The sequence below is a fragment of the Gouania willdenowi genome, chromosome 17 (assembly GCF_900634775.1).
Source record: "Gouania willdenowi chromosome 17, fGouWil2.1, whole genome shotgun sequence".
Taxonomy (NCBI): Eukaryota; Metazoa; Chordata; class Actinopteri; order Blenniiformes; family Gobiesocidae; genus Gouania; species Gouania willdenowi.
The window spans coordinates 18,832,577-19,101,105 of record NC_041060.1 but is presented as its reverse complement, the minus strand read 5'-3'; the positions used below and the strand labels follow the sequence as shown (position 1 = coordinate 19,101,105).

Here is a 268,529-nt window from a genome sequence, read left to right as displayed (position 1 = left end):
AAATGCTATACGTAAGTTCACAGTGCATTAGTGAATTGATATAATGTGGCCGCAGCTGCTACGTTCTCTAGCTAGTGGGAAGGATAAAACTACAGTCAGGATGACAGCGCGAGAGACAATAAAGAAACTTTCTTTTGAGGAAAAACTACAGCTTTTAAAACACCTGAGCTACCAGACCTTCAGCAAAGGTAAGGTCAGAAAATGTTTCATACTTTTCACAGTGAATGGTACAAAAGGAAGGATTGGCTTTGTGGATGCTCCTCACTGAGGCTGTTCTGAGTTGTTGTTGTTGTCATTTTCTCCGTGTTTCTGTGTTTCCAGCACAAACAACGGATGCGCTGCCGTGTCATGAGATATATTTTGTTGGGAGAGTATGGAGGCTATATTAAATAATTGTTAATGTTTCTTTAATAGTGTTTATGGTGTTGATTTTGTTAGGTGGCTAAATACTTGTTCATGTGGATCTTGTTGGGTTTTTTCTTTCTTATTATGAATTTTTAGATTTTGATAAGCGCATTTAGATGACTTTGTTGTCAATTGCTTTATGCAAATAAAGTTGAATTTAATTGAATTGAATTAACACTTGCCAGCAGAAACATATGAAAGTGTCATTGGTTTTGACATTGGTGGTCTCGATTTGGAACGCCCTGCCTACCCTACCCTAGTGGTCACTGACTGCTTACAATATCTGTCAAGTTTTATTGTGTATTAATTATGAACAAAATATGTGCTTGATAATTACTTTCAATAAAAACCCAAAAAGTACTTTTTGGTACATTTTTGCTATTTGAAATATAATGTGGAGCAGCCCCACCCTGCTCTGCTCTAATCAACCTCACTCAGTCCACCTGTGTCTCTCAGCTGCAACTAATCAGCTCATTTTCTCAGGTGTATTTAAGATGTCTCCCCTCCCACGCTGCCATTGTGTCTGTTTGAAGTCCCCCTCAGTGCTATGTGTACCCCCTAAAAAAAAAAAAAAAAAAAAACTTTACATTGTTAAAGAACCTCAATGAAAAAATTTGAACAAGCTGAGCAAATGCAAACTGTTTTATGTGTGTGCATCCATACATAATGTATATGAGGTCATAAATCTGGTCAAACAGCTGGTTGAAATTTGAATATCAAAAGCATTTACTCAACATCTGGCCAATCTACACCAGATTAAAAAAATTCACTTAATTTCCTCCTCTTATCACCAGCTCTATCCAAAAAGTATTTTAAATATGACAAATATGTATATATTCTTACTTCTACAGGGGATATTTTCACAGGCTCTTTATGTATTTGTCTGTTAGCAGTATTATGTTACATGTACTTTAACAAACGATAGACTTTACACAATGGAAGGTTCCATTAAATTTTGGAAGAGATCTCGATTAATGTATTGATTCGGAATCAGTTTTGAATATTAAAAAATCATCATTGGCATAAATTTAAAAAAATCATATCTTGGTTTGTAATTGACCAGACTTTATGAAATGATGTTGTGTTGGTTCTTATTACTCCTCCAAGTTTTGTCCAGATCAGATTTGGATTGCGCATTTCATTGCAATGTATTGAAAAAATGGGGGTATCCATATATATGGACAGACTGTATCATTATTAATGCAATATCTGTCAAAGAGGATATTTGGTGCTTGGCAGTAAGGCTGAACGATTAATTGCATTTTTGATATTATTGCGATATCATAAAATGCGATTTTGTAATCGAACTGACGGCAATTTTTTTTATTTTTTTGTAATTTATTTTATGTTTCTTGGGAGTTTGATTTACCTAAAAAACACCCAATTGGTTAAAACAGATATTAGTTCTCCTTACTTTTCCAGCAGTTTAGTATGTGTGATGTTACTGACTGGTTATTAGTCAGCTTTATTTTTTATATCTGTTTATTTTATGTATTTATAAACTGATCTGTTAAGTTCAGTGTGTTTAAGAAGTGCAGTCCACATGTTTACAAGTTTCATGAAACGTGAAGTTAGATATGTTGAAGAAGTAAAGCCACATATTTCTTTGCTTCATCTGTGTTTTAAAATGTATATTTTATATTAATTTAAAGTTTAAAAAAATCGGAAGTTGTTTATTATGAAACAGATGGATTCATTGCTTGCGTTCATTGAAAAATACATGACAAAAGGCCTTTGAAAAAAATAATCGCATATTAAATTGCAATTGCAATATTGAGGAAAAAAAAATCGCAATTAGATTATTTTCCAAAATCGTTCAGCCCTACTTGTATATTATTACAAATACTTTATTTTGAATTGTTAAAGGAATCCACAGCACAAAAAACATATATATGCTCAGAGATAATTTCCCAATGACTCACCCACCAGGACTTCTTCCACCTACGTACAGTCCCCATTTAGTCCATTAAACCATAAAAGATCAATTTCATGCTTGAGAGATAAAATCAGAAGGTGCAGCAACCAGATGGACATTTCCTCTGTATATTCCCCAATGGGTGTGACCTTTTATGGGATTGTTTTATGACCATCCATGAATGAGGAGCCTCTTTCTTTACTCTTAGCACATCAAACCAACACCTGCCTTTACCCATTCAGAGCCGCGTCGTCGTGCAGTGCACCATTGTGTGTTATGGCTGAAGCCTGTTGAGGTTTGTCCTCATGACTTGTTTGTCTTGCTGATTGAGTTTGCTGCCTGTCATTAAAGCAGCCATGCAGGAAGAGGCACTCAGTGTGCTGCGAGCTCCTTTGTGACTACACACCGAGTTCAGCCTCTCTATCTTCCTGTGTCCTCCGCACACGCTGCCTCTGCAATTAACAACGGGCGTCCCATCAATGCGAGGCAGCAGCTCGCTCATGTGAAACAAACAAAATAACTTTCAATACGTCTCCAAACAACAAGCATGAAAAGGAACAATGGACAGTTCTGTGCCACGCAGAGAAAATCTCTGAGCTTCGCTTTGTTCCTTTTAGCTCCAACGAATGAAACATATTCCTCTTTGAAAATATCAATAAACAAATATTAGTTTGATTTCCATAAATCCATGCAAAGCGTAACACATTCTTTCAACTTACTATAGAAACTTTAGGAATTCAAGGTGCAAAAAAGCAGCTGGAGCCACAGATGTAGCTTACCTCCACCAGTATGGTAGTGTGATTTATTGATGGTTTCTGTCTGACATTTGAGTTTCTCATTTAAATCGGAGCTAATGTTAGTATTTAAACTGCAGGGAAAGCAAAAGCATTTGCACAGTTGAATTCAAGTTGGCCGAATTGGAATAAAACTTTCTCACAACTTCAGTATTTTGTACCGAGAATACGCAGTTGTAGTGGAAAAAACCTACTTCCTGTTGCGGTCAGGGCAGGGCAACGGGTACACAACAAGAGTTCTTGTAGCGTATGTCGCACAATTGTGCGATGGTCAGACCCAGCTTTGGTTTCACTGTTTAAGAATGCAACACAGCCAGTTTGGTTCCTTTTAGATATATTTTTAATAGTGTTAGTGTATTAGAAAATGAGTCTCTGCATCATTAAAATCTTTAAAACAGTATCTAAAAGTAGCTCCGTTGGTGTGTCTAGCCCTGTCCAAGGTACTTATCCCGTCCGCTGGAAAGTACTAGTCCCAAGTAGGAAGGGGAGTGGGCTTGAAGTAAATCCGTAGCTCCTATCCCAGATGTCGGTGCGTTCCGTCGGCGTCCCACGGTGCGCTCTGTTGCCTGGTAGGCGTGGCACCGTCTCTCCTGTTGACCCCGGCACGTCTTCCGACAGCGTCCAGCGGTGCGTCAGCTGTTAATGTGCGTATCAGTCCTCCTCCTGCGTGCGCTGGCACGTCTCCAACGGCAACTCTTCGACGGGTCTGCAGCGGTGTAGGCGTGGCACCGTCTCTTCCGGAATCCCCGGCACCTCCGCTGACGACGTCCAACGATGCGCTGTCAAAACAGTAAAACAGCTCTTCAGGCGAAGCAACACATCGGCACTATGCTCAGCCTTTCGCTCATGAGGATAGAACACATTCCTTTACTCAGCTGTTTGTGCGCGTATCAGTATCCATCCGCCGATCCACCGCCTCGGCGTCCTGTTGCCCGTGCGTCTCCAGATCTCTGGGGAGGATCACTACTTCCTTGTGCACGCTCCCGTGTGTCGCCAATCGCATAGAGTCCTCTGCCTGCTCCTCGCGTGGTATCTTTCTCTGGTCACTGTTTTTCTTCCTCTCATTGACTCCTCAATGTTCCTTTTATATTCCCACCTACTATCCCAGGAACACCTTTGATAGGTTCAGCGCACCCGTGCGTAATTGATCTGAGTAGGGGGGTGTGTCAGTTCCATCGGTCACAATTTTCTATCCTAAATATTTACACAATCACTACATGAACACACACTGCAAACTTAGTGACACTCCACAGCATATGCACAAAAACACACCATGCACAGGCACAATAAAAGTAATTTGTATGGTTTAAACCAATACATTTGACATTTTCCCCCCCCTTTAACCCTAGTCGTCCCGACTACTCACTGTGTACGGAACCTAGCAGGGGGCAACCCAAAGTTTGTCCTCCGTGAGTGGCGTACCACTGTTTGTTCAGGTTCATTTTCCTGCCCCAATGCCCCAGAAGACACAGGTGGGCCTGCTGGTACATCCTGCATTTGGGGTGTGGGGTGCATAATGGTGCCGGTCACTATGCCTGGCAGCCATAATGTTGGTGGGATGAGGTCTTGCGGGGCCGTTACAGGGTCTCTTCCCACCTCTCCTCCTGCATCATGTTCCACTGTAAGGGGACAAGGTCGTATGTTATTGCGATGTAATGTGCGTGTGGGTGCCTCCTTACCCTCTGGTTTTACAACATACACCGGGTGGCCGTCCCTTAGCTGCCTCACTACCACAAAGGGTTCTGGTAACCATCGGGGTGCCAATTTTCCTTTTGCCCGCCTGCGGAAATTGCGAAGGAGGACCCTTTCCCCTGGTAGTAATGGGACAGACGTCGCTCGACGGTTATAACGGGTTGCATCTCTTCCTTGTCTCTTCTGAGATTGTTCTTTAACCAACTGGTACACTTGGCTCAATGTTTTGTTGTGCTGATGGGCCCACCCCTGTAATGTCTGTGACTGTGTCGTTGGCCTCAAGCCAAGGGTCCAGTCCATGGGAAGGCGTGCATGCCTACCAAAGACCACATAGTGTGGGGTTAACCCTGTGGTGCTGTGCACCGTGTTATTATAGGCTTGAAGTAGGGCAGGCAGTTTACTGTGCCATTGGGCTTGGTCTGTTTCACTTATGGACGACAGCAGTTTCAGCAGCGTTTGGTTAAACCTCTCGCAAGCTCCGTTTCCTTGTGGGTGATAGGCCGTGGTACGGCTCTTTTGACATCCATAAAGTTGGCACAATTCCCCCATTAATGCTGACTCGAAAGCTCCACCTCTATCCGTGAGGATCCGTTCCGGGCAGCCGAAGATCTGGATCATGCTGGTGTACAAGGCCCGTGCTGTTGTGCTTGCTGATTGGTCCTTGGTCGGCACTGCAAAGGAGTCCTTTGAAAAAAGGTCCGTTATTACCAAGATACAGGGGTATTGTTCCCCCGGGCAGCCAATAGACAAATAATCAAGGCCTACTATTTCAAATGGGTAAGAGGTTTTAATGGACATTAAAGGGGCTCGTACCTCTGGTCCAGCTTTGGCGCTTAAACAGTGCCAACATGCTGCTGTCCACTCCTTGATCTCCTGGATCATCCGGGGCCAGTAGCACCTTTGTCGAACAGCGGCCAGGGTTCTCGCACTGCTAGGATGACCCATCTTCTGGTGGTATTGCTTCCACACCTCATGAGTCTCCTGTGGTGGGATAAGAACTTGGAAGACCTCTAGTCCCATGTGATCCACTGTTAATCGCCCCAGGACCCCATTCTTCAGTCTGATGTTCTCCCATTCTTTACACAGTCGTGTCATATAAGGGGACAAGTCTACCTGTGGTCGAGGTACATCTTGCTCCTTCCACTGATGGAATTGGGCAATGTCTTCGTCCTGGTGTTGGAGTTCTCGCCAGTCCTTGCTCTCCTCAGCTGTGACCTTAGCTGTTTCTGCCATTACCCTCTGCGCTGGCAGTCTTGATAATGCATCGGCGTTCCCATTCTTTGCACCTGGTCGGTATTTGATGGTGTATTTGAAGTTGGCGAGTTGTGCCACCCAACGTTGTTCCACTGCTCCCAGTCTTGCAGTTTCTAGGTGTGCCAGTGGATTATTGTCTGTAAAGACAGTAAATTCAGTGCCATACAAGTAGTCTTTAAATTTATCAGTGATGGCCCACTTCATTGCCAACAACTCAAGTTTAAAGGAGCTATAGTTTTGGTCATTGCGTTCAGTGGGGTGGAGGCTGCGGCTGGCATAGGCAATTACACGCTCCTTACCCTCCTGTACTTGAGCGAGCACCGCACCCAATCCCTCCAGACTAGCGTCAGTGTACAAATTAAAGGGTTGGCAAAAGTCGGCATAGGCCAGTATTGGAGCCTTTACCAATAAGTTTTTTAACTGGTCAAATGCCGTTTGACAGTCTCCAGACCACTCTATGGGCACATTACTTTTCCCTTTGACAGAAGTGCCACGTGTCAGTGTATGAAGAGGAGCAGCAACTTTGGAGAATGCCGGGATAAAACGTCTGTAGTAGCCAGCAAATCCCAGAAAAGATTTTACCTGTTTGGCTGTTTCTGGTATTGGCCATTCGCTCACCACCGTGGTTTTGGCAGGGTCAGTAGCCACCCCTCTCTCACTAATGATATGGCCTAGGTAGGCCACCTGCCGCTGGAACAGGTGACACTTCTTAGGTTGGAGCTTTAGACCGTGTTGCTGCAACCTCTGAAACACCTCCTCCAAGTGCTGTATATGGCTCCTGAAATCAGAGGAGAACACTACCACATCATCCAAATAGATTAAGAGTGAGTCATTAACCATATTACCGAGGCAACGTTGCATAAGCCTTTGGAAGGTCGCCGGGGCATTGCACAGGCCGAAAGGCATACGTTCGAACTCATATAAGCCAAACGGTGTAGTAAAGGCAGTTTTCTCCCGATCTGCAGGGTCCATTTCTACCTGCCAATAGCCACTAGCTAAGTCCAAGGTGGAATACCATTTAGCAGATTTAAGACCAGTGAGGGATTCCTCAATGCGGGGTAGTGGGTAAGCATCTTTGTGAGTCAATGCATTTAGTTTCCTAAAGTCCACACAAAACCTCCAGCTTCCATCTTTCTTTTTTACGAGAACAACTGGGGCTGCCCAAGGGCTTACACTCTCTCTTACCACTCCTCCATCCAACATATGTTGTAGCAAAGCACGAAGTTCTGCATATAGGGTCGGAGGCACTGGCCGGTATCTTTCCCGACTCGGGGGTGCCGAGCCAGTGGGGATCTGATGTTTAACAACTCCAGTGTGGCCGAAGTCCTCTTCATGTTTAGCGAACACCGTACTCCATCTTTGCAACATTTTAGTCATCTCTGTTTGTTGTTCAGCTGTCAGTCTGTCCCCCTGTAAAGACATCACGGGATGAACACCTTCCCCATCAATATCTGGTACACTCACTTGTCTTACAGCTACTTCGACCACATCCGCTTCAATGTGGTGGATCGTCAACTCCTGTTCCCCTCGAACGTCATCCAACTTTATCTCCAATACTTTAGCCAACGGTCGTCGTTGTGGAATTTCCACAGAATATGGATTGGGGTTGCAGAGGCGGCAGGGGACCCGTCCATCTTCGAGTCTCACCAAGGATCGTGCCACCTGAAACTCAGTCTCATTATCAGAAAGTGGTTCCACCATCACTAGGGGCTGATTCTTTGTCCCTTCTACTACTTGCATCCAGACAATCATCTCTGACTCTGGTGGGATTACTACTGGGGACTGTTTTGGGAGTCTTACTATGCTTTCGTAAGGTGGGCCGGAGTCTCTGGTGGCCACCCTTTGACATTCAGTTAGAGCTTGAGCCCACACCGTTCCCTCTTTTGATGGAAGATTGGTCCTGAAAACAACCAGTCCTGGATGGTTGCTCTGGTTCAGAATAGACCACAGTGGCTTTATAATGTTCATTCCAAGGATACCTTTTTCTGGTCCAAGGCATTCATCTTTTACAATAACCACTCCTTTCTCAGGTAGGTGAACTCCGCCTACAAAACAGTCCACCAGTGCATATCCAACATAAGGGATGTCGAGGCCATTAGCGGCACGAAGATTAAGCCACGGTACCTGATCTGCTTGGGTCATACCCGTCCCCCCAAGGTGTCTCTGGAACAGTGTCTGGCTCATCAGGGTGACCTGGGATCCTGTGTCCAACAAAAAAGAGATAGGTTTCCCATTAATAGCAACCACCACATCAGGACATTCACCGATTAGGGCCACCCTCTCCAGTGTGGACTTTGAAGGCGTGGGCTCTCCCTTCCGGGTCACTACCCCCACTGCTTGGCCCTCAGCTGTAGGGGACCCTAAAAATCCTGTGGTCTGGGTCTTCGATTTGGGCAGCGTCGATTCCGATGACCCCTCTCCCCACAACCCCAGCAGATGAGTTCTTGGGGACCCTGTTCATAGGTTGCGGTATTGTCAGTTCTACGTTGTCTCTCCCTTGGGCTTTGGGTTCTACTCCGTTGTCTGTCTGAGGGAGTGGCCAGTGTCAGGTGGTTTTTCATTTCCTCCATGAGGTTGGTTGAGAGAGCTTTCATTTGTTCAGAGATCTCTTTCTTTACTTCGCCCATTAAATCCACTTGTAATTGCGAGTATATTTTTTTCTCCATTCGTTCCCACTCTAAAACCTGAGAGTCTTTTGCAGCCGGAGCCATTATTCGTTGTACGCCTATGCCCTCCTCCATCTGTAGCTCCTGTTCTAACGCTAATACTTCTCTACAGGCTTCCTCAAATGAAAATCCAGGGTGACGGCGCAAATGTCGAGCTAGCTCCTGTTTCACCGGGCCTGCCCTCAAACCAACTATTAGTTGATCTAATAGTAATTCAGTTTCTGCCTCACCCTCTTCTTGTCGTTGCCAACTAAAGAAGAGCTCTCTCAAGCGTAGTACAAACGTCCTTATGGTTTCCTCACTATATTGCCGACAGTTAAAAAAACGGGATCTCAGTTGAGCTCTGGTGTTGGGTTTAGCATACAGTTTCTGCAATAACTCTAAAACTTTTTGTCCCGTATCCCGTTCATCGTTACTTATTAGCAATATTTCTCGCTTTGGCTCTCCTTCCAATGCACCTAAAATAAAGTCTGCTTGTTGTTGTTGGCTTAGTCCCTGGGCTCTGAGCATGGCCTCTACCTGAGCTCTCCATTCTACAAATATTGCTTTTTCTCCACTAAATTTGGGTATGAATGCAGCTCCCATAAACCACGGCATCACAAATTGTGCAGTAATTGGTGGATTAACCCCATTGCTCTGACCTGGTTCCATTCTCAAACAGTGGTGCTGGGTCCTGTCGAGCAACGCCAAAATTTACTGTCGCACAATTGTGCGATGGTCAGACCCAGCTTTGGTTTCACTGTTTAAGAATGCAACACAGCCAGTTTGGTTCCTTTTAGATATATTTTTAATAGTGTTAGTGTATTAGAAAATGAGTCTCTGCATCATTAAAATCTTTAAAACAGTATCTAAAAGTAGCTCCGTTGGTGTGTCTAGCCCTGTCCAAGGTACTTATCCCGTCCGCTGGAAAGTACTAGTCCCAAGTAGGAAGGGGAGTGGGCTTGAAGTAAATCCGTAGCTCCTATCCCAGATGTCGGTGCGTTCCGTCGGTGTCCCACGGTGCGCTCTGTTGCCTGGTAGGCGTGGCACCGTCTCTCCTGTTGACCCCGGCACGTCTTCCGACAGCGTCCAGCGGTGCGTCAGCTGTTAATGTGCGTATCAGTCCTCCTCCTGCGTGCGCTGGCACGTCTCCAACGGCAACTCTTCGACGGGTCTGCAGCGGTGTAGGCGTGGCACCGTCTCTTCCGGAATCCCCGGCACCTCCGCTGACGACGTCCAACGATGCGCTGTCAAAACAGTAAAACAGCTCTTCAGGCGAAGCAACACATCGGCACTATGCTCAGCCTTTCGCTCATGAGGATAGAACACATTCCTTTACTCAGCTGTTTGTGCGCGTATCAGTATCCATCCGCCGATCCACCGCCTCGGCGTCCTGTTGCCCGTGCGTCTCCAGATCTCTGGGGAGGATCACTACTTCCTTGTGCACGCTCCCGTGTGTCGCCAATCGCATAGAGTCCTCTGCCTGCTCCTCGCGTGGTATCTTTCTCTGGTCACTGTTTTTCTTCCTCTCATTGACTCCTCAATGTTCCTTTTATATTCCCACCTACTATCCCAGGAACACCTTTGATAGGTTCAGCGCACCCGTGCGTAATTGATCTGAGTAGGGGGGTGTGTCAGTTCCATCGGTCACAATTTTCTATCCTAAATATTTACACAATCACTACATGAACACACACTGCAAACTTAGTGACACTCCACAGCATATGCACAAAAACACACCATGCACAGGCACAATAAAAGTAATTTGTATGGTTTAAACCAATACATTTGACACGTACCAGGCTGTTCTTATCATGCCCAAAAGCAGCCGTAGCTATCTTTCCCTGTTATCGGTGAAGCTAGACAAAAATGGGTTCAGTGGGATGAAGGACAAACTTTTACTGTTAAAAAGGGAGATTCAGGAGAAGTGGGCGGAGCCCCACAGACCAAACAGAACTTCATCAACGGAGGAGTACGTCCTGTAGAACTCCGTTACTGGTAAGTTTTATTTCACCCTGTTGTTGGTCTACTATGATATGCTTGCTACAATATTCCCTCATCAATATTATGAACGTGTGTGTTTTTACACAATGGCCATGTAATATTATCACTGAACTATAAAGTAACAACGTTTTCTGCTCATTTCAGAGTTGTTGACGTGGATTTGGAGCTAATGTTTAATCTGTAGGTCAACTCGTATTCATCTCAGGACAAGATTAATTCATTCTATGCAAACATCAACATGAAGAATATTATCTGTTGGTCCATCCTGAAACATCATTATGCACTATTTACGTGAATTTAACTTTGTTTATGAATAAATTAAACTATTACTAAGAACTAATATTTTTTAAAATCTTCCATGCAGGAAAAAAGGAGGAAGATGTTAACACAGATGTTCTTCCATGGAACAGTCAGACACGGTTCATGGACCAGAACCTGCAGGACCAGTACCACGTCCATGATCCACAACTTCCATAGCACTGGTTGGACTGGTGTTGATTCTGAAGCAGATAGAGGTAGGCTTTGGCCCTTTGCAACAGAAAACCCAGAATCCTTTTTTATATACAGTAAATGTTTATATATGATGAGTTGGTTTGTAAATCTATTTTTACTTTGTGTAAATAAACTTATTTATTCCGTATTCTACAAGGACTTTGTTCATTGTTTAATGCCTACGTGTAAGCACACGCATTTATTTTTTTTCAGATAATTAAATCGCTTTTTACATCCACACATTGAGTTTCAAACGTCAGCATGTTTCATTTTTTGCCCCAAGATAGAAACATAACCTGCAGCACACTTGTATTTTTTATTTTGATATATTTATGGGAATGTAAAGTTCATGCAATACTCACTAAGGAGTAGGACATTTAAATAAAATAATGCAATTAAGATTTCCTCAAATCAAACAATTTATTGACACAAAACAAACAGCAGCAGTGGGTCAATATGTCTTTTCACACTCTGGGGTCATAGGTCGAGAGGGATGTAAGCGTAAACAAGCTCGTTCACTCTGATATTTCCAACCTAACAGCGTTTGTAATTGTATTCCAGATTCCAGATCTCCATTTGTTCTAAGGACCCTAAAAACACAGTATTTGAGGTTTATTTTCCCAAACTCTCCTGTTTTCCAGGGTTTTAGCCTCTGAAAAGTCACTTTCTCAGCAACTTTACACAAACAGGCTGATTTGCGGCCGACCTTTGCTTATTCATAAGTGGGCGTGTCTATAAACGGGACACTGACTTCCTCCTCCCCGCACGGTGACGTAGGGCCAGAGGATGGCCCGCCCTCCTCCCACCCACTCCGTAGTTGAGCTCATGCTACTTCATAAACATGAGACAGAGTGTGGGGGCGGGGCGTTCGCCGGTACATACATAGCACTGTGCGAAGGACGCTGAAATGCACACCTTCTTGGGCGTGTCTGTTTACATGTCAATCACGGCAGAGAGCTTCCTGGAGGCGTGGCTTCTCCAGCTCAGTGCCGCGTCAAATTTGTCATCAAGGTGGGAACGTGTCATCAAATTGGAGCGAGGTGTTTGGGCTCGCCCTGCAGTAAGAAAGGAGCAAATCACCCTCTAACTAATGATGAAAAAACACTTTGGGCATGTGTATGAAGCCCAAATAGCACTTTTATGATGATTAAAGCTCAGAAAAGTTGATTTAGCATAACACAGGCCCTTTAATGTTACACATATTCGGCCTCAAGGAAGTGTCCAGGGTTTTTCGCTGAAGCTTTTAAAAACCGATGGGAGCAGCTCAGCAGCAGTATCGAAGCAAGGCAGTCCTCTCGCTTCCACACACGTTACACCAAAGGTGTATTCCATAAAGTGGGTAATGTTCAAACTCTGAGTATGTTTGGGCTCAAATGAGGGAAACTCAGAGTATCCCATTCCAATAAACGAGGTACAGTATGTTCTTGTCTGAGTATGTTACCATGGCAACATTGTCCTTCAACTAAACCTGGTCGCTGGCAGGGTTAGTATAAGAAACCCTGGGTTTCTACGTGGCTCCGCCCACCTGGACAAGAGTGAAGTCATGGATTGTCCGTTCGTTGCTAATGCCATTGACATAGAAGCGCTAATAATTAGAAATGCTTTACGCCGTGAAAGGTTTTTCTGGCCAAGACAGGATATGTTTTCTTTTTCTGAAGAGTATCTTTGGGAACGCTACCGGTTTTCACGGAACAGTTTAATTTATCTTGATGATCTTCTGGGACCACACTTTAGGAACGTTGCACACCGCTTACGTGCGCTCACATCCACGTAAATCTTGTGTGCCACTTTACGTTTTTTTGCTAACGGTAGTTTCCTTGAAAATACTGGGAATGCTGAGCACTTGGTAAAGGCAACGGTATGCAGGTCGATCAGGAAGGTTCCCAGGATACAAGCCTGTGGCTAAATAAAAAGTGAATTCTACAGGATTGTGGGTGAGTGATGTACAACTTGTGTACTGTATTATTTAAATGACATGCAACCACACAGGTGGGTGAGTAGTTTAATCAGCTCTAATTTGGTAGGAATCCCAAATGTGTTGGGCTGTGTGAATTGCTCCATCAGAAAATGAGGCGGACTATGTGAATAGGAAATAATTTCACAGCATCAATGTCCATGTAGAACAGCTATCTTACTCATTTACATGGAAATGTGTTTCTAATTCATTGCAACCCATGTCATCCTCTGCACTGTGAAGCTCATATGTGATCCCTCCTACCTCATCACCAATGTGGAAGCTAAGTGGCCTGGCTCTGTGTACGACTCCCTAATTTATCGAGAGTGTAGCCTGAGCAACAGATTTGCAAGTGGTAAGAAATAAAAAGTTTAATACACCACTGTCCTTGATCTCCAGTTTAATTAAAGTTCTGTATATCCTCTTATTACAGGCCACTTTAATGGATACCTATTGGGAGATCGAGGCTACCCATGCCTGCCAACGTTACAGACTCCTTATCCTGACCCTGAGCCCGAACTACATTTTAATGTGGCCCACAGCGGGACTAGGGCCCGGGTTGAGAATACCATAGGTATTCTCAAAGCAAGGGCATGTGACATTATTGAGGCATGTGTTGTTCTCCGTAATAAAGCACTTATTAAAGAGGAGTGACACTGGATCCTGAGGATGACCATCCCTTCCATCCTGCTGCTGATGTCCAGGATGGAAGGGCAATAATGGACATTGTCTGCAGGAATTTATGTTAAACTTTTGGCTTTTTTTCCCCCCTCATTCATCAAAACACTATATAAAGCAACCATTGCTGTTGAAAAAATCCCCAGAAGTGTTTGAGAAAAAGAAAACACAGAAATAAAGAAACCAGTAATTTAAAAATACAAAAGCATCTTTTAATATGCCTACATATAGTCCCATCATTCACATATGACTATGCACCCACCTTAACTGGCGTGGAAGTAATTTCAAGATCCGTCTTCTCTATCTTCTTCTATAGGTACACCTTTTCCAGTTTATTTTTGGATATTTGTTGAATGAGGTTGATCCTGTATAATTGTTTTGCTGGTAACTGGGAAACAATGGCCAACATTTAAAGATTGCTGTTGGTTAGGCAGAGATTAATTTAACCTCATATGGCCGTTTAAATCTCACTGTGTGAAGGTGGGCTGTGGAGGTAGATGCTAGGCCTTTGTGAGGCCTTCCCATGTCCTGTCGAGGGACAATACTGTGCTGTTCATTATATTCTAATCATTTCACACATATGATTATCTTCATTTTCCATATAAATTGTATAAGCAATGCAAATGCCTGCATAGCTATTCCATTCCAAAACCTATACAAACCGCAAACATGTTTGCATCTCTTGCTGTGGCTGCAGACAGGGTCTCCTCATCACCATCAGCATCCTCATCGTCCTGATCCTTCTCCTGTGATGCAAGAAAACCCTATAATCACCTTCAGAAAGAGCTCAGTGATACCTACAGCTGTAAGGGGTTCAATGGTCTCAGGAGGATGAACAAGGCACAGGACATCGTCTACAACTGTTTGGGGGAATATTATATATATATATATATACACACACACAAATATCCTGTACATGCACAAAAACAGTGTTGTGGGTTTATACGTACATGTAATGAGGTCATTTGTGTCCTGAGGGGTGGTGAGCTCAGAACTACTTCTTAGTGGGAGGGGAGGGGGGGGTCCTCCACCAGTTTTTTCACCCTCTGCCTTCTTTCTGTTGGCTGAATAAACCTCAAATGTTACTTACTTAAAAAATAATGTTTGATGCAGTCATGTACATATGGTTCCATTATACCAGTGGTTCTCAAATGTTGGCTCGAGTACCCCCTTTTTCTTATTTTTAAATCCAAGGGCCCCCTTTGTTCAACTCCAACATTTTTTCTAGAATACTATGAAAAAAACATCTATAGAGCATAATGATGGAATGAATGAGTGTTGACATATTTTAATGAATCTTATATTTATATATATATATATATATGCACAAAATATATAAATATACATATTTATTTTATATAAATATATATTAAAAAAAAAAAAAAAAAATATATATATATATATATATATATATAAATGGAATAAACAGTGTTTAATGGCTCATGAATTTTTTTTAAAATAGTTTTTTATCATTTCTGGTCATCTCCTGCGTTTCATTTCCATCATCATTACTATGATTATCATTTTTAACTAAAAATATACATTATAAAACCTCATGTTTTTAATGTTTTCAATTGTAAATTTTCCTCTCTGTTTCAGCTACTCCCTGTAGTGTCATCGCTTACCCCGCGGGGTACACGTACCCCCATTTGAGAAACTGCATTATACAATAAAATGTATTTTTAATTGTCAGAGTTCATGCAAAACAGAGAAAAATAAGTAGCTACAGAGGATGACGCCAGTCAAATGTCGTTTGGCTTTTTATCACATTTATACCCTCAAAAATATACGACAATTTGAATGATGAGGTGGATATGCATTATCTTTCTGAAGAATGTTTATGTATTTCATTTTTAGCTGCTGTCAAGTTCTCTTTTCACCCATGTTATTGACCCTAAATGAGCATAACATTTTTAACCAATTAATACATGATTTATTAAAGTAACTGTATTTGAATTACTGCATTTTTACTTACGCATTCACTCAAGCAGCAATCTCTTCCCACGCATGTATTCTCTCCTTGGCAGCAGCTATGGTGTTACCTTTTCCTCAGAGTACTGTCTCATATTCCCCATACGCCTGTATGAGGATTTCAAGCTCTATCGGGGTGAAGTAACTCCCTCGCTTCCGGGTGGTTGCCATGGCAGCTCATATGATCTTGACTCCATTGATGACGGCTTTTTATCGTGCGTGTGCACAAAAGTAAGCCAAGGTTTACATACTCAAGTTTGATTGGCTCACTTCATACCAGCTGTAATGAAATCGGATAATTAGAGTTTCCCATCGCAGGGTATGCTGACCCAAAGTTTATGGATAGACTCAGTTTGTTAACCCTCCTTTATGGAATACACCCCTGGGGAACAAACACACCGACTACCTGGGTCTCCAGAGGGTGGAATTCGGACTCTACCACATATCCGAGCACTTTTGTAAAACCGATGACAGAAGCAGTATTAAAGCGACAGACCTCTGTTTCCACATTCATTCTCCCAAGCTTTTAACTTGTGATTGTTATGTATTTTTTTTGGTATTTACCTGACATTCTGGTCGTATTGAGTCCCAGCAGCAGCGCGATCACGGATGTGCACAGTCAGCCTAAACAGCATCTATAACGATAACTAAACATATCAAAATCAATGTATTGCCTTTATCTGCTGTACCTATGCGAGCGTAGTCGAAGCTAAGTAGTTTAACAAAGGCTAACACTAACACGAAAGGATAACCTGCGTTCCTGAACGTTGTCGCAGATTCCTGTGACTTCAATGAAGACGGTAGAGTTGTTCGGCTGAATCTTTACGTAGGATAGGCAAATCTGTGACGCAAGTTGTGTAGACTCTCTGATCCATTGTAAATTGACATTTTGACATTTTGTGTTGACATTTTACCAAATGTCCGCATCCACTGCGATTGCGTATTTCGGGTTCATGTGACAAAGGTCTATTATCAATGTATTTTTTGTGCTAAAGTTTTTGAAATACAATTCGGACACTTTTATCCAAAGCGACGTACAACAACACAAGCACTTAGGGTTAAAGGACTTGCGCAACATCTCACAGCAACGGTCCACTTCGGATTCAAACCGGTGACCCTCCGTTTACAAGCCTTCTTCCTTAACAGTTGCACCACCACAGCTACACATAACTGCCAGTTTCTTTTTTGAGATAACAGAGAACCTGCATAGAAGCAAAACCATGACAAAAATGAATTATAAGTTGTAAATAAATGTTTTTTCATGCCAAACTGTAACAACCAATAGGTTGGGCGTCCTTAGCCCAGTCACTAATGAGATCCATCTAAAAGTATTTATTTTCACTGAAACATTGTGAGAATTTAAGTGTCACAGATTTGGTGTTTGGGTTGTGATGAGATATGTTTTTTAAAGAAAAGGTTATTTCCTTTTAAGTTACTGCAAGTCTTCCTTTATTATCTTGGCTTCTAATTAAAGTGAATCTGTGAAAATGTAGTATTTAAGAAGTGCTTTTCAAACTGGCAGCACTAAAGATCTTTTAATACCTCTGTTTTAAAGGGTACCCAACTGTACTGCTTACAACTTCTGTCAAGTTTTATTTTGTAATAATTATAAACAAAAGATGTGCTCATTAATAATTAGAAATAAAAACCATAAAAGTATTTTTTGGAAAAATAAAAAAAACGTTATTTGAAATAAACCAATGGGGAGTGGCCATTTGCTGCTGATGTGAAACTCTGCTCTAATCAGCCTCACTCAGTCCACCTGTGTCTCCCAGCTGCAGCTAATCAGCTGGGAGACACAGGTGGACTGATGATGTCTTCTCCCTTTGCTGCCATTTTGTTACTTTGAAGTCCCCTCATCATGCAGTGTCTATGTGTAACCCCCTAAAAAACTCAACATCGTTAAAGAACCTCAATGAAACAGTTTAAACAAGCTGAGCAAATGGTAAATAGTAGTGATGGTGAGATGAAGCCTCATGAGGCATCACAGCACTAGAGCCAATGGGTTGGAAAAAAAAAGGTTCTTTTCTTGAAGTTCCATGTGCACATAAAATCACCTCATGCGTCTCTTTTGCTCTTAGGAATGACTGTAAAATGCAATAAAATGTATGACCAAATAGTTTTTCTACATAAATATCACACGTGGAGGATAAAATAGTAATGTGTGGTGTGTGTACATTTTCCTAAACCGCTATCATATGCTATAGCAGGTTGTGTAATGTTTTTCTGTTACTTTGAGAAAGTGCTTATGGAACAAGGAAAAGTGCCTTGCTTATGCTTGTGTAACTTGGACAATGATGAACAGAACAGGGCAGATGTTATTCATTCTAATTGAGAAATCAAAGTTTCTCAAAAGTTTTTGGTTTGAAACAATTCCCTTATTTGACTCAACCTCTCCGTCCTTTGAAAACATCCTTTCACAAGGCACAGAAGATGCCGGTTTGCACAAAAATGTAAATGCAAGATGGTATAAACTGGGGTAGAGTAGTTTCTGTTTGTCCAAGGGTTTTCCAGCCTATTTAAGTTTGGCTTAAGTTATGCCCACACATCATCGTTAAGAAAAATAAATTAAAAAAAAATCATCCACACAAAACTGCATAAATGTGCTATTCACAAGTGAATGGACGTCACTCTTTGTTGCTGGCAGCTTTATATTGGGGTCCCAAGTGCACCGTTATAGCTTTGTACTAACCTTGCCTGTAAGATGTATTCTCCTGGTGTTCACAAACATCAGAATCCATCTTGTACAGTTCCAGCCCTTACCTTCCGTGAGCGAACCGAACCACTTCGAACCAATCATGAGGCAGTGTTGTGGTTTAGGGCGGGATATCCCGGTGTGACGAAGGCAGAAGCTCAAAGCAAAACTGGCGCATGCGCAGTTGCGGGGAGAGGAACTAGCTGGGCTACCACTATTAGCATAGCTCAGAATCAAAACAGAAAGATGTTGACGCAGGAGGATGAACGTGTGAAAGCTGCTATGAACTCAGTTTTAAAAGAATCATTGAGACAGCAACGCATGTTTTGTTATTGCAATAAAATAAATTGATTTATTTTATTGCTTAATTGTGACCATCACCAGCCCTCCCTAAGGAAGAGTAAGAAATCTTTTATTATAGGGAGGATATAAAAAGGGAGAGCAGTGTTACACCTACAGTAAGTGGAGGGGAAGGGAGCAGGGAGGAGAGACTCAAGATAGAAAATAAAAAGAATAGATTGTTATACAGTGAGGGTGAGAATATATTGTGCTTATTATATTGTGTAATCAAGTCAGTGTATTTAAAAAAGAGCAACGAGAGGCGCTTTCTACATTTTTGGATGGTAAAGACGTATGTTTTCACCAGCGGAGACTTGTTTTTGTTGGAGCCATAGTAGCGACTCTGCCGTGTTATTGGCTAAAACAAATCATGGTGGACAGGCGCTTCGCCCAATCAGCTTCAAGCATTCTGTTCATGTCCCTCCCTGGTTCCAAAATGATTCGGCAGACACGGACCCAGCGGTCCAGGGGGCTGACCCCCGCCGCATGCTGGCTACAAGCAACCCACCCCGCCGCAACAGGGAGCGACCGCGCAGCGGAGAAACCAGCACCCACACCAGGACCAGCACAGGCCAGCACGGCCTCACGATACAACACCGTCCACAGGGAGTTGGTCGTTTTAGCAGATACCCAGCTACGTGTGGACCTCCACAGTTGCATCAGCTGTAACATTTATCTGTACTCCTGGTCTCCATTACATTGATGTCCAAATGCTGCCATAGTTTGCTCTCCATGAAGAAATCACAGATCACGTTCATAACTGTACTAATAGGAATAATTGATCTCAATGTAAAATAATACATTACTTAATGACATCATGAGAGGTGGAAGCTTGGGGTATTTCCTAGATCTCTTTGTTTTGATCTAATTATTGCAGCACACTGAGGTTAGTCGTTTGATTGCTTCTGTGGCTTTAATTTGGCTAAAAAAAAAAAAAACAATAACTTTGAATTATTATGCTCATGGATTGTAACATGAACAGCTTTTATCTCCCATTTCTAAGGAAACTGCTGGGGCTGGCTTTGTAATTTCCTCCTGAAGTGTTTGCTCAAGCATTTTCATCAGGTGGACTCACTTTTGAGGCATACGCATTTTCCTCTACGGACAGCTCTACAGTGTCATTGTAGAAGGTAGACCGCAAAGTAAGTCATACTCCAACAATGGTGAACTCTTCTGACGTCGCCTTCTTTTAGTCTTCTGGCGGGTTGCAACCATAGCTTGATAGGAGCATACCGCCACCTACTGTATCGGAGTATGCTTTCATGGGTTCTATATCTACTTTATTTCATTAGTGCACCTATGGCCTCATGAGTGGACCAGAACTAGGACCAATCTACCTTGAAATAAAAAAATAAAACTAACTTCCCCCCATGACAGCTCCTTCATATTAAGAAAGTCTCTGCTTCTTTGCCAATTATTTTAATCTTTTCCATCTTCTGTTTGACCTGGTCAGTGCAATTAATCACATATGCAATAAATAGGATTAACCTATCCATAAGTATGTTCTACTAGTATCTTCCTTTCTCTTTCCATTGTTAGTTTTCCCCTCTCCTCTCTCTGCTCCTGCACTGTGTGCTTTGCTTCTGTTACAATCTTTCTCATGATCTCTCTTCTTTTTCACTGCTTCAGCATAGCTGATATCACTAAACCTTTTAACTTTCTCCACTTCCTCTGCTTTCTTCCCCATCTCACATTTTCTGTCCATGACTCAGTGCTCTCCTCCACATATGCTGCAATATAGCTGTGCATTTTCACTGCATTCCTTGTTCCACACTGCAATTTGGACATCTCTGTTCGCCTCTGCACACTGCTACCACGTTTCCAAACCTCTGAAACCTGCAGCACCTGAGTGGAAAGGGTACGTAAGCCCTTACTGGGTAACTCATCTACCCGATCATTACTCTGAGGGAGAACAACTCCTTCAAACCCAATCATTATAGAGTAAGTTTCTACCCTCCTTCTTTCCTCAGTTCTGTATAACCTCTTCATTATTTTCACTCCTCTAATCTCTTTTTCCAGCTTCTCCAAATTCACCTCAATTGCAATCTCAGTTATTACTCCTTGTGTTACTTTATTTCCTGCAATTACAAACCTATCACACACCATCCGTCTACACACTCTTTTTTTCACATTATTTCCATTGCCTTATCTTTTTGTTCCTTTGTTTTACAAATAATCAGCAAACTACCATTCCTCACACATCTCTCAATCTCTCCCACTCTCTCTTAACCCTTTCGTCAACACAAAAGGACAAAATGCCTGCGCACCCGACTGTAACTTCAATATTACTTTAAATCGTACTTGTTCAGTTTTACTTTTTACTATCCTCTCTCTATCCTTACCACTGCTTTCCTGTTAATCCTGTTTATTCTTAATCTCTGCTGTGTTATTTCTTCCTCGGTTTCCATTTCCTCCTTTCCCTTTCCCTACTTGAGACCAGTCTGAGTTCTATGAGTCTTCCTCCAGTGAATCAACCTCCGACGTGGAGATTTCCGTCATGGGAACCGAGCTCTCCTCCTCTGACATCAAGAAGGGGACGGTAGGTTGTAGCCCAGCTAATGCTGCTCGCACTGGTTACCTTAGCACAACCAAACGTTACATCTTGTCTCCACTTCTTGCATCAGCTTCATTTTATTCATTCTGAGATGAAGCTGCAGTTGTGTAAGCTTCTCCTTTAAAGATACAAATCAGTAGGACATTAAATCACTGCAGTAGGATCAAAGACAAACTATTAGCGTTACTTTAAATTGGAATATAGGGCATACCTTAGCAGTGGTGCTGCTTCTAAAGTAGCCAATCAGCTTCCTTGCTTTTACCTGGGTGCCAGAGAGCACAGGGTGCTCTAGAAAGTTTATTGGTGGTTGGAAATTAAAGAAATGGTACATGGCGCCACCTACTGGTACACCATTAGGTTCGGTATGCGTATGCGATGCAATTATGGTTCCGAAGCTCCAGCTCTCTCACACAGACAACCATGTTGGGACCACCAAAACAAAACTTAAATCCAGGTACAGGGAGCAAGGACCAGACGCAGCAGGACACGAGGAGGGAAGACAACATACAATGATCCCGCAGTCATACTGTGTCCAAGCACTCAACTAAATAGTGAGGGAAGCTTGATTGGTAATGGGCCACACCTGGGTGAAAACATGAGGGAGCTAATCAGTCACCAACCAAGCACACAGACATCACTGGGGGGTGGAGCCACAAGCAGGAATACCTGAAACACAGACAACAGTTAAACTAGAACACAAAATAAACAAAGACTCATAACAAAAGTGCTAAACCCTGACAGAACCTGACATAACCCCCACCTCAAGGAGCAGGTTCCAAACGCTCCAAAACAAAAATCAAATCAAACACCTGGAGGAGGGTCGAAAACAAGTTCAGGCGGCCTCCCATGAGGCGGCAAGGTCGAGGAGCAGGATTCTGGCGGCTTCCCATGAGGCGGCGCGGGCGAGACAGCCGGTGACACCTCCGGCGGGCCAGACGAAGAGGGCGCAGGCGAGATAGCCGGTGACACCTCCAGCGGGCCAGGCGAAGAGGGCGCCGGCAAGCTGGGAGTTGGCGGCCTGGTGCGGGGAGCCGACACTGACAGCGACGTTGGCGGACTGGTGTGGGGGAACTCAGGAAAACTAGCCCGACAGCTAGGGGACTCAGGAGAGCTAGCCCGACAGCTAGGGGACTCTGACTGGGAACTGGACTGTAACTGAGGACTGGATAAAGGCTGGGTACTGGACTCTAAGTGAGAGTTGTGTGCTGAGGAGGGACTTAGCTCTTGATGGTGCGTGAATTCTAGTGATGAGGAGGGCCTGGGGGCTGAGGTCGTCTCCGGTAGTGGAGTACAGGCAGAACCTAGCAATCTCCTGATCTGCTTCTTAGCGTTCTCCAATGTCTCTGCCACGACGGGGACTCTCTCCAGAGCAGGCCGGAGATGAATGGCCACACAAAGTCCTATCAGAGTGTCCACGCTCCCCTGGGGACTGGTGGTCTCTGTCAGTCTGGAGAGCAGGGGCTCCAGCTCAGCCAGAAGATCCTCCAACTCGCTGCAAAATGGAAAATCCTGCATCGAGGGTCCCGCTGGGTCTGCTGAGGGCTCTGGCGAGACAGGATCGTCATCCAGCTGAGCAGGAACTCCTTTGGCCTGGATCTCCCCGGATTCCACCTCGAGGAGAAAGCTCTGCCAGTAAGAAAGTCTCTCAAAAAATATCCTCTCCGCTGGGTCTATCTCTGGCGGGATCATTCTGTCATGGTCCAGTGTGGGTGTGGACCCAAATGCAGAGAGAGAAGGAGGCAGGATGGATGCACAGCGTTCTTGGAACTAGTCCATCTTTATTTACCAAAACAAAACTTAAATCCAAAAGACAGGAGGCACAGGGAGCAAGGACCAGACGAGGACACGAGGCGGGAAGACAACATACAATGATCCCGCAGTCATACTGTGTCCAAGCACTCAACTAAATAGTGAGGTAAGCTTGATTGGGAATGGGCCACACCTGGGTGAAAACACGAGGGAGATAATCAGTCACCAACCAAGCACACAGACATCACTGGGGGGTGGAGGCACAAGCAGGAATACCTGAAACATAGACAAGAGTTAAACTAGAACACAGAATAAACAAAGACTCAGAACAAAAGTGCTAAACCCAATCAGAACCTGACATAGTGTATATTGCTGGTCTTTATTTGCACAATAACAAAGTTGTGATAATGTCTTTGTATTATTGTAATGAACTAATATGGCTGGGTAAAGCTCCAGCTGCCTCCTTATTGTCATGAAAAGTACGGTAATGCCTTAGCATGGGTGAGGTGTTATTGTATCCCAACTCCTTGGAACACAGTAAACGCTTCATCTTTGATTAAAATAAACGGTTTAAACTACAGTTCTTGATAAGCAAACCTTACATGCCTTACAAATTGAAATGTTCCCACAATGTTCCCTCTCCTCACTCTCCATCCAACTATAACAATGCTATCCAAACTCTAATGGTAAATGGACTTGATTTTATATAGCGCTTTATCCCCACACTGAAGCAGTCTCAAAGCGATTTACATATCAGCTCATTCACCCAATCACTCTCACATTCACACACCAGTGGGACAGGACTGCCATGCAAGGCGCTAGTCGACCACTGGGAGCAACTTAGGGTTCAGTGTCTTGCCCAAGGACACTTCGACACATAGTCAGGTACTGGGATCAAACCCCCAACCTCTCGATCAGAAGATGACCCTCTACCACCTGAGCCATGGTCGCCTAATATCCAAACAATATAAACGCTAACCAAACTGCAAACTGACCACAACTCTCTCTCTCAAAGACTCACATTGAATGGAGCCTGAGGTGTTTCTATCGCCTTTAAACCTGAACCACTTCCGAAGTAGTCACGTGGTACAACCGGGCAGAAAGGCTTTGCTTGTCATCCTTTTTGACTCCTCCACCAAATGACACAAGCCTTGATACGCGCCTCCTCCATTACTTGACACATGCTTCGTATCCTTGGCTCACCTCGTAACATCACTACCAAATAGAGTTCCACCTTATGCAGATGATGTGTTTCTGTATACTACAAACGCACCAAAAGCGTGATGTAGTGCATTAGCCCTGATTAGAAAAAAGGTTGAAAAGAGCAGACACTGGTCTAGAATTTATCCAAGGCTTATTTTTGGAAATCTGACACAGTAGGAATAACCTGACGTGAGCTTCCAGGCAAATGTTATTCCAAATTCAAATGTTTGCAATACCAAGCTTAACATATATTTGATAAATTCTTATATTTTTTTTAAATCTCTGAATAAAGAACAGTTTTTAATAGGAATTGTAATATAATCAAACATATGCCAATTCCATTAGGATGTGCTGTGTGAAGCCCTATGAAAGCTGTGTTAACTTTAATGACCTACAGAAAACAATGGTTGGAATTCATTTAAATACTATTAAAAAGTATCTGTCCTGAGATTGTGTATTGCTGAAATATTCAAATAATCCTTCGGCAGTCTCACAAATTGATTAAAAAAGCCTATATGGATATAGCACTGAATGTGTAAATATTGAATATATCTAATACACTTTCACTGTATCTTGGGGTCCTCTGCAGTCATTATTCAAATAGAGGTGTAGGGGATAAGCCACGTCAAGACAACAGTTATTGATAGAATGCATACCCTCACCATCATGATGGGAGCGTGTGTGAGTGAGGGTGTGTTGTGGTTATCTTTAAAAAAAAAAAAAAAAAAATGATTGAATGTAGAATATGTGTATGGTGTGGACCCTTTATCTGATAATCCCAGCTCTCCATACATTTCATTTACTGTATATGGGGATCATTGTTTGACAGCTCACATTATATTTATTTTCATTCACTCCCTGAATAAATCCTGAAAGGCAGACATGACACAAGTCCAAGGTCTGTTGTAGTAAATCTTCTCTCCTGCACATATGAGATCAGTGTCTGCTGCTCATCTATGCTGATAATACCATGCACGTCTTGTTATATGGATTATTTATTTACAGAAAATAGATTAAGTTTATGCAATAGTGATATAAAATAAATGAAATACTACATTTAAACAGGTAATTTATTTGTGAAAATCTTGAACAGCAACCTACAGAAGATTCTACAAACTGTCATTGATTTTTTACAATTAGTCCAAATTCAAAACATAATATTTAGTGGGATTATACTGGTTTGAAGCCCTTGTGAAATGTCGAATACAAGAGGAATTATCTATGCCTAAATAGGTTTTATCTGTCAAAACTTTTAATTAGCACCAACTAGCTTTTATGTCACTTTCTTTTCCTTGAAAAGTAACAACATGAATAAACATCTACTTCAGCTGGAGGTTGGAAGGAATCAGTCATTGAGGCATGCCACATCATGTTGATGTGGGTTCGTTGCAATTTTAAGACAGTGACATCTGTTCTGAGGAAGACACTGGGGCTAATTACACGACAAAGAGGTAGACTTCCTCATAAGCTGCACAGAAACTTCTCTGTTCCAATCTTATATTTCCTCAGATAGTCTTCATTTAAGTTTAGGACAATGCACTAACCTTTTTTGAAACGCATCTGTTTTTGATCGTGCAGTCATGTAGCCATGCATGTTCTAGACTTTGTTTCACTGACTGAAATCATGTGTTATAGTCACCTCGTGAATGAATGGAAGGCTCATAAATGCCCAAATATCTCCATTAATAACAATATAGTAGGTCCAAATATATGGGCATCCCCTTTTTTGTATTAAATACGCAATTTAATACGCAGTTAAAGTACGAACCAAGATGTTATTTTTGTTTTTTGACTGGGAGACCAAAAAGTCCTGAATCTTGAAATTGTTGATAGTTTTGGAAGAGTTTTAAGTCTTTCATTCTTTTGTTCATGAGAGTGTACCGTTAATTTTTAAGATTTTCTACCTTGCACCTGAGAATGGATGTGTTGACACAAATGCAAAAGTCATACATACTGAGCCTCCATCCATCCATCTTCTTCCGCTTAGCCGTTTCCGGGTCGCGGGGGCAGCATCCTCAGTAGGGAGGCCCAGACTTCCCTCTCCCCGGCCACTTCCTCCAGCTCTTCCGGGGGGACCCCGAGACGTTCCCAGGCCAGCCGAGAGACATAGTCTCTCCAGTGTGTCCTGGGTCGACCCCGGGACCTCCTTCCGGAGGGACGTGCCCTGAACGACTCACTAGGGAGGCGTCCAGGGGGCATCCTAATTAGGTGCCCGGGCCACCTCATCTGGCTCTTCTCGATGCGGAGGAGCAGCGACTCTACTTTGAGCCCCTCCCGAACGACTGAGCTTCTCACCCTATCTCTAAGGGAGAACCCAGCCACCCTACGGAGGAAACTCATTTCGGCCGCTTGTACCCGCGATCTTGTTCTTTCGGTCATGACCCAAAGCTCATGACCATAGGTGAGGGTTGGAACGTTGACCGACCTGTAAATCGAGAGCTTCGCTTTTTGGCACAGTTCCCTTTTTACAATGACGGACCAATCCGTCTGTCGATCTCTCGCTCCATCCTTCCCTCACTCGTGAACAACCCGGAGAAGGCACTCCACCTTTTTCCGGTCGAGAACCATGGACTCGGATTTGGAGGTGCTGATTCTCATTTTGGCCGCTTCACACTCGGCTGCGAACCGATCCAGTGAGAGTTGAAGGTCACAGTATGTTGGAGCCAACAGGACCACATCATCTGCAAAAAGCAGTGATGCAATACTGAGGCCCCCGAACCGGATCCCCTCAACGCCCTGACTGCGCCTAGAAATTCTGTCCATAAAAGTTATGAACAGAATCGGTGACAAAGGGCAGCCCTGGTGGAGTCCAAACCTCACCGGAAATGATTTCGACTTACTGCCGGCAATGCGGACCAGACTCTGACTCCGGTCATACAGGGAACGAACAGCTCCTATCAGGAGGTTCGATACCCCATACTCCCGGAGGACCCCCCACTGGAATCCCCGAGGGACACGGTCAAATGCCTTTTCCAGGTCCACAAAACACATGTGGACTGGTTGGGCAAATTCCCATGATCCCTCAAGGACCCTGCTGAGGGTGTAGAGCTGGTCCACAGTTCCACGGCCAAGACGAAAACCACATTGCTCCTCCTGAATCCGAGGTTCAACTATCCGGCGGACCCTCCTCTCCAGTACCCCTGAATAGACCTTACCGGGGAGGCTGAGGAGTGTGATCCCTTTATAATTGGAACACACCCTCCGGTCCCCCTTCTTAAAAAGGGGGACCACTACCCCGGTCTGCCAATCCAGAGGTACTGCCCCGATGTCGCAGAGTCGTGTCAGCCATGACAGCCCCACAACATCCACGGCCTTGAGGAACTCCGGGCGGATCTCATCCACCCCCGGGGCCCTGCCACCGAGGAGCTTTTTAACCACCTCGGCAACCTCAGCCCCAGAGATAGGAAAGCCCACTCTCGGGTCCCCGGGCCCTGCTTCCTGATTGGAAGGCGTGTCGGTGGGGTTGAGGAGGTCTTCAAAGTATTACCCCCACCGATCCACAACGTCTCGAGTCGAGGTCAGCAGCGCACCATCCGCACCATACATAGTGTTGACGGTGCACTGCTTCCCCCTCCTGAGACGCCGGATGGTGGTCCAGAATCTCTTCGAAGCCGTCCGGAAGTTGTTCTCCATGGCCTCACCAAACTCCTCCCATGTCCGGGCTTTTGCCTCGGCGACCGCCGTGGCTGCACTCCGCTTGGCCCGTCGGTACCTGTCTGCTGCCTCCGGAGTCCCACAGGCCAAAAAGGCCCGGTAGGACTCCTTCTTCAGCTTGACGGCATCCCTCACCCCCGGTGTCCACCAACGGGTTCGGGTATTGCCGCCATGACAGGCACCAACTACCTTGCGGCCACAGCACCGATCAGCCGCCTCAGCAACAGAGGCACGGAACATGGCCCACTCGGACTCAATGTCCCTCGCCTCCTCCGAGACATGGTTGAAGTTTTCCCGGAGGTGGGAGTTGAAACTCCTTCTGACGGGAGACTCTGCCAGGCATTCCCAGCAGACCCTCACTATACGTTTGGGTCTGCCAGGTCTAACCGGCATCCTCCCCCGCCATCTGAGCCAACTCACCACCAGGTGGTGATCAGTTGACAGCTCCGCCCCTCTCTTTACCCGAGTGTCCAAGACATGCGGCCGCAAGTCCGATGACACGACTACGAAATCGATCATCGAACTGCGGCCTAGGGTGTCCTGGTGCCAAGTGCACATATGGACACCCTTATGCTTGAACATGGTGTTTGTTATGGACAATCTGTGATGAGCACAGAAGTCCAACAACAAAACACCACTCCGGTTCCGATCAGGGGGGCTGTTCCTCCCAATCACGCCCCTCCAGGTCTCACTGTCACTGCCAACGTGAGCGTTGAAGTCCCCCAGCAGAACGAGGGAATCCCTAGAAGGAGCACTCTCCAGTACTCCTTCTAAGGAATCCAAGAAGGGTGGATACTCCGAGCTGCTGTTTGGCCCATAGGCACAAACAACAGTCAGGATCCGTCCCCCCTCCCGAAGGCGGAGGGAGGCTACCCTCTCGTCTACCGGGCTAAACTCCAACGTACAGGCACTAAGTCGGGTGGCAAGTAGTATAGCCACCCCGGCCCGGCGCCTCTCACCATTGGCGACTCCAGAGTAGAAGAGAGTCCAAACCCTGTCGAGAAGACTGGTTCCAGAGCCCTTGTTATGTGTCGAGGTGAGACCGACTATATCTAGTCCGAACTTCTCCACCTCGCACACAAGCTCAGGCTCCTTCCCCGCCAGAGAGGTGACATTCCACGTCCCTAGCGCTAGCTTCTATAGCCGGGGATCAGATCGCCAAGGCCCCCGCCCTGGACGACTGCCCGATTCACACTGCACCTGCCTCATATGATCCCTCCTGCAGGTGGTGGGCCTACGGGAGTGCGGGCCCACGTCATCCTTTCGGGCAAAGCCCCGGCCCCGGCCCACGTCATCCTTTCGGGCAAAGCCCCGGCCACCAGGCGCTCGCACTCGAGCCCCAACCCCGGGCCTGGCTCCAAGGTGGGGCCCCGGTAGCGGCAATCCGGGTGATGTGAACTGCCTTTGTTTTTTCTCTTTCATATATGGCTATTGAACCGCTCTTAGTCAGACCCGTCACCTGGGACCTGTTTGCCTTGGGAGACCCTACCAGGGACATTAAGCCCCCGACAACATAGCTCCCAGGATCATTTGGGTACTCAAACCCCTCCACCACGTTAAGGTGCATACTGAGCCTGTATGTTATTATTCCTTTGTTTAAACTGGCAGATGAAGGCTGATGATGAAATGCAGAGTTGATTTGCCTTTTTTCATTTTTTTTTAAATCATTGATCCACATAACAGGTTTGCAATATAGAACACTGTGATTAAGATGAAGATTTTTGTCATTTGTATTGTATTGTATATGCTACCTCAGACACTGATAGGAAGTGTTTTCAGATATTTTAGATATTTGCCCACACATACAGTCTGGTGACTGGTGAACATGACAACACCATTAAAACAAGACCCCTGTGTTTTAAAGGAATCCATCTCCTCATTATGGTTTTACTTAAGACCTACAAATTGTTTTTTGACTTCCTTTTCTCTCTAGTTCCCTGTAGTATTTAGATATTGGATGAGCTCCTGATGCTTGAAGGACCCAGAGAGCAGACGACAATCCACTTTTCCTAACAAATGATGACTCACACATTCATTAAGGTCAGGCGTACACATGGAGGTGAAACTCTAACCAGCTCAGGGTCACTCCAGTAGCTTGTTGACAAAGTCATTTGAAGAGAGGTGGATTTTAAAGCACCTTTGTGTGTATTCTAAGAGTCACTCAAAGCCTTAAGCTACATTTGTTTTGTGACCTTTCTGTCCACTCTCAAGCTAAATCTTCTGTAGTCTCAAATGTCATCGTACCAAACAAACTAAAACCTTAGAGACATGCTCTTCAGTTCACACATTATCAGCCTATTATAGATAATGACCTCCAAGTTTTTAAAATGATAAAAAGTGGAACGACATCTCAAATCAATATTGCCTCTGCTCCATTGGGATAAACATCATATGTATACACTGGAAAATAGGTCTAAATATAGTCATTTTATGAGACATTTAGGAGTTATGCTACCAAGCGAGATTACCTCTTATCGCACTAACTTCTGGTATTTAATCATGTGTGCTGTCCTACGAAGCTCGCTAACATCTTACAGAGCTAAATCACCATGGTAACTTAGACTGAATGACTAACCTGCTCAGGACCAGGTTTTGTTCTAGCTAGGATCTTAGCGAGTACTAAAGCCCCGCCTCCTGACCAATCAGTTCTCTGAGAAAACGACCTGTCCATTGTTAGAAGACCCTGGTTGGTGCAGATCTGACGGCTGCGTTTAGGAAAGAATGATTATTAATGGATAAATGCAATCCTTTCATTTACCAATAACATCCTTTAGGAAAGATATAGATTTATATTTGATGGACTGATCGACAGTCAGCGGATGAAGTCTGTCTTCATATGCGCGGACGGGTGAAGTCATTAATTAATTCATTCATTCATTCGTATACGCTAGTGAGGCTGACTGCATCAGCAGGAACATATTACAGTTTAACAATGTGCTCTCATCCCAGTGTGTGTGTAATTAGGTCTACTTGAATAGAAACTTGTGTGCTGTAATAAAGGGAAACTGATCGCGCTGTTCGTTTATCAGCCAATGGATTAATATCATAAATTAAAAAATGAAGCCAGCTAATGGAGATTTATCCAGGATATAATTATCTAGCTTCATAGCATAGGCCCTTAGTGACCTAAGTTCTAAAAAAAAAAAAAAATCTAAATTAGAATTTGAATAAATATACTTAACAATTTTATTTACAAAATAATGAATTAAAAACAGAGCAAACCAATTATATGAAGTTAGAGATTATATGAAATATATGATCAAAGAAATGTTACATTTAAAAAACACACACAAACCACTCCCAACAAAAAACACAAAGAGCACAATTTGTCCTCTACAACATATTTTCTAATTGCATGATTTATTTTTTTCTTTTCTTTCCTCTTTTTGCTCGTGCTTCTTATTCTTTCTTGGTTCCTCTGATGAGGAACTTTGAGATGAAGATCCTGAAGGTGTTGATGGGCATTTCTTTTGTTTCTACAGTCAGAAATAAAGAAAAAAAACATATTTTATTGAAAAAAATGTTTTGCAAACTTAACACTATTTCAAAGTTATAATTGTACAACTTTGATTAATGACTGCATTACATGCGTAAAGCTGCAGTATGTAAATTGTTTTTTTGCATAATTTGATCAGATGGGTTGAATCGCATGTAATCGTTAGTTGCAGTTCTATGTAATACATTTGAAATGTAAATATATTTACTTTAGGAGCATAAGTGTTCTTTAGAGGAAATGTTGGCTCATATTGCAGCCATTGATGTGTGTTGGGTGGATTGTGATCAGCACTGTTCTCCATCAACTAGCAATTGGTGTAATTTCAAATCCATTTTCTTATTTTTAGGGCTCACTTTCATTGCTTGAATCTTGTCTTTTCATATGTTCTTTTTGTCTTTATATATAAACTAAGATAATAAAAAATAATAAAACCAAAAGTCAACAGACAAATTAAATTAAATGACTATTTATAATATTTGGTTGAAGAAACATGTATAAAAACATGGACAGTCTGTAAAACACTCATTTCTTACAGCACTGACAGCAGAGCGACAGCAGGGGCAACTTTATCTTGGTTGTTAATCTGCTCTGTAGCAGGTTAGCTGTAGAGGCTAAATCACCATGGTTACAGGTAAACTGTGAGGCTAAATCACTGTGATTACAGGTTAGCTGTAGAGGTTAAATCACCATGGTTACAGGTTAAGCTGTAGAGGCTAAATCACCATGGTTACTGGTCCTGGATGAACTTGGCCGGCTTTCGTTCAGCCGACTAAAGATAGCCAATTTTTCCAGGCTTCACAATTTCATGTGAAATGTTGGTTTTTATTGAGAGTCAATATATGATCGCCTGTAGCAATTAAATCAAGAGAACTGCTAATGTACAGTTAGTGAAGAGATATTCCATGGCGTCACTAACCTTTCCGTCTCAATTATGAAATATTCCAGCATGCACACTTACACAAACAACAACACAGTATTTCTCCATTCACATGATCCACACACACACACAGGCTTCAGAATGCAGAAAACTTGGTTAAAACTGAAAAGGGCAGAACTGACCAAATAAGAACCACTCCCTGTTTTATCCAGGGTCTTCTTCTGCCATCATGCTCAGCACAAGAACTCAGGCCCAGTGCTGTATTCTCTGTAACCTTATAACTTTTTTAATAATAATACAAATACTTATTTGAGACCCACCAGAATTCTCCTGTAGTCATTTGAGCATCTCCACCAAGGGGCGGTGAAAGAATCGGGTCTGTTGGACACAGGCCTTCGGGGTCTCCCTGGCCGCAAGAGAAAAGTCCAGCTGTTAGCATAGCTTAAAACTAGAGCCACTCAAAGCATAAAAAACCTGATATCATTAGTGTATTTTTGACGAGCTAAGCTACAAATCACCTCCCCTCACCAGTCGGTCAAGCTCCTGAAGTCTGCGGATGACACGACCAACATTGGACTCCTCTCGCTGTCTACAGGTGGGAGACAGACAGGTTGGTGTCCCAGTGCAGTCAGAACAACCTGGAGCTCAACGCTCTAAAGACAGCGGAGATGATAGCAGACTTCAGGAAGAACCCAGCCCCCCTCATCCTGGGAGACTCTGCAGTGAGCTCTGTGGAGTCCTCTGGACCTTCATCACCCAGGACCTCAAGTGGAAGCTCAACGTTAGCTCCACCATCAAAAAAGCTCAGCAGAGGATGTACTTCCTGAAGAAGTTCAGTCTGCCAACAAAGATGATGGTGAACTTCGACAGCTCCATCATCCAGTCCATCCTCTGCTCCTCCATCACCATCTGGTACGCTGCAGCTACGGCCAAGGACAAGGGACAAGGTCAGACTGTAGCATGTCATCCACTCTGCAGAGATGGTCATTGGCTGCAATCTGCCCTCCCTCCAGTACCTGTAGGTCTCCAGGACTCTGAGGCATGCAGGGAAGATTGTGGCCGGACACAAACTGTTTCAATCTCTCCCCTCTGGAAGGAGTTTTTGGTCCATCAGCACCAGAACCTCCAGACACAAAAACGATCTATTTCCTTCTGCCACCAGCCTCATGAACCCCACCCCCCATCACCACCTCCATAAAGACAATATTACCTACAGCACTTGTGTATATATACTGTATATATCCTTTATTTATCCCTGATCCTTTATATTTATAATTATTATTAATATTGTTTCTGGTTTCTTTTTTGTTGTTCTTTTTCTGTTCATTACATCAAGGCAAAAAGAAACCATTCTGATTCTGATCATTTTCATGTTTTGTTTTAATTCAAGCTCTGTGTCTAGTGCTTGCAGGTAAATAAACAAAAACATGAACACTGAAAACCCTTGAGTGATTTGATTGATCTTACTTTTTTCATACTCAGTCTCGTCTCATTATATGTACCTGCTTATCCTGTACAAGGGGCTGCTGGAGCCTGTCCTTTTAGCTGGTGTTGGGCGGTGTAGGCAAAGTGTAAACCCCTGGTTAACTCAGATGGTTCAAAATGAAATTTTAGAAACCTCGACGACTTCTGACATTCCATAAAAAATAAAGGCGTGAGATGATTTGTTCATTATGCTAGTCTGTTTTATACGCTCCTTGGTTTTTACGTTGGTAGTTGTAGTTTATAATGAGGTTTATTTTCCCCATAAACTTCAATCTCACACAGACAGAACCCCTGTGAGGATTTGACAATCAGCCAAACATCGCGCTAAAGTCTGCGTGAGCCATTGAAAATGGGATGGGCTCAGACATAAATGATCCTTGTGGAACTGGCAATTCCCTTTAGCCTCATGTGTCTGCTTCAGCTTTTTTGTTTTCTGAATAGACAAAAAGCCTAAACTCTATTCTCCATAATTATTCCTACTCGGGAAAACTAATTTGATTGTGTCAAAGTGGCAAAGAAATGCTGAAACTTGTAAAATTTGCTGATGATAATGCTCATTTGAAGAAGTGTCCTTAGGTAGTTTGGTTTATCAGTAATCCAACAACATTCACCTTATAAACATAAAAAAATCTCAGTTTTGAAACATCAGATTATTAAGCTTGGGGCTTGTCTATCTTATTAATTATTCATGAATTTATTCTTCGGTTTATGCTTTTCCAACATGTTGTCTTCTTTTTATTTTGCAGCTCAAAGGTATTTCACGTATCCGAGGATGCGTTTTGTGTCTGAAGTAGTTGCTCTAATTACGTCGTAAATCATTTTTTGCAATGATATGTGGAAAAACTAAAACGGCTTTCAGAAAACAATGAAAAATGAGGTTTTGTTTCAGGAAAAAAACAAAGGAAGTTAAGTGCAGACTCGGGCGCCGGAGCAGTTCCTCTGGCGTAAAAGCAAAAGGTACACAAATTGGTCGCAAATCATAAAAGCGTGAAGTGAGGACGAGAGATGGCAGATGCATTTGTGGAGTGCAAAGCTTAGATTATGTTACCTTGAAAGTTTTCTTCTGCTTCACTTTTCTTTTTGATTTCATTGTCAACAATCTTCCTCTGACCTGTGACTGAAATAATGGTTTCAAAACAAAGATTTTACTTTTGGGAGAAAAAAAAAACGTTTTAGGCGCAAATGACATCTTCAGATAGGCTCCAGTGACCCATGATCCGGATCAGTACAAGATTGGGAAAATGGACGACTGGATGGAGGCACGTAGGGCATCTTTATGAGTGTATCATTATCAGTTTGCTGTTATTTCACCTCTGTGCTCAGGGTTTGGAGGCTCATTACCACTATTGATGTGATGAATTTCCCCCGAGAATCTGACTTCATTCTCGTCGCAGAAAACCCTCGTTATGGTCTCTCACTCATCAACATGCTGGACCAATGACAAAGTTGCTGAAGATAATCGGCTGAATTGATTAGATTTAAGCAGTATTTCTGAATCTTTTGTTCTCACAGCCGTAAAAAAGACCAAGGCTTTCAGTTTCCTGTATGCACAGAGGCCAAATGATTAGAATACGGCAGGTGTACTTATTATACTTTTCTACGTACTTTTTTTTAAAATAAGAAAAAAAGGAAATTAAAGATAACTCAAAAGTCAGCAGCGGAAATTGTTTCCCTTTGTATCATTAAGGACTGATTCGTCTCTCGAGATAAGGTTTACAATTATTTTGCTTTATTGTTTTGCTATTATAAGGTTGTTGTTGTTTTTTAAAAGGTTTTATGGTTGGTTTTATTGTTTCATCAGAGAGATTTCAAATAAAATGTATTAGTTAATTAAACAAAGTATATTCTATTCAATGGTTATACAAGGAAGATAAGTTGAAGAAAACTCATTGAGGCGTTTCTCCTGATGCTTCATGTTATTTCAGTTCATCCCAATTTAAGGACAATATACAATGAGCATTTCTGTACTGATTGTTGTTTGCTCATTTCTGGTCATTTACACAAAAGTTACACAGTCAAAAAAAGACAACAATGTGTTTATTTATTCATTTGTTTCACTTCCTCTCTACTGTTTATGGAATAACCAGTTAGATTACCACACTGTGAACAAACCATGTAAAGGTTTTCTAGCAACCTGCATTCTAATGTGATATTTATGTATGTTTATGTCCATTTAGATAAGGCAGGGCGGTATGACTAAAAATGTATATCACAGTAATTTTCAAAATTCTAATGGTTTCACGGTATTTGACGGTATTTTTTTTAAAAAAAATTTTTCATGCATATTCAGGTGTTCAGAGAGGAATTACTGCAGTAGATTGACTTAGGATGGTCTGTTTTTCTGTCATGATGAGTGAATATTGTAGAATAATTCCACACTAATGCTAGTTTGCAACAGCAGCCCAATGGCTCTTTGCCGCGCTAGCTTAGCTTTAGAATTAGCTTGATTTCTAGCTTTAAAGGCTACATACAGTGGTGGTTTCTAATGGTGAATAAGGTAGTGTTTTGTTTGCAGCTCCAGCAGGACTTATTATCGCGTTATAGGAATTACAAATTGCAATCCTTTGCTCTCTCTTTTTGTGTATTACTGCGGAACTGCCGACATGCTAAGCTAACTGTGCCTCCGTGTCCGTGAGTGGTTGTTTTCTTGTGGCAGAGGCATGCGCATCTTCCTATTTAGAAGTACAACGTTGAAAAGGGTCCGGTCTGAAACGCGGCGTAGCGCTCCGAAAGTTGTATAATCAAATACACCGGTACGGCAGTATATTAAAAATTCATTTCATAATGAAAATATATATCAGTATTCGGTATGAACCGGTATACCGCCCAGCCCTACATTTAGATGTGGAATGAATCAGAATCAGAATCAGATTTATTGACCAAGTAATGATATGTCATACACACGAAGAATTTGACTTGGTGAACTGTGCTCTCTCTAATAGTGTAAACATTAAATAATAACAATCAACTAGAAAAGAATATATATAAACATAAATATAAACAGTAGTTAGACTAATATGTGCAAAACTAAATAAAATAACAAGATAACAATAACAGATAAGATAATAATAATAATAATAAAATAAAATATAATAATAAGAAGATAATAGTGCAGTAGTGCATTGATGAGTAGTGCAGGTGAACATTTAAATTAAATAGTATGTACATGAACATTCTCAGTGACAGATTGATCCAGGGTTGCTATGTTTAGTTGAATAAAGGGTTATCCTAATCGTATCGTACCTCATTCATAAACAATATAAATCAGATGAGTTTAAATGTGCTCCGATTCCAGCCAAAGCTAGATCGACTATTCAAGGAAAAAAAATGTTTGAAATCCAACCAAACATCAATGGACTAGAAACTCTTCATACTACAGGAGGCATATCTTCAACCATTTGGTTTGACGTGTTCACCGATGAGTTGGTCCTTCTGTTTGTGCAGACAATGGATGACAGATTACCCATGAGCCTCAGGGGCTAGGCCCAAGCTTTGCAGACAAAGCCGTGGGTGGTCAGTGAGTTGACACTGTAACAAGCTGTATGCCAGCGGCGTTCTGGGAGAAGGCAGCCATAACACACTGCTGGAAAACAAACAAACCTAGAACTGTGATGAATGGCTGCTGGTGAATCTACAGCAGTGAAAGATAAAGGTACTATACCGGCATACGCACACAGCTGGGAAACAACTGGCAATAGAACACCTAATAAAAAGGTATGGATTATCCAAATATTGTTTTAGGAGATTAAAAATGCATTTGTGTTTCTCTGTGCTTCAACAGGAGGCTTTACATAAATGAAGTTGGAGTAATGGAATAGAAATGACTCAAAAAGGACCTTACTGGGCTCCTGGGAAATAGGCATAATGAAACTCAGACCTTCTCACCTGTCGTGTGATTGCTTCCATCTGAGCCGAGAGGGAAAAATGATCCGGAGACAATGTGGTGAGGATTTGGGTGGCATGTGAAGACCTATCATCACCACTGAGGGAAACATTCACTCAAGCATATGCGTGATGTATGACAACAGCCACTGATGCAGGAAAAAGATGATAAAGCACATGTATGGGCGGTCCATCATATAGACTGAAAACTACTTTTTCATAAAAGGGAATATTGTACTAAAAAAGGTGCAACTTCCTGGAAAAACCAAACAAAACAAGAAATCGAGAGACAAATAATAGAAGTTTTTAACATTATCCATCTTTCAATAGTTACTTCAATCTCACAAGTGCTTAAGCCTGCTCGTTGAATCAGGCTGTAATTTGACATGGATATTATTCTATGAGCGGATGTCAAGAGCCTCTCTGAGACCTTTTTGAAAGGGGGGGTGCGGCGGCCCACCCCCTTTTTCCGGTAATTTCTTAACTTATCGGAACATAGTCGTGTGATTTATCATTTCAAAGGCAATTGAATTTTACGTCGCACAATTTAATTTGTTTAGACCTTCCGTGGGCCTGACTGTAGTTCATCAGAACTTGTTGTACTTGCTGGTACTGAGCACTGTTGCAAGCATCTAATGATGCAAATACAAATGGTATATGAATAATGAAATAAAACAAATAAAATGTACTTTTATTGTCACTCTCACTAACCCGGTGTTTCCACACAGTTGACATTCTTTTTTGCACAACCAAATAGAATAGAATAGAATAGAAGGCTATTACTGTCATCACACACAATGTATGAGGAAATCAAAGAGCTACTTTGGTGGTGCAAGAGTACAGGTATGAAGAAAAAATAAAATAAAAACACAATAGCTAGTAAAAATATGAAATAAAAATAAAATGAAATAAAATAAATAACTGAATATAAAGTGAGGAAAAAGTCAATCCTAACACTTTTCAGTAAGGTAATACATGCTTGTGTATACGTTTTTAGTAAAACACAGGAATTTTTTTTTAATAAATATGTCTCATTAAGAGCTCCACAAGTTTCTCCCACAGTCAAAACATGTGTACAATAGGTAAACTTGAGCATTACTGCTAACTTAGCACTTTTTGGGGTTAAATGTAGTGCCTTTTCACGAAAAGGAAAAATGATTGATGTATTTGCATTTTGGGCTGCAGCGGTTCAGCTTTTGAACCTTAGACGGTGAACCATGAATTCAGGAGTCTTTAAAAGACAAGTTTAATACCAGCACACAAATCTCACACTTTCAGATTTAGATCATTCGTGTTATTAAATGAACACAGAGGCTAAACATAGCACAGACGTAGTTCTAGGATAATATAACCTTTTGTGCCATAAATCATTTAAAGCGTCTTTTAAGTTCCACAGCCGAGTGTTAGATTTCAAAATGCTTTCCAAAAGTCTCATGTTGGGAGAATTAAATCGACCTGATGTTCAAGTTAAATTGCTTTCCGAACCCCCTCCAATACTTCCAGATTGTTGCACAGCGTTTGACTGTTTGTGCAAGATCAAATATGCCCCCATGGGGACTCTTTGTAAAAGGATTATTCTTACCGAGGACTAACAACTGACCAAAAGGGGCCAACAATGTCAGTCAATATGTTTTCTTTGTGACAATCTACTGATTGTTTTAATGTGGCAGCTCAACACGTCCCTAAACAAGCTTTTGTGTATCCTGAAGATATGGTAAAAGTTGTTTCTAACTGTACGACTCCTTTTGTACACCTTAACAAGCTGAAAAAAAAAAAAAATCCTCACTTTAAATAGAACCATTTGCAAATACATTATTCATGCTCATCCAGCGAGCACTAATGTATTTTTTATCTGCTGCCATGTTTCATTCATTACCTCAAGAGATTTTTTTCCAGCCTTCAAACTGTGAAGACTCTGGTGGCTCCTCTTACCCACAGCTTCCCAGTTATCCTTGCTCACGTTCAAAATTGAATCCCTTGATGGTCGTGGCGTCATGGTTGTTGCTTGCCTGTCTTCTAAAATCAATAATCATATCTTTGTTTTTCGAAATGTTCACTTCCAAATATGATTCGCCGTACCACTTGATGAAGTCGTCAGTTATAGGGCCATGGCTGCTCTCTTTGCCCTGAAGGAGAGTAACGACCACTGTGTCATCTGCATACTTTAAAATAAACCGATTTCTAAAAGTACTCTGACACCATATTTGTGTTGAGAATAAAAAGCAGAGGTGACAGCACACATCCCTGATGAGAGCCAGTGGAAGGGCACACTGTTTGATTAAGAAAAAAAAAGAAGTTGGCTCTGACTCTCTGTGTTCTGTTTATGAAGTAGAACAGGAGGCAGAGCGTTCAGCTACCAGGCTCCTCCCCTTTGGAACCAGCTCCCAGTCTTAGTACGGGAGGCTGCTACTCTCTCCACCTTTCGGGCTAACCCCAAAACCTACTTATTTGCTAAAGCGTATACCTGGATCTTGTTGGGTTCTTTCTTTCTTACTATGGACTCTATATTTTGTTAAGCGCTTTACTTACTTTGTTGTAATTTGCGCAACATAAATTAAGTTGAAGTTGAATTGAATGATCTGATATGACTCTCTTACTGTAGTAATTGTGACTTTTAAAGGACCAAAATGTTGGTTAAGCACTCAGGCCTACATGGCAGTGAGTTTTCCTGCATTGACAGACACCAGTTTAGGCAGCTGGTTAAAGCTCATTGTTTCCACCACGGTTGGCTGAGATGGATTGAATGGGTAATAATGAGTGCAGTTGACCTGACTTAACCAAGTTGTCACTGCAGTTGTGGCTGTCGCCATGTGGGCTGTGGTGCTATGACTGGCAGGCCTGTGACACTCCAGTTTTTAATGGTGCTGTGTGTGTGTGTGTGTGTGTGCGCACAGCGACAAGTGCACCGACATGTTCCAAGTTAAAGAAATGACTAATGTCTAAGTAACTCCAGTAGCGTTTCCCAGCTGACACTACAAAGCAATCCCTATGGATCGGATGCCAGTCTATTGCAGGCCTCATGGTTTTAAATTTAATAAAAACAAGTGTATTAATGATGTTTGAGTATCTAACGCAGTTTCTTTTTTTTATGGTGTTAATAAGCCAAGTTCAAGAACACAAAAACCCACACGAAGCAGACTTTATCATGTTAAATGTCACTTTTGCCCAAAACACAGTAACCTATTCATTCAATCTACAATATTCTAATGTTAGTGCTTTCAAAAATATCATTGTAACTCATGTCTGAGTTCTCTTCCCTGGAGCACACAAACTAGGTGTGCAGAGCTTCTGTCAGTATATCATTTGACAATGTGTAATCCTTTCATTCATCCGAGGCTAATGGTCAGTTTTAATGTTTGCAATAATAATAATAATAAAAAAAAAAAAAAATCAAGGAACTTAAAACTAAACATTTGACTTCATTTAAACCCCAAAATATTTTTTTACTTTTAAACTCAACTTTGCAGGAATAAATATGCAATGCTTTAAACAGACATGCACCCTCCAAAACCCAAGTTACCCTTATCACTGACACGCGATGCATTTCTTGCACTTTACTTAATGTTTTAATCAGCTAAAATACTAGAAAAATATATAAAACAGAGGTTGTATTTGTATGACTTTTTAGTGATTTTGTTCCATTCCAGACACACTACAGCCATTTTCAGACCCGCTTATTCCTGTTATCAGGGTCGCGGGCGTCTGCCGGTGCCTATCGCCGGCTCACACTGGGCGTTAGGCGGGGGTACACCCTGGACAGGGCGCCAGTCCATCGCAGGGCAACACAGACACAGACAACCACTCACACTCACATATATAAATTATGTAAAAATTTCTTCAACAGCTCATGGTAAATTAACCTTCCATAGATGTAAAGATGGATAAAAATGTTCGAATCCAAGGGCGAGTGAAGACTGGACTTTACCACCTCTGCTGTACAAGATAATGTATATACTGTATTTATTGAATTCAATAAGTAAGCATATCCAAAAAGAGTGAAAAAACAAACCCTTTTTATTAATATTATCAAACAGGCTTTAGTTTGTAGCCAAAAAAACCAGTTTATCAATGAAATGATCTGGATTTTTTTTTTTTTTTTTTTTTTTTTCACGTACAACTCACATCACTGTAATTCAGCAATCACCAGCACTATGTATGATGACATCATTTATGATATGCAAACTTTTTAATGATATGCGTCGATACACAAATGGATCCAAGAACAATGTAACAAGTGGGCGTCGACACCATGATGTGCACCACATTGATCGTATTCAGGGAAATGAGAACCAAAGTGAAACATCTGAAGTACAAACTGGGGTCGAGCTTTCTTTACACACTGAGTAAAATCCGTTGATTTTGGATATTTAAAATTACTAAGACAAAAAGGAAAAGGTTTTTCAAAATAAAATTTAAGTCTTACATCAGGGCGTGTCAGAAAGAAAATCTTGGAAAATTAATGTTTACTTTGGTGTTTGATTTAAAATGCAATACCAGATTTTAGAACATTTATTGACACAGTAATGTTATATTAGGGGTGAGGCAGAAACTCAATAAGAGTTTGCAATTAAACTGGATTTAACTGAAAATGTTAAATGTATAAATGCATGATTGTAAATGCATTTTAAATGAGTTGTTTTCATGCTTTCTTCTCAGAGTATCTTCACCCCCTGTGATGAGGACATTGTTTAAATTCTGAGAGAACGGTAAAACAGAAGAGAATAAACCCCATTATTCGTGTAATGGGGTTAAAAAACGCCAAGGAGAGCAAGTTTTAACATGCACAAAGACTTTGCAACTCTTGTTGTTAAAATCCCATCTGTGCTTTTGTGCTCGCGCTGGGAGTTTGGTGGTAGTATTTCCTGATGAGCAGCTGCAGCTAATTTCTCTCCCTGCTTTACGTCACACATGAGTTAACACTTGTGTGAAATTTGCTTCATTTTGAAGTGTTAATTTCAGGATCAGTTTTCATTAAACCCATGGCTGCTTGAGAAAGTGTTTAAGATGATCAAGTCTGATGAATCACAATCCACCTGTCAGCAGAAAGAAAACATGACAAACTGAGATGTTTATTTTTTCTTAGTTTGCTGTCATTTTGTATTCCGTGTGAAAACATCACACGAGTATGTTCTCTGGGGGCCATTTACTGTATTCATGGAAGGGGATCTACAAAAAAGCTGTGGTTAGACACGTTCCTTGGGTCAGTGCTGACTTTACATCTGCGCAAGGATCCAACAATGGTCTAAAGCTAAAAACTCTTATGAGCACAACCATTTTTGGATCTCTTCTGAATAAATTATGGAGCACTGTGCGTTGGAAATACTCCACAAAAGGTGTTTTATCTCCTGCCTGCCAACTGCCAGTCTTCCTCAGTGGAGTTCTGTCGTTCGTTTTTGATGGTTCCTTTGAAGTTTCACTTGACTTCCAAGTCAAAAATGTCTTTGTGAACACTATTACTACTATTGAATCTCGCTGGAACAATTACACGTAGGTCAAGTGAAACTTCAAAGGAACCATCAAAGGCGATCAGGAGAACTCCTCTGACGAAGACTGGCACTTGACAGTCGAAACATGTTGGAGGATAAAACACTTCCTGAAAAACCTTGTCTGAATAAACGAAACCTCAACCTAACATACACCACAAAAGCTAAAGATTGGGATTGTCTTGATCAATTGTCTAACCATCACAATTCTCCAACTCCCTTAATCCTTTAGTATCTTAAACACTATTCGTACAGGATTAGTTTTACCCTAGGGACCACATGTAATAAATAAATTACCCCCCAACGTCTGCTTTTCATGTGGCGCATTCGCACGGGATAACCGAAACCTGAGATTTTGCTGAAATTTACGTACATCCCCGAATATGATGTCAACGCGCTGCGTATTGCTTAACATTCGCCAAACGTAAATAAACATGCATCCCGGAAGCAAAACAACGCGTCATCATGCATCAGATCAATACGTGTACCCTCCGTTCTTTGGTTAATTCGTTTTAAAACCAAATAAAAAAAAATATAAAAAACTGATTGGTTTTTTGTTTTATTAATTTAAAACCAAAAACAGGAAAATAAAAAAAAAACAAACAAGCAGCGTTTTTCTGTTTTAAAATTAAATTTGGTTCTGTTTGTGTGATATTATTTGGATATTTGCGAGAAAACTAGGACGAAAGCTTCATGTTTTAATATCACCACACAGAACGACCGACTGACGGACTTTTATTCTGCTGCGTTTGATAAAAAATGATCTTTTATTATGTTGTACACCTCACACTGATGGCAGAGGTGTACTTTGTGTGTCTGACGTTTCGTTAAAGAGTTATTGATGCTGGAAGTCCAAATTTGTGAATATCTGCCAACTTTACCGAACAGTGTTACGGTCCAAATAGTATCCAGATAAACTGGTGACTGGGCGGAGTTTTGCTCCTGGTCCAGACATAAAAAGAAGCAACGCATAAGTCACATTACTGGTGTATTTAAATGTTATTAATACATATATAAATCAAAACCAAAAAAATTGATGATACGTAAAACATGCACATAATAAGTGGAACCAGAGGTGGTGTAATAAATCTACTGGTGCTCCTTGTTTCTTATGACCAACTTCCGTGTGTGTTGACGGCGCTGTTAGCGGTATTTATAACGTGCAAAATATTTTTTTTTACTGCCCTCAAAAAAGCTGTAATTGTTTTTGCAAAAGTGTCAAATAGTAGAAGTTCTAACATCTATTGTTCCGCACACCAACCTCACAGTCGACAGTCAGTCACCAGTTTATTTGGATACTATTTGGATCGTAACACAGCGAAACAAAACAAACGTGAGCAGCTTTACATGAGCTAAAACATCCACAGACTGAATGAAAACATGAGCAGGACCAGAAAACTCAAAGAAGGAATGGTACACTGATTCAGATCCCACCCATTTCTGTCCAAATCACAGAGATGCCTTTTTGCATTGGATTAATATTATCACAGGACCTCGGAGTTCAGCAAAATATAGTAGGTATTTTGCAGGGGAATTTTTACTTTACAAATTACTGACATGGTTGATTCACACGGGATTAACATCACAGATATTCTCCGCAATTATTACAAATCGCATGTGGTCCCTGGGTAAAAACTAAAATTGAAGGACAAAACGTAGACTTTGTAACAACTGCCATAGCAACGACATCTGTGTTCTTTTCTTCACTCGCCCTACCAGTTTAAACAAGTATGACTGAACAGATTTAGATGATCTTTAAAGATGATTGTCGCCTAATTGGCCATGGTTAAACTTGTTCTGAAGTTTGAACCACTAAAGGTTATGTTTACATGGATAATACCGTAATTTGTGTCAGTTATGAATGTCAATGGGTGTGGATTAGGTAGAATTTTACTGCACTGCATTTTCAGGATAAAACCGTGGCACTTTTCAACACCATCAAAATATGTCCTCTTTGGAAGGAAAACTTAAAAAAAAAAAAACATTTAAACCATGAGGGAGGGACAACTTTGTATTTGGAAATGTAAGAAACATAACAGATGTGTGTACAATTCTGCAAATTACGAGCAACAACTCCAACTGGGAATAATATGTCAAAGATATTTAAGTTTGTGTCTATCCCATAGGACATAATGGGAAACATTTTCACTGCCATAACACAACAAAACTACTTGTACCTTCAATAAGTCCAATGCCTCATTGTGACAACATGGCATCAGCCAGAGATTGTTACAAAGACATTCATCCAGCAATATTTACAGTCTCTGAAGAATGTGTATTAACCCCGCTGAGTCTCAACTGTCACTTGTTCATATTGAAAATTTACAGTAAAGCAACAAAGTCACAACCGTGTGGGAATAGTTCTCTGCTTTCCACATGCTGTAGAGTTACTTCTGCCACGGAAGTGTTTGTCAAGTGTACGATGAAGTTCTGAGACCGTTGTGGCCTCCACAACTCTCAAATCCATCATTTGATCAACACACTTCCACGGTTAAATAAAATACTCCTTTTGGTTTTCAGAGGAGAGATTTGGAGGGTCCGTCGAGCTGCTGTAGCGAAACTCTGGCCTTTCGTCCTGCTTGACTTCCTTCCCTTCCTGCTTCCGATATGTGTCCTTTCTCTGGTAGAGGTACCTGGCTGTTATGGCCAGGCCCGTGAGGATCACAAAGATGACTACAGCTATGACACCTGCAACACAGAGGAGTTGGGAGACTCAAGGCTAGGATAGGCAATTTTATTTTATGATGCATTATTACAACAAGGAGCTTTTTGATTGTCATGATAAATATACTGCCCGACTATGAAATGTGATTAGATGAAGCCTTCTTTTCTCTGTTGGTCAGAAGTAGGAACAAAAGAATCAAAGTGTTCACTTGGTTCTTTTCATGAGATGTGACAAAAGTTCTCAGTTTTTATCCAGAGTAGAGTCCGCTTCTTTACTTTGGAGTCGAGTTGTGTGTTCAAACACGGCAAACTTTTTAGAGCAACAAATCCTTGAGTGGTTAAAGTGATCTAGGATTCACTAGTGTTGAGACAATATTGACATAAAGACTGAGATGAGCTTTTTTTGATTATTTGAAAACAAATCGTATTCCTTTTCTACAGTTTTCCATCTTCTATTTCCAATATACTTTCAACCTTTTCAGTCTTTGCTTGTCAAGCACCGCCAACAGAGCAGGGTTTAAGCTGAGTAACATCGTACAGCATCTGTCTATATCTTTGACCTGGGTGAACTCGAAAAGTGTAAGACAGATGGAAAGTTTGGTACCTCCAATCAGAGCCGAGTCAGTCCTGATGGCATTGACTAAAGGTTGATCTGAACCCACAGAACCAGACTTGTCTAAAGCAGAAACAGAAAGAGGAGAATGTGGAGATAGTGGCAAAAGCACAAAAGACCAGGGGGAAAACAAGAGACGTTCAAAATGAAAGAAAGAACAAAGCAGAAACCATGTACAGGTGGAGTAAAAAGAAAACAAGGAATAAGAGAAACATTTTCATCAGAAAAAAATAGTTAGGAAGAAAGCACAGAAAAGATCAAACACAGCATCAGAAATATGGTAGAAATAAGCCCAGAATAGAAACCTCCTGATGAACCGTAATTTGGGCTTCATATTAATTAGAGCATCAATCAGACAGGAGTCATTACTCCCAATAAATAGCAATAAATTAGTCCTTTATGAACTTGTATCTTTTTTTCTTAACAATAGACAGAAAGACAAAAGACGCACTATATTCATAGGAAACACCAAAGCAAGCAGAATTAGAGATTTGACATTTTAGGGAACTTTAGGAAATAACCATACCAATCACCGCTCAGAGCTCCTTTATTTCCAAAAAGTCATTAAAAACATAGGAAGCAGCAGCAGTTGTGCTTTGAATAAAAGTATCAGGCTTTATGAAATAAACCAAAGACAGTTTAATGAATCCCAGGTCCTTTTTGTTGTCCCACTGAGATGTTTTTGTGCGTCACATCATCTCAAATTTGCTGTTTTCGAGCCTTAATAAGAATAAAACAAATTATTTTAAGTTTGTTGGTAAAATGTGGTATAAACAATGAAGTGCTGCTTTTTCCATGCTGTGAATTCATGGTTCAGTGTTTAGTCTCAAAAAGCCACATTGGCAGACTCATTACTTGACTCCGCCCTCTCTTACCTGACAGGTGGTGTGTGTTCTCGCTCGCGTAGGGATTGGCTGACGAAGCAGAGCCACAGGTTGACAGTGTTAAAGGTCCTATGATGCTGACAGGGCTACTTTCAGGAAGGAACAGAGCTGCCTTCAGGGGGCTGCTGTTGTTAAATCGAACCACTGACAGACATCCAGTAAAACCCAGGGACGCCAACCGGGCCAGGTCTGGGTCCAAGCCATCAGTCTCTACAGAAACCAAGACAACAAGACGATGTATCAATAATGAGCAATGGTAGTGCACTACAAGTATTTTTTTAATCCAAAAATGTGTCTAAATAATTCCACATATTTTGTTTAGTTTCATTTGATTATATATTAGTTTGTTTTTACCAGCAAGGGTTGAATCTAACATGAATGCCAAACAAAACGAAGGCCACGGATTCCACCTGCATCAAAGGTTTTCTTTTGTAAGGAACGCGTGATTTTCTTTTTTTTAAACCATGTACGGTATAGTTGAAGGCTAATAGCTGCTTCTATATGTAGGGTTAAGTTTTAAACACGTGACTGGTTTAAAACTTTACCCTTTGCCCTAGGCAGGCCAGATACTATCGTACTGATAACATTTACCAAGGCCTTTTCTCAGAGGCTCCGTCATTGTTATGACTACCACTATCAGCAGCATACAAAACCCTGAGAGCACAGAACAACTACAGATTCATTGGAACACACACACTGAAAACCTCTGAATCCCAGACATCTGCCTAAAAACCCTTTGACCAAATAAACCCTGTGTCCGCATCTGACCAGCAATATACAACTTGACTCCGTCTCAATCAATTCAAAACCTCCACAACACAGAAGAAGATACATTGCGTTAAAAACCTTACATCGCACACGCCCCCGTCCTAAAATATTAACGAAGTCTTCAAAGTAGTGGTGCCTCATGCAGCAGTTTCAGTAACAGTGACCATCAGGCAGGATTTTTTCCACTGCTTAGATTTTCTCAGCTGCTGACTCGGCTAAAACAGATTTTTCACACTTTGAATGTCTTTCAGCAGCTTTATCACGTTGGTGTTAAAAGATGTTTCTTTTGGTGAACGTGTGACTCCTGTGGAAGTACGATTACTCATGTGGACCCTTTGGAAGGTGTTTGCAGATTTAATTTTGAAAACAAAGTGTGTTTCACGCAAAGTAGTTTTTTTTTCACTTGCGATTACGACCAAAATAATATCTCAGTGATATGAAAGTGAGGATGCATTAGGACAACGCTAAGAGCCAGGATCATACATTTTATTTCATCATCTGGGGGGGGTGGTGCTCTTGACGTAGATTAGCAACGACTACTGAGTTCCTACCAGATGGCCAAGCTCCCCACGTTAATTACCCCCCTTGATCCATCGGTCGATCACCTGCTTGATGCTACCCTCCCTTGTGAACAAGATTCCAAGATACTTGAACTGCACTTAAAGCTGCGTTCACACCGAACCCAACTTCAGCAACTCTGACAACTAAATTACATTCAAAATCAAAGTCAATTACGCAACGTCAAGTTGCATCAAGCGACCTCCCTTCAAGCGACGTGACTCGCGTGATTCCAGCCACTTTATCGCACATCCTGAGCTGCTGGAAGTTGCTCAAAGTTGAAAAATGTTAACTTTTCAAGTGTCTTCAAGTGACAACTCCCCTGGCTGTCACTGTCTGTAGAGGCGGATACTGTACACTTCTTCAACGCACTGGGGCCAAATCAAAGTGTCATGCTCCTTGACATAAGCCTTTAAAATTCTATGTATATTTTGAGTGAACTCATACTTTAGTAAGTCTGTAAGTTGATCATTTAAACCGTAAGTACAAGTGGCGCTGTCTATGATAAGTAGGGATGTAATGATTAATCGTAAGGCAGTTAAAAATCGATTCATAGGTATCACGGTTGATATCGATTTTCTGAAAATTGAATCGCAGTACTTTTTTTAAACAGCAGAGGGCGCTATATATCTCCTTCTCTTGTACAAATGCTGAGGCGGCGGGCAGAATCTGCTACTACTTTCATTCTGGCCGCCTTCTACTCTTCAATATGTTCATAAATGATTCCTTACCCCTTTAGCACCGAAAGAATATCTGTAATATTACGTGAACATCTGTAAAAGTCACGTTTTTTAGCTCTGTCTGCTAGCATAGCATCTCTTCTTCACTGCACAGAATATCTGCATGTCAACCGAGCACTGGGTTACCAGCGCACTCTGCTGGTCCAAACAAATATCTGACCTGAATACAGGGCAATGACTGTTTTTTTTTTTTTTTTTTAAAGTCCAATTGTTAAGGCACAAAATACATTTTCATTTGCACATTTAAAAAGAAAAATAACTATTATGCAGTTTTGCATTGTTTACTATAGAACCAGAATTTAAATTAATAGGCTTCTTCTTCATTTGTATTATTCTTTTATTGATTTCATTCAATATTTATTTTTAGTTAAATGGCATTGTTTTGAATAGTTTATCAAGGGATTCTTTTTACAATGAAAAGGAAAATAGAACAGTTTTTTAGTTTTTTCCCCCAAAAAAATAAAGGAATATTTTTCAATCATTATTTGTCTGCAGTCCCATTTTGTAAAATAAATTTTGAGAGAATCGTATCGTGAACCCAGTATCGTGAGTTGAGTGAATAGTTACATCCCTAATGGTAACTGGTATAAAAGTATGGCAAAGAGAAGAAGTGTGCAGCCCTCTTGATGCAGCAGCCCTCTCAGTACTGCCGCCGGCTCAGAAAACACATAGTATTCATACTATTCTCCAGTTGTCACGCCACTGGAGCAATGAAGTGATAAAGCAATGGAGCGACAAAAAAATGCAACAATGTTTAAGCGACTCATTATGGGTGACTTCAGCGACTGTAGGTCACGTTCAGCTTAAGGCTTAAGACCTCTCCTCTGACCTGTAGTTGGCAATCCTCCTTTTTTCAAATAAAAACAATAGTTTTAGGCTTGGTGGTACTGATTCTAATGTTGCGCATTCAAATTTACAGTTTAAAAGTTTACATCATTCAAGTCCTAGTGCATAGACTTTACCGATTATATGTAAAGCTAAGACCATAAAAACCTTCTAAATCTAAATCAAAATTGTATTCTAAGAAGGTCAGTTAAGAATCTCACAGCTCGTCCCTGACACACACATCTAGTCCGTCCTCTGGCCAATTAACAAACAGAAACAACCAGCTAATGAAGATCTCTTGCACACGCTCAGAACTCATAAATGCAGCGTTCAGGGTAGACTAATGTATTTTGTCATTGTTTAAAGTGGGAACCCTTTTAGCACTCCATTGATTTTAATGGATTGGGAAGTAATAAACCTGTAATTTACTTGCGATGCAGTTGAAATGCCATTTATCAATAGTGGATTTCAGTGTTTACTCAGCTCTGAACAGCAGACAGACGCAGACCAATAACAAACTATGCCGAGTCCAGAAGCCAAAACAAACAACAGACTCTCAACCATCCTCCATCACTGCAGACACACTGTCAATTCCTCTGCTCTGGCTTTGTATACGTCTCTGCAAGACAGATATGCGCTCTCATCACTATCTGTTCCTTTTTTAACACAGGTTCATCATTCACCTTTGCTCCTTCACAGTCAGGTAAACAGCAGCTGGGGGAGCCCACATTACCGGCGGTATGCATCTGCCTCACTGTCTGCTCAGATGATGGAGAGGTGACTGTGGTTTTCACATGAAACATCTGCATGTTGATGAGAGCAACGGGAAATATCAGCTGCCATGGAGCTGCTCTCAGTACTCTGCACTCCATCACCGTCCTCTACCTCTCAGTGTCTCCCTATATTCCTTCTGGGAACATTAGTTAAACTGATGGATGACAGAGGTAGAGGGAAAAGACAGGAAATCCACTTACGTGCTGACTTCTTGTCTCCTGATGTGATTTCACCTCCTAAGCTTTGACAGGAGATTCTCAGAATAACAAAAGAGGGTTACATTAACTGCTCCTACTCTGACTACTAACACTGCTTCATATAATTTATTATACAAGTAAGAAAAGTGGCTTAAATACATCATTATTATTTGCATGAAAGGTGAGCATGAGGTACTTTATCACACCCTACCAATGTGAGAAATACTCTGCTCAAGGCGCTAATTGTTGGAGAGGAAAAAGCAAACTATATACAGTATATGCTTCTTAAATGCCCTACTCTGAGTACATTTTGGAAAGAGGTTGAGAATGTCTTTGAACTACCGGTAAATGAAAACCTGAAAATGAAAAAACCTTTTGGGAATCAATTACTCATGAATGATAAACAAGGTGGATATCCCACTCTTTAATGTTTTGTGTGTTTACAGCCATGAAGCAGGTGACAAGGACATGGAAACAACAACATCTCACCCGAAATAAATCTTTGGTTGAGAACGGTAGAGCAAACTTTAGATGTGGGGAAAAATAACACTAAAAATGCGAGATAACCTGCAAAAAAATGAATAAAATTTACTCTGAAATAAGACTAAGTAGACAACACAATTACATAATTGCATCAAAAGATGTGACTAAAAGGCACTTACCCTTTTTATTTATCCCCCGTTTCCTTTTATGTTCTTTTTTTTTTTTTTTAAACTTTTGGTTTTTACATCATTATTTGACAAAGCATTTGTGTCCTTTTAAATACATTTAGTTTTAGTTTTTGATTATGAAACATCAAGGCTTTGTTACGGTTTAAGCTTTATTGAGCCTCTCTTAACTTCATGAACTGTTCGGTTAAACAATAAGGACAGTGAAAGCATCTGCCAATCTTTCTCTACACTTTCAATATAAACTTCAACACTAACGCCACAATCTCTAACAATGGCCTGGGGTGAAGGTTTGAACTCCTCAAAACTGGTCTGGTACTTAACTTCACACTTGAATAGACTTTTTTTTTTTTTTTATTCCCCTTTATGTATTTTTCTTTTAAATGCAATGTAATCAGAAAATTGTAATGCCCTCTTGCTGACTCTCAGCCCCTTCCTAAATCCACAACTCATATTTCAGTCGTTCTCTGAAAGAGCCGCTCAGCGAGAACATGAATAAGTCATACCAGAGCCAACTACTGTCGTCACTCCAACACTTTTACAGCTCCCTGTCCTCACACTGAGTGGATGAAACACGACACTAAAACACCGTGGAGTGGCGACTCTATAAAACAGGGATATATTAGGAGCGGGGTATTGGGAATAATTCTAGGCTAAATCAGAGGCTCCTAAACTTTGAGAGCTTAGAGCCCAAAATTTCAGGTACCCATATAACAATGGTAGTGGCATGCGAATTTAATTTAAACCTTTGACTTATATTATCTATAAAAAATTAAAAAAAATCAAGTCCACTTGAAGTTTAACAAGAAAGAACCTTGTCAAATACAATAAATGTGTTAATTTGATGCTCCCAAAGACACTTATTTATCACCATAAAGTGTGTGTAAATGTACACATGAAACAAAAAATGGTCAACAAGCTAAACATAATGAAATATTAACTCATTTTTTTCATCAAAGTGCTGTCAGAGGACCGTTTCAGTGTAAAATAAGACTGATTAACAAAACAATAACAATTAAAAAAACTGATCAGAATATTTACACCATGTATTTCATATTTTATGATATACAATTACAATATTATTGAAACACTGATACTTAAAGTAAATGCCATCAAAATCAAGAAGACATATTCATCAACATCCCCACCAGATTGGTTCTCATTATAACTCACAACCTTTTCCTAAATGTCCTAAATCTAAGAAATTAGATGTATACATAAGAAAATATTATCACATCAGAATATAAAATTACTAACTATCTGAAATGGTTTCAAAGAAAAGCTGTCCCCTTTGAAGCTACCTCGAACAGAGTAAAAAAAAAAAATGGCACAAGGGCAATAACTACGAAAAAAATAATTGCGCGCTTCTCATTTTCGAACTCCATCAAGGTATAGATACCCTGAAGCCACACATTGAATCTGGTTATTGTATCTTAAACAGTTTCTGAGAAAAGCTGTCCCCTTTAACTCGGACGAACAGACAGATGGAGCTCAAAACTATACCCCCCTTCCACACTTTGTGGTGGGGGATAATAATATTGGGGAATATAAACAAAACGGAACAGAAACGGAAACCGCTCCAAACTGCATCATTTGTAACGGATCAGAAGTGGTGCTCAGAATGCAAACCAAGCCAAACCGGATAAAATGATCACCTGCCATCCACCCATTCAGACCAAGTCCAGGACTAAACCAGTGTGTAAGCCCCCTTAATCTCCCCTCTCACCACCAACTACAAGAAAAAACCTCTCAATCACTGCTGTCATTGATGTCACACTTACCGTACACTTTGCCCAATACAAGTGACTTGATCGCATTAAACTCTGTGTCGGACGTCAGATTAAAGTGTTCTGTTGGTTTTTGGTCAATCTGAAAAACAGAAAACAAATCTTAACAGTTAATTTATTTCCTAAATAAACTGGATAACCTTAGTTCCAACACAAAATGGGTCATTTGCAGCTGAAGAGAAAGTGGTTTCTTGTGTTGTACATTTGAGTTATCACAGCACCCTGGCACAGTCTGAAACATGTCAAACCTGAAATATGACTGAGGATTATGACATGTCGTGCAGCGTAGCATGTAATAAACCTATGGGATCAGTGCAATCCCACAGTCTGCAGGAGGCACAGGGCTTTATTTTTCTGCTGCTGATGGACCCTGATGCACTGCTCTAAAGATCTAATGATTTGTTATCACTGAACCTAAAAGACCCCAAACATTGGACACTGAATGGTCCAGAGGACACAGCATAATAGAAGCCCAGAGTGAGTCGTTTTTCACCTAGACTCCTGATCAGAGGACAGCCGATCTTGGTGCCGGCACTTATAACACCGCAGAAACAGAACGCTGCTGGCCATCAAAGTGCAGCTGAGCAAAACTACTGCAGAAGCGAATGTGAAGTAACCCCAGTATTTTTGTTAAAAGTCCAATAACTCAAGGTGACAGAGAGCAGCAAAGTGAGATGCACCTCGTACTTCACTACAGCGGCAGAGGAGTGTATTAGAAGGACTTCTGCTTGGTCATAACCTTATGGTGTTAGAGAATGAAGAAGTCACAAATGATCTCCCTTTGTTTATTTACACACAGCATTAGCTCATGCAGAGAGCCTGTTACTGCTAGCAGAACCTGTTAACTCCACACAGGAGGAGCTGTGGCACATCAAAAGGAGATAAATCAATATTTATTAGATCATCGTCGATAAACAGTGCAGATTTTTTGGCATACAATTTCAATTTAGTCTTAGTTTTATGTTCTGAGGAAAAAATAATTAAGTGTTCTCATTAGCATTAGTTTAGTTTTAGTCGACTAAATTCTAAATTATTTTCTCTCACATTTAATTATCAGATTTCATTTTTTTTTATTTTAAAATAATGTCCTTCACCTTCACACTTAATTAGTGGCCAGTTAATACTACAGTAATTCTGATTTATTTTAGTCTTTAAAAGCATCTGGCATTATGAGGTGTATGATGTATGATGCACTATAATGAAAAGTATTAGTCTATTCGTCAGGTTTCCTAAAACAGTGGTTCTCAAGCTTTTCAGACCCCAAAATAAAGGCACCAGAATAATATCCACTGTTATCCTGGAAGTTTATAATTATTTGCTGCATAGTATTGTATATAGTCATCTTAAGATGTAAGTCCTTGTTTTAATCAGAAATAAAATGGATTAAAAGTGACCAAAAATGGTAGAAAAGGTGGTGAAATGGAATTTCAAACACCACAGAAATTGGTCACAAAAAGTGGGAAAAAGGGTTCATAGTGTCAATATTGGCTTAGCAGTGGCGGAAATGGGTTGGGGTAATTCGTTTAAACTATTAGGGTAATAATTTAAACTGGCAAATAATGGGCATGAAAAATCATGAATGTGGTTCAATTGGCAAAAATAAGCATGAGATGTGGTGAAAAGAGATTAAAAGTGACAATAATGGGTCAACACATTCAACATTAGGTGAGAAAAGTGGCTGAAAGGGTTTAGAAGTGTGGCGGAAATGTCTTGAAAGTGGATAAAATGTGCAGAAAAGGCACTGAAATGTGATGAAAAAGTGTCAGAAATAGGAACAATGTAAGAAAAATGCATTAAAAAGGAGCACAGATATGGCAAGAGGTGAAAAAAGGGTTAAAATAAGCTAATATAGGCTGAAATTACTAGTTTCTCGAATGAATCTGGCGACCAACTCCCAATATCTCGCGACCCCAATGGGGTCCTGATTTTAAGGTTGAGAACCCCTAACCTAAAGGGTCAGTGGCTAGTATTAAAGGTGTATGTAAAAATGATGTAATCATACTGTGTGCTGTTGTGTTTTTTACCTGCACAGTCACTGAGTGTGTTGTTCTTTTGACGCTAACAGTGTGAAGCTGTCCGTTAGCCAAGCTCCTCACGCTGCTCCTCAACACCTCAGCCTCTCTGCTGCTGTCCAGCTTATATCTCACCTCCAGCTTATCTTCACACATGACAGGACGCACAGATTCACATCTTCAGTTTGAATTTAAATTCAAACGGATCAGGCTGACATTACGTTGTCATTAGCATGACTAAGGCGTAATGAACGCTGTCATTAAGTGTCGTTCACTAAATTATGACACCTTTCGCTAAATTATGACACCATTGGAGCTGTGTTGGCATTTTTTGGGTTAGGTGGAGGGATCTAGTGGGGTTAGGGGTTAGGGTTTGGTAGGGTTACGAACAACCCTTAATGACAGCCTTCATGACACCTTATTCATACTAATGACAGGTGTCATGCCATAATAATGACAGCGTAATGTCAGCCTTTATGTATAAAACTTCAAAGTGTTACCGAAAAACATTATTAGAAGGAACATACAGAAATAGAGGAAAGTGTTACACCTGGGTGAGGGGAAAGGAACAGGGAAGAAGGAGTTAGGGTGGGACAACGGAAGGAGTGGTTGACAGTCGGCTATTTTGGTTGTGTTAAAATTGTAATGTGTTGCTACTAGGGATGTAACGATTAATCGTAAGGCAGTTAAAAATCGATTCATAGGTATCAAGGTTCACATCGATGCTGTGAAAATTGAATCGCAGTACTTTTTTTAACCAGCAGAGGGCTATCCAGAAGCGTTGGCGGCGAGTGAAATCTGCTAATACTTTCTTTCTGGCCGCCTTCTACTCTTAAACATGTTCATAAATGATTCATTACCCCTTTAGCACCAAAAGAATATCTGTAATATTACATGAATATCTGTAAAAGTCACGTTTTTCTATTAGCTCTGTCTGCTAGCATAGCTTCTCTTCTTCACTGCAAGATATCTGCATGCCAACCGACCACTGGGTTACCAGCGCCCTCTGCTGGTCCAAACAAATATCTGACCTAAATACAGTAAAATGACTTTTTTTTTTTTAAGTCCAATTGTTAAGGCACAAAATACATTTTCAGATGCACTTTTAAAAAGAAAAAGAACTATTATGCAGTTTTGTATTGTTTACTATAGAACCAGAATTTAAATAATAAGCTTCTTCTACATTTGTATTATTCCTTTATTTATTTCATTCAAGATTTATTTTTAGTTAAATTGCATTGTTTTGAATAGTTTATCAAGGGATTCTTTTGACAATGAAAAACAGTATTTTCCCCAAAAAAACAAGGAATATTTTTCAGTCATTTATATACAGTCCCATTTTGTAAAATAAATCGTGAGAGAATCGTATCGTGAACCCAGCATCATGAATCGAATCGTATCGGGAGTTGAGTGAATCGTTACATCCCTAGTTGCTACTATTGTGCATGTTGTGGGGTGTCTAATTCTCAAACAAAAAAGTCATTTTTCTCTCTCAATCTATTTTGTCATGTCAACATTAGGAGAGGTAAAATTTGAAAAGTGAAATAAACATGTCGATAAGTCACGACACAGGAAAAAAAAAAATATATAGCGAGAGTAGAAAAACATGGGAAATATAATGAAAACGAATTCTGCTTGAAAATGATCAGGATTATTTATGACAAAGTGAGACAGAAGTGAAAATCCACCCTCTATTCTTGATTTCTCCAGTTAGCACCAGTGAATAACATTTTAGACAAAAGAGCCAAAAAGTTCCAACTGGATGATGAAAGTTGAGTTTGACACTTTAAATTTGGAAGTTCCAATTGACAGATTGCTGCTAAATCTTTATAGGATGTAAAACCAACACAAAAAGGAAGACATTTATTTTCCACATAATGAATAAACACAAATCAGCTCTAACATGACAACTGATGGCTGAAGAGAAAAACATTGGTTACTTTTTCCTTCCACATGCTCTTTGGTTTGATATTTTACATTATGTTACAAGAAACCACAGCAAAACAAAAACTAACACTCAAGTCAATAAGAAAAGGAAAAGGAAAAGAGTTTAAAAATAAAACAAAAGCTGCACAAATATACAAATATTTTCAGAATAAAAGCCTGCGTGCCCTCACCGTGCTTGTTGATGAGCAGAGCCAGGTACTCCCTGTAGTAGGAGCTGATGTAGAGCAGCAGAGCTGGACTCTGGCTGGTCCTGAAGCTCAGAGAGACATTCTCCTCTCTCAGCGTCAGGTCTGAGTAGATGGAGGACGGCAGAGCGCTGCTGTTTCTCCCCCCCCTGTGCGGATCTTTGAAGGTGTAGCTGACCGAGGTCTCTGATTTGAAGCTGGCAGACACCTCTAGAAAAAAAAAAAGCCACACAAAAAAAAGGGCGTCAATAATAACGATAAAAGATACAAAAGAGTTAATGGGCTGTGCTTGTTTTTTCTTATTTTTCAATAAATCTGACAGACTTTTGTCCCTGTTTTGGAAGCTTGCAAACCAAACACTGGTCAATAGTCATTCATTCATACATTAGGCCAGTGGTTCCCAAACGGTGTGCTGTGACAAGTCAATTTACTACTTTGGATGCACTCATTTCATAATACAGAGGCAAACTCTCGATCATTTTTTTTCATATACATGTATTTCATTAAAAATATTTAATGAGTAATATAGTTGTATTTGTCACATTTTATTTGGCATTAGTAAATAATTATGCACATTTACAGATATTGTACATGATATGAGTGATAACACGTGTTATAAAGGATATTTTGCACAATAGGTGGGCCTTCAGATTTTCACTTGTCCTTTGGTGTACCTAGGGCATAAAAAGTTTGGGAATCACTGCATTAGGCAACTCAATGTGCCTTCGTAGGTAGCTAGGTCATAAAAAAAAATATATATATATAAAATCATAAAGAACAATACTAACTGTCAACATTTGTAAAGACTGTCTGGACTGATCCAGAGTACAGCTTCTGAACAACCTCGTAGGCTTGAACCGTCAGAGGAAACATTGCCGTACACATTGTAAGTGCAGTGTCTCATCAGCGTGTGTCTCCTCTTGTTTTCTCTCTCCTTTGCTCTGCCACATATTCCTGATTCCAATCAACCTTCCCAGAGTCTATTAAACTCCTGTCTGAAGTAGTGGAGTTGTAGGATGACAGCTAAAGCTGAGCGTTTATCTCACCACATGGTGGTTTCTGCACTCGCCTCCTTATCCTCTTCTGCACAGATTCTGCCATCTCATGCCTTAGTGCAGTGGTTCTCAAACTTTTCAGCCCGCGACCCCCAAACTAAAGGTGCCAGAAATAAAATGGGATTTCTAAAACCGCAGACATTGGTTAAAAGTTGCACATTAGAGTGGTGAAAAACACAGAGAAAAAGTGCTAAAAATTTCAAGGCAAGTTTGGTGTAGTTTTAGAAAAATGAAGTTGTTCAAAAAATATCCTTAGTTTCTTAAAGGCATCTGGCAACCACAAATGGGGACCCGACCCCAAGGTTGAGAACCCCCACCTCAGTCTCACAGGGTCTGCTTCATATATCTCACTAAGCCGTTCCGCCTCATCGTAATGTGATCAGAATATACTTTAATTATCCCAGGGGGAAATGACTAAGATGGAGCACGCTTGCCTACAAGACCAAGCACTGGGCTAAATGAGCTCTGCACGCAATCACAGCACTGCGTCTGTGTCCTTTGTCCTCTGAACCGAACACATTATTTTCGCTTCAAAAATTCTGACGTTTTCTAGTCTTATGAGAGAAGCTTAAGAGAAAGTGAACTCTCTTTTCTCAGATTGTTTACCTTTGCAGTGGCAGCCTAAGTATGAGCAGCACTGAATAAGGGGATAATGTGTCTGACCATTCAAGACGCTGTGTAAATCACTGTAATTACCAGCGGCTGGTGAAAAAAGATGCTGTCGATTTGCTGAAGTGTTGAACCGAAATATAAAGTCACTGTGATGACGGATCTTTAATGTGTTCAAGTGAAACTCAATTGAAAGCTTTCTACCTCCGCCCACACTTCAACAAGAGACTGTTCTGATGAACTTTTGATACCACGTGGCTGGAAAAGAGTTTCTGATCAGCGTTAAGTGAAGAAATAACAGTCAAAACTTCTGAACTTTTGAACTCAAACTTTGTAATAACTTGTCTGATGTTCTTTATGAAACAAAAGAAATGTGGATGCAAATTTGACACGAGTGTTTTATTATAATTCCTTAAAAGGTTTTAGCTACTGCATTTTATGACAGTCAGCCTGATGTGTTTGCAGTGTCCTCATCCTTTAATGTTATGTATTTCTTCGATTTGCATCCTGTTTATTCATGTTTATTTGTGTATATAATTAGTCTTCCCTCTAGTTTCATGTATATATTTTCTGATGGATATCTATTATGCTTCCTTTCTTTACTTTATTCATGGCTGTGCAGTCAGGACTACAAACTCCTCCTCCTCCTGCTTCTGAACTACATCTCCCATGTGATCAGGAGTGGTGTAGCACAGGTGTGACAGATTGCCTGGATTACATAAGCCTGTTCATTGTGACCATGCTGTTAGTTACCCTGATGAAGGTCTTCTGACCGAAAGCATGGGAAATTACATGTTTTTTTTGTTTTTGATTCAAGTGTGCAGATCTCTTTTTCACACAATCATTCTTGAAGCTTGTCTTTCTGGACTCGAAGAAGGCTGTTTTTAATCCTATTCCTTAATGCACCTAAAGGGGATCCAAACCAACAGCTTCAACCCTGTTTTGAAGGGTTGAGTGGGTTACTTTGGCATAAAGTAAAAATTACAGATTTTTTCCCCAAACATGACATGGTCCAGTTTCAGATAATGTTTAACTTAATCCTTAACACTTTATAGAATTTTTTTTTTGTCACTTAAAGGGATCTTCCACTGTTTTTACAAATGTGACCTAAAACCTTTGAAATGTCCTTATTAGAAGATCCTTATTTCAGTCCATTGAGTTCTACAGGAGTGAATGCATTGCTCCTTTGGTTGCTCTAAAAATCAGTAAAAAAAAAAAGTCAACGTTTACCGAAATTTGATAAACAAAATTCGTGCCCCAAAAAAATCTTTGACCACAGGGGGCGATAGTTCCAACTCTGCTGTTTTGTAGACGGCATGAAGAAGAGAAAAGCAGCTCCGGTTGCATGAAAATACAGGCAACCAGGATCAAACTGCTGCTCTGAGCTCTTGGCGTGACACCATCACTTATACAGCTGCTCTGAGTGTCCAGAACGCGCACCAGCGTCATTTGATGTCACCACCAGCAGAACTGTACTGCTGTTCACACAATAGGTAGAAATAAATGTGCACTCATTCTCTTTTTTTAGAACAATTCATCACCCATTAGCATTAAAAAAAAAAAAACGTAAAATGAATGTTTATTTTTTTTCTCAAATCCTGCCCTATGCTCCTTTAAGATTAGGGCTAGGGTAACAACACTTTTGTCATGCTGATGACTAGGGATGTAAAGATTAATCGTGAGGCAGTAAAAAATCGATTCACATCGATACTCCGAAATTGAATCGCAGTACTTTTTTAATTGATTTTTAATTTTTTTTTTTTTTTACAGCAGATGGTTCTGTCTATTTAGAATTTGAAATTCAGGACTCACCACCATGTTTTAAATCAGAAGTGTGGAAGCATTTTGGCTTCCCCAAGACAAAATGAAAGAGGTGAGAAAGAAGGAACATGTGAAATCCAAGGCAAGAGGGGAACATAAAGAAAAGAGAGAAACAAGAAAGACAGAATGATAGTTTGTTTATTTAGATTACTTCTTTGATATGGGATTTGTTTTAAAGTCCAATTGTTAAGGCACAAAATCCATTTTCAGTTGCACTTTTAAAAAGAAAAGGAACTATTTTGCAGTTTTGCATTGTTTACTGTAGAGCCAGAATTGAAATGAAAAGGCTTCTTCTTCTTCACTTGTATTATTTCTTTATCTATTTCATTCAGGATTTATTTGTAATTAAATTGCATTGTTTTGCATAGTTTATCAAGGGATTATTTTGACAATGAAAGATAAAAGAAAATAGTACAGTATTTGTCTACAGTCTCATTTAGTAAAATAAATCGTGAGAGAATCGTATCCTGAATCGAATCGTATCGGGAGTTGAGTGAATCGTTACATCCCTACTAATGACAGGTGTCATGTCATAATAATGACAGTGTAATGTCAGCCTGTGTTTATAAAAAGTGTTACCAATTTTTCTTCAGGATTTTTCTAAACTTCCCTCTACAGACCAATTTTGTCACCTGTTAAGGTGAATTCGGACCCTTACACCTCTGTAGGGGTTGTTGTAGACTGAGACGGCTTTATAAAGAAAATACTGTATAAAATATAAAAAGATGATACGATTAAAAATACAGAGACAAAGTCCAAGAGCACCCAAAAAAGGAGTGTGTCCCAGATCGAGAGAGAGAGAGAGAGAGAGAGAGAGAGAGAGAGAGAGAGACTATGATGAAGATGTCTGAGCAGGAAGGCACCTCTTTTATCTTAACGGAGTTGTACACATGAACACACATTTGATGATATGATGATTAATATAATAATTGCCGTAACGTAACACACCCTTGCTACACAACGTCTAACTAATTTAAAAAAAAAATGGAATACCCTAGTCTCAATCATTAATGTCACACTAAGTATAACTTTAAAGGATATTGTCTCCCCCCCCTTCTCTGCCTCACAATGGTTTGTTCTTTACTGCAGTCTGTCTGGCTCAGCGTGTTTAGTGCTTCAGTGAATAGGAACTTCACAAACCTGTTAACCTTTGAAAACGTGTGCAGACAAAAAGAAACAAAAAACAGGAGCTTCACAAAGATTGACTCAAAACTAGAAACACATACTGTACTTCCATATTAGACGAAATGGGATCAAACATGTTATCAGCAGTAATCTAATATTTTATCTTTTGTACACGCACTCAATATTCAATTGACTTCTATGAGTCTTTACCAAAAGGTCCACCATCATAAAGTTACTGAAAATAAGTTTACACCCCTAGGTTTCCCCTCTTGTTGAACGCCATGAGTTTGAAGCTCTACCTGTTTGACAGAAGACCCCTGTGTACGCCGACAAGCTGCAGTCGCAGTGGAAGCCGTTGGTTCTCTCCACACAGCGGCCCTGGTTCTGGCAGAAGGAGCCGTAGCTGCTGCAGTGACCCGGGCAGCCCGGTTGAACCCCAGGTGTGATCTTCGCCCTCTCCTCCAGGTCCAACGTGACACCGTTTAGCTGGAGGGAGCGAATACAGCCTCGAAAGCCCTTCTGTCTGGATGCAGTTCCTCCTGTAAACCCAAATTAAGTTTTAAGGCAAAAATGTCAAAATATTCAAAACCTTACAAGAATTCAAACAGTCACTGTAACAGCCCTAATTCAATTAACCAAGATGCCAGCACTGAAACCACAAATATGTACTCGTATGCCTTTTTGTCCATAAGGGCCACATTATCAACATTCATGTCAGTATTTAGAATAATGACCAATCTGAGCATGAACGCAGGAAAGAACAAACAGTTTTTAGTAATTTTGTGTGTTTTTCTTGCCTTTTTGTGTACATTTGTTGTCATTTTCTGTAATTCCTTATATATTTTGAGTCCTTCCGTGTATGTTTGTTGTTGTCTTGCTCGTTATGAGGCACGTTGCGCATTTTTGTTGTCCTTTTGTGTATTTCTCCTGTAAAATGTATGTTTTTTTGGAGTCATATTGTGTATTTGTGTTGTCATTGTGTTGTTGTTTTGTTTGTTTGTTAGTCGTAATAGGTTTGCGGGATAATTTTTTTTCTGTTTTTCTTGTTTTTTTGCGTACTTTTGTGTTCATTTTCTGTAATTTTGTACATTTTGAGTATTTCTGTTGTCATTTTGTGTTTTTTGGAGTAATTTTGCGTTTTTTGGAGTAATTTTGCGTATTACTGTTGTCGTTTTGTTTCTTTCTTGTTGTAGTTTTGTGTGTTTTTTCTTGTCTTTTACTGTACTTTTCTGCAATGTTATAATTCTTTGTATCTTTTTTATTGTATTCTTGCTTTTGTTTTGTGTATTTTTCTGTCATTTTGTACGTTTACTTTGGGGGCCGCATGACACCAGTTGCCCATGTCTGTTTTACTTCGTCTTTCTGGTTCCATCTCTCCCTCTCTTTTCTTTCATAATGAATTCACAGTCGTCTGCTTCACATTGACAGCTCACATTTCATTGTCATCCTAAATATAATGTCACCATGCTGAAAAGGCAATGAGCCACCATGCTGTAGTTGGATGGTTGATTCCGTTCCATAACTTTCATTAGATGACACACACACACAGGCACACAGTCTATTTGTGTGAGTGTGAGTCTGAGCTGCCTGTGCAGCACCAATAAACATCGTCTTTTTTTTTTTTTTTTTTCATGAGCTGTTGTTTCTTATAGATGGCGTCGTGAAAAACTTCTGCAAAGTTCAACCAAAGGCTGTGCGGTGCACTCCACTGCTGATTTCTTATTAGCTCCAACATCAGGGAAACACAGACGCCTTTTGCTCTGATTAAACATAACACATATAATAGTACACACTGTACAAAAAAAAAAAAGTCCTGAGGCTATGCATTGAAATCAGGGTTGGGATACAATTACGTTTTCAATTACCCATGTTCAATTACAATTCAATTACGACTACAATGACCAGCATTTTTTCCAATTACAATATTTTTTTATCTTCAGAAAGTCAATTACATGCAATTACATTCTGAATTACTGAAGTTTAATTACAATTAATCACAATTACTGAGCCTGAAATAAATAACATAATAAAAGTTAATCTTCCTCTAATACACTAATAACAATTATCTATCATCTAATTTCTTTCCTATCTATTGGTTACCTTATAAGGCTTCCTAATCAAATAAAATACAGATTTTAATCATTTAATCATCTGAGATTTTTTTTGTCAATTTTTAATTTCTTTTTAAATAATAAAATGTGGGAAAGTTTGATATAAAACCTATCATAAAAACTGTTGACTACATATGTGTAGAACTGTACATATAATGTATAACATTAGCATATCCTGAAGTGTTTTTATTTCCTTTCTCCTCTGTAAATAATAATATTCTTCCACAGTCTTACGTGCAATATTACCCAGTACTCATTGTAAAACCCCACTTATCGCTTATATATATATATATATATATATATATATATATATATATATTTATTTAATTTTTTTTTCTGTACTTTTATCTCGACCAGTATCTACTATTTATTTAATTTTTATTGTATCATTTTTAATTTCTGTATTTGTATTTAGCTTTCTTGTTTGCTTGCTCTTTGTGTCTTTGGTTGCTGTAGCGTTTAAATTTCCCCACTGTGGGATAAAATAAAGGATTGCATTAAATTACAATTGACAATTTTTAGAGAATTTTCATTGCAATTACAATTACAAAGTCAATAATCTAAACTAAATTCTGATTTCATTACGATTACGATAGCAACCAATTTTCTAAAATTACAATTTCAATTATAATAACGCCACAATTCTAATTAATTATCAATTACGCAATTACAATTACAATTGACCCCAACCCTGATTGAAAGCGGTGAAAATCTGAAATCAGGGAAATAAAGAAAGTCTAAATGTTGATGTTAACTGCACCACAAACCTAACACAGACATGCACACACAAAGAGATACAACCATTAGATAAGATCATGACCAATTAAGATGTATGAGGGAATAACATTGGATTACTTTCACCTTAAAAAAAAAAAAAAAAAAACACATCACAGGAACATGCAATAATTATCCAAAGAAGGTTGGATTAGATCAGCAGATGTGGGGAAGATTAAGGATTTTAAAAAAACAAAAAACAAAGCAGGAGAATTCCAATAAAGTGCATGGAAACCGGCAGTGTGTCTTATAGAAGTGCACAACAACAACAACAACAACACATGGTCACGCTGCTTGCTGCCAGTGCAGCACCAATAAACAATGGCTTATCTTTGTCAACCAGGCAAGTCCCCACGTAATGTGAAATGCTGCTCACAATAAATGCAAAAATCACTCAACTGCAACTACAGTGTGCAGCAGATACCTTCCATCTATAAGAGCAATAAAGAAAGACAAGATGCAATCCTGGGCCTCGGGCAATAACATGGATTACTATTATTATTATTGTGATGGGAAATGTGTGATTTGTTGATCCATGAATCCATAGAATGAATAGTTAAACTTCATCAATTCAGTGTTTATTGACTGCAGACGGCAGGGAGAATACTTTTCTTTATTTACCCAGCTGATTACATTTGTTTCTGTGTCAGGAAACAGAAGGAGAAGATGCCTGCACATGAATGAAAAACCTAAAACGACCATCCTTTTTAGTGACACATCAACGCGTTCCTGCTCCTCATGCTTTCCTCTGAGAATACACAGTTAGTCAAGGAGTCGTAGTGACCTGCCTGTTACTCAGTGAACATAATCGGATGGGAAAAAAAAAACCCTGAACAAATCAATATTCACCTCCATGTCCTGCTTCTCTACTGTCTTGGTTGAATCTCATTAATGTTTAGTGTTTTGTTTTTCTTCCTGTGTGTGTACTGACATAAATTGACACACAGTATAAAGAGAATCATAAAGCCTGGCGATAAATGATGGATTTATTATGATTATGATTTATTTATTTGGATATAAAAACTGACACAAAGATAAAACTGATAATTCATTAATAGAGTAAAAGCCATGATGTTGATGTTGGCATGTTTATTTGTTCAGACACCATCCTGTGTGCTGGAGCCCATCTGAGCTGAATTCATGTGTAAGACGGTATCTGTCGCACAAAGAGAACATGCAAACTCCACGTGGAGCGACAGGATTCTGCAGGATTTTGGATCAACAATCTACAGGAGGTAGAGGCGTTTGTAATATCTATAATATAATATAATATGGTATAAAAATCCAGTCCTTTCACCATTTAGTTATTGGTAAAATTGCAACATTGAGCTTAAATCCACTGCTTTCATTTTTTCTCTGAGATGAGTGGTAGAAAACATATTGTTCTTTGATTTAAACATATTTATGTACATGAATTATGATTTATCACTTTGAACTACAAGCCGAGATGTTGGAAGAGCTTGTAGGCGGAGGAAGGAGGTTGTAAGTGTGGGAGTAATATTCCAAGGAAAATTGGTATAATAATGTTGCACCAACTTATTCATGTTGTGCACATTTACAGTACACTATATAAGAAATGATAATTTAAGTAACTGAAATAAGATTTAATTCCAGCTAGTTAATTTTGTTTTCTTTGTTGAAATAATATGATATGGTTTCATTTTTTATTTCATTTACAACATTTTTTCAGAAAATAAAGATTTAAAAAAAATAAATGAAATCAATAGCTAATTAATAGTTAACTTATTTAATAGATGTTTGTAGTACAAATGATAATATTAAATAATAAATGAATGTCTAATTTTTTTATGACAAGGTTGATGTACTGACTGCATCAGCAGATTAATAAATAATAATAAGTCATTAGCAGAAGCCACCAATGTTTTTTTTTTTTTTGCCATAAAATACAGAAAAAAACCTGTAATCCTGGTGATATAATTAGAAATTAAATTGTTAATTAACTTATGCTGTACTTAAGATAGCATTTTAATAAAACTAGGGGATAAACCATATGATATCCCCTCACACAACTGCACTTATTTTTTTATTCCATTCTGAGCTGCTTATGAGAATCAAAGCTTGTTGATTATTAATTAGTATCTTTTAATGGTTTGAACTTATTTTACTTTGTTGCTTGTCTTGGAGAAGTGATTAAATATGGTGCTACAGCATTTATTATCATTCTCGAGATTTCGCCCCTCATTTTTACTTTTTAAATCTCTTGCCAGGTCAGACATCTGTGGTCGTGTACTCTTGTTTCCCTATTAGTGCAGCGGCATGTACAGTAAGGTAGGTTAATTGGGGAGTCATATTTGTTTTAATGTGATTGTCCCTCTGTGGTTTCCTGTCTATGGTGTGTACCTCGCCTCGCCTGATGTGAACAAGAATAGCTTTTCCCCGAGAGCTTGTGCAGGAATCAGCAGATAAAGAGGATGAATTATTGAATGAGTTCCCATGAGCATCTTTCATTTACCTGTTTTTTTTTTTTTTCTTCTTTCAGTTCAGTGGTCAGAAACTGTAAACTCAGCAATTAGTTTTTCAATTTATCCTTTTTTTTTTTTTTACAGCAGAGGTTTAATGTTTTGTTATAAAATCGAGTTTTATTGTGTAGGGAAAAAAAGAGCCATGCTCCCCAGAGAACAAAGAGGAGAGAGAAGTCAGCACAATAATAGTTGTTAAGGAAGAAATAAAAAAATAACTTTTTAATTATCATACTCATATTCTATTTATTTATTTCATCATTTGTGACATGGGACAATGCATATTAATGGACATAAACATGTAAATGTGCCAATTTGTAGCCACAGGCTAGTTTACATCCATGGTCCCCGGCAATCTAATGTGTTCAACAGAACGTACATTTAAAAACAACAAATGAAAACAAAACAAAACCAATAACTCCAAAATCAGACAGCATGGACAGTACAATAAATGTATGTGTATATATATAACGACATTTAGTTGAGGACAGACCAGAATTAACGAGACAATTGCAGCTAAAGTGCATAAGGTCGATGATAAAGTGCTTTCGTGCTAAAGTGCAAATGTGCTATTTTGTCTTTTTTTGTCTGAAATTGCACCTCACCTTTAGCCTGGTGAGTTGTTAGTGTAAGTGCTAATATTATTGCACATAACCCTATTGCACATGGTTAGCATTATAAGATGTATTTATAAAGTGCTAATGTTATTGCACATAGCCCTATTGCACATGGTTAGCATTATAAGATGTATTTATAAAGTGCTAATGTTATTGCACATAGCCCTATTGCACATGGTTAACATTAATATATGTATTTATAAAGTGCTAATGTTATTGCACATAGCCCAATTGCACATGGTTAGCATTAATATATGTATTTATAAAGTGCAAATGTTATTGCACATAGCCCTATTGCACATGGTTAGCATTAATAGATGTATTTATAAAGTGCTAATGTTATTGCACATAGCCCTATTGCACATGGTTAGCATTAATAGATGTATTTATAAAGTGCTAATGTTATTGCACATAGCCCTATTGCACATGGTTAACATTAATATATGTATTTATAAAGTGCTAATGTTATTGCACATAGCCCTATTGCACATGGTTAGCATTTATATATGTATTTATAAAGTGCAAATGTTATTGCACATAGCCCTATTGCACATGGTTAGCATTAATAGATGTATTTATAAAGTGCTAATGATATTGCACATAGCCCTATTGCACATGGTTAGCATTATAAGATGTATTTATAAAGTGCTAATATTATTGCACATAGCCCTATTGCACATGGTTAGCATTACAAGATGTATTTATAAAGTGCTAATGTTATTGCACATAGCCCTATTGCACATGGTTAGCATTAATAGATGTATTTATAAAGTGCTAATATTATTGCACATAGCCCTATTGCACATGGTTAGCATTAACAGATGTATTTATAAAGTGCTAATATTATTGCACATAGCCCTATTGCACATGGTTAGCATTAATGTGTTTGTGTATTGTGAATTATTAATGCACAGAAAGACAGAGAGAGAGAAACAAACAACTATATGTATGTAAGTATGCGTAGGTATATTTAAATGATTCATCCCAGACTTCGGGTTTGAAATTACTGATAGTAAATGAAATGGGGGAGCGCTGTAATTTGGACATAAAGAACATGTCCTCTCACCTATAAACAGCTGGCTGTTGAGCTGCAGGTGAAAGTGTCCGTCAGCTGGAGCCTTCTGCTTGGAAACTGGAAGATGGTCCAGTTGTAGCGACGCCTCCTTGATGTTCCTCTCGGCTCGGACTCGATGCCAACGGTCGTCATTTAGTGGCACATCAGACGTCACGCTGACCTCCAGCGGACCGTTTCCAACATCGAAGGAGAAGAGCACCTGAGTGGAGGCTTGAATGAGGAAATGCAGGTAGCAAGAGAAATAAGAGAGAGGGTAAGAATGGAACTCAAACTAAATCAACGTAAAAATGAGTTTTCACTATAGAGCCATGATGTCTCCTTCACCAGCAGGTCCAACCTAAACCAACACTACATTTCCCAATACCATGGAATCAGATTTGTGTCAAAAAGACACAAGCACACATTTGTGAATTGCAAACAAAAAATAAGACTTTGCCAAAAAAGTCATCTAAAAAATGAAAGGTATTACTTATAATGTTTCCACATTCTGACACAAACGTCTCTTGTGGGTGGAGTTTATTAGGAGTGAGTCGTCATTGGCTCATTATGGAGTATTAACCCAAACACTGCATTAAACTAACAGAAGAAGAAGAACTATAGCGTTACTTGGCCTCCTTAATTACGCGAGAGTGCTGAGAGTAGAAACTGAAATCGAAGGCGTAAAAACAGCATAAACATTATTGTGGCTTTTAAAACTGCTCCGCACACTCACATTCGATCTGAGCACTCGTCATAGACCAAGGCTCGACTACACGATGACCGAGTGAGTTTCATCAATAACAGAGGCTCGTTCCCATTCCGTTTGACGAAGGCAGTCGAAAAAAAGTGGAATAAATGGTAAAAGAAATGGATTTACGGCTTGTTCTGCTATGAGAACATGAGAACGACAAGCACAAAGTGAAGAATCGCAAGCAAAAAGTAAGGAAGCATTGCAAAAAAAGCAGGACGTGGAAACATAAGTAATGTTTTATTTTTGAGATAACTTTTTTTGGCAAAGTCTTAAAAAACAACAACAACAATGCAAAAAGGCTTATTTAAGCTACTGCAGAAAATAAAACCAATTATTTACTCTCTTTACTGAAAGAAATGCTTTAACAGTAAATCTTTACAAACCAATCTATGCCCGCACAGTGTTTTAATTAGCAGCAATGAGGCGTCTCATCTGAAGTCACTCTTGGTGATTTAGTTGATGGAGCAAGGTGTTATGTTACTGAGTGCAGCTGGGATCGTGTTTGAACCCAGCTGCTTTTGTCAATACTATCAATAAGCACAGAAACAGGCAGAAGGAGAGACACAATGCTCTCTGGGATGATTAGTTATCTGACAACCAAACAACAAAACAGTAAAGACCAGCCAACCATTTCATTCTTACTTTGGTTCATAGGACAAAGCACACAGGAATTATGTAGTACTGGAATACTTGGAACTACTAGAGTAGGGTGTAAATTCCCGTAGTACATAGTAGTTGCACCAAATGTGTCATTTTACTCTGCATATCACCTGGCAAAGAGCCCTGAAAGCTGTAATAAAAGTAGACATAGGCAAATCTTGGAAGTTGGAAAACCCTGATGTACAGTAGATGGAAACGCTGCTGATCTCAGTAGGTGTGTTTTTTTTTTTCTATTATTATAGCAAATTATTAAATCATCTGTTTGAATATTGGACAGATTTGCCCATGTAATTACTTAATTTAAGTAAAATAATAGCTTTTTAGCCTAATTTACTCACTGTATTTTAGATGTATTCACTGCAGACTCCTCAAGCTCTATTTAGATTGCATTAAGGTTTATCTGGCCCCTGAACTTAAAGGGGCAGTATGATGAAAAATTAATTTTATAATGGTTTTGCTACAGTGATATACATCCATTTAGCCTCATTCAGAGAGCCAAAATTGAAAAAGTCCTGATTCCTCCCTCCCTTGTTATTCCACATTTTATAAAAAGTCAGCTCCAAATGGGCAAGTTGGATTTTTCTCGCATTGTGACATCACAACGTGGAAACTCCTCCTCCTTACAATCCTTGCTCCTCCTACCCTATATGAATGTGAGCTCCTCCCTCTCAAACGACCTCACAGGTAAAACAAGCATAGCGAAGACAGGTTGATATTACAGTTAATATCACAGTTAATATCTTTACAATCAGTATATTGTAGGGGTTGAACAGACTAGTCGACTTTAGAGTTGTCTTGCGAGTTTGTCTACGTGATGTCAACTTTTGCCCAAGATGGCCGAGCAACACAGCAAACGAGAGTCCTAGTACCCCTGCAGGCACAACATCAAGTGTTTCTCTTCAACCTACAGCTGATAGGCAGACACTACGGCTAATGTACATGCTAACGGTAGCTGTAGTGGTAATATGTCTGTGTATTAAGCAGATTTGGAAAACATCAGCAGTGCAGGCCGGAGGCTCCGTTAGTAAGGGAAGACCGCTGTTGTGACAAAATCTGTGACCCGAAAAAATCTGCGACCGGAGGTGGCGACAGTTCCAACCCCTGCGCCTTCTAGGCGGACATTTACTCCCCCTTAAACACGTTTTTTTTTTTTCTCCGTTCTGCATTTACTTCACCCACCGGAGCGTCATGTTTAGGGGGAGTAAATAGCTCCGTCAACTGCATAAACTAGTTATTAAGGAGCTATTTACTCCCCCTTAAACATGATGCATAGTTTTAAAGGTCGACTATGTGCATACTAGTTGAAATCCCCTGCTTTAAACAACAGCAGGAGAAAATTGCCAGACGCTAGTTAGCAGAAGACCTAAGGAGATTTAGTCTTCCTTTTGCACCCCATGAATGGACTGGATGTGTACAGCAGTTTTACATAACATTTACCCAACACAATGGAAACACAGACCTCAACAAGGTACTTTTGAAATAATCTTACACTTTAACATACAGAACAGACAGCGAAATAAACTCTTTAATACAGGTAACGAATGGGGAATAGACAAGTTTCTTCTTTTCTTTTTCTCTTCTATGTAGAATCGTGAGACTTGTATAGAAACAACCACGCTCTTATTGATGCACCTATTCAAGTTGGATGCAACGGCCATTAACCAAGAAACAAACTAACATTTATCAAATACAACATTTCACGTTAGACCGGCTTAGTGCATAAATTGTGTTTTGCTGTGACAAAGTCAAAATGAGGACAAACACCTACATTTAATAAATAATGAAACATAATCTGTTCTAATTTGTACAATCACCCACGGGCCGATGGTACACCCTTATGTCTATGTTTGAAATCCCTTGATTTACAAAAAGACAGAACCAAACAAGAGCCATGATGTTGACTTGTATACATGTTCAAAGATGAATAACTTTACCTTAATTAAGCCACACATGTTTTATCTATTTCTCACACAGGAAATTGAATCCTTTATCATGATCCTGTTCTGCCAGAATAAAGTGGATAACACTAAAGCAGACAAATGGTGAGAAGAGTCTAAAAAAACTATTGATCCACTACGATCTCCTCAGTAACTGGATATACTATAAATATCTGGACAAACTTGGCAGTAGGTCTGAAGCCTTCCAAAAGGACGGAGTTTCAACCCCAGTTTCTGTATTTACTTTAAACCGAGAAATTCAATTAGCAAAGCAAACAAAGAGGAGCCACCATCCTTCATGTCACACAACCTGAGATGAAACAATATCCCATCACACTGTTGTAACCTCGTTTATTGTGCTCAGGCTTGGCTGCAGTGTTCCAGAGCAAAGGGCTTTTTTTGCAGCAAACACATGGACGTGGATCATAAAAGGAGATCAAGCAGCAGAGAAATGTAAAGGTAAAAAACCTTTATCGCAATACAATGTAATAAAAATCTCTTATAAAGATATGAGCAGTAAAAGTAAAAGAAACGCCGTCTAACTCACAGCTCAGTTCGATGCGAATGAAGTCCCTGATGCCCAGGTTTTCCAGGAAAACCCCAGAGGAGGCTGTGGTTTTAAACAGGAAAGAGACATCTGCGCTCAGCTCTCCGTGAAAGGTTGGAAAGTGGAGGTAAGACGTCTCTTTGTCAAAAAACGCTGCGTTCCAAAAGTTCTCTGTCAAAGAGAAAATAAATGCAACCATCGGAAACAGACGACAGAAGCAAATCAACTCACTGACTGAAACAGACACATGTGATTATTGTCGCAATTATAATGCGATTTTTGTCTTATAACACCTACCGTAACTAAACTCTATCACAGCCGGGGCCACAGAAATCTGATCCGAGGGCCACATTATCAATATTTATTTCAGCATTAGAATAAAGGCTGATCTGAGCATTAATACGGGGGTGGGTGGGTTTGTTTTTGTCTGTGGTTTTGTCATTTTTATTTATTTTTTGTCATTTTGTGTGTTTTTGGAGTCATTGTGTTTTTATTTCTGTTTTTGTGTATTTTTTCTACATTTATGTTGTCGATTAGTGCGCTTTTGGGGTCACTTTCTGTATTTTTGTTGTTCCTGTATTTTGTGTAATTTTGTGTAATTTTGTTGACAGTTTGTGCGTCTTTGGAGCTATTCTGTAATGTGTTTTTGTTTTTTGTTTTCGTAGTAATTTTGTTTGTTTAAGTGGTTGTTGTGTCTGTCTTTGTTGTCATTTTGTGTATTTTAAGAATTTTTTGTGTGTTTTTGTGAACTTTGTGCAATTTGCTGTCAATTTGTGCATTTTGGGAGTTATTTTGTGTATTATGTTGGGCTTCATATTCCTTCCAACTTCTTGAAATACTATTTTTGAGGATTTGTGTTGGTGGATGCATAAAATTAGACCCGGGGCCACATGTGGTCCCCGGGCCGCCAGTTGCCTATGTCTGCTCTGGATGGTCAACACATTTAGAAGAGTGGCTTTTAGTTTTTAGGGAAGATAGGCCTCCTAAATATTAATGTTCAAATAATACAAATTAAATAGGACCAACACAAGTTGGAGAGGTACTAGGAGATTAGTATTTTACAGCAAATCAGCTAAAGAGTTAAATATCAACTCCAAAATAAATGTCACGCCTTATTAAACCATGAATAAATTATGCTAGTGGCCTTGTTTACTTTGTATGTATTTGATATAAAATGTCAGCAGCAAATTACTTCCTTGCCTGAAAGTTGTATAAAGTGGTCGTCTCGCTACCTCTATTTTCATTGCTTTCCTTTATTTGTATCAGTTTTACAGCAAGAGTGCAAAACTTTACAAGGATAAAAAAAGACATCCAAGAGCAGTTCCATGTTTACTGTTTATCCATCAACATGTCTTCCTAAATTTTGTTGAGCTCACTGGAAAGCTGAAAATCATTTTAGTGAGTCTAGAACAATAAAAATACAATAAACCAGCAAGTGTTTGAAACATTAAAAAAGGAAGAAAAGTGAAGTTGGTGTTTTACAGAAAACACACTGTTCGTGGTGTGATGTTTTGCTTCTTTCTGGTGAATGTCGAGCCTTATGCCTAAATATTTGCCTTTGGATTCCCTATTTGAGTAGAAAGGTAGCTACACTCACTGTCTCCATGACAACGAAGAGGTCCAACCCTGTATGCGGACTCAGATCCTGGACGTTGGACGTCACCCAGTACAATAGATCTGACTGGAAGACTCTCCTTGTGGGACAGTAATCCTGAATCTTCAGTCCTGATGGAAACAAAAGAAAAAAGGGTGGATATTGTCAGACATCAGAATAAATCCATTATACACAGCAATAACAAATGCTCGGTGGGTTTTGTCTCATCCTTATAGTTGTCAAGGCAGCGCTGATTGGCCCAGATGTAATCAAGTCAAGTCAATTTTATTTATAGAGCACATTTAAAAACAACAGACGTCGACCAAAGTGTTGTACAGAGGATATAAAAGTTTACACAAGTAAAATAAATAAAAATACAAAACCAATAATGCCAGTTCTCATTCCAGTTTTAAAGCCCCGGCATATAAATGGGTTTTTAAATTAGTTCTAAAATGGTCAACTGTAGGAGTGTGCATGATTAAAAGATCAGAAAGATAAAAGTGTGCCAATTCATTCAATGCCTTAAAAACAAACAGTAAAATATTCAAATCAATTCTAAAATGAACCAGGAGCCATAGAGCTTCAAACAGGCGTAAAGTGCTGATGTTTGTGCGTACCAGTTAAGAGGTGGGCAGCAGCATTTTGGACCGACTGAAGGGACAGCAAAGACTCAGAGACCCCTGAGGAGACGCTGTTACAGTGGTCGATCCAGGACGAGATAAAATCATGAATCATTTTCTCAAAGTCTTTGAGAGATAGAGAAAAGGCTTGACCTTTGTCAGGATTCTAGGCTGAAAGAAGCTCGCTCTAACCACTGCATGAATGTGATTTTTAAAAGTGAGGGTGCTGTCCACAATCACCCCCGGATTTTTAGCAGCAGGTTTAATGTAGGGACCCAGAGAGCCAAGATCACAACTGACTTGATGGAAAACTGGTCCAAATGTTAAAATGTGTGTTTTCTTTTCATTCATATTAATAAAACTATTGTACATCCAACTTCGTCTAGACAAGGGCTCTGCACCCTTTACTCTCAAAGGAGCCATTTTGCCTCATCTCGCCTAAATTAAAAAGCTTCGAGCACCGAAAAAAACACCTTCTCAATGAAAACAATACAGTGTATAAAATTCTACACATAATTTATTGAGTTGGATGTCAAAAAATAACTTGAATTTGATAACGCATGATCATGTGATGTCACATGCTAACTGCTGAATCCTTGCAACATATCAAGCGTGCATATTAAGCCGGCATGTTGGCATTTAAATAAATCTTTCCTCACACAAAAAAAGTCTCTATTTTCTTCCAGAATAGCCTTATTGCTAGTTAAGTTATCTTACCAGGGATTTAAAACTCAAGATTAGCCACAGATGCAAGAAAAGTTGATGGTCTGTAGAGGTTGCAGGAGTTGAATTAGGAAGGTGGCAGAGTTATTGCACAATGTGATTTTTTTTTAGGTTAACCAATTGTTTTATCAGAATTTTATTTGAAGTTAATGTCATTAATCACCAATACCCTCTGTAAGTAAATAACAATTCATTATTTAAATATTTTTTTTAAAGCTATAGGGAGCCATTGCAAAAGAGTCAAAGAGCCACATGAGGCTCCAGAGCCGCAGGTTGCAGACCCCTGGTCTGTAGACATTCCAGCAGACACTTAGGAGGATCAGTGGAGTTCGGATTTAGTGGTAAAATGATGTGTGTATTGTCCGCGTAACAATGGAAAGAAATGCCATTTTTTAAAAACAACATCTAACCAGTGCATCACTAATGAATAATTTGGGGAAAGTGCGATTCTTTCATTGATATCGTCAATCAGTATATCTTCTTTGAGTCTATTGACCTAAATTCAGGGTTAGGGTCAATTATAATTGTAATTGCGTACTGGATAATACAATTATGATGTAATTATAATTGTAATTGTTATTGTAAAATGATGTTGCTGTTGTAATTGTAATTTAATTTGAATTGAGTTCAGATAATTGACTTTGTAATTATAATTTTGATGGAAATGATCTAAAAACTGTCATTTACAATTTAATTAAAGGCAAACTGATGGATATACTGTTACAGTTCTGTGGTTTGCACATACTGTACATAGTTAATAATTATTAAAATATGTTTCAACTTTTCTTACTATCTGACACTTCTCTCCAGGATCATTTTTACCATTAAAAAAATAAAAATCTAGGGGTATAATGAAAAAATATTAATGCCAATATTTTTCATTGATTAGGAAGCCATAACAAGGTAAACAAGAGATGAAAATAAAATTTGATGATAGATCATATTTTACAGCTTTTTTAGGATATCATAAGAGATGCTAACAGAAAGCTAACACGAGGAAGGTTACATTTTTTTGGATTATTTATTTCAGACTCAGTAATTGTGATTAATTGTAATTGAGAACGTAATTGCAATTGACTTCCAGGGGAAAATAATAATTTTAATTTTAATCGGAATTGGAAAAAATGCTGCTCACCGTATTCATAATGGAGTTGGAATTGAACATGGATAATTGAAGACGTAATCGTAATTGAAAAATGCAATTGACCCCAACCCTGCCTACAATTGACAGTATTTAGTGGAACCACTGAGGTGTATAGTCTGTTCTGGCATTCCTCCACCTTTTCATAGCACTGTTACTGCAGAAATCCCCATTGGTATGGTTGGTGACACACATGGATGTACTATCATAGTTGCTGCACATCCGTGGTACTTCCATAAGTTGCATAAAGTGCAAACACTGCTTCACTAGTGGTGATAATGCTGGATTGATCCTTAACAAACCAAGATATGAGGATAAGGATAAGGAAACTATCTGTGGCCTCCAAAAGCAGACGGATGATTAGCTCCCACCTGTTTTTTTTTTATGACACATTTGCATAACAGCAAGTTAGCCGATGCACTAGATGTCCTTACTGGACAGGTTGGTATCTTCTGTGATGAGTGTTTGTACCCTTTATCTAAATAAAAAGATAACAATCTAACTAACCTCCAGTCTTGTGATTAATGACCATAAAGATGTGTTTGCAGAAGCCACACACAGCGCTTACTGAGTGTGATGAAATATTAAGCAGCAGCCGTGGCGACTCTGATCTGTAAAAATAGAGTCGGCTGTGCATAAACACTTCAGATTGGGAAAAGATGGAAGGAAGTGAGGCATGTAAGAATCGCTTACCACATGAGGAATAAGGTGAAGCAGTTTATTTCCTGTTTCCTTTGCTCAATTGATCACACTTGATTTAGTGGTAGTTAAACTGCCAAAGTTACGAGCCAGCCTGGGTTGGTATCTGCTTCTTAACACCAGGACCAGCTGACAGGATATCGGGAGGATTTTACTGTCACAGAGTAATGGCTTCCCAACAGCTGCAAGTGTCAACTTTGGAAGAGATGATCACATGTCGAGGAGATGATGATTTTATGCCTGGGAGACTCACAACATTACAACTCTCTGATGAAAAGTTTTTTCCTGCTTAATGTGACAACAACAAGCTTTCTAATAGGAAACTCTTAATCAGGCATCAATAATATCTATTTTATTCCTGTTCTTCTTTGTATCAATATGCTTTAGGGGTTTTCTTCTGTTTTACGAGATAAAGTGTGGCACAGCAACACAGTAAACCCTGAAACTCTAAACTTTATGGGTCTGATTTACTAAATGTTTGCACGCATAAAAACGTCTGAAAAAATGACGATGCATGCAAACGCGTGGTTTATGAGGTTGATCTACAAAGTTTACTCAGTGAGGATTGCATTTATCAAATGACTGTATTAATCTATTTAGTGTGTTTGCCATTAATGAATCTACAATCTTGGCGCACCAATCAATGTTCAAAATATTGAGAAGAGGAAATGCAAATAAGTTTTGTTGTTGGCGAAAAAGACAACAAGAGAACAAGCAGTGGCGTACACAGACATTTTGGGGGGGGGGGTGCAGGTGCTCAGTGAAAAATAAGGGCACTTTATGCGGCATGTAGAACTGATGGCTGCCTTATTAGAGCCGTGTGAGTTTAAAAAATGAATAAACATTACAGGCACATGTTGAATGTAATTGCATGATTATGTCAATATCTCAATAAAATTACTCGACCTTTGAACTGGTACAGTTTCACACTATAGCACTGATCAGTCAATCACTATTGTTTTATTTCTTTGGAATGAATGCACATGGAGAGGTTTTAAGCAAGTTATGAGTGTTGGGGCAGAATAATTAGTTATGCTTAATAATATAATTACTTATATTTTAATCCTTAAGCCTAGGGGTGTAACTTTTCATTGTGTGATTTCTCATGTCTTCAACTTTAACTTGTCTTCACTCTGGGTCAGGACAGCCTGTCCGAAGTTTCAAAACAACCACAAGGACAGACACACACACTCACATAGCACACCCCATACACATTCATTCATACACACAAACACATAGTTCGCACACACCTCCGTTTCCATAGCAACCAGATAACGAGGAGCGAACTGTTTTGACTCAAAGAGTAAAACTGTCTTTCTTTCCATCTCCTGCCCTCCCTCTTTTTGGCTGTCTCTATCCCTATCTCTCGGGGGGAGGAGGGAGGGGGGAACTAAGGGGAGATATACGTGGCTTTAATATTGCTTTAATAGTGTGTCTCGTCACTCTGTCTTTGGATCGCCTGGCCAGGGGGTCACCATTTTTGTTTCCACTTTGTATTCTTTTATTTAGTTTAGAATAAAATCATTTTTATTAATTCACCAACTCTTCAGTCTGGTTTTCATCACTTCCCAACGCAGAGGGTGTCATACAGCCAAAACGAGGTAACCTTCCTCTTTTTCCACCTTAACATGAGCTACTCTTTTTCCCCTGTCAGAACAAAAGAAGTGTACAAAGTGTCATTTTGTGAGTGAGCGTTACCACTCTCTAAAGCAGCATCCTCCTTGGTGCCATGTCTTTAAAGAGTCTGACGACCTCACTATGATTTACCTGGATGTCTTTCTTTATGGCAAGCTGTAGAGAAAAATTGCGTCATCTCTTTCACATACAGCTCCTACATCATGCCATTCTGTAACTGTGCATAGACTTGGTGCTGCTATGGACTCTGCTTTATCTGTAGATGAATCTGGAAATAATCGAGGGCCACGGGCCATTTGTCCCTCAATTTAACTAAGAATGCCCCAAAAAAAACGTGTTCCACGGGCCAAAACTGCCCCTGTTTGTTGTCAACAACTTAGTATTCTCTGGAGCGGAACGCTGTTTACGGAAGGTCTGACGTGCACCGCCACCGCCCCCTTCACACGCCGCCGTCTGTGTGTGTGAGGTGCTCGTCTCAGCTACCTGAAGCTGCAGTGCTGCGATACATCATGGCCCGCTACTTGGTTGAAACCAGACAATCATCCAACAAAGGGAACCGATTCAAGTTCCTCCGTCAGGTTCACCCAAAGTTCCACAAACACGGGGACAGAGATGAACCTGTAGCAACGATTATGAACTGGAAACTCAACTAAAGCTAACTATGCTAAGCTAACACACCTTGCTTGGTCCAGAGGGCAAAGGGTAGGTGCTTTAACACCACCTAGCGTCTACCTGTGCATGCCACTGAGAACAAATCTTTTCTGCTCCCTTAACATTTTTCGATTGAATTAAAATAACAAAACTATTCAGAGAACGCAAACCAAGCCAAGCGCCAAATATCCCCCTTGTCAGATATTGGCAGTTATCTGCATCAGTGATTCTGATCATGGTCCCGCCTTCGTCCTATAGACTCCTATACAAATGAAAACGATCGGCGAGTGCTTCTATTAAAAGACAAAAGAAAAATCCGGGTACAAAACTTGTGGATGAACGTCTTCGTGACCACAACGGAATTTATCTCTGCGCTGCTTTTCAAAAGCGGAGGGACTTTCTGCTTTTAAAAGGATTCCGAACGGACCAGGATTTGGAGACATTTCTAATGAACAGGTAATAAATTGTATTGTTAGAGTGCCATAACTTTTGATTAAAAGTGTAGTTTTTGTAGTTATGCGACTTTATGTTTTGCAATGCACATGCACAAACGTAGAGGCGTAGCTTCTGGTAGATTGGCTGAGGCAGGGGAGGAAGTAGAGCTGTTGAGGGCGGGACATCGAGACGTTCTCTCAGAAACTCTGGATAGCAGCTTTAACGATTTCTCCAATTGCATTAACTTTTTTACAGATAGCCTCTAATATTGTGTTTCTCCTGCGTGTGTGGTCACTCCTCGGCCAAGTGTTGTGGGTTTCCCTTTATCAAAATGTTTGATGTGATGGTGTTAAGAATTCTCCGCAGACACCTTCTTGATATAAACATAACATTTTATTAATACAAAGTGAAGATGAGTGTCCGAATTACACCCTCCATGGTAAGGTCTGAGAGCAGCAAAGCCAAACGCTACTCTAACAAAAAAAACAGGAAAGCAAACACATATATGTTCTGACGAGAAACCTGAAACCAACATGGTGTCTAAATAAGGCTTTAGATTTGACACAAAGAGAGGAAGGAACAAATGTTTACTCTGAACCTAAAGGTGGTACAAAATCCCATTTGTCAAAGAACTGGAGCCAAAATCGGACACTTTTATGACATACAGCTGTGGCTAGTCTGGGACCAAGGAACCTCCTTGGTTTCTGACTCAATACAACTGTGCTAGCTGGGTTTAATTGTGAAAACGTGTTCAAGCATGCAAAAAGGCAACGCTCAAATCTAGGTAAAAATGTATATTGTATTAAATGAATATCATATGAAGCAATCAATACACCTCACAAGCACGAACAGGGCGGTCCCCACCACTTATGCATGTCTTATCAACTACTTTGGCAATCTAATTGTGAATGAGTGAAATGCTAAATACTCATGTACATAGCAATGGGTTTAGGGTTCTTACCATTCTGCACGGTCAGCATCACAGTTGCAGTAGTACTGTGGATCCACACAGTCACCCTGCAGGCCACAGAAACACTGATGGCTGCCTGGATGAGCTCCGCCCCAGTAAGTCTGAACCCAACCTGGACTGGGACCACCGAGCCACCAGCTGAAAGGAGAGCCCTCTAAAACACACACAGGAAATAGGTTAAAAAGTATTATAGTTTTGGGGTATGTTACAATGTACTAATGCTCACTGTTCTTACCAATCCACTCTAACTATCTGAGTATCTGAGCCTAGTCTTGTTTTTTCTCTAAATAGTCAATTAGAAATCTAAACTGTTCATGGTATTGGTTTCCCATTAAAAGCCATTAGTTTGTATTAAGAAAGAATGTTTAAGAGTTACAAAAGGGCTAAAGTCTCTCTATGTCAATAACTGCACAACAAACTACTTTTTAAAACACTGACATAAACACACGCTTTAAAAACATTTACCAGTTTCTACAAAATAAGTCAAATAAACTCTAGATGCAAGTGTTTTATTGACATGTTTCACTTTGTTGTCCTTCATCGATTCTTCATAAAGATTTCAGCATCATTAGTTATTACCTAATGCCCGATGTGCTCTGTTTGTGGGATGATGAATGCTTGTTTTCCTTAACTTAAAAATGTACTTATCGTGTCTAATCAATCTAAGTGTTTACTCAACAATTATCAAGTGTATTTTGGGATCACAAGCCCTGCGTGGTTCTAAGTACCTTCACTTCAAAAGTGCTTAAAGCTGCAGGAAACAAAACAATGTTTGGTGCTGAATGAAGTAAAAACACTTCCACGGGACTTCACATCCCACATTGCAATGTGCAAAACTTTTCCGACAATGTCAATAAACAAAGTGTTTACAGTGGAGATGAAAACAAACTTCCAAGCTGCAATTTCAACTTTTGACATCTTTTTTTACGAGCAAATTTCTCTCTTTGTATTGTAGTACTATTTTCATTGACTAATCATTTTCATCGTCATTTTCGTCAACACTTGACACCGACAAAAATTAAACGCACTCAACAAAAATGAAATGCACACAACAGCAGAAAGACAAAATTAAATGTACATTTTCATCAAAATGAGATAGAAATGCTGTCAAAGACAAATATGTAATTCAACCGCTATGAGGGTTAAAGGGTGGGACTTGATGACAAAGGACCTAATCAAAATTGATCTCTATGTATGGGGGACAGATCTTGTCTGCAATAGTTGTGATGACTAAAACAGATCCCAAAAATGGAGCAAAAACAAATAACACTGGTGTCAAGACAAAAAAGTTTTTTTTTTCTTTTAGCAGCACCAGACTTTGGGACTAGATGCTGACATCTGCAGCTTCCCAGTAAGTCGATTCACTGGAAACACCAGTTCTTCGGGAAGACTGCACGGAAGAAGCCAGTAAACACAAAATGCAAATCAAGAGCTCATAGAACAAGTTCTGATGAACTACGGATGGGCCCGTGGAACATCTCCGCGCCAAATAGCACGTACCACGGCCCCAAGAATTCAGTCAAATGACTCGATTCCACCAAATAAAACAAATCAAATTGTGCAATGATGAATTGCCTTTGAAAAGATATATCACACGACTATGTTCCGATAAATTTAGAAATGACCGGAAAATGGGGTGGGACACCGGGCACCTCATCAATTTATGTGAGGCATAATCGTAATCTACGTTGAATTAGCTTTGAAACAACAGATCTCACAACTATGTTCCCATTAATTAGAAAATTACCGGAAATGGGGGGTGGGACGCCGGGGCCCAATTTCAGAAAAAGGGCTTTGAGCGCCGCATCATATTCATTCATAGAATATTCATACCAAACTGCATTCCGATCTAAAGAGAACTAACGAAGGAGTAGTACTTTGAAAAATGGGGCCCCCGGGGTCCCCCTGTGACACATACGAGGCAATGGGCCCCATTTATTTATTGGTATGTGCAAATGATTTGGTACCACCAACTGTCGTAATATTTGACACGCAAATAAATGAGAAATCGACTGGGCCCCAAATCAAAAATTGGGCTCCAAATGTCTATGCGTACACATTCATAAAATATACCTACCAAATTTCAGCCCGACCCGTTCACGAATAACTGAGAAGTAGCGATTTTAACTAGTGTACACAACAAGAAGAAGAACAAAGTGAGTGGTGGTTTGAGTTCGGTAGCCCGGGCCTAAAAATGCTGCAGGAGAGGCTGGAAGGATCACTTTAACAAATAACCAGAGAAGCTGTATATGCTACACTTCACTTGGCATCAGCAAACAGCACAACCATTATATTCTTCACAGGAAATTCAAGAAATGTGGTAGGTTCTGCTTGGCCTGGATGTTTAAACCCGATGACTTTAGCAAACACCACAAAAGTGCTTACAAAACAAATAGAAAAAATTGCTCCAAATAAACACAGACAGGAATTAATCAAAACTATCAAGTGTAAAGATAAGGGACAGTTGAACATGTCGTACAACTTCTATCCATTTGTCTCCCAGGAGGAAATTCCTCAGATGTTTATTAATGTGGCGAGAGCAAACATGGAAATTGTTCTGTTCTCTCTGCTGGAGCGACACAAACCAGTGAGGCACACTGGCTTCCTCCGGAGATTTTGTTATTGACAAAATGAGAAGTTTGCAAAAGACAGTTATTTATTTATCTTTAAAGTTTTAATAAAATGAAATATAAACGCATTAATGGTTGTCTACTTAGTAAAAAAAAAAAGTGAGCAAACTTGACCCACGCTGGTCATCTGCTCATGGTCGAATAACTGGTTGATCTGCACATCAAAGAAGAAGAAGAACACGCAATTATTATATTTTGTGTAATTTGAGCCTCTTTGCCAAAATGTGCAAAAATATCGGGGGTAGAGGATCAAAACAGATCCATTTATGCACGCAATGTGATTTACCAAACCTGGAGCTCATTGTGGCGGTTGATTTTGTGATTTTGCACATTTGTTAAGCTTATTTGACAGGCAGCTCCTAACTGTCACAGCTTTACTTACAGATGGCTGCAGGTACTGTTGAGAGGAGAAGATGTAGGCAAATATAAGACGATGTAGAGATTGGATCTCTCGAGCATGAGCCAACATTTTTTGTGCAAATGAATCACAAACATTATAAACATGTTCTTCTTTACACATCCAGTTCAAAAGCTTCAAATTTCATTTTGTGTCTGTGGTCACTCTGCCATGTTGAAGAACGGAACATGACCCTAAATTAAACATAAACTTTTTTAATAGGGAGATCTTCACCACATTAGCACCTGTTGTCATCTGTGCAGGAAATCTTAGTAGATCACCCACAACGGGTGAACAGTCACGCACAATTCATTGGAGTACACTCAGGGTGGGCATACAATGATAAAATAAAATGTATTTCTCCACTTGACTGCTCTGTAAGTTTATTTTCTGAATGATTTCAACATTTTTATGGTCAAAATTGCTGAATTTACGCACATCCTGTTCCTGTACACCACCTCACGGCACGTAACTGGTGCACACCCACTTTACCGTGTAGCAAATTACAATCTTAAAGTGTGAAGTTAAATAAAACCTGAAAAGCACTTTCTTTCAACTGAATTAGCTTTTAATCTTATTGAAAGACACTATGACTCAAGATTTACCTGGAGTGTTGAGAAGGCGGGAGTTCCTGCAGTGATAGGAGAGTTCCTGTTCACAGTGCTCTGATTGGCTTATGGCAGCAAGTAGTTGGTTATCAATAGCTGAGTAGTCAAAGTGAAGTGAAAGCTGGTTCACACCCGGAGTTGGTCTGACTTTGGTTAAGTCTGTGTTATTGTGTGGAATCTGCATCCACGTGTTCTCCTCTGCACAGATACAACAAAACAGCAAAGGGTTAGGACAGGACACATGATTTCTAAGAACAGTCCGGAACAGATGTGGGAATAGCTGTGGAAAGTCTATGCAGGGATTAGGTTGGTTCATCCTGAAAAGCCAATGTACTTCTCTTTAGCCAGAGTATCAGTTTTTAAAGAAAAATTCACATTTTTATTATGATTCTTGCCGGTTCAAAGATGTTTTTCTTTAGAACAAAATCACATTTTAGATGCATCAGTTTTGAGAACCTGCAATAATGTTCGACACCTGTTATACTGTCTAGGACAGGGGTCTGCAACCTGCGGCTCTGGAGCCTCATGTGGCTCTTTGAGTCCTTTGCCATGGCTCCATTTAGCTTTAAAAAAAAATACTGAAATAAAGAGTTATTTTCTTACAGAGGCTATTAATGATTAATGACAAATAAAATCATGATATAACAATTTGTTAACTTAAAAATAAATCACGTTGTGCACCTTCCTACTTCATCTCCTGCAACATCTACAGACCATCAACTTTCCTGCACCAGTGGCTAACCTTAAGTTTTAAATCCCTGGTAAGATAACTAAACCAACAAAAACACTATTCTGGAAGAAAACAGAGATTTTAATTGTGTGGGGAAAGATTCTTTTAACTACCAATGTGCCGGTTAAATATGCATGCTTTATGTGTGGCAAGAAATTAGCAATTAGCATGTGTTGACCACATGATCATGCATTAATACATTAAATACATTAACATAAAAAATATTATTTATATAAATTGTGTTCATGTAAACTGAAATGCGTAAGAATTTGAAGGTGCAAGACACGGTTTTGTTGTTATTTATGTCAATTCATTTTATTTTATTTTAAACTGTTTTTAAGTTGCCATTTACTTGATCAATATAAATCAAATCAAATTAAATCAAACATTATTCTATATAATTTTAACTGTATAGAATTTAATACACTGTATTGTATACATTGAGGCGGTATTTTTCTGGCTCCAGGAGGACTTTATTCGGGGTGAGATGAGGTAAAATGGCTCCTTTTAGAGTAAAGGTTGCAGACCCCTGGTCTAGGATCACAAGCTGCGGCAGCTTATTCTATAGCCAATATGCAATCCATGTGAAGAAACCAACACGAGCTGTTTGACAGGGAGGAAATACCATATATGAAGAGGGGAAAACCAACCCTATGCCTCCTTTTTGAATGTAAAACCTTATTTTTAAATCAACAGAGGTCAAGTTTCATTATAAATTCATCCGTTTGTGGTAATTTTTTCCATTACTGTATTTAAGTTTAAACACAGCTGTTTGATCTGTTTACCTGTGTAATAAATACATGACTGAAGTTAGACAAAAAAGCGACTAAGCCAGGCAGCTTTGGCAAATGCCTTTAGAGTGGGAAAAAGAGGCTGAGATGCAAACGAACAGATGGTTTATTCAGCTGAGGGACCAACACAGTCGAAACAGATAAATATGTAACACCATCATCATAATCAATTTAATATATGAGCAAAGCAAAAATCATTTAAATAGAAAGGGGATAAATTATTGATACAAATCATGCTCATCATCACAGCGGTGCAGAAGTTATGCTTCACAGAAGAAAACCCTGTGTTGACTTTAGTTAAAAGAAATATGCTAACTCTTTGCCTTAAAAAACTCATAACTTAATTAAATACAAGAATAAAAAGTTGACTTTACTAAAAAAAAAAGAAAAAAATGTTGACTTAGATAAGGGGTGTCAAACTCATTTTAGTTCAGGGGTCGAATTCGGAACAATTTAATCTCAGGAGGACCACAGATATTTTATGCTGGAAAATGAGTAATTTCAACATTATTCTGCCCTAGTTTACATTTGTACGTAAACATAAAACACAAAATATGTAAGATACCGACAATATTCAAGCATTAAGTGACATATATCAGTCCCAACAGGATCTTCACTTTAAATTTCATTAATTTGTGACCAATTTTTATTAAATAACGGAAAATGTTATGTAATAATTTGAGGACAATTAAAGAAAAATGTAAAAATGTAAAGTTTTTGTTCCATACATTAACATAAAAATTGACTGCAATCAGTGCGTGAGCCCCTGCTAATATTGTTGAGTTTCATTTACGCAGTGATTCACGCTTTCTCTGTCATTTTTACTTTCACCTGCGGGCTGAATTGGATGCTCCAAAGGGCCGGATTTGGCCCCCAGGCTTTGAGTTTGACACATGTGACTTAGATCAATTAGTTTTGATGAACTTCTCCATAAATTTGTTTTTTAAGGCAATGTGTTGGCTTTTTTTTTTTTTTTTTTTTTTTTTTTAAAGTAAAGTCAACATTTTCTTCTTTACAGTGCAGCTGATGTAAATGTTTTTTTATATGAGTTATTTGACAAAAAATAAAGTTCTTTACATTCAGAAATGTTTGCACCTGCATCAAAAGTCAAGCCCTCACCTGTCATGTTGCAGTAAACGTGCTGTGGTTGGATTGGTCCGCTGCCGTCCACGTCGATGTAAAAATATCCCGACGTGTTGCCGTTGTGTTTGTACGCCTCACAGGACTGTTCGTACACAGCTTTGAAAAACAATGAGATGAAAAGGAGCAGTGAGGGGAAGGAGATTAGAGCATCCACGGGGGCTGATTTAGAGGTTTAATGCCCCATGATCAGAAAAAAAATGATGTAAGTTTAGGGAAAGGGGGAATCTTATTATCTCTAACGGGAGATAATAGTAATGATTGATGAGACTACACACAGGACAATAAATAAAATTCAACAGCTTTGCTTCCTCCTGTCTTTCTCCATAAGTCTCTCTGTCTCCTGCTTTTAAGTTACGTTCATATCTCCAGGTTTCCACACTCCTCCAACCATCTGTCTCACAGAAAATGAAAATGTTTCATTTCATTGCATGCTTTCTCAACAGATATGAACCCGTTTTCATTCATTCAGGTTTGGCTTTACAGAATATGCAGAAAATCCTTTTTCTTTTTTTTTTTTTAAAAAATGTGATTTATTCAGCAAGTCTGTCTAATTAACCTCTTTCATGTAAGTCATACGCTAAGAAGCGTGACAAACAAAGACCACTCTGCAGGAAAGAGATTTGTTATTTAACATACTATATAAATCTCTCCTTATTGCTACAGAGAAAAGACTGCCTTAGTTCTGTCATCTCGTCTTGTTTGCAGCTTTTATGTCAAAGACAGGAAGAAATAGCACTTTAATGACTGCACAGTGAGTGGAAAGTGCATTGGTGATTGACGCTTACAGCGAAAAAAGGCGTGCTGGGCTGGCAACTGGAAAAGTCTTCATGCTTTCGAATTTTCACTTGAAAGACAGAATGTATAAAGGCGTGTACATATTGCCAGATATAAAAGCTTTTTTAATGTATATAATTTACTTTTTGTAATTACTAATCCCGTTTTTGTCCTACTTTGCTCAAAACCAGTTGATTTGATGAACATGGATAGCAATCATTCACTTAAAGTCATCCAACGTAGTTCAATAGCTTTGTGGTTATTTCTTTATTGAATCAGTCAGTCCAGATTATAATTTAAATGTAAATCTGATTGACAATTTGACCTTAGGTGTAAAACTGTGCATCTTGTCACTTCATTTACTAAAGTGTCGCGAGAGGGGCGATAGTGGTTAAGCTGGGAGAGGGGTCATCTTCTTGTCGAGAGGTTGGGGGCTCGATTCCACAACTTGTGCATGTGTTTTAGTGCCCTTGGGCAAGACGCTGAACCCTAAATTGCTTCCAATGGCAGATATGTTGCCTTGTGTAGCAGCTCTGTCATCTTTGGGTTATGAATGTAAGAGTGCTGCTATAGCAAAGCACCTTGGGACTTGTAGTAGTTTTGACAGCAAATTTTGATTTAGTTATAGTCACAGTCTTTTGACTAAAATGTAACTTAGTTTTAGTAAAAATTTGGTTATCTGAACTATTTCAGATAGTCTTAGTCAACTAAATGAAATGAAGATTTTAGTCAAACAATAAGACATAGTCATCAACATCCCCCGCCAGGTTGGTTGTCATAATAACTCACAACCTTTTCCTAAATGTACTAAATCTAAGAACTTAGATGCATACATAAGAAAATATTATCACATCAGAATATAAACTATCTTAAATGGTTTCTAAGAAAAGTTGTCCCATTTGAAGATACCTTGAACAGAGTCCAAAAAATGGAATTGGAAAAAATAATTGCGAGCTTTTTGTTTTCGAACTCCATCAAGGTATTGATACCCTGAAGCCACACACCTAAGTTGGTTATCGTATCTTAAACAGTTTCTGGGAAAAACTGTCACCATTGAAGATACCTCGAACAGAATTTGAAAAAAAAAAACAGAAACAGGGCAATAACTCTGGAAAAAATAATTGTGTGCTTCTCATTTTCAAACTCCATCAAGCTATTGAAACCGTAAAGCCACACACTGAATATGGTTATCGTATCTTTAACGGTTTCTGAGAAAAGCTTTCCCCTTTAACTCGGACGGACGGACACACGGATGGACGGGGCTCAAACCTATATGCCAATTCACACTTTGTAGCAGGGGATAATAAATTTATTACAGACGTAGTCGACGAAAGCACAAGATTTTATGCATTTTTGTTTTAAAGCTTCAATTACCATTTTTCAACCCGATATGGGATGTTTTAATGTTTGTAAATACAAACAGAGACAGATTTCATGTGATCAATGCGTAAGACCACATGTGTTGTCTTACATCCACTAACCCAATCAGCTTACTTCCTATTGGATTACGTAACGACTAGTCCCGCCTTCAACGCAATTTTGATTGGAAACCTTCCAAAACAGGAACTTGGTTTTGATTGGATTTCGTCCCATGTGAAAAATATAGTTGAGTTAGTTTAAATTAGTCATAGTCTCATTCTTGTCAGTTTAAAAAAAAAAAAAAGTAGTCGACAAAAACTATGATGAAAAGAAAGTCAATAAAGTCAACAAAATGACCGCTGCTTGGGACCACTGCTATATAACTAAAGTCTATTAACCATCAAATTTGGTATTTTGATACAGAACAGAATGGATGAATAATTTAATGAAATTGACGCTGTCGAGGTCTGTTTAGTTTAGTTTTGTCTATTTATGATGTCATTGTGTTTAGGTTGTGAGTGATTAGCTGCCTCTTGTTTTCCACCCAGGTGTGGCTCGTTCACAATCAAGCCTCCCTCACTATATCACTGAGTGCTTGGACACAGAATTGTTGCTGGTTCATTGTGAATCACCCTGCTTGTGTCGCCTGCTCTGGGTTTTTCTTGTACCTATTTGCATTTGAGTTTTTGTTTATTTTACATCAAACATGGACTCGATCTATGAACACTATGCCTGAACACTGAGAATTCCACGTGCCACAGTGGGTGGCAGTCACCCCAGTGGTATCTGTCATTGTGTCCTTGGGCAAGGCACTTCACCCACATTGCCTAGTATGAATGCAGTGTGTGAGGGAATGTTGGTGGTGATCGGAGGGGCCGATGGCGCACTGTGGCAGCCTTGCCTTCGTCAGTCTGCCCCAGGGTAGCTGTGGCTACAATAGTAGCTTACCACCACTAAGTATGGAGTGAAAGAATAATGCCTTAATTCTGTGAAGTGACTTTGAGTGTCTATGATAAAGCGCTATATAAAATTGATGCATTATTATTATTATTATTAAACATCAGAGCAGTGGTGTCAAACTAATTTTAGTTGAAGGGCCAAATACGGACCAGTACGATCACAAGTGGGCCGCAGGTTTTAGGCGGGAAAATGAAAAATTTCAACATTAAAGCTGATATCCGGAGTTTCTGAGAAATCTATGTTAATGTATGATTCTTTCGAAATGCCAAAATATACCGAACTAGTCTTTTACTATGGTGTACTACCGGTGGTCATTCATTCATATACACCTGAGACTGTCAAAGTGAATGCGGAACTGTGCACGGAAATCATGTTTCCGTGCGTCACAACAGCAAACAGGTAATTAAAATTTTGGCTCTTACCTGACCCATAGACCTATATCAATGCGACCTTGTTATGTTCCGCGATGCGCGTGCAGAAAAGTAGAGGCGTGGCTTCTGGTAGATTGCCGAGGCAGAGGGAGGAAGTGAAGCTGTTAAGGGCGGGACATCGAGACGTACTCTCAGAAACTCCGGATATCAGCTTTAATGTACCCAAGTTTGCACTTCCAGTTATAAATTAGACAAAGTCTGGAAGGCATCAGCATGAACTTAGCAATAAGTGACAGATACTTAAATGTCCTTTGATTTAATTATTTTATTTAATTTGGGAAGATTTTGTGGAATAATTTGAGAGAAATTGCAGTATTTTTTTAAAAAAATATTGAATTCTTTCAAAAGCAATTTACAACTGAATTGTTTGGTGATTTACACAATGATTCATGTTTTCTCTGTCATTTTCGTTTTCTCTGAAAGGCTCCTGGGCCTTGAGTTTGACACATGTGCATTAGAGCATCCCAGACACATCTGAATAATTCTTTAAATTTCAACTCCAACTGTAACCATGAGTGAACTTATCTCAGTTTTGTTCCTACGACATAGAAGAGGCACCTCATGAGACTTTAGAGCTGGTTCTATCTTTACATTACAAACCCTTTGCCCTCTACTCCACCAACATCCAGTTTATTACATTTCAGCCTTTTAAACCTTTTATAATTAAAACAACTTTAACTCCCATTCTGCTGCTCACTAAAGCTTAAGCAGTTCATTAATGCTAAATGCCAATACTCTAATCAGTTATTTGGAACACAGATTAGTTGAACACTTCATAAAGTTGATGTTAATACGGTGGAAGAAAAATCCATTTGAATTTCACTTTAATAGGAGGTAATTATACCAGGTGAACTGCTTAAGGTGCAGTCTCCTTAGTGTGAAGCAAGCCTCTCTGTAATAAATGTTTTCACCGACTGACTCACAGCTGTGGCAGGTGGCTCCGCTGTAGCCGCTTCCTGAGCAGTTACAGTGAAAAATGTTCCAGGTCTGAGAGCAGCGGCCTCCATGTTCACAGTGACTGGGTGAACACCTAAAAGAGACGGAGAGGGAGAAATGTAAAAGATTTTGAAACTCCAGCAGCTTATTAAATAAGACTGTGGAAGCATTTGTTTTTTCCACCACTTTTCATAATCTACTACATTAAACAGTTGTACAAAGAGACCAGAAGAGACATAACAACAGATGGGATGATGTGGAGACGGCACAATTATCCTCAGGACTCAACGCTGCCTGTGAAAGCTGATTGTTCAATAAACGCCTTTGTTTTTTTTTTTTTTGTTTTTTTAACACACGAGCAGCATCTGAGCGTCTTTGGCTCAGCACCAATCAAACGTTGGAGACGCTCTAATCCAATCACTCAATTTTCAGTGTTTTTGTTTGCAAATATAAAGAAACAAGTCAGCGTATTCATATGGTCATTACCAATGACAGGAAAACAGACAGAACAGATTGTTATTTTTCTTTCTTGCGTCTTGCAACACAGTAACAGCCTGACATTACAGAGCCTCAGGTTCTATACTAGATGCTGTGGGTGTTTAAATGTGTGCAGGCTTTAACTAGGCCGGGGAACTGAAAAGAAAACTGATGACTACACAGAATCTGCAACAGCCTCTGAGATATGAACTTGACTCAGCAGCCTGTCAGGCTACTTTAGTGTGAATCTACCTTCTTTTTTATCTCTTCAATGCTTTGATATAGAGTTAGTATTCATCCCAAAGACACAATACTACAGTATATCAACATACCATCCCCCTGCAGCCTTCTAATGTTGAAACCACCCTAGAATATGAGAGAAACAACACCAAGCAAGAACTTTGGCTTCTTTTTACTATAATTCCACAACAAAATTATTACTTAAAACGAGCTATTATGATAATCTAAAATTCACCGATGAGGGAAATAAATAAACTTGAAGAACGTGCTGACAATTAACAAATGGAAATCAACAATGGTGTTGAAGTCAGTAGTAGGGATGTAACGATTAATCGTAAGGCAGTTAAAAATCGATTCATAGGTATCACGATTCACATTGATACTGTGAAAATTGAATCGCAGTACTTTTTTTCTAAGTGTTGGCGGCGGGCGGAATCTGCTAAAACTTTCTTTCTAGCCGCCTTGTACTTTTAAACATGTTAATAAATGATTCCTTACCCCTTTAGCACCAAAAGATATCTGTAATATTACGTGAATATCTGTAAAAGTCATGTTTGTCTGCTAGCATAGCATCTCTTCTTCACTGCAAGATATCTGCATGCCAACCGACCACTGGGTTACCAGCGCCCTCTGCTGGTCCAAACAAATATCTGACCTAAATACAGTGAAATTACTGTTTTTTTTTTTTTTTTTTTTTTGTTTTTTTTTAAGTTTAATTGTTTAGGCACAAAATAAATTAACAGTTTCACTTTTAAAAACAACTGTTATGCAGTTTTGCATTGTTTACTATAGAGCCAGAATTTAAATTAATAGGCTTCTTCTTCATTTGTATTATTCCTGTATTTCATTCAAGATTTATTTTTAGTTAAATTGCATTGTTTTGAATAGTTTATCAAGGGATTCTTTTGACAATGAAAAATAAAAGGAAAATAGTATAGTTTTTTATAGTTTTTTCCCCAAAAAAATAAAGGAATATTTTTCAGTCATCATTTGTCTACAGTCCCATTTTGTAAAATAAATCGTGAGAGAATCATATCGTGAACCCAGTATCGTGAATCGAATCGTATCGGGAGTTGAGTGAATCGTTACATCCTTAGTCAGTAGCGTAATGCAAAAATGTACACAATTGTTTTAGGATATACTTTTGATGGGCTGATTTAAGTTTAACTAAATAATAAAACTGGGATGTTCAACCAAAATCCCTGATTGCCATCTCTGAGATAATTTAGCACTCTCATGTGGCAATAAATGTGAAGACTGGTTTACTAATGTCATGTACAGGAAAACATTAATCACTTTATTCCTAGAGCGATTGCGTTGTTTTGCCAGACATCTTTTCAGCCCGTTATGTGTGTCCCTTGAATTAATCATACTCAGTAGACATTAGAGTAAACTTACTAACAAAATTAATGACATGAAAACTAATAACATAACTCATGAAAAGTGGAAGGAGTTGCATCACAATAAGAAAAAGTTAAAGGATGCAATGGATGTACGGCTTAAACAACACCCAGTCAAATATTCTTTAGACTTTAGTGGAACCTGCAATAAAAACGTATAGTTGTTTTTTTGTTGTTTTTATTATTGGACAAATAAAGAGGGGAGTTGGCAGATGACAAACTTTTAAAATGTACACAAGATGGAAAAAGTTGGAATCACTGTACTCGTTTCTTTCATATTTGAGCATAACTTGCAAATGTCAACAGAAATGGGCCAAGGCAATTTATTTACTTTGTGCCTGTATGATTCTACTAGCTCAGCTGAGGCAGCTGGACAAAGTTTTGCTTGAAGATTATTCACCTGTCAATAAAAAGTTTTCTTCAGCTCTGAAACTAACTAGTTGGCAATCTGAAATTGTTATTGAGGAGCTGATTAGCATTTATTCACCTAGAAAATCACTGGTACGGTATACAATTGTCATCGCGGTTCACCTTTCGCGGCCTTCACTGTTTTTTTACAGTGCAATTTTGGAAGCATTTTTTTACAGTGTAAGAATGCGCATTGTGTTCCGCATCCTGATTGGCTAATGCTGCGTTCACCCATCAGAGACACATCCAACTCAGTGAGTTTCACTGCCTGCTGAAGCGAGGAGCTGCGCTCCTTTTTCTTCTCTCATAAACATAAACCACCAGTGAAAAAAGCCGGTGTGGTTAGCGGCTCGTGCTATCCTAGCTCAGTGCTACAGAGAGAACTTTTATCTGCTACTACCACCTCCTCGCTGATTCTCCTCCACGCCTAATCCTTCCTAGTCCGGTCCCGGTTATAAAGGCTGTGTCATACAGCTCCAGGTGGGCACACACAGCTTCTACTCCATGGTTGAATGAGTGATAGACCGGTGTCCGTGTTGACGGCCTGACGTCATCGTCAACAAAGACTCTGAATGCGTTCGGCATCAATGTCTGATCGTTAGCAGTGTGACTCTGAAGTGCTGTATGTTTGAAAAAGGCTTTATGTTTTAAAATCTACGTAGGTTTGAACTTTGGGAGTGTTTAAACAAGAGAGAAATGTTAATTCCTGTCTGACAAAAGTGTATAAAGTGTGTGGTGAGGGGTTTTCCAGCCTTAAAACATGTATAATAATTGTAAAAAATACAGCTGACAACTTCGCGGATTTCGCCTATTGCAGGTTATTTTGAGAACGTAGCCCCCACGATAAAGGAAGGACTACTGTACTGTATATCAGATTACTCTGATTGTTGTTTAGTCATCTGGGTGAAGAGTTTATGTTAGAGAGAGTATGTCGCAATCTGCTGCTAAAAGATGCCCCTTCCTGTTTTAAAAAGGTGGTCTCTCCCATACAATCTACCAGAATCTCTACATTGCCATTATCAAAAGACTGTCCTGTTTCCTATAGTCGCAGCTCCCATTACGTCAAACTTGAGGCCCGGGGACCAGAGAAATCATAGTTTTTCAAAAATCCTGCAATTTTACTCAAATTATTTTACACATTTCCCAAAATTAAATAAAAAAAAAAAAAATGGTCACACAAAATTGAAAAATTTAAAGTGAAGATTTTGCATTGGACTGCAAAGACTACATTGGTCATTGTGTGTTTTCTGTCCTTGGGTGCTGTAAGGTTTGAAGTAAACAGGAATGAGAGGTTTCTTTATGATACTAAACTACCAAAACGGACGTGACCTGGATGACTGAGAACCTTCACCAATTTACTGTATCTGCCTCCATACTTTAACTCTGCTATTATCCTCAAATATTACTAACACACAATCTGACCCCAGGGATATTTGCCTCTAGAACATTTTTAGTTTTTGTGTCAGGCAATTTGTTTATTTGTTGAATACATGATGATAATGAAGTTTTACACAGGCAAAACAGCTTGGGGTCAAATTGACCCCAGAAGAACACAAATGTGTGCAATGTGTTATGAAAAATATTATCATGATCATTTTACTCCTAATCAATTGCATAAAATTGATTAAGCATATGAATTTTGGAAAAGTCATGAAATATAAAGCAAAAAAATACAATAATTTTTTTGAATGATAAACACTGAATTGGGGTCAAATTGACCCCAAGGCTAACAGGAGGGTTAAGAAGCCTCTGAGCAGAATCTCCAAAAAAAAAACCTATTTCTTCAACACAAGAGTGGATACTGGGTGACCCAATGAGTACCTTATATACTGCAAAGAGTCTCATCTATAGATAGAGCTCCCTCCACTTCTCGCACACGTCCCTAAGGCTCACAGAGCAGCGCTCTCTTTACACACTAAATCAGGGTCCACAGCAGCCTCTGAGCCATAAGACCAATAAACGCTGCCCCAAGAGAGTTCTACCCTGCAGTCACTCCCCAGTCTCATTTCCCCACCTATCCTGACCCCAATGATTGTGTAGAGTGTCATTAAAATCTGAGGGAATGGAGGCAGACATGTGCTCATGCCTGCAAAACCTCCAAAAAGGAGGGCATGCGGTAATGACACCTGCACACAACAAACACTACAGCAGCTGCTACCATCAGCGAGTGGTGGCATATTGAAAACGAGGGATTTACTACTTGGCATTCTGCCGTGTTGACCCAGAATAAGTATCAAGGTTTGCTGAGCTGATGCTGACTTCCTCACGGTTTTTACACTCCATTTGTGCTGTTAATGGAGTGTTTGTGTTGAGTAATAATGCTGTTTGCCGCAAGCAACAAAAACAAGAACCTAGAAAAGTGCACATGCAGAGTAATAACCTGTTCTCAAAAGTATGACCAGCTCTCTGAATCTGTTCTGCTGATTCCATTTTCCACATGACTTCACTGTAAAATGTATCCCAGAAACACCAAAAATTCAATCCCCAGGATTACTGATGGAGAGCATATACCGTTGTCCACTTTTCGCTTTTGCCTAAGTGGATTACAGATTTTTCTTATTGGCTTGTTCCATCAAGCATTCAGGTCTCTAGAGGAGTTACGTTCTAAACCAGTAACAGGCCAGCATTTAATTCTAATCATTCCAGCAGATTCTTCTCATGCTTTTGGTTCAAGGGTGTACGCTGATATTTGCATTTAATTTGCTGCATTGTGAGATGTGCGTGCTTGTGTGTGTGTGTGTGTGTGTGTGTGTGTGTGTGTGCGTGTCCCTGCGCCCTGGGATGGGTTCATAATTGCTGTAAGTGTCTCATTAATTGTGCAGCAATTTACCATGACACCAAAACAGTAACCTGTCTTCAATTAGCTTTTTTCTCCTGGGATTCAGCAGTCTGAACCGTCATAGATTATAATACAAGCACAGTATTAATAACACCATGAGATCCACAGAACACATTCATCACGAGGCAACATTTTTGTTTTATTGCATTCTCCTCGATGCATTAGCCTATTGAGAGTAACTTTTAGTATCCATGTATGACACATTCATTAAGATGGAAAATAATTATTACTTGATTTATTGTGATCACTTGTCACCTTTGCTCGTTCCTTCTTCCTCTCTCATTGATGTAATTTCAATGTTTATGCTGCTTTTGGGGGTATTCCTTGCAAAATCATTTAAAGAATTAGAACACAGAGCTTTGGCACCGGCAGACCCCCGCGACCCTGAACAGGAATAAGTGGGTCTGAAAATGAATGAATGAACACAGAGCTAACATCCAATAATTTCTGATTTAAGAAATGTAATGCAATAGGAAGATTCAAGAAATGATCTTGCAACACTAAATCTTATTTAAGTAAATTTCGAGCTGCCCGCCTTGTTTTGGGGTCTCCCAACAGGACCAGTGTCACTGATATGCACTGCACCTTATCATGGCCCCTCATTGAAACTAAAATGAATATTAATTTAGTCAATTTCAAAAAGAACATTATTTTAACTGGCCAATCAAGATTATTTCAAGGAAAGATCAAACACTCCCATCATCTCCACTTGTACAATACTCGACTTGCTTCAAACTCCAACTTAGCCACCAGTCATCCTAATACAAACTATTTAGTGTGTCTTTTTTTTCTTTTTAGAGCTTTTTACTTGTGGAACAAATTACCTAAGGACCTGAAAGGAAACTTAACACATATTTAAAAATCATATATATATATATATGTATATATATATATATATATATATATTTTTTTTTTTTTTACCAATTTGAATGTATATATCATGTATTTTTTAATTAATTTGTTGGTGTAATGAAAATGTGTCTTGATGCACCTTTGTATGTACGTTTTCTCTATATTTTTTAACTGTCTATAAATGTTTTCTGTTCTTACATGTACGAGAATCGAGTTTTGTTTTTTATGGACCCTAGGAAGATTAGCAACCACCGCTGTGGAAGCTAATGGGGATCCAATGAACAAATGAGCAAACACTCAGCGTGGCCAATATAGTGACCCTTCTATAGTATAGGGATGGCAATCAGGAGATAGGAAAAACCTGATTATGTAGCAAAGGTGAAAAGAGGGAAAACTAACTAGTTATTTATCCAACACATGAATTAACAAGACATAGTAACTCTGAACTCTGGAAGAAGAAACAAAACAATAGCCTTTTACATTGTTGCTGGGGCTTTCCGAGCTGACCAACGTAAACCCTAATTCAGTGGTTCCCAATCTTTTTTGTCCCGTGTGTCCCTTTTGAATTTTTGTCAAATCATTTGTACCCTCTCCATAATTTGGCATGCGTTTTCATTTGTGGAACAGCAAGATCTCCTAAACCCTTAAATGTGTCTCGAACATTGGTTCCCTAAGGCTTAATCTACAAATTCAAAAAAGTGAGTGGAATTTAAACTACAACTTTTATGTGATTACTTCAATAGTAAGTAAATACAGTCTCCTTTGTAAAATGTAGCTAATTATTGTCTCCTATTGTCAGAAGTGTGCTAAAATGGCCTCTGCAGCAGAATATATTGTATTTTTTTTTAGCAATAGTACAGTTAGTTTGTGGTGAATTTGTAAAAAAAAAAAAAAAAAAAAAAAGAAAAATGCTTATAAAGAACCTAGGAACATTTCCCAATTATTTTTAAATTAATTGATAAATCTTTCTGAGTACCCCCTGCAATGTGCTCCTGTACTCCTAGGGGTACACGTACCCCTGTTTGGGAACCACTGCCCTAATTCACAGGGTACCAGTGGGAACTGAGATTACACATTGTTGTTTCAAAAGATGACAACACAATTTCACCACTGAACAAACCCCCCAAAGAAAAATTACTATATTATAAATTCAAAAAGCCTGACAGGTCATTGGTTTGACCATGTTAAATGCTTGTAAAAATTATTTTCAAAATAAAGGTTAAATATAAAGATTGTATATAATTTTAAATGACTTTTTTGGGTTTTTTACCTGAAACTGTGCTATATTTGTTTTAAAAATGGTCCCGATGAGAATCCTGAACCAATCACCGGACCAAGAAAAAAAATGGTAAACAGTAAAGCTGCTTCTGAAATGTTATTGTTGCTGTTTTACCTGTCTATAGTTGATTTTGTCGTTACGTTTTTTTTTTGTTTTTTTTTTAACGATGAATGCGAATCTAGTTCCTGGTGTGAAGCTGGGATGGCTGATTGATTCAGACGTTAAGCCATATAAAAATCCTATATTTTTAGTTGTAAAAAATGTTTGCTACTTGGTGACAACCCTCTTTGAGTGAACGCATCTCAACATCAGCAGGAAACCTACCTGTCATTGATCCCACACATGTCTATCTGCAGGTTGCTGTAGCTTCCGAGCTGCTTCTGCTGCACCAAGATCAAATCTATGGCTTTGTTTTCCAGAGTCAGTAAACGCATGCAGCCCTGGAACACGCTGAAGGGATTTATGCACTCTGGACTTTCATCTTCAATCGGACAACCTAAAACCAAAGAGATTCATGTCATTTTCAGCATACATGGTGGAAGTCAGGGTTGGGGTCAATTATAATTGTAATTGTATAAATGGTAATTCAATACAATTATGACTTAATTATAACAGTAATCGTAACCGGAAAAACATGTGGCAGTTGTAATCGTAATTGAATTGTAATTGAGTTCAGACTTTATAATTGGCATGGAAATTCTATAAAAACTGTAATTCATAATTTAATTATACCGAAAACTGGGGAACCATGTTACAGTTCTAATATATAGTTAATAATCATTGAAATATGTTTAATGACAAGTTTACCCATCAGTTCTCTTGAGGATCATTTTACCATTTTAAAGAAATAAAAATAAATCGAGGGCAATACTGACAGAAAAATTGCTCAGACGCCCACATCAAAAATATTAATACCAATAATTTCATTGATTAGGAAGCCTAACAAGGTAACCAAGAGATGAGAAACAAATTAGATGATAGATAATATTTTTTAGTGTATTTTACAGCTGATTTAAGACATGGGTCAAACTGACCCGTTATCATAAGAGATGTTAATCAAAAGCTAACACAAGAGGAAGGTTAAGTTTTATTAGGTTATTTATTTCAAGCTCAGTAATTGTGATTAATTGTAATTGAACTTTAGTAATTGAGAACGTAATTTACTTTCTTAGGACAAAAAATAATTGTAATTGAATTGTAATTGGAAAACATGCTGATCAGTGTAATCTTAATTGAACTGTAATTGAACAAGAATAATTCAAGATGTAATTGTAAATTTGAAAACCCCGATGAAAGTGCAATGCAAAAATGTAAACACAGTATGATGAGGAATAATATCATGTTAAATATTATAAAAAAGATAATAATATAGTAATAATAAGAGAAAAAATAAAAAAAACGTAATTAAAGCTTTATATATATATATATATATATATATATATATATATATATATATATATATATATATATATATATATATATATATATATATATAAATATGTGTGTGTGTGTGTATAGCAATGACTTTTTTTTGGTAATATTCTTAACTAGAACCTTCCAAAACACAAAAAAAGAAAAGAAACAAGGCTGAAGATGAATTGAGTCATAAATCTGTTGTATTTATGTTCTTACCTCCAAAAAAGAGGTGACCTTCAATAGCAACAGGGAATGACAGGCTGCCTTGAGCACTTCCTCCTTCACCTTTGTCCACAACAATGGTCAGCCGGCCTTGTCGAGATTGCAGCTCCACCAAATGCCACTGACCATCATTCAAGGCAGCAGCTGGCCAACAAAACACATTAACGCACACGTCACTGAAAAAAATCCGTTGCACAGTGGGGCCATTAAGACCTGCAGCAGATACTGGCCCATACTTTTATCCAACTCTAGAGCCGAGCAGGGATATCTCACAAAGACATGGGCAAAGTAACTGTTCTATCACTCCATAGTCTGCCACTCAGGGACTGAATTGACTACTTGGGGACATCTCATAAATCAACTCCCACTGAAAGAGCAGCTTGAAGATTGTGGAAAAAGGTCCAAATTGATTGCAAAGACCAGCAATAGCAGGTAGGCTTTCTCCTCTTTACATCCCCTGTGTGATTGATTTGTATCATGAAAACAGCTAGGGCCGTGCCAGTCTTGTGGATCTGTATGCTGTTGGGAGGGAATAGATCAATATCTCATTACCTTTCTTGTTTTTTTTTTCTTACTGGCAAGACTTTCCTCAAGAGAGCAGCCAAATTATCTGGTGGTGCCATCTGCTGCATGTGCAGTGGTCACAGTGGGCGAGTCACGGAAGATTTGGCGGTGGGATTAGCGCGACATTAAGGGTTTCAGGGTAATCTTTAAAAAAGGGAAGTTGTTGTGTTTGCTTTTAATGCAATTAGAAGTCAAAGCAAATTCTAACAAAAGAGTTTGAAACAAAGGTTCATGGCTGCAAACCGTTAGGAAGTGACTTAAAAAAAGAGTTACATTTCGATCACACCTCAGTTGTTTGTGATGACTGATAATATTTTCCTTTTGATTCAAACTTTCTGATATCAATATTTCTACTTCATGCCATTTTGCCTTTAATGAATGACCACTGTTTATAAGCAGCCTCTGTGTGCAGACTACAATAATAGTTATATTGTGGCCATACCAGTCTGTCCGATCGCATTAGATCTCTGAAGCTAAGCAGGTCTGGGCCTGGTTAGTAGTTGGATGGGAGACCACTGAGAATTCCGGGTGCCACAGTGGAGGACAGTCACTCCAGTGGTATCTGTCATTGTGTTCTTGGGCAAGGCACTTCACCCATATTGCCTAGTATGAATGTAGTGTGTGAGTGAGTGTTGGCGGTGGTCGGAGGGGCCGATGGCGCACTATGGCAGCCTCGCTTCCGTCAGTCTGCCCCAGGGCAGCTGTGGCTACAATAGTAGCTTACCACCACAAAGTGTGGAGTGAAAGAATAATCCCTTTATTAAGAAATGTCTTCTTTATGAAATCTGACTCAGTTATGTGGGGCTAGTTCCTCAACTATGTGTTTTCATTGTAATCAGATCAAGATTGCACACTTTGGCATGCTTTTTTCATACATACTCTACATACTCTGCTGTATTGTTATTAATGGAGATTGGAATTTCTTCCAAGCCTTTAAAGTGTGAATGATCATGGTACCATGATCAAGATCATTGATCCAGATAACTGTGAATGTCTGTCAGAGGGTATTTATTGCTTGGCAGAGGTTTGTGCTTTCTGTGTTCTCTTGTTGATTATGGGTTTTAACGGCAACACTTTACTTGAAGTTTTATACATAAGGTAGACATTACGTTGTCATTATCTGTCATTACCATGTATAAGGTGTTATGAAGGCTGTTAAATGTCGTTCACTAAATAATGACACCTTTCGCAAAATGATGACACTTTTGGAGCTATGTTGGCTTGTTTTGGGTTCGGTAGAGGGATCTAGAGGGGTTAGGGTAACGAAGGACACTTAATGACAGCCTTCATGACACCTTATTCATGCAAATGACAGGTGTCATGTCATAATAATGACAGTGTTATGTCAGCCTTTATGCATAAAACATCAAGTAAAGTTTTTCAGTTTAAACTTCATACCCTCCCAATATTCTCAGCTGTTTTATTAACTACTAAGCACCTGAGCAAATAAAGTTGGCTTGTGTTTTTTGTTTTTCTACTGGCAAGCTTATCAAGAAAAACGACTCATATCTTAAAAAGAAGAAGAAAAAAAACGAGGCTGTAGATTCCTCATTTCAGTGCTAATATTTCTGTGATTAACTATGCAAATAATTTCCTGATCCTCAAACTGCAAATCATGCAACACAACTACAGAAGCAGGATTTTCATGTTGATTGTAATAGGGTCTTTAGACTGACCTGCACTGAGCTCCAACACCAATTTCCCCTCATTATGGACCTGTAGCTGAAGTCTGGCTTCACTTAGGTACATCCAGACCACACTCTTTTTCTGCCAGAGGTCAAAGGTGAGCAGCAGACCCGCCTTATTCCATGTCCTGAACTGAAATCCAACGGATACAGTTGTTTCAGGGGAAGTTTTCGTCCACGGCAACTGGAGAAAACTCTGAGGGCCGTTGAATGTCACGGCCACAGAAACTGGTTCGGTGCAGGAAAAGGTCATATTACCCTGAGGAAAAGTACACAGAGAGGAGGTGGGACAGGAGAAATTATTACTACAGAGATAAAACAACAGAAATAATGAATATTAATCAGTTGCAGAGGGCTTGCTTCTGTGACCTCACGTCGCACTGATCTCATCAGCAAGTCTCCTTTAAAAGGACACAAATATTACCATAATGATAACAGAAAAGCTCAGAAGCTTAGAATAAAATGCTAAAAAATGCTAAAAATACCAAAGTCACCTCGCGTGAAACACAAGATAAAAGAGTGAAATTGGAATGGAGTTACTTTACCATTGCCGGTGCTGCATTATTCCTATTGCTTTAAATGGCACTGGCTGCAACTGCTGCAGTAATTTATTACAGCCTCCAATCTCTGCTAGGAATCTTTACACACCTCCAGAAACACAGATGACATCTAAAAGCCCTTTGTGGTGAAGTTCAAGTGATATATAACAATAGAGTCGGTTGTGGCGAGAACCAATAAGTCAAAAAGTTACCTATAGAAACTAGACTTAGCTATCCATCATGGGTGCTTTTATTCTGTCATTATCTAAGCCTTTTACAGAGGTGGCATTTAGTCTGTAATAAACCTGAGCATACATTTGCAGCTAACACTTTAAGAGCCACTGAATCACTCCCAGAGAGGACTTTGTTAAACCTCAACAGCACTGTACTACGACCCAATGTTTGTTTTCTGCTACTAGGACCTTAACTGTCATGCCAAAACATCTATCACTCCCTATAGAAGTGCTTTACAGCCTCCTCTTTTGATGTGCTTGCTTCACTCTCTACCCTTAAAACCATTTATTCATACACATACAGACCAATTCTGGCCGACTTATCCAATAAGAAACCATACAAGACATACAAAGCCAGCATGTCACTGCTGTGCCCTGTATTCCTTGCACAAACAATAAATTAAAGGATGTAAAAGAGATGTAGTGATCAAACCCAACTTAAATCAGTAATAAAGTCCTCCGGCAAGAAAAGCCACAGGCACTTTGACAGTCGGATAATAAGATGTTAAATCATGGCCATAAACACAGCTTAGAGAGAAAAAGTATACTAAATACACTCACCAATGCAGTGACCTGGTGGCTGTTGTGTTTAGCAAGCTCAATCAGGTTGTAACCATTAAATGAAAGGTTTTCTACACAACCATGGAAGCTCCTCCTGGAGATGGTGGATTGTGGATAAGTGCGAGTCTGGACTTCACCCAGAATGAGCTGCAGAAAACCGAAACACACAAATATGATAAGTTCATCATCACATTCATAGTGTTGTACTCAAGACCAAGACTTGTCCTAAACCAGAATGCACCTAGACCAAGACAAGACCAAGACTTTTGGGAGTCTTGACCGAGACAAGGCCAAGACTATAAAATACCTTTTTTTTTTAAAACCATTACAAGGTAGGTTGAACACTTAAAGAGCATTATCTTTTTAATTTCTGTTTTCTTTTAAATACATTTGACTGAAAGAGTTGCTGACAACTTGATTTTTGTCAAAGGACACATTGCAAAAACAATCAAATCTTGACATTCTTCAACTAAATTCTTGCATGTATTTAAAATTCACTTATAAGTCCAGAATTATTTGAAATAACTGTAAATACGATTATTTGTTGGGTGAATGAGGCCTAAAGTAAGTGTTCAGATGTATTTCTGACAAGAAATAAGATGGACTGGTCTGAGTTTTTGCAGATGTCTGACACACAAGACACTCAAAAAGATAATTGAGCTAATGCCACATGTTTGTCAAATTACATCAATAAGGACAGTTCCAAGTGCTTAACCTATTAACACATTAATGAAGTTGACAAAAGTCTGACCAGTCCAAGGCCGAGACAAGATCAACAACTTCAAAATCAATACCGGTCTCAAGTACTACACAAGACATTAATCATGAATTAGACCAGATTGAGGAGTGTATATCTTTTAGGACAGGCTGAATGAGAAGAAGTGCTTTAAAGTAATGAATTAAAACATGTACAGTAGGTGACGATATGCACCTATTCAAGTGGTTTGCAACTGGCCAATAACCCAAGAAAGAAGATGAATTAGACAAAGGGTTGAACATTGAAGGTGTTTCTAATGTAGTAGTTTGTGTCCACCTTTTCAGTGTTCCAGTGGATAAACTCTGCAGGAATTTGAACCCTCTCCGTGTGCTTGTCCACTGTGAGGTTGAGGTGGGAGCCACGCCTTTCAACAGACACATGGTGCCAATGCTGATCATCTAACAGGCTACCAAGGGAAGCAAGATGCCGGGTATCAGAGGATGAGGTTTTTCCTGGATAAGGGATGGAGGAGAACATTCAATTAACCACAGGATGAAGATGAAGTTATTTCTTCACTGCCGTTTCTGCTGAGAGATGATACTGAAAGAATGCAATGTAGCAAAATCTAAAAGACAGACAGCCATTAGATAGATAGATAGATAGATAGATAGATAGATAGATAGATAGATAGATAGATAGATAGATAGATTCTTTATTCATCCCGCAGTGGGAACATTTACTGGCATGACAGCTCAAATAAAAAGTGCAATAAAAAAGGCAACACAAGGTAACACACCGAAAAACCCGAAAGACACCTGAAAAATAGTGCAATGAAGATAAAGTGAAATAAACAATATATTAATAGAAGCTATAAATATAAATATAATTAGAAAAATATAAGTAGAAAAAATTATCTAAAAAGAATAAAGGATAACAGATAAATACTGTATTAACAGGCGGGAAATATGTATATATATATATATATTTACAGATTGTACAAGGCCTCAGACTGTTTTATTTTTCAGTTGTACAGTGACATTCTTTGGGAGGTACAATCAAAAAAACACGCACTTCCCTTTTACTTGAGGCAGTGTGCTGGATCAAAAAGGTCCAAAAATGTTAAGAAGAAAAGAAATTGGGAGCTAACTACGCAGTTGTGCGTAGTTAGCTCCCAATTTCAGTTTTTAATATACACCAAAAGACGTGACGTTTCGGGCTGACCGCCCTTCATCAGACATGAGTTGCAGCTTACCGGCACACCTGTTTTTATAGTGCACATGATTAACCACGGTGGTCACATGATACATGTCAGTGTAGGCGGAAGGACATTTGTCTCACATATATTTATAGTTGCTCTGTGTACCAACTTTATACACTATATATAAATATATACAAAAAATATATACACTACATATATGCAAATATATACAAAAATGGACTATGTATTCCAAAAAAATTTTTACACTATTTATAAATATAATATTCTTAGGATACAATTTTGCATACATGATCATACAAACATCAGGGTACCCATAATATTGTATGGAAGTATTATACTTTATGGAGGTGTGTCCTAAACTATTACACTATTAAAACCATTAATTAGTTGCTTATTAGCATGCATATTTGTAACATATTGACTCTTATTTAGTCAATATTAAGTACTTAATAATGCCTTATTCTGCATGGCCTTAATATACAACCAGTAAACCATTAACTAAGAGTTTTCCCTCAATAACCTCAGAATTATTACTTATTGGTATTAAGTAAGGAAGTTGTTGTATATGGATTACAATCTTAACATGCTAGGGTTAGGATTAAGGTTTACCTAAACCCAAACCCTAACCCTAATCCTAACCCTAACCCTCTTTGGACTGCGAGATTGCCATTAAGTGTATAATAAGGCATTAATAAGTAGTTAATAATTACAAATTAATAGCCAATATGTTACTAATGCTAAAAAGCAACTAATTAATGGTTAATAGATGTTCCCTAAACTAATGCTTATAATGAACATAGATTATAGCAAGGGTCTTAAATCAAATTCTTCATTGAGACCCTTAGGACTAAGAGTATCCAAGGTGAAGATCCAGAATGCTTCTCTCCTCAGTAGGAGAGTGTTGATGTTACCACCTCTTTTGGAGGTAACCTTTTTCATTTCAAAATGACAAACAACAAAGTTTGATGAGAAGCTGTACTAGATCACATAGTAAGAAATCCACTGTCTCCCATTGGAGAATGTTCTCATAAAAGAGAAACTCCTTCCCGTTAAAACATTTATGGTCGTGACTGAGCTCGATACAGTTTGGATGAAAATGAAAAGACTGTGTGATCAATACAAGAGGAAGAATGGCCTGACTTTAAAATCTAATAGGATTGTAACATTGGCTGTGATTCATGGAACAGTTAACAGGTTGCAGGAGCTGTAGAGCAGATAAATAGGCTCTTCTGATGAGTGCTCATTTGATGGATGATGGGTTTAACACCACTCAGACTGCAGAGCAGGTAAAACTCAATACAAAGTGATCAGTTGGCTAATAAAATGCATATGAGGTAATGATGAGGCTCGTATGCTGACTGTGCATATCATGCAAGCACAACAAGTACAGTACGTAGTGCCCGTGTACGTGGTGACCTTCAAATCAAATGGGATTAGCTATAATCTTATGGGAAGGCCTTGGTCAACATTGACATACAACAAAGTCCCACCCATCAGATATGCAAAGCATTACGGTATATGGTTGATTTATGGAATAGTTTATTGAAAATCTTCATTTTATTGTTTATTTGGCACCCCACAATTTCACCAGAGTTAGCTAACAGCTAATTTACATGTGCAGTCCCTGAGCAGGTAAACAAACAAGAAATACAAGATAGAAAAACAGGACATTACGTTCAAACTACTGTGCAAATAGAACAATATGACAAAGTCATATGTGCAATAAATAAACCAACACACCTTATATAAATAACAATGTAGTTGAAATAACTGAGGATAATAATCATATACAGTATGTATGTGGAGAGCATAATTAGGAAATATAGGTTATAATCTGTCCAAGTACCATTAAAATGTCATACTTGGGTATAGCAGCAGCAGCAGCTTTACAGATCAAGCCCAGGGCAAAGGTGAGCGGAGGCAATTCATTATGGTTACAATTTTCTCACAAATTTAGCCTAAAACTTAAAATAACCTAGTCTAAAGAATAGGCAATCTGCGACCACTCAGAGGGAGCAACCTATCAGCTATTGTATATAGTCAGTGTCGGGGTTAGGTGTTGCTGTATTAGTTTTTTATAGTATTGCTGTATTACATTTTTTTTTTTCCATTGAATGAATTGGGAGTATTAATTGTTAGTATTTTTGATTAAAATTAGATTTGTTTAGAATACTATAAAACCTTTTTTTGTCTTCCAGTTGATGTGCTCTTCCATAAAATTTACATTGTGCTCAATCAATGCAACAGCAGTTGGTTCGGAAGCAGTACAAACGCATGGTTTTACTCAGTACAGGGTGTAAGAAGGGTGTTGACATTCATTGGGGGTACAGTATACACATATTGTTGGTTTTTTTGTTGTTATGGACAACAAGTGTGAAATAAACCTCCATTCATTCATTCATTCATTGTTACTGTATTTGCTACAATTCCACAGATTAGTGTTCTTTTCACACAGAATGCAGACCAAAGGCTCTGAGAAAGCAAGTACACATCAATCAAACATTTTGTGTGTTACTCTGATTGTTGTCTTTAGCAGGACGTTCATTCTGCCAACGATACTAAAGCCTGGTTCCGTGTCAAATCGACGCCGTAGCCTCACGTCGCGCTCTACTTAGACGTAGAACCCCCTCGCCGTAACCTGACGTTCGCTTCACAAAAATCCTGACTAGGCTGTGATTGGTCCTCTCCAAACCTCAGCCCCAGTCAATGACTCTTTCGGTCAACATCAAAATGTTTCAACATTTTGCGGAGCGATACGAGTGTTGTTTCCATGGTGGATTGAGTCAAAGAAAGAGTTTTTTTCTTTCCTTTTATGGCCGCTCTCTGGGGCCATGGGCCGATCTACGGCGGGGTCGGGGCCCGGTCGACAGTGCGCTCGATACACTTTTATTCTTTGTTTGTATGTTGCATGTGTTTATATTGAAAAATAAAGCGCACGTTTTGAAACTGTTGTTTTCATGTTTGTGTCCAACAACACACACATGGTCGGGTAGGTCAGTAATAATCCAGAAATAAATTACATTTTAAGATGCTTAAAAAACATTGTTTTCTGTGACCTGAAGATAAACAAGGGCTTTTTAATGCTACTCTGAAACCACACACACACAACCCTCTAGCAGCATGGCGGCCAATCGCATAGCGATGCGTTCCCTCGACGCAGAGCTACAATTGGCCAACTTCTGCATCACGTCGAGGCTTAAATGTCTTTGGAGGGACACTGACTATAAACTGTTTTTACCACCTGAGAAATATCTCTAAAGTGAGGCATTTGTTATCAAAGTCAGATCTTGAACTGGTCATTCATGTATTTATATCATCACGTATTGACTATTGTAATTCGGTTTTCACTTGTCGACCCTAAACAGACTCCAGATTGTACAAAATGCTGCTGCCAGAATTTTAACTGGTGCTCCCAGAACATCCCACATCACCCCATTCTTTCTACTCTGCACTGGCTTCCAGTCAAGTTTCGCATAGAGCATAAAATCTTTGTTCTTACTTTCTGAGCATTACATGGTCAGGCCCCTCAATATATCTCTGACTTGTTGTGCCCCTACACTTCAGGGCGAAGTCTTCGGTCTTCAGACCAGGGTCTCCTAAAGATCCCAAAAACTAAATTTAAAACTCAAGGAGACCTGGCGTTCCAGGCTGTGGCCCCCAGACTCTGGAATAACCTGCACCAGTCTCTCTGGGAGAAGGAGAAATAAACTGTTGAAGACTTCACTTTTCAAAAAAGTATGATGTTGCACCTATGCACCCATGTTTTATTATTCTATTATGATGTTGCACCTGTTGTAATAATTTATCCACTGCTCTGTACAGCACTTTGTGATTTTATCTGCAAAAAGCACTTTATAAATAAATGAATGACTTACTTACTAAATGTGTTGCTTCAATTGTCTGAAATGTGTCCTTCACATCATTATTCATTCATTCATTTGATTTCTAGCAAAGCATCAACACCCTTAAGTCCAAAGCATCAACTATGCAATAAAGCTGAGAATGCAAAGAGAATCTTGTTTTCAATGTGTTGCGATGTGTTGATGTTAGCAAAGCAAGGCATGAGTTCAGGGTCAGTGAGCGCAACAGATAAATTGTGCCAATTGTATCTTCAAAATGCAATCCAATGCTGAGAAAAAGCAGGAAAGGATCGTTTGAGTTAGGATTCAGTTTAAATTGGTCATCAGAAAAAAATGTTTTTCTATTTCTATATAGTGTATATAGTCTTCATTGAGTCTTTGTGTGTTTTTTTTTCCAGCTTTTGTCAGGTATCAAGGTGTATTACGATTTTCATTCATTCCTTCGTATTCTGACTAGCTTATTCCTGTGCCTATCTCCAGCTTTTAAGGGCACTAGGCGGCGATACACCCCGGACAGGGTGCCAGTCCAACTGAAGGCAAACACAAAGAAGCAGCCCACCACTTGCACTCACTTTTTTTTTTTTTTTTTTATAGTGTGAGGAAATCAGAATACCCGAGGAAAAATTAACACAAGCACAGGGAAAACATGGAAACTCCACACAAAAAGGACCGAAGCACAAGCTAAGCTAAACTATACGTGATTGAAATTAGACGGAACCTGTTTGTAAGTAAAAATAGAAAAAACAAAAATGAAAAAATACAATTTGGTGAATGATTTAAAATTTGAAAAAAATTGAGAGCTGGAGATAGACACCAGCAGACCCACGCATCAGAAAATGGATGGATGGAAAAAGCTTAGTGCATTAATAGCCTAAAAACAAGGTTTATTCCAAACAGTGTGATATAATGTGGTCCCAAATTTCATATTCTGGAAAATTTCAATTGTTAAAGGACGGGCAGATAGAAGAGTGAACAGAACGATCGCTCTAGGAGAAACAATTATACACACACACGCACACACACACACAGTGATGGCGAATGGATGGAGTATTTCATCAGCCAGATGGTGCGCTTGATGAAAGGTGTAACATGTGTTGATTATTTCTCTGAGAATGCTGAAAAACTAGGGTTTAACCCACAAGCACACATGCATGGACAAGAACTCCACTATCCAACATTGCAGGAAGTCAACAGCAGTGCAGAAGAAGACGGGAAAGGAATCAGTCAGGTGGGGGCGTGCACATCAATCCACCACATTAAAGGGCCCATGTTAAGCTAAATACATTTTTCTGTGCTTTAAACATCATAAAGTGCTATGTGGGCTTCATACACATGCCCAAAGTGTTTTTTTTTCATTGATTCCCTCAATCGTTAGTTACAGGGTGATTTGCTCCTTTCTTACTGCAGGGGGAGCCCAAACACCTCGCTCCAATTTGATGACGCGTTCCCACTTTAATGACGAATTTGATATGATTGACATGTAAACAGAAACGCCCACAAAGGTGAGCATTTCAGCGTCCTTTGCGCTGTGCTATGTCTGTATTTTCTCCAGTTTATGTATGTACCAGCGAACGCCCCGCCCCCACGCTCTGTCTCATGTTTATAAAGCAGCATGAGCTCAGCTACGGAGTGGGTGGGAGGAGGGCGGGCCGTCCTCTGGCCCTACATCACCGTGCGGGGAGGAGGAAGTCAGCGTCCAGTCTACAGACACGCCCACGCATGAATATGCATAAGTAGGCCGCAAATCAGCCTGTTTGTGTAGAGTTGCTCAGAAAGTGACTTTTCAGAGGCCAAAACTCTAGAAAACAGGCGAGTTTGGAAAAATAAACCTGAAATACTATGTTTTTGGGGTTCTTAGAACAAATGGAGATGGGTGAAAAATAGCTTGATATGGGACCTGTTTTTGACCTTTCTACTAAAGCTTGATCATAACATGCACTAAAAACAGTAATGTTCTTTAAGTTTTTCATAAATTAAAGGCTAAATACATTCTTTAGTGTCCTATTATTAAAAGAAATCATGGTGCCTATGGGTATGGGTATGGATGTGGATTGATTTGTTTTTTTTCTATTCTGTATTTAGTTTTAGTTTTTCTTTCGACTCCTATCTACCTCACTTTTTTTGTTGCTTGACTGTGGTGTGAATGGGGACAGTTGATAGTCTGAACTTCCTTTGTTAAAGTGGCAATATTACCTCCTGTGGTCCTATTTTACTCCAGCTTGTGTGAGAATAATGTAGTAACGTACGTCAGTGTAATTACCTTTTCTGAGCAGCAGGAGTAATTTCCCTCTCTCTAACTGCAGATTCAGACCACGTCCTTCGTTTCCCTCCAACTGCAGAAGCGTCCCGGAATTCCTCAGGGTTTTAAATTTGAGGTTCACGACATCTCTGGAGCTTTGCCTCTGTCCAGGACTGACCCTGTACACCAGCCCACTGCTGCTGCCGTCAAAACTCACCACATTGAACGCTACAAAAGAAAGAACAAACATTTAGACTTCTACGGATAAAAAACAGAGAAAAACACCATAGACTGTGAGTGAAATCAACCTGACTATTGGCAATAGGACACATATGTTGATTTTAATGCTATATTAAATGATATCCAGAGTTTCTGGGAAATCTATGTTAATGTATGATTCTTTTGAAATGCGAAATAAATACCTACTAGTCTTTTACTATGGTCTACTGCTGGAGGTCATTCATATACATTTATGTATATAAGTCCCTCCTTCGTCCTATAGACCCCTATACAAATGAAAACATTTGCCGACTGCGCTCAGCCAATAGGCTTCGACTTCCTGTTTTTGAGATTGTCAATTAAAGTGAATGTGGAACTGTCCACGGAAACAAGGCCACGCGTCACAACAGCAAACAGGTAAATATTATTTTGGCTCGTACCTGACCCATAGACCTATATCAATGCTACCCGATGTGACCTTGTTATGTTCCGCGATGCGCGTGCAGAAAAGTAGAGGCGTGGCTTCTGGTAGATTGCAGAGGCAGGGGGAGGAAGTTAAGCTGTTAAGGGGCGAGACATTGAGACGTACTTTCAGAAACTCTGGATATCAGCTTTAGTTTCGGGTATTTATTATAATCCCAAATTGTCAGGGTCTGTTTGGTGTTGGTGTTTAGCCCTTATGGTCCTCTTGGAGTTTTGTGAGTTTGTGTTTATTCTGTTTAGTTTCAGCTCTTGTTTCATGTTTTAACTTATTTTCTGTGCTTCCCAGGTATTCCTGTTCATGTCTCCACCTCCCAATGATTTGAAATTGCATGCTAACGTACTATACACTACACACAATGAGTATATACTGTCTACTATTTACTATTAGTATGGTTAGGATGAATAGGATGACGACCGTTCCCACTGAAGCATACTTCGAAGTTTTCCAAGATGCAATTTTAACTTACAACAACCTGAAGCACACTGAGACTAAATATCTCAGTTGATTCGCTACTATAGAAAGTTCTGAAATCATTTTTTATATCAACATGTGGTCATTTAATCCATAAAACACATTTCATGGCAACATTTCAGAGATTTTCAGACAAAACTTCCGGCTGACTTCAAAACAAGAGCACTATTTACAAAGGCATTAAAAATAAATGAAAGACAAGAACAGATGCTTTTATTTTGAAAAGGTAATGTTTGAGTGTTAGCTGAAGGCCAATGTCATGTCCTGAGTGTGCATCGTACTGAGATTGTATATGCACATATATGCACATGCGCACTACCGGAAAATACATTTTTGCTAAAAAAATTACAATTTATATTTGTTTTCAAAGTGAATGGACACGTGTTTTATTTGTTTATTGGGTCAGGGTTGAATTAGGGTTATGATCTCAGTACGAAGGTAAACTCAGACCGTGACGCCGGTCCCAGGACGATTTTATGCTCCGCTTGCAATGCATCATGGGGCGGTAGGGGCGGCTGAGTATGACAAACAAAAATAGAGGAAGGACAAAAATTTGATGTGTCAAAAATAACTAAAAATAAATAGGAAACAAGAGATATTTATTGGCAAAAAGGAGCTGAAGTCTGAAACAAGTCAGAACTTTTTGAAAAGGGGCATAAAGTGGACAAAGGAAGTTGCAAAATGGCCAAAGGAAATGGGTAAAAAGGAGTTAAAAAGGTTATTTTTAATGTTTTCTGAGGGAATATGAAATTAAGACATAAAGAGCCACATGTTGACAATTACTGAATTAATAACGGCTTCTACAGAAAATACCAGGGTGGTATTTTTGTCCCAGTCCAGCCCTGGTTGTGTGATTATCTGCTTCATATTTTACACCCAGGTGTGGCTCGTTCCCAGTCAAGCCTCCCTCACTATTTAGCTGAGTGTTTGGACACAGAATGATGGCTGGTTCATTGTCGATGTCATCCTCCTTGTGGGCTGCAGCGTTTTGTCCACCGCTCCCAGTTTTCCTCATGCCTCCTGTTATACCTTTTAGGATTTGTATTTTTTGTTAGTTTCTGCATTTAACATGGACTGGTTTCCATCACCACACCCTCCCAATGTGACGCAAATAGGAACATGTGCACTTGTATTTAATCCTTATTTAAAAAATAGTCTTTTTTTTATGTTTACTATGTACATTTTCATTTTCTTCCTTTGTTTAGTGTTTATTCATTCAATGTGTAATATTTCTTGAGTGTCTATGAAATAAGTGATTTCCCCCTGGGATAAATAAAGTACTTCTGATTCTGAAATCACAGGACAAAGTAAATGCATATTATATCAAAATGATAGCATTATTTTCCTCAATGCTAAGCCTTACTTAAATTAAGGAAACAGAGTATAAGCAATCCTTTTAAATTCCTGAATACATACGGTATATGAAGCTTTGTAAGTGATACTTGATGTATTTGCACTGAAGAGAATAATTGCAATTGTTTGAATACATCACAGTAAGGTGAATTCAGGTTATAGCTTGTAATGAAAACCAGACAATCTCCATCTGCACTGCTTCTTTGTGGTAGGAACAAATACATTTATTTCATTTCTATGCGCCATTATTATGTTATAAGCCATGAAAATGTATTTGCATATCATCAACAGTGGCATTTGCATAAAAATGTAAGTGAGTTTGCAGCTGTACAGAGACTGTTGTGTAAGGCCAGTTGGGAATCTGCTGTGAAAATGCAAAACAGACACATATTTAAATGAAATATAATTAAAATAGACGTCAGGTGTGTTAAGTACACCGCAAACAGTAACAAAACCAATGTATAAGCAACAAAGGAATGCAATGACTAGAAAAATAAAGACTATTCAAAGAATGCATTCATTAAAAAGCAGAAAATAAAGTTTCATTTAGATTTTAGTTGATAAAACATTAATTCATGTTTTCAGATAAACATGCAGTGCAGAACATGTTTTATTTAATGGATATTAAATAACTGATCTTCAAATAATGAATAATTACTTCATCAAAGTAACTCGGCCCAGATCTTGGTAACTTGTGTTGTCATGGTGACACAGGTTTGCATCAACCCCCCAAAAAAAGCTAGAGAGTAAATTTAGTCCTGGCTGGGAGACGTACTGTAGGGACATCCGTAGGTTTCAAGCCGCAATCCGATCCGCCCACTCGGATTCCAATCGAGCGGAACGAGGCGGAGGAAGCGAGCGATGGCAGGCTGCTGCAGCTTGTACTGAACCACGCTGTCTGCATTGTTGTTGCCTGGAAAGAACTGAGAGCACACAAACACAATGAGAACACACAGTTTTAATCAACAGGTCTCTAGACCTGTGGTTCTCAACCTTTTCAGCCACTGGATCTGAAGATGGTTGAACACAGACATGTACACTGAAGAACAGGGGAGAGATTTTTGGGTCCATCCATAAAGTCAACAAAATGATGGTCCATTGTTCTATGAATCTGAATAATAATATCCACTGTTATCCAGAAAGTTTATGTTTGCACCATAGTATATAGTCATAATAAAAATGTAAATCCTTGTTTATCAGAAATAAAATGCATCAAAAGTGACCAAAAAATAGTAAGAAAAAAAAAAAAGGTGGTGAAATGGGATTTTAAAAACAACAGGAATTGATTAAAAGTTGCAAACTAGAGTGGCAATAAATGGACAGAAAAAGTGGTAAAAAAAAAAAACGGGTTCAAAGTGTCAATATTGTAACAATTAGAAGAAACAATTAGTTTAAACTGGCAAAAATGGGTATAAAATAGTGAATGTGGTTAAATTGGTAAAAAATAAGCATGGTATATAAACGGTGAAAAGAGGTTAAAAGTACAATAAGGGGTCAACATATGCAACATTACGTGGGAAAAGTGGTGGAAAGGATTTATAAGTGCCAAACATGTCTTGAAAGTGGAAAAAATGTGCAGAAGAGGCATTGAAATTTGATAAAGAAGCGGCAGAAATGGGAGTAAAGAAGCAAAAATATGGGAAAAAAAAGTGATGAAAACAACTTAAAATATGGCAAGTTTGGTGTAGTTGCAGAAAAATGGTAAAAATAAGCAAAAATGGGCTCAAATTGTTAAAAAAAAAAAAAAAAAACTCTACTACTGGCCACCCCCTCCTAGTGTCTCGTTACCCCAAATGGGGTCCTGACCCCAAGGTTGAGAAACCCAGTTCTAGACATAAGCAAATTGAATTGCCATGTGTTGACATCAATAAGTCATCGTCATGGTTTAATCTGACACTTTCTACCATAATCTATAGGTTTGATTATTTAGCCACAAATATCTGAGAGTAAACTGTCTTCCTAACTATTAGACAAAACATAATAACACCTAACATACACCTTATATTTTTAACAACTATATTTGTAAATGTAAGGGATTTCCTCATATACTTTATAATAGGAAGTTGTGAAGGTGAATCACAGGGGGTGGCAGACCCCCATGGAGGATCTCATTGGGTCTAACCTGGTTAAATAAATGATAAATCAAAGAAAAAGAATAATCTCATTGGTCGCCACACGTGCTAATGCAGAATTGACTAAATCCATTTTTATTCACATTGTATAATTGATTTAATAGAACCTTACTGTGAGTGTAAAAACCACAAGTCAAAAATCAAATTGTGTTAGTTTTATGAGGAACAAAGGCAAGGGGATGACTGAGTGTTGGACGTTTAGCAGTTTTTGGTGCTCTTGGAAAAACAGGAGGAAGAAATGCATAAAAAAATGGAAGCTTGGTCGAAACATGTTTCAATTTGGAGTACCTGGTTTCCCCATTTTTTTTCATTGTTAATTTTATGTTTGAATTCACTGCACCTCTCACTTGCTGCAGTGAATGTCCTTTAACTACCACATCTAAAAAGTTCTCTGCTGGATTGACATCAAGAGACAGTGGAGATCACTGGACTCATAAAGAGAAATGGTGCATTACCCATTAAAGGTCTTCAGGAGAACACAGGTACACTGTGGTCATTTAGAGAAGTCGTCAGAGACAAAACTCAGGCCTTGGCTTTTATAAAACGCTCCATTGATACTGAAAGTCCTGAACTAAAGAAATTCAATTTGGCTAACATAGGCACAAGCACACATTCCTTCTATATTTACACACTCAAATGCATCCATCTGTTTTTTTTTTTCACCTGTCGTTTTAAAGGGAGAATAAAACACTGGATTGACTGTGAATGGAAACTGCTTTGGGTTTTTTTCCAACATCTTTAATTCAAACTTTTTTGTGTATCTCAAGATTGCTTTCTAACACCCTGTACCTCAGAGGTGTCAAAGTCAAATCAAGTGGGCCAGGATTGAAAAATCTGGCTTTATACACGTCAATTACAATAATTTCCTAAAATGCAAAGCAATAGGTCACAGATGTCTTAATCCAGTCCGATACAATTTTTTCTCAAATAATTGCAATGTTATTTGCAGGCATTTTATGCATTTTTTTTGCAAGAAATTGTAGGATTTTAGAGAAAAAGGAGAATAATAGTAAACAATTTCCATTATGTTGTGATGAACCCATTCATTCTTACTGAAATTGTTCCATGGGCCAAATTGGATGCTCTTCCTGGCCGGATTTGGCCCACTGGCCTTGAGTTTGACACACGTGCCTCACCTGGATACTGTAGATTTTCAAATATTGAGATGTATTAACTGTTCAGATTTCAGCATCTTGAGCGTGCCTGCCTACAAATCTAAAGCTATTACGTGATGGACTTGTTTGCTATTCGTCAATACTCTATTATGCAGCAGAGTCTACGTCCTCCATGGAGATTTAATTTAGGCATTTATTGTTCACTGTCAATCAGAATAAATACTAAAATGTTAAAGCATGTTAGGTTTTTAATTAGCCCATTAGGAGACCCTGGGTATGAAAAAAGTCATCGATTGGCTTTAAAGCAACAGTGATAAATGTGTTTACAGAGAGCACAGCAGAGCGGTGATGACAAGGAAATAAAATTGGACAATATCCGTGTGAAAAGATAGTGCAAACTATTAAAATGTGACAAGCTGTATCTGCAACGGTACGTGTGGTATCACGAGTGGGGGTCGGATAACAAAAATCTGCATTATCTACCACGCACCAGATTGTTATTGTCAGGTTCTGTTGGTTTTAATTGTCTTTAGCTCTTGTGGGCTTCTTTTTGTTTGTCTTTGTTTATTCTCCATCACCACACTCACTCACCCAGCATGACACTTATGGTTTGTTTGCTTTTTTATAATATAACTGAGTTGAAAAGGTCATACCCAGCGTAAGGCCCTGTTCACACGACAACGTTTTGCTTGTTTCTGTTTTTTGTTTCCAAAAAGTTCCGCAATCACACGGCAAAATGATCTCTGTTTACATGGAACCGCGGTAAACATAAAAAACGATATAGTACACATGCAAGTGTGGTTTTGCAATGAACCGAAACACTTCACTCCTCTGAAAAACCAGTAAGAGGAGAGCTTTAATTGGACTTACAAAGTTAGACCCACAACAGCCCAAACCCGAATAAAGCTGATCTCTTTTTAAACCCATTTGCTTCCCGACACTACAGACCCATGCCACATGACCTCACAGGTCACATAATGTACGACCCTCCGCCATGATGGAAGAACAAGCCACCACAGGAAATGGGCTGGGACTGGAGTACACAAGTCTTTCTTCAGGAAATTAAACTAAACTCTTCAGGAAATTAAACTAAACTCACCCACCTGAGCCACAGACCATGGCTCAGGTGGTAGAGGGTCGTCTTCTGATCGAAAGGTTTGGGGTTCGATCCCAGTACCTGACTATGTGTCGAAGTGTCCTTGGGCAAGACACTGAACCCTAAGTTGCTCCCAGTGGTCGACTAGCACCGTGCATGGCAGTCCTGTCCCACTGGTGTGTGAATGTGAGAGTGATTGGGTGAATGAGCTGATATGTAAAGCGCTTTGAGACTGCTTCAGTGTGGGGATAAAGCGCTATATAAATCAAATCCATTTACCATTCATTTACTAAACTAAATTAACGAAATAGTTTTATTTGCATTGATCCAAGTGTGCAGATCTATTTTTCACACAAATTCATCAATAAAATAGCTCAGATTCTGAAAAACCAGCATTTCACACTCATATTACAGATGAATGATGAAAAAATTAGCCTTCTTACCCTGATTTAACCACATGGAGTCCATTATGAATAACAACAGCGTCTTCACAAGACCCAGTTTCTCCTTGTACCAACTTCTCTCAGCTTCTGATAGAGTGTCAACATAATCCGTGGCTTCCGACATATTGAGGCCAAACGGAGACGACCTTTGACAATCGTTAAGCACATGGGCTGCTTTCAATAAGTCAAAAAATAACACTATTATTCAAGTAAACACCACCCTGTCTTCCAAGATGGTGCTGGGTCAAAGTGCTGTGACGTCAGTTGCAAGGATCTATTCAGATCCAGTGCACACATATAGAATAATTTAAGAATAAGGCAAGTTTCTTTAATAACTCAGCTTTATTTAGTAGCCACTCATTCTGCACACAACTAAAAACATGATGAGCAGCTTCAAGTACCGCTACATGCTCAGACGTGGTCAGAGGGATGTGTTTGTCCTCTCTTTGTTTTTACCACTTTGAAAAGTACAAACCAAACTCACAATATTGTACACCGGTATTTGGCTGATTAATGTAAAACACATTTCAGTCGTTACATTTCCTGCTGTCTTTGGTCTCCTCTGACAGACACTCAAGAATTCACAGGAGTTCAAAAACACTTTGAAAACGAGTGGCATAGTGTCATTTCTTTGTAGAACGTCACGTCAGCATGTTTTTAAGCTCCAAGGAGAAATTCCCTGCTGCCTCTGAGAAGCTCCTGGTGCTGAGATTAGCTGGTTTGCTCCTTCAAGGGGCAAATTGACTTCTCGGTAAAAGCTCTACTTTGCTGGATTCTGAACAAATGTGGCATCTCTTTAGATAAGTGTCCACTATCTCATTGGGGTTTTTCTCAATGGTTTTCTGCTTCATTGTGCATTGAAGTTATTGGAACGATGGCTTGAATAAACTCACTGTGCTGACAAATGTCACACAGGAACCGTTTAACACCTACTCTGGGAGACTCAAAACGACTCTATATCTCATTAGATTCACAACAAGTTTTTAGAGGAGTAGGAGTGCATGCTGCATGGAGGACAACCACATTAAAGAGAACCAAGAAGACATGCACTTTACTTACAAGCAGGGGCGTGTCACCCATTGGGGGATGCAGGGGATGTGACACCCGCTCTTTAATAAAAACAAAAATTCATCCCCCTCACTTTTCACAAAGGGTTTCAATGTTGAAAACATATTGGTCCGGTTAGATTGAGTGAATAGTGATCGAGTCAATCACAGCCAGCCATTTGACGTCCAAAAGCGGCAGAAACGTGGCAATAAAAAAAAAAAAGTGAAATGTGACTAAAATGAGCCAAAAGCAGTCAAGAGTGGCAAAAAAATTGACAAAAAAGAGGAAAAGTGGTACGTAATGACAAAAGGTAGCTTAAATGAGCAAAATGTAAGGAAAAAGGAAACAAGTGTTATTTATTGGGCAAAAGGTTGTTTGTTCATGTATATTTTGATAGCGTTTTGTAATTTATAGCGTATTGTAATTTGCGCTATATAAATAAAGTTGAATTGAATTATTTGAATGAAAAGTGGCACAAAAAAAAAATGGCTGAAAGAATCGACAAAAATTGGATAAGTGTCAAAAAGAACTTACAAAAATGGACAAAAATGAGAAAAAAGGGACATTTATTGGCAAAAGAAAGCTAAAATCTGAAGAAAAAAAGTGTCAATTTTTTTGGAAAAGGGGCAAAAAATTTGGCTTACACATGACTGGAAAAATAGATAATATGCATAAAAAAACGTGCAATATACTTATCTGTATAGGAATCTTACACATAGCTGTTCCTCTTGATATCTATTTATAGCTGCACTGTATCTTTAAAAAAAAAAAAATACTACTTACCTTATGTAAGTACTTGAAGCTGTTTATCCTGTTTTTATCCTGCTACACGAGCCAATACAACTACATTTTGTTCTTATCTGTACTGTAAAGTTCAAGTTTGAATGACAATAAAAGAAATGACCCCCCCCCCCAACGTCTGCTTCTTATGTGGTGCATCCGCACGGGATCACCGAAGCCTGAGATTTTGCTGAAATTTCTGGACATCTTCCAGATATGATGTGTGAGTTGATGTTAAAACAACTTTGCAGGCTTTTGACCACAGCTCAGTGCTGTGTCACTGCTAGCGCTAACCAGCTGTATTAAATAGAAGGCTGCAAACACGAAAAAAAAGATCCACCATTGGCCTCTGATATTGCTCCTTCTTTTCGGCCCTCTCTTTCTGTTGCCGTGCGTTACGGGCCAATAAGGTTCTGCTGTCCCGGGACCTAATAAACGTGTCCCGGAAACAACGTGTAATCACGCATCAGATCACTCCCATTTCTTTCCAAATCAGAGAGATGCCTATTCGCATTGGATTAGTATCATCACAGGACCTCGGAGTTCAGCAAATATAGCAGGTAATTTGCTTTACAAATTACTGACATGGCCGATTCGCACGGGATTAACATCACAGACATTATTACAAATTGCATGTGGTCCCTAGGTAAAACTAATCCCGTGCGAATAGAGCTTAAGTCTAAGAAACCGGTTTGTAAAATGAAAACCCATCCCTACCCGTGGCCCTGTAGATTTACAGCATTTTATTTCCTTCAGTCACTTTTGATGTTTTGAGACTTTAGCATAAAGGGAACACCCAACAACACCTTAGGTTTTAGGGCCTTTCCCTGCTTTTGACATCTTGACTTCTTCAACACTTCCACTTTTTATTTCAACACTTCCACTTATACATCACTCTGTATTTACTGCCAGGAAAAGGCAATAATCGTTGTTTTGCTTCACCTCTTAAGTGAAATATGTACTACAAATGTTCTGTAAAAGAACTTTGACATCAACTCACCCCGATGCTGTCCTCCTGTCTGTACTGCTTCCAGTTGTGGCCCGTATCACTGAACATCAGCAGGTAGGACGCCAGCCAATCAGAGCTGCCGTAACGACCCTGTGTGGCCACTGCTGTAATTGTGCTTCGTTCCCCAAAGTCGACCTCCAACCATTGATATCTGTCCGAGACCAGAGGAGACCAACCTCCTGCTCCTGTGCAGAAAAAAACAACAGAGGGATAATAAACTATAGGTTTAAGAAACTACCCACTGTATACAGTAAATACAATATACAGCTTTAACAAGAACCCAAATATACTTCTGTTCTTTCCTAATTTCCTTTTAGAGATAATTCATCGTCTTCCGTCATCACAAGAAGAAACATTTGCAATTTGTGAACAATTTGTAAACCTGCAGCCTTCTCAGCTTCCATGTTTGTAATGTCTATCTGTGCTGTCAGGATACTTTCTTCCTGGGAAAACTCTGTATAACAGGTGTTGGAAATGGAACAGATTATTTAACCTTTTGATCAGTTTCTCAGCAAACAAACACATCATATTTCACTCAATAGGAGTTTAAATGATGAAGCTGCATGTAATATAACAGAGGTTTTCCCACCAAGTTTTTAAATGAAATGTCAGCTTCTCTAAACATCTACAGTAACTCATATCAATCTACAACACATGTGCCAAACCTGGGGAAACCAATCCGGCCCTTTAGAGCATCCAAATAAGTCAGTAAAAATGACAGAGAAATCATGAATCATTGTGCAGATTTCCAACTTATGCGGTTGAAGATATCTCAGTCCCTCCAAAAACACAAATTTAATGAAACTCTATAATATTCACAGGGCTTACAGCTTTCTCATGCTTATCACATAATGACAGTTGTTTTTAACTGTTTTTAACATTTTTCCAAACCCTTCCCATTTTCCCCAAATTATTCCACAAACTAAACCAAATGAAATAAAAATTTGTCAAAAAAAAATCAAGGACATTTTTAGTGAAGATCTTGCAGGGACTGATATCTCACAGTAATTGCTTGGGTTTTTTAGGTGCCTTACATATTTTACATATCATTTATGCGTGGAAGTACAAACCAGTGGCTCAGTACGTTGGGAACTGGAGCGGACCAAAAAAAAAGAAAAGCGGAAGTTGTTCTGGTAGCTGGAGAGGTGCCGATGTGCCCTTAAGCAAGGCACCGAACACCAACACTGCTCCTTTCATTGTAAAGCAACTTTGAGTACCCAGATAAGCGCTATATAAAATTGATGTATAATAATAATAACAAAAATTAATGTTGAAATTACTCGTTTTCTCTGCCAAAAGTCTGTGGCCCACTAGAGATCAAACCGGTCCATATTTGGCACCTGAACTAAAAATGAGACACCCCTGATCTACAGCAAGAGTTAAATTCAACATTTGAAGGTGTCATTTTGTCCTGGTCATGGTGATCGGCTCAACGGAGACACTCAAATAGTCCCAGCTACTCAGACTCATTGAAAGAGGATGTTACTGTGTTAGAAGCTACTGGACAGATGTGACTGACGTTGAATGCATTACAGACAGCTTTGATCTAGACACAGAAACATGATCAGATAAAGTAGCACTTTAGCGATTTCTCAGGTCTTTTTGTAATTTTATTCCATCCCTGGTTTGAAGCTGCATCAACACAGAAATAGATACTGACGAAGGCAAAAACAAGAAAATCATTGTGGCAACTCTGGGGGTGTCGCTTATTAAAACACCAAAAACTACAGAAGACCTCGTGTTATTTCATCTGGTTGATTCTATTTGGTGGCAGATAGATGCTGACCTTGAAGAGATAGAAAAAAAACACTTGACTTACGGTACATGTGTGGTCAGGGACGACAGAAAGAAAATGGGCTGAACTTTGAGTCATGAGAATCAGGCAGTGCAGACAAAGAAAGCAGACAAATGGCCCCTGCACTCGATAGATCAAAGCTCAATGTGTCCCCCGTGTGTGATGTAATTGAAAAAGAGGCGAGCGGACACTCTTTAACAGACATCACTTTAAATCTCTGACCACTCCATCACAACACATAGTTACACCTAGTTGTGTTCAGAACAACAAGATCACTGTTGCAATACCCAGACATATGGAAAAGATCAACTAGAGAAAGAATAAATATTTATCATTACAGTGAAACATTTTTTATGGTAAAATAATCAAACTATAACTAAATCCTGAAGAGCACACGAGAAGTAAATAGTAAAGGTCAAAATGATCCACAAGCTCTTTTCTGAAGTTTTGCTTTCGAGTAAAACTTTACCAATTACGTTGATCCCAGCAGCTGATCACTTCAGTGGTAAAATGATTGATTAATTTGATTGATCACAACTTTTTATATGATGATGTTCAACTAAAGTTATTTCTGTTTCACATTCATTGCTTTTTTGGTGGTTTTTGGGCTGTTAGGTTGATTGACATCTTGCTTCTCTTATGTAAACCTTTGCATGGTGATGTATAGACGTTAGCAGGTCACAGAGCAGGGCCTGAGCGAAGCTTTTTTCAGTGTTTGCATGTTCTCGAGGTGCTTGTGTGGGTTTCATCAAGGTATTCTGGTTTCCCCAGCTATCAAGACATGCATGCTTGAGATTCAATGTGGCAGCATCCTTGTTAATGTTCACCGCAGCTCAGGGTAACCCATTGCTTTAATATTCAATGGTGTGTTGACATTTCTTGTACAGTGGCAATTAAATAAATCCTCTCTCTTCCTCACATGACATCACAGTGTTCAAATGTTCAACTGTAGATACTAAAATATAATATTTAGGTTTCTCTTCTATACTACCAGCTCTTATCTCTGAAAGCCCGTTGCATGTCGGCACGTCACTATGACTCAACACCCACACACCCACATTTTGTTGATACCACATAAAAGCTCAGAAATCACAGTTGCAGGGGTTGACCTGTGGTGTGACTGATAACTGACCTAAACATCTTGCACCAACAAAACTGCTTACGGGGTACGCCCAGCCCAAGAACATAAAATGTCTACTCCCAATTCTCTAAACACACTGTTGCTTCTGGTACTCGCCTGCGTGTGAGCTGTTCAGTTTGCAGGAGCAAAAAGCCAGCTACAATATTTTACTTGTGACTAACTAAGAATAAACCACACAGAAATAGTTTTACTTGTTTCATTTTTCTTCAAAGCTTTTTAATTAAATTATCCGGGAAGAAGGTAGGGAGAAATCTTAACACAGGGCTGCTTAATTATAGAAAAAACAATAATCACGATTATTTTAGTCATAATTGAAATCACGATTATTCAAACGATTATTTGTCAACCAAAAAGTAATTTGCTTTTTGTGCAAAACGATGTAAATTATTTTCTTTAAACATAAATAAAATCCTTCAAACACTAAAATCAAGTATGTTCACTTTTGCACAAAACAAAACACTTCTTGCACGTGACGTCTTGCTCTCGGTCTTCATCATCAAACCCATAGTCTCCTGCCATGTTTCAAAACCGCTAACAACAACTTTCCATGTGTTTGGCCTGCATGCTAGCGTTAGCTTTGAGGGGGCGGGGCTAAGGAGCTTGCATGTGTGTGCATTAAACAACAAAGTTAATATTAATAATTGTGTGCCACGCTTTATTCTTTGTAGATATGCTAAATGGAAGTTTGTTTAATTTAGCAAATAAAAAAAATGTATAATTTAAATATATATATATATATATATAATTTTTGAAATAATAGTTTTCTCGATTATGTTATTTTTGTCATCGTTGAGTGCAATAATCCAAAAATCGTAATCAGATTTTGATCAGTTGCACAGCCTTAGATCCACATATCACTGAGCATTGTGTTAGAAAGGGAGCAAACACTTTGACAAGGGAAAAGTGGTGCAATAATATAGATTTAATGAGGTGTGCGTGCTGAGTAGTGTTAAAATCAGCCATAGGTGTAAATGCATAATAGTTGGAAAAATGTACTAGAATAAAGTGTGTTTTTATGGATTAGAAAAAGGATAAATACTCCTAAAGACTTCACAGTGCTCTGTTACACAAACACTGACTGCAGGTTTCACCTTTGTCCTGATATTTGAGTGATGGATTTCATCTTTGAGTACTGACACCTGACCCAAACTCAATTAGTCTTTATTCTTGTTTTATAGGAGCAGCACAGCTGTAATATAAAACAACTACAGAGGAAAGCCAGTCAGGCGGCTCAGCTCAGCTTCACCGATCAAGGGAAACCAAGCCTAACCTGAAGCTTATCCTCCAGCAGCAGCAGCAGTAAAGCACTGATGAATCATTAATAATGGACTGGTATTATACCACGCAGGCACATACAAACAGAATGTAGAAATAAAATAAAACAAAAAGATGGTAGAGGAGGACATAACAGTGTGCCATACAGCAGGGGTTCTCAACCTTGGGGTCACGAGACATTGGGAGGGGGGGTCGCCAGATGCCTTCAATGAACTTGAAATATTTTCAGAACAATTTCAGCACATTTTTGCTTATTTTTACAATTTTTCTGCAACTCTGTCACTTTTTCTTGCTATATTTTTGCTCATTTTTAGTACATTACTCCCATTTTTGCCACTTCTCTATCAAATTTCAATGCATTTTCTCCAAATTTTTCCACTTTCAAGACATTTTCGGCACTTATAAACCCTTTCAACCACTTTTCCTACCTAATCCCACTAATGTTGCCCCCTTATTATCACGTTTAACCTCTTTACACCATATTTCTTGCTTATTTTTGGCCAATTTAACCAAATTCCCAATTTGTCATGCCCATTATTTACCAATAATACACTTCCTGGATTAATATACAGATAAATAAATACACGTGGTTATCACTGATTCATAGAACAGTGGACCATCATTTTACTGACTTTATGGATGGACCCCTAAAAAGATCTCCCCTTCATTCCCCCTTATAGATGGCCCTGTCTCCACATGACTGTTCTTCAATATTCATGTCTGTGTTCAACCACCTTCAGGTACAGTGGGGGTCCCCGGTCTGTGGAACCTTTATTTTGGGGGTCGTGGGCTGAAAATGTTGAGAACCACAGCCTTATAATATGTAGCGTTAGCTGAAAGGACAAGATAAGGCTACACATACCTCTCAAGCTGTAACTTTCAGTTTGAACACATACGTGTAAATCATTACTCGATTAGCTGGCAATCGTAAGATGTGCACCCCAGTTAAAGTTAACCTGTACTTTTAAAGCTAACAGAGTGATTACAGTGGCACTATACTTCCTTTAAAAGTCAGTTCCAGCGTAATTGCTGCAGCTCTGCTGATTATTATTGGTGTTGCCTAAAACAAGAAAATCGTTCAGACATCCCAACTGCCGACAGGAGGAGAGCTGACTGAATTACTTCTCCATGATGAAAAACCAAGCTGCAGATGGAGATAAATGATTAAAAAAAAGAACAGGGTACAGAAGAAAATGAGAATATTTCAAAGAGGATGGTACAACTAAAAAAAAGGAAAAGACAGATGGTGTAAAGAGAAGCAGAAAAATCTAATGAACACAGGAAGAAATGAGCTTAAGAGAGGATAAAAGAAAGGTACGCAATAAAAAACGATTAATCAGCATCGCAGGAGGTTCTGTGCTCAGATGTAAAATCTACAAAGATCTTAAAAAGACACTTTGTGGACTTTTGGGATGAAGCTTTTTTCTCAGTGAAGCATCAGATCTGTTTAACAAAAACAACAACTTTGATTTAGTGGAAGAAAGCAGCGGATATTAATAATGATCTCAATCAAAGACGTAATAGTCTCACCAGCGTTTAATTATTTGTTTGTCTGTTAGCAGGATTACGTCAAAAAAACTTTGACAAAGTTTTAACCAAAGATGGACCTTACCCAATGGAAGATTCCATTACATTTTGGAGAGGATATGGTTCAATATACTGATTCTGGATCTGTTTTAAAAATAGAAATAAATCCTATCTTTCGTCATCGGCAAAGTTTAAAAAAATGAATATCTTGGTTTGTAAATGACTGATCTACATGAAATTTAACTTAGTTATGTCAGACTGGTTTCACAATTATTTAAATGAGTTTCATCCAGATCTGATCCGGATTTCTCGTTTCATTGCAAATTTTCCCAATGACAAAAAAAAAAAAAAAATAGGGGTGACCAAACATTTGGACTGACTGTATCATTATTAATCGAGATAGAAATCACTTACAAGCCTTTAAATTCAATTCAACTTTATTTATATAGTGCTAATTACAACAAAAGTCATTAAAATATAAAATTTGTAATAAAAAGGAAAAAACCCAACAAATTCACATAAACAAGCATAAGCGACAGTGGGGAAGAATAAACTCTCTTCTAACAGTTTTTAAAGTGTGAATGATTATGATACCATGATCAGGATCACTACCAATATCTGGCAAAGAGGATACTTAGCACTTGGCGAAGGTTTGGCTGACATCAAAGGCTTTTGAAAAACTGTGTGATAATGAGATATAACCAATCACGGCACAAAATGACTTCAAATAACCCTCATTACATAGACTTTCCATATAGTCACTATATGCATTACACACATTATCTTCATAGCTCTGATCATCTCTGCTCATGAGTAAATGGAGCGAATGCAAAGTTGCTCAGTGAAGGAGGTAATGAAGTATCAGCTGCAGCAGCAGAAAGCAGCCAAGGTGCCAAGTTCATCAATTCATCCAATACTGTGTGGACTCTTTGCTCTTCTCAAAACGTGACTCAAATATCATTCACTAAAGCTGTGTTTTAAATATTTCTACTCAAAATCTAAATTCAAAACTAACTTAGTATTTTTGTACCCATACACACTTCCAGATTAGCATATTAAACATAGTGGTCATTTTGTTGATTATAGGTTTTTGTCATCAACTACATGTTTTATTAAATGACAATAACGAGACCATGACAAATTGTTTCAGAAAAACACGTGATTCAAGATATATAATGTTCACTTGGGACGAAATCCAATCCGAGTTTAGTTTATTTTCTAGAGGGGATCCAATCAAAACAACTTTTGTTAGTAACAGACCAACGAAGATTGCATTCAGACCAAAATTCCTGTCCAAATGATTTATAAAGCAAGTAAAGGTTCACTTTCAAAAGGGTTGCAGAAAAACTTCTTAGAGAGAGAGAGAATGGGAATATAATATAAGAGACAAACTCAAGATACAATATGCTAGAATGACACTGAAAAGGATGAGTATAACAATAATATAAGGGGTTAAATTATAGAACTGCCGACAGGATGAAATAAAACAAAGCACCAACGTAAATCAGTTTAAAAATCTTTTTAAGACATATATCATTAGTAAGTATAAGAAAGAAGGGCAACACTTTTCCCTAGGACAGCAATAATATGTATATATAATGGTATAAAATATATTCATACTTAATAAACACAATAAAAGGTTTTTGTTCATTTATATATTGCCACTCTGAATTTAATTGAGGAATATTGTGTCGTAAATATGAAATATTGTCATGTACATTCATGGATATGTATATAATGTGTATATATGTTTAATGTGAATGTATAAACTGTATATATATATATACATATAAAACTTGTGCAGAATATATAATGAATGTACAGTATATTGTGAAAATAGTAATATAAGTTAAACTATTTTTTGTGTGTGCGATATAATGTAGAGAACCTTGTTTTGTTTAGTTGTGACGGGGTAGATATGTATGTACAAGCTCTGCTTTAACCTGCACCCTATCAGCTGAACAATTACACAATTAAGTGTTTGTTCCGTTTTGTTTTTCTGAAAACCTCCAAAATCAAATTCATATTCAATTGAAAGTCTTCACACAACGTACGCAACGCAACCCAGTCAACAGAAACCGGTGCTCACCGTCTCTCCTGTTGAGTTTGGCGAAGAATGGGGCGTGGCTGCTGGACAACTGGGAGGAGCTTCTGAAAGAGGACGGCTGCAGATTGGACACCAGCGGACTGTCACAGATATCTGTCAAGCAAACACACAGGAAAACACAGTCAGGTGTTAGAAATGAGTCCGATATTTGTTGTTGCTGCTTAATAAATCATCATCAATATTCATCATTTTTATAGATATTTTATATTTTACATTACAAGAAACTGATTGTTAGTGATTCTTTTAAATGTCTCGCTGTGGTGGATGTTTTTGAAAATGTCATGTGACATTTTGTATGCTAATTAGTTGCAGAAAAACATTGGTCCTATTGAAATGAATGCATTGATATTTCCAGCTATCAATACAAATATTTCTATTGTGACTTTTATTGGTTTTCTTACAGCTTACACTTCATAAACCACACCATTGTTTTTTCAGCTTTCAGCACTGGAACTGTAGGGGTTGTATTATGTGTTGTGTGAATAATTAAAAACATGTTTTTTCTTTAATTGGATTTTATTGCTTTTGCAGTTTATGGTGGGATTTGCCATTTCTTTACCTCAATTAGTTTTATTGAGTTGTTTTACACATTTTTTTCTTTCTTTCTCCAAGCTAAAAAAAAGTTTGATCGTATTAACTTTTACTTTTACTGAAGAGCTAGTTATACATATGATCAGTTGCAACCCTTTTCATACCAAACTTTGTGAAGAGGTGACAAATTTAAGTACTTAAAGCCATTTTTAGTTTTAGACCCACCAGTCTAATGGAAGCAAAAAATTGTTTTTTTAACTTCCAATTTTATAATTACAGCAATTTCAGAATCCAAGAGCTGATCAGCTGTCATATTTGGTAAGTGTGGGTGTTTCCCAAAGCTAGAGCCACTAAGAAGAATCTAATGGTGGGTGAAAGAGATGCAGCTGCATTGTTGGTTATTTGATTTCCGTTTTCCAAATTCAAGGCATATTTCTTCATCAGGGTCAAGAAGGGATAAACAAACATTTGAAAATCTGTTGATTTTCAATTTTTGTGTCTAAAACCAAAAAACAGAAATACTAGAGAAAAAAACGCCCATTTCTTTTTATGTTATGGTGAGACCGGTGTCGGTCTGAGTTTACCTCCGTACTGAGATTATAATCCAAACCCTAACCCTAACATAATCCAATGAACAAATAAAACACGTGTCCGTTCACTTTGAAAACAAAAATGAATGATTTTTTTCAGCAAAAATTCATTTTCTGGTAATGCGCATGTGCGTGCATGTACATATACAATATCAGTACGATGCGCACTCGAAAGTTCTTCTTTTCAAAATAGAAGAGCACATGTGAGGACAGGAATGACTTTATTTTTGGCCTGCTGTTTAAAATGTTTTTGGAATGAGAAAACACGGTTTGTCACCTGCACAAAATTGCTCTAAATATATTGCACATATTACATATGTTATAGCCATATATATATATATATCAGTGAGTCGGATTAAACCATTTTCTGTGCAAAATCTCCTCTCTTGCTGAAAAACTCCCACTTTGGTGAGATATTTTTGTAGCAATTTCTGCAGATGACAAGCCTTGTTTTGCCATAATTCATATATTTTGGCACCAGAAAAACAGCAGCGTCTTCATATGTGCTCTTATCTTGAAAAAAACAAAAAAACTCACCTTTTTTGTTTTATGTCCTCTGATATTTCAGATTTTTGGTTATAAAAATTAAAAATCAACCGATTTTTAAATGTTTTTTTCTTTTTTTTTATCCCTTCTTCACCCTGATGAAGAACTATGTCTTGAATTTCAATTTTAGTTTTTAGATTTGAAAACAAAAATCAAATAACCACTGGTTTTTTGATTTTCAATTTCCTTTTCTGAATGGAAAATTCAATGACCAAAACATACACTGCATGACTGGGTTAATTGGGCCTTCAGTCCTGCATTTTGTATGATTATCAATAACTGTAGACTCAAAGAATGAGGCTAATTATATTTGTTGTCCTTGGTCCAGAGATGTCAGCAATTATGAAAAAGAAATCGTTCTCATTCTTTTTCTGATGTCCAAATTAAGGGGGATGAAAAATCGACAATGGGCAGCCACACAAGGATTAATCTCTTCATTAGATTTTATGACCTCGTTCAGCTGAACAGTGTTATCAATATTAGTCAAGTGAAAACAAGCCTTTGACAGTGCACCCAAAGCCCCAGTGTTTAAAGAAACTAAATTACAGTACAAAGCCTTCAGCAGTCTGACACAATGACGAGTGGGTTGTAAAGATGCCACTTTGAGGGTATCATGACATCTAAAACAGCAGGAGAGGATTTATTGTTCATCTCTTCGCCAAAGTGTAAAAGCGGACAAATCATTTGAAGCAGCAGGAGTTGGAGCTGCCGCGTGGATCCAAATTATCACCTTTTCCTGCATCAAAGCCTCACTGGGCTGCTTTTAATCTGACCGTCCTCGTCCCATCTTTGAGGCTTCATTCAGTCGGACAGGCAGCTTTTTAATAAAACACACAGAGAGCAGCGCAGCACGCCTAAACCTTCCCCACTGAATCACGGATTTTAATTTGTTATGACACAGTGCGTCACATTTGTGACTTTATTTGGCACTGCAGGGAAATTGGCTTGTAGCAACGGTGCTGACATTTCTTTGCAGAAATGTTACACATCAGCTTACTCATAGTACTGAAGTACACAATAAAAAAGATTTGCATTGGGTGTATGTGTGTGCCTGTATGAATACCTTAGACGTGTATGAGATAAAGTCCGACCAGGGCAGCTGGACACGTTGTTGCTTAATTATGTTAAAGCTTTAGAGCGGGGCTAGCTGGAATCCGCTGGTTAGGATTTGGACGATGCAGCTAGGAAAAGGTCACTCCAATAGTTTGATTTTTTTTACAGCAATGGCGGCTCGTGGAGCCTCACATTTTGTCCCGGAAGTGTTCAGTTTACTATATTTACTATAGCACATTGAAGCTACAGCAGATGAGACAGTTTGTGATGCACTTTTGAACATTTAAATAATCATATTGGATATTATTATTATCATTATTATTATTATTATTATTGGCGTATCTAAACCTATTAACGTGTGGTGTTTTTGAATGACCCCTTTTTTTTTTTTTTAAAGAAAATTCAAAGCAATACATACTGTATACAATACATACATTTTTAACCAAATTCATGTTGGCCTCAACTACGTCAAAAAAAGCAGATAAGATAGCTTCTATAGTGAGGAACACAGATATTACAAAAAACACAAAATTGAGAACAGTTACAAAAGAAAGGCGCATTTCAGTTCAGGGTGTCGCAAATGATGACATCAATTATTAAGCTCCCTTAAATACACAGACAACATGACTCAAACAAATTGACAAAATAACAACAAAAACACAGAAAATGACGCCATAAACTCACAAAAATAACAACAAATAAACTGAAAATGACTCCAAAAACACATGAAAAATAAGGAAATACCAAATACACAGATAAAGACTCCAAAAAACACACAAAATAACAACAAAAACACACAAAATAACAACAAAAACTCATAAAATAAGGAAATACCACATAAACAGACAAAATGACTCACAATTAAAAGAAAATTCAAAGCAATACATACTGAATATAATACATATTAACACATTTTTTAACCAAATTAATGTTGGTCTTAACTTTGTCAAAAAAGCAGGTAAGTTTGCTGTTTACACTAATCATTAATACAAATTTACGTTAGGAAAAAAAAATATTTATGGAACAATATATGTTTATTTACATAAACATATATTGTATATACACATACATATGACGGTGTACGGTGTATTGTCAATCAATGTAGTTATTGATGAGAAATTACTAAAAATCCCAGTTATGTCACTAGGAATCAATGGGACAAAATTCAGTCTTACATGAATCACATGACGGTCCAGCATTTTGGACTTCTGTTGTACAGCTCTGGTCGTTTCAAGCTGTGCCCATTAAATGTTGTTTCTCTGCTTGTGATTTGGTGGTGTTTTGTAGATACAAAACGTATGACCCATTACAGGGTTGCTGTTGAGGGATATATCCTAGTATTGTCACAGTAATCCTTCAAATGGTTCCTAGTCTTGGTTGATAACTGATGTAATCAAGTTAAAAGAGGAGATACCACTCAGAAAGACTGGCACACACTGTGTGATTTTTTTGGCCTATTTTGAGCCAATTTTTCACCCGTGTGTCTATTTTTGGGATCAGGCCAAGTCTCGGCTAAATGCATCGTTGTCGTATACATGGGGTCATGAAAAGCGATTAACACCTCACGACCAGCTCCCAATCAGCAATCGTATGGTCACGAGAAAATCAAACCTGTTTGAAATTCTGGTCGCCCGGACTGTTGAAGCAGTGTCACAAACTGGCTTACCTCAAACTTTCACACTGCGCATGCACGAACACTGTAGGACCACTATAGAATTAATAGACCATACTGTCCACGTCTGCCCAGCCAGTTCCTGGTCCACACACATCGCTGCCTTTTCTTTTTTAAAGCTTCTCCACAGAGAATGGCACAAATTGCCAAGGCAGCACTTCTTCTTCTTCTTCTTCTGTTTTAATGGCGACACTTTAGAGTTCTTCTTCTTCTTCTTCTTCTTCTTCTTCTTCTTCTTCTTCTTCTAATTTTTACCTTGCTTTTCAAGTGACAACATTCTGATGTGTTGTGTATGGACATTAAGATGGTGCAGTATGTTATTGTTTACGATTTATCTTCAAAAACAATCCCACCAGTAAGAATATGCCATCCCACGATAGAAACAATAAATTCCCATTGATGACATATGTAAGTGCGTGCAGTGTTGGAAATTAGAGAGGGCCACGGGCCATTTGGCCCTCAATTTAACCAAGAATGCCCCTAAAAACCTTGTTCCATGGACCATAAGTGCCCCCAACTTGTTATTCTCTGGAGCACCATTCATGGGAGCTCTGCGTTGCTACCGCTCCCCCTCCCGCTCCTCACACACACAGACAGCGCTGCTTATGTCAGCCTACCTGAAGCTGCAGTGCTGCAATACTTCACGGACCGCTACTTGGTTAAGTCTGTTAAAGAGACACCCACCCAACAACGTGAACCAGTCCAAGTTCCGCTGCCAGATCCACCCCAAGTTCCCACAAACACGTTGACAGAAATGTACCTGCCAGCAACGATTATGAACTGGAAACTGGACTAAGGCAAGCTAAGCTAACCCACTGAGACACAAGATTGGGCTGAGCGCTAACGCTAACAACTTCATAAAAGGGACCAAGTTAAAAGTACACAGCTTGAATGGATGCTTGTGCATTAAACATAAAAACAAGTTGGGGGGGGGAAGTATTTTTTATGTGATGAGTCTCCGGTTTCTGCTGTGTAATCATATCCTCATACATACACATTCTCATTAATATTTACAGCCTTCTTCCTCAGCTAATCTACAGCTGCATCAATCTACAGGTAATGAATGTTGTTTTCCACAGCAGAGATGAGAGCCAATTACCATGATTCACACTGTAGTTCAATCTGGGCCCACAAAGCTTTGATTACTGTCAACATCAGTGTACTTCGTCTAAATAGGACAAGGTCTTCTTTGTGCTATTCCTGTCCATCAAATATTCATATTCCTAAAGACGGTTGTCAGTCTGAGATCTTTCTTTTACAAAGTAATTCATTCAACCCAGTAAGGAGAGCAAAAATATTTGTTTATTCGGTGACGGAAAACAAAAGTGGCCAGAGTTTCGTAAACACACTTTAGAAACTTGAAAGTTATTTATTCTTTTATATCTCCAACAGGACAGTGTTTTTCTATTTACATTGTCAGTGCTTTCCAAACACTATCTGAAAGCCAAATGCAACGCACAGCAGCAGCAGCAGCAGCAGCAGCAGCATTCATGTTGATCCCCTGTCAATGCCTTTACAAAGGAATGTTTTTACTGTGTGCACAAAACGCTATCTCTGTAAATACAGGAGGGAAAATGAGAGAAAATCGACTTAAAGCGTAAAATTATGCAAGGTTTATTGTGCATAAACCACACCTAAACCATACCTAAATGTTTAAAATACGAGCTCAAGCTGTATTATGGGGGATGTGCAGATTTGTTCTAGTTTGTAGTGAGGTTTCCAGTTCTGCAAACATGTAACCAAACTCCAAAGCCAGGGCTGGTTGATATGAAGCAAAATGAGTCCTGTGGCTTTAATCCGGCATGTTTACGTCTGTTTTTGTTGTTTCAATGCAGATGTTCATTAATGTGCATTGTCCCTGTCAAATAAATTAATTAATATCTAAATATTTTTACTCAAAATGGCAATATATAATATAAATCTTTATTTTTTTTTTTAACTCAACAAAGTCTTAACAACAAGACAATTCTAGGTTAAATTTGCTGATGAAAAATGCCACACAGGCACATTTATTAACAAACAGCTGCACAATATGTGCTACTTTTGGCTTTTTCTCCCCTAACGCAGTGGTTCTCAACCGTTTCAGCCCACGATGTAATGTAATTTAAAAAGTAGGAACAATTAGTTTAAACTGGCAAATAATCTTGACAAATCGTGAATGTGGTTAAATTGGCAAATAATAAGCATGAAATATGGTGAAGTGGTTAAAAGTAGTGCTTTCAATGAATTAAAAATATTGTGTAATTAATGAATTATGCTCTGTATGAATTATGCTTTTCTATCTCACCTAAAAATTGCTGAGAAATGCTCTCAGCTTGAGGTATTTTCATTTAAATGACATTATTGTGGCAGATTGAAATATTTATGTATAACAAAGTGGCTTTATAATGTCATGTATTGGTTGTTTTTAACAGACTTGAACCATTTCCATTCTTCTGTATGTGAGACTAGACCCAAGGGCTACTGACACCTTTAGACCATCAGGGGAAATATTGATGTGTTCTATAAGTTAGCACATCATAAACAGTAAGAACACTTTTATGATCAATACAATTATTGAACACCAAACTTGTTGCTTTTTCTCTCCTTCAAATGATATATAATAAATAAAACTGACCCATTAATCACAGTGCTATAAATTACCACATCAAAAATAACATTGTTCATCATAAAATAAAATATTGCAATCTAATCACTTCTGGTAGTAGTAGTAGCCCCGCCCACATCCTCTACCACCGATAGTGGTCGACTGTCCACTACAATCATTTATCCACTGACTTTGTTCATTTTTCACTCATGGACTTATTCATTTTGGCTCTGAACCCTGTCATCTTGTCCAGTGTGGATTGGCCACTCGGTAGTGTACGTAGGACCGCTGTCCATGCTAGCTGCTACATAGTAAGCACTGAGGTGCTAGCTTCTACATAGTTAGCAATGAGGTGATAAAGCTCCGCTGGAAGGCTGGAGGAGGAAGAGCTCCATTGATCCACAAACTTTTTCTTGCACAATTTCACACAACTGGGCTTTAGTTTTCCATCCTGCGATTCAATGTTCAGAAATACGATATCAACCGTGATACCTATGAATCGATTTTTAACTGCCTTACGATTAATCGTTACAGCCCTACCTCTGGGAGTCTTAATGGGTGTTATCAGACATTATCACCATCTCTGCTTGTCTTTTGGGAGTGTTATGTTCTGTGCTGGCAAACATGGCATGTGCCAAAAGTCTGAAAAGAAGAGGAGAGCTCTTTTTTATCTGTTTCATTTTGCAAACAAAATGCATTGTTGTAGCCTTATTTAACCAGTGAATTCATGATTCGATCAGTCAGAGCAACAAATACAAATTAAACTACGTAAGCTGCTCGGTATGAAAAGAAAACAGAAAAAAAAACTTTAGAAAATTGTCAAATTTTACCTTTTTTGTGCCTTTTGTTGTTATGAAGTCAGGCAAGAAAAAAAGAGAAAAACTATGGCCTAAAAGAAAAGAAAGTAACATTCCAATGCTTACAAACACAGAGTGCTAATATTCTTTATTGTGCCCAGGCCTAGTGTATCACTTCTATGAGGAAACATTTTTCCAAAAGTAAACTAAGGACAGCTGCTGTCAAACTGTGTGAATTCTCACTTATATGAAGTGACAGAAAGTATAATAATATTACATGCTGTTACATCCTCCTGACCCATCGTGTCCTTTCCGTCAAGGTTATCTTTCCCAATTCCCCATATTGCATGTTGTCCCGCAAGGAATATGTGCAGGTAATAGAAAAGTTCAGAGAAATGTTCTTTATATGGAATAAGGTAGCATAACTTTAAATATTAGCTCAGTTTCCCCTTAAAGGTGCAGCTCGCAACTCTCAGATCTCTCTCTCCCCCCTCCCTCCCCACTACTCTCTTGCCCTGCCTCCAAACTTCCCAAAGTCCCTCCCTCAGAGAAGCTAACAAGCTAATGTTAGTCCGACAGCAACATCACAGTAATATAACATGCTCTGTTAAAAGCATATTACTGAAGCGCTTCTCTCGCTCTATGTGGACACACCTCAGCTCAGCCTCACTTACAGCAGCTCAAACGGAGGCTGCTGCACCACAGAGTTCTAACAATTACAAATCAAACATAATGTAAATCAAGCTGCACTAATTACCTTTCAAGCAGAAAAGTCACCAATTCCATCTTCTACTTCTCCAGACCATACACTGTAAAAAAAGACGGCGCTCTAGCTCCGGGAAAGGGGTGGGGTCTGTGAGCAACAGCTGTCAGACAGCCCATCAAACACAATCCTGGCTCTGATTGGTTCTTTTTGCTCGGTCGCGGTGCATTCTGGCAATCTGCCAAAAGCTGCAGGAGCAGCAGGGGGGACTCAATTAGTCTGTTTTTTTCACACAAACTACTAGTTTCACGTAAAGCTGTCCTTACATAGTGACAGCTTAAGCAAATGTGACAAAAAGTCACTTTTTTAAGAGTTGCGGACCGCACCTTTAAGAAGGTAATTTTTTTCTCTCATTGAGCAAATTAGCATCCAGTTGTCTAGGCTATCCTTGTAAGTGGTTTTTGTTAACTTAAACACATTTTACATTTTTGATTTTGATCTGCATATGATTTCACTGCATTACTTTTTGAACTTTTTGTTTCCCACTTATTTATTAAAGCAACTACTCGCTTAATTTCTTTCAAACCCCTTGAAACAAATCCTATTGCAAAGGGCAGGGCGATATGGACCAAAATTCATATCTCAATGTTTTTCTTTCAAAATGGTGATATACATGCAATATAAATCTCAATATGTTTAACTTAATAAAGTCTTACCGAAAAAACTATTTCGGGTGAAATTTGCTGATGCAAAAAGCCACACAGACACTCAACAATCCATCCAACTGTACTTTTCATGCTGTTCGGAGAAGTAGCAAAAGCAGTGATTCTTAAGTATTTTAATACAAAATAAGCTATAAAATAAAAATATATTGTCATTTTCTTTATAGTCAGAATAGAAATCTTGATATATCGTAAATCTCGATATATTGCCCAGGTTATTGCATTTTTAAAAGTACATTACATTTGTACAACTTTGTTCAAAAACAATATTTTTCCTTCATTTACGAATGTTAAAGTAACACATTTCTATTTCCTGAAAAATAGTAAACCTGTGGAGATACTCAAATGAAGACAGAATAGGAATGCATGAAGTGACTGTGGAAGGAAAATGTTGCAAAAAAACCCATTGTAAACTCCACACAGTAAATTACCAGGAAATCACCCAGGGAGTCAAACCGAGGACCTACTTCCTGTAAGACAGAAGTGCTAACCACTAGACTACCATGATGCTGTGCTAATACAATATGTTTTTCAGTTCAAGTCCCAGCCTTTAAGAATGAATGTCGCATGTTCTGACTGATCGGGTCAGCAGAGCTTCTTGGAGCTTCTTCTGTCTTTTTTAACCATTGTTTGATTGAAAGCTTTTGACTGCGGGGAATGCCAACTCTAAAGCTTCAGACAGCAGATCGCTTCAGAGTAAATAAACAAACAAAGATCAAACGCACACTGCCTGAAGAAGAGAACGTCTTCAGTGCTCGCTCCCTCTGCAGAGAGAACAGCTTCCAGGAAAGTTCTACTCTGTCCTCCTGGAAGACTCTAAGGAACATTTACGTTGTGAACCTCCAGAATGAAGGACAGTTTCTACCCCTGAGCCACAGAGAACTGAACTCATCAACATCACTGTGAAAGAACTTTGACAAGCTGTCAGTATATGCCTCACTCACACATGCATGTGTTTGTATGATGATATGTGTCTTTAATTAGTGTGTGCATGGGATTGTCTGTCAGTGTGATAGTGTTCACCAACTTCACCAACTCTATAATTGATGAACAACTAGGGTTGAACAAATAATCAAATTTTAATCGTGATCCCGATTTTGGTTGACACAATTAAATTAACCTGATTGCCGGCAATATTTGCTTTTAAAAGACGGGCTCTATACTCTGTAATAATATATTTAATAAATTAGTCTTTGGTACATTTTAAATTCTTGGGTTAATTAAAAAAAAAAAAGTATATAATTGTAATTTAGAGCTTCATTTTGCACTATAAACTGTGCACATATTGTTTGTTTAAAAGTAGTGATTTTTTTTCTCCTAATATGATAAATAGTTGTGATTATAATCGTCATTACAATATTCATAAAAATAATCGTGATTATCATTTTTGTCATAATCGTGCAGCCCTATGGAAAATAGAAACTTTGTGCGAATGATATTAGATCTGCTCTGCGCTAAAGGGTTTTGGCTACATTTTTAAAAACAATCTCAACAAAACGTTAATGTAAAGGTGAAAAAAGAAAGGGTTCGTGATTTAGTAAATAGCATTTCCTCCTGATAGAGAAACACTTGTTACCGTGGGTGGTGGAGCAGCTCCCTGAGTAAAAAGCAGGTGAAATGCAGTAATCTGAGAGCTGTAATGAAAGGGACGCTCTCTATCACAGAGTGCTGTAATCCTTGCAGGGATAATGTGTGGTGAGAGGACAGCATTGCTGAGGCAACACTCAAGAGGAGAAAATGATAGTGATGCAGTTTAAAAAAAAAAAAAACACTGCACTGGTTTCCCTCAGCCCAGCTTTGGCATTAAAGTGGGCACATTCCAGACAGTGTGACTAGTGGAGCACAAACACAGACAGCTCTGAGGAAAAACCAAGCTAAATGCTGAATACCTGCTGGCTTTGCTGCCAGTGAACCTCAACAGACTGTGGCTGCTTAGGACAGAACACTCTCTTGAATTTTAAACAACCGGAGAACTTTTAAACACTAATGCCTCTATTTTCTTTCATCCATTTACTCATTTTCTGCACAGGAGACCAGTCTTTAACAATCACATTCACACTTCCATTCACTACAGCCAATTTAGAGACACCGAATTAACCTAACATATGGGTTTTTGGAGATTGGAAGGAAACCAACACTCTCTCTCTCACTGCTTTTAATGTCATGAAAAGCTCTACTACACCAAACAAACTGAAGTAACTGATAGTTTTTTCACTTAAAAATAGTAAACATGTACGGAGCACCAGACATGACGTGCTAAAAATAATCAACTGTGGCCACAAAATAAGCACAACGTGTGGACTAATTAGTAATTAATGGCCATTGGTCTGTCGGCCGAGTGGTTAATGCAGTGGACAAATGATCTTTTTTTTTCTCATGTGCTCAGGATCGATAGCCTGGTAAAGCAACTTGAAGTGTTTAATTTTTTAAATGGACCATATTGCACACGTACGACAGCGGATTAGGGTCAATTTTGATGGAGGAAAGACTTTTGGGCATATCAAGAATGAAGTGGAAATGTCGAGATTAAAGTCAAAATACAATATCGTGATAAAAGACGAAGGTCTGCTGATGAAGCTGATGAGGGCCAATTCACCATATGACAACAAACAGCAGATCGTGACCGCCTACAAAATGCCGTGCATCGATGAATGCATTAAACTCTACTTCAAAGTTGAGTTTAAACAACAGAGATTTTTTTCTTTTTTAGCTCATGAACACACGTTGTAATCTCTTTAAGGTCTTTGAAGAGATATTGCCAAAAACGTAATCTGTTCAGAAGGAAAAATCAGTTTGGAAGAGGTGGAACATTCAGTCCGTCTGTGGCTATCGAGGGAAAATCGCCATTTTGGAGATAAAGCAGCAGGTCTACAAACAGCACGCAGACTAGAAAATCCTGAATTTTGAGACAAAATCTTTCAAACAGTGAGACACATTTGGAGTTTTACAGACTGCCGAAAATCATAACAAATCAGGGAGAACAATCTCACAAGTAATCAGAGGAAAGGAGGCGCTTGTCGCTAGCCAAGCTAGACCAGGACCTACGAGGCAAAAATCTATAAAATTCTAGATGTGTCTCACTGTTTGACCAATTGGTACAGCCAAAAACAACGTAATAGTTCACCATTTCATCTCGAAATTCAGGATTTTCTTGTCTGGAGACTGTTGTCATATGGTGAATTGGCCATAGTCCGCTTCCATGGGTTTGACTTCATTAGCAAACCTTCAACTTTTATCACAATACAGTATTTTGAGTTCATTTTTTAATTTTCAACTTTAATCTCGTCTCTTTCGACTTCAATCTAGACATTATGTTCAACTCTATTCTCGAAATTTCAACTTTAATCTTGAGATTTCGACTTTATTCTTCATTTGATCCAAAATAATTTTCTCCCTCAAAATTGTCCCTAATCCGCTTCCGTACACACCGGTTCATTGCTTGATTGTAAATTGTAAAATGCAATAATAATACATATTATTGACAACGTGCAAAAACACGTGATTTCCTGCTTAGAACAGGGAGTCCATACATTATGCATGTGACGCATCCGCACACACAGAGCTGCATACACACTTACTCACATATTAACACTTTACACATTAACACATACATTAAAGCAACACAGCATGCAGCAACTACCCACACTAACCAACGAGAATGATATTAATATTCTATATTTGTATTTTGTGCACACATTATACTTATTTTGTAGCCAATTTAATTTTCTTTTTACCATACTGTGTCTGGGCCTCCATAAATATGAGATTACCGTGGATGGCACATAAATACAAAGCTGAGGAATGACATTTAAGGAAGGAAGTACACAAGGATGAAATTTCAGCAGCTTAAATAACGGTCAGAATGGGTTTGATGATGGTTCATCCTGATGTGAGGAAAGTTATCTGTGCAAGGCAAGTGTCCACCTTTAAAGAGCAAGAGGCCATTATGTTGTGAGTGACGGGACAAACTTTTCATCTCAGCAAAAGATCCTTCCATCAAATGCATCAATTCAGCTACAAGAAGAGGATTTAAAACGGATTAAAGCGTCTCTTTAGGTTGAACAAACTGGGATTCTGACAGTAATTCTAGATCTGAAATGATTTTTTTTAAAATCAACTCCTGGCAGTGTCGAGTGTAATTACTCACTGTTGACATGGCAGGCAAGCTAATACTTAGCACTGAAGCGACAGAGAGACATAGACCATGGCTCATTCACCTATATGGTCTGGTTGTTTTCTGTTCGACTGAATAACAAAGTGTCCACAAAGTCCGTGACAGAGTTGTCGACCCTGAATACTGATGAAGTCCATCCATCACCTCAGAAAACGGCAGTGAAAAGAAGAAGGTTCTGCTCTTCAGGACGCCGTGAGCGCTACAAATCCAGAGTTCAGTGAATCTTGGCGGGATGAGAGATGACATATTTAGGCATTCTGAGCATGTAGGTGGTGAGCGAGATAATGAGGCTCCAGCAACGGTTGTTTTTGCTCCAGAATGCTAACAATCATTCACCTCAAGCACAAAATGCCAAAGCGCATCTGACTAATCCACATTTTTAGTCCTCGACTTTGATTTTTTTTTTTCCACCAAACATGATGGTTTAAGTTTTAGTCGAGAAAAATACATTTTCAAATGATATTGTTTATTCAGAAATGCCAGAGTTTTTGTTGCAAAGCTTGAACTGAGAGTCTATTAATGACGAAGAACAGAGGCCAACTCCCATCAACATACTTGAGAGAAGTCTCAAAAAGCGTTTTAGTTTGATCAAAGGATTCCTCCTGTCAATTACAGACAGCGCACAATGCAGAAAACTGGGAATAAAATAATACCTAATTAGGGATGCACCGAAATGAAAAGCCGAATAAAATATAAACGCTAGGCCAAATACCTAAAACCGAATGCGGTTGTTAAGTTTTTCACTATTCACTATTAAGTAAATGTTTAATGAAAATTCTGACATTTTTTAAATATTCCAGTAGCCTTTGCTTTTCAAAAAAAGCACAACAAAGGTTTTCATTTACCTTCAAATAAAACAAAACAAAAGTGCATTAAAGGGGAGGTATGATGAAAAAAATCACTTTATAATGGTTTTGCTACAGTGAAATACATCCCTTTAGCCTCATTCAGAGGGCCAAAGTTCTGTTTCCTCAGTCAGCTCCAAACGGGCGAGTCGGAATTTGCCCACGTTGACAGGTGACCTAACACGCCTCCTAGAATGTAAGTTCCTCCCTCTCCAACAATCTAACAGCTAAAAAAAATACTGCGGTTTAATATAGATTCAAATTTGCACTCAATGTGCCCCCTTTTAACTTTGAGCACCTGCCCCTCCAAAGATCTCTGCACGGCCCTGATGTAGAATATATATTATTCTTTATTACAATGTACGTAAATGCAAACTGCACTACTGGACGCCCAAACTGCGCTACTTTTTCTGCTGCTGATGTTGGGAGTCACTGCTTGGAGCCACCGACCCATTGTTTATGCACATCAGCTGTTAGCACTCCGTGCTAATGCTACACCAGTCTATGCAGCGAGACCCGACATCGCTTGTGAACTGAGGAGGAAACGATGGGGATGTTAGCTCACAGCGCTAACAACGGACTCCGTTGTGCAATTGAACGTCTTTCAACTTTTAAAGCGGTGACGGACAATGGAGAGCGATGGGCAGAAAGGAGGAGCTGCTGCTGCTCTGGTTCTGCAGCAACGCGCACACACTTTTCCGACTCAAAATCACTGCACGTTGTTTTAATGTGTCACACGCTACTACTCGGTCTTTAACTCACTTCACCAAAGGCCGAATGTGGCTTTTTATGCAATATTCGGCTGAATATATTTGGTTACCGAATATTCGCTGCATCCCTATACCTAATCGTCTTTTTTCAGACATCTATTAAAACTTTAAACTTCTCTACTTTTGTATTTCAAAGACATGCTGCTCTGCGATTTTCACAACAAGTTAGATAGGGCCCATCATATGGCATCCTTGTTGTGCCTGTTCATAAAGCCATGTGTGACTAGAACAGGTATTGTTTTCAGTCAGAAAACAATGTTACATCATTTCACCTGTTATGTGCACTTATTATTCAGGATCTGAGTGATCAATTTTGACCACCTTTCTTAAAATAATGTAATATTTTGATCTATTTGGGTCAATAGTTCTGAGAAAAAAAAAAAAAACATTCATGTCAATGAAATTATCAGATGAAAACCTTTTGACCTACCTACCTCCAATACAAAAAAAGAAAAAGTGATGGCAAGTAAAATATGATGTAGATGTAAATTTGTGATATTTCCGGTTGTGGGGGGCGAAATTATTAGTTAGGCTTAATAATATATTTACTCATATATTTTAATCCTTAAGCCTTGGGTAACTTTCCATTGTGTGATTTTCATGTCTTCAACTTTTCTGGGTCAGACTGCCTTGTCCAAAGCACACGATATCTCCCCAAAACAATAATCGCACAAGGACGCATAGGCACTCTGTGTGCGCACTCACATGCTCACACAGTCACATGTCACACATACACACGCCATACACATTCATTCACACACACAAACACATAAACGCACACCCCTCCGTCTCTATGACAACCGGAACTGGTTGTTTAGACCCAAAGAAGAAACTGTCTTTCTTTTTCACCCTCTGTCCTCACCTCCTCCATCTCCCTCTATCTCTATCTCCTGGGGGGAGGTACTTTTTTACCTAGTTTAGAATAAACTTTTTTTATAAAATCATCAATGCTTCTCCTGGACTCCATCATTCAACCAGAGCAATAAATCATGTCTCCAAATGAGGTCAACCGCAAATTCTACTGTAACACGGTTAAGCCTTTATAATCTCTATTGGTAACTGTATTTATAACTAGTTTTTATTTCCAATATGAGGAGGCTGACTGTATTACACAGTTTAAAGCACCTGGTATTTTTTAGTGAAGTTTGCATATCGTCCTTACTTAAAGGTGCAACAGCTAAAGTGACTTTTTGTCATATTTGCTAAAACTGTAACTATGCAAAGACATCATTACATGAAACTAGTAATCTGCCTATTGCTCCTACTGCAATTGTGTTTGATTGACTGTCTGACAGCTGTCAATTACAGCTCCCGCCCCCTTCCTCCTCAGCAAGCGTTAGCATCAACAGCTGACACGGCAAAGGTGCGTTCACGCTGAACGCGACTGTCGCGACTGCAGTCACTTCAGTCGCCCGTGATGAGTCGCTTGAACATAACAGCAGGGATTGGTCTGACTTACCAAATGAAACTAAATAAAGCAATCACGGCCTCATTAACATAGTGAACAGACTGACTGAAAATATGAATAGATTACATACACAATAACGACTTTGCTTTTCTGATATTTAAGACATTATTCACGTTTAAAATACATGCTAAGCTTGATAAACCCAGCCAACTGATTAAAACTGCTGAATAATTGAACAACAGCCAGTATCTGTTGAAAAGCTGCCTGTGGCTCCGACTTGTTAATTGATTAATTGAAATGCAGAGCAGTGTACTCGGCTAATACCCTGAAGGTGAGGACATGGCAGGAGCGCTCCTCCTCCTCCGGTTTAATTAGCACTGCTTTGACATGTAATTAATAGTACATGGTGAGAGAATCTGACTAGGCTTCAGATTAGCATCCACTGCATAATCATTATTAGCAGTATTATTTCATTAATACTATTAATATTTGAAGAAGCAGCACTAAGGGTAGTTAGTGGTGGTAGTAATAGTTTTAGTATTGTGGCCAATTGCTAATCCCACCTCTGTGTTCACTTTGAAAGTCCATTTTTTATTTGGTTTTAGTCATAATCTTTTTGTAATGTAGTCATCGGGACTTTCTGTTATAGTCTCGTTTCAGTCAGCTAAACAACATTGAGATTTTAGTCGACTAAATCTGTTTAGAATAGTCGAGTAAATGTCACTTAAAAGATGCAGTCGGTTAACAACATGCCCCAACCCTAACCCTACCCCCCAATTGCTAACCCGGTTTTTAATATATAAATATAAAAGCTGTTTTCCCACTGTGATGACGAGGAGTGTGACAATATCTCGAAACGGTAATATTTTTTCGCACGAACAATTATCAATATGCTCGCGCTAAGTATCTATTTAAAAATATATATATTATTTTTGTTATTTTCAAAACCTTTTCTGCTTTTTCACTAACATGTGCAGGTAGGTCTTCACATAAATGTTGTCACTGTTTGTTGAAGGAACCAAAAGTCGTTTGAACATTTAGTGCCTAAACGTGCTTATCCGAAGTTAACTTATCTCAAGCACCTATTTGCCAATGCTAAACTATAACCCTATTCGCATGGGATTAGTTTATACCTAGGGACCACAAGCGATTTGTAATCATTGCGGAGAATGTCTGTGACGTTAATCCCGTGCGAATCAGCCATGTCAGTAATTTGTAAAGTAAAAATTCCCCCACAAATGACCTACTATATTTTGCTGGACTCAGAGGTCCTGTGATAATACTAATGCAATGTGAATAGGTTTGTGATTTGGACAGAATGGGCGGGATCTTATGCGTCATTACACGTTGTTTTGTTTCCGGTGTCACGGTCTGAGTTTATCCATGTACTGAGATAGATTATGAGCAAATATGCGCGTGCAACCCTAACCCTAACCTAATCCAATAAGCTAATAAAACACCTGTCCGTTCACTTTAAAAACAAAAATAAACAAAACTGAATATTGTTTTGTTTTTTTTCTTGCAAATCAATTTTCCGGTAGTGCGCATGCTTACGAGATAATCACAGGCCATGACACCGGGACGCAAGTTTATTTACTTTTGACGAAGAACTAAGGCTGCATTGGATTGTTTAGAAAACCTTTTAGGTTCCGGGCTAGCAGAACCTTATCGGCCCGTAACGTACGGCAACAAAAAGAGAAGGAGCAATCTCAGACGCAAATTGTAGATCGCGTCCTGCTTTGCGCTGTTCTTCTTCTTCTGTTTGTAGTCTTCTATTTAGTACAGCTGGCTAGCGCTATCAGTAACACAGCGCCGAGCTGTGGTCAAAAGCCTGCAAAGTTGTTTTAACATCTACACACACTTGTTTCACGTTTTCAGGTGTCCGTAAATTTCAGCCAAATCTCAGGATTCAGTTATCCCGTGCTAATGCGTCACATAAAAAGCAGACATTGGGGGGTCAGTAAAACTAATCAAATAGTGCTTAAGTCACTTTGATGTGAATGGGGTACATGATGTTGCCTGTTCGATATGTATTTCTGAATGCCAAAAATTAACAACATAGAGATCTTAAAGTTTATGGAGATAACGATATCTTAAGCTATTTACATGACATTTTAGATATCTTTAACTTTCATTCTGTCAGGGTCTGTTTGGTTTTTGTTTGTGTTCACCCTTTATGGTCCTCCATTAATTGTTTCCGTAAGTCTTAGTTTATTTAATTCTGTGTAGGTTCTGGCAGGTTCTGTGTAACATGAACCACACCTGTGCGCCTCATAATTGGCACCCAGGTGTGGCCCTTTCCCAATCAAACCTCCCTCACTATTTAGCAGTGTTTGGACTGTGTTTCCCTCTGCTATCTTGCTCATGTGCTGTGGCGTTTGCCCCCAACTTTCCCCTTGCCTGCTTTGATTTTGATAATTTGATTTTGTTTTAGGAAAATGTGAAGTTAATGAGGTTGCCCACTCGGGGAGTAATTTGTGTCAGAACCGCCACTGCTCCTCTGCATCTTGGTCTTCCAACACAAACCTCAACCTTGACATATTCTGCCTTGTCAAAATACTGTATGAGATGTCTCTAATGAGGCACCGCTTAGACATAAATGGGAAAAGTGATGTAGATTTGCCAAGGCGGTATGACGTTCCAGTTATCTGTAATGTTTGTTTTAACGAGGTGGAACTGAATTGCAGATATCTCGAACAGGATGGGCTTGTTATCCAACTACCAGTATATGGCCCTTACTGTTGGACTTACTTGTATAATACTACTACAGGCTGCTAAATTTAGGTGAAGTATGACACTTTGTCATCAAAGTGGGAACGTGTCATCAAATTGGAGCGAGGTGTTTGAGCTCACCCTGCAGTAAGAAAGCAGTAAATCACCCTCTAACGAATGATTGAGGGAATCAATGAAAAAAACACTTCGGGCATGTGTATGAAGCCCTAATAGCACTTTATGATGTTTAAAGCACAAAAAAGTTGATTTAGCTTAGCATGGGCCCTTTAATAATGGCAAAGAATTAGATTTTTTTTTTTTTTTAATGAACAGCCTACAGCTCCCAGTGCTAGCCCGTTCTAGGCATGGCTCTTTTTTTACTGGGATCAAAATACTATTTTAATAGCATTATAACAAGTCAAGTCAACTTTGGGTTGACTTGTTAGGTTTAATGACTCAGAAAGATCAGGAGAAACTGGTCCATGCTTTTATCTCCAGCAGACTGGACTATTGTAATGGTCAGGAATCCCCCAAAAGAGCATCAAACAGCTACAGTTGGTTCAGAACGCTGCAGCTCGGGTCTTAACCAGAACAAAGAGGTCGGAACACATTACTCCACTTGCTCTCAGTCAGCCTCAGAATAGACTTTAAAGTTCTGCTACTGGTGTATAAATCTGTAAATGGGTTTGGTCCAGAATACATCAGTGAGATGTTAGTCAGGTATGGACACAGGTCAGAGAGTGGAACTGTGTGAAGTGGAACAAACTGCCAGTAGAGCTGAAGTCAGCATCCAATGTGAACATTTTTAAATCAAAGTTAAAGGCACTTTTTTTTTTCTCTACTGCTAATGATTGAGAGGGAGATCTTTGGTCATGTTGTTGATGTAATGTGTTTGTTGATGATTTTAAATGTTTATACTGATGATTTTAAATGTTTTGTTGCCTAACGGTGTATTTCCACTTATTTAAACCCCTGTGCGTCACATACGACCCAGTTTGACCCCAAGTGGGCCGAACTAAAGAAATATATTCTGTGAAGGGAAAAAAAAAAGCACAAATCCCAACAAAATCCAGAAATTGGTGAAAATTCCTTGACTTTGCAACTCATTTTTTTGAAATTTCCAATGTAATTTGCCAGAATTCTGTGGGATAATTTGAAGAATTTTCCAGCTTTTTAAAAATAACTGAGATGTAATTTCACTGTAGTGCAGTATTATATTTTATCTACAACGTATATGGTAATTTAGGTTTTGCAGTAATTTGTACTTTGAACAAAATCTTCCTACAGGTCGGAGTAGATGATCTGGTGCACCAAAGTTGACCCGCGGGCCTTGAGTTTGACATGTGTAGTTATGGATCTAGTGCAAATGGAAATAGCTGAAACAATATTATCATTGAGGTATTTGAAGGCAAATTTTTATTTTTGATTACAGCAAAAATAGTTGCTGGGAAAAAAAAATATTATGCATTTGAAGTGGTGTAAGCGTGCCAAAAATACTATGAAAGGAGGCGAGCAACTTGTATAATCACATCAGAGTTATTAATGGAAAAATACATTCCAATATAAATCAATTCTGGGAGCGTTACACACAGCCAAGGAGTCTTTGCTGATCCAAACAGTCTATTACTGCGTATAGATTTAAAGCTCCATTACACTAATCTCCACTGTCTTTGAAAGCCGATCACTATCTCCTACTACTTCCCAGAGAGGGAAGGTGGCAACAAGAACCAAATAAAAACATCAAAACAATGACAAGGCAACATTTAAAACCTCTACATCTTTAAACGACCAAGCCAAATTCACATCAATATTGACTGAGCATATAAACAAGCCGCATATTTTCCTCCGGATTTAGATCAGCCATCGCCGAAACACCAAGCATTCGCTGTGAATCATAATGTGGGAATTATGCTGATTTAAAAGGAGTTCTGCAAGCTACATCAGCTGTGCTAATGGCTCCAGGGGGAAATGTATACCATAAAATGACGACTAATCTGCTGCAGCTGTAAATGCTTTGAATATAATTTTGTGTTATTGGAAAAAAAACGGGAAATATCTACATATTTAAACTTCAGTTTGACTTGGGAATGTATTGAAATATATTTTCCCAAAGGTGTTTAACTCAAGGGAAGACGTGAGTTGGCTAAAGTTGGATGAACAAAATCTTGCCTCAGTTTATAATATTCTATACTTTAATATAGTATTTTATGTGTTCCCCACACATGCTTTGAGGTAAATATAGTAATGTTGTTCTAACTTCACATTACACTTCATGTATGGCATAAATTTATACCTGAATATTTTACATACAGATAGTTTTATTTATTCATTTTTGTATTTCAATGTTGTGTGTATTTTGGTTAATGTTGTTCTATATTCTGTATGCTTTGGTTATTGGGTTAGATTTTGGTTATATTTTATTTTCTGTGTGAATGTTATTTGTACACCTTATCTAATCTGTTTGTTGTATTTTGCAACTGTCATGCATATATAGTATATTTAGATAGTACATGTGATGTAGACCCCAGAAAGAATAGCTAATGCTTTTGCAGTATAGCTTATGGGGATTTAAATACAACAAACAAACAAATCAACCACAAAAGAAACTGTACATCATTGATAATATATTTGTGAGCTAAATAATTGTCAAAAAAACCCACAGCTAATGAATAGCCACCTAGCAGCTAATTACTCAATTACCAGTGGATGCAATGGCATCACAAATGTGGAAAAATTGAATACGACAGGAAGAGAATATGGTTTTACAGACATCACTAATAGTATGAATTGCCAGTTTATTATGCAATAATTTTTTTAAGATCATATTGTACAGCTTTAAAATGAATAAAATAAATAAACTGTGTTAATTTTCAATACTCTGACTATAAAAGTTCATCATTTATCTATTCTCATGACGCAAATGATCAAAAGCATGCTTGCAACCTGGATGGCTCAATCGTTCTGACACAGTGTGTCACCCTATTACACACAAAATGAACTAATACACATACTGCATCTGTAAAGGTTAAGAGAAAGAGCCACCCAAAGCAGAAAACAAGTAAATGTTACACGGCAAAAAAACAAACAAACAAATTCTTTTTTTTTTTGCAGTGAAGCAGTTTTCCTAACCTCAACACTGACTGGCATGTAAATATATTGGTACTGATGCTACACATGGCATCACATTGGAACTCAGAAGAAGTTTAAAATTTAAAAAACTGCTGAAACCTTAATATATTCAGACTTTTAGAGGAATCTTTCCTGTTGCTGTCAGGGACAATCGCCCATTCCTGCAGCAAACACAGACAATCTAAACCTAAACTAAACCTTACCACTACCTTCTTAGTTTTTTTTTTTTTTTCTTTCCCACCCCCACAAGAGGCATTAGATGACAAATTTTGTTTAAAAGATTCCTCAACAGTTAATTACACGCCCACCATATTCAGCCTTTCAGACATTCTGAAGTCCTCAGGGCTAAAACACAAAGGCAACACAGAGTTGAAATCTTTTCCAAAGGATTTAGAGCAGACATGGGCATCTGGTGGCCCCAGGGCCAAATGCGACCCTCGGTTTAATTTTATGCAGTCCACAAAAGAAATCCCCCAAAACCTCCAATTTAAAAAGTTGAAAGGTGTATGAAGCCCAACACAACACACAAAATTACTCCAAAAACACATAAAACAACAGTAAAATGCACAAAATGTCAACAAAAGTACACAAAGTAATGACAAAAAATTCACAAAATGGTTCTTAAATACACAAAATGACAGCAAAAACACACAAAATGGCTACAAAATCACATAAAAATACACAAAACATGACTTAAAGATGAACAAAATGCCAACAGAATCACTAAAAATGACAGAAAAATACACAAAACAACAAAACTACCAAAAACAACTCCAAAAAAGCACAAATTAACAACAGAAAAGAGCAAAAAAAAACACAAATTGACAACACAAACACACGAAATCCTAACAAAAACACACATAATGACTTACAAAATACACAAAATGAAAACTAAAATCCCCAAAATGACAGAATAATACCCAAAATGACTCAAAAACCACAAAAAGGTGAATACTTGAAATGACAAACATACACAAAATTGCTTAAACACATATATACATAAATGAAAGGGAAAAAATATACAAAATTAACACAAAAACCCTTAAAAGCTTGACTCCTCCATTCTTTTAAATACTGACATAAATGTTGATAATGTGGCCCCCCTGACAAACTTAATTTACTGAATTCCTGTCAAACACAGGATACAGAGTAATCTTCCATAACTCAATCCAAAGTGATCATACTTTTTTTAGATCAGAAGCCCTCTGACCAAACACACAGAGAGAGATAACACACAAACTCATAACAAACCCAACACTATCCACACTCTAGTTGCTCCACTGCTGAGAAATGATGGTTTTCTCTTAATAGCAACTCTCTCCACCAGCATCACACACATTTGTTCTCAACCTCTCCTAAATTTAATCTTTTGCCAGAGGTTATCTTTAGCGTTGATAACGCGCTTTGCAGAAATCCAATTTCTTCGCTGGTGTTTGGTGCACTTTGGTGAAATTTATCACACGGCTGTGGTTATGACTGGTCAAGGCTTTATGACCTTGTGCAACAATGACCTTTCTCCTGTAGACATGCAATAAGCACGCACTCGGTAACTAGTTTTGTTCAAAGAAGAGGTTTGTAACCCTCGATATAACCTGGACTGTACGGTGCAAAATAAACTCACATATATGACGTGGTGAGATGAAATAGAGTTTTCAGTTTTATTGTGCTTTGATGAACTTTGGGAACAGGGATTCTCAACACTAGGTATGAGCACACGAGAAGGACGTTCAAAGAATAAACTCAATATCTGATTAAAAAGTGACGTAAAATTGGTCCATATGTACTGTTGCATGAAAACAAAGGTCACTTACTCATATATATATATATATATATATATATATATATATATAGTTCCATACCCATGAGAACTAAGGATGTACTGTTTCATCTGCGCCAAATTTCCCTTATTTTGGGGGATCGGTCAATCCTTGTATATGAAACCAATCTTTTCCGCCAATCGTTTCTTCAAAGAAAAGTGCAAAGGATCGCAATTTGTATGATGCGTAAATAAGTCATGGTGGGGCTGCAAACAAAGCACTACAGGTATGAACCCAGCTGCGTTTAGTTGTTATGCTGCAAAGAAGTGGAACAAACTGTTAAAGGCACTCTTTTTCTCTACTGCGTATGATTGACAGGGAGATTTTTGGTCATGTGGTTGATGTACTGTGTTTGTTGATGATTTTATTGATTATTTTTTTGCCGACTGAAATGTTTTCTGTGGCACTTTTTGATCATGTACAGCACATTGAGTTGTCTTGTGTATAATATGCGCTATACAAATAAATGTGCCTTGCCTTACCTTGCCTCAGCCTCATTCACCACCTGACCACACTGCTGAGTATGCAGCATTTGAAGCTAGCAATCAAGCTAATGCTAAAGCTAAAGCAAGGAGCCAGTGGTCCGCTGTTAGCTCCTATCAGCACTGAAAAGAACAACGCTATGGAGAGTTCATGACATTGGACATCAAGAAAAAGCTTTCACTAATGTACACGTAAACAACTAAGCTGTACCGTGGTCATTCTTTTCGCTACCCGTTGACTTTTGAAAATGAACATGATGCACTTCATCATTTTTGTAGAATGTTTCACTTTTAGGAGCTTTTGTCCTGTAAGCTGTTGCAAGTTACCCTGACACTACTTCATTACTACTTCATTACAAGGAAAAAAGTGTGTGATCGATGGATTGTGTTCTTCCTCAGAGCTGTCAACACTGTCCCCACCGCTTCCTTGTGTGACGCGTTAAAAACAGCTGATCGGGCCGGGATCGTGTCGATTTTCCAGAGGGGGCATACATGCTCTAGTGCGCCTAGAGGAAGAGGTGTTGGTTTGTTTTCAGTGTTGCGCCGGCACAGTTCTTGGTCGGTTAGTCCTCATCAGTCTTTTGGTTTAACCTGTGCTGTGTGGAGGATTGTGTGTCTGCATCCACGGTTTGAGAAAGTCACAAGAGTGACGTCAGAGAGACTGCTGCCGGCTTCCGAGCCTCCATAACCCTCCACGAAATGTGTGTGGGCTCATTGTCTTTGGTGTTAGACGCTTCATCACCCATTAGCATTAAAAGACTTAAAATGACTGTTTTTGTTTTTTTTCCACAAATGCTGCCATATGCTCCTTTAGGTGACTAATCCTCGAGTATACAGTACATGCTCTTTTGGTAGAGCTTACAATAACATTTCACTACAGGAAGCCTTTAATGCTCCATTACGGCAGCAACACTAATGATGGACAGTTCTGGAATTGTAGAAATGGTATGAAAAACATTGCATTGCCTTTGTTATAAACTAACAATGTGCATTCAATGGCCACGGTATCATGATGTTTTTGAATTCGGAATCAGTTATTCTGAATTAAATAATTCTGAATTAAAGTGTTCTGCTTCGTGTTTACATGGAAATAGTAATTCCCGAACTGAGGTTTACATGAAAAACCGGTTTAATCAGCTTCAGTTTATTCCGCTTTAGGTCTGGGGGGTTGGGAAGGCTCTGACGTGTCACATCTATCTAAAAAAAAAAACAACACACCTTTTACTGTCGCTGTAACACAGACGACCACATGAGCACTGTTTTTACCTTTATTTTGACTGTAGTTTTGAAGCAGCAGCTTGACAATAACACACTTTGGTTCACGGAGTGGAAGAGAGACATGAACTAATCACCGGTAAATCACGATCAGTAAAACTCCAAAAAACAATAACCAGAAATAAATATTTGCTCCCTGGTAAAGTTAGTAGCTCTAACAATCATTACGGTGATAAACTTGGTGATATTACAGCCTGTGCAGCAGTACGGGGATGCATTTCCTCCGTCTCACCCATCCGGTGAAGCCAGCTCCGTTTGCTGAGCTCCGTGTGTGTAATAAGTCCATGTGTCCGTGTTAATTTCCCCACGTTTATGCCCCCGTCCATCCACTCTTTTCAATAGATCCATGTCTAAGGCTCTTATTATTAATTTTATTGTTATTATTATGTCGGCTCTAGTCCGGACAGCCATGTTGGATTATGTCGTCACCAAACAAGTCATCACCTCAAGTTGCGCATGCTCAAAACAACCTGAATGAACTTAAAGCAGCTTTAAGTGTTGTGAGCTGTTTACACGAAAGAGGAATTATTCCATTCAGAATTAAAAACGGAATAAACCAGCCACCTAATTCAGAATGATCAAAATCAAAATTAAATTAGGATTAGGAATTAAGTGTCTACAAGGCCAGGTTAAAGAGGAATAACTTTAATTCTGCTTTAAAGAGGAACTAAAGCTCCCATGTAAACGTGGCCAATGATGGCTGAGCACAAAAAACACTCCAGTCTAGGAACTGGAAAGAGTGGAAATTACAAAGGTAGTCTCCACAGGGAAAGAAAGCCATAAATGTCTTCTTCTTCACCTTCTTGTTCTTCCCTTGACCCTCATTGACCTGTGGCTTCCTTCAGCTGACTTCACATTTATTGATTCTCTGCTCTAACACACTTGGCTCTCTTTGTTATGGCCACATCTTTCTTCCCGAGTTCCTACTCTTCTTTCCTCCCTGTCATCCTCCTCTTCCTCTGCCTCACAGAGCCGACACATTTCACACTCTGAGGTGGTTGTACCTGGGAAAAACAAAAGCACATCTCACACACCAAAACTACAAAGCCAGTGAGGGATAAAATGGGATTGAGTGGGAGGCGTCACTGCAGTTTTGAGAAAGACTAAGACAACGTGACATCCTGCAGATGCTGACCCCCCCCTGAATTCTATCCTCTCATGCTTTATATAAAATCTCTTTACAGTATGCCTTTCTAACCGCCCCACGCCTGCTTCAGCTCATAGTGCTTAGCTCAGACACTGCTGTTGAATTTCACTTTTACCAGCCCCTGACTCAGTGATCTCTAACACACAGTGACCGACCCTGGCTTCGTCTCGTCAGCAGCCGCAGCAGAATATCTGAGCAGGAGGCGGCAAGATCTGCGGTCACGCAGCAGCGACTTCATAAAAAATACACAGCGGTGGCAGCATTAAGCAGTGATCAGCATTGACTTTTGTAGCAAGGGCACGTTACAGCCTGGACTGTGAAGCACGAGGTTATAGAGATGCACGGAGCCAGTGGATGTATTCTATTAATCTGCCCTGCAAAACTTTGGAATAATGCACAGTTCAACATGGCAGCATGATAAGGCGGTGGCTTGTGGTTTTACAAGGTGAAACACAATATTTTAACCCTTGTGTGGCCCTCGTGTCAAAATCACCCAGTTCTATGTGTAGCTTAGGCTACGTTTACAATGCAGGCAAAAGTGGCCCAGATGGAATTTTTTCAAATCAGATTTGAACCACTTTGATATGTGTTCCTGAATCAGATACAGATCAGATTTTTTTCAATGTGACCTCAGTGTAAACGGCCAAGGCAGATTTGGTATGCATTTGATACGGTGACGTCACTTTATAGTAACAGCTGTAGCAGTGAGTGCGGCGCTGCTACTGCGCGCTATCCTCTGTCCTGCTCACCATGGACCACAGGACAAGCTTAAAGCATCCACCATTGAATCAATCCCTTTTCTGCACAAGAAGATGCATTATCTTTGATATACGTGGATTATGTAAATAGATCCACTGTGGGTCTCTGTTTGTGTTTGACGTTTGCTTGTTACCCTGTGTGCGCTGATCTGATGACATTGACAGCTGTTTGTTAATAAAATTGGTGCTTACCACTAAAACAAACGTAAATATGTCATTGTATGAGGAATATTAGGTTTAGATATAAATACCTAAATGCCTGTCGGGTTGGAGTCGAAGCTTGAAGGTTCAGGTCTGTGTTTATTTGGTTCTCTTTTTATTGCAGAGTGAATGTAGCTTAACGGTGTTGAGTTTTCATCCTAGTTTGATCCCACCTTTTCATGTAAGCTTTACAAAAAAACGCAACTTTGATTGTCCTCGAGTCAAAATGACCTCAAATTTAGTTGAAATCACAGTCAAAGAGTCGGGATCACAGCTGAAAAAGATAACAATGCTTTAGCTCTGTCTAAGATCAAATTCTTCTCCATTATAGTGCACCGCCCGTGATTAGATCTGATCCAAGGGGACTCCTGGTGCAAAGATTGTGACTTTGCGTACTGTCCTACTCATGCTTCTGTAAGTGAATGAGTAATTTCCTGGTTCTATAATGATGTGCTCATTTGGTTGACATATTTACATTTTTAGTTAGTATAATTTATTACCCGGTATACCGTTCTCTGGCAAAAGCAAAGAAAAAATGACTTATTGCTGCTTGTTTTCACTAATGTCTTGTGTTATAGAAAATACTACACTAAAAATTGCTTGCCACTAATAACAATAAAACAAATATATTTGACAAGGTCATGAATAGCGTCCCCTTAGTAAATGCAATCTTCCTGCCATGTATCACATAATTTGAGGTAAATTGCATGTTACTGCCAAAACAAATGGCAAGTGGTGTCAAAAATGTAATTAAGCTGTTTTATTCTAAGAGTTAAATAAAGGTGAGTATTTTTGAGCTGGAGGACCATGCAGGGCTGTTTACAGAAAACGAGGAGCACCAAAGAGTCAATAAGTGGAAGTCGTATGAAAAGGCTATTGAGTTTTGAGTCACTGAGCTCTGTGACTTTCCCTGTGTGACCGACCAATTCGATGTAGGACGAGGTTTTAACTTTGCTCGAGTGCGGGTGAAGGCAATAGCCCAGCTGTCACCGAGGATTTCACCTGAATGCGTAGCAGTGGCTGCAGAGAGATTCACATCATAGAGCAGATACTTTACAGAGATCACAGCTTTGCCCTTTGCAATAACTCTTTATCACCTACCATAGAGTAAGCACGCCTCTATATTTTTACAGGCTGCGGTGCCATTTATGGTGCTTTCTAATTTGCTATACACTATTATCGCTTAACAGAAAACAATTCACTCCGATTGTAACAGAAGGGCACTCAATGAGAAACAAAATGAGCGAAGATTAACAGATGAACAGTGTTGCTTTATTCAACCAATGTGTGGATGGGTTTTTCTTCAGGTATTCCACTTTTATTCCACGGTCCCAAATCATGCTTATTTTTCATGATTGCAGGAAAAAAATGTAATTTACTTTCTGAACATAATTTTTAGGGCAATAGCATTTTTAAAAACTAAATCAAGCCGAAATTGCAATGACACTGAATAAAGCCTCACATGCAAGTTTTGTGAAATTGTCACACATTTAAACACAATTTGTCTTCGTAAACTAATCTGACGCCATCCGACGGACTTCACCTTCTGTAATTGAAATTTGAAATTTGAAATTTATGTCACAGAATAAACCCACACCAACATATTTTTGGACAATACAAATATCACATATTTACACGCAATTTTCCACCATAAAACGGTTGGTCTAATGTCTAGCAAATTTAGCAAATGGATGGATTTTAGCGTGTGCACCTCTGCTGTGTACAAATATGAAATGAATGAGATGAGTTAACTCCATTCCCATATTTTAAGCATGTTTGAGACAATTTTTGGGTAATATTAGGCTAAGATGTTCATGGTTTTTGAGTATGATTGATCCATTTTTAATGGGATCCACGCTGGCAAACCAACGGTTCCCACATAAAATCAACCAATCCAAGATGGCCTGTGTCAAATTATAGGTTTTCAGGGTCAAGGAATTCAATAATATATCTTAAAATGTGCTCAGGGCAAGATCCAAGATGGCCGCCATCCATATTGTGAATTTCAATCTTCATAACTTTGGTTCTGTTAGACATAGAAGCATGATCTTTGAGGCAAAATGTAGGTTTTTGGGGACAAGGATTGCCACCAAAAAGCTTTACACATGGAAAGAGTGAAATTGCGATTTCTAGGCAGCCACAACTGTGTATGACAATGATGGCTTTTAAAGGGTGAACGATTTGATTTAAATCCCCATCATGACGTGAATAAATATATCTATTTTCATTCATGTCTCAGGATGGTTATACCCATTGTGATCCTGGTGCATGCATGCATAAGCAATCCTTTTGTTTGCCAGTGTGGGTCCCATTCAAAATGGTTTCGGCATACTCAAATACGCGCAATTTTATGCTTTCTTCAAGAAGTGAACATCTTTTGGACATATCTGCCAGGCAACATCTGATGAGGGAAAACTAATGAAATGGAAACAAAACAAAAGTGTGACATGGAAATAGTTCAAACAGAACTGGGTACATTTTGAAATGGTAAATTGGAGGCTTTACATAAGGTTATTTTAGTCTCTACAGTGAATGTGTGTGAACCAACTGTATGTCTGTTTCTGTATGTTACTGTACCTCTGCACTGGAATCAGTGCTTTTCCATGGTTTTCAACGAGAAGGAAGAACAGAATCCTACAATGGACGATTGAGTGTAGAAGGCGGTTGGTTTTATTTTGAAATGACACTCACGCATCGTTAACACCAAAGGTAGTGTAACTATACTCTGGAATGAACATCATCAAAAGAATCAGCAGTTATGGCTGCTTAATATGCAAAAAAAGTAATATCAATAAAAGTGAAAAATTAAAAGTAATAAAACTCAAATAGTTTTATTGATTCATCAATAGATAAAAAAATGTGCTGACACCCAAAACAGGAGTTTTAGTGGCACAAAGCAAACTCAGTACTTTTCTTTAAATTAGTAATGAACGCCATTTGATTTAATGATAACTGGAAAAATATGTTTACAAAATGAGAAGTTAGTCTATTTTTAAAGCACTTGATCTCACATGGCACACACACACACATACACACCTCATGTAAGAGTACAGCGCTATCTGTCGTTATGATAGCATTAAAGCTATACAGTGTTCCTGAGACGATCTCTGATTAGACGCTGATTACAGCACACACTCCAGTGGCTTTGACAGCTCAGAGAACAGATAAACTCCACTGGAAAGACTGATGAGGATGAGACAGAGAAGAGATGGACAGTCTATGAAAAAAGCCTGATGATGATGATGACCGGGAAAGCGAGTGCAACCATCAATCCCCAGTTTGGAAAATGAGTTATATGATTAATGACTGACGCTCCCTAAGCTAGTTAATTTCTGCCAAAGCAGAGCCTGTCAAAGAAGAGAGCTTCATATGAATAAATGATGGGTCACCTATTGATTGTAACCTGTACCCTGTTTGCACTCTTCTTTAGCCCATTCCAGGATCATCCAATTAGGATTGGAGAAGCTCGCCACCCACTGTAATGGTTCATCTTAGGTTTTTATTCACAGTTTTAGCAAATGATGTGATGTGTAACTTCAAAAATTAACAGTTAAGACAAATATCGGCAATCAAAAAGGACATGGCTTGGTCCTTAAATACATTTATTTTGAATTTATTGGACTTTATTTGTATTTAGGAACGGAATTAAGGAGTCAAAAGGAGTATAGGTGCCTTAGGAAAGTTATAGGTGCCTACCCCTCCTTCAAAAATAGCATTTTAAACTTCACATTTGGTTTGTCATTATGTAAGAATGCTATACAAACATAAAGTGCATAGACATAAATATTTTTTATCATTTATGTTCATTTGTAACAAAAGTAATGGAAAAAAACCCTGAATATTTTCTTGTTTATATATATGGCTGAATTTACACTGTCATTATCTGTCATTAGACTGTCATTAAGTGTTGTTTTACACCTTTGGAGCTATCTTGGCATTTTTGGGGTTAGGTAGGGATAGGGTTTAGCTTAATGAAGGGTTAGTGTTAGGCCTGGGCAATATACTGAGATTCAAAATATATCGAGTTTTATATTTTATATTTTATATAGAAAATTACAATATCGCCTATATCAATGTATTTTTATGTATTTAGCTTATTATGTATCAAAATTACTAGTTTTTTCATCCAAAAACCAAAACTATGGAATTGGTCAGCTGGTCACTTAATGGTATTGATCAAATGTTCTCAAAGAGAAGACCGGGCCGAGGTGAGCCTGCGTGTAATGATGGATAGTTTGCAGCCAGATACACAATGGATTCCTGGGACAGGTGGAAGGTCATGTGCTTGGCTTTATTCTTTGTTAAGGACGTCTAGGATATCATGATGGCACTGATGCTGCTAATTGGAGCTGGCGGCTATCTGATCCATTGTATAGTCCGTATTACGTTGGCAGCTGTTTTGGGAAGGCTGCCAGTTGGCCTGTCACAAAAACAAATTTTGCTGGACGATAAATTGTCCCAGAAATGATTGCGACAAACGATAATATTGCTGTTTTGATACCATTTTTTAACTAATATAATTATAATGGTATAATAATGCAAGTACACCCTTTTAAAGATAAACACACTTGTTTCTTAAGGATATTCAAAATTGGAATTGTATTATGAAAAAAGACATTGTAAATATCCAAAGTGAATAATCAAAACAACCAAAAACAATAAATAAAATGCACCGTCAGTCTCTGTTAAGAAACAATGCACTTGAACAAAAACCACACACAACTGAAACAATATATAAAGTCTATGGGTACGTTAAACGTATCCGTAGACTGCCAGTTTACGGATACTCATTGGCCAGTTTAGGTCATGTGATAGTTGCACCACGTGACCTAAAGTTCAGTAATTTGTATTTTAGCTCATATTTATTTTTAGCTACCCTGCTAACCCTTTTATTTTAGCCCTAACCCTAACTTTCACTGTAACTCTATCGCTAACCCTAACCTAACCGTAACTCTAACTCTAATTCTATCCCTAACCCTAAAATGTTTATTTTTGTCAGATGTATTTTTAAAGGTGGAATTTGTTGTGTTAAATAAGTTAAAATGAAAAAAATAATTTGTCAAATGTAGGATTTTAACCGACATTAGCGAAACCCACGTTAGCGGTAAGCGCGGTGCCACTCGACCAATCCTATTACATTGCATTACACACTTTTTATTTTGTTTGCTTCATAAACGCCCCGGTGATGGTGGACTGTCGGCCCCTCTGCCTCTTTGGTAGACGTTTTTTTACCAGCAGGGAAAACTCTGTAATGTGTGGTTGTTTGAGGTGAAGGGGCAAGTTTGTCATGTTGCCGATTTTAGCATCAACTGTTTTGAAACAAATGCGACATTTATGTTCTGTGGTTCATCATCGCCGCAGTCATTTGGCTTAAATCCAAAGTGTTCCCACACCTCAGCTGTTGCTTTTGGCTTTGAAACCAATTCCATTGTTGTTTATTCCTCCAAATCACTCCCTCTACTCCTCACGTGCCTCTCATGCTGCACTCTGTGGTGCTCCAGGTGCCCCGCCTCCCCACACAGAGACAGAGTGACTGGCAGGAGGGTTCACTCCTCATTACGCTAAGGAACCGAGAGGAGTCAGTCAAGACAGATGCAGTGAAGTTAACTCATTATCCAGTGTCTTTGGTAAATGGATAATTATCGAGCCCGGAAAACTTATCGAGCACATTTTTAATTATCGTGCAATTAAGTAACTTATTGATTATCGTGACAGGCCTCGCTGCCATTCATCTTTGAAGGTTTGGGCAGGGCACTGAACACTCACAATATCATGATGAATGAACTCAAAAGTAAGCAAGAGGCTACTTTGGAGCGTTTGCATGGAATCAAATCGATCTTGGAAAGGATGGAGAGGATGTCTCGGCCAATTGATCCCACACTATTGGATTTACTGTGACCAGGACTTTCAAGGCTACTGAAAAGAGTGCTAGCCTGTCACGAAAACAAATCATTATCACCAATTGGCCCTCGCCAACACGCCAGCTCAAGGATGTGTCCAATCTCACCAGGGATGTTTACAGCTCTGACGCTCCGTCATCCTCCTCCTCCCCCCCTTCTATTCCCAATTACCAGCTGAACTCTCATCTTCTGAACCATAACATCTGACTGTATCAGAGGAGAGCAAAGTGGATAGTGTCTACGCCTTCTCTGGTCCTCCACCCGTCCCCCCTCCCCTCCGTGCACATGGAAGGTTCTGGAGGAGCGCCCACTGGCTGCTTGCACACACCCCCTAGCGGCTGGATATCCTCTCCATCTCTCCGCCCAGCCCTCGCCCCCAATACCCCTCTCCAGATCCATCACCCACCCCAACCTGCCCGTGCTATGGTTTTCGTGACTGTGTGTTTTCCTGACTGTGCTTTTGTAGCCGAGAGGTTATTCCCTGGTTTTGTACTTTGCTCTCCTTTTAGGAAATTCATTTCAAAATCTGCTTTTTCCCCCTCACCTCTCCTTATGTTGTTTTTCCCATTTTTCATCTAAATACGGGGCGCCTCCAATGCCCATGGCGACCCACAGTTCTCCCGTTCTTGTCTCCCATGTTATTTTTGACTGTTTTTCCATGTTTTCTTAAGACGGGATGATACTAAAATGTTTGTACAGCACATTGTGTTTATAGAGCACTTTTCACAGGTAAGAACCAAAGTTTACTTACTTACTTACTTCCAAAACAAGCCATACTATAGGATTCACTCACACGTGCTGTCCCTTATAGGAGCAAAAGACTAAAGTGGCACATATTAAGATAATTCTTCACCTTGTCCAGGTTGTACCCAATTGAGAAGTAAAGATAATCATCAGCAGATCCCTGTGACCTTGAATAGGAATAAATAGCTCAGAAGACGAATGAATGAACGCTTCAAACTACTTTTTTTTTTTAAGGATTAAAGACTTTTTGGTTTTACACGAGATTTAGGAGGTGGTAAATTTAGGAACCAAACAGATGAAGGTCTCAGGATGTGGTTTAGTTGTGCCAATCCTGTCTAATACACAGCTTTAAGGGAGACCTTGCCCCAAGTAAAGCCAGACTGAAACAAATGATGTGCAGACAGAGGTCGTGGATGACTGTTAAGAGAATGATGAATCATGGTTGGATGCTGTGAAGTTGTAATACTGTGAAGGGCGACTTATTGGAGGAAGCTCGTCGTGGGTTGGCGATCTAGACAACAAGTCCTTCAGTGCAGCAAATTATTTACTACTGCATTTAATGTCTTTGAAATTAAAACTCCGGTTTTAATAGTAGTCTATAAATATTAATGTCATTACTCATCTCTCTTTTTTTTTTTTTCTTCATTTGTCAGGCTCGTCACACAGCAGCCCTGGCTGCTTATTTCAAATTTAACAAGCAGTTTTTTATATTATAATAACAAAAGCAAGTCAAAATACACACAGAATGTATTTTCACTCCAATCAAAATATTAGTTTTTAAATGACTGTGTCGTCTTAGTCGTATTTGAATAAATCTCATCATCAGTAGTTCTTAATGAGTGGGTTGTTTTAAGCCATTCTAGGCATTTCCCTGACAATTAGAGGAAAATAAAAAAAATATCACTTTATTTTTGAAGTGTTAATAGAATAGTGGCATTCACACAATAGGAGGTAATAATTTAGTAGCAAATGTCTATCAAAAGCACAACATTTTCATTATTTACTAACTGAGGGGTGATGATCAGACAAAAACATATTGTTGAAGAATGTTTCTCATTTTTAGCTTCATCTTAATTTTAGCTTTTTTTTTTTAACTATTGTTTTTTTTTGTGTGTTGGTAAATATAGAGTCAGTGGAGTAAATACTTTTGACCACAATGTGTCTGTATGGAAGGAAAGGCTGAATAATTTGTTTCAATGGTTAATTACAAGTATTTTATCCTTTGAATATATTTTAGATGAAATGTTAGTCTCCAATTTTCCGTCATCGCTAAAAATGAACGTAATTACTATTATGAAACTATATTATGAAAATGTGAATATAGCTTATTATTGTTGTCGTTAGTTTTTTTAAACAAAATCCAAGGGAATTTAAAATATGACATGGAATATACCTTTAGAATATTATGCATTTCCATAAGATTTTTCCCTGAAAACTGGTGGGCAAAGAGATTGAAATGTTAATTATTGTGCAAAACCTCACAACAAAATCGTCTGATAATGATGGACTTCACCTCCTGAAATAGAAATAGGTATATGACGCAGACTAAACCCTCACCTACGTGTTTTGTGACAATATCACACAATTCCATAATGATTTTTTTCGCCAGCAAACAGGTGGCCTTATGTCTAGCAAGTGTGGCAAAAACAGACAGACCTGTTAAATATCGTGCAAAATCTTGCACTACATAATGCTGTGTGTGATTTCAGTGTACTTCTGCAGTACAGCACTTCTGGAAGTTTAATAGACATCTAATTAGGGAAAGCTGATGGAAAAAACAAGATGCAGAACTGACATGGAAATGTGTAAAAATAATGACATGAAAAATTAAATCAGAAGCTCTATAAATTGTATACACACAATAGGTTGTTTTCCCCTATATGATGATCGAGCTGGCATTTACAGTACTTTCTTAGATAAGCTGTTATAGATCATCAAGAGTTTCTGTTGCAAATATCTGTTTTGGTAATTATTGCAAACAATATTTTTGCTATAGGTTTGCATTAAGGCATTCATTATTTGCATATCACGTGCCTTTGTGTCTGTAGGTGGAAGAAAGTTGCACATTAAAGACACATATTAGTTGTGCCACAGGACTTCACGGAAAGCATGAACTGTGGCGTGGTTTACACCATAGATCGGATTGATGTTGTAAATTGTATTATATATGCAGTCAGGTTAGTACACTCTGTTTAAACTGTCCTCTACTTTCAATCAACAACTCAGGAGGCTTTAATGTACTTTACAGCTTCTGCTTTCTGGATATGACCGCACTCAAGGAACCATTTAGACGTGAGATAATTTGTGATTTACAGCCTCAGCCTGAGGAGGCACAGAGCCATCTCGCCTCCACAGAGAAACATTAATGTGAATAGCAGTTGCGGGTCAGACGTGTCACGTTTATTTGTTATGTAGTTAATGTGATGACATAAATTGTACCTTCCATGTGTTTGTACAAAACCAGGGTTAATCTAATCCAAGTAAAGCTGCAGTCACTGAGACATTAGTGAGACAGTCACGGTGCAGTCAAGTGTCTAATATTCAATTCACAGATTATCTCATGCCTGTTATGGCTTTATTGTTAAATTCCATCCAGTGATGAAAACTAACTAAACTGAAGCAGTGAAAGACAATTATGCAGTAGGAGTTGTTTGTTACCGTCAGCGGACTTGAGTAGTTTTGGATCAATAGCACAATAAAAGCCGAATTTCCTGTCAGTAACGGTGCTTTCACAACAAAGTGAAGCAAATGGTGTAATTATGGGGTATTAAATATTCATGCATGAATGTTTTACAGGCTTGGTAAAAGTGAAAGGAATATTGTTTTCTCTTGACTCTGCACGCATGCAGGCGGTTTGCTTTGTTATACCATCTCCTCTATCCTCTAATCTGAGGGCATGCTGACACCATTTTACTGCAAGCCAGTGATTCTCAAACTGTGGGGCATGCGGGGGGCATGACCACTTAGGTTAGTCAACTTGTCCTTAGATGCACTACAGCTGAAAAATAATCACAAATATTCCTCCCGAAGAGCCAAAAACTATAGGCCGTGCAGTGTGTTTTCAGAGACACATGCTTAACCTAACCCTGGGCTTTGGCCTTTAGCACAACATACAGAGGAGTTTCATTGAGAAAGCACAAAACTCCAAATATCCTCTTTGCCAGATATTGGCAGTTGTCTGGGTTAGAGATCCTGATCACGATTATTCACATTTGAAAGGTTTTTCAGAAATTCCAATCCCTATTTTTAACAATACAGTGGGTCAAAATGGGCAGACGCAATTTGAAAATAAATGGCAATGAAATCTGCAATTCGGATCCCATCCAAATGAATCACGGTGGATTTTTTGAGGAACCAAACTGACATAACGGAGTCATATTTCATAAAAAATGGTTAATTACTGACTGAGATATTCATTTTTTGAATTTCCCCAATGATAAGAGATAGGGAACTTTTGATTTTTCAAATTGATCCAGAATCAGTATATTGGTCTGGATCTCCTTTCAAAATTGATGGAATCTTCCATGGCTTAAAGGTTTCATATCATGCTATTTTTCACCCATCTCCATTTGTCCTATAAGAACCCCAAAAACATAGTATTTGAGGTTTATTTTCCCAAAGTCACTTTCTGAGCAACTTTACACAAACAGGCCTACTTATGTATATTCATGAGTGGATGTGTCTATAGACGGGACACTGACTTCCTCCTCCCCGCACGGTGACGTAGGGCCAGAGGACGGCCCGCCCTCCTCCCACCCACTCCGTAGCTGAGCTCATGCTGCTTCATAAACACGAGACTGAGCGTGGGGGCGGGGCGTTCACTGGTACATACATAGACTGTAGAAAATACATACATAGCACCTAGTGAAGGGCGCTGACATGCTCACCTTCGTGGGCGTGTCTGTTTACATGTTAATCATGGCAGAGAGCTTCCTGGAGGCGTGGCTTCTCCAGCTCAGTGCCTAGTCAAATTTGTCATCAAAGTGGGAACGAGTCATCAAATTGGAGCGAGGTGTTTGGGCTCACCCTGCAGTAAGAAAGGAGTAAATCACCCTCTAACTAACAATTGAGGGAATCAATGAAAAAAACAATTTGGGCGTAACAAGGGCCCTTTAAGGTCTATCTTTGGTTAAAATTTTGTCAAAAATCTGCTAAGCACTGTTGTTGTTTTTTGTTGTTGTTGTTGTTGTTGTTGTTGTTGTTGTTGTTGTGGTACATAAATAGACTCAAACTTCCCAAGGCTAGTCTGAATCTTAGCTTTGTTTAGAAAAGACAAGAGGTTTTTACGCTTTCACGAGGGGGAATTTCAGACGTTTCCATATTGAAATGTATCGCAAAAGTGCATTGGAAACACTTTTTCCGCAAATGCACGTCACAGAACGTGACGTACTTGGTCACATGACCACTTCTCTCCAAGAAAACATGGCGCGGTACGTGTAGACAGAAGAGGAGACCCAGACATTTCTTGTACAACTTTTTCATTTCCGATATGATACCGATATTGCAGCCTTGCGTATCGGTCGTGAAGGTTTTAAATAATCAATTGGGTGTTCCTCTAACTATATAATCATTGCTAAGACCATTGCTTAAGGCAAAGAGAAGTGCAGCAGGTATACGTGTCCAGTTTCAATATTTTGTGTGAATTTGGATGTTGTGCAGGAAGCAGTTCAATACAAGATCTCGGGCTCAACCACACCCTTCTAAGAAAAATGCCCAACACCGAGTCTTGAGCAAAATCAAAGAGGAAGAGCCTCAAACTTCATGTGCAGGACTAATTTATCAAATTTATCTTATTTACCGATATTGATCCGATATCAGCATGAATCATAGAATCATACATTCTTTTTTTTTTTTCTCTCTCTCTCTCGTTTTGCCGTGGCCAAAAGTTTTCATAACAGTTTCCCCAAATTCACTCAAAAAAATACAATTCCTAACATACTGTACATAATATACAAATATTTTCAGTGCCATAAAACACAGTGACTGTACAAGACATATAGGAATTAATGTGTTGTAGATTGTGTAATGTATTTATTTCAGGATAAGTTTTCAGTGAAATGGTTCCAAACTTTTCAGACTTTAGGTTGGTTCTTCATCTTGTTCAGCAATATTTTGTCACAATGTAAATTGTGAAGCGACCCAATCCCTTTGGCTCGTCATAAAGGAAACTCAGCCTTGCTGTTATCGACACAACACCATTAAAAACACAGTGACTATATACAGCCCTGCAGGGGGCTGTTTCACCCACTGACTTCATTTCTTAAATCTCATCTAATAAAGCTCAGCGCTTTCTCCTAAGGCTAACAAATAACGGGTGGACCATCTGTGGCTGTTAAAATATGCATTTCTACTTAGGTGTCACTTAGTGCTTCTATACTTTTATGAACAGTGGACGGTCATCAGTGAGGTTGAGACGTGGGGCTCACACAGTCGGGTTCTCTTCACCTCTGCAGAGTTAAATTATTATGCTGCTGTGGTTTATGGAGCGTGCATGATGGGTGCGCTGCTGGATCCGTCTGTGAGCGATGAAGAACACAGATAGGCAGAAAGAGTGGAGCTAACAACAAATGCTGGGCTAATAGAAATACTGATTCCTGTCGTGAACATATGATCGTCTCAAGGCACTTTACACTGTAGATCACATTCACACACACTCATCTGTACATCAGGAGTAAAGGGGTCTTGTTCAAGGACACTTCGGCCCATGCACAGACCTGGGATTGAACCGCCAACTTTCACATCAAAAGACAATGCCAAATATGAGCATTTAGTCCAGACATTAACCACACATTCAAGGTATTGCACTGTGTGAACACCAATGCAAATGTCTAATAAATGGGTGAATAATTATTTTTTTCAATCATTTATGCTTTTTTTTTTTGTTGCTCTAACTTGTTCTGTTGCTCATTTCTTCCTAATGATTTACAGTATTGGTTACATATATTGTTGGATGAGACTACTACAGTGACAGAAAGATTTTTGCTGCCGATATTGTCCAATACAAAATATTCTATTAGGTTACTTTTAAAGTGGATGTATTCTACAAATATTATCTGTGCAAAATAAGAAATCTTATTAAACTTTAGCGATGGGAAAAGTGCCATATTTGTTTTTGACATGTCTCAAACAACAGTACATATCTGTTTATCGCTGTTTATTTATTTGCAAATCAAATTTTTGTCTTTATTATTATCATTATTATACTTCTTTTTCTTATTTGAATGCAACATAAATTCTGTTTCTAGGGTTCGATACCCTTATGAAGAAGCTTGAGACGTGAAAAAAACTTTTATTTGCACAAACACACTTATATCCCTCTTTAATGAATGCAATCCCTGTAATTATGCATTACACTGAAACAACCTATACCAAGCTGATAATATCAGTGGGACTATAATATTGCCCATCTCTACTAGATATATCCAATATTATAAGATTTAGAAGGTTGAAGAGCAACAGGAGGGAGGACAGATCTGATGGGGGTCATGAAACACTGAGCAAAACCTGCAGAAGGAAGAGGGAATCATGTAGAAGTTTAAAAAAAAATGTATTCAGTGACTGCAGGAGGTCAGAGATTCAGTTAACAAAGGCACAAAAAAAAAGATGTTGACATGAAAGCCCATAAGCTTACAGCAAACAGTGGGGTGGCAAGAAAAGAGGCAGAGAGAAGAGAATCAGTCCGGAGAGGATATATAGTCAGATCTGATCAGATTAGAAGCAGCTGGAGGGAGAGAGAGAGAGAGGAGAGAAACCAAAGGAGGAAGAGGACACATACACATACAGTAGAACCTACATAACCCATGCATCCATCCAGCTGCTGGAAAAGAAGCCATTTGTCTTGCTTTCACTTCCTAGAGTCTCACAGGTGAATGTCCTCATTAGACAGCACCGGGAGGATACTGGATGGATGAAGATGAAGATGATGCTGAAGGAAAGTTTTTCATATCAACTTTTAATGCCATCATGATCTCCTTCCCTACTACATACTACTACTGCCTCCTAACCTTTACATTCTCTGATTGAACCAGATCACAACCCAGCGCGTGAATTATTCTGAAAGCTGATGACTTTTCACGTTTAACGGGGTGTTGTTGCAGTTTTAAGAAGCTTCAAACTTGAGTTTCCTCTGATGTAAATGTTTAGGATGCAGAGTTTAGGAAATTACTGATAAAATTCTAATTCGGCGCTGCGCATCGCTGGCGCGTAAAATCACACTTTCAGATTTTATTATATATATTTATTATATATATTTATAGTAAGCAGCGCAAAATTAGACAAATGAATGCAATCCGCGCAATAACAAAAATGTGTACACATCAAACACAACTCAATTATTTTCCGACAGAAGCATATGGTGAAAGTATTTAAAAAGACTATTCAGCAGCCCGGACTCTCTGCGTCTCCTGAGGGAAAAGCGTAAAAGCGCACAGCCCGGTCTGCTCACCTTGTTCCCCGCGTGTCCAGGACGAACAGGTGAGAACGAGGAGGATCTGAGCGATATTCACAGCGAGGGCTTTAGTCCACAGATCCATGGTGGTAAGGACAGGAGGCTGATGGAGGAGAGACAGACGAGCTCTCCGCTCCAGCTTCAGGAGAGGTCTCCTTAAAACACAGAGAGAGGGAGAGGGGGGGGGGGAGAGAGAGAGAAGAAAGAGAGAGAGAGATAGAGAGAGAGAGAGAGAGAGAGAGAGAGAGAGAGAGAGAGAGAGACAGAGAAAAAGAGAGAGAGACAGAGAGAGAGAGAAGAAAGAGAGAGGGAGAGAGAGAGAGAGAATAATAATTTCAGGAACTACAATTTAAATAATTTTGCTTCTAAAAATGATTTTTTTTTTTTTTTTCTCGTCTTGTATTCGGAATTAAAAAAAAAAAAAAAAAAGTGTTATCAATCTTTTTTTTTCCTTACAAACACTTACCTGGCCAATAGGGGGCAGAACTATGTCCGTCATCTACTGCACACGTCTCAAACTCAAGGCCCGGGAACAAATCCGACCCTTTAAAGCATCCAATTCAGCCATCAGCAGAAAGCCAAAAAAAAAAAAAAAAAAATCAGAATCCCTGAATCATTTTATAAATTCTTGACTAATTCAGTTGTGGATATTTCCAAAAATAATACACAAATTCAATGAAAATCCACAATATTAGCACGGCTCACATTTCCCCCCCATGCTTGTATCACACGATGGCAATCATTTTTCTAAAATACTGCAATTTTCTGCAAATTATTTCACAAATTCCAATAAATTGAAAGTAAAGATCCTGCTGGGACTGATAGCCATCACTTATTTATTTGATATTATCAGTGCTGTACATATTTTACAATCTATTTATATGTGAAAGTGCAAACTACAGCACAATGATGAAATTACTCATTTCCCCCCTAAAGTCTGCCACCCACTAAGGATGAACTGCTCCGCATTTTTTGATAATGTGATTGAAAATAAATGTAGTACAAAATCATAAAATAAACCACTATTATAAGTTGTGGTGAGTGTTTTTCATGCATTATAAAGTCATGATTGTTGGACTCCAATGGTTTTATGTGTAACATCAACTGTCAGGAATAACGAGAATGATTGACAGCTATTGACCACCTAATGAATTAGGAGTCGCTCCTTGTAGTTACGCAAACTGGGAATGGATAGTTGGATAAACGTTATAAAAAGACGTGTGGGTTGGTTTCTAGATTGAATGTTTTTAAGGTCACCGACTGTATTCACATGCCTTTTGCATACTGTAAATGTGATGATGAAAGCCCAAAGTAAGAAGTCAAATAAAAGAGCATTATCATGACCTTTTAATGGAGACGTGTAAAAACAATTTCCACAAATGAAAGCCAGTGTTGAGAGTTCATTAGCTGGAAACATATGGCCAAAAAAAAAAAAGCGTATGAATATAATATTCTATAGTGCTATGCTGTGCAATGTGGATAGATGTATAAAACATGAAAGGAACCAAGCAGGTGCTGTCAGCACAGATTACTTGTGAGTGGCAGAGATATGAGGAAGAGGGAGATGATCAGTCTTTAAAAAAAAAAAAAAAAAAAAGAACAGAGCATCTGTGTGATTGTACTGCCTGGGGTGAATGTCACACGTGTAGCATGGAGAGTAAAGCATGTACAAAGGCAATAAATAGAGAGAGCAGAATGTGGAAGTCGGATCTCAGAGACTTAAAAGAGAATGGCAAGCCATGAAGAGACATAAAGAGACATATGCCTTTTTACGCAGGTCGTGATTTAATATGGATGTCAGATGGTTTCTTTATTGTAGTCCATGAGGACAGGAAGTTACAATTTTATGGGAGAAAAGGTCAAATATTGAGCCCTGAGAATGCATTTGTTCAGCAGGTTTCTGTCTGATTTTAACATCACAATTCAGCACCTTCTGATCCACACGTGATATTTTTTTTCTCTGTGTTAGTGTTAAAGATGACAATATGAGCTAAAAATCTTGACAAAGAATGATAGAACACCTGAGAATAGAATAAATCATGTTCCCCATGTAAAAACAATGATAAGGCCTGTAATAATGTTTTGTTTGAGCTTTTATATAAACACCTTTAACCCTCCTATTATCCTCAAATATTACAACCACATTTTACCCTCAATCTGACCTCAGGGATTTTTGCCTCCAGAAAATGAACGTCAGAAAATTGTTGCCCAAGTTTTCGTGTCAGGGAATTTATCTTGAATACTTTTTACCCAAATCTTCTTAAATTTACTGACAACGTTGATGACCACAAGAGTATGAACCCTATTGGTTGTGGTGATGATATGACCTTTCCTGCGGCGCAACTATCAGGTCAAATTTTCAATTTTTAGTTAGTGTATCTTGAAAATCTTTCATCCAAAACTCTTCTATTTTGGGGTGCACATTCAGGACTCCCAGAGAATGAACCACATTGGTTGATGTTGGTTTTTCCTTTTTTGGAAGGAATTGTGTCTGATGGAGGAGAGACTGTCTCAGAATCAGGGTCTTCCTCAACACAATCCTTGCCTCTACATCACTTTCACTGTGAAAGAGCTGTTCCAAAACCTCATTGACAGGAAACCTGTTCCAAGAGAGAAAGCTTGCAGGTTGCAATACGCACAGAGCGCAATGAGGAATGACTTGGATCAAAAGCTGTCATATAAGCTTTTATGTGTACTGCACATTGAAAAAATGTCATAATGATAATTTTATGCTGAATTGATTCCACCCATTAAATTAGGAAACGTAATGAAATATGAAGCAGAAAAATAAAGGAAGGTTGAGGGTGAATTTACATTGAAGGATCCTAGAGCAGTTAGGCGACCGTGGCTCAGGTGGTAGTGGGTCGTCTTCTGATCGAGAGGTTGGGGGTTCGATCCCAGTACCTGACTATGTGTCGAAGTGTCCTTGGGCAAGACACTGAACCCTAAGTTGCTCCCAGTGGTCGACTAGCGCCTTGCATGGCAGTCCTGTCCCACTGGTGTGTGAATGTGAGAGTGATTGGGTGAATGAGCTGATGTGTAAAGCGCTTTGAGACTGCTTCAGTGTGGTGATAAAGCGCTATATAAAATGAAGTCCATTTACCATTTAGTCCATTTAATACTCTAGGATTTGGGCAGGGGAACTGTGGTGGGAAACCCTTGGTCACATTCTGCAGTTTGTGCATTTCGAGAAAGAACCTTAGAACAAAGGTAGAGGAGGGCAGATTAATTCAGCAGGGGAATCTTAAAAGAAAAGCCACAGAGAGGATAGAGAGCAGGTGTATCAGATGATGGAAAAAAAAACTGCTGAGAGCAAAATACAGTGGGGGAATTTGATAACACTGAGGACAGGATCTGTGATCAACAACGAGGTCATGCAACACACACACACGCACGAGACAAAGGCATGGGCTTTGCACCTTTTGTTGGCCTGCAGCTACACCTTACAGAGAGAACTCGGTTTGCTTTTTAATGCTAAGATGAGACGAGTGAGAGGTGAGGAGTATGTGAACCTGAGACATGTAATCTTTATTGCTTGAAAGAGATATTCAGGGACACACACTTCAACAAATGTTGTTAGCTTTGATTCTTACAAAGATTACCTTTTGTTGGAAAGAAGGATGATGCTTCACGTTGTCTTGTTAAAGGAAATGCTAAAGAGAAGTCTCAAAAATTTGATTTAAAAGAAAAGAAAAACATTTGGCAGCCAGGAGTGACACTGAGCTACAAAGGGACTTGTTGAAAAACCATTATGTTGTTTTGAAAAGAGAACAACCTATTCATGCTTCGCCTTTTCTGTAATTCTGATGTTCACAAGTCTGCATCACTTATTTCATCATCTCATGTTTGTGAACTTGGTCTTCTAGTTAGGCCACACTACGAGGGAAGGGGCGGAGCCTATGTGAACGCCATGTGCCCGTCAGTGACCAGGGACTCTTGTCATATCATAGGCATGCCCCCGCGCTTTCCGAAAATGTATAGTTCATGGTACTCAAAAAGGGGGAAACATTGTTATTGGGCTGGAATATTTTTCTTTCTTTCTTTCTTTCTTTCTTTCTTTCTTTTTAGTTTCCCACTCAACCATTATGTAGAGTCTCAAAAATTCAAACAAAATAGAATTGCGCGCTTCTCTAATTTCTAGCTTTTTCTGAATTGAAAAAATACAAAAATCTGCCGCGCCCCCAAGTACACCAAACATGTATTACGAGATCGGAATTCTCAAAAAAATTAATTCATCGTAGAATCATGAAAATTGACACAGAAGTAGACCATGACAAGGCATGTAAAAAATAATATTAAGACCATGCCAAAAAACATACAGGAAGTCCAGAATCTTGAATTGAAAATTGAGAAATTGCTATTTTCGCTCACATTGTATTTTAACGCATCTCTTGGGGTGTTTCACCGACAGGGTTCAAAATTGCTGGAGATCATCTAGAGAAGTGGGACACCAAAAGAGATCCATGGATTCTTGATAACTTTTACAGTGTTTGCAGGGCAGCACCGTGAATTTTGGCCAAAAATGATAAAATAATCAATTTTTGGAAAATGTTCCAATTGGCACATACAAACTCCGATTTGTGTCAAATGTGAATCAGTTGTTAAACTCCCGGCCCCTAACCAGCTCAATGTGGAAAAACAGACATTGGCGCGTTTAGCGCCCCCTACAGAGTAAAGAAAATTATTATTTTAACGCACTTCTCCTAGGGCGTTTCACCGACAGGGCTCAAAGTTGCTGGAGATCATCTAGAGAAGTGGGACATCAAACGTTAGCCATGAATTTTTGATAACTTTTACGGTGTTTTCAGGGCGAAGCCATGAATCTTGAAGCCATGAATTTTTTGTTTCTTTTTTTTTTTTTAAATGCTCCCATTTGCACATACAAAGTCGGATTTGGGTCAAATGTGACTCAGTTGTTAAACTCCTGGTCCTAAACCAGCTCAAGGTGGAAAAACTGACGAAGGCGGCGTGGAAAAGCGGCACGGCGAAGGCTGCGCAGCAAAGGAGGCTTGGCAAAGGCGAGGGTAGCTTATCACCGCTTGCGGCTATATTGTCACATTATTCTGAGGTGATGCAGCAGCCTTAGTGAAACACATAAGCATAGGAAGGTGAAGATGTTCACTGCATCGTATGAAACGTTAAACAGAAAGTTGAACACAGAAAAAAAAGGTGATTTGACTTGAGATCAAGATGACTATAGTGTGAGCATGCATATTTTAATGGTGAGATGGTACAAACCCATGCATGGTCAAGGAGAACATGCAAACCATAAAAAAAGACTCCAGTTCCAATTCCAGAAAATAAAACCGTAACTTGTGGTCCTCTGTCTCTTTTTTTTTTAATGTCGTTTTCATTAATTATGAGGCAAAATGGTCACAGAAGCTTTGATCTTGCTCTCTCTCTCACTCTTTATCTCATTCTTATCCTAACAAGCAACATGAAAGCAATTGTATTGGTTAATGCTCACGAAAGAGCCGTGGTGGTGCAAATTCAAAGTACAGTTGATTAAAACAAGTTTGGTTTTTATTGCCCTTTATTTTGCTTGCCTCTCAACTGATTCTGAAGGCCTCAAGGCAGATTTCATTGACACATTATTGCGGAATTACTTTAAAATTGTGATTTGAAAATTATGTAAAGAAAAGAATGAGCTAATCTTTTTTGTTTTTCCTGAACGTATCGGAAAAAACATATACATGTAAAAAAATAAGCAAGTGAACAGTCAAGTCATTCTTCAGGAATCCTTAGCTGAGAGACTCTTAAAAGCCATTGGCTTACATTACTGTCCTCACTCCTGATCAACCACACAGTCCATTTAAAGAGAAAATTGCTGTGGATTTCCGTGTGTGTGTGTGTGTGTGTGTGTGTGTGTGTGTGTGTGTGTGTGTGTTGCAGTCTCCAGAGCCTAAAGGACTCTCCTCATCACAGCTAAATGAACCAAAGTAAATGAGGAAGTAAATTGAAAAAGTATGCAAACCAAACTAATCTTACTTGTTTATCTCTAAATTAGGGAACGAATGCTTGAGGCAATATATAGAGGACTGAATGCAGAGTGTAGATTTGTCATAAAAAGTTCAAGTTTTTCGCTTTTGTTTGGAAGTTTTGAATCAGTGCATGTTCTTTAGTGTTGTTATGCTGTAGACTATGAAGACTTGCACACCGTCCAACTTCCAAAGAAGAGGAACAGTTATTTGCAAAGTTTTGGTACTTGACCTTCAGCAGGCAGTTTGTTCAAAATGAGAGGACCTGACATTAAAAACATATAAACATAGATGTATAAATACAACTTGGGCAAGGCACTATACCTCGTATTATGGGGTGTGAATTGTGCATGAATGTTTGTTAGGGTGGTTCACAGAATAAATGTCACCAAATTTTGCCAGATCGCTTTTTGCCGTGTTCCAATTGACAATGTAAGCATCTGTACCAAAAATGGAGTCAATTGTGGCACTTTTAGGGGCAGCACACAAGTTTTTTTCTATTTTCAGGAGTAGTGCTTGAACTGTTCTAATGCTTTTATTCATTTAGTATAAATACAGGGATAGGCTATTATTGACCAACATTACTTTTATATTGTTCAAGGTTCAAATATCTGTGAAAGTTACTCATTCTTTGGGTTGAGCAATAAAAATTGGGAAAACGTCACAAAACGTCAATAGGAACGAAATGCGATCTGGCAAAAATTGGACAACTTTTACTGATCCCATCATATTGTGAACCACCATAATGTTGGTGGTGGTCAGAGGGGCCGTAGGCGCGAAAGCCACACTTTTATCATTATGCCCCAAGGCAGCTGTGGCTACAATGTAGCTTACCACAACTGGTATATGACTGCTGTCAATGAATAATTGTTTTTGTAACGCGTTTTGAGTCTCCTTGAAAAAAGCTCAATAAATTATTATTATTATTATTATTATTATTATTTATTTAACTTCCGATACTTAGCCATAGATGTATTATGGCAGGAGTTGCATTCTACATAACAGTAAATTTGATTTAAAACTCAAAGTCCAGTAAAGTACAAAATAAAGAGCATCAAAACTCAAATGGGAAAAACCAAAGCAACACAAAGAAACCAATCTTTAGGCACTTTGAACACAAGGAGCAACTACAGGATCACAAGGAGAGAAGACAGGACATAGCCGACAATCCACCAGCAAACATTCAGTGACCAAGCACTTGTTAAATAGTGGAAGAAAGGTAATCAGTGGATAGAAAACACCTGAGTGAAAACAAGAGAACCTAATAACACATAAAAGGGAATATAACCCATAAACAAACCCAAAGACTGAGAGAGAACCAAACAGCTAAAGTACAGCGTAAATCAGGAGATACATTTGGTAAGCTACTTCTACGTTATTGGATACTAAAAGCTGTTTTATTGTTGAACGCAGAGCAAAGGAAGATGAAGATGTGTGTCTGCTTGTAATAACAACAGCTTCAGAATGTTGGATGAAAGAGAAAAAAACAAGCGTTGAGTCTTTGGGAGAGTTAAGCTCGTGCGGGTTAGCCTGCTGAGAAACCAAATGCAGGGATAAAGTGAACAAGCTACAGTCTGAAGGGTTTCAATTTATGTCATGTTCACAGTTTGGTCTGTCAGCAGTAGCTCAGGAGTTAGAGCGGATCATTACACATGCTTCCTGTTATGAATATAAATGTACCTTACATGCATTGACTGACAGCTAAACTTCACCAATCTCATCTGCAGCTGTGGCCACAGATTTAGGTCACCTCCATCACTAAGTATGACCGTGTTGTTGATAAACTGAGATTTGTGTAAAGTGCTTTTTCGTAAAAAAAATTAAAAAAAACTGCAGATTGGATGTAAAACCATTTTTTTTTTAATTATTTTTAAATTCAGAACGTGCTATAAAATGGTTTTTCTTGTTTTACACAAAGCCTTCACACAAATGATTGTAGTGAGTGAAATGGAACTCGTGGATCTCACAATCTCAAGGCTTTTCAGCTGCTATTTAAATACTAAAGAGCTGTAAACGCAGTGTGTGCCATCAGCCTGCATTTCACGGCAGAAGTGCAGTGTAGGTGCTAAGCGAGGCAAACTACAGGCTGTCAAGGAGAGCAGGAATGCCAAAGGCAGCCGGGTGTCATATTAAACCCTCCACAAAGTCAGGTAATGACATGTGACTCACTGCATCAGATGGACTGTAAGTGGATTTATTTGAAGCCCCAGTACATGTAGGAGTTCCCTTGAAATATGACACACATCACCTGTAAAATAAACAACCATCTCCCACGTGTAACCTTGTATGCTGGGCAATTGAAGGTCACGTCATGGTTCCATTGCTTTATCACAAAGACATTAAGTCATGGACGTTGCATTTAGAGATGCAAATGTGTGTGTACTGCTATTCACAAAACTATCTTTATGTTGTATGCATGTACCTTTTATATGAAAATGCAAACTATCATGACATGAAATAGCGAATATTGATAGCCATAAAATAATATTTAAAACTTACAATTTTTATTCAACCACTTGAAAAGGGTAAAAATAGGTTACATTTTGCAATTTTTATATATCTTAGATCACATGTGTCAAACTCAAGGCTCGGGGGCCAAATCCGGTCCTTTAGGGCATCCAATTCGGCCCGCAGGAGAAAATAAAAATGACAGAAAAACATGAGTCATTGTGTGAATGAAACTCAACAATATTTGCAGGGGCTCACAGTTTTCCTGAGGCTTATATCACAACTGTTCCGTGGTAGAATCACCGCACTCTGGACAAAAACTGCCAAAGTGTCAGAGCTAAAAAAATATTTGTGTGAAAAAAAGATCTGCACACTTGGATTAATGCGAGTAAAAATATTTGATTTCTAAGCTTTCGGTCAAAGGACGTTTAACTGTTGAAAAGATCCTAAAAATTCTAACAAAATCTTTCAATTTTCCTCAAATTATAACATAACATTTTCCTTAATTAAATAGAAATTGATCACAAATTCTAGGGAATTTAAAATGAAGACCCTGTTGGGACTAATACTGGTCACTTGTTGCTTAGATAATGTCGTTTTCTTACAAATGTTGTATTTTATGTATACGTAGAAGTGCAAACAAGGGCACATTAATGTTGAAATTACTTGTTTTCTCACATAAAATATGTGGCCCACTTGAGATCAAACTGCTCCTGAACAAAATGAGTTTGACACCCCTGTCTTAGATGATGAGTACGATGCAATTTCTATAATAAAGAAATTACAAAAGTATTTGACCCGCTATAGTCAACCAATAATCAACTTTTGAAAATGGTTAAGTGATTTTGTGTTTGTTAATATACAGTAAACTCCAACCTTGGCAGGGTTTGAAGTTGTACGCTCTTGCATAATTTTAATTCATATGAAACCCGCACTACAGAGCACACGTCACTTTTTTTGCATGAACTAAAAAAACAGAGATTGGTTTATATTTAATATTTTATTAATAATCATTAAATTCATTAGAAATGTTGAAGATTTAACATCTCGTAAACCCAAGCTCAACAGCAAGGGCATAAATCTGATGAATGAATTTTCACTGTTCTTTTTTATATCCGACGTCGATTGCCATATATAGTAGAAAACAATGTAGAAAAATACTAATTACAAATTCAGATGTTCCTCTTGGAAACTGCAGGAGGCACCTATAGTTTGGGCGTGAATATGTGTATTTGAGTATATACATAAGTGCCAGTATTTCTTTTTTACAAAGTTGTATCATTAATAGAAGCCTGCATCAGCACCGTCTCTAAAATGCTGCTCTATCCCTAGAAATCCATTCATGTTCCTTATTTTCTATTATTAACGATAGACATTTGGACACTTTAATGACAATCACTCTTTTTATGTCTGTTTTCATCTATTGTTTGGACACTCAACGCTCATCTGCTATCACTTTATTTCTTTAGTTTTGCACCTTTTAATGTTCGGACACTATGACGACAATCACTTTCATTTGCATTTGTAATTTGCACCCTTAATGTCTGCACTGACTGTTTTAATGTCTGTTCGTCTATATTATATATGGAAGGGAGGGAGGACAGCGGCAGTTTATTTGTTTTATTGTTTAATATTTATTGTTTACTTTGACTTTTTACTGTTTATTTTTACTGTTTATTGGTTTACTGTTTACTCTTTATTTTACTTATTACTGTTTACTGTCTACTTTTTACTGTTTACTGTCTACTTTTTACTGTTTACTGTCTACTTTTTAATGTTTACTGTTTATTCTACTTATGTCTTGTATAGTGCTACTGGATGCCTTGAATTTCCCTCGGGATCAATAAAGTATCTATCTATCTATCTATCTATCTATCTATCTATCTATCTATCTATCTATCTATCTTTCTATCTATCTATCTATTTTAGGATTTAAAGAAAATCTCCAAGGTTTATAGAAAAATATGTCTCCACTGAGGAGACGGGGATTGGTTTCAGGACATAACAGGTACAGTAAGTAACTTTTGTTGTGTCGGTGCCATATGGAAAATAATGATTGCCTTCCTATATTATTGATCTGGGCTATATTCATTGTGGCTCACATTGTTTGCAAGCCATACAATATTAGGTGTACTGTCAGTCTTCCCATTGGGTGCAACCTTTTTAAGCCTTTTTAGCTGATTGTCTCAACAGTTTGGTTAGACTTTTTCAAATGACTTCGGAGCCAACATGTTTTTTTTCATAGCCACGGGTTAGTAGAAGTATTGTAGAGCGTGATGTTAGCCCCGAGCCTAAATGCAACACTGAATGACCGAGCTGTAGCCTGTCAGTTTGTATGAGTGATCTTTTTTGGTTTGCATCCAGCCAGTGAGCCCAGAGGAGTGTTGTGAAGCGTGATATTGGACCCTGAAGTCTGTGCAGCGGCAGGTTTCAGAGTGCTAACAATCTCTGTGCATTTCCAAGGCCTTCAGGTATGTCTGACAGCTGCTGTCACCTGGAACAATACGCCATCGAAAGAAAAAAAGCTGCTTCGACACTGCAAAATATCAAGTCAGGCCGTGAACTAAACGTGCTGTTCGGACACGAATGGTTCCGGTCACGAGTCAAATATCAACGATATGGGAATGGATGACAAGCTGCGGATCACATGCTTACAGAGTGTTGTGCTAGTGACTGAAAAAATGTAACTAGTTACTTCATTCACAAAGTAACTCAGTTACTATTTTGATTACTTACACCAAAAACTAATGAGTTACTGGAAAAAGTCACTTTTAAGTTACTTAGAATTCAAGAATGTATTGTTTTTTTTTTCAGTCATTTGTGTCCGTACGGCTTCATATCAGTGCTGTATTAGAAAATAATCCACTGTTGATCAACTCTGCGGTGGAGAAATAGTGGTTAAGGAAGCTGGGTTGTAATCAGAGGGTCAGTGGTTTGAATCCCTCCGATACCAACAGCTGTATTAACATTGTTTTGGATAAAAGCCTCTGCTAAATTAAATTGTATCATATATACCCTACAGTTTCTAATCATTTACATTCACAGTACTAAACTCTGCTCAGTATTAGACTTTACAAACACCAATCTGACTGAAACACTAAGTATTTTTCCAATGCCAGTTTGTTTACCTGGGATCAGCAGAAACTGAAAATGTTACAAGGAATTCTGAAAATAACACAAAACAATCTGGATATTAGTCAGAATCAAAGATCAAAAATCAAAGTGGCTTCAGCATCATAAAACGGTTGCGTTTAGCCCTTAGAATGTTCCATTACTATACAGTACCTACCTTGGGTCTCTCCTCCCTGTTCCCTTCCACCTCACCTAGGTGTAACACTGCCCTTTCTTTTTATATCCTCCCTAAAAAAATGTGTTTCTTACCCTTCCTCAGGGAGAGCTGGTGATCTATGCGCATTTATGCAATTAAATAAATTCATTTATTAAATTGCAATAACAAAACATGCATTGCTGTCTTAAAAAGATTGCACTTCTTGTAGTGTTGACCTTTGACAGCATGTGCAGACAAAGAAAAAAAATATTAAAAAAAATAAAATGTTCCATTGCTTATGTACAAAAACTAGCAACCTGTACAGTATAAACACAAAAAACCTTCTAAAAGAAATGTAAACAATCTGAAGTAACATTGGAAATATATTTTGACCAACTCTGATTCGCAAAAACTGCTATAAAACAACCATAAATTACGTGCATATAAAGCACAAAACAGCTGCTTCAAAATTAAAACTGAGCAAATTTTTTTACCTTAGCACAACTTGAGTTGCACTTTAACATATGCAAAGTAAGCTGTGTGTATTCCAAGTGCAGATTCTCGCATTGACTCGCCATGATTGGCACACGTTATAGTAAACGGAGACACGCCGACAATGCTTCTTCTTCTTCTTCTTCTTCTTCTTCTTCTTCTTCTTCTTCTTCTTCTTCTTCTTCTTCTTCTTCTTCTTCTTCTTCTTCTTCTTCTTCTTCTTCTTCTTCTTCTTCTTCTTCTTCTTCTTCTTCTTCTTCTTCTTCTTCTTCTTCTTCTTCTTCTTCTTCTTCTTCTTCTTCTTCTTCTTCTTCTTGAAGAAATGTGGCGCCACTGTAAACAGGAAGTATATTGCAGCTAGCCAAGTAACACACAAACACACCATATTGTAATGGTAACTGAGTTTATTTCTTTAAAAAAATATTGCATTAGAGTACTAGACACTGTCAAAAGTAACGTTGGGGAGGTAACCGCCCAACAATGCATGCTAATATGAAGAAGAACACATATAAACAGGATCTGCCAAGAATGATGTTAAACAAGTTTTTTAAAAAATGTATTGTAAGTGCTCAAAAAATATTAGGAAATGCCATTGGAATTCTTGAAAAATGATTTCTGTGCCTTCACACTGAAGAATCCTAGAGCGGTGTTTTAGTCTCTAGGAACTGTTACCCCGCGTAGTGCACATCCAAACCACTAAAAGCATTTGACCAGTAGATGAGAGCCAGCTTTTCTTCTTTGTGTTTATCTGCCCAAAGAAGTCCATACTCCTGTAATAGCTAATGTAACTGCATCAGAAGCTGTTTGAAGCAGATCAAAGAGTACACTGTGAACACAAATGAAGCCAAATTAAAGTGAGAAAATGATCCGCTGTTCTCCGTCCATTCGGCTTGAGTTCAGCCCTTTACCGGTGTGAAAGCAGCCTAAGATGAATTGTTAGAGTAGGACAACTCATTACCCTGGAATCCATCTTTATCTCCATTTTGTTTGAGTTCTGGAGGATTGAGTCGGGCGGGACAAAAACACGCGCAGAGTAACCAATCAAACGAAGAGATGACATGACGACAATAACGCAAGAAGTAGTTGTAAGCATGGCACAAACATTCTTCCTTAACTCATTCAGTGCCAGTCATTTTTAAAATTTCTACCTCCTCAGTGCCAGTCGTTTTAGAGCATTTTGACTCATTTTTAAAGACCCACAGAATATTTTGTACCATGACAATCTGAATTCAGATTCTGAAAGATTAAAGTCTCTAATTTCATCAGAAAAAATAATTTTGTTTCAAGCTTGTTTCGTTCTTCTGTAATCAGCAGTTGAATAGAGGCGAGTTTCACACAAATCACCAGTTTGTGACAAAAAGCTGAGAAAAGCGGCTTTATCTGAAAAGATCTATTAGTGACTAGAAGAAAAAAAATTTTGCTTTAGGGACATTGGTTTCCTTCTATAAAAGTACAAAAACAACACTGAGACCAGGCGTTTGATGGCAACATTATTATTATTTTGCTATCTAAACGTGAATCTAGACGTTACTAAACCATTTCACGTCTGTAGATGTGAATGTCACTCAATGAGTTAATATAAATGGTTTGAAAGCCTCTTCTTGGTGCGGTTTCAACGATACATCTAGGTCTTTTAAAACAGAGCAGTGCACAGCTCTGAACGTCTTCTCCGTGACGGGTGCCATGTTTGTTTTGACACTGCTTGGCGCAGGAGATGTGACATTATTTTTCTGGGCAGAAACGCTGATATTTTGTTAAATTCAGCAATTAGGTCTTCTCTATGTCTGTACTGCAAATGTCTTATTTCTCTCTAAATGATATATGATTATAAGACCTTTGACAGACTTTGATTCACAAAGTAGTTCAGTTATGACGGTTGTGTTTTCAGGCTTGTCACATAGTGGGGGAGCTATAAGTCTGCAAGGGGTCTTAGAAACAGGATTGCTACAGTGTGACTGTTCAGGAGTTGGAATAACGTCACATTACTAAAGTGTAGTTTAATATGTATCACAGCTCTGACCTTAAAACTGGAAAAATCCTCCATCTGCATTTGAACAATGGCTCATTTCTAATACCCTGCTTGACAGTCTTCAGTAATGACATCCTTTACATGTTCTCAATAACCACAGATGCAAATGGCACTGCTTCAGAAATGATTTTTCTTCGAGATTAAGTAATTTTTTTTTCTTCTGCCTCTCCTCCTGTCTCAGTTTTGACTCCCCCCCCCCTCCTCCTCCTCCTCCTCCTCCTCCTGTCTGTCTCTGTCCTCCTCTCATCATTTCAATCCTCCTCTCCTGTCTTTCCTGCTGTCATTTTTCTGTAGGTCCTCCTGTCAAGACTGATGTGTGATTCCCCCCCCCCCACCCCCACCCCTCCCCAATCTTACTCCTGATAGCAGCAGTAAAGCTGATCTGAGCAAACTATGTCTCCTGCTATGTAAACATTCATTACTGATCACCATATTTTTTTCCTCAATATCCCCACAGCTTGGCTGGAATTTATCTCAGACCTTTAGGAAAGAAGATAAAATACATTCTGGAAAAGTTGCTAGTCCATGGCAGAGCTGTAAATATGCAGTGGTTATGTTGACATTTTATTGCATGCATATGAGCAGCTGTCATAACGGGAGATACAAATGTGATTGTATCTGCTCTGAGGGCCACATGATCAACATTCATGTCAGCATTTAGAATAATAACCAATCAGAGCATTAATACAGTCGGGGAAAGTGGGTTTTGTCTTTTTTATCTTTGTAATTTTGATGTTTTGTCAGATTTGAGTAATTTTGTCTGTTTTACAGTCATTATGTGTGGTTTTGTTTGTGTGTGTTATTGGTGTAATTTTACATGTTTTCCTATCATTTTCTGCATTTTTGTTGTCGTTTGTGTGTTTTTGGAACTATTCTGTAATGTGTTGTTGTTGTTTTGTGTGTTTTTGTTGTCATTTTGTTTTCTATGAGTCATTCGGTGTATTTTTGGTGCGCATTTGTGTACTTTGTGTATTATGTTGGGCTTCATATTCCTTACCACCTCCCGAATTACAATTTTTGGGGATTTGTTTTGGGCCCCTGGGCCGCCAGTTGCCCATGTCTGCTTTAGGGGCTCTATGCATCTCCATTCACTCAAGTCGGAGAAAAAATACTGCTATTGCAAAAGTTTCATGAGTAATTGAACATTTTATTTAGGTGTAGGTATTAGATTTAAAATGTCCTTGTTTGTATAAATTAAGCAGTAATCCCTTTCTTTAATAAGATTAGTCCTTTTAACTAAAAAAAAAAGGTCAAAGAGAAGTTTGAGAGAAGTGCTTGTCAATCCGAGGCAGAGAGACATTGTGTTCTTTTGTCTAAAGCTCTTTGAGTCTTTAACTTCCATTCTGTCAGAATTTATATCAAACAGGGTCTAAGGTCATTTACCACCATCACTTTAATGCAAAAGGTCAAGCCATTATTCAGCATTTGATACACTTGAGTTCATAGTTTTCATCAAAATGTTACCAATGTGTTGCTAATGCAACACAGTTTGACCTGCTCTGCCCTGCATTAAACTGTTCTTCTGAATATCTGGATGAACTGATTTAGTCTGGTGTCAGAGTTCAGTCTACGTACTGTTTATTCCTGTCTGCATGCATGAAATTAGTAAGAGTCGAATTAATGAAGACATTAGCGACTGTACGCAATCAGAGCAGAACTATTAGTTCTCCAGTTCAATTGGTTGTCGAAGGAAAGCCAATCATCTGGTTATAGACATTATTTAAATTAGAGGATTCATCATCACCACTATAATGAAATCTTCCACATGTCTATATGAAATTCCCTTTATGTTACTGATGAATATGCAAACTCATTTGCATCAGACGCACTGATATAACCCATCATACACATATGTTATTTAATGGCCTCCTTACGTATTTTAGCTTATTAATATTTTTTTTTTTGTCACTGTGAACTTCAGGAGTCCCCTGACTTGAACAAATGAAAGAAAAAAAAAAACTCTCACTTCATCACCCGACTTCAAAGTATAAATATTGAAATGAAAGTCAGACGCTTTAATAATATTAATATCCGACAGATCATAATATAATTGACTGTGTGGACTGTAATTATGAGTTTTGTCATTTTTAGATGTCATCTGTTCTTTAATTAACACCATTTCAGGCGAACCAGAGCAACTGATGAAGGGTTGAGAGTATGCTAAACCACGCTGGTCCAACAGGAGTGAAAAGTGGACATCCTGCCAGAGGATTTTATAGTGATTCAGAGGTGGAATATTCCTCCAGAGATGTGGCCAGTGGCAGATCTTATACAATGTTGTTGTGTCACTACCAGCCAGGGAAGGAAGTAAGATGGCACCAGCTTCTTCTTCTTCTTACCATTATTATTTTTAAAAGAATGTAAAGCAAATATAAGATTTAAACATCTAATTAAAACAAGTACATTATTAAAATATAATGAACTCCTCTAAAGTACCATAATGCTGTGTTGTTGTTGTTGTTTACCCTTTTTGCTTGTATGTCTTTGTTCGATAGTGTTGTTTTCTGGTTTGTTTGTTTTTGGTTTGTTTTTGGTTTTTTATGACGGAAAAATTTGTCATGGACGCGTGGCTATGCTCGTTTTGTAATCATCGTAGACATTGTAAATGTTTGTTGTTGTTTTCTCATGCTGTTGTAAACTGATTATTAGTAAAAAAAAAAAAAAAAAAAAAAAGGGCAGATTACATAAGAGTATTCTTCTTTCTGCTCCCTTTCATTCAGAGCTTTGTAAACTTTTACGTTATTAAATTCATTTTTTTTCCTCTTTTTTAATGAATGGAATAAATAAATAAATAAATAAATAAATAAATAGATTTTACCACCACTTTACTTGGATTTTTGAGGCCCTTCCCAGAGGTTCAATTTCATGAAATTTGGCAAGGGGATGCAAAGTGGTAAAAAATTTGATGTGTCGGGTTTTTTTACGCAATTTCGGATTTCGTTAGTGCCACCCAGGTTTTTTAACTTTCTACAGTTTTGAAGCTGGATGGCATTTAGTAGGTACTGTAAACATTTAATCTGGACCTATAACTTAAATTCAACAGGTCGTCTGTAATTTTTAATTCAGCGGGCCAAATTTGGCAATTTTTCTCAATTTTTGGCCATTCCACACCAATTTTAATTTATGCTCCAGACTGCATCACACAGATGTAGAACATTAGCTGACTAAGCCTCTTTTGATAGAGCTTGCAATTTTAGCTCACTGGGTACTAGCTAAGGGTTCTAAGTCTAACTATCTCTTTGTCACAAGTTAGTGGTCGTGTACTTTACACTTTTAGTGTTATTTTCAACCTTTTGTTTTTGATCGACTGTTGTACCTTTTTTCAGGACACTTATTTATCTGTGTAATAGAGTGCAGAGAAATTGAATCCAAGCCCTGCTAGTGGCCCCTGACTTGTCTGTCTCCTGTCCAGCCAACCTTAAATAGAGATTTTTTTTTTTCATACCCCTTGTAAAAAACATTAGTTTTACCGGCAGGTTGAGCAAAAAATACAGGAAATTCTCTCTGTGCACCAGTTCTTGCATCCTGTCCCGAGTGTACATAAAGTGACTGAGTGTAGTTTGTTTTAGTTTTTTTATTCTAATTTGTTACTCAATAAATATTGTATTATCATTTCACACAGTGTATCTCAGAATGAGCTTTTGTAGATTGATTTAAAAATGGTGTGGTTTTTGACATTGAATCACTGGGGATGTAAATAAATCCCATTTAAACAAAGAGAAAAATTCACCTGGAGATCATAAGCGCTCTGTACCGCTAAATTCAATTTTACCCTTTTTAGCAGCGCTTTGATTTTTTTTCTTTTTTTTTTTCTTTGATGCACGCATCTAAAAAAAAACACATTCTTCCATTCAATAGTGCATTTATTGCACTATTGGTATTTAAAGGTATCTTTAAATACCTGTTTCATCCAATAAAGCTCTGGTGGTGCTAATACATACTCAAGTAAAGTACATGCTTATATACAGTATATATAGATTTCATTCATTCGATTGTAAATCCCTTATCCTCATTCTAATACTATCCATGTGTTAAAGTGTATTTCAATGAGAATCTGTTGAAGGGTTAACCAAGTCTCAACCACCCATAGAGCCGTTAGTGAGCTGTTAGCAACCACTCATTGGCTCCATCAGCTCAGCAGCACCGCGTTGGCAGTGTAGGTACAGCCCTGTAATCACTAGCCATTTGACACAGTCTGAGTTCCTCGTCTGGAATAAGAAAAAAGGGAGGTAAAAAATAGAGAGATCACAGTGAGTCTTACCTGAAAACATCATATGTGGCTCTGCTTTACACAGAAATGAACACTACTGTATTAAATCACATCATCAGGTGCAGGGGTGGACCGTGGAACTCACCGCCTACCCATCTCAAATGCATCACAGAGTTTAAACTGTTCACGTCCAGGCTCAAGCTGTGGCTTAAAACAAATCAAAGTTGTACCCACTTGTAAATAATGTTTTTAAGTAGTGCGAGGGCGGTGTGATGAGTTATCTGTGTGAGCTGAACGTGGGAATGTATAAATGCTGGATCACTGTCGTAAATAAGGTTAATGTGTTTAAGATTGCGCTTTCATACGTTTTTTTGGATCTAGGGAAAAGCTCAACAAGGGACAGGAGTTAGCATTAGCTATACACTCTGTAGGCATCGCATCAGTTGCATTATTTTGTTGTAACTATGTCTGACTGCATTGTCCCTGTCAAATAAATAAATAAATAAATAAATAAATAAATAAATAAATAAAACTGAGACCAAAATTTAGCCCTGGCATTTTCTGTCCAGACCAGCCCACACAGTATCAGCGACACCGTGTAGAAGCCGTTATTAAGTCAATAATGCTCAACATGTGGCTTTGTATGTCCTAATTTTAGTTATTATTCTCCCAGAATATCCCCTTAAGGGGGAAACTTTTTACACCTGTTTTACCTATTTCCTTCGGCCATTTTGCAACTTATGTGCTATTTTTGCCCCTTTACAAAAAGTTCTGACACTTTTTTCAGACGTTAGCTACCTTTTGCCAATGAATATAAATGTTTTCCTATTTTTGGCCATTTTTGCAAGTTTATTTTGACACTTTTGTCCAATTGTTGTCCTCTCTTGAATGTTTTTGGTCACTTTTCATCCAAATAAGCCCAACACTTGTTTTCCTTTTTTCCTACATTTTGCTTGTTTTTGTTACACATTTTGCCCTTTTTCACTATTGTTTGCCACATTTTGCTCATTAATCCTACCCTTTGCCATTAAATACCACCTGGTTCCTCTTTATTTGCCCATTTTTTGGCCACTCTTGACTGCTTTTGGCTCATTTTAGTCACTTTACACTCTTGTCTTGCAACGTTTTTGCCACTTTTGGACCATTTTTGGCCACCTGTTACCATGTCTGCCTCCACCTGCTCTTAAAAAAAAAAAAAACGTAGCAGACGGGACCAGCCCACTTTGGGTCGACGGCCCACCTGGACGATGCCTGGTATGCCATATGGCCACTCCACCGCAGGTGTGTCATTAACAGGATGTCTTCCCTCTGTGAAGTGTAAATATAACTCATTGCCATGCATGTTAGATGCTGCTCCTAATAGGCCTACTGATGTGTGCAACTTCATGTAAACTTACTATAAGATGCCTAATGATGAGTTGTAGTATGTGTGAATGTGCCTCATTAAAAACCTCTTCCGAACCTTTCATCATTGTTGAATACTTAATGACCTCTTTGGCCCTCAAGCTGTGCTATCTACTCATGACCCTCTTAAATTATGCTAATCCAAAACACACAAAGACATCCTTGTAAACAAAACGCTTTGGCTTCAGAGAGTCTGAAGAGAGGCACGGTAATGGCAAGGGCTTCTGATTGATTTAAAGCGCAAAGACGCGCTTTCTTGAAACTCAAGTATCTCCAATTTGTATCGAATCTGAAAAAGACACCCTGCGCATAACTATAAGCAAAGGTCACTCTTTGTTAGTTCTCAAGCAGAAAAACAAGGATTTCTTCTGCCAGCAACGATTGGACACCCATGACTGTAGTTTTAGAAAATGAGAACAGGTTTCCATGTTTCCCATGTGAGCGAAGCTGTCTTTAGCTCTGTCATTAACCTCTGATGTAAGGGAAAAAAGCCATGACGGCCATCCGCTATCACAGAGCCTGATTGACAGGCTAATGCCTCCGCAGGCTGCTTGAACCTCACATTCCTTAACTTCAAAGACGGAAACCAAGGCAATGTATTCAAATTCATGAGTCTAACATCAAAACTGAATGGTACATATTACAATGGGTTATTGTAGAGGTCAGAATCGTGTTTTGTGTGTGGCATGAAACAGGTTTTACTGTACATGATACCCAAAGGGGGAAAAAACACTAATAAATGTGAACCAGTTTCTCATCAGCTATTGTTAGCATCATCTCATTACCAAATGATGTAATAAACATTGTGTGACATAACACACTGTCAACAGAAAACAAAACACAATCTCTCACTGACAACCTCCCACTCATCTGCATTAACAGCCGTGTAAATAATACTGCCAGGATGGGACACAGTGACATTTCCATAGTCCAATCATTTATCTTCCATTTAGCACGCGGGACTGAAGTTTTAGATCATATGACTGCTTAAGTGCAATAATGAGTCTTGGTTATACCTTTAGCACTATTCTCATAGTAGGTGTGCATACTGTACATGGTTGGCAAATGAGCCGATATTTTTATATTCCTATGAAATAAAACCATTGACCAGTGGTTCCCAAACTTTTTCTGTTGCACCCCCTTTAAAGAATGGCACATGGTTCATGGTAAAATAATTTATTATAATGATTAACTTTTATTTTAATTGTAATATATTTATGATAAAGACAATAATAAAGCAGGCCTTACCTCCCAGAATAGGTATCTCCAGAAAACAATAATTTTAATAATTCTGCTTTTAAATTCCCTTGGGATTAATATAGTATCTATCTATCTTTATTGTGTATTTGAGAGATGTGTCTGATGAATCATGGCATCTTCGGTTGCTTATGAAACTTACCGGACACAGACAGACAGTCGTTCGGCTGCAGAGATGGAGCTCCGGTAGTTGGTATCCTGCCGGGACATCCGCGGGCCAATCCGACCCAGCAGGTCGTCGAATCAGGCGCTGGTCATCCACAGGTACCGCTGGAAGCAGTCATCATCCAGGTGTAGCTTCTGAAGCAGGGAGTGAAGCTCACCGAGTTGGATGTGGCGCTGGTTCACCTGGTGAAGCCAGGAAAGCCGACGTTTCTTCCCCTTCCGAGGTTAGGAGCAGTGAATTGACGGGGGTCCTCCATAGTTGATGGTGGAAACAAACAGAGCCTGGTTGTCGCCGTTTGGGAGTCTGGTGGGCGGAGCTTCGCTTCAGACGCGAATATGAAGCGAATAGGGAAACATTTTTTGATCCCGCGAATCCTGCGGAAGGTTTCGCGCGACAGACGCGAACGGTCCCGCAGAAAACGTGTTTGGTGTGAACGCAGCATTAGCGTTATTGAAAAAGGTATAAATTGTGACTGTTTTTCATCAAAACTCATAAAATGTGCAATAATACTTACAAACAGTAATGATGAATTTTTTTTTTTCCTTCATTTTTCTCAATGTTCAGGAAGGCCGTCCTCCAACACTCTTCCTACAGCCCTGCCTCAAAAGGCTATGTGATAAAAAAAAACACTGGAGTCAGACTGATGGATGGATGTATGAATGGATGGAGGCACTGTACGGCACTGAGAAAAATCATTTGGCATAATGACATGTTGGAAGACAGTTATTGGACGTGTTTGAATTTAACCGACAAACGGAGCTGATTTGACACAAACCAATTAGCATGTCAAATAAACGGAGATACACAAACTAATTAGCAGGAATCATCTCTGAAACCTACAGACTGGGAAATATTCACATCACAGTTTTTCAACTGAAGACGCCAAAAGCTTGCAGACACGCTGATGAAATAAAGCTCGATTTGTGGTGAATTAAAACAAAGTCATTATTTTTGTATTACACTTTGTGCCTTCATCGAGTGACATATTGGAATTGTAAACTACATGCTGTATACTGTATATCCATCCATCATCTGGTTATTTTGGCAGTGATCCCAGTGGGCTGTAGCATATAGACTGCTCGCAAGACCATACCACAGGGCTGATACACAAAGACAGATGAATCCCAATAACATAAACAAGTGAAATAAGTGGAACAAGTTTTGAAAGGTGGATTTGTAATGATAACCTTACTTTCTATTAGTAACATTAATAACAAAGTATATGAAAGTCCTTCACATTATATGAATGTAAATATAATCTGAACGATGTTCATAAGTCTGTTGAATACAGACTTACAAACAAGGATACATGTTTCTGTTACAGGAGTCAAACTCTAAGTCAATTCTGTAGTTGATTTAAGAAAATTACATACTTTTTAAATGTGCCGTTTAGGTTTGTTTTAGGGATATGCAAAATAATAAAATTGTATTTTTTTCTTTTGAAATTAAAACAATGGCATAGGTAATACAAGGGGGAATGTAGCAAAGCCAGTTACAATATTTTACTCAATACAATGTCATGTGTGTGTATCCACACCAGTGACAGAGCAGTTGGGCAAGGTGCTCCCTGGCATTAGGAATCAAACCTCAGACTAATGACTAAAAGAAAAGCTACTTTATCATTAGAACAAACAAAAAAAGGCATAAATAATAGGGATGGGATGATAAACTGAGTTCATGAGAGGATATGATAGACCCTAGGTTCCCAAAGTGGGGTACGGGTACCCTCAGGGGTACGCAAATTGTCATAAGGTGTATGTGAACGAAAATGAAAAACTCTGACAACATTGGAAACTAGAATATAAATAGAGCAGCTAATGCTAGGTTAATGCTAATGTTAGGCTAATGCTATTGCAAAGTGAATGCATGGTCAAAGCTAATGCTAAGTGAATGTTAATGTTGGGCTAATGCTAATGCTAGCCCAATGCTATTGCCAGGCTAATGCTAGGTTAATGTGAATGCTATTGCTAGGCTAATGCTAGGTTAAAGCTAATACTAAATCAATGTTAATGCTAGGTTAATGTTAGGCTATTGCTATTGCTAGGTTAATGCTATTGCTTGGCTAATGGCAATACTAGGTTAAAGCTAATGCTAGGTCAATGTTAATGCTAGGCTAATGTTATTGCTTGGTTGATGTTAATGCTAGCTAATGTTAATATTAGATATTGCTAATGCTAATGCTATGCTAAGGCAGGACAACATGAGCCAGCACCTGCATCCTCACTTGCATTTTCTTCAGGAAATACAAATATTTTTTGTATATGACAATATGTTTATTCGGTGTGCAGGAGTAGGGGGCTTCAGGTTAAAGGTGTGAAGAGGTACGGGACAGCAGTGAAAAGTTTGGGAACCACTGCAATAGACGACAATGGGCTCACGATAACTGTACGATAAAATATTTTTGAAAGGGGAAAAAGACCAATGAAAACCCATGCTTTTGTTTGACTTTGACTCTGGGCAGACTTACTTAGGGTATGACCTTTTCAACTCAATAGGAAGATGAATAAACAATAGCATAAATAAGACCAAAAAGTGCCACTCTGCAAATGGAACGCAATAAACAGAAACTGTCAAGTAAAACCAAAGTATGTCATCATGACATTCTTTTAAATATTCTTCTCTGTGCATTAACTTGACATACCAACAATCAACACAGCTCAGATTTAAGATATGAATATAATCTTTTCGAAGAATATTTGCATCTCTACCTTTTCTGTTTTTTGTTTTTTGTTTTGACCATGTCTCCTGCAGTTGAAAAGACACACTTGCCTGGGACAGATGTAGATATCTCAATAACACTCCTACCATAGACAATAGATCTTGTGAAGTTTTAATTACCACCCAACGTATCATCTAATTCTTAATAGTTATTTCTAGTTAGTTTGGAATTGGAAAAATGATGCAACATAAGATATGCGGTTAGTGTTTTACCTAACACTGCATCTGCATTTGTGCACATTCAAATAATGGATGTCGAACCTTGCAGAAGGTAAGGCAGAGGAGCAACAAAGACACACTGGAGTAGAATGTAATAAGAGAACAGAAACACATGGGCGAAGCTAAGCCAACTTTGACAATTTATTTGACAATATGAAGAGGAGAAAATAGCGAAAGAGAAAGAGAAGAGGAAGAAAGACCGGGATAAAGGTTGTTTTGTCCAACACATCAGCCATCAAGATGCCCATTGAGGGAAGAAAAGATGGTGCAGATTCTATCTGTGGCCAGAGGTCATCAAACAGTGGCAGGACACCGGAGCCGTGTGTTCAACCGGTGAATGAAGATCCTCAGGGACGATCCTCTCTACCCCTCGCTCTCACAAACACACCTTTCACACAATAATCAAGGCTAAATCCTTGCCATTTTATCCTCGGATGAGTTTTCCATTAACCCAAAAGCAAGGCAGCCATTGTGCTCGGATGAAAGCATGATTTCTGGTTTTACTGTAAACATTAAGAAAAAGAGGAGAAAAGGAAGTAAGTAAGTAAAATCTTTATTTATAGAGCACTTTTCACAGGGTAAAAACCACAAAGTGCTGTACACAAATTTCAGTATCAAGGTTTTGCAGAAAATGTTTATCTCCTGACATGTTTTGACTGTCAAAACATGGCAATCAGCAGAACTCCTCTGACGAAGACTGGCAGTTTACAGTTGAAACATGTCAGGAGATAAACATTTCCTGCAAAACCTTGATACTGAAATTCCTTTTCTCCTCTTTTTTTTGGTGTTTACAGTAAAACCTTCCTGGAAAACCTTGCCTGAATAAACGAAACCTCTCCCAAACAAAAAAAGAAAACATGGGGAAAACTTTTTCATCAAACAACAATGCTAAACCCACTGCTGAAGAGGAACTTTTGAGTTTTTAGTTCACAACCTCTATTTAGTGTCTGAAAGTAATTTCTTTCCTTGTTGAGGCACGAACGGACCTTACATGTCTCACAGTAGACACAGAAGAAATGATTGCCTGTGCCGCGCTCGCCTCTCTTGTCGGATAGTTCGAATAGTGGGGAAATTATCAACGCGATTCTTTCTGTAGACACATGGGTGTCATTTATCCCCATGATTTCATCAACAGCGCGACATTCTTCAAAAGTAGTTTCACGTCGCTTCAATATGTAACTATTCCAATTGAAGTTCAAGTTTCAGTAACAATTTCAAAGTTTTTTCTTTTCAAAATTGACAAAAATGTCCAAGTGATAACACATGTGGGTCAGTGAGTGTTGGATGTCTCAAGTGAAGAAGACCCTCTGGCGCATGAATTATTCAACCCTGGTGGATTATCTATGCACTGCATGAGTCTGATTGAGTATGTCAAAGTGCAGCAGATTGATTGCATATTTCAAGAGAATCGTTCACTTTGGTATAAAAGCATGAAATTTGGCACAGATACTCTCTAAGGGCCACAATTTTGGAAAAGGTCGTTGGCCACTCAAAAATTCAATATGGCAGCCATTTTTCAAGATGGCCACCATTGCTATTCAATGGATATTATATAACCAAATGATCAAATCAGGCCAAACAAGGTATCAGCGGAAAGGTCTGGTCCGCCCAAGTCCGAATATGTGAATCCGCTCTGGGTAGAGTCAGAACTGCGCCCGCTAGAGGGGAAACACTCAATTGCCTCAAAAAACTTGGGAAAAATCTAAAAATGCTTAGATCTGGTCAAACAAGGTGTCAACGGAAAGGTCTGGTCAGTAACACAATGGCGGGTCGCCGAAAATATCCAAAATGTCGGAATGAAATGTATTTCCACAAGTTTTATGGATCTAATGACAACATGTTGATATTCTACTTAGTCGCTTTCACACTTAAAATGCTTTCACAACTTTCAAAGGTGGAGAATCAACTGAGATATGTAGCCTCGGTGTGCTTCAGCTTTTTGTTGTTGTAGGTTTGAAATGCATCTTGGGAAACTCAGACGTATACTTCAGTGGGAACGGTCATCATCCTACTCATATTAATAGTATATAGTTGACAGTATATACTCATTGAGTGTGTAGTGTGTAGTACAATAGTATGCGATTTCGAACACAGCCCCAGTCTCATCAGTGTGTGTGTGCTGATGAGTTATTAGGATGTTTGGACACAGAATGCTTGCTGGTCCATTATCATTGATAGTGTCATTCGCTGCCTGACTTCACGCGAGTGTGTGTCTGTCAGTGCCGTGTGTGTGTGAGTGCATCACAAAATATGAGTGAATTTTTAAAAATAAAATATCCTGAAATATGATATATATTTGTATTTATTTTTATTTTTTTTAACTTTATTCTTTCTTTGCCGCCTAGCAACAAATAGTCCAGGGACCAATATAAATCCACAGCCCAGTGGTTGGGGACCAGTGTTATTGTTTTCAAATATTTCACATTATCCTTCATGCCTTTTCTACGATATTCAAGTATTCAAATTCATGTAAATGCATGACACATGCACATCGATAATATTCCAATTGATCCGTAATCTAAGGTCAATTTTGTCAAGCTGAGCCTTTTATATTTTCATGAAAATTTGTTTCTGTAAGAATTTAGACATTCTTCTCCCTTCTCAAACTTTTTTTGAGAATGCAATAATAATTGCATAGAAGAATGTTTTTGTTCTATGTTGATGTGGTTCTATTTTAGGCACTCATTACCTGTATTAATGGCACCTGTTTGAACACGTTATCTGTATAAAAGACACCTGTCCACACCTTCAAACAGTCAGACTCCAACCTCCACCATGGCCAACACCACAGAGCTGTCTGAGGACACCAGGGACAAAATTGTACACCTGCACAATACTGGTGAGAAGAAACCAACTGTTGGAGCTATTATTAGAACATGGAAGAAATACAAGATCACTGACATAACTGATTATAACATAAATATTTAAGTACATGTGCAATTATGTGACAGTGTGTTTACTTCAGAGGAAATTAGAAAAAAAAAAACCAAATATAAACATCCATGCACCAAAATATTTGGGCCTATTTTAATGATTAAGCAAACAGAAGTCTGTCAGGATGTGTGTTTAAAGAACCTGACTCATCTCCGCTGCCATTGGGCTGCAGCTCTATCCTGCTCTATGGACAGCAGGCATCTGTATCCAATAAGGAAACAGGGAAATTACACACATAATAAATGCTGCCGAGAGGAGAAATTAAACATTAAAGTTTTCCAGGTGAGTCAAACAGGCCACTGGGTTTAGGAAATGAATTCAAAAACAAAAATGCATCCCTCCTGAGTGGATGGATGGAAGGCATGCTGATTGGACTACTGGAGGTCAACCATCCCAGCACTGGTTTTGATGAGTGAACAGCTGCAGTTTCCTCTGGGTTACTTTGCATATTATTTTTGGTATTTTGTTAGAAAAGGAGTAATTACTAAAAAACATGGTCTTACCGAGCTCCAGACACCTTTCAAAAACGTGACGATGGTCTTTCCTCTGAATAGTTTGGATTTTTTCTTTTGTTGAGAAATTTAAAAAGCCTATTTTAATGGGTTATATTTTATTGCAGTCTATTTTCTGCGTGTCATTTGTGTTGTTTGAGATTCAGACTTCTTTTTTTGCCTACTGTGTTCACAGTGTGATAGCAGCCCTGGCTCTCCCCTGATCACCCTTTCTTTCCAAACTTTTCCTCTCAAGTTAAGCATCCTTTTGATATAAATGATGTTTTTAATCAGCCCCAGCAGGAGAGCGCCCATTAATGGCCTTTATAATTAGAAGGTTGCTGCTGCCTCTTAACCCACTCACCTCCTCGCCGTGTGCTCCTGCTCCTCTGTCAGTGCTCTTTTGTTCTTTCAACTTGATTTTTTCTTTGTATTATTCTCTGCATACTTTCTTTCTTTCTTTTTGTCCTATATTAAATGGCTGTTGGCAGTTGACCTAATGAAAGCTTTATTTTATGATCTTGAGCTGGAACATTTGAATGGATTTGAACTAATTATTCCCAAATCTTTTTAGCAACAAAATAAAAACAATAATTTTGAATAATATTGTTCATGGATTTCCTCCTGCAATCACTAGACTGGCTTATGATTGTTTTCAGATGAGCGGCGAGAAAGTTTGTGGAGGGCAGGAGTGTTACTCCAACATCAGGATCAATTTATTTACATATCAAAATGAACGGACCAAAGACCAAAATTACAAACCAAACAGATTGCAAAAAATAAACAAATGTGAAGATGACCAAAATTTAGCAGCATGCAGACAGGACGGTAGTACGAAAAGATGACCACATTTACATGGGAGCTTTAATTCCTTTTTAATTCAGAATAAAAGTTAATTTTAAAAAGGTTTAAAATTACCTTGTAAACGATTCTTAATGCAAATTTAATTCCGAAATAAACTTAAATCTGAATTAGGTGGCTGGTTTATTAGAATTTTAATTCCAAATTAAATATTCCTTCTATCTTGTAAACACTTGATTCCAGTCATTCTGCGCATGCGTGACTTGTCACGATGACGCGCTGGTAATGACATGGTCCAGGATGGCCACCCCAGACTACAGCCGAGACTATTGATTTAATAAGAGCCTCAGAACACATGGATATAATGAAAAGAGTGGATGGACGGAGGCAAAAACGTGGACACACGGACTTGTTACGCACACGGACATCGGTAAACGGAACAGGCTTCATCGGATGGGTGATACTAAAACCCGGAGACGAAGTAAATGCGGTTCTTTACTGCATGCACGAGCTGTAATATCACCAAGTTTATAATCTTATCTGTTGTTACCATGGAGCAAAAATGTATTCCTGGCTATTGTTTTACTGGGCTTTATTTACCGGTGATGAGTTCCTATCTCCTTATGTTCTGTGGACAAAAGTGAAACAGTATGCTAAAAAAAAAACAGTTCTCGTGTGTGGTCATCCGTGTTGTAGCCGACAATAAAAGGTTTGTGTTTTTCTCCGATAGACGTGTTACATCACGTTCACCCCCTGTCCAATCAGAGACTTCCCAACCCCCAGACCTAACGAGGAATTGAATAAAGCGAGAGGGAGGGAAATTTTTCATTATATTATGTTTTTACTGTTGATATGAATGTTCTTATTGATCTCTAAGCTGTTGAATGTTTTCTGTTGCACTTTTTGAAGATGTAAAGCACATTGAGTATGAAACGCACTATACAAATACATTTGCCTTGCCCACTAGTAGTACAAGTAGGCTTTTTAGTAGTAGCCCTTTTTGACACTTTTTTTTTCACTAGTAAAGTGTACTCGATCACTAGTAAACCAAAATTAGGGACATGTACTTGAAATTGCGAGTAATATCAACTATGGTTTTAATCTTTGATATCAAATATGTGCTCAAATGGCTTTCCATAGTGCAGCCTGTCCCCTCTCATAAAAATGACTGCCGTTCACGTTCGAGCAAACCTCGACAATTCACTTTCTCAAAAACTATTGTTTTATTGCTAGGCTTAAAATACTGATTTCCTGTTAAAACTGGCTGTATTTCATAAAGGGACATGCTGTCGCCCATACACAGACACTCTACTTTCATTGTGATTGTAAGAGCTTCAGGTTATCCATCAGAATTCAAGTGTGCAATTAGGTCATAAAGGTGTTGGCTCATATCAGTACACACATCTTGGAGTGCGACTTTTATTCTGAAGTTCTGACACAAGAGCATGAATACATTACATTATGAACTTACAATTATTCTGCATAGCTTTGAATATATCATATGCACACGTGCATGAATATTATTTCCCCCACCTGTGCTTACAGCCCGCCCACTTCTCACAGCGTGTAAAATCAGCCACATCTGTGCCACCAGATCTCATTTGTTGCCATCTGTTTGGTGTAGGACTGTTTTTTCTCACTTACATAAAGGTGACCTTTTATTTTTCCCCTCAACATAATTGTTTTCTTTGTGTTCAAGAAGCTAACACTGGTTTTGTAGATCAATGGCATCACACACAGGGATCGGATGTCTCTCGACTCCAATTACATAATGAACAGGAGGAAAGAATCCTCTATAAAATACAGGACTGTGCCACTCCATGACACAATTTTTAAACCTGTCTTAATTTAAATATCCCTCTTCAATCAGCTCTCAGCACTCAATCTGTGCCAAGTTTTCAGGGTATTTCAGAAAACTTATCAGATGAGGTTCAGTTTAAGTCACAACAGACTCCAAATAGTGGAGGACTGTAACACAGAAGTTGTGCACTGTTGGCAAAGTATAATTGTATTCATGCCATTATAGATTTTGTTGGCTGTGAGGCAGTTCAAAATCAAAGTTGGAACATTTAAACAAAGATTAGTAGAGTATATTAAATGAATAACAGCTTGCAGTCAGAATGTATTGGTTCTGCTCAAGCTGAACTGTCTTGATAAGCTATGCTGTTATTTCAGTGTGTCCCTGCACAAATTGGTTCAATGGCAGTTTGTTAATAAAACAAGATGATCATTTTTCCACCATAGATTGAAATCAGTAGTTTATTGTTGGTTGTTCACAGATGGCTGTTTCATGTTTGCGTAAAATCCTTTCATGATTTCTGAAAAGCTGGAGAGAGAGAAAATATTTCTTGTGATTTTTTTTTTTTAATGAGTTTTGATTTAGAATATTCACAATTTTAACCTTTTTCAATAAAGGTTACATTTTGTACCCATTTTGCTGCGATGGGGAGCACTGAAAATGCTTCAATTTTTAAAGAGAGGGTGCAACAGTTACAAACCATGTTAAAGGTGCAGTCTGCAACTCTTATAAAAGTGACTTTTTGTCATATTTGCTAAAGCTGTCACTATGTAAGGACAGCTTTACATGAAACTAGTAGTTTGCGTGAAAAAATAGGCTCATTGAGTCCCCCTGCTGGCAGCCTTTGGCAGATTGCCAGAATGCACCATGACTGAGCAAAAAGAAAAAATCAGAGCCAGGATTGTGTTTGATGGACTGACTAACAGCTGTTGCTCACAGTCCCCACCACTTTTTCGGAGCTAGAGTGCCAACTTTTTTACAGTGTATGGTCTGGAGGAGTAGAAAATGCATTTAGCAGCTTTTCTGCTTGAAAGGTAATTACTGCTGCATGATTTAAATTATGTTTGATTTGTAATTGTTACACTAGAACTCTGTAGCGCATGTGTTGCTCATGTGCATGCAGCAGCCTCCGTTTGGGCTGCTGTAATCCCCAATTTCCACTGGATGCTGCTCCGCTACGTTACGTCACCGCCGCATCACGGGAGCTGATAGGTTTCCACTTTAGTCTATGTGTTAATTTCCACCGGGTCCGCTGCGGTGTCTGCTCCTTCCCAGCTACGGTAGTCCGGTGCCCTCTGCCAATATACGCAGGGCTTCTATTTCTGGCGGACACCAGAGCACGACGCATCAATCAGCACAGTGCAAATGAAGCTAAACAGGAAATTAAGCACGTGTTCCGCAATAAAATATCGGGTTTCTTTTCAAAATAAAACACTTCAGATTTTATTTCAAGTAACTACATCACCAAAAAATCATAATGTGTAAAAACAATATCACATTCACTATATTGTTTCCTCTCATACTGTAACTGCACTGCTCTGTCTCGTGACGTCACAGTCGTCCAACCGGAGTGCACCATGGCGCACTCAAAATGCAACTGGTGGGGATTACCGGACGGCGTAGCTAAGACATATCCAGTGGAAACCCCCAGTTAGTGACACTGTGTTGTTGCTGCTGCTGCTGAGTTGTGTGCACATTGAGAGAAAGAAGCGCTGCAGTAATATGCTTTTAACAGAGCATGTTATATTACTGTGATGTTTCTGTCGGACCAACGTTAGCTTGTTAGCTCCTCTGAGGGAGGGACTTTGAAAAGTTTGGAGGCAGAGCAAGAGAGCAGTGGGGAGGGAGGAGGATTGTACCTTTAAAAAAAAAAAAAACAATGATATAATAAACAATAAGCACTTCATTAATTAGTGTTTGGTGGTGTTCTGGTGTTTTAGGAGAATCTCCATTGGTTTTATATCAGAAGATTTTTTTAATGTTATTATTTCATTACTGGCTAAATGCAAAGTGGGGCACAACAGATAAAGTTTGAGAATTACTGAACTAACTAAACAATAAATATCTTGCTGAAAACAAAGAACATGCAAACCAAGTTTCATCCACATTCTCGAAGCCCATTCCTGCTGCGAGCACATGGGACTGATTCAAAGTTAGCTTTGTTGTTAGCAACTGATTAGCATTTTGACAGCACTAGATGAAGCACTAACGTATCTTAATTCGAAGCACGTCGGCTATGATTCACACTAGCATTGCACAGCATAAAGACATCCAACCTACGTGATGCTTACCTTAGGTACTTGATATTTATGTGCACCATCCTGTAGAAATTGCTGAAAAGCTGCACGAGGCTTTACACATACGATCTATTAAAGGCACCAGTGACCCCCAACCCTCTCTGTAAGAGGAAATCTATAACATGCAGGAAAAGTAGTAATACTGGCCTCAGCTCTACTGTAAAACTCAGAAAAAATTCAGTTTTAGCACAGAAAACATATACAGGTAAAAGCCAGTGAATTAGAATATTTAGAAAAACTTGATTTATTTCAGTAATTGCATTCAAAAGGTGTAACTTGTACATTATATTTATTCATTGCACACAGACTGATGCATTCAAATGTTTATTTCATTTAATTTTGATGATTTGAAGTGGCAACAAATGAAAATCCAAAATTCCGTGTGTCACAAAATTAGAATATTACTTAAGGCTGATACAAAAAAGGGATTTTTAGAAATGTTGGCCAACTGAAAAGTATGAAAATGAAAAATATGAGCATGTACAATACTCAGCTGTCCAAAAGGCGACCATCGACACATTGCACAAGGAGGGAAAGACACAAAAGGTTATTGCTGAAGAGGCTGGCTGTTCTCAGAGCTCTGTGTCCAAACACATTAATGGAGAGGCAAAGGGAAGGAACAACTGTGGTCAGAAAAAGTGTACAAGCAATAGGGATCACCGCGCCCTGGTCAGGATTGTGAAAAAAAACCCATTCAAGAATGTGGGGGAGATTCACAAGGAGTGGACAGCTGCTGGAGTCAGTGCTTCAAGATCCACCACCAAGAGACGCTTGAAAGACATGGGTTTCAACTGCCGCATACCTCGTGTCAAGCCACTGTTGACCAAGAAACAGCGCAAAAAGCGTCTCACCTGGGCTAAGGAAAAAAAGAGCTGGACTGCTGCTGAGTGGTCCAAAGTCATGTTTTCTGACGAAAGCAAATTTTGCATTTCCTTTGGAAATCGAGGTCCCAGAGTCTGGAGGAGGACAGGAGAGGCACAGGATCCACGTTGCCTGAAGTCTAGTGTAAAGTTTCCACCATCAGTGATGGTTTGGGGTGCCATGTCATCTGCTGGTGTCGGCCCACTCTGTTTCCTGAGATCCAGGGTCAACGCAGCCGTATACCAGCAAGTTTTAGAGCACTTCATGCTTCCTGCTGCTGACCTGCTCTATGGAGATGGAGATTTCAAGTTCCAACAGGACTTGGCGCCTGCACACAGCGCAAAATCTACTCGTGCCTGGTTTACGGACCATGGTATTTCTGTTCTAAATTGGCCAGCCAACTCCCCTGACCTTAGCCCCATAGAAAATCTGTGGGGTATTGTGAAAAGGAAGATGCAGAATGCCAGACCCAAAAACGCAGAGGAGTTGAAGGCCACTATCAGGGCAACCTGGGCTCTCATAACACCCGAGCAGTGCCAGAAACTCATGGACTCCATGCCACGCCGCATTAACGCAGTAATTGAGGCAAAAGGAGCTCCAACCAAGTATTGAGTATTGTACATGCTCATATTTTTCATTTTCATACTTTTCAGTTGGCCAACATTTCTAAAAATCCCTTTTTTGTATCAGCCTTAAGTAATATTCTAATTTTGTGACACACGGAATTTTGGATTTTCATTTGTTGCCACTTCAAATCATCAAAATTAAATGAAATAAACATTTGAATGCATCAGTCTGTGTGCAATGAATAAATATAATGTACAAGTTACACCTTTTGAATGCAATTACTGAAATAAATCAAGTTTTTCTAAATATTCTAATTCACTGGCTTTTACCTGTACATTAGCTTGCACAGGAATGTGTATGCAGTCAAAATACAGACATCAATCATAAATGGAGATCAGATGAATATCTACAATGTCTTGAGACTTTACTTCAAAGCTCATAGAAGCAACTACGACTGTGTATTAGGGCCACGTTAAAATAATAAGAAATCTGAGCACTACAAGATTAAAGTCGTAATATTTAGTTTTATGTGAATAAAATTGAAATAGAAACAGGATCTTGTCTGTGTTGCAGTCACTCGTGCATCATGGAGAATTTGGAGCATTTTTTATTTCTCCATAGGTTTCACACACAGGGGAATACTGAGCCTTTAGGGTCTTTAAAGTGACTTTGCAGACATTTGCGTTTGTTGCAACGAAAGAAACAGACAAATATCCTTTATCCTCCTTTAGTGGAGGAATAACTGGCTGTTATGATCGACTTCAGGGCTATCAGTGTTAGTTGCGTTCACTTCAACAGGGAATTCTGAGCGCTGTACCATTACCAGTTTTTAAAGATACGGCTTTGTTCTCATAAAATTACGATGTTGTTAAGATACGACTTTATTCTCAAAAAATTACAACCTTATTCTCAAAATATTATGACTTTAATCTTGTAGTGCCCTGATTTTTTATTTTGCTTTTATGTGGCCCTAATACATTGTAAGAAACAAATCAAATGCTTTATGAATATTGTATTAGACAATATGGGAAACCAGACTAATATTTACCACAGATGAAATGCAATTGGTTTTTATTGTTGGGTCTTGTAATGGGTTAGTCATCTGTTGGATCCTCTGTCCGTTGATAGAAGCAATCTGGAGACACAAAGGAAGACGAAAAGAGAATGTTTATCCCTGTCTACGACCTTTGCCCTGTCAATTCATGCTGTTCAAACAGCAGCAGTGCAAGATCCCCCGAGTCTACAAATACATGAAAAAAGCCAACTGACTGCACTGCGGAAATGTAACTTCTGGTTTCACTACGCTCGTAAAATTAGCAAACCCACAATTAGTCAAAGGTTTCTTCATTTTCAGCACTTGTTTAGAAAGTAAAGCACTTAAGTCTCTACAGTAAAATCAAGCATACAACATACTAATGCAATACATACAACGTAGTAATGTCTCATTTAAAGCCCTAAACATACTAAAAGTACAAATACAACAATAGATTGGGTAAGGGGACAACTTATGATACAAATGTCTAAAAAGTATGTTTTGCACTTATTTTTGATATATCATTACAGAAAATGCCTTCTCGTATGAAGCAAGTTTTTATATTTAAACATCAGTGAAGTGTAAGGTTTTTCCCTTTAGCAGCAGTTCCTGCAAACAGAACAGCTCACACACAGGCGAGTATCAGAAACAAGAGTGTGGACCAGGAATTGGGAGTAGACATTTTATCTTCTTGGGCTGGGCGTACCCCAAACAATAGTTTGGTTAGTGCAACACGTTTGGGTCCTTTATCAGTCACACCACAGGCTGACATATGCTAAAATGCAATGGGCCTCCAATAAGAATTGGTAGTATAGAGAAGCAACCTAAACAACATATTTCTGAATTAAACTTAACTTTTATTATCTATATCTTAATAACCTCAAATCACCAGAATTCATGAATACACCGGTACTTACACATATCAGGGCTATTTTTTTTTTTTTCTGTGTTAGGCCGATGGGACTTGGAGATGAAGAGAGAAAGAAACCCTTTTTATGAAGCAGTGAAAGAACTAAGGGCTCTGTTCCCCCATGTGTGGAAGTCCAAAAAGCCATGCAGTGGTGCTGTTTTTTGCTGCGCGCTATTCTCCCTCTGTACTTAAGTCAGTCGCTGCACGCCTTCATCCCAGTTACGCACTATGGGTGGAGCAGCCTTGAAATGCTAGTGTTCTCATTCAAATCTGACTTTACGGGCATTCTCCGGTGTGCATAAATCCTTTTCCTCTTACGCGTTTCTAACCCTGGAATAAGTGCAGCGCCCCAATAAGGTCAAACATTATATTGTACTAGAAATATGGACTTGGTTACATCTGAAGTCACACGGACTCGTGCATCGTGCAGCAGCAGCTGTGATCACTCAGCTGCTGCTGCTCGACGCAGACGCAGACTTCTGTCCACCTTGGTCACAGTGATTCAACTATTTTCATACTATGTCCAACATAAAGTCACAGTTTGATGCACTACAGAGTGAAACTGTCATATGCGGATGAGGATGGACCAGAAACTGTTCCTACACATATTTGAATGAGACTCAACTCAGGTCGCTTTAAACAAATTATATTTAAAACTGCTCATTATGGAAGCCAATAGTTCTGTTTCACTGCAAACATCCCTCTGTATCAAAGCCTAATAATAAAGCCTGTATTAATAACTCTCACGGATTTCAGTGACATTGACAAGCGTTGGGAAAACTCCATGTTCCGTGATTTCTAGACAGCCCCAAAACATCACCGCCTCCTTTCCTTCAGCCCTCCTTCATTCACAGACTACGCGGTTTCGCTCTACTTACCCACGGTGGGCGTGTCAGGAACCTGGACCGGAGAATACGAGCAGGAGAGAAGTGCGTAACTGCAGGCACGCAAAAAAGCACTTAAGTCAGACGGGAGAATAGACCCCTAAAGGAGCCAGCAGTGAAAATGCAATACCTCCACTGTCTCTCGGGGATAACGGAGGTGTTGCAGGTACAGTGCCCCAGTTTTGGCAATTACATTTTATCAAAATACAGGTAATTAAATCATTTTAAGCTACCCAAAGCTACACAGAGTTAAGTCACTATATGCAGAATCCTCCTAAATGAGCTCTTTTAACAGACACTGAGGCAAGCATGCACGCTGTATAATTGAAAGAGGAATTGTGAAAATCTCTTCATCTTTTTACCTGACAGAAATAGTCTTTCATTTCACATCATCTAATTATCAGATATGCTTTTGCCTTGCAGTGAATAGGTGTCTGGCTTCCATTTAGCACACAGCAGCTATGGGATGTCTGAGCATCCACCTTCTGTGCTTCTGAACAACAGATCGTTCCAATTTGCTGCAACGTGAAAATGGAGAGACAGCTTTGGACTGCAAAATTGTTTCAACAAAAGCAGCAGAACTCGGATTAAAACTGCTCTGTGTAAAATCCTTTTTTTTTCTTGTGGGTACATATGAATGCTAAGTGATTATGCTGGAGGCTTAAAACCAACTGTGTCCTTTTTCTCTTAATCAAAGTGGTTTTCCTGTGTGTCTTTACTAAAAAACTTTAAAAATTGAAACATAGCCAAGGACGCTGGTCCTTTGAGACAAGTTCTTGCTATACAACAAGTCTAACTCCTAGTGGACAATACATTCAAGGTTGTTTTCTAATGTTTCTGGATGAATTAAATGACCTTGACTGGTTTCTGCCGAAGAGATGTTCAAATAAAGCTGTGCTTACAGTCTAACAGCCCATTAATAACAAATACTTTTTGTTTTTTAATGTGTGAAGCATCAGGTTTGTTATACCAAATAAAGGGGAGATATTATGAAAAATCCACTTTTGCAGTGTTTTTGAACACATATGAGATAACTTGAGTATCTACCGGAACACAACATGTGAAATAATACCATCCAGTGCTTTGTTTGTGGTCACAGAAAAAAGTGCTCCCTTTCAAATTTTCTCAATTTATGACATCACAAGTTGAATCAGGAAAGAAAATACCCTCCCCTCCGCTACTATCTCCACCCCCTCAACCCTGCATTGTTTTTCTCGCTAGCGATGGAGTCATGGCTACCGGTAAAACGAAACACAGAACTAGCTCTGTTGAAGGTTGCAAAGACCAGCATGTGGCTTTAAATAAACACAGTAGGTTACAGCACGTTACAGTCTACAAGGTAGTCTCTGACGCACCATAGCCGTTAAGCCGGCGTACGGAAAAAATGTAAAGACGACATGTAGTTGATAACTTACCATTCAGAAACGTCTCCCTGAAGCCTTGGTTGGGTACTACTTTGGGAGAGCCTTCTCCCTCAGGATCGGACTCAGGTTTATGTTGAGTCTGTTTTTCTCAGGGGGCATGCTGTCTAGTTACCATGGAAGCTCAAAGCTGACCCTGAGCTGAACTCGTTTCGGTACACCCTGCGGAGGAGAGGGGCGGGGGAGGTCTTTGCAACTCCAGGGACACACACCCCAAAACGGAGCGCTCTGAAAGGGCTGGTTTATACAGGGTCATAAACCTCATTTGTTGCTTGAGTCATGCTATGTTTTGACTGAATCCCAGCACAGATATGTCATTAGACCAGGTGGGCTGTGTAAATATAACTGTTAAGGGTGTAAGAAAAAATTATTTCGGTAATATATCGCGATATTTCACCACACGATTATTGTATAGATCCAAAAAATGTCAGAATAGATTTTTCAATCATGTTTTTTAACGACAAACTAAACTAAAAAACATTTAATTGCCCTATTGCCCTAACATATTCCTCACTCCTTAATGCATTTTAGCTTGGAAGTTAACTTTCATAAAACATACTGGGCACTTTAATAAATGTATGTAGTCCCTTTTTTTTTTTCAAAATAATTTAAGAACTCATCAGAATCTGTTGTAGAAGCAAAAGTTGAACTTTATGGAAAAATTACATTTTATAGTTTGATAAACATACCACTTGTTTTTTACATTTGTACTTGAATTACAGTTACTTACCATTTACTTGATCTTGCAAGTTTAATGAAAAATTATAAATTGTATTTCATACCATTTTGTACTTGTAAAGCTGTAATTATTGATAGTGACATATCGTGATCTATATTGTATTGTTTAGTATCGGAATATATTGGTATATAATGTTATCGTGAATCATATCGCTAGATTCACCGCAATGCACACCCCTCGTAACTGTACAGTTACATTTATTTTACGATAGATTGGCATCGTTCCATTTAACATTAGAGAGCAGAGTACCCGTACAAGTCAGGACAAGGTAGTATTTAAAGCAATGATAAACAATAAGCACTTCATGAATTAGGTTGTTGGTGGTTATAGGGTGTTTTAGTGGCTTTTTGGTGATCCTTCATTGGTTTTATCAAACAAAATCCTTCATATTATTATTACATTTTTGGGGGAATGAAAGTGTCAATCATTTTTAAAGCAAATCTAAGAAATACGTTTTTCCTTTCTTTCAGGGAGCTATTGTCTGTGCGAGCTACCTTTCTGTTTTATTCCACTGAGCTGCATCACCATTAAATACAGCAATCCTTTTAGATTGCTTTTTTCAAAAGTTATTTCCTTGTAATTACCCACTTATCATTCTTCTTCTCCCTTAATGCTCTCTGAAGTAATTATGTCTTTATTTTAAATTGTCTAAAGTCACCAAACAGCCCCATCCTCTGATCGCTGCTTGACTCAACCAAACTAAGTGAGCAGGATTTCTTTTCATTTAAAACCAAAGATTGAAGAGTTCTGAAATTTAAAAAAAAAAAAAAAAAAAAAAATACATAAAGAGCTGAGAAGAAAGCTCCTGGTATGTGTTGAAAGTTGATCAGAGACACCCATGGTAATTTTCATTTTATAGGATGAAGAAACTCTGTCAACTTCATCATCACAAAAAGCACAAAATTAGAAAAAAGATCTGTTATATTTACCACAAGTACAAACATTTCAAAACATGAGGCGTTTTTTAATAAGACATTTAATAAAAACGTGTTAATTTGAGGTAACAGACTTGATATGCTGTTCCTAAAAACCACACCAAGCATGTCAAGCATCCATTTAAACATAATTTAATGTATGTAATGTAAAGATTATCTACAGAAAGGCAGAAAAATATTGTTTAATTTTGAAATTAAACTTAAGTTTCTTTCAAATAAGTTCCTCCTCCCAGTGCTCCTATGTTGTCGAATCCCTCTTTGAATCCTCAATGGATGATTTATTTTGTAGGAGGGTCTTCCTTTTGATGTTCAATCATCTTTTTGTCTCTCTTGCTCCATTTTCTCTCTGCCCACTGTCTGAAGTTTTCATCATTGTGCTTTAAAGGTCCTATATCATGCTAAATCAACTTTTTTTTAGCTTTTTTGTTACAATGTTTATTCCTTATCAAAAACACCCCCAAAGAATTATTGGGCTTCCTTCCTGCATTTCTGAGAAATCCTCGAGCAGTCAGACTTCTGTGACATCACAAAAGTCTGAACCGCCCCCTCCAGGAAGTACTGTGCTGCTGAGCTGTTCCATTTTTAGCATCCGTTTTATTGCCTTGTATGAGGGGTGGGGCCAACAGTGGTGGTTCTTTGACGTAACCTCCAAAACATCACAAATTACCATGCTCAGCCGATAACAAAATTCAATTGCGCTAGCTGTGTTAGTGAGCAGTCACTTTTACATTTAAAAAAGAAAAATACCAAATTGATAGGAATTTGTCCACAAAATTTTGTTACATTCCTATTAATTTGACGAAATAGAAAAATGGCGATATAAAAATCAAAGGTTCACGAGATGAGATATTTGTTTTTATTCTTTATTTGTGAAGCACACACTGTCTCCAACTTTTGCAGTCAAATAGTTTTTCATCAACAAAGATTTGTTACAAATTGTTGCTCTTCATTGGGAATTTTTCAAATATTTGTATTTCGGATATCGTATTTCGTATCGTGAGCCCTATATCGTATTTCGTTTTGGGAGTTAGCTATTTTGTTACACCCCTACAAATTGAAATACTTTGACTAAAATGTCAAGAGTTGGACAAGAATTTATCAACAACACTTTTTTTCAGTAGAAAAAAAGCAATTTGTGGTAATAGTTTATATTTTTTTTATTTTGATAGCGCTATGAGATGACCTATGTTGTAATCTGCACTAAATAAATAGATATTGATTGATTGATTGATTGATAGTTGCTCTTTAACTTTTGCTTTAGCTTTTCAATATTTTCTAAAAAATAAAAAATAAAAACCTAGTCCTAAATTTCTTAATTTTGTTATTTGATAAATACATGTAAAGGTATGTTGTCTGCAAAGATAATACAATATATGTTGAGCTTTAATAATACGTTATTGTGCACGTAATGATTGTACAGTATAAGTTTACCAGAAATGTAACATCTGGTATTACGTGACACCTTTTCATTAGGTTGCGATTAATAAATTACATTTTCTTTACAAACACTGCATTTATTTATCATATCATCTAAAGGAGTCCCTGCTAATAATGAATGAAATTAGTGACCCTAAAATATGCCTTTTGTTTCTTACAGAAACATTGAAAGCTGTCCTTTACAACTACAAACAGTGTTTGAACAAATGCAGATGAGAGAACAAAAGTAAACACTGATATTATATCAGTGATTACTGTAGAAAGTAGCACCACCAGCTTGTTAATGGTCCCCAAATACTGGCCAACTGTGATAGTTGTTGGCAAATATAGGACATTAGAATTTTATTTTGAAAATATTTGAAACCCTTTCTGTTTTAGGAAAAGGAATACACTCTGTGCCTTTTGTTGACACTGATTGATGGCTTACAGAGCAAGTAATGCTAGGATTGCCTCCTGGGATATGAGTCGTAGCTAGCATCTATAATCTGGACAACAGCGTGTAGGATTCCTAAACATAGGGTTAACAACACTATCAAACCAAGCTCTAGTTTCTGGGCACAGAGACCCCCCACACCCACAACCTGTTCATTCTCACTGCAAGCAGCTACAGCTCAGTGCGCACGCAGAGCCCCATGTGCACAGGTGGTGTTATCCGTCTCTCTCCGCTGCTTCTGTCCCATCCCTCTCATGCTGTGTCATCTTGTTGGTGCAGAGTCAAAGACGAAATGCTACAGTGACCAAAAACCTGCTGCACGGTTGAGGTGGAAATTCTTTCTCTGACAGCATCCTGATAGAATCCAGAGGAGAGCAGAGACTCTTTCAGAGGTTTATCAGCAGCTAACAGCAGCACAATTACACCACAAACAGTGGAAGCCAATATTGGAAACAGCTTGTGCAGATTTACCTAAGTCCAAGTTACGCCTGTCTCTCATTTGTGATCAACTTGACTGTATTTGTGTTCCACTAAGCTCGTTTTTTTTTTTTTTTTTTTAAAGCGATTAGTGACAGAAACGTGGAGCAAACATGGTTGATTCCTTCCTAAGCTGCTCAACACACAAACATGTCAACATACACACCACCTACATCCCTTACAGGTACTGGGCTTCTCATTTGTCATGTTTTATACTGAAAGTCTTTTCTTTATCTTACACATCAAGATTGGACATTCAATCAGATATAGCATGTTTGATGGAAAGTATCGAGGAAATCGCTTTTGTTATGAGTCTCCGTGGTGACACAGAGGGCAGTAATTGGGTAACTGGAACTTGTTGATTTTAAATAAGTGGAGAGGTGGAACTTGTTAGCAGCAATCAGGCACGACAGTGAAGCCTGAAGGCGACGTGGTGGACAGACCTAAGTGAGTGTGGAAAATCACAACATGGCACCCGTTCTGCTTTTGTTCCACTGAGTCCCTGCAGAGTTGGAAACTTGCTTTTTGTTTTTTTTTTTCAAAAAACAACAAGCTGTACAAACTCACAGCTTTTATTTAATTAGAATGGAATAGAATAGAACCCCAAAGTGGGGTACGGGTACGCCCAGGGGTTACGCAAAAATAAAAGTGTGACAACATTGGAAACCAGAATATAAATAGACCAGTACTCAGGAGCCTCCATACATTGCCACAAATTACGCATTGGCATCTAAATAGCACATAACTGGCGAGAACTACATTGCTTTGCTCTAGCCAAACATGCTTGATGCATGAACTTCAGCCAAACATTGCTGAGTTCTGTGCATCATCTCAACCTCACGCTTCTCATTAAAGTTGGAGTGAGTTGTATTTCACAGTTTCAGGGTCATTAATATGTTGTATTATAGGTATATGTTCAATCAACAAATGTTTGGTAGATTTATTTGAGTGTGCAGAAGTAGGGGGTACATGGCATCAGGTTAAATCAAACATCTGAATGGGTACCGAATGTGAACGCACTACATACTTATTTTGACGGCAGATTTAGTATGAGTAGTGTGTTAGTATTTTGAACACAACCATTATTTGAATTTCCCCCCAAGAGGCAGGTCAGCGAAAGCCTAGAGGTGTACTTACACTTTAATGGCTCTCAATAAGGGTTTCTAGAGTTTGTGGTTGGACTGTGCTAATAAAACACACACCAAAATAGGATACAAAGATGCTATATAACATGGAGCATTGGATAAATGTTGTAGTACATGTATGGCTGTGCAGGGGGCTGCAGGCTGCACTCTGAGACTCTCCTAAGTTTAAGGTTTCTTGGTGTGTATCTCTGCTATCCACCATTGTAGAAGCCACCATGGGATTTTATTCAACAATTTAAATTTCTGCTGTCAGGCAGCAATCACTAATCCTTGGATCAGGAAACAAAATCAGAATGTTCAAATCTGTCAAGCGCACACTGTCCTGATTCCCCACTGCAAAGGAACTTCTCAGAACATTAATTATTTTCTTAAAAAAAAAACTTATTTAATCTCATTTTGACATAAAGTGAAGAAAACCTTAAGCTGCTACTAGATGTTTTCGTCCTGCCAGTGTACAGTCTTATGAAAACTAATTCTACTCTAAAAGCAACAGCACATAAAAGCAAACACACACCCATTAATGAATCCCTTGCTAACGAATCAGGGGTCACCTGATTTTACGGTGGGAGAGTGGCGCTACGCTGAGCATTACATTTCCATTCATTAACGAGGAAATTGAGAGCATACATTTCAAAGACTCGGGGTCAGTTTAGTCAGGCTCAATGTAGTTTTAAATATCACTTTTGAAATTAATTTATTTTTACATTTAAGTCAGGAGCCCAAAAGTATATTCTGGAGAGAAGAAGAAGAAAAACTGAAGTCACACCAAACTGTCTGATACAGAGAAACAAATTTGCAATTGTTTGAAAAATGATTTTATGTGCATAGTTTTAGTGAAGCAAAAGATAAATTAGCAATGACTGTGGGTGAGTACGGCTCCTCTTCTAATAAATGTATTCCATGTTACAGAGGGAGAATTTTACGGTAATTTTAGACTGCAATTTACACAATAACAGTACCTTCACTAAAATAAATCATACATGTTTGTGTTTGCCGCATCGTAAGTAAAGGTTTAGCTGTAATTCATATGAACTGGAAATATAGTTAAATTAAAAAGATATATTCATTAATTCAATTTTTTTAATGGTTTACTGTAAAGATGCAATGTTAAAAATATTTTCGACAAGTGAACACATCCCCATTTGAGAACTACTATCTTAAATATAATCTTACCCAGTGCAACTGAGTGCAACTGAGACAGGACCACCCATGTGTTTCAAAGTTTATTTAATAATTAAAAAAAAAAAAAATCTGATCAAATAAATGTTTTTTATTTAATTTTAAAATATAATGATGTATGGTATATTATTGAATTAGGACTCATATCGGTAGCTTTGGTAAGACCTTTTGCAGTGGTCCAGATGTTAAAAACCAACATTGTTCATTAATTATTTTTAAATGTTTTATATTTTCACAGCTAAGGACCAAAACTGTTTTATTTTGGGTTTTTTTTTAAATACCTAATGCACGTGTGCTTCTCACCCCAATGCACACAGTCAAAATGTTTTAATCAGTTATTCTAAATTGGCATGAACTATTTCTAAATGTGCTGCATTTCTCTGCAGTTGCTGAAAAAATTAATGAACTTGTCTTTCTGTAAAAGTAAGATGGATTAAACACATTTAAAAAGACAATAATTAAGAATATGTGATGACATGTCAATTCAACATCTCTGTATAGAATTTGATGAAGAGTCTGAATAACTCAACTTCACATCCTGAAGTAGAATTAATATGCAGCTCACTGTAACAAGGATAATCATTATGTGTATGTAGTGACAGTGGGCCGTTAGGCACAAAGTGTGTGTTTAATGGTTGAATGAAAATGATTACCCTGCAGACTCTGTAGCAAGAGTTAGAGAAAAGGTCTTGTGCTGTATGTTCCCTAAAAAACACCTCTTACTATATCTACTGTCTAGTATTCATGATATAAGTGTACTGTATATATACGTCAATACTGCAATATGATGAATGATAATACAGTCTGAATTGGATGAAAAGGTTTATATATGTTTGAGACAGTTTAACCCTCCTATTGTACTTTAAACACATTTTACCCATGGGGTCAATCTGACCCCAGGAATATTTGCCTCTAGAAAATAATTGTCAGAAAATTGTTGACCAAGTGTTTGTGTTGAATACATAAATAAACCATTGATAATGAAACCTTGACCTGTTCTCTAGCGCCACCATTGGGCCAAACTTTTAAATTAGAATCAAACAATCTTTGACTATTTTTTTTATCTAAATCTTCTCAAATTTACTGGCAACATTAATGACCAACACTAGTATGAACTCTGTTGGTTGTGTTGATCATATGACCTTTCCTGCAGCGCCACCATCAGGTAAAACTTTCAGTTTTGGAGTTAGCGTATCTTGAAAATCTGTCATCCAAATCTTTTCTAATTTGGGGTTCACATTCATGACTCTCACAGAACGAACCGCATTGATTGATGTCCATTTAGTTTAACCCACGTTTACAATCTGTGCAACAAAATTGTATTGTCCACAGTGTCAAATGCTGCTCTTATATCCAAAAGAATGAGAACAGATACTTTTCCTGAATCAGTGTTCAACCTTATGTTATTGATCACTTTAATAAGAGCAGTTTCAGTGCTGTGATGAGAACAAAAGCCTGAGTGAAATTTATCAAATATTTTGTTGAAGGTTAAGAATTGACTCAGTTGGTTGAAGACCCCCTTCTCAATGATCTTGGCCATGAATGGAAGGTTGCTGATTGGTCTATAGTTAGCCAGTATAGAGGCATCCAGTGTTCTCTTTTTTAACAGCGGTTTCACAGCAGCTACTTTCAGGGATTTTGGTACGGTGCCTGATTGAAATGAGCAGTTAATTATCTGACGCAAATCAGTGACAATTGACTTTACAACAGTTTTAAAGAAGTTTGAGGGTATCGTGTCAAGGCAACACGTTGATGGATTCAGCTGCTAAACAGTTTCCTCTATTTTTTTTGGGTTCACTGTAATAAACTCTAACATTGTAGTTTACTCATCCCTCAGTGTTTGAAGGTGTTCTAGCTTTTTTGTTATTTTGCTGGTTTATTCTGATGTTTGACCTTATTGATTGTATTTTTTCATTGAGATATACAGCAAATTCATTGCATTTTCCAGTTGACAGTAATTCCACACATAAACAAGACTGAATCATAACATAATCTAATCTCTAGAGTGGACATGTGCTCGTCTGTAAACGGTCGCATTTACTGGTTCAATAAACAGGAACAGATTCAAATTCTGATGTAGCTGGTTATGATTTACAGTCTGCATAAACAGGACTGAATCATAACATAACCTAACCACTAGTGCAGACATTGCTGTATCATGTTTTTCTGCAGTCAGTGCCTTCTCCTCGCCCTTTTCTCCTCTGTTTCAGGTGCCGTGAAGCTGATGATGGCAGTTCCTGATCTGTGATTCACGGCTCAACTAGTCTGGAACACTCTGATGTTCTATCTCTCTATCCTGTTCTGTTGGTCTTTTTGTCCACTAACCCCAACCAGTCGAGGCAGATGGCTGCCACCTCTGAACCTGGTTCAGCTGGAGATTTCTTCCTGTTAAAAGGGAGTTATCTCTTCCCACTGTCGCTAAATGCTTGTTCATGTGGATCTTGTTGGGTTTTCTCTTTCTTATTATGAATTTTATATTTTGATAAGCGCATTGAGATTACTTTGTTGTAAATTGCGCTATACAAATAAAGTTGAATTGATTTGAATATCTGATCTGGGGGGGTTGTGAGCTTTTCAATTACAGAAAACAATGTGCGGGAGTTGTAGACGTTTTTAGCAATAATTTCAGAAAATAATTGTTGCCTTGCTTTGAACAAGCCATCATTGAATTTATGCAGATTTATTTTGTACAGTTCTAGATTCATTTGGAGTTTTGTTGTTCTCCATTTACGCTCTGCTCTTCTACAATCAGATTTGAAATTCTGCATTATCTCAGTCCTCCTTCAAAAAACATGGCCCAAAATGATTAATTCCCTCATTCCTTCTGTCTCATGTTTGGTATAAATTACCTGGTCAGGATTCCTGCTGTACATTCACTATCCTTTGTGGCAGAGAACAAACAGCCCCGGTGCTGAATTTTTAGCTCCCATTGTTCTTATAAATCTGTACAGCAGCTCAGTCTGTGGTTTTACTTTTTTCATACAGACTGTGCCTATATTAGCTTGGCCTTATCAGCAGGCACCACAAAGGGCTGAGGGTGAAATGCTGTGGAATGTTAGGAAGAGGAGAGCCACTCCTCTGAGAGGCTGCTAATAATCATCCCTGTTTACCAAGCCCGAGGTGCCATCACAACATCCAATGGCAACAGCAGAAGCCCCCGTGTAATGTTATTGTTAACTTTCTATCACATGAGTCCATATGCACAGAGTTAGCGACATACCATTGGCTCATTGTAATTCAGCTCAGAGGCAGCATGGAGGATGGAAAATGACACAAGGTCACAGGATCAAATTGTCGAGGAATGATCAGAGCTGCAGCTCAGAATGATTAGTGACCTCAAGCCCTGAGAAGTGATGCTGAAATGCATTTTCATATGGGTTTGAAAATTCATCAGGTGACGTCTTTGTTATATTCTTTCTTGGCTGCATGGGTTTTATGTGCAGAACACTCTGTGAATATAAAACCACATCTTTAGTCCATGAGACAAAACTCTAGAGCAGGAGTTCTTAACCTTGGGGTCGCGAGACACTGGGTGTGGGTCACGGGATGCCTTTAAGAAACTAAGATTTTTTTTCTGAACAAATTGAGCCCTTTTTTGTGTACTTTTACAATTTTTCTGCAACTACTCCAAACTTGCCACATTTTAACCTAATTTCATCACTTTTTCTTGCCATATTTTTTGCACTTTTAAATGCATTTTTGCTACATTACTCCCATTTCTGACACTTCTTCATGAAATTTCAATGCCTTTTCTGTATATTTTTTCCACTTTCAAGACACTTATAAACCCTTACCACTGCTTTTCACACCTAACGTCGCATATGTTGATACATTATTGTCCCTTTTAACCTCTTTTCTCCATATAGCTTCCCTTTTTTTGCTAATTTAACCACATTCACAATTTGTCATGCCCATTATTTTGCATTATTATTATTTTTTACCACTTTTCCTGTCCGTTTTTGGCCACTCTAATTTGAACATTTCTGTGGTTTTTAAAACCCCATTTCACACCACCTTATCCACCATTTTTTGTCACTTTCAACCCATTTTATTTGTTGTTATAACAAGGATGAACATCTTTAAGATGACTATTATTATTTGGGTCATAGTATATCAACTTCTTGGGATAACAGATATTATTATTATGTGAGGAAAAGTCCTCTATGAATCTAATGCAATTGAGAAATACTCTAGGCTTGTTAATGGCATTTCAATTGAAACATTATGTTTGGTGTGCTTTTACCATTATTTGCTGAATGCAGACAAAAACTGACGTTTCATCCAATTATTATAACAGGTACTTGTTAAAAGCACAGCGTGGTCAATATTTTTTCCTCTTTTGGCCATTTTCTAGAGATGGATCAAAATACACACTGTACATTTCTTTTAACATCCGATACTTTCTGAGGAAGCACATTCTGGGGTCACAAAACCTTTTAATGAAATTATTTCTTTTTGATGCTGTTTTCATTCCAGGGGTATTTCAAATGTGACTTCATGAACCTTTTTATGTTTGATTACATTTTAGATTTGATGATAGATTTGTAGAAAATATGGTGGCATACATTAATAAAAAAAAAAAAAATATGCATGTCAGAGCGGTTATTTGGACCAGAAGTGTCAAACTCATTTTGGCTCAGGAGCCAAATATGGAGCAGTTTGATCTCAAGTGGGCTGCTGATTTTGGGTGAGAAAAGAGTAATTTCAACATTGTTGTGCCCTAGTTTTACTTCCAGTTGAACAAAAATATAAACGCAACACTTGTTTTTGCTCCCATTTTTCATGAGCTGAACTCAAAGATCTAAAACATTTTTCTATATCCATAAAAGACCTATTTCTCTAAAATATTGTTCACAAATCTGCGTTAGTGAGCACTTCTCCTTTGCTAATCCATCTCACCTCACAGGTGTGGCATATCAAGATGCTGGTTAGACAGCATGATTATAGTACAGGTGTGCCTCAGAGTGTCCACAATAAAAGGCCACTCTGAAATGTGCAATTTTGCTGTCTTGTGGGGTGAGGGGTCTGGGGGGCGGGGTCAGAAAACCAGTCAGTATCTGGTGTGAACACCATTTGCCTCACGCAGTGCAACACATCTCCTTGGCATAAAGTTGATCAGGTTGTTGATTGTGGCCTGTGGAATGTTGCTCCACTCCTCTTCAATGGCTGTGCAAAGTTGCTGGATATTGGAAGGAACTGGAACACACTGTTGTATACGCCAATCCCAAACATGCTCAATGGGTGACATGTGGTGAGTATGCTGGCCATTCAAGTACTGGGATGTTTTCAGCTTCCAGGAATTGCGTAAAGATCCTTGCAACATGGGGCCGTGCATTATCATGCTGCAACATGAGGCGATTGGCCTCGGGATCTTGTCACAGTATCTCTGTGCATTCAAAATGCCATCAATGAAATGCACCTGTGTCTGTTGTCCATAACATACGCCTGCTCATACCATAACCCCACTGCCACCATGGGTCACTCCATCCACATCGTTGATATCAACAAACCGTTCACCCACACAAGACCACACACGCTGCCTGCCATCTGCCCTGAACAGTGAAAACCGGGATTCATCCGAGAAGTGAACATGCCACCTCTCTAACATGCCAGACGCCATCAAATGTGAGCATTTGCCCGCTCAAGTTGGTTACGACGACAAACTGCAGTCAGGTCGAGACCCCAACAGGACAACGAGCATGCAGATGAGCTTCCCTGAGACATTTCTGACAGTTTGTACAGAAATTCTTTGGTCGTGCAAACCGATTGTTGCAGCAGCTGTCTGGGTGGCTGTTCTCAGACGATCATGGAGGTGAACATGCTGGGTGTGGAGGTCCTGGGCTGGTGTGGTTACACGTGGTCTGCGGTTGTGAGACCGGTTGGATCAAGTGCCAATTTCTCTGAAACACCTTTGGAGACGGCTTATGGTAGAGAAATGAACATTCAATTCACGGCCAACAGCTCTAGCGGACATTCCTGCAGTCAGCATGCCAATTGCACGCTCCCTCAAAACTTGCAATATCTGTGGCATTGTGCTGTGATTATACTGAACATTTTTAGAGTGGCCTTTTATTGTGGCCAGCCTAAGGCACACCTGTGCAATAATCATGCTGTCTAATCAGCATCTTGATATGCCACATCTGTGAGATCGTTGATTTTAGCTCGTGTAAAATGGGAGCAAAAATAAACATGTTGGTTTTATATTATTGTTCAGTAGGCCTATATATGGGCACCAACCATTTGTAAAGACAGATATCAGTCCCTGCAGGATCTCCACTTTACAATTTGTGAGAAATATTTGTGTATATAATATTTAGCAAGTTTTGTGCGATTGTGAGAAATTGCAGGATTTCAGAGTTTTTTCAACAATTTGTTACTGCAGTCATCTAATATAGGCATGAGAAAATAGCATGCCCCTGCAAATATTGTGGAGTTTCACTACATTTTTAGAATTGGAAGATCTGAGAGATAAATAAATAGCTAGATTTGCCCCCCAGGCAGCTACTGTATAATAGAGAGATAAATAGATGGATAGATAGATTTACGGCATTCCCCAATCTTGGTCAAGATCCAAAACGGTCAGTAGACTCAGTTATATTTGGGTGTTGTAAAAAAAAAAGATGTTTGCCTTCAGTTGTCTATAAGACTAACTAATGTAATGACAGTAGATCAGGCCAACTTGCGCACTGTAATACAGCAAGATTTGGTATTGATCCAAGTATATGCAGGGCTAATATCATCTGTAGCAATATGGCAATAATCTTTAATAAATAATGTAGATGTATCATAACATAATCTAATCGTATATGGGCTCATCTGTACAGGTCGCATTTACTGGTTCAATAAACGGGAAGAGATTCATAAACATAAACAGGACTGAATCATAACATAACCGAACCACTAGAGCGGACATGAGCTTCTCTGTGAACGGTAGCATTTACAAACCTTGGAGTCAGTGTTAGCTTACCAATAAACGGGAAGAGATTCATCACCTTTATAATAAGTATTGACTAGGCCACTGGGAGTGAGGTCCAGGGCCAAGGCAGGGTGACTTGATGATAACGTATCATGTTTTTCTGCAGTCAGTGCCTTCTCCTCACCCTTCTCTCTCTGCTCTGTTTCAGGTGTCGTGAAGCTGATGATGGCAGTTCCTGATCTGTGGTTCACGGCTCAACTAGTTTGGGACACTCTGATGTTCTATCTCTCTATCCTGTTCTGTTGGTCCGTCTGTCCACTAACCCCAACCAATCGACGCAGATGGCTGCCACCTCTGGAGTTGTTTCTTCCCACTGTCGCTGCATGCTTGTTCATGTGGTTTTTTTTATTTCTTATTATGAATTTTATATTTTAATAAGCGCATTGAGATGACTTTGTTGTAAATTGTACTATACAAATAAAGTTGAACTGAATCATCAAATTAAAAAATCAGGATTGATTCTCATGACCTTTTAGTGTGTTTGTGTTTTTTCCTGAATTACTATTGTGTTAAAATCCAGGGTAGAATTTAGGAAAAGTTTGATGATTAATACAAAACACTTCTGCTTATCAGCGCTGTATTTCTGCACTCTAAAATATTAGGGCTTGGGTGATTTCTTGCCTTATCTCTCTGTTTCTGGAGCTTTGTCTTTTTTTTCACATGGTTTTAGTTGCGATTGTATAAATCTGTTGTTATTGCTGTATTTCACTGGCTTTTTACAAACCTCACAGCTCCCGCTCATATATTTGTCAGCCAGACAATAAAAACAGAGCCCTGCTCAGGCTCTCCGCTGTGTGTGCACACGCTGAGCTATACGTGAGTGACGATAACAATATCAAACACAGGAGAGGAGGAAAAGGAGCAAAGTGAGTCTGCTACACTCTCACAAAGACAGTCAAGTCACCTTTTTGATCAAACCACAGCAGTATGCACATGGAGGAAAACTAAAGAAAAAAAAAATAGATATGAGACTCATATCAATCAATAGCCATACATCAGTCACTTTTAAGTCAATCTGCCCACCTATACTGCAAAGTGCAAACCCACCAGACAGCTGTGCAACCCTGTTCCTACATTGAAAAAGATTGACTTTAGTTTAAACAGCTTGGCTAATAAACTGTTTTTTGTTTTTTTGATTTAAATCGTAGCCGATGTCTTATGGCTGGTGCCTCTTGGGCCGTTTCTCAATTCTAAGTATGCATACTTTGTACTTGTGAACTTCTGGGTACGGACTCGTAGGAACAAACTCGGAGAACGGACTTGTGGAGTGCACAAGCACGGACGTCGCATACTCGTCGTTTTGGGACAAAGCATCAAAGAAAATGATATGTATCATTGAGTAGACGTCATTGTTGTAAATATTAATTATTTTGTAAACGAATAAAACATTTGGTGATAAAAAAGAACACAAATTTAAATACTATAAACATGTGTGTGTTTAATTTAATTTATTGACAGTCCCTATAAATAGGTAATCTGGTCATGACTAATTGAATGGGAAAAAACACCTGTGACAAAAATCCTAAGAAGCAACCAGGCGATCGGCGATACAAGCAATTTGTCCAAACAAATATAAAAAATCATTTACAATGGATCGGACAGGTATACCTGTTGTGGCTGCCCTTTACCACAAAGACAATAATAATAAATAAAGGGAAAATGAAAAACATATTTACAAAATTGTAATAATTTAAAATAAAAATAAAGGAAAATAAATAGTTGGCAATTTCTGGAAGAAAGATGAATTACATAAATATATTTATTAATTCAACATTTAATAATAATAATTGAACAAAATAATAATAAATAAATAAATAAATAAATAAAAGAAAAATGAAAAAACATTTAAATTTACATTTAAAATAATAATAAATACATTTATTAATTCAATGATTAATGATAATAATTCAAAAATTATAATAATAAGTGAAGAAGAAAAGAAAAAAACTAATTTACAAAATGGTAATAATAATAAAAGAATCACACGCGTGTTCGAAGTGCATGCTGGGAATTATAGCTGGCGGAGTACGCACAAGTCTCCTCTGATGCATGCTTGGTAAAATGGGCGGAGCAAGTTCTCATCCTGGGATTTACAGCGGACTTGCTGAGAAGCGGACTTTAAATTGGGACAGGACTTGGGCCGCACGTGATGACGTTTCACTAGTACACAAATCTGCACAAGTACACAGATTGAGAAACGGCCCTGGTCTCTCAGCCTGGTGTTCCTCCCCTCGGCGAACACACCTGATTCAAATGAGTAATCAGGTGGAGAGGGAGGAGGAGCTAGCCTGTATAAAGGGCTGAGAGGACCAGAAAGAAAGAGGCACAACATTTGACCAGCAGCAGACATGTGGGCAGAGTTCTTCAGCTCCCTGCTCAATATTTTTGTGAGTTTGTTATTTTAGTTTGGACTGGAGATTTCTGATGCTCATGTTTTCATAGATTCAGTGTTTTGTAGTTTAGAGGGTGGGACGCTGGGTGTGACGGCCCTGTACAGCTCAGTGTCCACCCTACTTTGTTTAGATTAACCAGGATCTTCCGTCCCTTTTGTTGTGTTGCTACTTTTAATTACTTTTTGCTCATAAATACTTTAAAAAACTGTTCTTTTATGGCATCATTTATGGTGCTGCCCCTCAGGCCTTTGGGTACTCATCCTAGAGGCGGCCGTAACATGTCACATCATTATTGTGTAGCCATATTTGCCAATAAAAATTTCGTCGTGAGATCTTTTTCTTTGTGAGTTTCTTGGTATTCTGAAGAATATACCTGTAAAATTAGTCGTCATGATAAGATGCTCACTCATACTTAAAAGGCTTGTAAAGATTTTCTAACCCCATTAATATTGATAAAGTACGTCCAAATGTGTAAGCACCCCCATTACAAAAAAAATGCTGATGAAGCTAATTTAATGTAATTGCAGATTGAAACTAACGGGACATAACTGATTCAAATTGTCTAAAGGTTGGTTAATTATGAACTGAGATATGATTTTATTACATTTCGCCAGTGATGAGACAGACATTTATGAAACCAAAATCACTATTGATCCGGATCTCTTCCAAAAATATTGGAATCTTCCATGGCGTAGTGTCTATCTTTGGTTAAAATGGTGTCAAAATCCATTAGATACTTATGACATAACCCTGCTGACGGAAACAAATAGTTCAAATATTGCTTCCTTGGTGGAGGTAAAAATGAGAATGTGAAACAAAAATTCAAACACCAGGGGAGACAGACCTAAAGGTATGAACCTTTGTGTGTAACAGGGTTTTCTTCATGAGGTTATGCTAATACTTTACGCCTTCACTCCCACTGTGACTAGCATCCTGTATAGATATATCCACCCTGCCAGGTTAGCACTCGCCCTGATCCACACTTCACCGAGACAAGCACATCATTATAACAATGTGACGCTTCCTGTTACACACGGGCACTGCCTGTGAGCTTCCACAAGACATCACATTTGGAATTCTACAAGAAGTCACTGATTTTTGATAAACAACACTTGTGTCAAACCAGACTTACGATAAACAGCAGAGAAAAAAACTTCAAGATGCTAAATTCACAATCCCTGCAGTTTCTTCACTTTTAATTTGCTTAATTTTGTCACCAATTTTTATTTCACTTAGTGGAATTTTGTGGAATTATTTGAGGGAAATTGCAGGATTTGAGAAATATTTAGAGTTCTTTCAAGAATTTGAGATTAAAAATGACATCTCATATAAGCATGGGGAAAACTGTGAGCCCTGGCAACTGTAGTGGATTTTCAGTGAATTTGTGTTCTTGGATAAACAGAGAGATCTACAATGGAAACTTTTTGGTGCTGATCCATATAAAAGTCAGCAAAATTCTGGTCCATTGTTCTATGAATCTGTGACAAACACATTTATTTATTTACCTGAATAGCATACACTGTTATATACAGGATGTTTATGATTATTTGCGCCATAGTAGTAATCTTAAAGATGCAAATCCTTAAATAAAATGGGTTGAAAGTGACCAAAAATGGACAGAAAAGTGGTAAAAAGGGTTAAAATTGTCAATATTAAAAATGGCAGAAAAAAAGTAGGAACACCGAGTTTAAACTGGAAAATAATGGGCATGACAAATTGTGAATGTGGTTAAATCGGTAAAAAAAATAAATAAATAAACACAAAATATGGTGAAAATAGTTAAAGGTGACATTAATGGGTCAACATATGTGACATTAGGTGGTAACAATTGTGGAAAGGGTTTATAAGTGCTGAAAATGTCTTGAAAGTGGAAAAAGATGTGCAGAAAAGTCATTGGAATTTGATCCTGAAGTGGCAGAAATGGGAGAAATGTAACAAAATGCACCAAAAGGAGCAAAAATGTGGCAAAAAAAGTGATGAAAATAGGTTCAAATATGGCAAGTTTGGTGAAGTTGCAGAAAAAGGTTAAAAGTAAGCAAAAATGGCCATAAATTGTTTAAAAAAAATTCTTAGTTTCTTAAAATCATGTGGCAACCCCCTCGCAGTGTCTCGCGACCCCAAGGTTGAGAACCCCTGCTCTAAAGGGCCGGATTTGGACCCCGGGCCTTGAGTTTGACACGTGTTCACTAAAGGGTTGATGTCTCTTGGCTGTTCCTGGAATCCAAAAGAACAAGCAAAAAAAAAATCATGTGGTGCCATCTTTGTCCCCAGTATACCTGTAAGTAACACAAACATGAGGATAAAATGGGCACGTAGGTGTGTGGATGGAGGTTTCCAAAGAAGCAAAGTAAAAAAGCTGAGCTTCACAGAATCTAGCGGAATGAAAGAAACAAATTTTGAGCTTAGGCGGCAAATCTCATTCACAGCTGCTGTGACTTTGAAGGCACAGCCACTTTCACTGATCGCAATATCCAGAAATATAAACAGCGAGTCAGTCATTTTAACACATTCCTGACAGAAAAGGCTTGTTCATGGCATTTAAACCCAACCTGCATGCCGTACTTTGTTCCATGTAGAATCAAAGGCAACACTGACTATCCAAATATAACTCAGAGACTACTGTACATGTTTTCAGCCCAATGAGAGTTACCAATGACAATTTACAATTCCCCAAAAAATCTAGATTTATACATAAACGTTTGTTTTATTTCTGCTGTAGCTTTTTCAAACCACACGCTTTGACTCCCTTTTATGAGCCACAGCTGGGATGTCTACTACAATGTTATTCAGAGCCTCAGACTTTAAAAAACTAATATCACTTCTCTCTTTATAACCCTGGACTCAAATGGCAATCAGACCCCCAGGTGAAATATATCGTAGTGCAGTTGTTAGAATTCTGATGTGTGGGTGATGAAAGGTCATTTTATTCTTTAAAAATCAATCTCTTCCACGGTTGTACAAGCAATCGTGCACTTTAATCATTCCCAAACCGGAGTTATACCCACTTCCATCAAAGCATCAATACTTAACCACACAATCAAAACTGAAAGTAGAAATTTCTCTTGGAAAAGGCTTTACTCATTGACAGCCTGTATGTCGTGGTTTAACCCGAGCAAAACTGACTAGAGGTCCTCTATGTACACACGTATAATATGCACAATTGCCATTTCATACATTTATTTGTGTTTTATTAACTTTGATATCTTTTATTTACTGTCTTTATTGTATGTTGTACGTTTAATTTTTTTCATATGGTGGTTTGAGTTTCTATATCTACAATTTACCTCATTTTTTTTCTATTAATGTAATTATGATGCAATTTTCATTTCTGTGTGTTTTGTATGTACACCAGAATTAACAACAAAGTTGACTTTAAATATTTATTACATTTATTTGGGAAAATGGCACAAAAATCAGTGGGGTGTTTACGTGTCTTCATCCTTGTATTTCCATGTCCCAAACCCATGAAACATATCGCTTACCGGGCTTTTAAGTAAACATTGTTAAGATCTACTCTGTATAAAGTCATACACATCATTAAAGTAATATTTATGAATTGCGTTTGAGAACAATCTCATTTTATAATACTGGAAATTAGATTTTTGTTACTCAAATGTAGTTGAACAACAACAACAAAACAACTCTCAGCTAAAGAACGTCTACTTTGAGCATCAAAATTAGTTTGGAACTTAATTTAAAGATATATATTTAATATTGTTCTAATCTAGTTACATAGTATATTTGTACACGTTAATTTTTCAAAAAAAAAATTGTAACCAGGGTTTTTAGAAATTGTATTTGGAGAGTTATAAAAATATTTTGATTTGTCACTAATTAAGGAAATCAATCATATATATATATATATATATATATATATATATATATATATATATATATATATATGATTTTGACACATAATTTACATTTAACCTATAATGGCTTGCAGACCCTGTTGGTATTTTTGACACGTCTGCTTGAATAAAACCTAAATAAAGTTGTTGCTCTGTTTTCTTCATTTCTCTTCAATACCTTGTGAACCTGATGTGAGTGTTATGGAGGGAGATTTGTGTCTTTATTATTACAACAACAACAACAACAACAAAAAAAATAATAATAATAATATGTTGAATCAAAGAAAAAAGTATTTAAATGCAATTATTTGCGTCTCAAGTATTTATTTGATTGGAAATGTTTTGTTTTATTTATTTATTTATTTTATTGAATAATAAAGACACAAATGTACCTCCATAGTGTGAGCATCACTGATGGGCCTGATGCTTAGGTTGTCAGCTGTGTCTAAGCTCAGCCTGTAGGTGGCAGCATTTTTTAGACAACAAGAAGAAGAAGAAACACCGACGTCACATTTAACCGGAAGTAAACAAACTGTTTTCCCGCGCTGCTAAATTGGGTCTGCGAGGCTTTTGCTCTCTTAAACTAATTACACTAGAAATGGACGAGCTTTATTTAGATAATATTGATGAATATGTCAACGACCACAACAAAATAGTAAGTTTGCTGCCATTGCGTTTAAAAGCATGTTTGTAGAGGTGTTAACGGCAGGTTGTTTCACAGCGTGGTGACATGAATATGGCTTCAAATGCTTGAGACAAGTCTCTACATCTTTCTGTTTGTTTGGTTTGTGTGAAATACACGAACATTGCACATTGAGTCGAAGCTCTTCTTTTTGTGGTAGTCAAAGATTAAAAGTAATGGCGCAGGAACAACAAAAGATTGTATCGTCTCTGTATTAAGAGGCTCCATCTGAATTGCATTGTTCCATGTTTTATGTGTTTTCTATTTATCAGGTGACTTATAAATGGCTCAGTCTAACTCTTGGAGTCCATGTCAACACAGCAAAGCAGTAAGTGATTTTATTTTGAAAAGTAAAACCTATCTGTTGTTTTTCTGTTCACACATTAAGCATTTAACCATCAGTCAGATCAATAGTTTATAGATGATTGGCAAAAGAAAAGCTTTATCTTGCAGTGACCAAACTTAGAAAAAATAGAGAGGTCTATTATTATTATTACTATTATTTATGAAGTAAAAGCACATGTTGTTTAATATGTTGTGTTAATGTTTATTATGTATATTTACTTGAGGATGATTTTTTTTTAAAATGTGAATTGGCTACTGACTTTTCTGACATTTTTGTTTTTTGTTTTTTTTTTTTTACGGTAATGTGTGCACTTGTATTTAATCCTTATATAATTAACAGTCTTTTACTCATGTGCATTTTCTTTTTCTTTCTTTCTTTATTTAGTGTTCATTCTTTTTCATCTGTAATATTTCTCGAGCCTCTGTTACCTAATTTCTAGGAATGTCCCGATTCAACTTTTTCACTTCCTATGAGATACCGATATTGCAGCCTTGTGTATTGGCCAATACCGATATCGATCTGATGCGATGTCTGCACGAATCATACATATTTTTTTAACTTATTTTGTAGTGTGGAATGTTAGAAAAGGGTTGATCAAGTGATGTTACTTAAACAGAGAACAATAGTCAGCAACAGTAGGTATGAGAAAAACTGACGCAGTTATTATTAACCAATTGGTTACATACATTTTAACCTTCAACATAATATCTACAGTATTCTACAATTGAATAAATTTAATATAATATATATTGGAGATTTTAGATGCAGTCCGATAAAATCCGATATTTGTTTTCTGGCTGATATCGGACCGATATCAATATCGGATCGGGACACAACTACTAATTTCCCCCTGGGATAAATAAAGTATTCTGAATGTTGCCACAATAATGGCTTACGGTAAATAAAATATGTGGCAATATTATTTTATATACCTGAAATGTTGTTTTAAATGCTGTTTTAATACCTTAACTATTCTGTTAAAACACTAAGGGTTGAAACGTGATATTTTTTCCTGTTATCAGAATGCTCTTCCATTATCTGGATCACAAGAGGAAAGAGAGCTCGGCTCAGCTTCACGCCACATATCTTGTTTCTGGAAAGTTTGTGAATAATGGTCAAACGGTTTGTTACAGTACTTTTTAAAATCTGCATCATTTTTGAGAATGTAATGGGGCTGGGCGATATGGATCTTGCCATTTAACGATATAAATCTTGATCATTTTATTTCAAATGAAGTCTGACCAAAAAGACTTCTGGGTTACATTCTATGATCCAAATACCACACAGACACATTTATTAACAAACAGCTGTACAATATGCCATTTTAGTCTTTGTTTCCTATAAGGGACAGCATGTGTGAGTGAGTTCTGTAGTGTGGCTTGTTTAGGGGAAGGTCTGGCATTCGGCAATCCAGCAAACTGTGTTTTTTATGCTGTTCTGAGAAGTAGCGAAAGCAGCGACTCCTAAAATAAGTATTTTATTAGAAAATAAGCTATTCTTTTTTGTGTTGTTGTGTTTTATAATCTATTGCACTGTTTTTATTGTGTCCTTGGGTGGCCTGGAATGCGCTTTAAAATAAAATAATGTAAAAAAAAATATTATTATAATAATTATAAATGTGTATATAGATATAGGCAATATTGTAATTTTTCATATCCCCAAAATAGAAAACCCAATATATCTTGATGAATCGCCCAGCTCTAGAATGTACAACGCTTTGTTTTGTCTTTGCTCACATTTTGTTGGATTTTCAGTGTCACAAAGTGTCAGTGATCAGAGAGGAGCAGCTAGAAGGTGTGTATATGAGGTAATCTGGGTTAAAGTATCACTTTTTTCCCCTTAAATTAACATATTGGCTTTATTTATTTTAATTCTTTACTTGTAGATGTCAAAGCAAAGATGAGCTTAATAGCCAGTGTACATGTGTACAGCATCCAAAAGGCTCTGTTGAAAGACAGTGGCCCACTCTACGGTGTTGACTATGACGCGGTGAGAGATAATCTAAAGAACTGTAGCAGGTATGTACAGTAGCAGCCCAGAGACTAAAACAGCCCTGAAAACATCCTGACCAGAGAAGAGGCTATTATGTGTAATATATTTTTTTTTATGTTTAATAGATTTAGTGCAATCCGCTGTTCCAGTGCCGTGCCCATGTCCTCCCAGGAGCTCCAGCAGGTCAAAGAAATACAACGGCCTCCAACATCAGAGCCTGAAACTAAGAAGTCAGTCTCTAATATACAAACTGCTGTGGCTTCAAAAGCCATCAAACCTCAGAAAGGCATCATGGGAATGTTCTCGAACAAAACTGCATCAAAGACTCAGAATAGCACGAAAGAGATAAAGACAGAGGAAAAAGACTCACCTATGGTATGTCCTGATGCAGTCATACACCCTGTCTGTAGGGAAGCACAGCAGTTATTGCAATATTTATTTAGTTATATACTTTCATTTATTCTGTTTTAGGTGGAGGCTCCCAAAAGCAAACCAGCTCTGAAACCAAATTCCTTGATGAGCATGTTTGAGAATCAAACTGCAAGTGAGTGATACACACACACACGCATTATGCACATACACAGAGGTGTAAAGAGTACTGATATATTCTACTCAGGTAGAAGTACTGTTACTTGATTGAAATTGTACTCAAGTACAAGTAAGTCATACATAAAATACTCAAGTACTATGCTGTGAAAAATTCCTGGTGAGAACCCTGTTGTGGTAGTGTGGTAGAAAAAAAATAGCAGTACTTACCCAGATTAGGGAAATCCTCAGTGTACTGAAGTATTAGTTCTTCAGTACACTGAAGAATTCTGACAACAACACTCTCTACAGTGATGATGTAAGTTCCACAGTGATGATTTCATCAGTCCAAGCAGGGAGCCAATACAATGTTCAAGGGGGCGCTATTGAGTCATTTTGCCATTCACATGTGCAATTCTCCCCAAATATTACATTTTTCGCCAGTCCTAATATGTGTAAAAAAATTTCATGAGTTTTTGAACGTGTTTAGGCCCTCAAAAATGCTATCAGTTCACCTTAAAAAAATAAATAAAACGAAGTGCATTGCAATAGGATTCTACGCGCTGTTGTGCTCGGGCCCTAATTACTGACTTCAAAATATGCTTAAAAAAGTACTAGTACCCATAAAAGCAATGTAATTACAGTAAGGTGAGTACTTGTAATCCGCTACTTTCATCCCAGCATGTATGCAAAAGAAAATGCCATTTTGCAGCTCTGTGTGGATTCTGGTCATCCGTATTATGCTTTAAATCTTTTTTTCGTTTTTGTTTCAACTATGATATTGTTAATATCCTCATCAATAATGATGAAGCACTGGTTTTATTTTTCACATTGTAGTCAGACGTTTACTGCCAATTTTTCATATTGCAGAGAAAACTGACAAAACGGTGAAGGAGGAGGCACCACCAGCAGCTAAAGCAGCACCAGCAGCTAAACCAGCAGCAGTTCAGTCGTCCACCTCGACATCTCAGCCACAAAACAAGCTCTCCCATAAAGAAGAAAAAGAAGAAGCTACAGTAGCAAAGCCACAGAAAGAGTCAAAGAGGTGAAATGAGATGAATATGATTGAAAAGCTAGCTATGAAATTACATTTACATTTTGAAGAATGTGTAAAAACTTGTTTAGGTCACTGGCATCACCTAAACTGTAAAGAAAATGTTGTTGGTTTTTAAGCAAAAGCAAGAGGATCCAGGACTCTGACAGTGAGGAGGAGAAAATGGAAAAGAAAAAGAGAAGAAGGATCAAGAAACCCGAACCGGACAGCAGCGACGAAGAGGGTCAGGAAGCAACACTTTGTAAAATGTTATTATTGACCTGATTGGTCAAAACTTCTGTGTAGAAATCTTGTATATAAGACTTTGTTAAAGGACAACACAATGTATACCATAATTTCTGGGCTATAAAGCGCACTGTATTATTGGACGCATTACAATAATTTAGCAATTTTCTAAGAGAAATCCACACAAATGCTGCAGCCTAACATAGCCCGCATCCTATTGGCTGATGAGGGTGCCCTTCAGACAACTCGGCCAATCGGAATGGGCAGGTACTAAAGTTAGGTTTTACAGAAATGTTTGTTTCAACTGATAACTTTCCTTTACTACATGAAGTCACCTCCTCACTGCCCCACGTCTACATATCAGTTCATTTGCAGCTTTTTATGGTCACTTTTTACTGGAACCAGACTGATACACCGCTTTGTTCGCTCTTCTTACTGTGAACTACCGCAGAGCGATCACAGCGAGTCGGACTCTGAGTCAGAATACGGACGCTGAACAAATCCAACTTGGTGATTTGGTAACTTCATGATGTTATGCTACTATTACAAACTGGCTGACTTTGACTGTAGAAGGAGCAGAGATCACTCCACTCCACCTGTCCGTCCTCCTTACGGAAGCGTCTCCATCAGCCTCAGAGTACAGATCACTGAACAAACCTAATGCGGCGATTTAATAACTTTATGCTGTTTATCTTTCTATTACAAACTGGCTGACTTTTACTTCATTCATGCTGCTGCAGCAGCAGGCGCTCGCTCTCTCTCTCTCTCTCTCTCTCTCTCTCTCTGACAACATTTCTCCGTGTCGTTGCTATGATGACTCAGTGTGCATCATGACAAAATGAGTGATCAGAATGATTCAGTGCGAGCAAGAACAATTTAATGTTAACAATTTAATTGTTCCACCGGGTCCAAAGTGACGGAGCTCAATTTTGTATCAACATGAAGCTTATAAAACCAGGAAAAATCCACAATTTAGCCGCGTCACTGTTTAAGCCGCAGGGTTCAAAGCGTGAGAAAAAAGTAGCGGCTTATAGTCCGGAAATTATGGTAGTTACTTTCTAAAATCCCTAACATGCAAAACAATATTTGTTGTGCAGTTATCCCAGATTCTCCACAGAAAAAGGAAACAAAGGAACCATCACCGAGTCCAGAAAAACAGCTGGAGTCTGTCACACATTCACACGTAAGTCATCAGTGATCTGCACATTTTAACACTGCCTATAGAACCTTTTGGTAAATAAACACTTGATACTTTTGTTTTTTATGACAGCAAGAGAACCCTGACAAAAGGGTGAGGAAAAGGAGGCGAGTGCTGAAGTCAAAAACCTTTGTTGATGAAGAAGGATGCATCGGTAAGAAAACTGATTATTGTGTTCATTTAGGGCTCTATTCTCCCATGTGCGTAAGTTTAAAAAAAAAAAAAAAAGCCACACAGCAGCGCTATTTTTAGCTGCACGCTATTCTCCTCCTGTACCCACTCTGGGCTCTATTCTCCGGTCTGCAGTTACGCGACTCTCTCCTGCGCGTATTATCCGATCCAGGCTCCTGACACGCCCACCGTGCGTTAATCAATTAAAAGTGCTTAGTCTGTGAATGAAGGCAGTCTGAAGCAAAGGAGGCGGACTGGGCCATGATGTCATTTTTGTTGGGCTGTTTAGAAATCACGGAACATGGAGTTTTCCTAACGCTTGTAAATGTAATCAAAAATGATAAAGCACCATTTTAATTTGTTTAAATTCATGTCATTGACTCAAAAACGTATCCAAAAGGTTGATGGAAATGGTTAATGTGAAGTTAAGTTACTGTTGTTCATTATCTGATCATTTTTTCCATAAACTTGTATCAAAAATATCTGTAAAATTTCTCTGAATGTAAATTAATCTTATCTGGCCGGCGAGTTTAAAAGCTAATGCTGCTTTAACGCATCTTTGCATTTAACACAATTTGCCACTTTTGTTTATTTGCTAAGGAGCTGCAGTGGCTGCTGATGTAGCTTGTATTCAATTTGTCTTTATGACTGTCATGTGGATAAATACATCCTTTTGTTTCATGATAAATGCCTGATTAATCAAAGCCATTGTTATTGTCACAAATGAATAATATATGATGTTTTGTTGTTTGGTATCCATCTTTAGTTCTAATGTCTTGTTGTCTTTACTATCCTCAGTGACAGAAAAAGCCTATGAGAGTGAATCTTACTCTGAGTCAGAAGAGGATTTTAAAGCCCCCAAACAAGCGGCCAGAGATCCCTTCAAAGGAAAACTCCACTCAAATGGCAAAGATGAGAAAAAAAGTCGCCAGAAAGCGTCGGCAAATACAAACAAAAGTACAAAACAAGCTTCCATCACTGGATTTTTTCAAAAGAAATGAGGACTTCCCGAAATGGCATCGTTATTGATAAGCTACACTAAAATCTACACTTAAACTATAGTGACTGTGTGAGAGAGGCATAACCTTTCTTAGAACTGTCCACGTATAGAACACTTCAGCACTGTTACACGGTTTATCGTTTTAAGACAAGAGCTGTGAATACAAACCTGAAAGACATCAACGTGTGTGGTTTCTGTAAAACTTCAGATATTTGTTGAAGATTCAGTTTCATATTATATGACTGATAAAAAATTTAAATAAAGACTTGAATTAGTTAATATTTTATTAGTCCAACAATGAGGAAATGTAGTCTCCTTTTTTGGTTTTGGTTTCCTAAATACATTTATGTTAAATGGCTAATTTTCCAAAAGCTAGATAATATCTAAAGAAGCATTTACAAATAATGTACATACACCGATTAGCCACAAGTTTATAACATCCCTTTTTCAATGCTACAAAACCCCTAACCTGTGAAGACATTGACTCCTCTGGGGTGTGCTGTGGTATCTCACCTCAGACTGGATCGATAATATATAATCTTTACGCGAATAACAGCACCAATACTTCAACCACTCCATGTTCCAGTCATTACATATAATTAAGAATATATCAGCAGGTGACCTTGTCAGAAATACTGTCCTGTAATTCCTATAATACATTCCCAGTGGCTTATGGGACCCTGTGAATTTGCATAGTTCGCCTATAGCCAAAAATGTCAGATGGTCACGTATTAAAGAATCAAGGTTTAGCTTTGTCATTTTTAGATTCTTAAAATTTTGCTTTATTTAATGATGTGTCAAAAATTATTAGGGTGCTATATTGCACATATCCTACAGCAGTGGTGGGCTACTGGTGGACCGGGGGCCACATGTGGCCCTGTCTAATATCATGTGGCCCTTAAAATAAATCTAAAAAAACTGGAATTCAAGAAGTTGGAAGGAATATGAAACTTAACACAAAATGACAGGAAAATCCACAAAACTCGATAAGTATACAACAAAAACACTAATTAACAAAGGCACACGTAGCGGGTACATACAGAATCACAACAAAAAGTGCAAAAAAAAAACTCCACACAAAATAATAAAAATACAGATGGAAATAACAAAAATGTTCAAATTGACTAATAAAACAGAAAAACATACACAAACCCTTTGTACTTCCCTATATTAATCCTCAGATTGGTCATTATTATTCTTAAAATGTAGGTAGCGATGACAGAGATTTTTTTATCAGAACATTTATGTACCAAAAACATGCACACCTACAATGAAAACAAAACAAAAACGGGTGTATTGTATTTATTGTATGTATTTTGATCTTCATTAGCTGTAACAAGTATAGCTACTCTTCCTGGAGTCAATCCAGCATGCTGCTTACAAAATGGTATTTACACCAATTTTCACAACACCACAAAGTGATAAAAATTAAATTAAAACCCCTACCCACAACCCACACACACACTCAAATGTTCAAAGGTTCTAGTATATACCAATATTGCATATAAGTACATGAGAAACGACCTAACACCTTGTGGTTATTATTATTATTATAGTACAGGTAATGACAGCATTCCGTTGACCACTAATCCACAAAAGGTTTAATCAGTTCAATGGTCAATAATAACACAACGTTACGGTAGTTTGTGAGAAGATGACTTTTCAAAAAGACTTTAAATTGGCATTTACAGTTTGCATTAATCATGTCAGGGGTTCTCACTTTGCTTCAGTTAAATAATAGACAATCAGAGAAATGGTCAAACTTCATATTCCTTTAGGAATTGTTATTTTACACTGCCAGTCACAAAGAGCTCCTTGGAGACGCGTTTCTCAATAACCAGACTTCTCAGTTAGCTCACGCAGACGCCACACCCTCATGTTGCCTCCGGCATGTACACGAATGGCCAGTAGAACTGGTATTTGGATTAGCTAAACAGTAACATGAAAAAAAGATATCCCTTGGTGTTTGGGGTGTGGTTGGAAAATGTGTGGCTTTGACTCCATTATGGCATCATGTGTTGAGTGAGGTCATATATGGTTCACTTTATTTAGGTGGAGGGCTCACAGCTGAGGCTTCCATTATATTCAGCCACAGAAACAGCTGAGTCACCAGCTGGAGCTCCTTCATCTAATAAACTGTGCAACACTCCACAGGTTCACTGATCTGATCCTCTAGTCTATTCTCACAGTCATTTAATCATAAGACACCAGATTTTAGGTTATTAATCAGATTTGTTGAAATATATTGTATTTATCTGTAAATCACACACCTGTGGTAATGATTTTGGGACCAGGCCAGTGAGGTCACAGAGTCCAACGACAAACAATTTTAGACTGAACATAACTGATGTCAGCAAATTTCACACTTACATTCACACAGTAACGGTGACGGCTGCCATCCAAGGTTCAAATCCTCAATTAAGAGAAACTTAGTAGCCGCTTTGTCACGGTCTGAGTTTACCTCCACACTGACATTAGAACCCTAACCCTAACATAATCCAATAAATAAAACACGTGTCCGTTCACTTTGAAAACAAAAATGAATAAAAGATTTTTAGCAAAAATGCATTTTTCGGTACAGCGCATGTGGGAGCATGCACATATACAATCTCAGTACGATGTGAACTCAGACCATGACACCGGCAGATATGTCAAAAAGACGTTCATTTCTGGAAGAAAGCATGAAAATTTGTACATGGAGGTTTTTTTACGTGAGCTAAATCCAGTTTTAATGGGATCCACACAAGCAAACCAACGGTTCCCAATAAAAATCAAGAAATCCAAGATGGCCACCACCATCCATACTGCCAATTTGGATATTTTGTCATAACTTTGGTTCTACTTGACATAGAAGCATGTTGTCTGTGGCGAATTATAGGTTTTCAGGGTCAAGGAATTGAAAAATATATCTTAAAATACCGTAAATTGTGCTCAGAGATCCAAAATGGCCACCATCCATATTCTGAAGTTCAATTTTACCATAACTTTGGTACTGTTTGGTACGTAGAAACATGATCTTTGTGGCAAAATGTATATTTTTGGGGATAAGGATTGTGATGAAATTGCTTAAAATACTAAAGCTTGCATGTAGAGCAAGATCCAATATGGACAACATATGGCCAAACACTACTGAACATTTTAGCCTAATATTGCTACATATCTGCCGGGCTATTAGGGTTCAGTGACTTTAGCATACTTTACCACACGAAGTTCTGTAATCGCACCACCAACCTCACCATTTAAAGACTATCACTTTGCTCATGATCGGCCAAAAGTGCCGATGAAAAATATGTGTCTTTGTCTAGTTTAATATCTTGAAAACAATAGATAATGGATCTCTAATGATGAGCCTACATTAGTAGCCAAAGTTTTATTTTTGGTTATCAAACTGGGAACTGACCTCAGGATAAGAATATTAATTTGGTTCAAAGCAAACAATTATTTTGTTAGCTCATTATGTACAACCAAATACCTCTTTATTACATCTTCAAAAAAAAATAAAAAATTGTCTTGTGAGGGGAAAAGTTGTGAGTAGCATGACTTTTAGACCAGAAGAGGGAGAATTAAAAAACAAAAATTGCAAATTTGAAGGATTTGTCAGCCGCATTAAAGCTTATATGTTGTAAATGAAGTGCCAGATAAAAGTAAAATACTGTCATCTTTTTATTAATTAAAAAATTAATGTGTTTCATGAAATTTAGGTGATTAAAATCTAATTTATTATTTTTTTTTAATGTTAGTAATAGTTTATTTTTGTTCAGTTGTAATATAAAGTAAACGCAGATGCACATGACATAGGTAGACATGCAGACGTGGTTAAAAACTGTCAAAAATAGCTCATTCAAGTTAATCTTTGAGCATTTTTATTTTATAGAGGACATTTTGTTGTTAGTTCCTTCATCTTTTGCAAATGTCAATAATATAAGTTCTTCTGATTGCCTGCATTGTATTAGGGTAAAGTTGAAGATTTAAACTTTAATTTAGAGCGGTTTTCCCGACCAACTGGATTGCTTTTTTAATGGTGTATTTATGTGTGAGGAAAAATGCTGTAATGATAACATCATTCCAACAACACGGTGAGGAAGAGTGACGTCATCGGGATCCACAGGAGGGGTGAGGCTCATCCACCGGTATCATGGCTTCCTAACAGGAGGGGTACGCGGTTCACAGCTGAAAAACCTGGGATTTTCATTGAATGGCCGATTGACTATCGCCATTTTCACAACCTGATAGTGGGACAGAGGGGCTCGGCCTCCCGTTGACCCCCGTGGCCGCCCCTGGGATCCGTCATAACCTTCATATATTTATCCGTGAATTTCCATTCGTGAGCGGCTGAAGATGGCCGACCCGGCGGAGTGCACCATCAAAGTGATGTGCCGTTTTCGGCCTCTTAACAGCTCCGAGGTGACCAGAGGCGACAAGTACATTCCCAAGTTTCAAGGCGAGGACACAGTTGTGATCTCGGTGAGTTGATTTTCGTTGAAGGGACTTTGCGTTACCTGTTTGTCAGAGCCCTCCGGCTCAATCAAACCATACGCCATTTTTGATTGTCTTGCAGCTATGGAGTTAGCACCTTAGCCTGTTAGCTGCTGCTAGCATCGCATAGATGGGACATCTATAGCACCGTCCCACGGGCGTTTAGCAAACTCTCAATTAGTATTCAGCTATTCCTCATTCTCACTTTAACATTCGGACTATAAATGGCCTGTTCTATGGCTGCTGTGGGTAATGTCACCGCTCACAGTCGCACTGTCATTGCTAGTAGGTGAACTGTCATTTAACAAAGCCACCACCACCAGTCCGGCTGGCACGGGTTAAAATGTCGGCATCGCCCCTTTGCTATTCTTCCATGTCTACCAATGCGTTAATAATATCATTGCATTGATAACAACCTGCACCCACGACTATTACGCGAAAACAGTGGTCACAGTATATGAATATAATGAAGAAGCTGTTATTAATATAGAGGAAGTAGCAGACAGCGTTAAGGCCAGCTGCTAGTTGACAGATTAGCATAGCGTGGCTAGCTGGGCCAGTGTTAATACCGCAGTGGAATAACTGCTAACGTGGGCTCACACCCAGCTTCACTGTTGGACATTATAATTATTATTCTCACAAGTAAACATTGGTGACGTTTTACCCAATTGTTGTACCAGACTATTGGTTTTTCACTGGTGGACAACAAGGTGCATCTTCTATTGTTTTATAGTCGTTGAAACAAAACCGATAACATATATTATGTTCTTATTAGTTTACAACAACAAAGCACACTCCATGGCAGTATGTCCTTAAAAAAAATGTAAAAAAATCAATGAACCGAGTGACAAATCATATATGTATTTATCAAATACATTAGAATTTCTCATTATTATTTAATGAGTGTAATTAATGGGGATGAATAGCATTTTCAGGACAATTATTTATTCATACAACACACCATCTGCATTTGTCATATACCACACATTCTGTCTGCACATTATGAAACAAGGTTGATGTTCCATCATAACGTTGGGCTGAATTTCTCCCTCTAGTGATTCTTTGTCGAGCCTTTAACTGAGATAAATGTAATTTTAATATTAGTCTTGCATTTACCGGCCAGTTTATAAATGAGGTTTACCCACATTCTCTCTCAGCAACAAGGTTGGGGACTCTGGTGTGCTTTGTGACAGCTCTGGTACTAAATGCAATAACAAAAAAGGCACATTATTCCTGTAGGTATGATTATGGGCATTAGATTGTGTAAATCAATAACAATTGATATTGCATACATATGTTTCTAGCTGCCTTCAGGACTTCATTTGTCAAATCATAATGGAAGACACTTAGCTTTCCTAACATACATCTATTAAATATGTAATTAAATTTCTGTCCCCACTAAACTGTTAGCCATCATCGTCCACTTTAAATCTTTGCATCCATCTGTCAAAAACAGCATTGACTATCAACACTTTGAGCTACTGTAGGTTCAGGATTTGGACCATACCGGCGTGCTAACTATTTCCATTATTCAACCATGACCCTATAGTTCATTCCTCATCTTTCCTTCCTTGGACCACTTTAGATAGATACAGAATCCAGTCTAGTAATCAAAATTTGATCTTCATTAAACTCCCTCAAATTTGTACGCTCATTTCATGTAAATTCTTAATGATTCGATTGAGAACAGAATGTCCTAAAGGGACAATGACGACGACTATAATATGCAATATACCTCACCATGCTGATTTTATTCCAACATCTGAAAGGTATAAAAATAAAATATGGTCAATGGACTTGATTTATTGAGTGCTTTTATGCCTCCGCTGAAGTAGTCCTAAATCGCTTTACAATATCAACTCATTCACACACCAATGGGACTGAGCTGCCATGCAAGGTACTTGTCAACCACTGGGAGCAACTTAGGGTTCAGGTCTTGCCCAAGGACACTTTGACCCATAGATGGATATAGACCAGGATCAAACCCCCAACCTCTCAATCAGAAGACGTCGGTTGCCTTTAAGAGTTAAGTCAACTAGTTCTAGACTTTGGGTAAATTAGTGATTGCATCAATTTAGAGAGAATCAATGAAACTGAATTAAAATGGAATTGGGTATTCTGAAGCGAAAATAGGAAAAATGTGTCCATATTTTAAAAAAAAAAAAAAAACATTTACGATGTGAACTGTCTTTTACCAAAAATGTTCTAAGATTGAACATTATCAGCACATATTTTTATTAAGACATATGAAAGAAGTTCCTTGCAGGGCCACTCATTGGTAACAGCAAATACAGCCCTGAGGGGCTGTTTGCTAACAATGTGTACTTGATACTGTCACAATAGACTCGTGAAAAATACGCCTGTGTAGACAGGTAGGTGTCGTGCCATCGCATACCTCAGCAGCACATCTGCTTTAGTGTTGACAATCACATGCAAACAGATATTAAGTTAGCCTTATGTTGTCAGTGACTGTGGTTGTTTTAAAGCACACCAGCAGCAAAGACTGGCAGACAGCTCAAGTTTGTACATGCTAATCATGTGGCTAAATGGTTGGGTGTAAAAATAAAATGGTTAAACATTAGTTTTCCAGGCAAAATGGCTGCCTTTCCTTTCATAGACTTTGTTCTTTTTATAGTAGCTCCCGACTAAAAATGTGACTTTTAAAGGTTTATGAGGCCGATATGACTGGTGCTCTAAGGCACGAGGTGGCCCTGCCCTGCTCAGACTGCCAGTCATATAGTGTCAAAATACCAGTCCACAGTGTGGGCTTCACAAGTGTTGCAAGCCTGTAAGTAGTAGCCACTGCTGCTGATGCATCTGTCTTGATAAGTACAGCACTTACAGTACCCATAAGCAGCAGGAGCACAGGCTCCCTGGGTAATCCCCCTGTGTTCTCTCTCCTGGTTACCAGCTGTTGGACCAATCAGAGCAGGCTGTTGGACATGCACTGGCAATCTCTGTGAGCAGGGAGGGTAATCATTATCAGGATGTAGTTTGTTTTTGCAGAACCTGCTCTGAACCAGAGCAGTCGACTTATCGTTTAAGTTTTCGATGAGTTTGGAAACAATTTAAGGTAGAAATGTAACGATTAATCGTAAGGCAGTTCAAAATCGATTCATAGGTATCACGATTGACATCGATACTTTGAAAATTGAATCGCAGTACTTTTTTTAAACAGCAGAGGACGCTATATATTTATCCCTTCTCTTGTCCAGCAGTGTACCGCGGGCAGAATCTGCTACTACTTTCTTTCTGGCCGCATTCTACTCTTACATGTTAATGTTACATGTTAATAAATAATTCCTTGCCCCTTTAGCACCTAAAGAATATCTGTAATATTACGTGAATATCTGTAAAAGTCACGTTTTTCTATTAGCTCTGTCTGCTAGCATAGCATCTCTTCTTCACTGCTAGATTAGCTGCATGCCAACCGACCACTGGGTTACCAGCGACCTCTGCTGGTCCAAACAAATATCTGACGTAAATCAGTGCTATGACGGTTTTTTTTTTTTTTTTTTTGAAGTCCAATTGTTAAGGCACAAAATACATTTTCAGTTGCAAAAACAAAGAACTATTATGCAGTTTTGTATTGTTTACTATAGAACCAGAATTTAAATTTATAAGCTTCTTCTTCATTTGTATTATTCCTTTATTTATTTCAAGATTTATTTTTAGTTAAATTGCATTGTTTTGAATAGTTTATCAAGGGATTCTTTTGACAATAAAAAATAAAAGGAAAATAATACAGTATTTTCTATTTTTTTTCCCAAAAAAATAAAGGAATATTTTTCAATCAGTCCCATTTTGGAAACTAAATCGTGAGAGAATCGTATTGTGAACCCAGTGTCGTGAATCGAATCGTATCGGGAGTTGAGTGAATCGTTACATCCCTAATTTAAGGCCTGAAGGTCCCAGCCATGCCTTTGCTGAGGTGCTGCTTATTAGAGCCTCTGACTTTCAAAGTTTCCCCAATTTTGTCTCAGTATTTACACATTTCCATGTTATTTCCGTATCGGTTTACCCAATTACGATTTCATATCGGCTTTCCAATTATCTGCCATTACCAGCTAAAAAAACTTCCCGAAATTGTGGTGAGTTAACTACTGTTATTAATTTCATATTTTTTTGTTGTAGAAGTAGCCGAAATTATTTGAGATTACGTAGCTCGAGACACTTGCTAGACATGAGGCTAACTGTTTTATGGCAAGAAAATGTTCACTCTTCAAAATGGGTCACAACAGAATACATTTAAATTGAGATCCACTTAGCTATAGTAACTTTCTATGAACTAGTGAAAACATGACACTCACCCTAAAAGGGAGGAAAGGCTATAGTAAAGCATAAAAATGGCAAAAATATAATTCTATTTTTTAAGTGAGGCTATAACAAGGCATAAAAAATGGTGAAAGTGCAAAAATAAAATAGTATTTTGATGTAAGGCTAATGTTGGTAACTAAGAAGTTGTGAAAACATAGTGAACACCCTAAATAAGAAGGGAGACTAAAGTAAGGCATACAAATGCAAAAATGTGGGATATGATTTTTTTGAAGTAAGAATAGATGGACACTAAAAATATTACAAAAACTCTAAAAGGGAAGTAAGGCTATAGTTATTTTTTTTTTTTACTCTGTTATAAAATAGAAAGAATTTTTCGCTCTTCAAAAGTGGGTACGTCAGAAAAAACTTGACAACCACTGCGCTAGACTAGCGTTACATTTTTCTCTCTCATAGGAAGACTGTCGAGTCCACTCAGATTTATTTATTGATCATACTGCAGAGTTGAGGTTTACAATTCATTCCTTTTTCAGTTTCACTTCATTCTTTTTTTAGATTAGCAAGCACAGGAACACAAAATTAAAAACAATAGGGTTTAAACTAATTGAAAATGTATAGGCTGAAGATCATGCTTATTATGCCGACCCTTTTTAAAAGTAACATGAGTCTTCTGAGCAAACAAGCACATGTTCAAACATCCAACAGGATAAATGACAAAGCAATATAATTTCCCTAATAATAATTGGATTATTTGAGCTGTTATTGATTTCATGTGCTGTAGTTTGTAACTATAAAGATGAAGTTGTGTAGAATTCAAACTTTCAGTAGCTTGTTTATTCAGCATGCTGTGAGGGATCATCAGAATTGTTCATGCAACCCATAACTTCCCTGAGTCGTACACACAATAATCAGGTCCTCACTCTCCTTCAATTTCTCACATTCAAGCTGATTCAGGCAATATCATGTTGGAATAACATGACAGCTATCAAGACACTTAAAAATTAATTGAGACATGTATTGAAATGTCATTAACACAGAAACTGTTGAATGGCAAATTGGCTCATCATCATTTAACTGTTGTAATGCTCCAGTTTACAAATTTGGACAAAAATCTCTCTTGTTTGTCTTCCAGCACAAATTAAAGTGAATGTATTTCACATTTTGTGTTGTTACCAGCTGACTTTGAGTAGTGACGCTCTACTGTACATGTTACTCCCAAGTGGTTTATCTATAACTATCATTGGGTGATACCATTACCATTCTAAGAGGACAGAGAAGCCTTACAAATACTATAACTATACATTTCACTGTAATTATTCCATTAGTAATCCCATTAGGCCTAAGTGTAGGTAATGAGGCCCGTGGCGGCAGTAACAATACGGAAATTAAACTCGGACTGGGTCATTGTTTGTTGACGGTGTCTGGCAGTCGTGATAGTGGCTCGGCTCTCTTCTTCTGGACTGGCTTAATTACCGGGATGTTGCCCTGCTGGAATGAATCACTAACACCTTAAAGGCTTCTGGTGGCTTGAGCTTCTCTCTCAGGGAGGATTATTAGCCTTAGAGGCGCACTGAATGTGCTGATAGAACTTGTGAAAAGCAGTGGTCCCACATGTTTCTGCAGGTGTTAACACCAAATCTTTTTAATCTCTTACCAAATTATAATGATTTTAAACTCAATTGCAACGGATTTAAACCGAAGTGAGCAAATGCCTAATTTATTTAATTTTATTTAAAAAAAAAATTAAAATGCCTTATTAGTCTGCACAGCTTTATTGAAATTATGCTGTCTCTATTCCAGATATTATAGCGTAGCGTTCCAAACGTTGTGTAATCAATATACCTGTACGGTGGTATCATAATGAAAATATATACCGTTATTTAGTATGAACTGGTATACCGCCCAACCCTATAATTATAATAAATATACATATATATCCGAATCCTGATCGGGAGATAACGTCTGATCGAGTCTGAAACCATGTGATCGGATGGGGACATCCTGAGTTCAACTATTCTGTGTTAAACAGAAACGTTTCTGTCCACTGCACTCCTAATCTATAGATACCATTCTCTCACGCTTACTGGTAAATAGGTGATGAATTTCTGAATGCCTGATTTATCAGTAAAAAAAAAAGTATTGTTCACACATCAATAATTGAACTTAATGCTTTTCTCGTTGTTTTCCAGGGTAAACCGTATATGTTTGACAGAGTTTTCTCTTCGAATACCACACAAGAACAAGTGTACAACGCCTGTGCTCAGAAAATTGTAAAAGGTAAAGTTTCAAAGTTGTGTTGTTTATTGATATAATTATTTTATATATAATATATATATGACCGATAGATCATAATGACTTGGATGATCTTTTCACCATGCTGTTTTTTTCACAGATGTTCTGGAGGGATACAATGGAACTATTTTTGCCTATGGGCAGACCTCATCTGGAAAAACACACACCATGGAGGTGAGGGTGACAGCTTATCTTGAACGCTGCATGCTTTGCTTATGACATTCATAGAGGCTCTGATTATCTATTCCAACATTTCCCATATTCTGTGTCAGACTTTACCTATATCTGCGTCATTTCTGCATCTATTTACATATTTCCTTTTGTTTCCATTTCATCAACCTTCCCAAACCAGGTGTCACTCCAGGCTGTTAAACTTCCCAAAGTTAGCGAAACATGCAGAATACAGTTATTGGAGTTACCTATTTTCAATTTCATATTAATACACGGCAGAATAGCTGCAAAACAAGCATGTGCTGTGATCACGCAAGATTTGTTCAGCTGAGCTGTTTGTTGCACTTGCTAAAGTCAGTCTTTGGAACAGTGAATTTACGATGAATAAATGCATGTCAATGTGTGATATTGTCCCAAAACATGTTGATAAGGATTTAGTCCGTGTCATATAGCTATTTCCTTTTCAGAAGGAGAAATCTGTCATACCACTTCATATTACATCATATTTTGTGTGAGAATTGGCATTTCCATCCCCCTGATCTTAGGAGTGGTGAGAAAAAAAATGGATTTATTTATTGATGATCTTGAATCGATTCTTAAATAGTTTTAAGTTATTTACATTTTTCAAGTTTGAATACAAACCAGGCAGGTTGTCCTAATTTTAATATTTCAATTACACTACACAATATTGAAGGTGTTGTGGTGTTACTTTAAGGAGAACTCACAATTCAGCAGCTGACTGATGTTGAATGGAAAAGAAATTATCAGCAATGATTAAAAATATAATTGATAAGCATGTTTTGCAAATTTTGCTGATTAACCACCTGTTTACGAAGATACATTTCTTGTATATGCATGCATGTGAGGGCACATACCCTGTCAAATTGCAGTTTTTCCTGGAATTTGTTAAAAAAAATTATTGAAGAAAATAATCATCCATTAATAAAAAAAAAAAAGTGCAATTTCCATTTCAGGAAGTGAATGCTTTATTTTTCTGCTTTCCAAGATCAAGGAAAATTGTATGCTTTAATTTAATCACTTAACATTGATTTGTTCTGTCTATAGGGGTATCTCCATGACACAGAGGCTATGGGCATCATTCCCAGGATAGTGCAAGACATTTTCAACTACATCTACTCCATGGATGAAAACCTGGAGTTTCATATCAAAGTAAGCACATGTTCAGTAGAATGTGAAGTACCTTTGAGCAAAGCTATACCTGTGCCATTCTTGCCTGTAACTATACAAACAATAGAGCCAGCCGCATCGTATCTTGTAGCAGGATCAGGTTTCCAGTGTGACCCACCTTCTATGAATAGACTGTCATGTTCCAGCTGTGTTGAAACAGTGAAGTCTCCCTGTTTGCTAATTATATCACTATGTTGACCATCAATTACATGCAGTAATTATGTTCCTGTCTTGAGTAAATGGCAAAGAACAGCCTTTGGATGTGAATGTTTGGATTTTTTTGGTGAATCTATTCATTTCATCATCAAACTGAGATTTCTCTTCCACTCTGTTCAAAGGTTTCATATTTTGAAATCTACTTGGACAAGATCAGGGACCTTCTGGATGGTATGTTGCTCTAGTTATTTTGAGTTAATGTCATAGCAGCGTTTCCCCTGGGTTTGCAGCCTTGGTGATGGTGGGGCATTTGGACTCTTCCTGTTAATATTTTAGGAGAAGTACTTATGATTTATATACGTGTTGAATTATTCCTGTATAAAATTGCACTGATTAAATCCTAATTGTAAGGTAAAATATGGTGATCCTCTAGTTTTCACTGCCAACTGACTATCTCAAGCAATGGCGTTGATCTGCAGCTTACCTTTCCAGCAATGCAATAGTAATCTTAGTCATTGCTTGATAAATAAAGTTTATTTGGATACATTTTGAAATGGATTGCTACATGGAAGCACAGCTAGAGTTTCACAATGCTCAGTTTAACAGCCATGAAAATTGCCCTTACCTTGTTAGTCTGAAAAAAGTTACTGTCTTAAATCTGCTTGTTTTTCAATTACTTTTCTTTTTTCTTATTGAATAAGAATTGGTTAACAGTGTTCTATAATTATTCATGTACGCTAAATTGGCTCAAAATTGAAGGGTTTTTTTAATTGTAAAATTGTCCTCAATTTGGGTGTGTAATTTATTTTACGAGATTGCCTGCTGTGCCACACTTGTAAATATACTGTTATTAAATTATTTACAAATAAAAATCAGGAGAAACCTATCAATATTGAGACACATTCTGGCATGAGTGGAAAATGTGTACCGCTATATCAAAAGAAAATCATAACTTTGGGAAGTCTTGAAATTGTTTTTATTTCATGTTTTTAAACAAATCTATGACACTACATATATATATATATATATATTAATATTAATATTATTATTTTTTAAACAACTGTTGTATTAACTCTGCCCAAATAAACTACTTTTGAAACATCTAAGCAGTCCAAATGTAATTACTGAAAATAACTCATTTTAAGAAACAGTAGGAAATTCAACAGAAATGCATAATAAGTCAACAAATTTGGTCATTGAAGCAAATTTCTCTGATTATTTTGTTCTTGTTCTTATTTCCAGTGTCAAAGACTAATTTGTCAGTGCATGAAGACAAAAACAGAGTACCCTATGTCAAGGTGAGACCCATACTTCTGTCACACATCTGCTCAAACTTGTTCGAAAAGAATGCTAAAAGCTACATTTTGACAACTCATGTGTTTACAGGGATGCACTGAGAGGTTTGTTTGCAGCCCAGACGAGGTCATGGACACAATCGATGAAGGAAAATCTAACAGACATGTAGCAGTCACAAGTAAGATCCAGCCTAACATCTCAGACAGGAAGTCCACAGGCTTTAGGTTTAGGAGGCTCATTTCTCCTTTCTCCCACAGACATGAACGAGCACAGCTCCAGGAGTCACAGTATCTTCCTGATAAATGTCAAACAGGAGAACACTCAGACTGAGCAGAAGCTCAGTGGGAAGCTCTACCTGGTAGATTTGGCTGGAAGTGAAAAGGTAAACCACAAGAAAAAGTTTTCAATATTCCTCTCAGGGCATAAATCTACATATTCCGTTTTTTCTTTAAATATGAACTTATCAGATATTGCTGTCATTTCCACAGTGAAATAAAATGATTTTCTGTGACCTTTAGGTCAGTAAAACGGGTGCAGAGGGAGCTGTGCTGGATGAAGCCAAAAACATCAACAAGTCACTGTCATCTCTGGGAAATGTCATCTCTGCTTTGGCTGAAGGAACGGTCAGTGTCTCTTTTTTACATTTTTATGCATGATTATTATGAATTCCTGTGAGATAGTTTTCTCACAGGACACAGACACATTTATTCTATCCAAATATATTAAAAAACAAAACCTGATATTCCTCTTAATAACTTCACATTCATCTTAATAGTTGTAAGTTCTGTTATTGCTTCATAAGATTGTTGGCCAGATGCTTTTGCAACATTGAAACTGAAGCTAAATTGCTAACAGCAGCTACTCTATTCTGCATATGTCAAACTCACATCATGTTTGAAATTGACATTTTCAGGCCTGTGCAGGTTTTTTTGTGGAACTAATTCAACTGGAAGAGATAAAAACCTATCTCCGTTCACTTGCTGCTGCTGATTTTATCCACATCACTTTGATCAACAGTCACTCTGTTTTCTGGCCGTTTTCTTCTGTAAACAACCTGCGGCTTCTGGCTACTCAGATAGTGGAAAACAAACAAACTATTGTCCTGAGATGTCTCACTCTTTCCAGAGATCATGCAAAGTGACAACTATAACCTAAAGTACATTTTATTTAAAGTGGATTCAGAACTGTAACATAAACCTTTATATCCCCTGGGCTCACTGCACAGAGATTTTTTAAGACTCATTATTTAGTTTCCAGGCAGCTGCAGCATTTCAGGTTATCATGACTCAGCTAAGCGTATGCCAGTATTCTGACTTGTGAAATCTGCCAGAAATTGTTTCTAAATGCATAAATAATACAAGTTAATGAGGGTGGCATTTTTTTCCCGACTTTTAGACATGATGATTTACATTGGTATGTGAAAAGAATGATTAATTATGTTTTAATCACTTAACTTTGTCAAATATTTAAATCAGTAAAGAAGCTCCACTTAAAGCAAATGCTGAACCACAGACAAACTTAATTACTTTGACTGAATAATAATGTGCTATTGTACCTCCTGGGGTACATAAATTCATTGTTGGAAGCATGCTGTTAATGTTTATCTACTAATGTGCAAAATAATAGAATAGATTTCCAAGTTGACATGATTAATTTTACATTACATTTCTCTAAATGAAATTATTTAGCCACACTAGAAGTAAAATGTTAAGTTTCGACTGGAAAACCAGAGCCAATCCCAGAAGGCTTTGCTAATACTGCATCAAAGCTAAAGTGATGTATTCTTCTCCCAAAAATCAATGTTTCTTTTTTCCCAGGCCTACATCCCCTACCGAGACAGCAAGATGACCCGTATTCTCCAAGACTCCCTGGGTGGTAACTGCCGAACCACCATCGTCATCTGCTGTTCGCCTTCTTCTTATAACGAGGCTGAAACCAAATCCACCCTCATGTTTGGACAGAGGTTAGAATCTAAGCAGAAAGAGCAGCTATGCATAAAAAAAAAAAAGAGTAAACTAGATTGGCTCCTAAACATTAAGGTATATCTTGGTAACACCACAACAAAAACGGTAACTACCAATATAATTAGTTTTAAAAGTCAGATCTGTTGAAAGCAACATGTTTTAATGAATGTTTAATGGCTGATAAAGCCCTGAAATCTAAGTCCTATATTACTTGTTAATTAGATCTTTTTTCCACACCCAGAGCAAAGACTATCAAGAATACAGTGACCGTGAATGTCGAGTTGACTGCAGAGCAGTGGAAGCAAAAGTACGAGCGTGAGAAAGAGAAGAACAAGACCCTGAGGAGCACGGTCACCTGGTTGGAGAATGAGCTGAATCGCTGGAGAAATGGTCAGGCAGCCGTCGGACACTCTCTGCCTGTAATCATGTATTGATGAGCAGTTCCTGAACACTGGTGTGTGTTGCCTGCACAGGGGAAAGCGTGCCAGTAGAGGAGCAGTTTGACAAAGAGAAGGCCAACGCAGAGGTGCTCGCACTGGATAACATGATCAACGAGAAGCCAGCGACCACGCCCAACGTGCCCGGTGTCCGCCTCACGGACGTGGAGAAGGACAAGTGTGAGGCAGAGCTGGGAAAACTCTACAAACAGTTGGATGATAAGGTGAGGAAAAGATCTACACACTGGCCATGATTACATAAGAGCTTTAATTCCCCTTTAATTAGGAATAAAAAATAAATCTTCTTTAAACTGACTTTGTAAACACACTATTCCGAATAAAAAGGGCCATTCCGAATTCAACTTGAATCTGATTTAAGTGGTTGGTTTATTTTGACTTTAATTCAAAATGGAATAATTAATCAATCTCGCAAACGTTTCATTTCTGTCATTCTGCGCATGCTCGTCCTGTTGCGATGACACACTGGTGACGACATAATCCAAGATGGCCACCCATGCAGGTGTTGGACTCGAGCTGAGACTATTTATTTAATAAGATCCTTAGAAGACATGGATATAATAAGGAGTGGACATTATCACATGGAATTATTACACACACACAGACATCGGCACATGAAACATGAAGCCCTGCACCAGGACACAGAGCTTTGCAAATGGCTCGTGTGAAAGTGAAAACAGTTCTTATTATGTGCTCTTCTATGTTGTAGCCAAAAAGAAAAGTAACCTGTTTTTTCTCAATAGACGTGATACATTACATTTGCCCCCTGTCCAATCAGAATCCTTCCCAACCCCCAGACCTAAAGTGTAATTGAATAGAGGCAAATAAACATGTTTTGCATGTAAACCCTCAATTCGTAATTTTTATTTCAATGTAAACACGAAGCAGAATACTTTATTTGATTCTGAATAATTAATTCCAAATAAAAAAACATGATATAACCGTGGCCATATAAGACCACACATGAATGTGTAGAGACGATTGGTCGGTCAAGTGCAAACACTGGGTTTTTTGTCAAAGGTTGCAACTTGCATCGTTCAGAGCATTCTGAGACTGAGGTTAACCAGATGGGAGAGTGTGTGCCTGCTGATCTGCTGCCCTTTGCTGCTCTGTGCATTAAAGCAGGAGAGAGACTTCTATAATTTACCATATCATTGATTAGTTGGATAGCATCATTGTGAACTTCAGATTGATTGGACGTATAATGCCCCTCATGCTTTTATTTTAATTTGAGAATCAAAACCCAACAGCTGCTGTTTATTTTTATGTCCCTGTTATTTTTCTGACCACAAGACACCAGATGTGTTTTTTTTTTTTTTTTAACATTTTAAATGTTATTTCATACAGCGAGCAGATGGCTCAGAGGCACCAATGACAGATTCAAATAGTCCTGAAAAACACAGCCTAAACATTTATTTTTTATCATATCTGAATACCTACTTATTAACTTTCGTGTTTTATTTTGTTTATCATTGATTTGATTTATTAATTCAAGCAGGTAGTTGTCAGTGTCAGTGTTACTAATGTTATGTTTTTTTTTTACTTTGCAGGATGAGGAAATAAACCAGCAGAGCCAGCTGGCTGAGAAGCTGAAGCAGCAGATGCTGGACCAGGAAGAGGTGAGATATGCAGGTCTAATGGTTGGACTGGAGAAGGCAGCGCAGCTTTTGTTTTTTTAGAAATGGGTGGTAACAGTATTTCAGGAATAATAGAATGAACATTTTGTCTTTTACTTCCCTTCTCACGTGCAGCTTCTAGCTTCCTCTCGTCGTGATCATGACAACCTGCAGGCGGAGCTCAACCGCCTGCAGGCTGAGAACGAAGCCTCCAAGGAAGAGGTGAAGGAGGTGCTGCAGGCTCTGGAGGAGCTGGCCGTCAACTATGACCAGAAGAGTCAGGAGGTGGAGGACAAGACCAAGGAGTTTGAGGCCATCAGCGAGGAACTCAGCCAGAAATCTGTGAGCTTTAACTCATGTGTAGATCTTTAGTTTCACTCGGTTTGTTTGATGATTGAAATGGTTTAACCTGTAGCAATGGAAACAAATTGTCAAGGTCATTCAAACTGTGTGAGGTGCGTCATCCATCGGTAAAAGATGTTTATTGAAGAAGCGACATAATGATCAGATTTCTCCGATAATAAACATGAGGAACACTGAATTGTGGTTTTTTCAGACTTTTGCTGGGGACGAAAGGCTTTTCTGCTTCACATCTCTATTCATTATTTCATCGGATCAATAGTTTAGATTTGTCTGTTTTTTTGCAGAGTGTGGAATCTTATTTGTGACCGAATGAGATGATGTTTATTAAAATGGAATCTTTCTCTTCCCCCTCAGTCCATCTTGTCATCTCTGGACTCTGAGCTCCAGAAGTTGAAGGAAATGTCCAACCACCAAAGGAAGAGGGTGACTGAGATGATGTCATCGCTGCTCAAAGACCTAGCAGAGATTGGCATTGCCGTAGGCAGCAACGACATTAAGGTGTGAAGATGATTCTTGTAGTTTAGGGGTTTCAAACTCATTGTAGATCTGGGGCCAAATACGGAGCAGTTTGATCTCAAGTGGGCCACACATTTTATTATGGGAAACCAAGTAATCTGCCCTAGTTTGTAGTTACGTATACATAAAATACAAAAAGTGTAAGAAACCGATAATATCCAAGCAATAATTGACATTGAATCAGTCACAAAACCATCAACTTCAAATGTCCTAGATTTGTGACCAATTTCTATTTAATTAAGGAAAATATTGTGTAATAATTTCATCAAAATAAAAAGATTTTGTAAGAATTCAACTTTTTTTTAAATATACCATATAACATTAAAAATGAATGCCATCCCATTGATATATGCACCAGGAAAACTGTTGAGTTTCATTTACACAATGATTCACGTTTTCTTTGTCATTCTGCGGGCCGAATTGGATGCTCCAAAGACCCGGATTTGGGCCTTGGGTTTGGCACATGTGTTTTGTAGTTGACCATTTTAACTTTTCCTTATTATAACCATCTGCCAGCCTTGCTTAACCTTTTCTGCCGTTTCCTCTATGCCTTTTCTAGCACCATGAGGGTGGCAGTGGTCTCATTGACGAGGAGTTCACCGTTGCCCGCCTCTACATCAGCAAAATGAAGTCTGAGGTGAAGACGATGGTGAAACGCTGCAAGCAGCTGGAAGGCACTCAGTCTGAAAGCAATAAGAAAATGGACGAGAATGAGAAGGAGCTGGCTGCTTGCCAGCTGCGCATCTCCCAGGTTTGTAGCAGCCAACCAGGATCCCATGACTCGTGAAAGTCGGCTTTGTGTGAGATTCAAATCTTTTATCTTTTTACCTTCAGCACGAGGCCAAAATCAAGTCTTTGACTGAGTACCTGCAAAACGTGGAGCACAAAAAGAGGCTGCTGGAAGAAAATGTGGACTCTCTCAATGAGGAACTGGTCAAACTCAGTGCTCAGGGTATGTCGGGTGACGATCACAAAAACTGTTAGCGTTCCAATAGACTTTAAAAACCGCGAACCTGAGGATGGAGCAATGGTTCTGTTCAAGACTTTTATTCCACCAACCAGCACTGAAGTAAATTTTTATTGTTTGTATCTTACAGAAAAAGTCCATGCAATGGAAAAGGAGAATGAGATCCAGACTGCTAATGAAGTCAAGGTAATATAAAGACATAATTACAGTACACAAGTCAAACTGAAAGCAGCAACATCTCATTTCATTATGCTCAGATAAAAAAACAAACACAAAAAAAACACTATTGAAAATATTGTATTTATATTTTAAACTTGCGGTTTTTCTATTTTTAGTATTCATTTTGTCAAGGGTTATTTTTTTTAAAACCAAGTGTTTCCCTGTCTGTCTGTGTTCAGGAAGCTGTTGAGAAGCAGATCCACTCCCATCGTGAAGCTCATCAGAAACAGATTAGCAGCCTGAGAGATGAGCTGGACATCAAAGAAAAACTCATCACTGAGTTGCAGGAGTAAGACTGATTTAAAGAAAGATGCTACTAGCAACTTTAATGAAGGCTACAATGTTGTTTTTTGTCAGACTGGTTGAATGGGCACTGTTATCCAGTGTTTAAAACTGCTTTAGTTGGAAGTATTTGGAGAGACTTTCTGAACCATTAGCACAAATATGTGCATCAGCTGAAGTTGTTGTCAGTTTGGTTCATTTTGTCAGACTCAGTTTGTGTTTTTCTTTTCTTCCTTAAGTCTGAACCAGAAGATCATGCTGGAGCAGGAGCGACTCCGAGTGGAGCACGAGAAACTGAAATCCACCGACCAGGAGAAAAGCCGCAAATTGCACGAGCTGACGTATGTTTTAACACGTTCTCCTGACACCAAAAACCAAGGTTACTTTCTCTGCTGAGCTACAAATCTGAACCTTGTTGTTTTTCAGGGTGATGCAGGACAGAAGGGAGCAGGCCCGTCAAGATCTGAAGGGTCTGGAAGAGACGGTGGTGAGTCAGTAGAAACTATTAACAATCATTTTCATCAGTCCCAAGTTTTATTAAGTTTTCTGTGTTTTATGGTAAGACTAATTAAAGCAAACGCATGATATTTTTGTACATGCGTTAAATTGCATGTGGTTTGTTTCCTTTCAGGCTAAGGAGCTGCAAACTCTGCACAATCTGAGGAAACTCTTTGTCCAGGACTTGGCCACCAGAGTTAAAAAGGTGACATCTCACTGACCAGCTTAGAGTTTGCTTGTAAAATAATGCCAAAAACTTCTATCCATGTTGGTCCACTGAAGCTGTAATGAGCTGTACTTGTAACTGAACCTAGATAGATAGATAGATAGATACATACATACAAAAGTCTATATGAGAGCTTCCTACTCATTTTCTGATGGGTCTTTCTTATTCAGAGTGCCGAGATGGACTCGGACGACACTGGGGGCAGCGCTGCACAGAAACAGAAAATTTCCTTTCTTGAGAACAATCTTGAGCAGCTCACTAAGGTTCACAAACAGGTAAAATTTCAACATGTTTATATTTTCATGCCGCTGTGTTTTTCAGCTCCTCGATTAAGCAGCAGTAAGACGCTCTCTGAACCTAATGAGACGCCTGTGCCACATTTCTCTCTCACAGCTGGTGCGTGATAATGCAGACCTGCGCTGTGAGCTTCCAAAACTGGAGAAGCGCCTTCGTGCTACGGCTGAGCGGGTCAAGGCCCTGGAATCTGCTCTGAAGGAAGCCAAGGAGAACGCCGTACGCGACCGCAAGCGCTACCAACAGGAGGTGGACCGCATCAAGGAAGCTGTCAGAGCCAAGAACATGGCCAGGAGGGGGCACTCTGCCCAGATTGGTCAGTGGGGAAGGAAAATTAATTTTATCAAAAAACACACACATTTCTCTCAAAACAGTCAAAAAGAATATGTGATCGAGATCTGCAAAAAAAATATTTTTATAAAGAGCTATTTCTTTACATGCCAAACTCAATAGTCTCTATGATTGCACATGTAGTAATTTTAATGAGAAAAGACTGAGAAGAATGTTAGGCTTGGCATCTATACACAGGAATAAGAGTTGCTTTGTGGGTAGCATGAAAATGTGGTTCTTTTATTTGCTTGCTCTTTAGATGGGAAAAAAACCTGACGGATTTAATTGTATAATATTATAGTGAACATCCCTCTTTTTCCCCCATTAGCCAAACCCATCCGGCCTGGCCAGCAGCCGGTGGCATCCCCAACTCACCCAAACATCAACCGCAGCGGAGGAGGCTTCTACCAGAACAGCCAGACGGTTTCAATCAGAGGCGGCAGCAGCAAGACCGACAAGAAGTGAGTCAATGCAGCATTGTGTGGTTTAACACCTGCAACTTCTTTGACTGAATACCGTATTTTCCGGGCTATTGAAAGCACCGTTGTATTGGCTGCATTTCAATAATTAAGCAATTTTCCAAGAAACCGCACCATCACATAGGCTGCACTCTATTGGCTGATAAGGGGGCCGTTCAAACTATTTGGCCAATCGGAACGGGTGCGGGCTGCGGTACTCTTGTTAGGTTTGATGGAGATTTTCGTGTATTTCCACGTTTTCTGATGAGTTTCCATCTCCACATGAAGTCACCTCGTCACTGCCCCACGTCTGCATATGAGTTCATTTCCAACGTTTTATGGTCATTTTTTACTAGAACCAGACTGATACACTGCTCCCTCCGTCAGTTCTTTACCGTGCACTATACTAGCCTCAGGAGCGATCGCGTTGAGTCCGGACTGAGTCAGAATCTGGATAGCTTTTGATTAAACCCAACGTGGTGATTTAACAACTTTATGCTGTTTATTGTTTCCTTCTATTACAAACTGGCTGATTTTTACTGTGTCCAGGCTGCTAAAAGTGTGTGCGCGTGCGCTACTTGATCTTCTTCATCTCCTTCAGAGTCTGATGCGCAGTCGCTCCTGAACAAACCTAACGTGATGATTTGACAACTTTTTGCTGTTTATTTCCCAATATTAAAAACTGGCAGAGATATATTACATTTTAAACCTTATTGTACTTTTTATACACTCTTCTATTTATTGCTAGTATTTGATTTATTTTCAAGCAAATGTCTTTTTTAGGCACAGAAAATAAAAACAAATATTCAAGAGATGTGACTTTTGCTGACACTCTTTCCGAGGCAATTTCCCTTCACTCGGACACCATCATATACTTGTTGCATCCGTCCTGAGTTATTAAACCTGTGCTTGCTTTCACTTTTCCTACATAATTCGAAGCTTGATTTTTAATGCTCAATTCACCATGAAGTTTAGTGGCTGTTACAGTTCATTCATTCCGCTGCAAGAATGATGGTCGCTAATATTCTGCTTCCCGACACCTGCTTTCATTTGACATGTGTTTGACTGACTGAAGAATTCCTACATATAGTGCGCTGCCGCATTGACCGCACCCTCAACTTGAAATTGAAAAATTGCATCCTATATGCTGGAAAAAGCGGTAAATGCTGTATTTTTTTGTTGAGTTATAAAGCTCATAATGTCCTTTAGCCACCAGGAAACCATGAAAGTTCACTAATGTTGTTGCATGTTTGATTTCTTTGCAGCTGAAGAGCAGAGGGACAGAAGGACAACACAACAGAAGAAGCCAGTTCCCCCCCCCACCCCACCACTCTGACAACCTGTCATTCCATTACAGTGATCAGGCTCTACATTGCTGCTTTGGAGCCCCTGAAGGAGTTTGAGTTATAAATATATATATATATATATACAGTATAAATATTCATCGCCTGTACAGCTCCAGTCCCCCCCAAAACCTTCCCCACTCACTCACTGCCTCTGCCCTGACACCCCGTACGACTTCTATCTATTGCTCTTTATGGATATAAACTAAAAAGACTTTGGTTTTAATTTGCAAATGATGTAAAGATAATTATTTTTCACTCCACCAAACTCTCTTGAGCGCAGTCTTGTTGAGCGAAACCAACCATGCATCGCTTGGGTTTGGTTTTTATTTTGCACAGTATGTTGTCAACGTGCCGCACTGTGCCAAGCTGAATGTAAGTGTAGCAAGATCCCATTTAAAAAAAAAAAAAAAAAAAAGTAAAGGACAGAAATCCCTTACATAAGAAAAGGCTTGACCCTTTCAGGCTAACCTTTACATTTCATCATCATCACTATTGATTGTCAACCATGCTTTCCTCTGGATAGATTTTACAAGCTTCTTTAATGTAAAAAAAAAAAAGAAAAACAATTAAAAAAAAAAAAACAAAAAAAAAAACTAGATGGCGTGGAGCGCTACTGTTCTGTCCACTCCCTATGTACAGATGTATTGGCATTGCTGCACGTTTACCTGAAGCGAGCGAGCACAGGAAGCCACAAAGAAGGAATCACAGCTCCCAAAGCCAAGTGGTGTGACAGTATAATGTAGACTTATTTAATGGAATACCTGTGGAGGCCGAGTGTTTTCATTAAGTTAATCTGACTGCAACCTTTACTCAGTGACCTGATGCAAAGGTTGTGAAGAATGTAAAAAAAAAAAGAAAAGGAAGGAGATTGATCGGATTAACACATCTCCCTCCCCTTTTCTAGCATAACTAATGCTAACTAGCTAGCTATGCTGTTTTAACTCCTTGGTGGTTAATGTTGCTGTGTACACGGACGCTATTTATATTTCTCTGCACATAGACTGAAGGCGTATAGGTGGAGAAAGGCACAGAACTACTCGTCCTATCACTCATTTCCTCTCACTCTCTCGTTCAGGAGCTTTTGTGCCGTTTAATTGTTTTGCTCCATCTTTTTTTTAGGTGTAATGTGACCTATCAGGACCTTATCAATCCCTGAATGATCTCTTTTTAAGTGTGCCTCACTACTACTTCTTCTCCCCCTCACACACACACACACACACACACACACACACACACACACACACGCACTGTCGTTCTTGATTGGAGATCTAACTATTTGTGCCCCTTTGGTTTGTAAAGTAATGTATTATGCTGGGTTCTATGTACTGTACCTCTGATAGTGTTCCATGGACGGTGTAGATTTCTATTTTAAATGTGGGGGTGGGTTAGTCATTGATTGGTCAGATCCTTGCTACTGATCAACCAATCAGCACGAGCAGGGTCTTGGATATTGCACATGAATCTTCTGTCATCATCTGGATTAAGGGTTTATTTAAATGTAATCTCACCATGAGGTGTAGGTTTTACTTTGTGTGTTTTCTTGTCTTCTGTTGATTTTCTAGTGGGTTTTTTTTTTTTTTTTTTGTAAGTTCAACTGAAAAATGCCCCACTTTGTTTGGTTTTTAAACTCTGAAGCATATTGCATTTGGCAAAAGATCATGTAAATCCTGCATGAGAACACTAACATCTTGTGCAAGTGCAATATACTGTTAAAGTACACTGTATTATCAGAGGACTGGCAGGTGCGATTAAGGTTTGCTGCACAGCTTCTGTCCAATTTTGTGACACAGGCCTCCAAATGTTCTCATCAAATGCTTCTTTTGCCGCTTTAAATCATATTTCATATCACCCTGCACAGAAAAATGACTGCACATCGGAATGCGCCACTTCCCCAGTGCATTAAATAAATCTTTTTTTCAGAAAGAAAGCTTTTATCGAAATATGACAGATTTGTCTGGGGCCGATGTGGAACAAATCTTGGCAGAAAGGTTTCAGCTTTTCTCTAAAAAGGTGTGTCGTCATAACCAAACGTGTCATCCTGGAGCATGACTGTTTTGGTTTTAAAGGCAACCTTTTCTGCACCACCTGCACTCAAAAACTAAACACTCCTCATGTGACTGTCAGTGAAGGACAAAGCAGTTGTTTTCCAAAGCCCTGAGAGAGGATCTGCTTGTTAATGGAAGTTACTGGCCTTTTAGCCACTGTGGGGTGTGGGGGGGGGCGGGGGGGCGGCAGTGTACCTGCTTGTAAAGTAATGACAGGATGGTTAATTTATCCCCTCTGTGTAACCTTCTAGATTAGTTCAGACTCTACAGCATGGACCTCAAATGTTTATCCTTTGACCTTTCACCAAAACTAGATATAAAATGAGGGGGGTGGGTGGATAATGTTAAAGAAATACAGCATATATATGTGATGTGTATCTAAATTAAAAATGTTGCATTGATTCTAAATTAAACAAAAGTGTAGCCACTTTTTATTACTGTGTAATAGTTGGTCAATTTTTAAAGGTCAGTCTTGGGGATCCGTCAGTGGACATGGTACTGGATCATTCCTGGAGAACTGGGGACATAAGTAGCAGGGCTCTGATATTGATGAGGGACGGGAAGTTGATTGAGATCACATTTTTGGATTGACTGCATGATGTAAATGTGTGTGATTAAAAAATTATGAGAAAAATGATTGGTATTTGTTTATTTTATGCTTTGAAATGTTGAGGTGTTCACAATGTCTAGTTGCTGTAGTAAATTATAATGGCCAATAAATATCTCAAAAATTAGACGTTTTGAAAAGAAAAATTATTCCCAAAAATCAAAATGTTTATTCCAAGAGATTTCCAGAAAAAAACCAAATATGTAATTTCAATGTTTTCTTATTGGAATAGAAATATTTTGCATTAAAAAAATGTCATGGCTACTTTCTAGTATAAACAGAATGATCTTAATCCCAAGCAGATCAAATGGAAACTAATCTAGCATGCTATTTGTTTTTTATACTTGTGTGTCATGGTAAAATAGATTGTGTAGTGAACTGGCAGCATACACTATTTTAAACAGGTGGTACAATTTAAATGCATAACGTTCTGTTCTTGGGATTTGAGTGTTTAATTAGTCTACAAACATCAATTATACTGCTTAGTGGAGAGATTTATACAGTTGGCATGAGAGAACCCAAAATCCTGATGAAGCCGACACCATGCTTTACATATACTGTATGTAGGTGCACAAAACCTTTAGCAAAGTCTTGAGCACTATTGGGTTGACCTTATGATGCCCTTACTTATCACAGGAAAAGACCAACACCATTTAATAATTAGGTGTGACCCAAATAATAGAAATGTCAACTTTACCAAATGTATTTAATGAAAAGTTGATGTATTTTTAACCTGAGATAATAAAAATAACATCACACACAATGTTCTAATCCAGTCACTGGAGAGCCCACCCCCATGCCCCACCCATTTTGGAACACTGGAATATTAGAACATTGGTCCTTACCTCTACATTGATGATGTCATCAGTCCTACCTCTACAGTGATGATGTCATCAGTCCTACCTCTACAGTGATGATGTCAGAATTCTACAGAATTGTGTTGCTGTACCTGAAACTAATTGTATTAGCCCCCCTATTGGGTCATTTTGCAATTCCCCCAAAACGTCAAATTCTTTGCCAGTTTTGATATGCGTTCAAATGTTCATGAGTTTTTGAATGTGTTTAGGAACTCAAAAATGTATGGAAGCCCGTTTACACCACTAAAAAAAAAGGAAAGTCATGATTATGAGAAACAAAGTCATAATTAGGAGAAGCAAAGTCATAATTATGAGAAACAAAGTCTTAATTATGAGATAGAAAGTCATAATTATGAGAAAAAAAAGTCATAATTGTGAGATACTTAAACACATTTACATCAAAAACTACTTTAGACGGGGCTTTGCAAATGATGAAATACTTTGTTTGTTTGCAAATTCACATAGAATTATGCTGAGTAAACGCACCTTTGAAAAGATACTAAGCAAAAAGAGGCTCTGGCGTCAAAGGATAAAACTGATGTGGCTGAAGTAGCATGGTTTATTGAACAACAAATTAAGATTTCTGGTCAGTGCCATGGGTACAGATGGATGTACCAAAAATGTTTCTATCTCATAATTATGACTTTCTAACTCATACATGTAATTATGACTTTCCTTGGTGATTTTTTTTTTTTTAGTGGCGGAAACGGGCTTCCATAAACATGTGATCACTTTTTGTGAGAAAAATAATAATAATAAAAACAAGGTGCATTACAATAGGGTTCTTGTGCCCTAACTAGAAAAGCACTCCGCCAAGCAGCTCAAGCTCCGGTCATGGTCATATGGTAAACTCAGATGTTTTGTGGTGTCCCCCAGGGGTCAGCATTGGGCACTAAATTATTTAACTTGAATATTATTGATGTGTTTAGTGTTTCTCAGTTGGTTCAATGTGTATTGTTTGCTGACGATACAAATATTTTCTATTGCCACGAAAGCTTTGAAATAATTATTAGCGCTGTGAACACAGAACTAAGTAAATTTTAAAAATGGATGGAAAGTAATAAATGATCCTTAAACTTAAATAAAACAAAAGTAATGTAATTTGGAAATTATGAACCCATATCCCAAAGATGGGTTGAGATAAATGGAGTACAAATTGAAATTGTTACAGAAATACACTTTTTAGCTGTAACGATCAAAAGTTAAGTTGGAAAGCACACATCAGACATATAACTACAAAAAATCTCCAAAAGCCTTGCAATAATCAATAGGGCAAAACATATCCTTGATCATAATGCACTCCACACCTTGTACTGCTCTCTAATTCAGCCATACCTAACCTACTGTGTAGAAGTATGAGGCAATAATTACAAAAATGTAATACAGTCCCTACTTTTACTACAGAAAAGGCCTGTACGAATTATACATAAGGCTGCGTATGTTGAACACACAAATCCTCTCTTTCTCAAATCAAAATTATTAAAAATGTTTCATATTGTAAAATGATTTAATGCACTGATCATGTTCAAAGCTTCTCATTATTTATTACCTGTTCATATTCAAAATATGTTTTCTCATAAATATCAGTCGTACGGTTTGAGAGAGTTTGGGAACTTTGTGGTTACGATGGCGGAACCCAACAGGAAAAGTTTTTCTATGTCTGTGTGTGGTGTAAAGTTGTGGAACAGTCTGGGGCATTCTCCATTCCAAATGTCTTTACAAACAAAATGTCTGGTCACATTACAAAGATAATGAGGTTTGATTGTATTCATGATGTGTGAACAGTTGGATTAGATATTACTTACCCTTGTGGTATTCCCATTACCATTGTTGGTATTTGAAAATCATTGCTCCCTGTGCCATTATCTGTATAATATGTGTCAGTAGTGTCAACGAAAACGTTTTTTGGAAGTTGGTCAGTCTGTTTGTTTGTGTGTTTGTCTGTTTGTGTACATGATAACTTGTGAACGTTATGAACAGATTTTGACGACATTTTCAGAAAATGTTGAAAATGGGACAAACCGTACTGAGATTGTAAGACATTCTCATTACGGAAGTAAACTCAGTCCGTACTGAGTTTGTAACCGTACTGAGTTTGTAAAACAATCTCAGTACGCAAGTAATCTTAGTCCGTGACACCATACTGAGTTTGTAACTGCATCTCAGTACTGAGATTGTACCCGTGCTGGAATTGCCTTTCGCAAATTGTCATACTTCACTCCGCTTCTGTGCTTTGCTCTTGGCGGAGGTATTAATAAAAACGAGGTGCATTACAATCGGGTCCTATACACACTATTGTTGCTCGGGCCCTAATTATTGAACATCTTGAGGAGTGGCCTGACGATTCTCCAATACAAACGAGCCTGCAGATTTGTGGGATTAGGTTTGGACTGCAATGATAATGTTAATAAATTACTTCTAACTGATGACATCATCACTGTATGTTCCAAAATGGCTGGGGCATGGAGGTGGGCTCTCCAGTGATTGGATTAAAAACATTGGAATAGAGGGATGACATCATCACTGTGGAGGTAGGACTGATGACATCATCACTGTATGTTCCAAAATGGGTGGGGCGTGGAAATGGGGTCCCCAGTAATTGGCTCTGGCGTGCACGTGGCTACGGAGTTCAGTGATTAGCCAGGTAGGACCAATGTTCTAATGTTATAACTCATGACATCATCACTGTAATAATAAATGTTTTATAAATTCCGTTAGAGTCCTATCTCTCCAGTGATGATGTCATCAGTCCTACCTCTACAGTGATGATGTCATCAGTTCACAGCGATGATGTCAGAATTCTACAGAATTTCGTAGCTGTACGTGAAACTATTGTATTAGCCCCCCATTGAGTCATTTTGCCATTCACATGTGTAATTCCCCCAAAATAATCCCTCAAAAATGCGATCACTTTTTTGTAAGAATCATAATAAAAAATATAAAAAATAATAAAAACGAGGTGCATTATAAGGTCCTACGCACAGTTGTTGCTCTGGCTCTATTTAAGTAAAAAGTCAATTAATTAAATAAGGATTAAATACAAGTGCATGCATGCCAGTAAAATATAATACAAAGTTTGAGATCCCCTGTTATATAGAATTAACCTTATCAGATGATAGTTAAAGAAACTATTTATACAGAAATGTATACAATGTAATATAATTCATTAACAAAAAAGATTTCCCCCGATGATAAATTTCCTTCAGAATTAAATCCGAATGGAAATTTGATACATTTTAGATTTGGAAAAGTTCTCATATCTAAGAAAGAATCGAACCCTCAACCTTTATGGTTTTGACATTAATCTGAGTAACTGTAGTGTCTAATTAGAGCCGCTAGGTCA

General features: G+C 38.5%; 3 protein-coding genes across 5 annotated transcripts; 2 read left to right on the top strand and 1 right to left on the bottom strand.

Annotated features, from left to right (window-relative positions):
- Nucleotides 1-45,218: 45,218 nt before the first annotated feature.
- On the bottom strand, nucleotides 45,219-173,454 carry LOC114479192 (contactin-associated protein-like 4). 3 transcript variants are annotated; one of them, XM_028472739.1, is made up of 24 exons: nucleotides 173,343-173,454; nucleotides 131,318-131,428; nucleotides 123,482-123,675; nucleotides 116,644-116,791; nucleotides 113,363-113,569; nucleotides 106,360-106,535; nucleotides 105,327-105,473; nucleotides 103,985-104,252; nucleotides 101,739-101,888; nucleotides 100,431-100,602; nucleotides 92,599-92,705; nucleotides 88,128-88,247; nucleotides 85,485-85,685; nucleotides 81,844-82,006; nucleotides 74,982-75,109; nucleotides 73,385-73,555; nucleotides 69,502-69,720; nucleotides 62,753-62,992; nucleotides 57,829-58,053; nucleotides 55,724-55,857; nucleotides 53,694-53,781; nucleotides 47,374-47,592; nucleotides 46,490-46,561; nucleotides 45,219-45,909 (listed from the first exon to the last, which is right to left on the bottom strand). In XM_028472739.1, exons 1-24 carry the CDS (start codon nucleotides 173,428-173,430, stop codon nucleotides 45,713-45,715), a joined length of 3,945 nt encoding a protein of 1,314 aa, XP_028328540.1. In that variant the 5' UTR covers nucleotides 173,431-173,454; the 3' UTR covers nucleotides 45,219-45,712. The 3 variants fall into 3 exon arrangements, with proteins under 3 accessions (XP_028328540.1, XP_028328541.1, XP_028328542.1); XM_028472740.1 differs by lacking the exon at nucleotides 46,490-46,561; XM_028472741.1 differs by lacking the exons at nucleotides 45,219-45,909; nucleotides 46,490-46,561 and adding an exon at nucleotides 47,108-47,218.
- Nucleotides 173,455-231,613: 58,159 nt separating this feature from the next.
- On the top strand, nucleotides 231,614-238,552 carry pold3 (polymerase (DNA-directed), delta 3, accessory subunit). Its single transcript, XM_028472870.1, has 12 exons — nucleotides 231,614-231,751; nucleotides 232,051-232,106; nucleotides 233,147-233,246; nucleotides 233,879-233,918; nucleotides 234,010-234,142; nucleotides 234,242-234,491; nucleotides 234,588-234,660; nucleotides 235,512-235,686; nucleotides 235,815-235,918; nucleotides 237,018-237,103; nucleotides 237,191-237,272; nucleotides 238,088-238,552. Exons 1-12 carry the CDS (start codon nucleotides 231,695-231,697, stop codon nucleotides 238,288-238,290), a joined length of 1,359 nt encoding a protein of 452 aa, XP_028328671.1. The 5' UTR covers nucleotides 231,614-231,694; the 3' UTR covers nucleotides 238,291-238,552.
- A 3,835-nt stretch (nucleotides 238,553-242,387) lies between these two features.
- On the top strand, nucleotides 242,388-262,258 carry LOC114478980 (kinesin-1 heavy chain). The gene is made up of 26 exons (XM_028472362.1): nucleotides 242,388-242,753; nucleotides 249,230-249,317; nucleotides 249,433-249,506; nucleotides 250,569-250,673; nucleotides 251,030-251,078; nucleotides 252,090-252,145; nucleotides 252,234-252,321; nucleotides 252,401-252,525; nucleotides 252,662-252,766; nucleotides 253,961-254,106; nucleotides 254,349-254,497; nucleotides 254,581-254,768; nucleotides 256,113-256,181; nucleotides 256,314-256,520; nucleotides 256,896-257,039; nucleotides 257,617-257,808; nucleotides 257,892-258,009; nucleotides 258,155-258,210; nucleotides 258,423-258,532; nucleotides 258,765-258,866; nucleotides 258,952-259,012; nucleotides 259,157-259,228; nucleotides 259,420-259,524; nucleotides 259,643-259,859; nucleotides 260,202-260,334; nucleotides 261,597-262,258. The coding sequence occupies exons 1-26, from the start codon at nucleotides 242,628-242,630 to the stop codon at nucleotides 261,598-261,600; spliced, it is 2,889 nt and encodes a 962-aa protein (XP_028328163.1). The 5' UTR covers nucleotides 242,388-242,627; the 3' UTR covers nucleotides 261,601-262,258.
- The last annotated feature ends 6,271 nt before the right edge of the window (nucleotides 262,259-268,529 follow it).

Coding starts and splice junctions, on each gene's coding strand:
- pold3 (XM_028472870.1), top strand. CDS start 231,695: ATGGACGAGCTTTATTTAGATAATATTGATGAATATGTCAACGACCAC. Junction 234,492..234,587: donor AGGAAAAAGACTCACCTATG/GTATGTCCTGAT, acceptor ATTCTGTTTTAG/GTGGAGGCTCCCAAAAGCAA. Junction 235,687..235,814: donor CCACAGAAAGAGTCAAAGAG/GTGAAATGAGAT, acceptor TTGGTTTTTAAG/CAAAAGCAAGAGGATCCAGG.
- LOC114478980 (XM_028472362.1), top strand. CDS start 242,628: ATGGCCGACCCGGCGGAGTGCACCATCAAAGTGATGTGCCGTTTTCGG. Junction 242,754..249,229: donor AGGACACAGTTGTGATCTCG/GTGAGTTGATTT, acceptor GTTGTTTTCCAG/GGTAAACCGTATATGTTTGA. Junction 259,860..260,201: donor GGGGCACTCTGCCCAGATTG/GTCAGTGGGGAA, acceptor TTCCCCCATTAG/CCAAACCCATCCGGCCTGGC.
- LOC114479192 (XM_028472739.1), bottom strand. CDS start 173,430: ATGGATCTGTGGACTAAAGCCCTCGCTGTGAATATCGCTCAGATCCTC. Junction 73,556..74,981: donor TCTTCGTTGTCATGGAGACA/GTGAGTGTAGCT, acceptor TCTCTTTGACAG/AGAACTTTTGGAACGCAGCG. Junction 62,993..69,501: donor CAACAGCCAGCTGTTTATAG/GTGAGAGGACAT, acceptor TTGGGTTTACAG/GAGGAACTGCATCCAGACAG.